Genomic DNA, 288,358 nt, shown 5'->3' on the forward strand with positions numbered 1-288,358 from the left:
TGGGCATGTCATGTGTAGCTGGCACTGCTGCGGGGCATGTCATGTGTAGCTGGTACTGCTGCGGGGCATATCATGTCTATCTGGCACTGCACATTATGTGTATCTGGCACTATACTGGAGACATTATGTGTATCTGGCACTATACTGGAGACATCTGGCACTATACTGAAGACATTATATATGTATCTGGCACTATACTGGAGACATTGTGTGTAAGGAACACTACTGTGGCTGTTATGTGTAAGGCTGCTAATTGTGTGCGTAGAGGGGGTGTGAAAATATATTTATACATTGATGATATGAAGTTGCTAGGCCACGCCCACTTTCCCAGGAGGCCACACCCACTTTCCCAGGAGCACGCGCGTCTTCGGCTTTTACATTTTCTCGCTCTGGGTGCTAATAGGCCTGGAGCCGGCCCTGCATTAGCATATGCTTAGTTTGTACCTGAGGTTAAATGGTTATTTATTTATTTAATTAATTTATTAACATTTATTTAAACAGCATAAACATATTCCATTGTGTCATAAATTATATGAATTCTTTGGAGGTGAACTACTGTACTGTACATTGCATATTCAGCAATGCCAAAGTTGGCACAATCTACTAATAATTGGTAAAAAGACATGAGCTGGGGAAAAAAAAAAAAAAAAACGTACAGTACTGGGCACGTGTAAAACCGTCTTTTATTTTCTCTGGGGATATACTGTATGTACTCATCGTACAATGATGACATTCCGGCATTATGGGCCAGCGCTCTTTATAAGTTTTGTATTGATGCTTCCTGTTACAAATGCAGTATACTGCTACTGTATTTCAAACTTGGTCCCGAGGACCCCAAACAGTTCACGTTTTCCAGGTCACCCAGCTGGTGCACAGGCAGGGCCGGTGCAAGGTCTCTGTGCACCCTAGACAAAGCTTCAGTCTAGCGCCCCCTAACCTGCAACCCCCACCACCACAACCACCACCTCCTGGAAGGGAGATTGGGCTGGGGTGAATTGCATCATTATACATATACAGAGAAAAGGGACAACACTCAAGGACTTTTAAAGTGATAATGTATACTGTAAACAAAGTTTTAAAAAATTGTGACTTTGTTCACAATGGGCCTAATTCTGAGTTGATCGCAGCAGCAAATTTTGTTAGCAGTTGGGCAAAACCATGGCCCTCATTCCGAGTTGTTCGCTCGCTAGCTGCCTTTAGCAGAAATGCAAACACAAAGCCGCCGCCCTCTGGGAGTGTATCTTAGCATAGCAGAATTGCTAACGAAAGATTAGCAATTCTGCTATTAAGTATTTCCTTGCAGTTTCTGAGTAGCTCCAGACCTACTCCTAGATTGTGATCACCTCAGTCCGTTTAGTTCCTGGTTTGACGTCACAAACACGCCCAGCGTCCGGCCAGCCACTCCCCCGTTTCTCCATCCACTCCTGCGTTTTCTGTTGGCACACCTGCGTTTTTTAGCACACTCCCGGAAAACGCTCAGTTACCACCCAGAAACACCCGCTTCCTGTCAATCATTCTCCGATCAACAGAGCGACTGAAAAACGTAGCTCGAGCTTGGATAAAACCATGCACATGCACAGAATTGCCATTTTTTCACTTGATCGCTGCTCTGCGAAAATCGGCAACGAGCGATCAACTCTTACCCCTTGGGGGTAATTCTGAGTTGATCGCAGCAGCAAGTGGCTGGCCGAACGCAGGGCGTGTTTGTGACGTCAAACCAGGAACTAAACAGACTGCATTCATCGCAAGATAGGAGTAGGTCTGGAGCTACTCAGAAACGGCATGAAATTTTTCACGCGCAATTCTGCTAATCTTTCGTTCACACTTCTGCTAAGCTAAGATACACTCCCAGAGGGCGGCGGCCTAGCGTGTGCACTGCTGCTAAAAGCAGCTAGCGAGCGAACAACTCGGAATGAGGGCTAATATACAGTGCCTTATTCCGAACTGGAATAAATTGATTTTTCCCTCAAAATTATACACACAATACCCCATAATGACAACGTGAAAAAAAAATTTTTTTAGATTTTTGAAAATGTATTCAAAATAAAAAACTAAGAAATCACATGTACATCAGTATTCACAGCCTATGCTCAATACTTTGTTGATGCACCTGTGGCAGCAATTACAGCCTCAAGTCTTTTTGAATATGATGCCACAAGCTTGGCACACCTATCTTTGGGCAGTTTTGTCCATTCCTCTTTGCAGCACCTCTCAAGCTCCATCATGTTGGATGGGAAGTGTCGGTGCACAGCCATTTTCAGATCTCTCCAGAGATGTTCAATCGGATTCAAGTCTGGGCTCTGGCTGGGCCACTCAAGGACATTCACAGAGTTGTCCTGCAGCCACTCCTTTGTGCTTAGGGTCGTTGTCCTGCTGACAGATGAACCGTCGCCCTAGTCAAGAGCGCTCTGGAGCAGGTTTTCATCCAGGATGTCTCTGTACATTGCTAATGTAATACGCCATATACTGTATGTAGGTGTTTGTTTTTTTTACAACAAACAGGGGTCCCCCTGGGGTTATTGTCCCCTTTTTCATGTGAGGAAAAATCATTAGGGCCCATAGAACATGGGCTGCACTTTAGTGGTCCCTGCCAGCCAGAGAGGGATATTTTGGCGCCACTACAGTGAAGATGTTTCCCCCCTGGCCAGCCACAGCCAAGCCCGGGAAAATTGTCCCCTGGTCATTGGCCCTCCAGGTTGCAGGGCAGAAGAACCCTGGGGCGGGCTGTTGTGGGGGCCCAAGGAACCAGTTAGGAGAAAGGACGGGGATGTTTGGAGAGGGCTGACCCCTTAAAAGAGACACCACAGTGCGGGAAGTGGAGAAGAGCCCTGGGAAAGAGGATCGGACCATACCCCCGCAAGAAGACTGGGAAGAAGAGCGGCGTCAGGATCACTCACCAGGACGAACCGAAGCATGGACTCCGGTTGAAGAGAGCGAGCTGCGGAACCATCGTGTGGATTTCAGCCAGCCGCAGGACCAGAAAAAGCTCAGTGCTGAGGAGGTGTCCGAGTGAGGAGGACTGCGCAGACAAGGTGTAACAGCCGCATGAGCCAAAGACCTCTCCCAGTTCCTCATGCGTCCGGAACCCTGTGGTTGGGAGAAGCTGACCAGCAACAATGGGAGCCCTGGCACAGTGCAGGACAACCCCAAGACGGGGACCCCTGTGAAGTACCCCGGACCGGCTGGGAGAAGACAGTGCGGTCCAGAGCTTCCAGCGATTGACCGGAGGACCCCAACGGAGAGCGGAGGGCAGCGCCGGCTGGGAAAAGGACTCCGGACCACAGTCTTCTGGTCAAAAGGGTGCATCCCCGGTGGCAGAAGAGCCGCAGCAGGTGGTGAGACCCTGGTTGCCCTTGCATCCCTTCCCTGATGTACTCTGCCCTTGCATCCCTTCCGCTGCACTACTCTGCCATTAGGGGTTGGGGTTAAGTTAAGGAAAAGGGGGTAGGCTCCCCTAGTCCAGTGCCCACAGTCCCAATTGAGCAAGGGGGTGAGCACCCTCATTACCTCTGTGCCCCGCAAGTTTAGTTCTCAAGAGGGTGGGCACTCATATTGTCACAGTGCCCCTGTATAGTTACCCTGTTAACCCTTCCACTGCCTATACTCTGCAATTTGGGGCAATATAGTGTATGCCAGGGGGTAGGCTCCCCAAAACCCACTGTGCCCAGCTAAAATTATGTTATAAAGGGTAGGCTCCACTCAATGCTATTGGTGCACTTATCTGGGATAAATTATTAAGAGTTAGGGGTATAGAATTTCCCCTTGGTAACAGCGGCTGTAGTATAGGTATTCTTTGATCATTTATGCAAGCTCCGCTCAGCAGTGTGATAGTTAAAGTTATGCACCAGTTTGCTGTTCTGAAATGCTGGTATTCTTTGATCATTTATACAAGCTCCGCTCAACAGATTGATAGTTAAAGTTTATGCATTTGACTGCTATTCTGCAAATGCTAGCTTATTATTGACTGTGTGATGCAAGTTCCGCCCAGCAGTGCCTATCAAAGCTAATATACCTGTGTGCTTATTCGCATTACAAAGGCGGGTTATTATTGACTGTGTTATGCAAGCTCCGCCCAGCAGTGCCTGTCAAAGCTAATTTACCTGCTTAATTATCAACGCTGGTTATACGAAACTGTGTTATATAAAGATGCCAGCTTGCTTACCTGTTCCCGCAATTTACCTGCTTCATTATCAACGCTGGTTATACGAGACTGTGTTATATAAAGACGCCAGCTTGCTTACCTGTTCCCGCAATTTACCTGCTTCATTATCAACGCTGGTTATACGAGACTGTGTTATATAAAGATGCCAGCTTGCTTACCTGTTCCCGCAATTTACCTGCTTAATTATCATTGCTGATTATATGAGACTGTGTTATATTAAGACACCAGCTTGCTTACCTGTGTCCGCAACCTCACCTGCCTACAGTAATTGCAATTTCTAATAGTACATGTCTAAGTTGCAAAAAGCCAAAACTGGCTTGTTATCTGTTTTACTTGCTGGCATTAGCCTAAAGGTGTAATTCATTGTGCAAAGTACTTGTTCTTATTACTCCTGTGACTCTTTTTAATTTTGAATACAATAAAATGTTATTGTATTTATTACGGGCCAGTCTGTGTCTGCTTAACAAAGGGAATCTCACGCTTGCCTCTCTATCACGGTGTGCTGGTAGCGGCGAGGTACCGGAAGACCGTCAGCTTGAAGTAAAGACATCAGTACACTGGTGACTGGGGAATTACACTGCATTCATCTTTCCCTCTATCCAAGCTAGTCTCCCAGTTCCTGTCTCTGAAAAACATCCCCACAGCATGATGCTGCCACCACCATGCTTCACTGTAGGGATAGTATTGGCCTGGTGATGAGCGTGCCTGGTTTCCTCCAAACATGACGCCTGGCATTCACGTTAAAGAGTTCAATCTTTGTCTTATCAGACCAGAGAATTTTGTTTCTTATGGTCTGAGAGCCCTTCAGGTGCATTTTGGCAAACTCCAGGTGGGCTGCCATGTGCTTTTTACTAAGGAGTGGCTTCCGTCTGGCCCCTCTACCATACAGGCCTGATTGGTGGATTGCTGCAGAGATGGTTGGAATGCTGTAGCTCTGACAGAGTGACCATCAGGTTCTTGGTCACATCCCTGACTGGGGCACTTCTCCCCTGATCGTTCAATTTAGACAGCTGGCCAGCTCTAGGAAGAATCCTGGTGGTTACGAACTTCTTACATTTACAGATGATGGAGGTCACTGTGCTCATTGGGACCTTCAAAGCAGCAGATATTTTTCTGTACCCTTCCCCCGATTTGTGCCTCGAGACAATCCTGTCTTGGAGGTCTACAGACAATTTCTTTGACTTCATGCTTGGTTTGTGCTCAGATATGCACTGTCAAGTGTGGGACCTTATTTAGACAGGTGTGTGCCTTTCCAAATCATATCCAATCAACGGAATTTACCACAGGTGGACTCCAATAAAGCTGTAGGAATATCTCAAAGATGACCAGTGGAAACAGGATGCACCTGAGCTCAATTTTGAGCTTCATGGCAAAGGCTGTAAATACTTATGTACATGTGATTTTATTTTATTTTTATTTTTAATAAATTGACAAAAATATAAAATAAAAATTATTTTTCACGTTGTCATTATGGGGTATTGTGTGTAGAATTTTGAGGACAAAAATGAATTTATTCCAGTTTGGAATAAGGCTGTAACATAACAAAATGTGGAAAAAGTGAAGCGCTGTGAATGCTTTCCGGATGCACTGTACTTTCACTTTAAAAGTGCTTGAGTGCAATCTATACTTTATATACTGTATAATACTATATATGGGGACTGGTGGGGATATTTAATTGGGGTTGGGTACGAGATGCCGCCAGTCAGAATACCGACAGCGGCATGCTGATCACTATAATACCAACATCTTAAATAAAATTAATTAACCTTACCCTTTACCCTAACCCTCGCTCTCTGCAGCCTAACCCTAACCCTCCCTGGTATGCTAACATTCAGGTTGCTGGCTGTCGGGATTCCAGCGTCATATATTTGTATGCTCCTTATTTTGTTCCATCCCCCCATCTGTAAGTTCATTACTGACCCACATACAGAGACATCCTCCAGTTTTTTGCTAAATGAACTCAGTGTTGCCCACCAGTGGCCAGCGCCACTAGACAGCCGCCTAATGCTGCCTATTGGTAGAGCCGGCCCTGTGCACAGATGTATTCATTACTCAGACCCTTTCAGACATGCATCAAAATCCCAGGTTTATGCACGAGAACGCACATCAACCCTGGATTTTGGTATGTCTCAATGTAAACGACCCGGGGGTATATTTACTAAGATTCGTAATTGTCGGGATTTGGAGGGAGATTAAACACCAATGACATCGGTAGTGTGAATTTGCAACTTTTTGTTTTTTGTACGACTCATTGACTAAGATGTCGTATTCTGCATTTTCGTTTTTTCCGATGCCGATGTCATTCGTAATTTCTGGCAGTGTTTTACGGGAGTGATTAGTAAAACACTGCCGGACTTAACACAATGAATCCCAGCCGGATCTGTGAGATCCGTGCAGGGCTTCATTGTGTATATTAGGAGGTGAAGAAAGAGTTAAAAATCAGGAAAAAGAATTGCGTGGGGTCCCCCCTCCTAAGCATAACCAGCTTTGGGCTCTTTGAGCCGGTCCTGGTTGTAAAAATACAGGGGGAAATTGACTGGGGTCCCCCCATATTTAAACAACCTGCACCGGGCTCTGCGCCTGGTCCTGGTGCAAAAAATACGGAGGACAAAAAGCGTAGGGGTCCCCCGTATTTTTAACACCGACACCGGGCTCCACTCTATCACCATGCAATCTAATATTGCCTGCTCTTGCATATAGAACACGCATACAGAGAAGCTCTATTTGTGCCCCACACTTGTGTAAAACAGATGGACTGATGCAGCACAAGGCCATGGTCCTTGCATCCTCGCATTTGGTGTGCAGAAGGTATGCCTATCCGGATTTTTATATTGTTGGGAGGTATACTGAGGCTACTGTATTTCCCCACAGCCCAGGTGCGTGTTTAAAGAATAGAATCAATATCTTTATATTTTGGTGCACTACAGGTCCCAGGTAGCCCTTTCATCCCCAATTTAAATGGCCTGCATGCCCTGGTAGCCAAGGCCCACTGTGGCCTACAAAACACCTGTACAAAATCTATGTATAAAAGAAATGTCAGGACACCCCCACTATGGGGGGGGGGAAATCTAATTTATTAAGTAAAGTCTGGGGACATACTTGACGATGCGCATAAGATGCGACATATACACACTGGGGGTCATTCTGACCTGATCGCACGCTGTAGTTTATCGCAACGATGCGATCGGGTCAGAACTGCGCATGCGCTGGCGCCGCAGTGCGCCGGTGCATGATTGACAGGCAGAGGAGGTCGCTGGGCGGGGGAAGCCGGAATGGCGGCGTTAGGCCACCGTTTCGTGGGTGCATTCCGGCCAACGCAGGCGTGGCCGGACCGAACGGGGTGCAGGCCGTAGCGGCTGCGTGATGTCACACGCAGCCGCTGCGGGCCGGGGAGCGATTAGTTGCTCCCGGCCAGCACGCTAAATCTGCGCTGGTTGGGAGCTACTCTTGAAGTGCAAAAGCATCGCCGCTGTGCGATGCCTTTGCATTTCTGCGGGGGGGGGGGGGGGCACTGACATGCGGGGCGGGACAGCCCTGTGCTGGGCGTCCCCCCACATGTCAGTGTGAATGATTGTAGCTGTGCTAAATTTAGCACAGCTACGATCATCTCGGAATGACCCCCACTGGACGATGTGAACGATATACAGTATATTGTCCGATCTGCCGGCTTGGATTATATATCTGGTGCATATCGTCAAGTGTGTACCCAGCCAAACTCCTGCACACAACTGTCATTACTTTATTACTCACTCAAATCCAGTCAGAAAGGGGGTCTTGTCAATTTTTTTATATTTGTTTTATAGTTGTAGTGTAGTTCACAGTGGGCCCTGCTGCATTTCAAGGCATGCTGACACTTGTGGTTCTCCAATTACCAATATGCCCCGATAGTCATTTAAATTGGACATGACAGAGCCAACTAGAACCTGTAGCATGCGAGCAAAAGACCAATATTAATTCTATTCATTAGAATTATTTATTAACCCCAAACCAGAGCTGGACTGAGACTGTAATTCAGCCCCAGCATTGGGCATGACCACATCTCACATGGGTATGGCTACACCTCGTAGGGTGTTGTGAGCCAAGGAGCATGGCCTTGCAGTATACCCCAGCTCTCTCTGCATGCTGGCTGGGCAGAGTGCCAGGAGGTGGAGCTGCTCGGCCAGGCTTTTGGGCCAGAGAGGCATCAGGTCATTGTCCCTTGTGGTATTTGCCTGATTTGCCAGAGGGCCAGACCAACCTGTTCCATACCCAATGCACCAGGAACTGATTCCTGCTAGGTAAGGGGTAGGCATACAGTATTTCTATTTCTGTACTGACCAGCCTAGTGCTGTTTGCCAGATAATATCTTGGGCCTAATTCAGATGTCGTTGGAATTGCTCTGCATGGCAATGCAACGGGAAGCGTCTATTACAAGTAGACGCTTTCTGATGCAGTAGTGATCCGACCTGCATCCTAGGACGCAGGCATCGGATCACTCACACACCATCGATCGGCTCCCAGGACCCATGGGGAAGCACAGAGACCCTGGCGTCTTCCCTCACCCTAATGGCAGTGACACGCCTCTATTTTGTGAAATAGAGGCCGTCGCCGCCCCCTTAACGGCATCATACTGTCAAACACTGAGTCTGCTGCTGTCCTGCTTCCTACATCCCAGAACCTGTTTATTCATGCACAGAGCGGAATGCGGTCAAGATCCCGCCGGACAGGATACCGATGGTCGGAATACCGACACCGGGATCCCGTCCGGCACAATCCCGACATATTCTCCCTCTGTGGTTGTCCAAGTCACCCATAGAGGGAGAATAAATTAGTGTGCCGAGCGTGGCGAGGCACCGTGCCCGCAGCGTGGCAAGCGCAGCGAGCCTGCAAGGGATTGCGTTGCGCTCGCACCCCCTGTCGGGATTGTGCCGGTCGGGATCCCGGTGTCGGTATTCCGACCGCCGGGTTCCCGTCCGGCGGGATCTCGTACTGGTCCCCACAGAGCGGCTCTTGCATATGCAGAAAGTAACGATAATCAGAACTTTGCGAACCACAAAGCAACTCCAACCACATCTGAATTACCCGCTAGTGTAGGTTAGTGGAAATTCAGGGGAACATCATGATCTTTGTCTTCCTGGATATTTCTCTACAAGCCAAGGCCTGTTTATGAAACGGGGGAAGTGTCCTTGTCCTTGGCCTTGTCCTTCTTCTTCCCTTCTGTCGATTCACGGTGGGTCACATCACTTTCTAAACCCCAGCAAGACCGCTAAATCTTGCATTACTTTTTATTAATTTCTTTTTCTTCTCCTGTAGATCATTGGATTTTCTTTTCATTTATTTTTCTAAAACTGTTGAAAATGTTGGTTACTTAATTACTTTCTACCTTGCTGCATTGATTTTTACTATTTTTAAAGAGTGCAAAGGTAGCTGTAATGATAATCATTACCGTGGCCTGGTAGCATTCCATATCCATTATAATTACATTTTCTGTTTTCATCTTACTGTTCGCAGGTCTCAGAGGTACTACATGAATCACAGAGATACAATATGATACTTTATACTGCATAATACAAAGTCATTGTGATAAAGATCAGCCTTTAGAAACTGTATAGGAAGTGTCATTTCGGTCTTAGCAGCTATTTCTTAAGCCTTTATCTCTAAGGAGATGGACTTAAAGTACACCCATACTCAGTAGCCATTTTTTTTCATACATTAAAATTCACGAGAGCATACATATATCAATGTGCGGCTGGCACTTTTCGTGTTTTGTTTTTTGGTTTTGGTTCTAATTCCACTTTCGTGTTTTGGTTTTGGCTTGGTTTTGCCAAAACCACCCTTTCGAGTTTTGCTTTTGGTTTTGGATCTGGATGATTTTTGAAAAAAACATAAAAACAGCTAAACTCACAGAATTTGGGGGTAATTTTGCTCCTACGGTATTATTAACCTCAATAACATTAATTTACACTAATTTCTAGTCTATTCTGAACACCTCACACCTCACAATATTGTTTTTAGGCCTAAAAGTTGCACCGAGGTGGCTGTATGACCAAGCTAAGCGACACAAGTGTGCGGCACAAACACCTGGCCCATCTAGGAGTGGCACTGCAGTGTCAGACAGGATGGGACTTTTCAAAAACTAGGCCCCAAACAGCACCTCATGCAAAGATGTAGACGAGGTGCAATGAGGTAGCTGTATGACTAAGCCAAGCGACACAAACAATTGACCCATCTAGGAGTCGCACTGCAGTGGCAGACAGGAGGGCAGATATTAAAAAAAAGGCCCCAAACAGCACATGATGCAAAGAAGAAAGAAAGGTGCACCGAGGTTGTTGTATGACTAAGCTAAGCGACACAACCACCTGGCCCATCGGGTGGTCTTCAGTATGCCGACTGACGGGATCCCGGCGCACAGTATACCGGCGCCGGGATCCCGACAGCCGGCATACCGACACTTATTCTCCCTCGTGGGGGTCCACGACCCCCCTGGAGGGAGAATAAAATAGTGTGGCGCGCATAGCGCGCCACCGTGCCCGTAGCGTGGCGAGTGCAGCGAGCCCGCAAGGGGCTCATTTGCGCTCGCCACACTGTCGGTAAGCCGGCGGTCGGGCTCCCGGCGCCAGTATGCTGGTCGCCGGGAGCCCGACCGCCGGCATATCGTAGTGAACCCGGCCCATCTAGTAGTGTCACGCAGTGGCTGAATGTCGAGAGTGGGCCGCAAATGTTCAGTCCACTGACAGCACGCCCCTGTTCACTGACTCCAGCACGCCCCTGTCATTTAAAAAAAAAATCTGCAATTGGTGGACTTATATGGCAGTACCCCAGGACTAATACAGCAGTACCCCTGGACTCATACGGCAGTGTCAGACAGGATGGCACTTTTCAAAAACTAGGCCCCAAACAGCACCTCATGCAAAGATGTCGAAGAGGTGCAATGAGGTAGCTGTATGACTAATCGAAGCAACACAAACAATTCCAACTGAAATATTTCGTCCAAATCACTGGAATTAAACATCCAAATCACTGGAATTAATTGGCAAAATCACTGTAATTAATTGGCAAAATCATTGTAATTAATAATTATATGTCCAAATCACTGGAATTATACTGCAAAATCACTGTAATTATAAGTCCAGATCACTGGAATTATTTGGCAAAATCACTGTAATTAATAATTATACGTCCAAATCACTGGAATTAAATGGCAAAATCTCGGTATCGCCTGCCTAGTGAAGTGGAATCTAGATGGGATTTGGTACCAGGGACAATATCTCCATCAATTGTCTAAATCCCACTGCACTAATAGCAGATACCGGACGCCCATCTAACACCAACATAAGTGTCAAGGCCTCAGTTATGAGGGCTTCCATCGTCATGTGAAGCAGAACCACTAGTCATGAACATAGGCCAGGGCCTCAGCCGTTCCTTGCCACTCTGTGTCATAAATGGCATATTGGCAAGTTTACGTTTCTCCTCAGACCATTTAAATTTCTTTTTTTGAGTCTTTTTACTGAACTTTGGCTTTTTGGATTTTACATGCCCTCTACTATTACAATGGGCATCGGCCTTGGCAGATGACGTTAATGGCATTTCATTGTCTATGTCATGGCTAGTGGCAGCAGCTTCAGCTTGATCTTGATCTTTCCCTATTTTATCCTCCAAATGTTTGTTCTCCATTATTTTTCTGGAGTTATATAACACAATATGCGGCACAAGAGATCGTACCCCTACACCTCACAGGGCAAACCCTGTAAAAATTATTTGGATTACATATTAATAACCCCTTTATTTGGAGTAAATAATATGCAACACAGAACAGCACCACTGGACTGGATTTATACGGAATTATATGGATTTATATGGAATTATACGGCAGGATAACTTGAATTATACGGCAGTATCACGGGAATTATACGGCAATATCACAGGAATTATACGCCAGTATCACGGGAATTATATGCCAGTATTTCGAGAATTATATGGCAATATCACAAGAATTATACGGCAATATCACAGGAATTATACGCCAATATCTCGGGAATTATACAGCAATATAACGGGAATTATACTCCAGTATCACGGGAATTATATGGCAGTAACACTGGATATATGGCAGCAGAGGACACCACCACTGTGACTAGTCACTGGACTGATGCTGCACAAGACACTGACTACACTGGACTGGACAGCACAACACGGCACCACTTCATAGAGCTACACTGAATATATGGCAGCAGAGGACACCAACACTTTGACTGGCTGGACTGATGCAGCACAATACACTGACTACACTGGACTGGACAGCACAACACAGCACCACTTTATACAGCTACACTGGATATATGGCAGCAAAGAAACACCAACACTGTGACTGGCTGGACTGATGCAATACCAGTGGCATAACTAGAAATTTTTCTCCCCCAAGGCAAAAAAATCTTCAGCGATGGCCCTTACACATCATGCCACACACAATAATGCACACACTGTAATGCCCCAGACACATTATGCCACACACCGTAATGCCTGTGATACATTATGACAGGAATCGCAATGCCCGTGTAACATGGTTATAGGATATTTTCTTATGTTGTAAATATATGAACTGTACTATATGTATATTTATTTTAGCGAATATAATATATATTGTAATGCCCATAATGGTACCTTTATGTTTAACATGTATATTATAGAAAAGGTGTACTGAGTATACAGGAGGTGCAGTGCAGTGTGAGAGGACAAGAGGAGCAGCCTGCGCATGCCATTTATTGATGGATGAGTGAAAGGAGACCTAGGGAGATCAGCGCGCGCTGGTAATAATACGGGCTGAGTGCAAAGGGTCCCGTGCGCCGGGGAAGGTAGGCCGTGTGCAGAGGGGTCTCGCGCCGGTAAAGGTGCTGTGTGCAGAGGGGTCTTGCGCCGGTAAAGGTGGGCCGTATGCAGAGAGGGTCTCCGCGTGCCGGTAGAGGAAAGCGTATAAAAGACGCTCCCCGCCGGCAGTGAGGCAGAATGCTGTTCCCCCTGTTAGCGCTACTCACCTGAAGTCTTACTGCCGCCTAAAGCTGTATTGCTGTGAACATTGGCGGTGGGGCTTGGGTGAGGCAGCCGACACAGGGTAGGCTAGCCAGAGCTAGCACAAAGAGAGGAGGGCGCAAAGGAGGCGCTGGCACCAGAAACCTGCCGCTGCATAGAGTTGTAAGCGCTGTAAACATACAGCGGCGGCAGTATCTGGGCAGCGTTGTCTGGCGATAGAAGCCGGGTCGTAAGCGCCAGCGCTGCTGACAAGGTAGCGGTGGGCACTCACTCAGAGCGGTGTGGCGGTGAAAGGCTCCTTGTGTCAGCCCGGAGAGTAAGCTGAGCGGCGCAGGCACACAGCACTTCAGTAAGAAGTAGCAGAGATGAGGCGTGCAAGATAGGCAGGCAAGCTGGCCAATGATATTCTGAAGGAGGAGTCGGGGAAGTGCTGCCCAGATTGTGACTGGAGCTACAGGAGGTGTAAGTGAAATAATTGACACCTGCATATATTTAACACCACAAAGGCACATCCAACCCTAGGAGATATATAGCTGCACTTGGATATTGACTGTAATAAGCCATACTAGCCACAGGCTTTCCATATTTAACCCCTAAAGACTAAGAACAGATTAATTCCCTAAAGTTAACTAAGGAATTGTATACTCAAGGAGATGGAGATAGTAATTGTATATATCTATTTACACATTGGTAATGAGACTTCATCTACAGAGGAGCAGGAGTAAATATTCTAGTATACAAACAGTACCTACCTTCATGCCAGCTACACTGTTCGTATAGAGATTATAGAGACTTTTAATGAGGAGCTAGAAGGAAAGCAAAGATATTAAAGACATTGCACTCAGAGAGAAAGTAACTTGTTACATTGAAAACTGGATAGTTCTTTAGGAAACAAACACAAGTAACGTTTTAGACTGCTGGATACAAAGTAATGGTATTCCACTTCTATGTACTGCACTGTTTCTATTTATGTAAAATTCAAGCTTGAGAGGAGGATTAATTCATTATCATCTGTCAATATAGTTTAAAGGGAGTTGAATACACTTATTGGGCCCCAACTGCGCATTTTAAGATTGAGAGTACCCCGGTCACTCAAGTAGAGTATATTATATATTTTTTGTGTATTGCATGCATATTTATATGTATAGGCAAGAAATGAAATGTCTATTAGTGATTAGATATTATAGTGGAATATATATATATATAGATGTATTGTTATTATAATCTAATCTAAGAAAATTATATACTTACCATAAAGATATTGTGGTGGTTTCTCTGGATCCTAAAAAAGAAAAGAAAGAAGAACAGGTATTTAATGTAGTAATAAGACTTGGGTATTAAATGTGTACTTAGTAAATATCATATCCATTTCATACCAGGTTTACTGGCTTACCCAAGCGGCAAGCCACAAATAGTAATTAGCTTGGGTGGAGGCATAGACTTATATTAGTACTCGCACCTAAAGGTAGATAGCGTTACATTTTTGGAGGCACTGCTGAGGTGAATATTCAGGACATTATAATGGAAAAGATTACAGGAGAAGAGTTATATAATTGGTGTACACAGAGAGGAACAAGTTTAAAAAAGTGTATGGGAGTAGAGGGAAATTTCCTTGACATTCAAGATGAAGTAGTAGTATTAGAGACTTTAGACAAACTGTATGGAGTAAATAAACCCCGGATCATAGACAAATGGAGATAGGATTCCGGGAGGGTAGTAGCTATGCTAATAGAGACGGAAAAAGAGTTAGATGCTAGATTAATACCTACAATGATTGTAGCTGGAGAAGAGATTGGAAGATTATGGCGTATTATATGGCCTAAAAGTAGTGATGAAGAAACCATTAGTGCTCACATTTCAGCTTCTGCTGAAAACCCTGAAAGGACTGATGTAAATAGCAATATCCAGGGAAATGGTGCTAATATAAATGGAGGGCAGTTTGAGACTATGGTAGATAGAGTAGTTACCCAGTAAGAGAGGTGGCACTATGAAGGAAGTTATAGGAGATTGAGAATATTTTCAGGAATAGTGCCTGTGCCACTTGGGGAAGAAACGTATGAGGCATGGAAAGAAGCTGCTGTTCAGCAAGCTGAAGAGTGGCAATGTCCCGACCAAATAAAAAGGCAGAGGGTAGTAGAGAGCTTGAGGGGTCCAGCCATGGGTATTATTCAGGCAGCTAGAAGAAGCAACCCACAAGCCACACTTGAAATTTATTTTGAAGCTTTGGATTATGCCTACGGCACTTTAGAGGATGTGGGAGATTTGACCTCAAGATTCCATCATACATTTCAAGAACCTGGGGAGAAACTTAGCGCTTATTTGATTAGGATTGATAAGCTCTTGTACAAAATAGTTGATAAAGGAGGTATTACTAGAGAGGAGGTGGATGGAAGTAGGATGAAGCAGCTCCTTAGAGGAGCATTGACCACGGACTTTGTGGCTCAAATGTTAAGATGTTCAGGAATAAGAGACCCCTCCCACTTTTAATGATCTGCTAAAAGAGGTAAAGCAGGAGGAGGCATTAATTGAAATGAGAGAAAAAAACTGTAAAGAAAGTAAAAGTGATACAACCCACGGTGGAAGTGATAATAATAATTCTAGTCCCTCTTCATCAAGGACGAATAATAATATGTCTGCGAGGGGAAGGGGAAGTAATTATAATAATAGAGGCCGAGGATGTTTCAGATGTGGTAGGTCAGGGCATAGGGCCTATGAATGCACTACTGATCCTGAAAATCTTCCACAAAGAGTTAGTGATAATAATTCAACATTAAATAGCCAAAATCTTTCTGGGCAGGGAAACGGACGGGGGAGGACTGTGAACCCCTCACAGTCCCCCTAGAAGTCAGTTACTGCGCTATGGGGAATTCCTGGTGGAATGGGAAAATTCCAGAAGGTCTGATGGGTCCTACGCCAATAGTCTCCGCGTCCATTAATGGGAATAAATGTAAAGTTTTATTAGACAGTGGGTCTCAGGTGTCAATTATTTTTGAATCCTGGTATAATGAACATATATCGGATGTGCAAATACAACCCCTTAATGGATTAATAATCTGGGGTTTAAGTGTAAGCAAATATCCTTACTTAGGGTATGTACAGGTTACTCTTGAATTTGATAGAGAAATCCCTGAAAAGCTGTTACAAGTCCCTTTTATTGCTTTAATTTGTCCAGAGATTCAAGGAGGTAGGAATGAATTTCCCATAATTATAGGTACTAATACCCAATTGTACAATGAGTTATCAAAATGGTGTCAGGATAGACATAAGAAGGAACAGATTATGGAAGTAGGACATACCTGTGTAATTCAACCTAGAGATAAGCTTGAAGTAGAGAAGGGTAAATTTGAAGTTTGTTTTCAAAATAGCGATATTCTAAAAGAGGACAAAGATTCTTTGATAATGGAATTGAGTATTAGGAGGAAGGCGTTTTCATCTGATGAATGGGATTTAGGAGAGGCAAAAGGAGTAGAACATAGTATAGAACTCACGGATAAAAGTCCTTTTCGTGAAAGATCTCGCAGGATAGCCCCTGCAGATTTTGAGGATGTCCGGTTACATTTAAAGGGGTTATTAGAGAATCAAATTATTATAGAATCTCGTAGTTCATATGCTTCTCCAATTGTAATTGCTAAAAAGAAAAATGGGAAAATTCGTATGTGCGTAGATTATAGGACCCTTAATGCAAGAACTGTCCCAGACCAATACACAGTTCCCAGAATTGATGAAGCATTAGATTGCTTACAAGGAAGTGTATGGTTTTCAGTGTTAGACTTACGGAATGGATTCTACCAGATCCCTATGCACCCTAATGACAGAGACAAAACAGCATTTATTTGCCCATTAAGCTTCTTCGAATTCCTGAAAATGCCCCAGGGAATTAAGGGAGCCCCAGCTACATTCCAAAGGACAATGGACAAAGTAATAGGGGACATGAATTATAGAGAGGTCATTGTCTATTTAGATCATTGTTTTTGGGAGTTCTCTCCAAGAGCATAATACTCGTCTTATCAAAGTTCTGGATAGATTAATTGAGGGGGGACTGAAGTTGTCTATCGACAAATGTCAGTTATGCAGATCTTCAGTGAAATATTTGGGGCACATAGTGAGTAGAGAGGTAATTGCCACGGACCCTGCTAAGGTTGAGGCTGTAGTAAATTGGCCAAAACCTAATAAATTAAAAGAACTTAGATATTTTTTAGGTTTTTGCGGGTACTATCGCAGATTTATTCCTAATTATTCTAAAATAACAAAACCCCTTACTGATTTAACTAAAGGATATCCACCTACTAATAGGAGGAAAGAGACTAAAATAACCCCTAAGGGTTGGTTTAAACCAAATGAACCTTTTGGAGAACGGTGGACTCAGGAAAGTGAAACGGCATTCCAGAATTTAAAAACAAAGCTAACTGGGGCTCCAGTTCTAGCTTACGCAAACCCTTCACTTCCATATGTACTTCATATAGCTGCTTCACAAGAAGGCATTGGAGGAGTATTGTATCAAAAGCATCAAGAAGAGTTGAAGCCTGTGTCCTTTACTAGTAGGGGGTTATCTGCTAGTGAGAAAAATTACCCCACATACAAATTGGAGTTTTTAGCTTTAAAATGGTGTGTGGTGGAAAAATTTCTTGAATACTTATATGGAGTAACCTTTGAGATTCACACAGATAACAATCCTTTAACATACATCCTTACTACTGCAAAATTAGATGCGACAGGACACAGATGGCTTGCAGCTTTGGCTCTATATAATTTTTCTTTGAAATATAGGCCAGGAATTAATAATATTGATGCTGACTCCTTATCCCGAATACCTAATCAAGGTAATTATGTTACTGCTGATGAATGGATTGAAGTACCTGCTGGTGAAGTGAGGAGGATGAGCCATCATATTCAGATTAAAGAAATGACCCCAGAAGAATCATTGAGTTCATTGGGTGCCACTGAAAAAATTCTGCCTTTATCATACTGTTGGTTGAGTCATTTAGAATTAGAAGAGTTACCAAAACTTAGGAAAATCCAGATACAAGGAGATCAGAGGAAAGATCCAGACATTGGACTTATCATGTCTGAAATAACAAAAAATAAAAGTAATAAAAACAGGAACCCTTTAATATCTAATGTTTCTGATGAAGTAAGGTTATTAGAAAGACAAAGGAAACATTTATTGATGATTAATGGATTGTTATATCGGGTAATTGGAAGGCCAGGGGAAAGAAAAAAATATCAATTGGTATTGCCAAAGATATATCGATCTATGGTAATGAAAGCATTACATGATGACCATGGCCATTTAGGAAATGATAAGACCTTAAATCTAATATATGATAGGTTTTATTTGCCTGGCATGAGGAAAGAAATAGAAGCATATTGCCAAAATTGTGGAAATTGTATAGTGCGAAAGACTGTAAGTAATCAATTTGCTCCATTAGTAAATTTTAGGAGTAATGGTCCTATGGACTTTGTCTGTATGGATTTTTTAACATTAGAAGTAGAACCCGGTAAGAAATGCCACATATTACTAATTACAGACCATTTTACAAGATATGCCCAAGCCTACGTTACACCAAACAGAAAGCACGTACTGTAGCCAATACTTTATGGGACAAATATTTTGTTCATTACGGTCTGCCTAACCGACTACATTCTGACCAAGGGAGAGAGTTTGAGAGTAAGTTGATTAAGGAACTCTGTGCGATCTGTGGGATAACTAAATCACGAACCACCCCTTATCATCCTCAGGGAAACCCTCAGCCTGAATGGTTCAACAGAACCTTATTGAATATGTTAGGGACTCTAAAGCCCTTTGATAAAAACCATTGGAAAAGGCATATTGACCGTTTAATACATGCTTACAACTGCACACGAAATGAGGCTACAGGGTATTCTCCATATGCTTTGATGTTTGGGCGAGAAGCTAGACTTCCCATAGACGTATGTATGGGAACCTCTACTAGTAGCAAACCAGCCATTTCTCATATTAAATATGTAAAAAAAATTAAGGGAAGATTTGAAAAAAGCATATGACATAGCCAATGAAACTGCTACTAAATTAGAGGTAAAAAATAAAAGTTATTATGACAGGAAAGTAAGGGATCAAGTCTTGGCTCCAGGGGATAGAGTATTATTAAAACAATTCAGGACCCCTAGAAAATTTAAAATAAATAATAGATGGAGAGAAGATCCTTTCATAGTAATAGGAAAGTTTCCAGGGCTACCTGTATATAAAATTAGATCAGAAAATGGGGATGAAACTGTATTGACTTTCCACAGGCAACATTTGCTCCTAATAGGACAAGAAGTTTGTTTGAATAATTATAGAAATGACCTTGAGACAAGTTCAGATATAGGGGCCATAGAGAATGAATATGACCAAATTATTGAAGGTGATGATGTGGAAGGTTTAGAGGATGAATTTACAGGGCAAGGATGCTACTTTAAAGATGAAGGTATCAGAGATGTTGACCTTAAGGAGTTCATTCAGGAGCAGAATACCAATGGACCCATTGGATTCCTCCCTGAAGGAAACTTTGAGAATAATACTAGCCAATTCAGTCAGGAAAATAGTGATATTAGAAGCGAATTGGAAAGAAATATGTTATCAGAAGAGTGTGATTATTGTCCTATTGTAGATAATGAAACCATAGGGGAGCGAGTTATGGAAAGGCCCAAAAGAATATGCCAACCTCCATCTGTACTTACCTATAATGAATTAGGGGTACCTAGTATTGTGCCGAGAGTAGTGCATCCTAATATGGTTGATGTATGGCCCTATTTTACAAACTGCTTTTATTAGTTAGAATTGAATTAAAGCTATGGGTGGTAATCCAATTGAATTAAAATTAATGGATTACCAGGGGAAGAGTGTAACATGGTTATAGGATATTTTCTTATGTTGTAAATATATGAACTGTACTATATGTATATTTATTTTAGCGAATATAATATATATTGTAATGCCCATAATGGTACCTTTATGTTTAACATGTATATTATAGAAAAGGTGTACTGAGTATACAGGAGGTGCAGTGCAGTGTGAGAGGACAAGAGGAGCAGCCTGCGCATGCCATTTATTGATGGATGAGTGAAAGGAGACCTAGGGAGATCAGCGCGCGCTGGTAATAATATGGGCTGAGTGCAAAGGGTCCCGTGCGCCGGGGAAGGTAGGCCGTGTGCAGAGGGGTCTCGCACCGGTAAAGGTGCTGTGTGCAGAGGGGTCTTGCGCCGGTAAAGGTGGGCAGTGTGCAGAGAGGGTCTCCGCGTGCCGGTAGAGGAAAGCGTATAAAAGACGCTCCCCGCCGGCAGTGAGGCAGAATGCTGTTCCCCCTGTTAGCGCTACTCACCTGAAGTCTTACTGCCGCCTAGAGCTGTATTGCTGTGAACATTGGCGGTGGGGCTTGGGTGAGGCAGCCGACACAGGGTAGGCTAGCCGGAGCTAGCCCAAAGAGAGGAGGGTGCAAAGGAGGCGCTGGCACCAGAGACCTGCCGCTGCATAGAGTTGTAAGCGCTGTAAACATACAGCGGCGGCAGTATCTGGGCAGCGTTGTCTGGCGATAGAAGCCGGGTCGTAAGCGCCAGCGCTGCTGACAAGGTAGCGGTGGGCACTCACTCAGAGCGGTGTGGCGGTGAAAGGCTCCTTGTGTCAGCCCGGAGAGTAAGCTGAGCGGCGCAGGCACACAGCACTTCAGTAAGAAGTAGCAGAGATGAGGCGTGCAAGATAGGCAGGCAAGCTGGCCAATGATATTCTGAAGGAGGAGTCGGGGAAGTGCTGCCCAGATTGTGACTGGAGCTACAGGAGGTGTAAGTGAAATAATTGACACCTGCATATATTTAACACCACAAAGGCACATCCAACCCTAGGAGATATATAGCTGCACTTGGATATTGACTGTAATAAGCCATACTAGCCACAGGCTTTCCATATTTAACCCCTAAAGACTAAGAACAGATTAATTCCCTAAAGTTAAATAAGGAATTGTATACTCAAGGAGATGGAGATAGTAATTGTATATATCTATATACACATTGGTAATGAGACTTCATCTACAGAGGAGCAGGAGTAAATATTCTAGTATACAAACAGTACCTACCTTCATGCCAGCTACACTGTTCGTATAGAGATTATAGAGACTTTTAATTAGGAGCTAGAAGGAAAGCAAAGATATTAAAGACATTGCACTCAGAGAGAAAGTAACTTGTTACATTGAAAACTGGATAGTTCTTTAGGAAACAAACACAAGTAACGTTTTAGACTGCTGGATACAAAGTAATGGTATTCCACTTCTATGTACTGCACTGTTTCTATTTATGTAAAATTCAAGCTTGAGAGGAGGATTAATTCATTATCATCTGTCAATATAGTTTAAAGGGAGTTGAATACACTTATTGGGCCCCAACTGCGCATTTTAAGATTGAGAGTACCCGGGTCACTCAAGTAGAGTATATTATATATTTTTTGTGTATTGCATGCATATTTATATGTATAGGCAAGAAATGAAATGTCTATTAGTGATTAGATATTATAGTGGAATATATATATATAGATGTATTGTTATTATAATCTAATCTAAGAAAATTATATACTTACTATAAAGATATTGTGGTGGTTTCTCTGGATCCTAAAAAAGAAAAAAAGAAGAACAGGTATTTAATGTAGTAATAAGACTTGGGTATTAAATGTGTACTTAGTAAATAGCATATCCATTTCATACCAGGTTTACTGGCTTACCCAAGCGGCAAGCCACAAATAGTAATTAGCTTGGGTGGAGGCATAGACTTATATTAGTACTCGCACCTAAAGGTAGATAGCGTTACACCCGTTATACATTATGCTACACACTGCAATGCCACTGATACATTATAGCACATACAATGCCTGTGACACATTGACACACACCGCAATGACCCTGAGACATTATACCACATACCACAATGCCCGTGATATAGTATACAACACACCGTAATGCCTGACACATTATGACACACACCGCAATGTCCGTGATACATTATGCCACACACTGCAATGACCCTGAGACATTATACCACATATCACAATGCCCGTGATATAGTATACCATACACCGTAATGCCTATGACACATACCGCAATGCCCGTTATACCCTATGCCACACACCGCAATGGCCGTTATACATTATGCCACACTGCAATTAGAGATGAGCGCCTGAAATTTTTCGGGTTTTGTGTTTTGGTTTTGGGTTCGGTTCCGCGGCCGTGTTTTGGGTTCGAACGCGTTTTGGCAAAACCTCACCGAATTTTTTTTGTCGGATTCGGGTGTGTTTTGGATTCGGGTGTTTTTTTCCAAAAACACTAAAAAACAGCTTAAATCATAGAATTTGGGGGTCATTTTGATCCCAAAGTATTATTAACCTCAAAAACCATAATTTACACTCATTTTCAGTCTATTCTGAATACCTCACACCTCACAATATTATTTTTAGTCCTAAAATTTGCACCGAGGTCGCTGTGTGAGTAAGATAAGCGACCCTAGTGGCCGACACAAACACCGGGCCCATCTAGGAGTGGCACTGCAGTGTCACGCAGGATGTCCCTTCCAAAAAACCCTCCCCAAACAGCACATGACGCAAAGAAAAAAAGAGGCGCAATGAGGTAGCTGTGTGAGTAAGATTAGCGACCCTAGTGGCCGACACAAACACCGGGCCCATCTAGGAGTGGCACTGCAGTGTCACGCAGGATGTCCCTTCCAAAAAACCCTCCCCAAACAGCACATGACGCAAAGAAAAAAAGAGGCGCAATGAGGTAGCTGACTGTGTGAGTAAGATTAGCGACCCTAGTGGCCGACACAAACACCGGGCCCATCTAGGAGTGGCACTGCAGTGTCACGCAGGATGGCCCTTCCAAAAAACCCTCCCCAAACAGCACATGACGCAAAGAAAAAAAGAGGCGCAATGAGGTAGCTGACTGTGTGAGTAAGATTAGCGACCCTAGTGGCCGACACAAACACCGGGCCCATCTAGGAGTGGCACTGCAGTGTCACGCAGGATGTCCCTTCCAAAAAACCCTCCCCAAACAGCACATGACGCAAAGAAAAAAAGAGGCGCAATGAGGTAGCTGTGTGAGTAAGATTAGCGACCCTAGTGGCCGACACAAACACCGGGCCCATCTAGGAGTGGCACTGCAGTGTCACGCAGGATGTCCCTTCCAAAAAACCCTCCCCAAACAGCACATGACGCAAAGAAAAAAAGAGGCGCAATGAGGTAGCTGTGTGAGTAAGATTAGCGACCCTAGTGGCCGACACAAACACCGGGCCCATCTAGGAGTGGCACTGCAGTGTCACGCAGGATGTCCCTTCCAAAAAACCCTCCCCAAACAGCACATGACGCAAAGAAAAAAAGAGGCGCAATGAGGTAGCTGACTGTGTGAGTAAGATTAGCGACCCTAGTGGCCGACACAAACACCGGGCCCATCTAGGAGTGGCACTGCAGTGTCACGCAGGATGTCCCTTCCAAAAAACCCTCCCCAATCAGCACATGATGCAAAGAAAAAGAAAAGAAAAAAGAGGTGCAAGATGGAATTGTCCTTGGGCCCTCCCACCCACCCTTATGTTGTATAAACAAAACAGGACATGCACACTTTAACCAACCCATCATTTCAGTGACAGGGTCTGCCACACGACTGTGACTGATATGACGGGTTGGTTTGGACCCCCCCCAAAAAAGAAGCAATTAATCTCTCCTTGCACAAACTGGCTCTACAGAGGCAAGATGTCCACCTCATCTTCACCCTCCGATATATCACCGTGTACATCCCCCTCCTCACAGATTATCAATTCGTCCCCACTGGAATCCACCATCTCAGCTCCCAGTGTACTTTGTGGAGGCAATTGCTGCTGGTCAATGTCTCCGCGGAGGAATTGATTATAATTCATTTTAATGAACATCATCTTCTCCACATTTTCTGGATGTAACCTCGTACGCCGATTGCTGACAAGGTGAGCGGCGGCACTAAACACTCTTTCGGAGTACACACTTGTGGGAGGGCAACTTAGGTAGAATAAAGCCAGTTTGTGCAAGGGCCTCCAAATTGCCTCTTTTTCCTGCCAGTATAAGTACGGACTGTGTGACGTGCCTACTTGGATGCGGTCACTCATATAATCCTCCACCATTCTATCAATGTTGAGAGAATCATATGCAGTGACAGTAGACGACATGTCCGTAATCGTTGTCAGGTCCTTCAGTCCGGACCAGATGTCAGCATCAGCAGTCGCTCCAGACTGCCCTGCATCACCGCCAGCGGGTGGGCTCGGAATTCTGAGCCTTTTCCTCGCACCCCCAGTTGCGGGAGAATGTGAAGGAGGAGATGTTGACAGGTCGCGTTCCGCTTGACTTGACAATTTTGTCACCAGCAGGTCTTTCAACCCCAGCAGACCTGTGTCTGCCGGAAAGAGAGATCCAAGGTAGGCTTTAAATCTAGGATCGAGCACGGTGGCCAAAATGTAGTGCTCTGATTTCAACAGATTGACCACCCGTGAATCCTTGTTAAGCGAATTAAGGGCTGCATCCACAAGTCCCACATGCCTAGCGGAATCGCTCCCTTTTAGCTCCTTCTTCAATGCCTCCAGCTTCTTCTGCAAAAGCCTGATGAGGGGAATGACCTGACTCAGGCTGGCAGTGTCTGAACTGACTTCACGTGTGGCAAGTTCAAAGGGCATCAGAACCTTGCACAACGTTGAAATCATTCTCCACTGCACTTGAGACAGGTGCATTCCACCTACTATATCGTGCTCAATTGTATAGGCTTGAATGGCCTTTTGCTGCTCCTCCAACCTCTGAAGCATATAGAGGGTTGAATTCCACCTCGTTACCACTTCTTGCTTCAGATGATGGCAGGGCAGGTTCAGTAGTTTTTGGTGGTGCTCCAGTTTTCTGTACGTGGTGCCTGTACGCCGAAAGTGTCCCGCAATTCTTCTGGCCACCGACAGCATCTCTTGCACGCCCCTGTCGTTTTTTAAAAAATTCTGCACCACCAAATTCAAGGTATGTGCAAAACATGGGACGTGCTGGAATTGGCCCAGATTTAATGCACACACAATATTGCTGGCGTTGTCCGATGCCACAAATCCACAGGAGAGTCCAATTGGGGTAAGCCATTCCGCGATGATCTTCCTCAGTTGCCGTAAGAGGTTTTCAGCTGTGTGCGTATTCTGGAAAGCGGTGATACAAAGCGTAGCCTGCCTAGGAAAGAGTTGGCGTTTGCGAGATGCTGCTACTGGTGCCGCCGCTGCTGTTCTTGCGGCGGGAGTCCATACATCTACCCAGTGGGCTGTCACAGTCATATAGTCCTGACCCTGCCCTGCTCCACTTGTCCACATGTCCGTGGTTAAGTGGACATTGGGTACAGCTGCATTTTTTAGGACACTGGTGACTCTTTTTCTGAGGTCTGTGTACATTTTCGGTATCGCCTGCCTAGAGAAATGGAACCTAGATGGTATTTGGTACCGGGGACACAGTACCTCCAACAAGTCTCTAGTTGGCTCTGCAGTAATGATGGATACCGGAACCACGTTTCTCACCACCCAGGATGCCAAGGCCTCAGTTATCCGCTTTGCAGTAGGATGACTGCTGTGATATTTCATCTTCCTCGCAAAGGACTGTTGAACAGTCAATTGCTTACTGGAAGTAGTACAAGTGGGCTTACGACTTCCCCTCTGGGATGACCATCGACTCCCAGCGGCAACAACAGCAGCGCCAGCAGCAGTAGGCGTTACACGCAAGGATGCATCGGAGGAATCCCAGGCAGGAGAGGACTCGTCAGAATTGCCAGTGACATGGCCTGCAGGACTATTGGCATTCCTGGGGAAGGAGGAAATTGACACTGAGGGAGTTGGTGGGGTGGTTTGCGTGAGCTTGGTTACAAGAGGAAGGGATTTACTGGTCAGTGGACTGCTTCCGCTGTCACCCAAAGTTTTTGAACTTGTCACTGACTTATTATGAATGCGCTGCAGGTGACGTATAAGGGAGGATGTTCCGAGGTGGTTAACGTCCTTACCCCTACTTATTACAGCTTGACAAAGGGAACACACGGCTTGACACCTGTTGTCCGCATTTCTGGTGAAATACCTCCACACCGAAGAGCTGATTTTTTTTGGTATTTTCACCTGGCATGTCAACGGCCATATTCCTCCCACGGACAACAGGTGTCTCCCCGGGTGCCTGACTTAAACAAACCACCTCACCATCAGAATCCTCCTGGTCAATTTCCTCCCCAGCGCCAGCAACACCCATATCCTCCTCATCCTGGTGTACTTCAACACTGACATCTTCAATCTGACTATCAGGAACTGGACTGCGGGTGCTCCTTCCAGCACTTGCAGGGGGCGTGCAAATGGTGGAAGGCGCATGCTCTTCACGTCCAGTGTTGGGAAGGTCAGGCATCGCAACCGACACAATTGGACTCTCCTTGTGGATTTGGGATTTCAAAGAACGCACAGTTCTTTGCGGTGCTTTGCCTTTTGCCAGCTTGAGTCTTTTCAGTTTTCTAGCGAGAGGCTGAGTGCTTCCATCCTCATGTGAAGCTGAACCACTAGCCATGAACATAGGCCAGGGCCTCAGCCGTTCCTTGCCACTCCGTGTGGTAAATGGCATATTGGCAAGTTTACGCTTCTCCTCCGACAATTTTATTTTAGGTTTTGGAGTCCTTTTTTTACTGATATTTGGTGTTTTGGTTTTGACATGCTCTGTACTATGCCATTGGGCATCGGCCTTGGCAGACGACGTTGCTGGCATTTCATCGTCTCGGCCATGACTAGTGGCAGCAGCTTCAGCACGAGGTGGAAGTGGATCTTGATCTTTCCCTAATTTTGGAACCTCAACATTTTTGTTCTCCATATTTTAATAGGCACAACTAAAAGGCACCTCAGGTAAACAATGGAGATGGATGGATTGGATACTAGTATACAATTATGGACGGGCTGCCGAGTGCCGACACAGAGGTAGCCACAGCCGTGAACTACCGCACTGTACTGTGTCTGCTGCTAATATAGACTGGTTGATAAAGAGATAGTATACTCGTAACTAGTATGTATGTATAAAGAAAGAAAAAAAAACCACGGTTAGGTGGTATATACAATTATGGACGGGCTGCCGAGTGCCGACACAGAGGTAGCCACAGCCGTGAACTACCGCACTGTACTGTGTCTGCTGCTAATATATAGACTGGTTGATAAAGAGATAGTATACTCGTAACTAGTATGTATGTATAAAGAAAGAAAAAAAAACCACGGTTAGGTGGTATATACAATTATGGACGGGCTGCCGAGTGCCGACACAGAGGTAGCCACAGCCGTGAACTACCGCACTGTACTGTGTCTGCTGCTAATATATAGACTGGTTGATAAAGAGATAGTATACTCGTAACTAGTATGTATGTATAAAGAAAGAAAAAAAAACCACGGTTAGGTGGTATATACAATTATGGACGGGCTGCCGAGTGCCGACACAGAGGTAGCCACAGCCGTGAACTACCGCACTGTACTGTGTCTGCTGCTAATATATAGACTGGTTGATAAAGAGATAGTATACTCGTAACTAGTATGTATGTATAAAGAAAGAAAAAAAAACCACGGTTAGGTGGTATATACAATTATGGACGGGCTGCCGAGTGCCGACACAGAGGTAGCCACAGCCGTGAACTACCGCACTGTACTGTGTCTGCTGCTAATATATAGACTGGTTGATAAAGAGATAGTATACTCGTAACTAGTATGTATGTATAAAGAAAGAAAAAAAAACCACGGTTAGGTGGTATATACAATTATGGACGGGCTGCCGAGTGCCGACACAGAGGTAGCCACAGCCGTGAACTACCGCACTGTACTGTGTCTGCTGCTAATATATAGACTGGTTGATAAAGAGATAGTATACTCGTAACTAGTATGTATGTATAAAGAAAGAAAAAAAAACCACGGTTAGGTGGTATATACAATTATGGACGGGCTGCCGAGTGCCGACACAGAGGTAGCCACAGCCGTGAACTACCGCACTGTACTGTGTCTGCTGCTAATATATAGACTGGTTGATAAAGAGATAGTATACTCGTAACTAGTATGTATGTATAAAGAATGAAAAAAAAAACACGGTTAGGTGGTATATACAATTATGGACGGGCTGCCGAGTGCCGACACAGAGGTAGCCACAGCCGTGAACTACCGCACTGTACTGTGTCTGCTGCTAATATATAGACTGGTTGATAAAGAGATAGTATACTCGTAACTAGTATGTATGTATAAAGAAAGAAAAAAAAACCACGGTTAGGTGGTATATACAATTATGGACGGGCTGCCGAGTGCCGACACAGAGGTAGCCACAGCCGTGAACTACCGCACTGTACTGTGTCTGCTGCTAATATATAGACTGGTTGATAAAGAGATAGTATACTCGTAACTAGTATGTATGTATAAAGAAAGAAAAAAAAACCACGGTTAGGTGGTATATACAATTATGGACGGGCTGCCGAGTGCCGACACAGAGGTAGCCACAGCCGTGAACTACCGCACTGTACTGTGTCTGCTGCTAATATAGACTGGTTGATAAAGAGATAGTATACTACTAATATTATATACTGGTGGTCAGGTCACTGGTCACTAGTCACACTGGCAGTGGCACTCCTGCAGCAAAAGTGTGCACTGTTTAATTTTAATATAATATTATGTACTCCTGGCTCCTGCTATAACATATAACTGGCACTGCAGTAGTGCTCCCCAGTCTCCCCCACAATTATAAGCTGTGTGAGCTGAGCAGTCAGACAGATATATAATATATATAGATGATGCAGCACACTGGCCTGAGCCTGAGCAGTGCACACAGATATGGTATGTGACTGACTGAGTCACTGTGTGTATCGCTTTTTTCAGGCAGAGAACGGATATATTAAATAAACTGCACTGTGTGTCTGGTGGTCACTCACTATATAATATATTATGTACTCCTGGCTCCAGCTATAACCTATAACTGGCACTGCAGTAGTGCTCCCCAGTCTCCCCCACAATTATAAGCTGTGTGAGCTGAGCAGTCAGACAGATATATATAATATTATATATAGATAATAGATGATGCAGCACACTGGCCTGAGCCTGAGCAGTGCACACAGATATGGTATGTGACTGAGTCACTGTGTGCTGTGTATCGCTTTTTTCAGGCAGAGAACGGATTATATTATGTACTCCTGGCTCCTGCTATAACCTATAACTGGCACTGCAGTAGTGCTCCCCAGTCTCCCCCACAATTATAAGCTGTGTGAGCTGAGTAGTCAGACAGATATATATAATATTATATATAGATAATAGATGATGCAGCACACTGGCCTGAGCCTGAGCAGTGCACACAGATATGGTATGTGACTGAGTCACTGTGTGCTGTGTATCGCTTTTTTCAGGCAGAGAACGGATTATAAATAAAAGTGGTGGTCACTGGTCACTATCAGCAAAACTCTGCACTGTACACTACTGAGTACTCCTAATGCTCCCCAAAATTAGTAAATCAAGTGTCTCTCTAATCTATTCTAATTCTAAACGGAGAGGACGCCAGCCACGTCCTCTCCCTATCAATCTCAATGCACGTGTGAAAATGGCGGCGACGCGCGGCTCCTTATATAGAATCCGAGTCTCGCGATAGAATCCGAGCCTCGCGAGAATCCGACAGCGTCATGATGACGTTCGGGCGCGCTCGGGTTAACCGAGCAAGGCGGGAAGATCCGAGTCGCTCGGACCCGTGAAAAAAAACATGAAGTTCTGGCGGGTTCGGATTCAGAGAAACCGAACCCGCTCATCTCTAACTGCAATGCCCCTGAGACATTATACCACATACCACAATGCCCGTGATATAGTATGCCACACACCGTAATGCCTGTGACACATTATGACACACACTGCAATGTCCGTGATACATTATGCCACACACCGCAATGCCCATTACACATTAAGTTCTACAGTAAGGCTGCTAATTACTTTTAAATTACCTGCTCGTTGCCAGGGGTTTCATGCTCTTGGTTCCATGCACGGTGCCAGGGATTTTCATGCTCAGGGTGTCATACTCGTTGCCAGGGGTTTCATGCACTGGGTGTCATGCTCGTTGCTAGGGGGTAGTGCTTGTTGCTAGGGCCGTGCTCCTAGTGTCACATATGCCCCCAGTGCCAGGTATTCCCCCACAGTGCCAGGTACTCACATGCCCCCAGTGCCAAATATAGCCCCCCCATGTGCCAGGTACACATATACCCCCCCCAGTGCCAGATAGTCCTCCACAGTGTCAGGTACTCACATGCCCCCAGTGCCAAATATAGCCCCTCCCCATGTGTCAGGTACACATATAACCCCCCAGTGCCACATATGCCCCCAGTGCCAGATATTCCCCCACAGTGCCAGGTACTCATGTGCCCCCAGTGCCAAATATACCCCCCAGTGCCACATATGCCCCCATTGCCAGATATTCCCCCACAGTGCCAGGTACTCACGTGTCCCCTGTGCCAAATATACCCCCCCAGTGCCGCATATGCCCCCAGTGCCAGATATTCCCCCACAGTGCCAGGTACTCTCGTGCCCCAGTGCTAAATATACCGCCCCAGTGCCTGCCACATATGCTCCCCTAGTACCGCGCTCCCCCGCTCTTAGCGGAGGGAAGGAGACCGCAGATTGACATGCGGACGCTCATCCGCATGTCAATCTGCACTAAATCAGTGGCACCCCCGCAGCCCCTCGCCCCCAAGCCACCGCGAGGACTGCAGGGGCAGTAGTTACGCCACTGTGCAGCACAATACACTGACAACACTGGACTGGACTGGACTGAGCAGCACAACACAGCACAAGACTCGCCACCCCACTTTCCTGCCCCCACACAGACACTGAACACTAAGGACACGTCCTCTCAATACACTCTTCGAGACTGGAGTGAAAATGGCCGCAACACGTGGCTCCTTGTATGGAATCCAAATCCCGCGAGAATCCGACAGCGGGATGATGACGTTTTGCCGCGTTCGGGTTTCCGAGTCAGGCGGGAAAATCCGAGCCTGACTCGGATACGGGCTTGAGACATGAAGTTCGGTAGGGTTCGGTTCTCTGAGAACCGAACCCGCTCATCTCTAATATCAATTCACTTGAAACTAGTGCAATCAGTGAGGCAGAGCCATAATTAGACATTTTAGCACCCTGGGAAAGAGAGAACACTGGCACCCCCAACCTCACATTACTGAAGGAGGTGTGGCCAAACTACTGTGGGGCCTTAATAAGTAGTAAACTGTCCGCCAACCTTCTGCCACTATCTCCTACTTGTTTTTGACATAAAATGCAGAGAACATCACAGTAACTGCTATATAATGGAGATACCATTAAAGTGACCAACATATAATGCAGTGAACAGCACTGTTATTGCCATATAATACAGAGAACATCCCAGTTATTGCCATATCACGCAGATACCATCACAGTGACTTCCATATAATGCAGAGAACATTACAGTTGCCACCAAATAATAAAGAGAGCATAAGTAGACATCATATAATACAGAAAGCATTCAGGTGACTAAAATATAATACAGATAAAAGTGACCACAGTATATAAAAAATGCATCAGTGAAGACCATATAATAAAGTGACCAACAGATAATACAGAGAAAATCACAGTGACCACTATATACTACAAAAACCATCAGTGACTCTCATATAATGAAGAGAGAATCAGATGCTGCCATATAATACAGACAGCATCAGAACTGCCGTATAATACAGAAAGCATCAGTGACTGCCATGTAATACAGAGAGCATTAGTGACTTTCATATAATACAGAGAGTAACAATGATCACCATATAATACAGATAGCATCAGTGGTCACCATATAATACAGAGAACATCAGTGGCTGCCATATAATACAGAGAGCAACAGTTACTACCATATACTACAGAGAGCATCAGTGACTGCCATACAGTATAATACAAAGAGCATCAGTGACTTCCATATAATACAGAGAGTATCAGTGATCACTAAGCCCGGAATTCTAATCCAGAGGTTCCTAAGCGCTGTCCTCAAGGCACCCCAACGGTCCAGGTTTTAAGTTTATCCATGCTTGGCCACATGTGACTTAATTAACATCTCTAGCAATTTGATTTAACCAACTTTGCCAAGCCATGGATATACCCAAAATCTGGACTGTTAGGGTGCCTTGAGGACCGCGTAGGAGAACCTCTGTTCTATTTTAATGTTTTCCCATTACACTCAAAATTTCAGTTTCCTATTATGTGGGTAATTCAGACTGGATCGCGACAGCCATCGCAGCCATCGCAGTCTGAATTACTTTGTGGAGTGCGCACGTGCAGTGGCCGCACTGAGTGTGCGCACCCCGGGAGCCCAGGGAGATGCTATCAGCATCTCACCGGTGCGACCGCCTCTGCGTGATTGAGGGGACAACGGCGTTAGAATGCCATTGGCGGTCAGTGGTACGGACAACGGAGGCATGTCCAGACCGCTGAGGGGGGCAGGCCGAGGAGGCTGCGTGACGTCAAACACGCAGTCACTGTGACCCAGGACACGGGCGAGTAGCTCCCTGCCAGAGCGCAGCAGCTGCGCTTGTAGGGAGCTACTCCTCAGGTACAAAAGCATCGGCACCGTGCGATGCTTTTGTACATGTGCGGGGGGAGGGGGCAGAGCCAGACGTGCGGGGCGGACTAGTCTTGTGCTGGGCGTCCCCCCGCATGTCTGTGAAACTGATCGCAGATGTGCTATATTTAGTACATCTACGATCAGGTCTGAATTGCCTCCTATGTTTTATGCACCAGGGAATACTTAGTGGTCTATCTGCTTCTAACTCCCATGTTACATACTGTGTTTGAAAAATGACTGTTAGAAGCTGGTTGGTTGGGAAGGGATCTATTTACTAAGCCTTAGATGGAGATAAAGTGGATGGAGATAAAGTACCAGCCAATCAGCTACTAACTGCCATGTCACAGGCTTGAAACTGTATAAATTTACTGTGCAAATGTGTGGAATGAGTAGTTTTCATATGTAATTCATAAATACAGATGTGTCCTGTTACAGCCTTGCTACGTAGCGCATGTAGCGCAAATGGATTGCAGTCTCCTATGGCATCACGGGACCAAACGCTGCAGGGAAGTAACAGGACACATCTGGAACAAAGGCACAGTGTTTGAAACGGGTGGTATTCATGTGACCGCCGGTCAGCTGACCGACAGTCACATGACCTCCTCCACCAGCCCGACGGCTCACTATCCCGATGGTCAGCATGCCGACCAACAGGGACTATTTCCACTCGTGGGTGTCCACGACACCCATAGAGTGGGAATAGAACCCGTGGCGACCGCAGGTCGCCACCGAGCCCGCAGCGTGGCGAGCGCAGCGAGCCCGCAAGGGTCTTGCTGCACTCGCCCCTCCCCGCCGGGATCCCGGCGTTGGTATGCTGCCGGGATCCCGGCGTCGGTAAGTTGATCGGCCGTCTCCTCACTGCCGGTCAGCAGTACTACACCTGTTTCAAACATGTTGCTTGGTTTTATTATTATTTTATTTTATTTTAATACAGCGTATAAATTCCAAAAATGAAAATTTTAAAACTTATAAAGTCCTAAAACATGGATTTAAAAGACCAAATTTCGTTTTTTAGATGCTAAAAATCTGAGGCCTAGTGATCGCCATATAACATAGATAGTCTCAATACCGCCGTATAATGGCCCTCATTCCGAGTTGTTCGCTCGGTATTTTTCATCGCATCGCAGTGAAAATCCGCTTAGTACGCATGCGCAATGTTCGCACTGCGACTGCGCCAAGTAACTTTACTATGAAGAAAGTATTTTTACTCACGGCTTTTTCTTCGCTCCGGCGATCGTAATGTGATTGACAGGAAATGGGTGTTACTGGGCGGAAACACGGCGTTTCAGGGGCGTGTGGCTGAAAACGCTACCGTTTCCGGAAAAAACGCAGGAGTGGCCGGAGAAACGGTGGGAGTGCCTGGGCGAACGCTGGGTGTGTTTGTGACGTCAACCAGGAACGACAAGCACTGAACTGATCGCACAGGCAGAGTAAGTCTGGAGCTACTCTGAAACTGCTAAGTAGTTAGTAATCGCAATATTGCGAATACATCGGTCGCAATTTTAAGAAGCTAAGATTCACTCCCAGTAGGCGGCGGCTTAGCGTGTGTAACTCTGCTAAATTCGCCTTGCGACCGATCAACTCGGAATGAGGGCCAATATACTGTAGAAAGCATCAGTGACTGCCAGTGCCATGTAATACAGAGAGCAACAGTGACCACAATATAGGTCATAGCGCATCGATGACCATCATACTGTATAATACAGAGAGCATCAGTGACCATCATATAATACAGAAAGTGTCAGTGGCCGCCATATAATACGGAGCATCAGTGACCACTATACAGTATAATAGAGTATTTTCATAGCAGTCACAAAATATCATCTATTCATCATTAATTAACCCATCTTCACAAAATCCTCTCCTTCAGCCTCATCATAACAAATCCTTACAACATAATTAACCCTCATTAAGTCATTATACTCATTAAGTCCCTCATTCCAGTTATTAACACCCACATAAAATATTAATTCCATTCATACTCATTAACCCCATCATTACCTCTCTCAGTCTCATCAAATTAAGCCATTCTCCCTAACTCCTTTAATAGCATGAGCCTCTTCACCCTCATAATAAAAGCCAACAATCACAACTAATACTTATATTCTTCATATTACCTTACTCAACTACAGCCATTTCCCTCCAGCACACCCACTTGCTGCTGCTGCTGATGTTCAGATCTGTGGATCTTCCTCTCGGTGTAGTCTAGTGTAGGTATAAGGGCCTGTTTATCACTGGAAGCAATGGGGCCCCATAAACTATAATTTTTTTGTAGATGCATACAGATGGAGTCACACTCATCTAGGCTTTGCTGCTGCACCTTGGTGCACCAAGGTTTATTAACATAAGCCTTTCATCTATTGTTCTCAGATGCAATACAATACAGAGAGAACAATACAGCAGGGGATTCAGTCATTACAGCAGGGGATTAAGTCTATCTGCCCTGGCTCAGTTAATCCTATTAAAGGTATAGATGAGTAGGGCTCCATCTGTATCATGGCAATAAGAAATAGTTTTAATTGACAGTTTGTCAAAATCTTCTTGACGGTACAGTGGTTTCGGTATGAGCCCCTCATGGCGAAGTAACGTTATAGCTATCACTTTACTGCCAGGTTGGGACCCAGATTACCTATTGCACATGCGTGGCCATCAGGCTGTGTATGTGAAAGCAGAAGCTACCAGGGAGGGATCTGAAGATCCGTTTCTGGCTACAAGGCAGACTACAATGGCTAATGCCATCTAAAGATAGTAGGCCTGATTCAGGTCCCACAATGAAGATTCAGCTCCTGATGCAATGGGGAAAAAAAAGCAATGTTCGATACATTGCCCATGTGCCAGGCCCATACTGCGCATTGGCAGTATGAGTACTGCGACCTCGGATGCAGGTGTTAGTAGATTGAACGTTTCCAGTCAATTTGGGGCAGGGAGGAGGCAGCAAAATGCTCTGTTTCACAAAATGGAGACACGGGGCCTCCATTTTGTGGGAGTGTTGAGACCAAGGTCTCCATCATCCGATGGAGATTTTCTGGCCTTAGTGACGGAGCTGCAGTGGATGGTCTGCATAACCTCATGGGTTACTCAGCCGACCGATGGTGTTGCAGAGTGATCTGATGCTGCGTCCCAGGACGCACCTTCAAACCGTGTTGTTTACAGACAATGCAGAGTATGGTTGTGTTGGTGTTGCCTCCTTTTTAATTGAAAAAAATGCAACAGAAAAATCTGGAACTGTCCTGAAAATAATGATATAAAATTAAGATCTGGTTGGACTCTTAAGGGGCATAAGGAGTATTGTGCAACAAATGTCTTCACCCAGCTCACAAGGGCTTGAAACGGCTGCCCGTTAATTGCCCCACAGGGGCCGTGAATAAACTCCTATTTCTCTAACGTCCTAGTGGATGCTGGGGACTCCGTAAGGACCATGGGGAATAGACGGGCTCCGCAGGAGACTGGGCACTCTAAAGAAAGTTTTAGTACTATCTGGTGTGCACTGGCTCCTCCCTCTATGCCCCTCCTCCAGACCTCAGTTAGAATCTGTGCCCGGACAGAGCTGGGTGCTTTTAGTGAGCTCTCCTGAGCTTGCTAATAAGAAAGTATTTTAGTTAGGTTTTTTATTTTCAGAGAGCTTCTGCTGGCAACAGACTCTCTGCTACGTGGGACTGAGGGGAGAGAAGCAAACCTACTAACTGCGGCTAGGTTGCGCTTCTTAGGCTGCTGGACACCATTAGCTCCAGAGGGATCGAACACAGGACCTGACCATGTCGTCCGTTCCGGGAGCCGCGCCGCCGTCCCCCTCCCAGAGCCAGAAGACAGAAGCCGGCAGAAGCAGAGAAGACATCGAAATCGGCGGGAGAAGACTCCTGTCTTCGCATGAGGTAGCGCACAGCACTGCAGCTGTGCGCCATTGCGCCCACACTAACCCACACACTCCGGTCACTGTAGGGTGCACGGCGCAGGGGGGGGCGCCCTGGGCAGCAATTGATACCTCCTGGCGAAAGCTGCATATATACAGTTAGACACTGTTATATGCATGAGCCCCCGCCATTAATTTTACACAAAATCGCGGGACAGAAGCCCGCCGCTGAGGGGGCGGGGCCTTCTTCCTCAGCACTCAACAGCGCCATTTTCCTTCCACAGCTCCGCTGAGAGGAAGCTCTCCAGGCTCTCCCCTGCAGAATCACGGTAGAAGGGTAAAAAAGAGAGGAGGGGCACATAAATTTAGGCGCATTAATCATAATACAGCAGCTACTGGGTAAACACTAAGTTACTGTGTGATTCCTGGGTAATATAGCGCTGGGGTGTGTGCTAGCATACTCTCTCTCTGTCTCTCCAAACGGCCTTGTGGGGGTCCTGTCCTCATTTAGAGCTTCCCCTGTGTGTGTGGTGTCGGTACGCGTGTGTCGACATGTTTGACGAAGAGGGCTATGTGGAGGCAGAGCAAGTGTAGTTGAATGACGTGTCGCCGCCGACGGTGCCGACACCTGATTGGATGGATATGTGGAAGGTGTTAAATGATAATGTAAACTCCTTACATAACAGGTTGGATAAAGCTGATACCTTGGGCCAGTCAGGGTCTCAACCCATGCCTGATCCTACAGCGCAGAGGCCCTCAGGGTCTCAAAAGCGCCCACTATCCAAAATGGTTGACACAGATGTCGACACGGATTCTGACTCCAATGTCGACTACGATGATGCAAAATTGCAACCGAAAATGACAAAAGCTATCCGCTACATGATTATAGCGATAAAGGATGTTTTACACATATCAGAGGTAAACCCTGTCCCTGACAAGAGGGTTTATATGTATGGGTAGAAAAATCAAGAGGTGACTTTTCCCCCTTCACATGAGTTAAATGAGTTATGTGAAAGAGCGTGGGATTCCCCTGATAAGAAAGTCCTGATTTCCAAAAGGTTACTTATGGCGTACCCTTTCCCGCCAGAGGACAGGGTGCGCTGGGAATCCTCCCCTAGGGTAGATAAAGCTCTCACACGCTTATCTAAGAAGGTGGCCCTGCCGTCACAGGATACGGCCGCCCTAAAGGATCCTGCAGATAGAAAGCAGGAAAGTATCTTGAAATCTGTTTATACACATTCAGGGACTCTACTGAGGCCGGCAATTGCGTCGGCGTGGATGTGTAGTGCTGTAGCAGCGTGGACAGATAATCTGTCTGAGGACATGGATACCTTGGACAGGGATACCATTATGCTGACCCTGGGGCATATAAAAGACACTGTCCTATATATGAGGGATGCCCAGAGGGACATTTGCCTACTGGGTTCTAGAATTAATGCAATGTCAATTTCTGCCAGGAGGGTCCTGTGGACTCGGCAGTGGACAGGTGATGCCGACTCCAAAAAACACATGGAGGTGTTACCTTACAAGGGTGAGGAATTGTTTGGGGGCGGTCTCTCGGACCTGGTTTCCACAGCTACTGCTGGGAAGTCAAACTTTTTGCCATATATTCCCTCACAACCTAAGAAAGCACCGTATTACCAAATGCAGTCCTTTCGCGCACAAAGAAGCAAGAAGGTCAGAGGTGCTTCCTTTCTTGCTAGAGGCAGGGGTAGAGGAAAAAAGCTGCACCTTACAGCTAGTTCCCAGGAACAAAAGTCCTCCCCGGCTTCCACTAAATCCACCGCATGACGCTGGGGCTCCACGGGTGGAGCCAGGAGCGGTGGGGGCGCGTCTCCGACATTTCAGCCACCAGTGGGTTCGCTCACGGGTGGATCCCTGGGCTATACAGATTGTGTCTATGGGATACAAGCTGGAATTCGAGGTGATGCCCCCTCAACGTTACCTAAAATCGGCCCTGCCAGCTTCCCCCATAGAAAGGGAAGTAGTGGTAGCGGCGATTCACAAGCTATTTCTCCAGCAGGTGGTGGTAAAGGTTCCCCTTCTTCAACAGGGAAAGGGATACTATTCCACAATGTTTGTGGTACCGAAACCGGACGGTTCGGTCAGACCTATATTAAATTTAAAGTCCCTGAACATTTATCTGAAAAGATTCAAGTTCACAATGGAATCGCTCAGAGCGGTCATTGCAAGCCTGGAAGAGGCAAATTTTTTGGTGTCTCTGGACATCAAGGATGCTTACTTGCATGTCCCCATTTATCCGCCTCATCAGGAGTACCTCAGATTTGTGGTACAGGACTGTCATTACCAATTCCAGACGTTGCCGTTTGGGCTCTCCACGGCACCGAGAATATTTACCAAGGTAATGGCAGAAATGATGGTGATCCTGAGAAAGCAAGGAGTCACAGTTATCCCATACTTGGACGATCTCCTCATAAAGGCGAGGTCCAGGGAGCAGTTGCAGATCAGCGTAGCGCACTCTCAGGAAGTGTTGCAACAGCATGGCTGGATTCTGAATATCCCAAAGTCGCAGCTGATTCCTACGACGCGTCTGCCCTTTCTGGGCATGATTCTGGACACAGACCAGAAGAAGGTGTTTCTCCCGGCGGAGAAGGCTCAAGAGCTCGTGACTCTAGTCAGAGACCTCTTAAAACCGAAACAGGTGTCGGTGCATCGCTGCACACGAGTCCTGGGAAAGATGGTGGCATCGTACGAAGCCATTCCCTTCGGCAGGTTCCATGCGAGGATCTTTCAATGGGATCTGTTGGACAAATGGTCCGGATCGCATCTTCAGATGCATCAGCTGATCACCCTGTTCCCCAGGGCCAGGGTGTCTCTTCTGTGGTGGCTACAGAGTGCTCACCTTCTCGAGGGCCGCAGGCTCGGCATACAGGACTGGGTCCTGGTGACCACGGATGCGAGCCTCCGAGGGTGGGGGGCAGTCACTCAGGGAAGAAACTTCCAAGGGTTGTGGTCAAGTCAGGAGGCTTGTCTGCACATAAATATCCTGGAACTAAGGGCCATATTCAACGCCCTGAGTCAAGCGGAGCTCCTGCTTCGCAACCAACCGGTGCTGATTCAGTCAGACAACATCACCGCAGTGGCTCATGTAAACCGCCAGGGCGGCATAAGAAGCAGAGTCGCGAAGGCGGAAGCCACCAGGATTCTTCGGTGGGCGGAGAATCACGTGCAAGCACTGTCAGCAGTGTTCATTCCGGGGGTGGACAACTGGGAAGCAGACTTCCTCAGCAGGCACGACCTTCACCCGGGAGAGTGGGGACTTCATCACGAAGTCTTCACTCAGATTACAAATCGATGGGAACTGCCACAGGTAGACATGATGGCGTCCCGTCTCAACAAAAAGCTACAAAGGTATTGCGCCAGGTCAAGGGACCCTCAGGCGATAGCTGTGGACGCCCTGGTAACACCGTGGGTGTTCCAGTCGGTCTATGTGTTTCCTCCTCTTCCTCTCATACCCAAGGTGCTGAGAATCGTAAGAAGAAGAGGAGTGAGAACAATACTCATTGTTCCGGATTGGCCAAGAAGGACTTTGGTACCCGGAACTGCAAGACATGCTCACAGAGGACCCATGGCCTCTGCCTCTCAGACAGGACCTGTTGCAACAGGGGCCCTGCCTGTTCCAAGACTTACCGCAGCTGTGTTTGACAGCATGGCGGTTGAACGACAGATCCTAGCGGAAAAAGGCATTCCGGAGGAAGTTATTCCTACGCTGATAAAGGCTAGGAAGGACGTGACAGCAAAACATTATCACCGCATATGGCGAAAATATGTTGCTTGGTGTGAGGCCAGGAAGGCCCCTACAGAGGAATTCCAACTGGGCAGATTTCTGCACTTTCTACAGTCTGGAGTGACTATGGGCTTGAAGTTGGGATCCATAAAGGTCCAGATTTCGGCCCTATCCATTTTCTTTCAAAAGGAACTGGCTTCTCTTCCTGAAGTTCAGACGTTTGTTAAGGGAGTGCTGCATATTCAGCCCCCTTTTGTGCCACCAGTGGCACCTTGGGATCTCAACGTGGTGTTGGGTTTCCTGAAATCCCACTGGTTTGAGCCACTTAAGACCGTGGAGCTGAAGTATCTCACGTGGAAAGTGGTCATGCTATTGGCCTTAGCTTCGGCTAGGCGTGTGTCAGAATTGGCGGCTTTGTCGTGTAAAAGCCCCTATCTGGTTTTCCATGTGGACAGGGCAGAATTACGGACTCGTCCCCAATTTCTGCCAAAGGTGGTGTCATCTTTTTATTTGAACTAACCTATTGTAGTGCCTGCAGCTACTCGTGACTTGGAGGATTCCAGGTTACTAGATGTAGTCAGGGCTTTGAAGATTTATGTAGCCAGAACGGCTGGAGTCAGGAAAACTTACTCGCTGTTTATCCTGTATGCCCCCAACAAGTTGGGTGCTCCTGCTTCAAAGCAAACCGTTGCCCGCTGGATCTGTAACATGATTCAGCAGGCTCATTCTGCGGCTGGATTGCCGCATCCAAAATCAGTGAAAGCCTATTCCACAAGGAAGGTGGGCTCTTCTTGGGCGGCTGCCCGAGGGGTCTCGGCATTACAGCTTTGCCGAGCTGCTACTTGGTCGGGTTCAAACACATTTGCAAAATTCTACAAGTTTGATACCCTGGCTGAGGAGGACCTTGAGTTTGCCCATTCGGTGCTGCAGAGTCATCCGCACTCTCCCGCCCGTTTGGGAGCTTTGGTATAATCCCCATGGTCCTTACTGAGTCCCCAGCATCCACTAGGATGTTAGAGAAAATAAGATTTTACTCACCGGTAAATCTATTTCTCGTAGTCCGTAGTGGATGCTGGGCGCCCGTCCCTAGTGCGGACTTTCTGCAATACGTGTATATAGTTATTGCTTAATAATGGGTTATGTTATGTTGGCATCCATTGTTTGATGCCTGTTGTCGTTCATACTGTTGACTGAATAAGTGTATCACAAGTTATACGGTGTGATTGGTGTGGCTGGTATGAGTCTTACCCGGGATTCCAAAATCCTTTCCTTATAATGTCTGCTCTTCCGGGCACAGTTTCCTTAACTGAGGTCTGGAGGAGGGGCATAGAGGGAGGAGCCAGTGCACACCAGATAGTACTAAATCTTTCTTTAGAGTGCCCAGTCTCCTGCGGAGCCCGTCTATTCCCCATGGTCCTTACGGAGTCCCCAGCATCCATTACGGACTACGAGAAATAGATTTACTGGTGAGTAAAATCTTATTTTCCCTTCTTTTGCTCTTTCCAGCACTTCACACCTGACACTGGAACAGTATCGGAGAGGAGCCAAAGAATAGGTGGATGTGGTGAAGATGGAATGGGGTGAGTTGTACAAGTGTTGAAGCAAGGGAGCGATGGGGGTTCTAGCAGTGCAAGAGATGATAGGGCAGGGGCCTTGTTGGTTGTAGCAGTGTAGTTTTTGAAAGGGGTGCTGTCCGGCCATCCCAGGGTGCTGAAGCGCCTGAGTATTTACTGTTGCACTGCATTCTTAGGACAGACCCCTAGCTAAAACAAAAATGAGTGGGGCATGGGGGGAAGCTAAAGGGATAAATTGCAGGGCATTCCAGTGTAGAAAATAAAACGTCAGTAGATCTACCAATACCAGGGTAGGAATGTAATGAAGTCCTGTTTAGCCTTGTAAATGATTGTCCCTTTAAAACTAGAGATGTGCACTTGAAATTTTTCGGGTTTTGTGTTTTGGTTTTGGGTTCGGTTCCGCGGCCGTGTTTTGGGTTCGACCGCGTTTTGGCAAAACCTCACCGAATTTTTTTTGTCGGATTCGGGTGTGTTTTGGATTCGGGTGTTTTTTTCAAAAAACACTAAAAAACAGCTTAAATCATAGAATTTGGGGGTCATTTTGAGCCCAAAGTATTATTAACCTCAAAAACCATAATTTCCACTCATTTTCAGTCTATTCTGAATACCTCACACCTCACAATATTATTTTTAGTCCTAAAATTTGCACCGAGGTCGCTGGATGACTAAGCTAAGCGACCCTAGTGGCCGACACAAACACCTGGCCCATCTAGGAGTGGCACTGCAGTGTCACGCAGGATGTCCCTTCCAAAAAACCCTCCCCAAACAGCACATGACGCAAAGAAAAAAAGAGGCGCAATGAGGTAGCTGTGTGAGTAAGATAAGCGACCCTAGTGGCCGACACAAACACCGGGCCCATCTAGGAGTGGCACTGCAGTGTCACGCAGGATGTCCCTTCCAAAAAACCCTCCCCAAACAGCACATGACGCAAAGAAAAAAAGAGGCGCAATGAGGTAGCTGTGTGAGTAAGATAAGCGACCCTAGTGGCCGACACAAACACCGGGCCCATCTAGGAGTGGCACTGCAGTGTCACGCAGGATGTCCCTTCCAAAAAACCCTCCCCAAACAGCACATGACGTAAAGAAAAAAAGAGGCGCAATGAGGTAGCTGTGTGAGTAAGATAAGCGACCCTAGTGGCCGACACAAACACCTGGCCCATCTAGGAGTGGCACTGCAGTGTCACGCAGGATGTCCCTTCCAAAAAACCCTCCCCAAACAGCACATGCCGCAAAGAAAAAAAGAGGCGCAATGAGGTAGCTGTGTGAGTAAGATAAGCGACCCTAGTGGCCGACACAAACACCGGGCCCATCTAGGAGTGGCACTGCAGTGTCACGCAGGATGGCCCTTCCAAAAAACACTCCCCAAACAGCACATGACGCAAAGAAAAATGAAAGAAAAAAGAGGTGCAAGATGGAATTGTCCTTGGGCCCTCCCACCCACCCTTATGTTGTATAAACAGGACATGCACACTTTAACCAACCCATCATTTCAGTGACAGGGTCTGCCACACGACTGTGACTGAAATGACGGGTTGGTTTGGACCCCCACCTAAAAAGAAGCAATTAATCTCTCCTTGCACAAACTGGCTCTACAGAGGCAAGATGTCCACCTCATCATCATCCTCCGATATATCACCGTGTACATCCCCCTCCTCACAGATTATCAATTCGTCCCCACTGGAATCCACCATCTCAGCTCCCTGTGTACTTTGTGGAGGCAATTGCTGCTGGTCAATGTCTCCACGGAGGAATTGATTATAATTCATTTTAATGAACATCATCTTCTCCACATTTTCTGGATGTAACCTCGTACGCCGATTGCTGACAAGGTGAGCGGCGGCACTAAACACTCTTTCGGAGTACACACCTGTGGGAGGGCAACTTAGGTAGAATAAAGCCAGTTTGTGCAAGGGCCTCCAAATTGCCTCTTTTTCCTGCCAGTATAAGTACGGACTGTGTGACGTGCCTACTTGGATGCGGTCACTCATATAATCCTCCACCATTCTTTCAATGGTGAGAGAATCATATGCAGTGACAGTAGACGACATGTCCGTAATCGTTGTCAGGTCCTTCAGTCCGGACCAGATGTCAGCATCAGCAGTCGCTCCAGACTGCCCTGAATCACCGCCAGCGGGTGGGCTCGGAATTCTGAGCCTTTTCCTCGCACCCCCAGTTGCGGGAGAATGTGAAGGAGGAGACGTTGACAGGTCGCGTTCCGCTTGACTTGACAATTTTCTCACCAGCAGGTCTTTGAACCCCAGCAGACTTGTGTCTGCCGGAAAGAGAGATCCAAGGTAGGCTTTAAATCTAGGATCGAGCATGGTGGCCAAAATGTAGTGCTCTGATTTCAACAGATTGACCACCCGTGAATCCTTGTTAAGCGAATTAAGGGCTCCATCCACAAGTCCCACATGCCTAGCGGAATCGCTCTGTGTTAGCTCCTCCTTCAATGTCTCCAGCTTCTTCTGCAAAAGCCTGATGAGGGGAATGACCTGACTCAGGCTGGCAGTGTCTGAACTGACTTCACGTGTGGCAAGTTCAAAGGGCATCAGAACCTTGCACAATGTTGAAATCATTCTCCACTGCGCTTGAGACAGGTGCATTCCACCTCCTATATCGTGCTGAATTGTATAGGCTTGAATGGCCTTTTGCTGCTCCTCCAACCTCTGAAGCATATAGAGGGTTGAATTCCACCTCGTTACCACTTCTTGCTTCAGATGATGGCAGGGCAGGTTCAGTTGTTTTTGGTGGTGCTCCAGTCTTCTGTACGTGGTGCCTGTACGCCGAAAGTGTCCCGCAATTCTTCTGGCCACCGACAGCATCTCTTGCACACCCCTGTCGTTTTTTAAAAAATTCTGCACCACCAAATTCAAGGTATGTGCAAAACATGGGATGTGCTGGAATTTGCCCATATTTAATGCACACACAATATTGCTGGCGTTGTCCGATGCCACAAATCCACAGGAGAGTCCAATTGGGGTAAGCCATTCCGCGATGATCTTCCTCAGTTGCCGTAAGAGGTTTTCAGCTGTGTGCGTATTCTGGAAAGCGGTGATACAAAGCGTAGCCTGCCTAGGAAAGAGTTGGCGTTTGCGAGATGCTGCTACTGGTGCCGCTGCTGCTGTTCTTGCGGCGGGAGTCCATACATCTACCCAGTGGGCTGTCACAGTCATATAGTCCTGACCCTGCCCTGCTCCACTTGTCCACATGTCCGTGGTTAAGTGGACATTGGGTACAACTGCATTTTTTAGGACACTGGTGAGTCTTTTTCTGACGTCCGTGTACATTCTCGGTATCGCCTGCCTAGAGAAATGGAACCTAGATGGTATTTGGTAACGGGGGCACACTGCCTCAATAAATTGTCTAGTTCCCTGTGAACTAACGGCGGATACCGGACGCACGTCTAACACCAACATAGTTGTCAAGGCCCCAGTTATCCGCTTTGCAGCAGGATGACTGCTGTGATATTTCATCTTCCTCGCAAAGGACTGTTGGACAGTCAATTGCTTACTGGAAGTAGTGCAAGTGGGCTTACGACTTCCCCTCTGGGATGACGATCGACTCCCAGCAGCAACAACAGCAGCGCCAGCAGCAGTAGGCATTACACTCAAGGATGCATCGGAGGAATCCCAGGCAGGAGAGGACTCGTCAGAATTGCCAGTGACATGGCCTGCAGGACTATTGGCATTCCTGGGGAAGGAGGAAATTGACACTGAGGGAGTTGGTGGGGTGGTTTGCGTGAGCTTGGTTACAAGAGGAAGGGATTTACTGGTCAGTGGACTGCTTCCGCTGTCGCCCAAAGTTTTTGAACTTGTCACTGACTTATTATGAATGCGCTGCAGGTGACGTATAAGGGAGGATGTTCCGAGGTGGTTAACGTCCTTACCCCTACTTATTACAGCTTGACAAAGGCAACACACGGCTTGACAAATGATGTCCGCATTTCTGGTGAAATACTTCCACACCGAAGAGCTGATTTTTTTGGTATTTTCACCAGGCATGTCAACGGCCCTATTCCTCCCACGGACAACAGGTGTCTCCCCGGGTGCCTGACTTAAACAAACCACCTCACCATCAGAATCCTCCTGGTCAATTTCCTCCCCAGCGCCAGCAACACCCATATCCTCCTCATCCTGGTGTACTTCAACACTGACATCTTCAATCTGACTATCAGGAACTGGACTGCGGGTGCTCCTTCCAGCACTTGCAGGGGGCGTGCAAATGGTGGAAGGCGCATGCTCTTCACATCCAGTGTTGGGAAGTCAGGCATCGCAACCGACACAATTGGACTCTCCTTGTGGATTTGGGATTTCGAAGAACGCACAGTTCTTTGCGGTGCTTTTGCCAGCTTGAGTCTTTTCATTTTTCTAGCGAGAGGCTGAGTGCTTCCATCCTCATGTGAAGCTGAACCACTAGCCATGAACATAGGCCAGGGCCTCAGCCGTTCCTTGCCACTCCGTGTGGTAAATGGCATATTGGCAAGTTTACGCTTCTCCTCCGACAATTTTATTTTAGGTTTTGGAGTCCTTTTTTTACTGATATTTGGTGTTTTGGATTTTACATGCTCTGTACTATGACATTGGGCATCGGCCTTGGCAGACGACGTTGCTGGCATTTCATCGTCTCGGCCATGACTAGTGGCAGCAGCTTCAGCACGAGGTGGAAGTGGATCTTGATCTTTCCCTAATTTTGGAACCTCAACATTTTTGTTCTCCATATTTTAATAGGCACAACTAAAAGGCACCTCAGGTAAACAATGGAGATGGATGGATACTAGTATACTTATGGATGGACTGCCGAGTGCCGACACAGAGGTAGCTACAGCCGTGGACTAACGTACTGTGTCTGCTGATAATATAGACTGGATGATAATGAGATGAAATCAATATATATGTATATATAATATCACTAGTACTGCAGCCGGACAGGTATATATATTTATTATGTAATGACTGATGACGGACCTGCTGGACACTGTCAGCTCAGCAGCACCGCAGACTGCTACAGTAAGCTACTATAGTAGTATGTATAAAGAAGAAAGAAAAAAAAACAACCACGGGTAGGTGGTATACAATTATGGATGGACTGCCGAGTGCCGACACAGAGGTAGCTACAGCCGTGGACTAACGTACTGTGTCTGCTGATAATATAGACTGGATGATAATGAGATGAAATCAATATATATGTATATATAATATCACTAGTACTGCAGCCGGACAGGTATATATATTATATATTTATTATGTAATGACTGATGACGGACCTGCTGGACACTGTCAGCTCAGCAGCACCGCAGACTGCTACAGTAAGCTACTATAGTAGTATGTATAAAGAAGAAAGGAAAAAAAAACAAGCACGGGTAGGTGGTATACAATTATGGATGGACTGCCGAGTGCCGACACAGAGGTAGCTACAGCCGTGGACTAACGTACTGTGTCTGCTGATAATATAGACTGGATGATAATGAGATGAAATCAATATATATGTATATATAATATCACTAGTACTGCAGCCGGACAGGTTTATATATTTATTATGTAATGACTGATGACGGACCTGCTGGACACTGTCAGCTCAGCAGCACCGCAGACTGCTACAGTAAGCTACTATAGTAGTATGTATAAAGAAGAAAGAAAAAAAAAACAACCACGGGTAGGTGGTATACAATTATGGATGGACTGCCGAGTGCCGACACAGAGGTAGCTACAGCCGTGGACTAACGTACTGTGTCTGCTGATAATATAGACTGGATGATAATGAGATGAAATCAATATATATGTATATATAATATCACTAGTACTGCAGCCGGACAGGTATATATATTATATATTTATTATGTAATGACTGATGACGGACCTGCTGGACACTGTCAGCTCAGCATCACCGCAGACTGCTACAGTAAGCTACTATTGTAGTATGTATAAAGAAGAAAGAAAAAAAAAACAACCACGGGTAGGTGGTATACAATTATGGATGGACTGCCGAGTACCGACACAGAGGTAGCTACAGCCGTGGACTAACGTACTGTGTCTGCTGATAATATAGACTGGATGATAATGAGATGAAATCAATATATATGTATATATAATATCACTAGTACTGCAGCCGGACAGGTATATATATTTATTATGTAATGACTGATGACGGACCTGCTGGACACTGTCAGCTCAGCAGCACCGCAGACTGCTACAGTAAGCTACTATAGTAGTATGTATAAAGAAGAAAGAAAAAAAAACAACCACGGGTAGGTGGTATACAATTATGGATGGACTGCCGAGTGCCGACACAGAGGTAGCTACATCCGTGGACTAACGTACTGTGTCTGCTGATAATATAGACTGGATGATAATGAGATGAAATCAATATATATGTATATATAATATCACTAGTACTGCAGCCGGACAGGTATATATTATATATTTATTATGTAATGACTGATGACGGACCTGCTGGACACTGTCAGCTCAGCAGCACCGCAGACTGCTACAGTAAGCTACTATAGTAGTATGTATAAAGAAGAAAGAAAAAAAAAACAACCACGGGTAGGTGGTATACAATTATGGATGGACTGCCGAGTGCCGACACAGAGGTAGCTACAGCCGTGGACTAACGTACTGTGTATGCTGATAATATAGACTGGATGATAATGAGATGAAATCAATATATATGTATATATAATATCACTAGTACTGCAGCCGGACAGGTATATATATTATATATTTATTATGTAATGACTGATGACGGACCTGCTGGACACTGTCAGCTCAGCAGCACCGCAGACTGCTACAGTAAGCTACTATAGTAGTATGTATAAAGAAGAAAGAAAAAAAAAACAACCACGGGTAGGTGGTATACAATTATGGATGGACTGCCGAGTGCCGACACAGAGGTAGCTACAGCCGTGGACTAACGTACTGTGTCTGCTGATAATATAGACTGGATGATAATGAGATGAAATCAATATATATGTATATATAATATCACTAGTACTGCAGCCGGACAGGTATATATATTATATATTTATTATGTAATGACTGATGACGGACCTGCTGGACACTGTCAGCTCAGCAGCACCGCAGACTGCTACAGTAAGCTACTATAGTAGTATGTATAAAGAAGAAAGAAAAAAAAACAACCACGGGTAGGTGGTATACAATTATGGATGGACTGCCGAGTGCCGACACAGAGGTAGCTACAGCCGTGGACTAACGTACTGTGTCTGCTGATAATATAGACTGGATGATAATGAGATGAAATCAATATATATGTATATATAATATCACTAGTACTGCAGCCGGACAGGTATATATATTATATATTTATTATGTAATGACTGATGACGGACCTGCTGGACACTGTCTGCTCAGCAGCACCGCAGACTGCTACAGTAAGCTACTATAGTAGTATGTATAAAGAAGAAAGAAAAAAAAAAAAAACACGGGTAGGTGCTAGGTGGTATACAATATTATATATATATTATATACAATTATATATATATATATAATATATATTAAACTCATAAACTGGTGGTGATTATTGAACTGGTGGTCAGGTCACTGGTCACACTATCAGCAACTTGCAAGTAGTACTCCTGAGTCCTAAGCAGACAATCACAATATATATTATACTGGTGGTCAGTGTGGTTCACAAACAATGGCAGTGTGGCTGGCACTCTGGCAGCAAAAGTGTGCACTGTACGTTATATTATGTACTCCTGAGTCCTGAGTCCTGCTCTCAGACTCTAACTGCTCCCCACTGTCAGTGTCTCCCCCACAAGTCAGATAATACAGTCACACTATCTCTCTCTATCACTTCAGCAAGTACTAGTAGTAGTAGTACTCCTCCTAATGCTCCCCAAATTACTACTGTGTCTCTCTCTGTCTCACTCTCTTCTCGAATCTCTATAAACGGAGAGGACGCCAGCCACGTCCTCTCCCTATGAATCTCAATGCACGTGTGAAAAATGGCGGCGACGCGCGGCTCCTTATATAGAATCCGAGTCTCGCGATAGAATCCGAGCCTCGCGAGAATCCGACAGCGTGATGATGACGTTCGGGCGCGCTCGGGTTAACCGAGCAAGGCGGGAAGATCCGAGTCGCTCGGACCCGTGTAAAAAAACATGAAGTTCGGGCGGGTTCGGATTCCGAGGAACCGAACCCGCTCATCTCTATTTAAAACGTCCAAGTTCAGCTAGCATCCCGCTTGGCACCGAACTCAGACTTCATTACATCCCGCCTACTGGCATATTTATAATGGGTACAGTGTGTGCAGGAATCAAGGAGTACATGACTTGGCGCCATTTTCCCAGTGTTTCGTGCATGCGCAGTATGAAAATCACTGGGGAAATGGCTGCCATGCAGAGATCTGTGCATGAGCTCTAGACTTTGGGACAGCGCTAGGGTCCCCTAGAGACCCTAGTGCCTAGAGCTACATCGCTGCCGGCAAGAGGAGGGGGCCCAGACGGATCCTGCACACGGGCCTCCTCCTCTCTAGAAACGCCCCTGATCCTGCCCCTAACGTGCTATACTAAGAATACATAAATTAGTATAACAATTTTTTTTAAAAATCACATAATTAACTACAAAGCGGCTGGCGATTACATAGCAGAAATACAACATGGGTTTGGCTCATTATTATTTCATCATCACATCACTGCTCTTAAATAGGCACAAGCTGACTAAAAGCATTTTAATTTTATGCAGGCTATCAATCATCCCTCCGTAAACAGTCAGGAGGCCTCCTGAAAAAATGTCAGCGCAATGCTGATCTCACATTCACAGCAAGATAACTGAATTAAATAGTCTCTAGCACCGTGCATGTCATCTAATTTTATCTAATCCTAAAGTTTGCTCATTAAAATTCAGCTTTCTATATAACAATTAGATCGCTGTTCGGCCTGGTTTCCTTCTCAGAGCAAGGCCCATGTTCAGCGAACAATTACTGTGCAGGCTGCCAGGTGATGTTCTATTCCACATTATTATACATAAAAGCTGTTTGTATTTCACAATTAATGGTTTGTACTGTTCGTGACACTTCTTTATGTCAGTTACAAAGGTGACAAATAACCCAATCATAAAAACTATTTACATTCAGATCTAAGATTAAACTGAACTGTACTTGGCAAACCAGTCTTACCTTTTAAAGATAAAACTTTGAGTAAAGGCCCATATAGACGGGCCGATGCGGGAGAGATGTGTGCTGAGCTAACCGCTCAGCACACATCTCTCCCGCCGCTCAGCACAACGCGATCTGTGCTGAGCGTGCGGGGGGAGACGGGGGGGGCGCTCATTTCACCCAGCGGGTGAAGTGAGCGACCCGCTAGATTGGCCTGCATGCAGCGATAGCGATGCTAGTCTCCAGCCAGTGGTGTATCTAGAATGGGTGCAGAGGGATCCCACAACGCACACCCTGCACCCATGTTTAATACTTACCTCTCCACTCTCCAGAGGCCTGCGTTGGCAGCGTTGATGCTGCACAAATCAGCCGGAAAATGTCATGTCGGTTATTTTACCTGCAACTTGTGCATGCATAACAGAAACATGACTGGGAACATGTTCCTGGAGACCTGCACATGTGCAGTACACTGTAGCCGCGTATCAGAGTCTACTGACCTGCGTCGCCAGCAAGAGAGAAGAGGGCCGTATGGATTCTGCACACAGTCCCCTTCCTCTCTTAATATGCCCCTGCCCCCTATATACTTCTCAACTCTCCCTGAATGTCTGAGAGATTCCCAATGTTCTCCCACATTCCCGAGGAAGCAGACGGGCCTCCTGGATCTTGACTAGTTCCCCAGTTAAGTGGGCTTTTTAGTGTCGCAGTGACTTGATATACAGTGAATCAGGGCTTTGTGAACCTGCCCCCGCAGCACAGTGCAGTGAATCACAGCACTGTTTATCAGGAGTTGAGTCTGCAATGATGCAATTCACAGCACTATTCCCTCTGCATCTCTCACTAGCCACCAATGACACGGCCGGCAACTATAGCCTCCAGTGCAGTGTTCATGATCATTGTTTTGCAGTGGTATAGCAGGCAGAGAGCTGCATAGGCTCAAAGCCATATAAGCACCCTAAGTTTTTGGGACTATTTGTTTGAAGATAGGGCAGAGCTAGCTTTAGTGATGGACAGGTTGGTGTCATGTGACCCAGTGGGACTATCAGGCATTGTGTAGGAGGAGTGTATACAGGGGTATATATAGTTGCAGGACTGGCAGCCATCTTCCTCTTGCCATCGGTCTGCGGTTTTGGGAAAACCTTGTTGTGGCGGAAAGTCACTACCAGCCAGCGGTCAAAGTTTACATGAGTGGTCATTGTGGGGCACCCCCTTTTGGTAAGACGGCAAGTGTGTCCTCCCCCTGCGGGTGGACTATGGACGTTCTTGTGTGGTTTCGTCCAAGGCTCTGCTAGAGTAAAGGCGGTGAGTCTTGCACAATGCGGTTTATGTTTTAGGAGGCAGTTGTGAGTCCCCTCCTAGTTTAATTGGTTTTATTATAGTTGACTAGTGCTGGTGAGTTGGTAGCGCCTTTTCTTTGCCATCCTCCAATATTTAGTTTAAAATCTAGGTCATCAAATAATAAATACCAGTTTTGACTTTTTAAATCTAGCTGTTGGTGTCCGTGTGGTTATTTCATAGTTAAGCTAGCTAAATTATAAATATAAGTGTGTCAGAATACAGTTATGGGTGATTTAAGCAATAGGAGGAGCAGTGATAATGACTATATCCAAGACCAGGACTATTGATGGTCATACAGGGGCTTCATTATGAGTCCCAAGCTTAGCGCTGCCTATTCCTGTATACATCAATGCAAAATGAAGAGAGCTGCCTGGTTGGACCTTCTGAGCTGCTAATCTGACCAAGGGTCCTGGCAGCGGAAGGATTAAGAAGCCAATGGATAATGGGGGTGTGCAGAGATGTAGTTAGTAGAATGGACGGAGCACCTCTGTACATGCAGGACAGATGGAGAATAAGAGAAGAGTATCCGACCTGGGAGCTTTAGTACATGGTGCATTGTATAGAGCACAGGTTCTCAAACTCGGTCCTCAGGACCCCACACAGTGCATGTTTTGCAGGTCTCTTCACAAAATCATAAGTGAAATAATTAGCTCCACCTGTGGAGCTTTTAGTGAGTAATTAATACACCTGTGCACTTTCTGGGTTAGCTGCAAAACATGCACTGTGTGGGGTCCTGAGGACCGAGTTTGAGAACCACTGGTATAGAGGATAGTAATAAGCAACACTAAAAAAACATACATGAATACTGATTGCAAATGCCAACATTATAATACCTTTGGGATATGATCCCGTTTCTAAATAGCTTAGTCTTTTTTGGAAAGTGGGGCAGAAAGGAATGAATCTACTTAGAGAAATGCCAGGTACTGGAAGAATGAAGCACAGATACTGTAATCCAACTGCAAAAACGATGTCATTTTTATGTGGCAGCTACAATATCGTAGGTTTCTAATGTGAAAGTTCATTTTAAGTTACATTGTTACGTAATGAAATCTTGAGGCTTATTTGCAAAACTCTTTCACACTTACAATTGTGAATTTAGAAGACTAAGATTTCAGATGTACGTAATTTTCATTATTTTTAACAGCGCCTTCTGATTTATTTTTACTACGCTGCGTTCCCTTACACACAAAACATGGAACCATCATCTCAATTCCTGCAGCCATAGGGTTACTCGATTATCAAAGGATATTTAGACCACCGCGCAGTTTTAGAAGCTTCAACGTAAATCTCAGGCTCAGGGCAATTGCCCTCAGGGTCTAACATATTGGCTCTAACCTGTTTGTTCTCCGGCTGGAACACAGCCTAGCAGCCAGCAAATATTACTAAGCCCCCCGGGCAGTTATTACCTTATTTAGATAGTGATTTCTGACCATATGCTACTTTTATTTCATACCAGATTGTCTTTTAATAGGCCAACGTATATCACTTATGTACTGGTTTTACATTCTAGACGCTACATGGGTCATCCCGCTGGAGGTTATTAAAAAGTTATTCTGCTAGGACATCCACATTTGATTCACTGCACGTCTGTCCTAATTGTATTAACTAGAGATAAGCCCATTTTATGCATTTTATTTAAATTTTTGGAACAAAAGTTTAGTTTTAACAAAGAAAATACTTAAAAACCACAGATTTTTTCTTTAAGGTCCCCATTTATCAAGCCTCGCAGAGTGAAAAATAGCACGGTGATAAAGTACCAGATAATCAGCTCCTAACTGTCATTTTTCAAACACAGCCTGTGACATGGCAGTTAGGAGCTGATTGGCCAGGCTGGTACTTTATTACAGTGCATTTTATCACTCTCCGAGGCTTGATAAATGGGGGCCTAAATATCAAATCGTTGAGAGCCAAAATACAACATAAAATTCTTCCATGTTATGTTATTGTAGTTGAGATGTATCAAAGCTTGAAACATGACACATTGTAGAGAGATAAAGTACCAACCAATAAGCTCATGTCATTTTTCAAACACTCTGTAAAGTAAGTTAGAAGCTGATTGCTTGGTACTCTATCTCTCTCCACTTAATCACTTTCCAAGTTTTGCTACATCTCCCACTGTATGCAGGGCCATCTTAACATATGGGCTCACTAGGCAGTTGCCCGGGTCTCCACGATTTTAGTGAACTTTGAGCAGGGATGGTGCCTCCAGAGCTTCATAGGAGGCAGGTAGAGAATTACTCACAATCAGAGCGGCCAGGCCGCATTCTATACTTGCCTCCCAGCCTGCAGCCAGACAGTAAATGTCTTGCAGCATACTGATTGGAGGATGGCTGGGAGTTATCCGCCAATTAGAGTGCTGACAGTCATTCACTGCATGGAAGTTGGTCGATAAAGTCAGTTGAGACAAGTGGTTATTGCTGTAAGCATCGGATGCAATGCCAAATTAACAGCAGGCTGAATAGAGCGGTCACCCAAAGGACCCCACACCTTGGTTCTTTTAGAGGAAGAGGTACGTTTTTCAATTGTGATATAGATGCAAAACCCATCCAATTCCTGTTACGGTATTTGGAATATATCTCTATAGTGCGGCATGCCCGCAGTCAGTTCTTGTTGCCATAGCAGCATTGTATGTAAAACTGTAGGGGAGTCAGTGGTGTCATGTGTTTTCCATGTAAGAAAGGGTTAATGCTTACATTTACCTATGATCAATATTTATTTCTTTTTCTACTGACATGAAATAGTTTTAATAAGGAAACCACAGAAGTGGTACTAATGGCAGTCTGCACACAATAAATTATTCTAATAATGGGATAAGAGCAACCATGAGACCAATATATAAAAACATATGTAATTCATATTTACAAAACAAACATGATAAAATATCCAATCGATTTACATATATAAGCAGAAAAATCGTAGTGTAACAGCTCTAGCATAAAATCACCAGAGTATACTGTATGCAGTAGGGGGCGCTTTAGGAGAGCCTCCGTTCGGGCTCCTCCTCTCTGCCGGCTGCGCTGAGAGTCTGGGCACTAGAGTGCTCAGATTCTACTGCGCATGCGCAGATCTCCATGAAAATGGCATGGTGGCTAATTTTACCATTGATTTTTGGACTGCGTATGTGCAGAACTCCGTCAAAATGGCCGCTGTGCCATTTTCACTGAGTTTTATCACCGATATGGACATCGGCGCAGGAATCCGGAGTGGTGAGTAATTAGAAAATGGGTGAACCGTGTGCAGTGAGGGCCCCCTCTGGACTCAGGGGCCCGTGTGCACCGCACACACTGCACCCATTATAGATACACCAGTGGTATGCAAGTTAAACACTCAATGGCCAATAGGCATTTGAGTGTTTAACCTACAAAAAGTATAAAATATCAGTTTCTAGACTGGTTAATTCCAAAAGAAGCCTGTCCCTGTGAGCTAGGAAAGATACCAGTCCCCAGTGGCTAGGAAAGAAACTGGTCCCTGTGGGCTAGGAAAGAAGCCTGTCCCTGCAGGCCCCAAAAGAAGCCTGTCCCTGCGGGCTCTGAAAGAAGCCTGTCCCTGCGGGCTCTGAAAGAAGCCTGTCCCTGCGGGTTAGGAAAGAAACCAGTCCCTATGGGCTAGGTAAGAACCCTGTCCCTGTGTGCTAGGAAAGAAGCCTGTCCCTGTGTGCAGGAAAGAAGCCTGTCCCTGTGTGCTAGGAAAGAAGCCTGTCCCTGTGTGCTAGGAAAGAACCCTGTCCCTGTGTGCTAGGAAAGAAGCCTGTCCCTGTGTGCTAGGAAAGAAGCCTGTCCCTGTGTGCTAGGAAAGAAGCCTGTCCCTGTGTGCTAGGAAAGAAGCCTGTCACTGTGTGCTAGGAAAGAAGCCTGTCCCTGTGTGCTAGGAAAGAAGCCTGTCACTGTGTGCTAGAAAAGAAGCCTGTCCCTGTGTGCTAGGAAAGAAGCCTGTCCCTGTGTGCTAGGAAAGAAGCCTGTCCCTGTGTGCTAGGAAAGAAGCCTGTCCCTGTGTGCTAGGAAAGAAGCCTGTCCCTGGTAAAGAAGACGGTCCCTGTGTGCTAGGAAAGAAGACGGTCCCTGTGGGCTAGGAAAGAAGACTGTCACTGTGTGCTAGGAAAGAAGCCTGTCCCTGTGTGCTAGGAAAGAAGCCTGTCCCTGTGTGCTAGGAAAGAAGCCTGTCCCTGTGTGCTAGTAAAGAAGACGGTCCCTGTGTGCTAGGAAAGAAGACGGTCCCTGTGGGCTAGGAAAGAAGCCTGTCACTGTGTGCTAGGAAAGAAGCCTGTCCCTGTGTGCTAGGAAAGAAGCCTGTCACTGTGTGCTAGGAAAGAAGCCTGTCCCTGTGTGCTAGGAAAGAAGCCTGTCCCTGTGTGCTAGGAAAGAAGCCTGTCCCTGTGTGCTAGTAAAGAAGACGGTCCCTGTGTGCTAGGAAAGAAGACGGTCCCTGTGGGCTAGGAAAGAAGCCTGTCACTGTGTGCTAGGAAAGAAGCCTGTCCCTGTGTGCTAGGAAAGAAGCCTGTCCCTGTGTGCTAGGAAAGAAGACTGTCCCTGCAGGCTAGTAAAGAAGACGGTCCCTGTGGCTAGGAAAGAAGACGGTCCCTGTAGGCTAGGAAAGAAGCCTGGTGCTAGGAAAGAAGCCTGTCCCTGTGTGCTAGGAAAGAAGCCTGTCCCTGTGTGCTAGTAAAGAAGACGGTCCCTGTGGGCTAGGTAAGAACCCTGTCCCTGTGTGCTAGGAAAGAAGCCTGTCCCTGTGTGCTAGGAAAGAAGCCTGTCCCTGTGTGCTAGGAAAGAAGACGGTCCCTGTGTGCTAGGAAAGAAGACGGTCCCTGTGGGCTAGGAAAGAAGCCTGTCCCTGTGTGCTAGTAAAGAAGACGGTCCCTGTGGGCTAGGAAAGAACCCTGTCCCTGTGTGCTAGGAAAGAAGCCTGTCCCTGTGTGCTAGGAAAGAAGCCTGTCCCTGTGTGCTAGGAAAGAAGCCTGTCCCTGTGTGCTAGTAAAGAAGACGGTCCCTGTGTGCTAGGAAAGAAGACGGTCCCTGTGTGCTAGGAAAGAAACCTGTCCCTGTGTGCTAGGAAAGAAGCCTGTCCCTGTGTGCTAGTAAAGAAGACGGTCCCTGTGTGCTAGGAAAGAAGACGGTCCCTGTGGGCTAGGAAAGAAGCCTGTCCCTGTGTGCTAGGAAAGAAGAGGGTCCCTGTGGGCTAGGAAAGAAGCCTGTCCCTGTGTGCTAGGAAAGAAGACTGTCCCTGCAGGCTAGTAAAGAAGACGGTCCCTGTGGGCTAGGAAAGAAGACGGTCCCTGTAGGCTAGGAAAGAAGCCTGTCCCTGTGTGCTAGGAAAGAAGCCTGTCACTGTGTGCTAGGAAAGAAGCCTGTCCCTGTGTGCTAGGAAAGAAGCCTGTCACTGTGTGCTAGGTAAGAAGCCTGTCCCTGTGTGCTAGGTAAGAAGCCTGTCCCTGTGTGCTAGGAAAGAAGCCTGTCCCTGTGTGCTAGGAAAGAAGCCTGTCCCTGTGTGCTAGGAAAGAAGCCTGTCCCTGTGTGCTAGGAAAGAAGACGGTCCCTGTGTACTAGTAAAGAAGACGGTCCCTGTGGGCTAGGAAAGAAGCCTGTCCCTGTGTGCTAGGAAAGAAGCCTGTCCCTGTGTGCTAGGAAAGAAGCCTGTCCCTGTGTGCTAGTAAAGAAGACGGTCCCTGTGTGCTAGGAAAGAAGACGGTCCCTGTGGGCTAGGAAAGAAGCCTGTCCCTGTGTGCTAGTAAAGAAGACAGTCCCTGTGGGCTAGGTAAGAAGCCTGTCCCTGTGTGCTAGGTAAGAACCCTATCCCTGTGTGCTAGGAAAGAAGCCTGTCCCTGCAGGCTAGTAAAGAAGACGGTCCCTGTGGGCTAGGAAAGAAGACGGTCCCTGTAGGCTAGGAAAGAAGACGGTCCCTGTGTGCTAGGAAAGAAGACGGTCCCTGTGTGCTAGGAAAGAAGACGGTCCCTGCAGGCTAGTAAAGAAGACGGTCCCTGTGTGCTAGGAAAGAAGACGGTCCCTGTGTGCTAGGAAAGAAGACGGTCCCTGTGGGCTAGGAAAGAAGCCTGTCCCTGTGTGCTAGGAAAGAAGACGGTCCCTGTGTGCTAGGAAAGAAGATGGTCCCTGTGGGCTAGGTAAGAAGCCTGTCCCTGTGTGCTAGGTAAGAACCCTGTCCCTGTGTGCTAGGAAAGAAGCCTGTCACTGTGTGCTAGGAAAGAAGCCTGTCCCTGTGTGCTAGGAAAGAAGCCTGTCCCTGTAGGCTAGTAAAGAAGACGGTCCCTGTGGGCTAGGAAAGAAGACGGTCCCTGTAGGCTAGGAAAGAAGCCTGTCCCTGTGTGCTAGGAAAGAAGACGGTCCCTGTGGGCTAGGAAAAAAGACGGTCCCTGTGGGCTAGGAAAGAAGCCAGTCCCTGTAGGCTAGGAAAGAAGCCTGTCCCTGCCGGCTGGGAAAGAAGCCGGTACCTGCGGCCTGGGAAAAAAGCTGGTCCCTGCGGGCTAGGAAGAAGCCTGTCCCTGTAGGTTAGGAAAGAAGCATGTCCCTCCCTGTAGGTTAGGAAAGAAGCCTGTCCATGTGGGCTAGGAGAGAAGCCTGTCCCTGTAGGTTAGGAAAGAAGCCTGTCCCTGTGGGCTAGGAGAGAAGCCTGTCCCTGTAGGTTAGGAAAGAAGCCTGTCCCTGTGGGCTAGGAGAGAAGCCTGTCCCTGTAGGTTAGGAAAGAAGCATGTGGTTAGGAAAGAAGCCTGTCTCTGTAGGTTAGGAAAGAAGCCTGTCCCTGTAGGTTAGGAAAGAAGCCTGTCCCTGTGGGCTAGGAGAGAAGCCTGTCCCTGTAGGTTAGGAAAGAAGCCTGTCCCTGTGGGCTAGGAGAGAAGCCTGTCCCTGTAGGTTAGGAAAGAAGCCTGTCCCTGTGGGCTAGGAGAGAAGCCTGTCTCTGTAGGTTAGGAAAGAAGCCTGTCTCTGCGGGCTCCGAAAGAAGCCTGTCCCTGTGGTGTGTTAGAAGTTAAGTAATTGCTAATGTGATCACTTCACCTTGGGATGACGACACCGTTCTGCATAAGCACAGTCTGGTGACCTTGCATGCACAAGTAGAGTGTGTCGGGGAGGATGGCATTAGTTACCTGTGCCAATGCTTCACATTCCGGAGCTTGGTAAATTCGGCAAATAAGCAGCCCACATACTGTAGCTTTCTATGGAGGCTGGTTTTGCAATCAAAAATCAAGGATACTTTCACAGAACACTTAATATGTGCAGGTAGTGTACCCACCATAAACTGGGGTTTTCGGGGGGATATCCTGCTAATAGTAACTGATAATAGGCCCCTCAGTGACAATACAGAAATACTGGAGTAGAGAATATTATTGTTAACAGGAATATTATCGTTAACAGGACAGTCCTTTAGGAACCATAAGTCCCAATAATAAATACGAGGATCTTAGTATACTGTATAAGCGTCTCTGAGGGCCTGAGATGCAGGAACTCAGGAGGTAATATTAGCAGTATAATAGATCCGGTACAATAGCTATAGGTGCTGCAGCATGTAACCATGTTATTGAAACTTCTCCTGTCTAATTTACAAAGTTTCAGACATATCCCCCTTTGTAGCAAATATGCCTCTGCATTAAGCTGATATAAGTGTTATTCCTGCACAGTTCAGGGAGAGCGGGATAAGGTATTCCAGTGCTTTCACCCAATCCAGATCCCCTGATATATCCAAATAGGTGCCAGCTCTGTGGGAGCCTGAAGCACCCCAGTATCCATGTTGCCACCAACCATGTCCGTGCATGGTCTTTCTCCATCATATGTTGGTACCCATGTCTGTCCCTACATGGCTTATGGCACAGTATCTATAGAAAGGTTATACAGACACAGGAGGAGCTTGTTTCTTTTACTCTGGGTACACATTGGAGCAGTGTTGGCCCAATATGTCGTTTCCAGCCGAATCGGAGTGATGTATATTGCTCAATGTGTGATCAGGGCCGGTTCCGGGGCTTCTGGCGCCTCGGGCGGCATTAGGGGGCGTGGCTTCATACAGGGGGCATGGTCAGCTACGCCCCCTGTACTGTTGTAGGATGTGCGGTGCGCGATGACGTCATAGCGCACCGCACAGCAAAGGTCCTCTCCACAAAGGTAAACTAGACGCTAAGCATCTAGTTCCCTTCGTGGAGAGGACCTTTGCTGTGCGGTGCGCGATGACGTCAACGCGCACCGCACATCATTACAGTGAAGGTCCTCTCCAGGAAGGGAAACTAGACACGTAGCGTCGTTTCCCTTCACAGCGGGCAGCCCACGAAGGGAAACTAGACGCATAGCGTCTAGTTTCCCTTCACAGCAGACAGCGGGCCGCGGCGGGCACCATAGCAGCAGCGGATCTTGCCATGGTGCGGCGCCCTCCGGAAGGCGGTGCCCCGGGCAAAAGTCCTGCTTGCCCGTGGCAAGATCCGCTACTGTGCGTGATCCCAAAATGCGTCTCAGTCCTTCATACATTGTTCTATTTTGCACACACGGGGCCTGATTCAGGTTTGTTAGCAAACCAAAAAAGCAAGCAACAGGGCAAAACTATGCTGCACTGCAGGTGGGGTAGATGTAACATGTGCAGAGATAGTTAGATTTGGGTGGGGTGTGTTCACACTGAAATCTAAATTGCAGTGTAAAAATAAAGCAGACAGTATTTACCCTGCACAGAAACAATATAACCCACCCAAATCTAACTCTCTCTCTCTGCACATGTTACATCTGACCCACCTGCAGTGCACAGAACAAAATAACATACCCAAAGGTATGGAACAATAGGGCATTGTGATCCAGCTTAGATAGGGCTGTGAATGGGATGGGCAGATGGCTCACCATAATCTCTGCCGCTGGCACCCTAAATAAGTGACTTGTAGTCTGATTCTGATTTGGAAGTAAAGCAAAAAAAAAGCAATTTACTTTGTATCTGGATCAAACCATGGTGGTGCAATGCAAGGGGAGCAAATACATTTATATATTTGCATGCAGGTTAAATTTCGGCTGCTTTTACATGTAGTACACAATATTAGTGAGCTTTATTTTTACACTGCAATTTAGATTTCAGTTTGGACTTACCCCACCCAAATCTAAACCTCCGCACAGGTTACATCTGCCCCACCTACAGTGCAACATGGTTTACCAAGGTGCACAGTTACTTGCTTTGTGTTTTGCTTTACTTCCAAATCAGAATCAGACCCTGCATGTACTCTGAGGTACATTAACCAAACTAAAGGTTTAAATTTAAATATTTTTGTCTCTATCCTGCACCTGAAAAAGGGGAAGAATTCGAGCATGTAATAACGGTGCCTGTATAAAACAGATCAATTAACTTTTTAATTATAGTAATTTTTAGCTGTGATTATAACGCAGCAAGATGCATTGGGGGAAAACTCAGCTGAAACATTACTGTATTATGAACCCTGATTAAATAAGCAGATCTTCTACCAAACAAGAACCAAAGTATGAGGCGCTGAACTGCACAAACTCAAGGGTTCGCTTCCCTTAAGGGAAAAAAATTGCACGTCCACTGCCGCCAATTAGCCTGCAATTAAATTGGGCACTGCCACAAACTGCGTAATTAACATAGGAAAACTAATGTCTCAATTTTTTAATCTTGTCCCACAGAACTTCCAAAAATGATTTTTTTTTTCTTAACATAATTAAAGTTCTGCAGGAATAGTTTTCTAGCATTATAAAGGCTCCGCACATTTAATCTATTTTGCAGATTACATAATCGGAAAGAAAAAAAATAAATGTTCCCCGGAAAGATTGTTACATAATATGGCATGCCATTAAAACGAAGAAATAAAAAGAAATTGCTTCTTTGTTTATGGAAATAAAACGATCTATCAGGAGAAAGATCAATAAGATTATGCTAAAACCCTGGGCTGTCTCTCTCGGTTCAATATACCAGTTTTGATCTGGTCTTTTTGCATTAACGGAATGTACTTAAAAATAGAAATACATTATTTATTATTTTAGAATTGAGGAAGATGTGATTCAGCAGAGAGCTTTGATCAATTACTTAGTACATTTCAGACATGCTGCATTGATTATTTAAGTGATATCTCTGAAAGATCCACAACAGCTGAAGAAGACATGCGCAGAAGTCTCACTAATTAATGGAATATTGTATTCCAATCAGACCATGCGTTGTGATTAGTGTGTGACTGGTGAGATCATAGAGTGCTTTGTTGTCAACATTTTAAAACAATTCCCAGAGGCATTCTGCTACATGTTAGATGCACAGGGCAGCCATCAGGGGGGCGGGGACTGTGGGGACTGGTGTCCCGGGCCCTTACAGACAGGGCCGTCTTTTCGTATGGGCTCAGTGGGCACTTGCCCAAGGGCCCCAGGAGTATAAGGGCCCTAGGCTGATAGCTAAGGGTCCCCTCTTTCCAGGGGTACCAGATTTTTGAAAATCGGGCCAGGGGAACCAGAGATATATGACTTCAAAGCAGTGGTCCCCATCCAAGCCTGTTAATTGCTCTTCCCAGCCCAATATCTCGGATTCTGTTTGGCTTTTAGTTTTTCTGAAGGTATACTCCAAAAGCTGGGACGCTCCCCTTTTGGTGAATACTGGCAGCTTGTCTCTACTATGCCCAGAACCAGAGATATCAGCCTTCCGGCAGCTGGTCCCTGCTCCAGCTCCACACACCTGGTATACAGTTTTATATTTTCGTTGGTGGATTGCTATGGCTCCTGAGCTCTGATCCCCAAGTCCTCAATACCTCCTGAAAGATGAGACTCTTTAGTGTTTTTATCCCATTCAAAGCTAAGAAATCTATCTCCAGGAACTGGAGATATCTGCAGTCAAGCAAGCTGCCCTCCCACCGGAAAATGGTGAATATTAAACCCACTCCACTATCCACCCCTCCCCTGCATATTAAAAAACCCCTACCACCCTGGAAGTCATGTACCAGGGCCCCCTTCATTCAGCCCAATGCCCCTTATACAGTTTAGTGTTCCCTCCACTGCATCTGTGCAGTAAGGAGTAATTAGCAGAAATTACTGCTCCAGGTCCTACATGCTGAGCTGAAGATAGAACATCCAATACCGCCCGCGGGACATCAAAGCTGCCGCTGATTGCACCCCCAACCGCTACCGCTGGCGGATAGGTAGGGGCCCCAGTGCATTGTTGTGCCCAGGGGCCCACACTGCTGTTAAGACGGCCCTGCTTACAGAAAGGGGGGCCCTCCCCTGGCTTGTACTGCCATTACCTGTAGAGCTGCACCAGTTTGTGAATCAACAGCAGGCTGATGCGCAGGGAGGACTTCTTAAAACAAGCCTTCCTTGCGCATCAGATCTCTGAACCGTTCTTGCAGGTCCACAACACTCCACCTATATGTCATATCACAATATATGACATCAAATAGGGGTGGGGCAGTGTGGCAGAATTTTCTTTTGGGGGGGAGGGAGGGGCCATGTCTATTTTGTCAGTCCTGGGCCCCCACTTTCTGATGGCAGCCCCCGTAGATGCTCCTCTGATAAGCAACCTTAAAGTGAATGTTACCTTACAGATGTGTCCTCCAAGGATGTGCATACTGCCTGTCATGCTACAGTTTTGACTATAAAAATGATTAGATTAATACAAAGAAGATATTTATAACTTATAAGTATCTTCTGTGTAATATTGTAATCATTTAGTTACAGCATGGCAGATTTGCAGGATTCCCTGTCATTGCAGTGAGAAATGATCTGTGAGGCAGCAACAGCTCTGCCTCACATCTCAAAGTCATACACAGCCTATAACTGTGCTAAGAGCTGGGCGGGGCCACACCATGACTAATAACGTAGCTTAGAAATAGAGCAATGTGAGGCATGCCTCACAGTGGGGGTACGTGCATTTAGCTATGATGGACCAATCACAGCTAACGCTGTGAGAAAAAGTCGGAGGCACACATTGATCTCCCACCCTCCCCCGCACCACAGAGGAAGCCTTCCTCCCTGCGCTGTCAGCACCGCCAGTGGCGTAAGTACGTCCCAGTCGCCCGGAGGCATGATAAATGTTGGTGATCCCCCTACATATACACACACATACCATATGTAACTATCCGACACTCAGGGTGAACAGTAGTAGCGTGCTCAGGTACCTTTCCCAATAGTAATATAGATACACATAAAAAGTGGACGCACTCCAAGTCAGTCATTACAATAAAAACAGATACCAGCATACCTTTATTATAGTACACCTACAGTGCTCCCTCACCCGCCAGCAGGTCTCGATGGAGATGCTTTGGCGCAGAGGTGTGCCGATATATATAAAAAACACACAAACACCTCAATCGCTTAAAAGCACACACACACACCGCTTTCACTTAAACATACATACACGCCGCTTTCACTTTAACACACAAACGCCTTTCACTTAAACACACACACATGCCTCTTTCACTTAAAAACACACACATGCCTCTTTCACTTAAAAACACACATGCCTCTCACACATGCCTCTTTCACTCACACACACACACATGCCTCCTTCACTTAAAAACACACACACGCCACTTTCACTTAAACGTACACATGCCTCTCACTTACACACACACACACACGCCTCTCACTTACACACACACACACGCGCGCGCGCACGCGCCTCACACACACACACACACATTCAGAAATGGACACCCCTCCATATATTTGTAAGGTAGCGTGTACCCAGGCCAGGTGTGTGCTCTGTACATAGGTGGTCATTCCGAGTTGATCGCAGCCAGCAACTTTTAGCTGCTGCTGCGATCAATAGCCCACGCCTATGGGGGAGTGTATTTTAGCTTAGCAGGGCTGCGATCGCTTGTGCAGCCCTGCTAAGCAAATTAAAATTCAAGCAGAAATAGAGTAGCCCTGGACATACTTACCCTGTGCAATGGATCCAGCGATGATGGGCCCGGCTTTGACGTCACACCTCCACCCTCCGTTGTCCTGGACACGCCTGCATTTTACTCACCACTCCCCGAAAACGGTCTCCAATGGTCCGGATCCACCCATCCACGCCTCCTTCCTGTCAATCTTCGTCGGTAGGCACGACGTAACCTGGCGACAGCAATGTTGCACACATGCACAGCGTCTGCTGCGCATGCGCATTTCACACCCGTTCGCACCGCAGCGAGAAACCGCTGCATGTGAACGGGTCAGAATGACCCCCATAGTCCTGTAGAAATGCTCAAATGCCTCCTTTAATCCATGCCTCTCACACACATGCCTCTCACTTACACACACATGCCTCACATACATGCCTCTCACACACACATGCCTCACACACACACATGCCTCTCACTTACACACACGCATGCCTCTCACACACATGCCTCTCACTTATACACACACGCCTCTCACACACACACACACACACACCTCACTTACACACACACACGCCTCTCACTTACACACACATACACACATGCCTCTCACACACATGCCTCTCACACACACACGCCTCTCACTTACACGCATGCCTCTCACACACACACACACCCACATGCCTCTCACTTACACACACACACATGCCTCTCACTTACACATGCCTCTCACACACACACATGCCTCTCACTTACACACACGGCTCTTTTACTTGAACACACAACTTTCCTTAAAAACACACACACACCTCACTTAAAACTAGAGATGAGCGGGTTCGGTTCCTCGGAATCTGAACCCCGCCGAACTTCACCCATTTTACACGGGTCCGTGGCAGACTCGGATCCTCCCGCCTTGCTCGGTTAACCCGAGCGCGCCCGAACGTCATCATCCCGCTGTCGGATTCTCGCGAGATTCGTATTCTATATAAGGAGACGCGCGTCGCCGCCATTTTCACTCGTGCATTGGAGATGATAGGGAGAGGACGTGTGCAGCGTTCTCTCAGTTGTGTTCAGTGTGCTGCAAATATCTGTGCTCAGTGTGCTGAAAATATCTGTGCTCAGTGTGCTTGCAAATATCTGTGCTCAGTGTGCTGAAAATATCTACGTTCTCTGCCTGAAAAACGCTCCATATCTGTGCTCAGTGTGCTGCAAATATCTGTGCTCAGTGTGCTTTATTGTGGGGACTGGGGACCACCAGTATTATATAGTAGGAGGACAGTGCAGAGTTTTACTGACCAGTGACCACCAGTATTATACGTTCTCTGCCTGAAAAACGCTCCATATCTGTGCTGCATTGTAGTATATAGTACATACCTCCCAACTGTCCCGATTTTCGCGGGACAGTCCCGTTTTTTGGGGACTGTCCCGCTGTCCCACCCGCGGGCCGCAATGTCCCGCGGTGGGGGGGCAGTTGGGAGGCTTATGCACTCGCTGCCCTACTTTGCAGAGCAGCGGTGAATAGACGCTGTGCACATGCGCACAGCGTCTATTCACTGCAGCCAAAGGGAGAGGGGGCATGCCAGCGGCTCACAGAGCGCTGGGCATGCCCCCTCAGTGATGAAAACGGGGGCGTGACTCGCGATCGCGGGTCCTCCGTAAAGTCACGCCCCTTTTTATTAGGTCACACCCCTTTTTGGGAGCGAGCGCGACTTCGCCGCGCGTGTGTACCTCTTTATAGGACTCAGAAGTTGGGAGGTCTGTATAGTAGGAGGACAGTGCAGAATTTTGCTGACCAGTGACCACCAGTATTATAGCAGTACGGTACAGTAGTCCACTGCTCTACCTACCTCTGTCGTCACGTATACTATCCATCCATACCTGTGGTGCATTTTAGTTGTTGTGCGCAGTAGTAGGAGGACAGTGCATAATTTTGCTGACCACCAGTATATAATATATAGCAGTACGGTACAGTAGTCCACTGCTCTACATACCTCTGTGTTGTCAAGTATACTATCTATCCACACCTGTGGTGCATTTTAGTTGTTTTTTAAATCTGCCATCCTGTCTGACACTGCAGTGCCACTCCTAGATGGGCCAGGTGTTTGTGTCGGCCACTTGTGTTGCTTAGCTTAGCCATCCAGCGACCTTGGTGCACCTCTTTTTTTCTTTGCATCATGTGCTGTTTGGGGATTATTTTTTTGAAGTGCCATCCTGTCTGACACTGCAGTGCCACTCCTAGATGGGCCAGGTGTTTGTGTCGGCCACTTGGGTCGCTTAGCTTAGTCACACAGCTACCTCATTGCGCCTCTTTTTTTCTTTGCATCATGTGCTGTTTGGGGACTATTTTTTTGAAGTGCCATCCTGTCTGACACTGCAGTGCCACTCCTAGATGGGCCAGGTGTTTGTGTCGGCCACTTGGGTCGCTTAGCAAATTCACCCAGTTACCTCGTTGCACCTCTTTTTCTTCTTGTCATGATGTGCTGTTTGGGGCCTAGTTTTTAAAAGTACCATCCTGTCTGACACAGCAGTGTCACTCCTAGATGGGCCAGGTGTTTGTGTCGGCCACTTGGGTCGCTTAGCTTAGTCACACAGCTACCTCATTGCGCCTCTTTTTTTCTTTGCATCATGTGCTGTTTGGGGACTATTTTTTTGAAGTGCCATCCTGTCTGACACTGCAGTGCCACTCCTAGATGGGCCAGGTGTTTGTGTCGGCCACTTGGGTCGCTTAGCTTAGTCATTCAGCGACCTCGGTGCAAATTTTAGGACTAAAAATAATATTGTGAGGTGTTCAGAACAGACTGAAAATGAGTGGAAATTATGGTTATTGAGGTTAGTAATACTATGGAATCAAAATTACCCCCAAATTCTATGATTTAAGCTGTTTTTGAGTTTTTTTTGTAAAAAAACACCCGAATCCAAAACACACCCAAATCCGACAAAAAAATTTCAGGGAGGTTTTGCCAAAACGCGTCCGAATCCAAAACACCGCCACGGAACCGAATCGAAAACCAAAACACAAAACCCGAAAAATGTCCGATGCACATCACTACTTAAAACATGCACACACAAAACACAGTTCTTCCAACATTTATCAAAGCCCCCCCAGCACCCCCAACTACACCTTCTTACTCACAGTGCAGCTTGAGGCAAGTGCTGCCAGTGCCTACCTTTGGCTATCATCAGCCTGACGGATGAACAGAGTGCTTCACTTGGCTGGCTTGCTTAACTGGAAGGGCCCGGGAGGAGCTGCGCTCTGGAGCTCCCCCTAGCTGCAGCCAGTGCCAGCTCTCCATATACAGGAGGCAGCTTCCGTGTCACTGACACAGCTCCTCCGTCTGTAAGAATAATTAAAAAAAAAAAGTAGCAGCGAGTGATCGTCAGCGGGAGACAGTGGAGGAGATGTGCCTCTTGAGGTCAGGAGCCCGGCGGCAGCCGACTCCACTGCCTCCCACAGTTCCGCCCCTGAGCACCACACACTGGGAGGAGGTGACATTGTGCAGCCTAGGAAGCCTTGCTGTATCCCCGGGGATATGCACGCAGACCTGAGTACCCTGCTAGCTGCTGAGCTCAGTCTCTTTTTAAGGCTTGTCCTGGTGCTGCTGCCCTCATCTTCGCTGGATCCCCCTTGATGACTCTGAAGCCCCTCTCCCCCTGTGGCTCACAAGAGATAGGGCTGCCAAGACCCGACCTACACCAGCACAGCCAGTGAGGCGACCAGCGGGTATGCAGCTGATGTGGGGCATTACGTGGGCTCAGCTCTCCCTCATTAGATTGATGGGAGTACTTATACTGTGTGTGTAGCCAGAGCCGGATTAAGGGGGGGGGGCCCGGGGGATACGTACCCCGGGCCCCCCTTTCCAAAAGGGCCCCCCGCTACACCGCAGATCGGATCTCTCTTCCGATCCGATCTGCGGTGCTGTGCTCCCCGGCTCCCTTAGAACAGATTGACATGCGGACGAGCGTCCGCATGTCAATCTGCGGTCTCCTCTCCCTCCCTGCTGTGTTGGAGGGACACGAGCGCATCGCGCGTCTCTCCTGTGTCCCTCCCTGGCTCTCCCCCGGCCGGTCTAAGGAAGTGCAGTTCGTGAGCTCTGATTGGCTCACGAACCGGCACTTCCTTTATTAGACCGGCCGGGGGAGAGCCAGGAGGGACACAGGAGAGACGCGCGATGCGCTCCGTGTCCCTCCAACACATGGGGGGGGGAGGAAGCAGGCACTTGGGGCATATACCTGGCACTGTGGGGGGCATATACCTGGCACTGTGGGGGGCATATACCTGGCACTGGGGGCATATACCTGGCACTGTGGGGGGCAGATCTGGCACTGGGGGCATATACCTGGCACTGTGGGGGGCAGATCTGGCACTGGGGGCATATACCTGGCACTGTGGGGGGGAAGATCTGGCACTGGGGGCATATACCTGGCACTGTGGGGGGGCAGATCTGGCACTGGGGGCATATACCTGGCACTGTGGGGGGGAAGATCTGGCACTGGGGGCATATACCTGGCACTGTGGGGGCAGATCTGGCACTGGGGGCATATACCTGGCACTGTGGGGGGCAGATCTGGCACTGGGGGCATATACCTGGCACTGTGGGGAGCAGATCTGGCACTGGGGGCATATACCTGGCACTGTGGGGGGGGGGAGATCTGGCACTGGGGGCATATACCTGGCACTGTGGGGGGCAGATCTGGCACTGGGGGCATATACCTGGCACTGTGGGGGGGAAGATCTGGCACTGGGGGCATATACCTGGCACTGTGGGGGGCAGATCTGGCACTGGGGGCATATACCTGGCACTGTGGGGGGCAGATCTGGCACTGGGGGCATATACCTGGAACTGTGGGGGGCAGATCTGGCACTGGGGGCATATACCTGGCACTGTTGGGGGAAGATCTGGCACTGGGGGCATATACCTGGCACTGTGGGGGGCAGATCTGGCACTGGGGGCATATACCTGGCACTGTGGGGGGGCAGATCTGGCACTGGGGGCATATACCTGGCACTGTGGGGGGAAGATCTGGCACTGGATGCATATACCTGGCACTGTGGGGGAATATCTGGCACTGGGGGCATATACCTGGCACTGTGGGGGAATATTTGGCACTGGGGGGAGCAGGCACTGAGGGGGCATATGTGGCACTTGGGGGGGGTATATGTGGCACTGGGGGCATGTACCTGGCACTGTGGGGGAATATCTGGCACTAGGGGCATATACCTGGCATTGTAGGGGAATATCTGGCACTGGGGGCATATGTGGCACTGGGAGCACGGCCCTAGCAACAAGCACTACCCCCTAGCAACGAGCATGACACCCAGTGCATGAAACCCCTGCCAACGAGCATGACACCCTGAGCATGAAAACCCCTGGCACCGTGCATGAAACCAAGAGCATGAAACCCCTGGCAACGAGCAGGTAATTTAAAAGTAATTAGAAGCCTTACTGTAGAACTTAATGTGTAATGGGCATTACGGTGTGTGGCATAATGTATCACGGACATTGCGGTGTGTGTCATAATGTATCAGGCATTACGGTGTGTTGAATACTATATCACGGGCATTGTGGTATGTGGTATAATGTCTCAGGATCATTGTGGTGTGTGTCATACTGTGTCACAGACATTGTATGTGCTATAATGTATCAGGGGCATTGCAGTGTGTAGCATAATGTATAACGGGCATTGCGATTCCTGTCATAATGTGTCACTGGCATTACGGTGTGTGGCATAATGTGTCTGGGGCATTACAGTGTGTGCATATTGTGTCATGTGCATTATTGTGTGTGGAATAATGTCTAAGGGCCATTGCAGTATGTGGAATAATGTATACTGGGCATTACTATAAGGAGGAAAAATGACAAATAATGTAAGGGGCATGAATCAGGATTATTTTTCTTTCCTGTGGTGGCCAACGTCTGGGCGTGCAGGTTGCAAAACTGGGGTATAAGGTAGTCTTTTCCTGCAATACCACGCCCTCCATGCAAAGCCACGCCCATTTCGACAAAGCCACACACCCTTTTTGCCGGCGCGCGCCTGCGGCGTGCACATTTTTCTACCTTTGCTAGTGCCAATTACGGGGAGTATGGGTGGGGGGGGGCGCGAAGGATTTTTTGGCTTGGGGGAGAAAAATTTCTAGTTACGCCACTGGGCTCAGCTGTCCAATAATGTATCAATGAAACAGCCTGCGTGCCCAGCCAATGACTTAGCGGCAGGCTGCTTCATTCATACTTTATTGGACAGCTGAGCCGTCGCTCAGCTCAGCTGTCCTGTCTGTGCGTCCGCTGCTGCAGTGAGGACGGGATCCGGGGAGCACAGCACCGCAGATCGGATCGGAAGAGAGATCCGATCTGCGGTGTGGCAGGGGGTGTGCTGCTTGGGGAGGCAAATATATATATATATATATATGTGTGTGTGTGTATATATATATATATATATATATATATATATATATGTATATGTGTGTGTGTATATATATATATATATATTTTCTGCCTTCTCTATTAGGGGCCCCACTCTCTTAAGTGCCCCGGCCCCCCATGGTCTTAATCCGGCTCTGTGTGTAGCACTCTCAATTCAGTGTGTTAGGATAATAATAATAATAATTATTATTATTATTATTATTATTATTATTGTTACGTATGGAGCTTTTTTTTCTCCAATTTTTTTATACATGTACTTTTTTTGGGTGCTTTCTATTTCACATATATGCATATTCATCTCAAAAGTGCCTCCTCAGCTGTTGACTTCACCGCACGTGACTGGTGTCCTCATACACCTATCATCTATATGCCACACAGCACTAAAACCCATAGTGACTGAGTGGCTCCGAGAGATGTAGCAGTCCGTCTCTTCCTTTCGCAGATGCTGTAAAAAGACACTCCGAGTGTACCAGAGACGACTGGCTGCGACTTTCACCACACAGGACAGAGGTTTGCACACATACTGTACAAGGGGGGTAATTCCAAGTTGATCGCAGCAGGATTTTTGTTAGCAATTGGGCAAAACCAAGGCCCTCATTCCGAGTTGTTCGCTCGGTATTTTTCATCGCATCGCAGTGAGAATTCTCTTAGTGCGCATGCGTAATGTTCGCACTGCGCATGCGTCAAGTAACTTTACTAAGAAGAAAGTAATTTTACTCACGGCTTTTTCGTCGCTCCGGAGAACGCATTGTGATTGACAGGAAATGGGTGTTACTGGGCGGATGTACGGCGTTTTAGGGGCGTGTGGCTGGAAACGCTACCGTTTCCGGAAAAAACGCAGGCGTGTCTGGAGAAACGGTGGGAGTGCTTGGGCGAACGCTGGGTGTGTTTATGACGTCAGCCGGGACCGAAAAGCACTGAATTGTTCGCACAGGCAGAGTAAGTCTGGAGTTACTCAGAAACTGCTAACTCGGTTTTGATCGCAATATTGCGAATACATCGGTCGCACATTTAAGATGTTTAGAATCACTCCCAGTAGGCGGCGGCTTAGCGTGTGTAACTCTGCTATAATCGCCTTGCGAGCGAACAACTCGGAATGAGGGCCCATGTGCACTGCAGGGGAGGCAGATATAACATGTGCAGAGAGAGTTAGATTTGGGTGTGGTGAGTTCAATCTGCAATCTAAATTGCAGTGTAAAAATAAACCAGCCAGTATTTACCTTGCACAGAAATAAAATAACCCACCCAAATCTAACTCTTTCTGCACATGTTATATCTGCCTCCCCTGCAGTGCACATGGTTTTGCCCAATTGCTATAAAAAATCCTGCTGCGATCAACTTGGAATTACCCCCAAAGTCGCAGACGATGCACAACGGCACCTAGCTTCCCCCCTGCCTGATCTGTTCATGATATGATGTAAAATATTTATAATAGATTATTAAGAAAATAGCTTTTTTCTGTTTTTTCCTTCTTGAAATGTCACTGCGGAACCCACCTGAATCCTATACCTTATAATAAGGTCAGCAATAAACTAACTACACCTTGCTGACCTTGACTACAGTACTGTATGTTCCAGATTTATGCTGAAAATACAGACAGCTACACAAAGGGAAGATATTTCATAAGACATTTCACGCTATTGGCACATGATGTACAAAACCACTACATAATAAACTATTTTATTATATAAAATAAAACAGGATAAAGCAGATAGTGCAATCCAGACACAATATATCCTGTGTAATCTTATACAGTCAGCTATGACTAGATAAAATAATATATATTTAGAGGCTGAGTTATCATACAGGGCCGTAACTAGGTATGGGGCGAGAGGTGCATTACACACAGTGCAATGCGCTGTAGGGTGGAAAAATTTCCACAGGCACCCGCCAAGCCATGCCACACTACCGCCTGCCCGCCATCACCGCTAGTTAGCTGCAGTGCTGCCGAGGAGCACGGTGAGGTCTACCAGGTGCCATGCTCTACATCCCCCTTCTCCTCCCCCACCGCAGACTGGGCTGCACAGCTCCGCTATGCTCACCAGCGTCACTAAGCAGTGGACTAAAGTGGAGGAGGACGAGGACTGTGTCACCCGGCAGCAGCTGATCTTGGGGGATGAGGCTGTGCATGCTCTTCACCAATACCTTCTCCCCTCAGCAGCGCTGGGCATGACATCATCATGAGCGTTTGGTGCCTGACAGGGGGAGTGCAACCGCGGAAGAGCCGGGGAAGGCGAGGATGGAGCAGAAACCCGTGCACCAGCGCCTGTCAGCGCTGCACTCCTCACTCCAGGGATCGGATTCACAGGAGCATACCACACCACCACCACCACCACAGGGTAGGGACTTATTACAACCCCTCCAGTCCCCCACTGCCTGGTGGGCCTCTCACTTGTTCTCTCCATAGCTCTCCCCTCTATATGCCGCTCACCTCTATCCCAAGCCCTCCCCCCATGTTACTCTCACCTGCTCTCTCCCTAGCCCTCCCCTCTGTTACTGTCACCTGCTCTCTCCCTAGCCCTCCCTCCATCTTGCTCTCTCCCTAGCCCTCCCACTGCATTGCTCTGACCTACTCTCACCTTAGCCCTCCCCCCCATGTTACTCTCACCTGCTCTCTCCCTAGCCCTCCCCCTACGTTCCTCTCACCTGCTCTCTTCCTAGCCCTCCCCCCATGTTAATCTCACCTGCTCTCTCCCTAGCCCTCCCCATGTGTTCCTCTCACCTGCTTTCTCCTTAGCCCTCCCCCTGTGTTCCTCTGACCTGCTCTCTCCCTTGCCCTTTCCCCGTATGTCCCTCACCTGCTCTCTCCCTGGCCCTCCCCCCCTGTGCCCCTCACCTGCTCTCTCCCTAGCCCTCCCCCCGCGTTCCTCTCACCTGCTCTCTCCATAGCCCTCCTTCTGCATGCCCCTCACCTGCTTTCTCCCTAGCCCTCCCCCTGCGTGCCTCTCACCTGCTCTCTCCCTAGCCCTCCCCCGCGTTCCTCTCACCTGCTCTCTCCCTAGCCCTCCCCCCGTGTTCCTCCCACCTGCTCTCTCCCTAGCCCTCCCCCCACGTTCCTCTCACCTGCTCTGTTCCTAGTCCTCCCCCCACATTCCTCTCACCTGCTCTCTCCCAAGTCCTTGCCCCACGTTCCTCTCACATGCTCTCTCAGCCCTCCCCTCGCGTTCCTCTCACTTGCACTTTCTCTAGCACTCCCTCTGCATTCCTCTCACCTGCTCTCTCCCTCCCCCTACCCCTCCCCCCATGTTCCTCTCACCTGCTGTCTCCTTAGCCCTCCCCTCGCCTTCCTCTCACCTGCTCTCTCCCTAGCCCTCCCCTCGCGTTCCTCTCACATGCTCTCTCCCTAGCCCTCCCTCCGCGTGCCCCTCACCTGCAGTCTCCCTAAACTTCCCCCTGTGTGCCCCTCACCTGTTCTCTCCCTAACCCTCCCCTCGCGTTCCTCTCACCTGCTCTCTAACTAGCCCTCCCCCCGTGTTCCTCCCACCTGCTCTCTCCCTAGCCCTCCCCCCGTGTGCCCCTCACCTGCTCTCTCCCTAGCCCTCCCCCCACGTTCCTCTCACCTGCTCTGTTTCTAGTCCTCCCCCCACATTCCTCTCACCTGCTCTCTCCCAAGCCCTTCCCCCGCGTTCCTCTCACATGCTCTCTCAGCCCTCCCCTCGCGTTCCTCTCACTTGCACTTTCTCTAGCACTCCCTCTGCATTCCTCTCACCTGCTCTCTCCCTCCCCCTCCCCCCGTGTTCCTCTCACCTGCTGTCTCCCTAGCCCTCCCCTCGCCTTCCTCTCACCTGCTCTCTCCCTAGCCCTCCCCTCACGTTCCTCTCACCAGCTCTCTCCCTAGCCCTCCCTCCGCGTGCCCGTCACCTGCAGTCTCCCTAAACCTCCCCCTGTGTGCCCCTCACCTGTTCTCTCCCTAATCCTCCCCTCGCGTTCCTCTCTCCTGCTCTCTCCCTAGCCCTCCCCCCGTGTGCCCCTCACCTGCTCTCTCCCTAGCCCTCCTTCCCATGTTCCTCTCACCTGCTCTCTACCTAACCCTCCCTCCATGTGCCCCTCACCTGCTCTCTCCCTAGCTCTCCCCTTGTGTGCCCCTCACCTGCTCTCTCCCTAACCCTCCCCCCACGTTCCTCTCACCCGCTCTCTCCCTAGCCCTCCCTCCGCGTGCCCCTCACCTGCTCTCTCCCTAGCCCTCCCTTCGCGTGCCCCTCACCTGCTCTCTCCCTAGCCCTACCCCTGTGTGCCCCTCACCTGCTCTCTCCCTAGCCCTCCCCGTGTGCCCCTCACCTGCTCTCTCCCTAGCCCTCCCCCGCGTTCCTCTCACCCGCTCTCTCCCTAGCCCTCCCTCCGCGTGCCCCTCACCTGCTCTCTCCCTAGCCCTCCCTTCGCGTGCCCCTCACCTGCTCTCTCCCTAGCCCTACCCCTGTGTGCCCCTCACCTGCTCTCTCCCTAGCCCTCCCCGTGTGCCCCTCACCTGCTCTCTCCCTAGCCCTCCCCCGTGTTCCTCTCACCTGCTATCTCCCAAGCGCTCCCTTTGCATTCCTCTCACCTGCTGTCTCCCTAGCCCTCCCCCATGTTACTCTCACCTGCTCTCGCCCTAGCCCTCCCTCTGCATGCTCCTCACCTGCTCTCTCCCTAGCTCTCCCCATGTTAATCTCACCTGCTCTCTCCCTAGCCCTTTCCCCCGCGTTCCTCTCACCTGCTCTCCTCCTAGCCCTCCCCGCGCGTTCCTCTCACCTGTTCTCTCCAAAGCCCTCCTTTCATCTTACTCTCACCTGCTGTCTCCCTAGCCCTCCCCATGTTACTCTCACCTGCACTCTCCCTAGCCCCCCCCCCCCGCGTGCCCCTCACCTGCTCTCTCCTTAGCTCTCCCCCTTGTTAATCTCACCTGCTCTCTCCCTAGCCCTCCCACCACATTCCTCCACCTGCTCTCTCCCTAGCCCTCCCACCGTGTGCCCCTCACCTGCTCTCTCCCTAGCCCTCCCCCCGCGTTCCTCTCACCTGCTCTCTCCCTAGCCCTCTCTCCGTGTGCCCCTCACCTGCTCTCTTCCTAGCTCGCCCCCTTGTTAATCTCACCTGCTCTCTCCCTAGCCCTCCCCCCCGCGTTCCTCTCACCTGCTCTCTCCCTAGCCCTCCCCTCGCATTCCTCTCACTTGCTGTTTCTTTAGTCCTCCCCCCGTGTTCCTCTCACCCGCTCTCTCCCTAGCCCTCCCTCCGTGTGCCCCTCATCTGCTCTCTCCCTAGCCCTCCCTCCGCGTGCCCCTCACCTGCTCTCTCCCTAGCCCTCCCCCCATGTGCCCCTCACCTGCTCTCTCCCTAGCCCTCCCCCTGCGTTCCTCTCACCTGCTCTCTCCCTTTCCCTCCCGCGCGTTCCTCTTACCTGCTCTCTCCCAAGCCCTCCCTCCATCTTACTCTCACCTGCTGTCTCCCTAGCCCTCCCCCATGTTACTCTCACCTGCTCTCTCCCTAGCCCTTCCTCCGCGTGCTCCTCACCTGCTCTCTCCCTAGCTCTCCCCCATGTTAATCTCACCTGCTCTCTCCCTAGCCCTCCCCCCCGTCCCTCTCACCTGCTCTCTCCCAAGCTCTCCCTCCATCTTACTCTCACCTGCTGTCTCCCTAGCCCCCCCCCCCCCCCTGCGTGGTCCTCACCTGCTCTCTCCCTAGCTCTCCCCCCATGTCAATCTCACCTGCTTTCTCCCTAGCCCTCCCCCCGCATTCCTCCACCTGCTATCTCCGCAGCCCTCCCCAGATGTGCCCCTCACATGCTCTCTCCCTAGCCCTCCCCCCGCGTTCCTCTCACCTGCTCTCTCCTTAGCCCTCCCTACGCGTGCCCCTTACCTGCTCTCTCCTTAGCTCTCCCCCTTGTTAATCTCACCTGCTCTCTCCCTAGCCCTCCTCCCCCCCCCGTGTACCTCTCACCTGCTCTCTCCCTAGCCCTCCCCTTGTGTTCCTCTCAATTGCTGTTTCTCTAGCCCTCCCTCCACATTGCTCTCACCTGCTCTCTCCCTAGCCCTTCCCCTGCATTAATCTCACCTGCTCTCTCCCTAGCCCTCCCCTCGCGTTCTTCTCACCTGCTCACTCCCTAGCCCTCCCCTCACGTTCCTCTCACCTGCTCTCTCCCTAGCCCTCCCCTCGCGTTCACTCACCTGCTCTCTCCCTAGCCCTCCCCCCGTGTGCCCCTCGCCTGCTCTCTCCCTAGCCCTGCCCCCGCGTTCCTCTCACCTGCTCTTTCCCTAGCTCTCCCCCAGTGTTCCTCTCACCAGCTTTTCTCCCTAGCTCTCTCCCAGTGTGCTTCTAATTTGCTCTTTCCCTAGACCTCCCCCTGCGTGCCCCTCACCTGCTCTAACCCTAGCTCTCCCCCCTGTGTACCGCTCACCTGCTCTTTTCCTTGCTCTCCCCCAGTGTTCCTCTCACCTGCTTTCTCCCTAGCTCTCCCCCAGTGTGCCATTCTGCTGTTGTAGTGTGTAAAAAAGTAAAAAAGGGTGACTCTGCTGCCAAATGTGTAAAAATGGGGACTCTGCTTCTGTAATGTGTAATAAACGGGGGGACTCTGCCTGCCTAATTTGTAAAAAAAAAAAGGTGAACTCTGCCTGCTGTAATGTGTAAAAAGGGAAACTCTGCTGCCATAATGTGTAAAAATGGGGACTCTGCCTACCTAATGTGTAAAAAGGGGTACTCTTCTGCTGTAATGTGTAAAAAGGGGCTCTGCTGCCATAATGTGTAAAAAGGGGGACTCTGCTGCCATAATGTATAAAAAAGGGAGCTCTGCCTGCTGTAATGTGTAAAAGGGAGTGTCGAAGTCAAAAAAATATTACATAAAGAGAACATACAAACTACACACATTTAAGTCGCTAGACTTGCAAATATGCGCAGCGAGCACAGCAATATATATGGTAACACACGCATTTACACGGACATGCCACAGAGATGGATTCAACACTTATTTCATACAGTACATAATTATAATAATATCAAGCGCCAGACATCATGATGATTTAAAATTACCTAATGAATTAATGTCATGAATGTGTATTATTTGAACGGAACCAGATACACCAGTCATGTTTACTATTAAAACAAGCAGATTGGTGTGTAGATTAATTTGATACTTATTATTAAGTTGTGGGACATTGTAGTGGATAATTATGATTACATGTATAAAAGCTAAAATCACTTCTATTAGAATAATAGAAGCTCCAAACAGGTAATGAACAGGAAACTCAGGCCAGCCCCTTTGGATGTCTTCAAGGCTGAATCTGATTACCATATACAAAGGAACTGGTGACTCATCATGAGTCCACTCCCCCAGAAACTAGATGAGACATAAGCTGACCACACAGGAGGTCAGTTACTTGCTTTTTGGTCTCAGAGGATGATGGAGGAGTTGCTGGCAGTTCAGTTCCTGTATTTATTTACAGAGAGAGGGAGACATAAGCTGCATTGGAGGGAATGGTAATTGTATCGCTGGCATGTAACTGAAACTGCATATAACTGTATGTAATTGTATGTTCTAACTGTTTACTGTGTGAGTTGTATTCATGTAACTATAGGTATACTGTACTTTGTAATATATATTGAATCCATATCCTTTTAACAACAAATACTGTATTTACATCAATGAGCTTTGGAACTCAGATAATGTGTGGGTGTATTGTTTTCTCTTATGGGATACAGTGATTTGCGATGTACAGCGCACTTTTATCGTATATGGTAGTAAGAGGTGCAGGCATTTACAATATATATTAGAGCGGGCATTTTAAATATTTGTGAGAAATCAATTTGGCATTCTTAGATGAGGGCTCTTACGGGATATCAGGGTTTTAATGATGCACTGTACATTACAAATGTGGCTGTAATTGACCGGCTCCAATGGACGCATTGAGAAGCTGATAAAAATAACATTCACATTAATGTATTTTTGTGTTATCAGTAAGCCAATGATATGAAATTCAAGGGACAGTGCGTTTCTCATAATATTTAAGATGCTAAAATGTATTTTTATTGTTGCAAAACAAGGTTCAAATAAGTCATATTGTGTTTGATTCAGATTGGATTGTTTATCTGTTTAAGTAGGTTTAAAAGTATATTTAAAAGTTGCTGCATAGCCTTGATATAGTGTTTTTTTTTAACTCAGTCCTAAAATAACTTCAGGTGCTTTTATGATGTGTGATTTCTTTGGACTAACCACATGGCCTGTCCACCATTTTGTGTAACCCTCATGGATGTGGAAGGGGGAGGAGCAGCGGCCATTTTGGGAAGGTCATTTTTCTAAATGGCTGATTTTCACTGCTCAGAATAATCAGCTTTCCTTGGTCACATCAAAAACACCATTTATGAGTTACCAATTAATTTATTTAACCCATGCCATAGTCAATTACAAATAGTTTCAGCTGGGCCTAGTAAGAGTTAAGAGATGAATACTTGATGTAAGAATTACACACACAAAAAAAGTTTTGTTTTTTTCTTTTACCTCTAGGATTTAGTAACTCTGCTTGCTAGTTTAGGATAGCCATTGAAATGTTAATTAACCTGTCCCACTACCCTCTTGAACAGGCATATGAACCTCTGTTGATATGCAAATTAGAAGCACTGAATGGGTAAATGAGTCTCAGGAGACCAGTGAATGGTACATATATATAATTATTATAATTATGTGTATATTTATATCAGTGTATGTTCTGCAAGATAGCTATCCAATCTGAATCATATCATTTAAATGATTGATTATTGCTAGAGTCATTATAGATCTGTGTGAAATAGCATACATTTGTTGCTATATAGGTAAATTTATAGGTAAATCTCAAATAACAGTATTTTAAGGAAGTAAGCGTAAAGACACAAATGCAGTTCTGCATAAAAGTTTATACAGAACAAGTTGTGTCTAGTGGACAATAGTAATTAGTATTGTTCACATTTATAGAGCTGTGTGATTTATTGCGGACGCAGGGTTTTGTACACGTGTCTCCGACAAGGTACAGGACTGCGCACAAAGCGTAAGAGTCGCATGTTTGCGCAATGTGCGTAAGAATGCGGGTGCTGAGTACAAATTATACAATAGTGTCATTTAGTTCAAAGGTGGGATAATAGACATTTAATACAATAGCACATAACTATCAGATTTCAAAAGCAGGTTACTCTAAATTTAGTTTAAAAACTGTATTGCCTCTGGGGTAAAGCTGCCTATCTGAATGAATTAATATTTTCTGTACAGAAAAACAAAGTGTATTTTAGTGAGCAAACGCAGGAGTGAGTGGATACTGAACCCAAGAACTGAAGTGGTCTGAAGTGGTCTGAAGTGGTAACACTGGGTTAGTAGAGGCCCGGTGGTGTAGGGTTCGCTACCCTGCGTTATTAGGAACTGAAGTGGTCTGAAGTGATCCCATACAAACTGAAGTGGTCTAAAGTGGTCTGGAGTGGTCTAGGCTAAAGTGGTCTACAGCAATTGTAGGGCATAAAGATAACTAGTATCTATAGGCTGTGCTATTGCATCGCATGTCCGTTTGTTCTGCACAGCACAACGTGATACCATTGTGTCATATGCACTGTGGAAGAGCATACGCAGACGTGATTGTATAGACAAAGGGGTTTTTCTTTGATAACGTCGGGAAATCTCCCTGGTGGGCTTCACTGGAAAGGGTGAAGGATAGTTATCTAATTTCTCTGTTTTTCACCACACAAACAATTCCAGTTGAAATATACCAAAAAGGAATTTTTCGCTGCTTCTCTCAGGAAAATATTCCAAACAGAACTTCCACCGAAAGAAATTACGGTGTTGTAAGGTCTGATAGGAGCCCTAAGTTGGGTACATTGCGATCCGCTACCAACAGTGTATCGTTGTACTGGCCAGCGTGGGCGAGAGTGGGTAGAAGCGCTCGGAGAACTTTCACCGTCGCCTTATATTGAGTATTTTGGTGTTTGTGGGAAAAGGCCCACAATTATGGGAGCCAGTTGCTCAAGTAAGGGACGTTTAACCAGGGTTCAGGTTGAAGAGCCGCGGCCCAGGGGGTCAGCGAAGTTTAAAGGAAAAAGTATTATGTGTGGGAAATATGGTCCACACGCTGAAGACTTTTTGTCTGAATGGGAATGTATGACTGACAAAGATAGGGAACCATTCCCTAAGGTGAGCAGCTTTGAACCAGAGGTATTGCAGAACTTAAGGATAAGAATATGTCTGATAAAATCCCGAAAACAAAGGGTCAGACATACAAATTGTTTAAACCTGTGACAGCAAGAGGGGTTGGTGAGTTTGATCCTAAGGTATTGCAGGTGGTATGTTTAACCAAAGTCATATAAGACAAGAATGGAAATATAAGAACTGTTTGAACTTGTAGCAACAATAAATAAGTAGGAAAAAATAAAAATAAAAGAGAATGCAAGTACACCGCCTTATGTAGATGTGGAAGCAGTTACGGCCAGCATACAAACTATAGAAAATAATAAAAATATGACTGTAACCTATATATGTACTAATGAATGTTGAAGTTTTATTTAGGAGGAGAAGGTGACCTGATCGTTTTCAGCCATTTCTCATGCACCCAGAGGAGTATCCAACCGGTAAAAGAAGAGCAGTAGCCTGTGGGGGAAGTGGCTGAGACCAGTGGAACAGGTAAGTATGGTATCATTCGTGTACATATATAGAAAAAAGAAAAAGAAAAAAAAAAGAAAAAAAAAATCAAGAAAGTAACGTCAGAAATGGAAAGAAAAAAAACCTGTCCGCACATTAGTATTTGCCAGTAGGAAAGCGGACAGAGACATGGTAACCCCAGGGTATTTCTTTCAGTTACCATATAAGAAGTATGTATTCCTAGTAATGCCCCTAGTAAAGATGAGCTTGGAAATGTTTGTTGGACCACGTACAGTGCCTTAATACGGGATGAGAAGGATTGAATGAAATACTTTGCATGACCTAGAAGCTTGTTAAACTTTTTTTTGTTTTTGTCTTTTGCAGAAATAGAAAACTCTCCATCTGGATAAGACCACTGGTAAACACTAATTCGGCAAATGGGAGGTGGCTGTCTCTGTGCAAATGGACGGGCTCAATAAGGCATTGAGTGTCAGGGTGCAGACTTCTTTGCAAAATTGGAAAGGTCACAGTAGCTAATCTTAGATAGTGTGCTATTGAACATCACAAGAATAGTGCTAGGCGCAGAGAACAACAGGTGGAGAGGTTGAGGATGGTAAGTATACTGGCACATACAGGAAAGACCCATCAGTCCAAACCCCAGATCCCTAATGGTCAATAATATGTTACACTTGTAGAAAGGAAGGGCATTTTGCCAGAGATTGTAGGAGTAGTAGGACACATAGTCAATATAGATCCCCTAGACAGAAAACACAAGCCACATTATTAAACAAATAGACGGGACCAAGGGACATATAATAAGGAATCATAAGCCATATAGAAAACACAGAATCGGTTAATGGGAAGAACAGAATATATGCAACTTACTAATGTTACATTTCACTGTTCTAGATGCATGTCCATCACAGGTAGAGAAAATTAACTCACAGATACCGGGTTCCCTATGAACTTAGGATGGGCAGGACACTGGATTGATGGCTGGGATAGTCCCAGTAGAGATAAGACACACAGAATTTTTTTTTAAGGGGGTAGACCAAGTAGAGAATCGTTTCCCCGTAGTGCCCAATCCAGTTGTCAAATTTTTTATAAAATCTTCTTTACCTCTACAAACTCATCTGTCACCAACCTCTATTCTGTTTCTCTACAGTTTTCCTCTTCATCTTTTGCGTTCACACAGGGTGGTACAATACATGGACCCAATTACAGTTCAAACTCCACATGCCTAGGTCCTTTAGAGTTCTGCCCAAACCCAGTATATCTCAACAGCACGATAACACCAGTATTACTGCAGTGTGCCTTGTCATGCACAAAGGGTGGAGAATGGGAATACTGGTGAAGGGAAATTTTGTATAGACACTGATATGCCTGTTGGTGAATGGCAAACCTAACATTTTCTTTTTCATTTTCTTCTTCCTTCTCTTCTCTAGAGATGTTTCTTTTTTCTTTTCTTTTCTTTTTCTTTTTTTTTGAGTTATGCTCATGGTACTCTACATTGCAAACACACGATAGTTAAATTAAGATACAAAAATTTGTGTTCCCTGCAGGAAGAGGCAGTCTGGAGGACAAAGGGGTATGGCCAGGAGTCCTCAGGACTGTGGGCAGGTGGACACGGTAAGCCAGTAGCCCCCAGAGCATACCTTCCAAGCCTAGCTGAGGTGGCACACGGTCTGACTCATCTAGACAAAGAGGGTAGGTGCAGGCTGATGAGAGCCTACTGGTGTGCGCCAGGATTCTATTCTCATGCAGGTAAGAGAGCAATGACCTTTCTTACTTGCTTGAGGAAGAATATTGGTAAAGCAATACCAACAGAGCCATCCCATATCCCTCCTGCAGATGGATCTTTTCAGGAAATACAAATCGACTTCGTACAGTTAACACCCTTTAGGAATTAGTGTTATGTATTGGTGTGCACTGATGTTTTCTCAAACTGGGTAGAGGCATTTCCTGCGGCCACGGATGCTGCTGTGTTTACCGCAAAGAAAAATTGTGCAGAAATTTGTGTGTAGATAATGGTACCCCTAAAGGTTTAGCAAAGCTTGAAATTGTACTATTGTGATCATAGATACTGCCACTAGTATTATGTAGCTTCGGAACCACTCCCAGATCTTCACTCGACGAATCACCATCTTCTAAATTTGTTTTGGTTTTGGTATTTGTGTTTTTTTGGGGGTTGTTTTTGGAAGACAACCTCATGTCATGATTGATCCGCACAATGATCAGAAATACACCAATGAGGGGACAGTACAGTACCTTGTTGAGATGAGCCAGCATTTGAGAACTTGACAAAAGAACTTGAAACTGTTGATTGCTGGTATGCCAAAAGCTAACTGTATTGATTATGAACCAAGAGACTGTGTGATTGCCCTTACGCTCAGGTTGCCTAATACGACAGGTGGGAAGGACCATACCAAGATTTGTTGACAGCACTAAAGGTCGCCGAAAGAAAGACTTGGGTCCCATTGCAAGGTCGCTGACCCGGAGAGAACTCGTGACAAAGTAGTTTATTGCTCACATTCATCGAGTTTGTGTGTTTGAAGTGAACTGTGTGTTCCAAGTGAACTGTGTGTTCCAAGTGAACTGTGTTTTCAAAGAGCAAGGTGGAGAGCAAAGTGAACTGTGTGTTCCAAGTGAACTGTGTTTTCAAAGAGCAAGGCAAAGAGATCGCAAAAGTATCACCAGAGACTCTGTTCCGTGAAGACTGAGAGGCGGCACTGTTGAACACTACCTGAGCGTACTAAAGGACTGCAGAAAGACCAGTCATTGTAATTGATTTGTTATGAACAAGAGTTGTTTTGTTTTATTTATATTTTCACTCTTTCCCGCTGACAAACATTTTCTTTCAGGATATTCTATTTTTGCGAGGTTTTTTTATGAGGGGTCGAGTGTGGGACTGGAACCGGTTCTGTAGGAAGGAGTGATTTCCTTATAGGATCCCAGGATTAGCCAATCAGTTTGTTAAAGTCAGAGAAAAATCAAAGTTCTAGTAGTTATGAAGTTCAGAGGTAATCAGGAACAGTCAGACAATGGCTATTCACACATTGCAGATAAAGAGCTCATTAATATATGTGGAAGAAAGGTTTATGAGTGGCTCTCCCCGAACTCCGAAGGTTTATGTTATTTAGGAAGGACACTTCTTATAACCCTTGTTCAATGATTAAACAGACCTAGCATACGTTCCAGAAATGGAAACAATGTTCAGAAAATGATAGGAATATGTAGATCATGAAAATTTTATGTCACTGTCACGATTTGTTTGTGTCTTCTTCATCTACCCAGCAGAACCTCAATCGAATCCAAACATCAGTGTACAAAGACGTAGGTACATGTATGTGTGAAATGTTCGTCGCAAATCAGACATTATAGGCCAAAGCACTGTCCCAGCATACTCTATAGGTTGAATGTTGTCCCACACCCAACCAGTGGTCCCGTGACCGCCGAGTGCATATAGAGGATGTCTCGTCCTCCTCCCTGTCTTCCCCAAATATAGTCAAGTGTCTGATTTGCGAAATGCATAATACTTGTGTCTAGGTAACCGATTATGGTATGAAATATTTTTCTCTAACGTCCTAAGTGGATGCTGGGGACTCCGTAAGGACCATGGGGATTAGCGGCTCCTCAGGAGACTGGGCACAACTAAAGACAGCTTTAGGACTACCTGGTGTGCACTGGCTCCTCCCACTAAGACCCTCCTCCAGACCTCAGTTAGATTTCTGTGCCTGGCCGAGCTGGATGCACACTAGGGGCTCTCCTGAGCTCCTAGAGAGAAAGTATATTTTAGGTTTTTTATTTTACAGTGAGATCTGCTGGCAACAGACTCACTGCAGCGAGGGACTAAGGGGAGAAGAAGAGAACCTACCTAACTGGTGGTAGCTTGGGCTTCTTAGGCTACTGGACACAATTAGCTCCAGAGGGATCGACCGCATGGAACCGGCCATTGATGTTCGGTCCCGGAGCCGCGCCGCCGGCCCCCTTACAGAGCCAGAAGCAAGAAGAGTCCGGAAAATCGGCGGCAGAAGACATCAGTCTTCACCAAGGTAGCGCACAGCACTGCAGCTGTGCGCCATTGCTCCTCATACACACTTCACACTCCGGTCACTGAGGGTGCAGGGCGCTGGGGGGGGGCGCCCTGAGCAGCAATAAAAACACCTTGGCTGGCAAATATATCACAATATATAGCCCCAGAGGCTATATATGTGATAAATACCCCTGCCAGAATCCATAAAAAAGCGGGAGAAAAGTCAGCGAAAAAGGGGCGGAGCTATCTCCCTCAGCACACTGGCGCCATTTTCTCTTCACAGTGCAGCTGGAAGACAGCTCCCCAGGCTCTCCCCTGTAGTTTTCAGGCTCAAAGGGTTAAAAAGAGAGGGGGGGCACTAAATTTAGGTGCAATATTGTTTATACAAGCAGCTATTGGGGAAAAATCACTCAGTTATAGTGTTAATCCCTGCATTATATAGCGCTCTGGTGTGTGCTGGCATACTCTCTCTCTGTCTCCCCAAAGGACTTTGTGGGGTCCTGTCCTCAGTCAGAGCATTCCCTGTGTGTGTGCTGTGTGTCGGTACGGCTGTGTCGACATGTGGGATGAGGAAGGTTACGTGGAGGTGGAGCAGAGGCCGATAAATGGGATGTCGCCCCCTGTGGGGCCGACACCAGAGTGGATGGATAGGTGGAATGTATTAACCGACAATGTCAACTCCTTACATAGAAGGCTGGATGACGTAAAACAGATGTGGGACAGCCAGCTTCTCAGCCCGCGCCTGCCCAGGCGTCTCAAAGGCCATCAGGGGCTCAAAAAACGCCCGTTACCTCAGATGGCAGACACAGATGTCGACACAGAGTCTGACTCCAGTGTCGACGAGGTTGAGACATATACACAATCCACTAGGAACATCCGTTACATGATCTCGGCAATGAAAAATGTGTTACGCATTTCTGACATGAACCCAAGTACCACATAAAAGGGGTTTTATTTTTGGGGAGAAAAAGCAGCCAGTGTTTTGTTCCCCCATCAGATGAATGAATGAAGTGTGTAAAGAAGCGTGGGTTCCCCCGATAATAAACTGGTAATTTCTAAACAGTTACTGATGGCGTACCCTTTCCCGCCAGAGGATAGGTCACGCTGGGAGATATCCCCTAGGGTGGATAAGGCGCTCACACGTTTGTCAAAAAAGGTGGCACTGCCGTCTTAGGATACGGCCACCTTGAAGGAGCCTGCTGATAAAAAGCAGGAGGCTATCCTGAAGTCTGTATATACACACACTCAGGTTCTATACTGAGACCTGCAATTGCCTCAGCAAAATAGTGCTGCTGCAGCGTGGTCTGATACCCTGTCAGATGATATAATACCCTAGACAGGGATAACATAGAGCATTTTAAAGACGTCGTCTTATATAGGAAGGATGCACAGAGGGATATTTACCGGCTGGCATCCAGAATTAATGCAATGTCCATTCTGCCCGGAGGGTATTAGAAACCCGGCAGTGGACAGGTGATGCTGCCTTTAAAAGGCACATGGAGATTCTGCCTTATAAGGGTGAGGAATTGTTTGGGGATGGTCTCTGGGACCTCGTATCCACAGCAACAGCTGGGAAGAAAAAATGTTACCTCAGGTTTCCTCACAAAAGCCTAAGAAAGCACCGTATTTTCAGGTACAGTCCTTTCGGCTTCAGAAAAGCAAGCGGGTCAAAGGCGCTTCCTTTCTACACAGAGACAAGGGAAGAAGGAAAAAGCTGCTCCAGGCAGCCAGTTCCCAGGATCAAAAATCTTCACTCGCTTCCTCTGAGTCCACCGCATGACGCTGGGGCCCAACAGGTGGAGACAGGTGCGGTGGGGGCGCGTCTCGGGAACTTCAGGGACCAGTGGGCTTGCCCACAGGTGGATCCCTAGGTTCTGCAAGTAGTATCACAGGGATACAGGCTGGAGTTCGAGGCGACTCCCCCTCGCCGTTACCTCACATCAGCCTTGCCTGCTGCCCTCGGAGAAAGGTAGTACTGGCGGCAATTCACAAGCTGTACTTCCAGCAGGTGAAATCAAGGTACCCCTCCTTCAACAAGGCCGGGGTTACTATTCCAAAATGTTGTGGTACCGAAACCAGACGGTTCGGTGAGACCCATTCTAAAATTGAATGCCTTGAACACTTATATACGAAGGTTCAAGTTCAAAATGGAATCGCTCAGGGCGATTATTGCAAGCCTGGAGAATTTCAGGGTATCACTGGACATCAAGGATGCTTACCTGCATGTCCCTATTTACCCTCTTCACCAGATGTACCTCAAAATTGTGGTACAGGATTGTCATTACCAATTCCAGACGTTGCCGTTGGTCTGTCCCCGGCACCGAGGGTATTTACCAAGGTAATGGCCGAAGTACTTATCCCGTACTTGGACGATCTCCTTATAAAGGCGAGGTCCAGGGAGCAGTTGTTCGTCGGAGTAGCACTATCTCGGGAAGTGCTACAACAGCACGGCTGGATTCTGAATATTCCAAAGTCGCAGCTGGTTCCTACGACGCGTCTATTGTTCCTGGGTATGGTTCTGGACACAGAACAGGATAAAAAGGGTTTCTCCCGGAGGAGAAGTCCAAGGAGTTGGCGTCTGTAGACGGAGACCTCCTAATACGTATACAGGTGTCGGTGCATCAATGCACGCGAGCCTTGGGAAAGATGGTAGCTTCTTACGAAGAAATTCCATTTGCCAGGTCCCATGCAAGGATCTTCCAGTGGGATCTGTTGGACAAGTGGTCCGGGTCGCATCTTCAGATGCATCGACGGATAACCCTGTCTCCAAGGGCCAGGGTGTCGCTGTGGTGGTGACTGCAGAGTGCTCGTCTTCTAGGGGGCCGCAGATTCGGCATACAGGACTGGGTCCTGGTGACCACGGATGCCAGCCTTCAAGGCTGGGGGGCAGTCACACAGGGAAGAAACTTCCAAGGCCTGTGGAAAAGTCAGGAGACTTCCCTACACATAAATGTTCTGGAACTATGGGCCATTTACAATGCCCTAAGTCAGGCTAGACCCCTGCTTCAACACCGGCCGGTGCTGATCCAGTCAGACAACATCACGGCGGTCGCTCATGTAAACCGACAGGGTGGCACAAGAAGCAGGATGGCGATGGCAGAAGCCACAAGGATTCTCCGATGGGCGGAAAATCATGTGTTAGCACTGTCAGCAGTGTTCATTCCCGGAGTGGACAACTGAGAAGCAGACTTTCTCAGCAGACACGACCTCCACCCGGGAGAGTGGGGACTTCATCCAGAAGTTTTCCAAATAATTGTACACCGTTGGGTAAGGCCACAGGTGGACATGATGGCGTCCCGCCTCAACAAAAAGCTACAAAGATATTGCGCCAGGTCAAGGGACCCTCAGGCGATAGCTGTGGACGCTCTGGTAACACCGTGGGTGTACCAGTCGGTGTATGTGTTCCCTTCTCTGCCTCTCTTACCCAGGGTAATGAGAATAATAAGAAGGAGAGGAGTAAGAACTATACTCATTGTTCCAGGTTGGCCAAGAAGAGCTTGGTAACCAGAACTCAAAGAAATGATCTCAGAGGACCCATGGCCTCTGCCGCTCAGACAGGACCTGCTGCAGCAAGGGGCCTGTCTGTTCCAAGACGTACCGCGGCTGCGTTTGACGGCATGGCGGTTGAACGCCGGATCCTGAAGGAAAAGGGCATTCCGGAGGAAGTTATCCCTATGCTATTTAAAGCTAGGAAAGAAGTGAACGCAAACCATTATCACCGCATATGGTGGAAATATGTTGCATGCTGTGAGGCCAGGAAGGCCCCAAAGGAGAAATTTCAGCTAGGTCGATTTCTGCACTTCCTACAGTCAGAGGTGACTATGGGCCTAAAATTGGGTTCCATAAAGGTCCAGATTTCGGCTCTATCGATTTTCTTCCAAAATAGAACTGGCTTCACTGCCTGAAGTTCGGACTTTTGTTAAGGGAGTGCTGCATAGTCAGCCCCCGTTTGTGCCTCCAGTGGCACCGTGGGATCTCAACGTAGTGTTGGATTTCCTGAAGTCGCATTGAGTTGAGCCACTTAAATCCGTGGAGCTACAATACCTCACGTGGAAAGTGGTCATGCTGTGGGCCTTGGCGTCGGCAAGGCGTGTATCAGAATTGGCGGTTTTGTCATGCAAAAGCCCTTATCTGTATTTTATATGGATAAGGCGGAATTGAGGACTCGTTCCCAATTCCTTCCTAAGGTGGTATCAGTTTTTCATGTGATTCAACCTATTGTGGTGCCTGCGGCTACTTGGGACTTGGAGGATTCCAAGTTTTCTGGACGTAGCCAGGGCCCTGAAAAATATATGTTTCCAGGACGGCTGGAGTCAGAAAGACTGACTCGCTATTTATCCTGTATGCACCCAACAAGCTGGGTGCTCCTGCTTCTAAGCAGACTATTGCTCGCTGGATCTGTAGCATGATTCAACTTGCACATTCTGCGGCTGGACTGCCGCACCCTAAATCTGTAAAAGCCCATTCCACGAGGAAAGTGGGCTCTTCTTGGGCGGCTGCCCGAGGGGTCTCGGCTTTACAAATTTGCCGAGCTGTTACTTGGTCGGGGTCAAACACTCTTGCAAGAGTCTACAAGTTTGATACCCTGGCTGAGGAGGACCTAGAGTTTGCTCATTCGGTGCTGCAGAGTCATCCGCACTCTCCCGCCCATTTGGGAGCTTTGGTATAATCCCCATGGTCCTTACGGAGTCCCCAGCATCCACTTAGGACGTTAGAGAAAATAAGATTTTACTCACCGGTAAATCTATTTCTCGTAGTCCGTAGTGGATGCTGGGCGCCCATCCCAAGTGCGGATTGTCTGCAATACTTGTATATAGTTATTGCCTAACTAAAGGGTTATTGTTGAGCCATCTGTTGAGAGGCTCAGTTGTTATCATACTGTTAACTGGGTATTGTATCACGAGTTATACGGTGTGATTGGTGTGGCTGGTATGAGTCTTACCCGGGATTCAAAATCCTTCCTATTTGTGTCAGCTCTTCCGGGCACAGTATCCTAACTGAGGTCTGGAGGAGGGTCTTAGTGGGAGGAGCCAGTGCACACCAGGTAGTCCTAAAGCTTTCTTTAGTTGTGCCCAGTCTCTTGCGGAGCCGCTAATCCCCATGGTCCTTACGGAGTCCCCAGCATCCACTACGGACTACGAGAAATAGATTTACCGGTGAGTAAAATCTTATTTTTTCTTATGTTAATAATTGATGGCAGTTATTGTTTACTGCGAAAGGGTGGACTGTCGAAGTAAAAAAAAATGAGATTTTACTTACCGGTCAATCTATTTCTCGTAGTCCGTAGAGGATGCTGGGGACTCTGTAAGGACCATGGGGAATAGACGGGCTCCGCAGGAGATAGGGCACTTTAAGAAAGACTTTAGGATTCTGGGTGTGCACTGGCTCCTCCCTCTATGCCCCTCCTCCAGACCTCAGTTAGGGAAACTGTGCCCAGAGGAGACGGACAGTACGAGGAAAGGATTTTAGTTAACCTAAGGGCAAGATTCATACCAGCCACACCAATAACACCGCATAACCTGTGATAAACTTTCCAGTTAACAGCATGAACAACAACATAGACTCGGTTCGAACCGATGAAACTATAACATAACCCTTATGTAAGCAATAACTATATACAAGTCTTGCAGAAGAAGTCCGCACTTGGGACGGGCGCCCAGCATCCTCTACGGACTACGAGAAATAGATTTACCGGTAAGTAAAATCTAATTTTCTCTAACGTCCTAGAGGATGCTGGGGACTCCGTAAGGACCATGGGGATTATACCAAAGCTCCCAAACGGGTGGGAGAGTGCGGATGACTCTGCAGCACCGATTGAGCAAACAGGAGGTCTTCCTCAGCCAGGGTATCAAACTTATAGAACCTTGCAAATGTGTTTGACCCCGACCAAGTAGCTGCTCGGAACAACTGTAATGCCGAGACCCCTCGGCCAGCCGCCCAAGAAGAGCCCACCTTCCTAGTGGAATGGGCCTTAACCGATTTAGGCAATGGTAATCCTGCCATAGAATGCGCCTGCTGAATGGTGTTACAGATCCAGCGAGCAATAGTCTGCTTTGAAGCATGAGCGCCAACCTTGTTGGCCACATACAGAACAAACAGAGCTTCAGTCTTCCTGATCCTAGCTGTTCTGGACACATAAATCTTCAAAGCCCTGACCACATCCAGGGACTCGGAATCCCCCAAGTCCCGCGTAGCCACAGACACGACAATAGGTTGGTTCATATGAAAAGATGAGACCACCTTTGGCAGAAATTGAGGACGAGTCCTCAATTCTACCCTATCCACATGAAAAACCAGGTAGGGGCTTTTATACGACAAAGCCACCAATTCTGAAACACGCCTGGCAGAAGCCAAGGCAAATAACATAACCACTTTCCAAGTGAGATATTTCAATTCCACCGTCTTGAGTGGTTCAAACCAAGGTGACTTGAGGAAACTTAATACCACGTTAAGATCCCAAGGTGCCACCGGAGGTACAAAGGGAGGCTGAATATGCAGTACCCAATTCACAAATGTCTGTACTTCAGGAAGAGAAGCCAATTCTTTTTGGAAGAAAATGGATAAGGCCGAAATTTGGACCTTTATGGACCCTAATTTTAGGCCCAAATTCACTCCCGTTTGCAGGAAGTGAAGCAGACGGCCCAAATGGAACTCCTCCGTAGGAGCAGTTCTGGCCTCACACCAAGACACATATTTTCGCCATATACGGTGATAATGTTTCGATGTCACGTCCTTCCTAGCCTTGATCAGGGTAGGAATGACCTCCTCCAGAATACCTTTTTCCGCTAGGATCCGGCGTTCAACCGCCATGCCGTCAAACGCAGCCGCGGTAAGTCTTGGAACAGACAGGGCCCCTGCTGCAGCAGATCCTGCCTTAGGGGAAGAGGCCACGGATCTTCTGTGAGCAAATCTTGCAGATCCGGATACCAAGTCCTTCGTGGCCAATCTGGAACAATGATGATCGTTCTGACTCCTCTTAGCCTTATTATTCTCAACACCTTGGGTATGAGAGGTAGAGGAGGGAACACATAGACCGATCTGAACACCCAAGGTGTCACTAGAGCGTCTACTGCTACCGCCTGAAGGTCCCGGGACCTGGCGCAATACCGCTTTAGCTTTTTGTTGAGACGGGACGCCATCATGTCTATCTGAGGCAGTCCCCACCGGCCCACGATCTGTGCGAAGACTTCTGGTTGAAGTCCCCACTCTCCCGGATGCAGGCCGTGTCTGCTGAGGAAGTCCGCTTCCCAGTTGTCCACCCCCGGGATGAATACTGCTGATAGGGCGCTTACATGGCCTTCCGCCCAGCGAAGAATCCTGGTCACTTCTGCCATGGCCACTCTGCTCCTTGTGCTGCCTTGGCGGTTTACATGAGCCACTGCCGTGACATAGTCTGACTGAATCAGAACCGGTTTGTCCCGTAGCAATGCCTCCGCTTGGCGTAGGGCGTTGTATATGGCCCTCAACTCCAGGACGTTGATGTGGAGACCAGTCTCTAGATTTGACCAGAGACCTTGGAAATTTCTTCCCAGTGTGACCGCTCCCCAACCTCGGAGGCTTGCGTCTGTGGTCACCAGGATCCAGTCCTGAATTCCGAACCTGCGGCCTTCTAGGAGGTGAGCACTGTGCAGCCACCACAGGAGAGATACCCTGGCTCTGGGAGACAGGGTGATCCTCTGATGCATTTGTAAATGGGACCCGGACCATTTGTCCAGTAGAACCCATTGAAAGGAACCTGCCGAAGGGGATGGCCTCGTACGATGCCACCAGGACACGTGTGCAATGATGCACTGAAACCGTTTTTAGCTTTAATAGGTTCCTGACCAGGGCCATGAGCTCCTGAGCCTTTTCCATCGGAAGAAAAACCTTTTTCTGGTCTGTGTCTAGAATCAGACCCAGAAAGGTCAGGCATGTTGTAGGGACTAGCTGGGACTTCGGTAAATTGAGAATCCAGCCGTGCCCCTGCAACATCCTCACCGACAGCGACATGCTGTTCAGCAACTTCTCCCGAGATCTCGCCTTTATGAGGAGATCGTCCAAGTATGGGATAATTGTGACCCCCTGCTTGCGCAGGAGCACCATCATTTCTGCCATTACCTTGGTGAAAATTCTCGGGGCTGTGGAAAGCCCAAACGGCAACGTCTGAAATTGGTAATGACAGTCCTGTACTGCAAATCTCAGGAACGCCTGATGAGGAGGGAAAATCGGAACATGAAGGTATGCATCCTTTATGTCCAGGGACACCATCCAATCCCCCCCCCCCCCTCCAGGCTGGCGATGACCGCTCTGAGCGATTCCATCTTGAACTTGAACTTTTTCAAGTACAAGTTCAGGGATTTTAGATTCAAAATGGGCCTGACCGAACCGTCCGGTTTCAGGACCACAAACAGGGTTGAGTAATACCCCTTTCCTAGCTGGAGAAGAGGAACTTTGACTATCACCTGTTGAAGATACAATTTTTGAATTGCAGTCAACACTAACTCCCTCTCAGACGGGGAAGCTGGCAGAGCCGATTTGAAAAACCGGTGAGGAGGCACGTCTTCGAATTCCAGCCTGTGTCCCTGAGAAACAATCTCTATAGCCCAGGGATCCACCTGTGAGTGAACCCAGACCTGGCTGAAAAATCGAAGACGCGCCCCCACTTGAGCTGACTCCCCCCGGGAAGCCCCAGCGTCATGCGGTGGACTTTGCAGATGTAGGGGAGGACTTCTGCGCCTGGGAGCTAGCTGCATGCAGCTTTTTTCCCTTGCCTTTTCCTCTGGCAAGGAAGGACGATCCCCGTACCTTCTTGCTTTTATTGGAACGAAAGGACTGCATTTGATAATGAGGTGCCTTTTTAGTATGCTGCGGGGGGACCTAAGGTAAGAAATTCGATTTACCGACCGTAGCAGTAGAGACAAGGTCCGAGAGGCCTTCTCCAAACAACTCCTCCCCCTTGTAAGGCAACGACTCCATATGCCGCTTTGAGTCGGCATCCCCCGTCCACTGTCGGGTCCACAGGAGTCGCCTAGCAGAAATAGACATAGCATTTATTCTGGAGCTTAGTAAACAAATGTCTCTTTGAGCATCCCTCATATATAAAGCAGCATCTTTGATATGCTCTAGGGTCATTAGAATGGAATCCTTATCTAGGGTTTCAAGTTCCGTAGATAAGGAATCTGTCCATGCTGCGATAGCACTACACACCCAGGCCGATGCCATAGCCGGTCTAACGATAGTACCGGAATGTGTGTAAATGTGCTTCATGGTAACCTCCTGCTTACGATCAGCAGGATCCTTGAGGGAAGCTGTATCCTGAGAAGGCAGTGCCACCTTCTTGGATAAGCGTGTCAGCACCTTGTCTACCTTTGGCGAAGATTCCCATTGTATCCTGTCCTTTTGTGGAAAGGGATACGCCATAAGAATCCTTTTGGGAACTTGTAGTCTCCTATCTGGAGATTCCCAAGCCTTTTCGCACAAGTCGCTTAGTTCAAATGAGGAAGGAAAAGTGACCTCAGGCTTTTTCCCTTTATACATGTGTACCCTCGTGTCAGGGACAGGGGGTTCCTCAGTGATATGCAAAGCCTCTTTAATGGCCATAATCATGTAACGAATACCTTTCGCCACCTTTGGCTGTAATTTTGCATCCTCATAGTCGACACTAGAGTCAGTCTCTGTGTCGGTATCTGTGTCAGTGATCTGGGATATGGTGCGTTTTTGAGACCCCGAAGGTCCTGGTGCCACAGGGACAGGCATGGTCTGACTACCTGACTGATCCCTAGCTTCAGCCTTGTCTGATCGTTTATGCAGTAAATTTACATTTGCATTCAAGACATTCCACATATCCACCCAGTCCGGTGTCGGCGTTGCCGACGGCGACCTGACCATCATGCACTCCCCCTCCTCCTTAGGTGAGCCTTCCTCGTCAAACATGTCGACACACACGTACCGACACACTTCACACACACAGGGAATCTCTTTTCTGAAGACAGGTTCCCCCTGAGGCCCTTTGGAGAGACAGAGAGAGAGTATGCCAGCACACTCCCCAGCGCTATATGTCCCTGGAGAAAAACACAGAAAGTTTACCCAGTAGCGCTGCTGTAGTGTATAAACGCCAATAATGTGCCCCCCCCCCTCTACTTTAAAACCCCCTTTCACCGTGTGTCAAGCAGGGGAGAGTCCGGGGAGCTTCCTCTCAGCGGTGCTGTGTAGAGAAAATGGCGCTGGTGAGTGCTGAGGGTGAAGCCCCGCCCCCTCGGCGGAGGGCTTCTATCCCACTCAAACTTATTAAAAAATGGCGGGGGCTCTTTTATATACATGTACAGTGCCCTCCTGTACATGTATATACACTTTTGCCATAGGAGAGGTGTTTTATTGCTGCCGAGGGCGCCCCCCCCTGCCCCCTGCACCCTTACAGTGACCGGAGTGTGTGAGGTGTAGCGGAGCAATGACGCACAGCTGCAGTGCTGTACGTTACCTCTGTGAAGCACCGAAGGCTTCTGCCGCCTGAGACGTCTTCTGTCTTCGTTTCTTCTGGCTCTGTGAGGAGAACGGCGGTGCGGCTCTGGGGTGAACGCCCAGGACGAACCTGTGTTCATTCCCTCTGGAGCTAATGGTGTCCAGTAGCCGAGGAAGCAGAGCCTAACATTTAAGTAGGTCTGCTCCTCTCTCCTCAGTCCCTCGATGCAGGGAGCCTGTTGCCAGCAGTACTCCCTGAAAAAGAGAAAAAATCCTAACAAAAATGCTTTCTAAGCAGGAAACTAAGGAGAGCTCCCTGCAGTGCACCCATTCTCCTCTGGGCACAGTCTAAAACTGAGGTCTGGAGGAGGGGCATAGAGGGAGGAGCCAGTGCACACCCAGAATCCTAAAGTCTTTCTTAAAGTGCCCTATCTCCTGCGGAGCCCGTCTATTCCCCATGGTCCTTACGGAGTCCCCAGCATCCTCTAGGACGTTAGAGACATATTACATAAAGAGAACATACAAACTACACACATTTAAGTCGCTATACTTGCAAATATGCGCAGCGAGCACAGCAATATATGGTAACACACACATTTACACGGACATGCCACAGAGATGGATTCGACACTTATTTCATACAGTACATAATTATAATAATATCAAGCGCCAGACATCATGATGATTTAAAATTACCTAATGAATTAATGTCATGAATGTGTATTATTTGAACGGAACCAGATACACCTGTCATGTTTACTATTAAAACAAGCAGATTGGTGTGTAGATTAATTTGATACTTGTTATTAAGTTGTGGGACATTGCAGCGGATAATTATGATTACATGTATAAAAGCTAAAATCACTTCTATTAGAACAATAGAAGCTCCAAACGGGTAATGAACAGGAAACTCAGGCCAGCCCCTTTGGATGTCTTCAAGGCTGAATCTGATTACCATATACAAAGGAACTGGTGACTCATCATGAGTCCACTCCCCCAGAAACTAGATGAGACATAAGCTGACCACACAGGAGGTCAGTTACTTGCTTTTTGGTCTCAGAGGATGATGGAGGAGTTGCTGGCAGTTCAGTTCCTGTATTTATTTACAGAGAGAGGGAGACATAAGCTGCATTGGAGGGAATGGTAATTGTATCGCTGGCATGTAACTGAAACTGCATATAACTGTATGTAATTGTATGTTCTGACTGTTTACTGTGTGAGTTGCAGAGCCGGCCATAGGTATAGGTAAACTAGGCAATTGCCTAGGGCATTTGATATGCCTAGGGGCATCAACAGCTTCTGCTGATTAAAATGATATGCGACATGCCTATATTCTGTGTGTACCATTTCATATGCAGATACAGCCACAGTCTCACGCTGTATATAGGCATGCTGCATATCATTTTAATCAGCAGAAGCTGCTTATGCATCCTAGCCACATAGCAATGCAAATAAGATGCATTTTCATTAAAAAAAGGTGCCCAACGTTAGCATTGAGGCAAGATTTATGAGGACACTTCTGTACGAAAGCAGAGGCAGAGGTCACAGTGTTAGTGGCAGCGTGAGTGCTGTGTGCATGTGAGTGGGTTGGTTGTGCAGTATTGTTCGGAATATGTGTAAGGAGCATTATGTGTGTTATGTAAAAATGCATTAATAATGTGCAACATGTGTAAGGGGCACTATGTATAAGGGCATTAATAATGTGCGGCATATGTCTAACAGGGTAGTACTGTATGTGTGTCATTATGTGTATAAGGGCATTAATAATGTGCGGCATATGTGTAAGGGACATTATTTGTAAAAGGGCATTAATAAAGGTTGTCATAATGTGTAAGGCGCATTCTGTTTATAAGGACATTAATAGTGTGTCTCATATGTGTAAGGGGCGTTACTGTGTGGAATTATGTGTATAAATGCATTACTAATGTGTGGCATTATGTGTATAAGGTGCTGTATGTGGCGTTGCGTATAAAAAGGGCACTACTGTGTCGTCTAATGTGAATAAAGAGCAATAGGGTGTGGTGTAATGTGAATAAGGAGCAATTCAGTGTGATGTAATGTGAATTAGGGGCTCTACTGTGAGGAGTAACTTTTAAGGTAAAGTAGTACTACTGTGGGATTTAATATGAATTATGGACACTATCGCATGATCAAATGTGAATAAAGTTGCAGTACTGTGTGGGGTAATTGGAATTGGGGTTACTATTGTGTGGCCATGCCCCTTGCCAGCAAAAACACACCCCTTTTTGGTCTGTGCGCCAAATGTGCGAACTGTTCCTATTTAAAATATAGGGGGTACAAACACCAAAATAAGGACTGCTATGGGTGAGGGGTGATAGTGCTGGGAAAGAGGTGCAAGGTCAGAGGCGGAACCAGCGGTTGTGCTAGGGGGCACCAGCCAAAATCTTGCCTAGGGCATCATATTGGTTAGGGCCGGCTCTGGTGAGTTGTATTCATGTAACTATAGGTATACTGTACTTTGTAATATATATTGAATCCATATCCTTTTAACAACAAATATATACATCAATGAGCTTTGGAACTCAGATAATGTGTGGGTGTAATGTTTTCTCTTATGGGATACAGTGTTTTGCGATGTACAGCGCACTTTTATCGTATATGGTAGTAAGAGGTGCAGGCATTTACAATATATATTAGAGCGGGCATTTTAAATATTTGTGAGAAATCAATTTGGCATTCTTAGGAGCTCTACAGTACCTGCTATACTGTGTTAAAGGGAGGTCTACCTGCCGTAATGTGTAAAAGCGAGCTCTGCCTGCCGTAATGTGTAAAAGGAAGCTCTGTGGACATGCCCCTTCTCCATGAAGCCACGCTCCTATATATTTTGTGCACGCCACCGGCATGCACTGGCCCTGTTTTGTATATGGGGTGAGGTGCCAGTGCTGTTTCTTGCACACAGCGCTAAAATGACTAGTTACTGCACTGGTATCATATGTCGACAGTCATAATGTCAACATGAGAATGTTGACATGGTCATATTGTTGACATGCTTAGTGTCTGACTGGCCCCCTCAGCCACCAGTATCCCTGTACACTGATGACAGTCTACCTCTCCTTCCCTGACCTCTCCTGTCCCTAATACTGTATCTTCCCTTTGTCTTGTGTGACCAACTGTCTCATTACTATTTTCACAAGGATATTCCAACACTACCTACAGCATAATTTGTCCAAAAGAAGCAATGCATTTTTATCTCTTTCAGAGTAGTAACGTCCCTCCAAATGGGATGGTATTGGGATCCCGATGCACGGGATGCCGACAGACAGAATACCGACAGCGGCATCCAGACGCTTAGGATCCTAGCACCTACAAAGTAACTATGGTAGCCCTAATCCCTAATCCTCTTCCCTGCAGCCTAACCCTAATCCTCGACCCCCCACATCCTAAACCTAACCCTCCCCCACCCCCACCCCCCCTGCAGCCTAACCCTTACCCTCTGCAGTGATGCCTAACCCTTAACCCTCACTCCCCCGCAGCCTAGGCTTAACCCCCCCATCCACGCACCGCCTAACCTCCCCCCCTGCAGCCTGTCCCTTACCCTCCTCAGTGGCGCCTAACACTAATGTCCCCTCCCCACAGCCTTACCCTAACACCACCACCCCCGGCGCAGCCTAACCCTGACCATCTTTGGTGGTGCCTAACCCACCCTCCCTGTAGCCTACACCTAACCTCCCCTTCAGCAGCCTAAGCCTAAATCTTCCCCTGCAGCCTAAACTTAACCCCCCCCCCCCCCACCCCACCCCCTCAGTTTACCTTGTTGCAGAGGTGGCAGTCCTTCATTTGGGATCCCGGCATTTGAGATTCTGGCGCCGTCATTGCGATCCATGTTGTCGGGATCCTGGCATCGGTATTGCAAACAGTGTTGTCGATATTATGACTGATGGGATTCCCGAACACCAGAATCCTTACCGGATAATATCTCTCCAAATCACCCTTCCCAGCAACAACTGCAGAATTTACTCCTGAGTTCCTCTGGCTTGGTGTCACCCATGAATCCTCCCAAATTCACAAGACTCCTCTTACTCTATGCTGTTACAAACCCAGAACACCTCTGCTGGCTCTCCACATGCTCATTCCTGATCTGGATATTACATACATGTTACAGACACCCAGACTCTGTTCAAGGGATTGAGTTCCCTGTCATCAAGACTCTGGGTGTGACTCAGAGATGGACACAGTTCGTACACCAGCTGAGTCTTTGGATGCAGCTGCATTCAAATCCAAAACTATGCAAATGCAGCATTAGGCGTCCTGTGTAAATAGATGCCTCCTGCTGGCTTCTGTGATCCAAAGCTTCTCCATAGATGCATCATCACATCACTCTGCGTGAACATTGGCCATCTGAGTAACCCCCAGAAAATTCAGGATGGCCCTGCTACCAGGACAAGAAATCTGCGTCAGAAGATGCAGACCTTGGTCTCGGCTCACCTACTATCCTGTCGCTGTGGCCATCCTGCTCCCTCTCTTCAAACGGTCATGCTGCGGCTTAGGGGACACTGCTGGCCACAGGTCTTGCGCATGTGCGGCACTTCAAACATCGAAGTTATATGCAAACCACCGGGTTTGCACACAAGCCTGAATCAGACCCTCTATTCACAGTATAGAACAATTTGCAGTAGCTGGTTTGGTGTCTCTCTTGAACTCATTTATCAGCTGCTGGTTACAATACGCAACTTGGGTCTCTGCAGTTTCAATACTTGAACTTCATCAAGCCCCATCCCAAACTCCAGTCCCCACCCTGGGACTTTATACAATTTTACATGTTCCAATATCACCGCTTACTAAAGTTCTGCACCCATAGTGGGACCAGCAGTCACCTTCACTATAGGGAATATCCCATTAAACATTAGATAGTATAAGGGGTGTTACATGTATTTTGTACACACAAAAATGCACAATTCCACTAAAGGGCGCTGAAGCCAGCTTATTTTATCTATGACCCCCATGCGGGTCATGGCTGGAAGCAGACAACAATCTTTTTTACGTACTATTACCTAACAAGGTATGAAAACTTTTACATAACTATGGGGGTCATTCCGAGTTGTTCGCTCGGTAAATTTCTTCGCATCGCAGCGATTTTCCGCTTAGTGCGCATGCACAATGTCCGCACTGCGACTGCGCCAAGTAAATTTACTATGCAGTTAGGAATTTTACTCACGGTTTTTTCTTCGTTCTGGTGATCGTAATGTGATTGACAGGAAGTGGGTGTTTCTGGGCGGAAACTGGCCGTTTTATGGGTGTGTGCGAAAAAACGCTACCGTTTCTTGGAAAAACGCGGGAGTGGCTGGAGAAACGGAGGAGTGTCTGGGCGAACGCTGGGTGTGTTTGTGACATCAAACCAGGAACGACAAGCACTGAACTGATCGCACTGGCAGAGTAAGTCTCGAGTTACTCAGAAACTGCACAGAGATGTCTTATCGCAATATTGCGAATCTTTCATTCGCAATTTTGATAAGCTAAGATTCACTCCCAGTAGGCGGCGGCTTAGCGTGTGCAAAGCTGCTAAAAGCAGCTTGCGAGCGAACAACTCGGAATGACCCCCTATATATATGGCTATTACTAGTACTTTATAAATACTTGCCTGCACTACCAGAATGTCCGAGAGATTCATATCATGGCGCAACTGTAAGCGGGGTCACGGTGAAGCCAATTGAGACATTAGTCTTCCTGCACTTGCCCTTTGGTGCTCCCTAAAAAGTAGGTTAGTATGAGAATTTACAGATGGAGCCGTGCTCATCTGATATGGCTCCTTTGCAAACGTGCACTCCGGGTGTGAGTAGGCGATCCGGCGCCTAGCCACGCTACGGGAGTGTACAGAGACTTTCCCATTGAATGGGGCGCATGCACGTCTCATGTGCACAAGCGTCCCAGACGCTGCAAAGGCGCGCCTAGGAGGGCGCGCCGCTGCACAGACGGATCCACAATTAGCGTGGCTTCATCTGTACTTCATAGTAAGGCAATTTACTGGCCAATGAATATACTGTAACTTTCCTTATTTAAAAGCCTGTAGCAGTAAGGTTTTATCATGCAGGTTAGGAAATATAGTTGAATGTCTTTTGTGTGATTGCTATTCTCATTATAAGGATTGTGCTTTCGTGGTGCATAATGTGTAAAAAAATAGGCTATTGTTGAAATATAGCTACAAAATATTAATAGAACAGTTATTTATTTATGAACAGTTTCTTATATAGCGCAGCAGTTTACAATATCCAGATTAGGAAGGTTCTACAATTATCACACTGCATTATGGAAGAACGGCCAAATACAGAAATGAAATTTAATGCATCATATTAAAATATGTATGAGCAGTAACCTCACGCTATACCCATAATAACAGCTTAATTGCAGACTTATGCACATGAGGCTGAGATGTCATTTGCATACCGTCTAGCAGTGCTGTCCGTGTTCCTCAGATTTGCTAATGTCAAGTTCTTATGAATACTAATGTCCCAAGTTACCTTGTTTATTAAGGAGTTTGCTCTGTGTTTCATTTTGTGACGGGGTTTTATTTTATAGGAGAAATGCTGCCGAGTTTAAAAGATATTTGAAAGGCAAATGCATACCGACTGAGGATGCTCTACAAAGTTGTACATTTCTTATTGATCAGGAAATTGTGAGATGAGTAAAACACATCTATAAAACTTATGTGTCACAACGTTTGATATACACAGGGCCAGGGGCGTTTCAACAGAGGAGGGGGCTTAGGTGCACCTCCGGGTGGGCCCCTTCCTCTGTACGGCGATGTAGATGCCGGAGTCTACTGGTCATGCACAGATCTCCAGAAACATGAGGCCCGCCATGATCCGGAGACCAATTTGGCTACCGGGCAGGCGCGGCGGCCATTTTGGCGGCAATTTCCATTGCAATCGCAGTGCCGGACGCTGGACTCCGGAAAGGTAAGTATTAAAATGGGTGCGGGGTGGGTCCACCCAGGACCCAGGGGCCCGTGTGCACCGCACACATTGCACCCATTATAGAAACGCCAATGCACAGGGCCACCGAGACATAAGACGGTCCCTGGTGCTAGAGTAAGGGCATGGACAATATTGGAGGGTAGCCAATGCCTGTTTCACATATTTGCGTTCAAGCAGTGGAAAAAATGGAGAAGTGGACCATTGGAGAAGTTGCCCATAGCAACTAGTTTCTACCTATCATTTTATAGAATGCACTTGATAAATGATACATCAAAGCTGATTGGTTGCCATGGGCAGCTTTTCCACTGGTCCACTTCTCTACTCTTCACTGCTTCATGCCTCAACCCCATTGTAGACTATTACAAATATGTTCACCACTGGGGGAGGTGTTGAACCAAGCAGGTCAGGATCCAGGTAATCTGTACCCACCCCCCACCACATCTCAGTTCTCCTGGAGATACATAGATGGCTATGTGTCCATCAGGAATACCTTTGAATTTACCCTCTCTCTTTTAGAAAGTGCAAACCAATAGGCTAGAAAAATGGCAGTTATAGAAAAAAATGAATGGGAATATTACTTGAAGACTTATTGACATTTCCAACTGACTGAAAGTTACTAACATTGGGGCTAATTCAGACCTGATCGTAGCCGTGCAAAATCTTGCAGGGCTACGATCAGGCTCACTGACATGCGGAGGGATGCCCAACACAGGGCTAGTCCGCCCCGCATGTCAGGCAGGCACCCCCCCGCAGAAATACAAAAGCATCGCACAGCGGTGATGCTTTTACACTTCAGGAGTAGCTCCCGGCCAGCGCAGCTTTTGCCTGCTGGCCGGGAGCTACTCGTCGCTGCCCGGGTCGCAGCGGCTGCCTGTGACGTCACGCCGCACGGTCCGGCCATGCCTGCGTTGGCAGGACCGCGCCCACAAAACGGCGGCCAAACACCGCTGTGCCGCCCCCTCCCGCCCAGCGACCGCCTCTGCCTGATTCGCTAGACAACGAAAGCCGTCGGCTGTCAGGCATGCGCCAGCACACTGCGGCGCCAGGTCTAGTGCACTTCTGACCTCGGTGGGATGAACGGCAGCGTGCGATCAGGTCAGAATGACCCCTATTATCTAATGACTAAACACACCAGACAACTGGAGTTGTCTTTAAATTTTGGTTAGAGCTGACATAAATAAAAATGGATTTAATTAGTGTTTGTATACAGGCCGGTTCCGGGGCTTCTGGCGCCCCGGGCGGCATTAGGGGCATGGCTTCGTACAGGGGGCGTGGTCATTTACGCCCCCTGTACAGACTGAAATGATGTGCGGTGCGCGATGACGTCATTGCGCACCGCACAGCAAAGGTCCTCTCCACGAAGGGAAACTAGACGTGTAGCGTCTAGTTCCCTTCGTGGAGAGGACCTTTGCTGTGCGGTGCGCGATGACATCATCGCGCACCGCACAGTAAAGGACCTCTCCACGAAGGGAAACTAGACGCGTATGCGTCTAGTTTCCCTTCCCAGCGGCAGAGGGGGGGCAGCGGCCAGCGGAAGCAGGGGGGCAGCGGGGGGCACACAGCAGCAGCGGATCTTGCCCTGGTGCGGCGCCCTCCGGATGGCGCCCTGCACCCTCCGGAAGGCGGCGCCCCCGGCAAAAGTCCTGCTTGCCCGTGGCAAGATCCGCTACTGTTTGTATAGTATGGTGGTGGATGAAAATAATGGATAACAGAACAACTAAACATATGCATACAAAATGAGGCATTGGTGTTCAACCTCCCATCAAAAGCATGGCTATTTGGGCAAGGACAATTAGCCTGTAACCAGGGGTGTCGCCAGAACTTTGCAGGCCCTATAGCAACATTTGAAGGCCTACCCCCTGTCCCAATGCTTCTAGAGACACTTCTCTGCAGCAGTTGTTAATTTTATGCCCTATAATAGTGCCCTAGTTCATTTTCTGAAACATAGTAGAGCCTTATTTAATGTTATGCCCCATAGTAGTGCCCTAGTTTCTTTTATGAATCACAGTAGTGCTTAAGTTCACCCTATGTCACATTTCAGAGCCACCAGTACACATTATGCCGCACAGTACCCCCAATTCACATTATGATATATAGTGCATATATATATATATATATATATATATATATCCCAGATGGGACTGGCACTCTCCTGTCAGGCGTCAGGGACCTCGGTGCCTTCTGTGAAGTAGATGCAGGATTCCAGAAAGAAACAGCGGCACTCGAGGATTAGGTAAACAATACAAAGTGTATTCAAAAAAAGATTACAAGAAGCCGACGTTTCGGGGCTCACATGCCCCTTTGTCAAGGTGTGTAACAGTGTCTAGTGTGTGTGCTTACCTTATATCCCCGTGGAGTCCGTGAGTGCACAGGTGTGTGGCCGGAGACGCGACGGAGCCGCCGTACTTCCGGTCGCGGCTGAGTGACGTCATAGTGAGTGCGCCCGTTACTATGGCAACTGGGACGCTAAAGTGCCGTTAGCTGCAGCGGTGACATGACTGGCAACACTGCCAGACTGGTGTGATATAGTGCGAGTGCAAATTGCTAAGAACAGTGACACTTAGGAGACCTGTTACCTCTGTGGGACTCGATGAGACCCGAGTGTGGGGGCGGGGTGATGCATGGCCTATGGTATAACCTGGTGGATGCTGGACTCCCCGTGGCTGCTGGATGTGTGAGATCCTAGAGCCTGATGGGGGATGCTGACAAATACGTCAGTCTGTATGTCTGGATGGTGGCTGCTGAACGTGCCAGACTGGCACTGAAACTGGTAATGCCCACCCTAGTGAAAGAATTGAAACAATGCCCGCAGCACTGTGGTATGACTCCATATAAGGGTTTCAACACCATGGAGACGGCTGCGGATGTGGGCAGTGCAGCCAAATGAATAAAACCTGCATCCACCGTGTCAAGAAGGGTCAAGGGTGCCCCCACCTGGAAAGTAAGTGCTCGTGCTGTGCGGCATGCAGGGAATGAATAGTAATTCCAGGAGGAACAGGCAGTGTTCTTCGACAACCAAGCTGTAGCGCAGCATATCCTGATGTTCGTCAGATATATAGACGACTTGTTCTTGCTCTGGACAGGGGACTCGGCACTATTTGAACAACTTATAGAGGAAGCCAACAACAGACCCTCCACAATTAAGTACACCTATACCTGCAGCAGTGAGTCCGTGAACTACTTAGATGTCAGGATAACTGTAAAGGACGGCACATTAACCACCAGTCTGTTCTCAAAACTAACGTACAAGAACGTCTTACTGAGGGCCAACAGCCATCATCCGAGACCCCTCAAAGAGGGACTCCCTAGATCACAGATGATCAGGGCATCCAGGATCATCAGCGACCGCTCTAGCCTGGACCGAGAACTAGAAGCTATGGTTGACAAATTCACACAAAGGGGGTACGACTACCACATTTTACAGGTACAGAAAAAAGAGATCATGGCCATACCGAGGGAAACCTTACTGACGCCCACAGCTCACAAGAACAAAGCGGTTATACCATTTGTGAACCAGTTCAGCACAGCAAGCCCAGTGATCCAGAGAGCGGCCAGAGCCCTGTGGCCCATAGTGGCCACAGACACGAAACTTCCAGTGTTCAGAGAAAAGCGCCCCATGTTATGCTTCACCAGAGGCAAAAGCATAAGGGATATCATCGTACACTCGGACATCACGGGGTTCCAAAACGAGGTACAACGACCCTCTACTTTCCTCACCAAGGCTCCTGGCTGCTACCGGTGCCCCAAGTGTACCACATGCAACAACATGACCACCGGGTCAGTTTTCAAACATCCCCATAAAGAAAGGACCTACCAGATCAGACACGTGGTGACATGCACAACTACACACATAGTGTACATACTCACCTGCCCGTGCCACCTAGTATATGTGGGCAAGTCTATCAGGACTTTCAGAGAAAGGATGGCCCTTCACAGGTCCGCAATCAAACAGGCGCTGGCGGGCAAATCCTCTGAACAGCCCGTGGCCAGACACTTTGCGCTGATGGGCCATACGTTGAACGACTTAAAACATCAGATCATCGATCACGTGCCTCGCAGCATTCGAGGAGGAGACAGAGATCGAAGATTGCTGCACATCGAATCCAAATGGATCTTTGAACTGGGTACCATCAGCCCAGGGGGCCTGAACGAGAAATTCTCCTGGAATATATTTCTATAACCCAGCGATGAACTGTCCTACTTTGCAGCGCATGTTTACCTGACCACTCATCGTACGACACCACTTGATTACTATTCATTCCCTGCATGCCGCACAGCACGAGCACTTACTTTCCAGGTGGGGGCACCCTTGACCCTTCTTGACACGGTGGATGCAGGTTTTATTCATTTGGCTGCACTGCCCACATCCGCAGCCGTCTCCATGGTGTTGAAACCCTTATATGGAGTCACACCACAGTGCTGCGGGCATTGTTTCAATTCTTTCACTAGGGTGGGCATTACCAGTTTCAGTGCCAGTCTGGCACGTTCAGCAGCCACCATCCAGACATACAGACTGACGTATTTGTCAGCATCCCCCATCAGGCTCTAGGATCTCACACATCCAGCAGCCACGGGGAGTCCAGCATCCACCGGGTTATACCATAGGCCATGCATCACCCCGCCCCCACACTCGGGTCTCATCGAGTCCCACAGAGGTAACAGGTCTCCTAAGTGTCACTGTTCTTAGCAATTTGCACTCGCACTATATCACACCAGTCTGGCAGTGTTGCCAGTCATGTCACCGCTGCAGCTAACGGCACTTTAGCGTCCCAGTTGCCATAGTAACGGGCGCACTCACTATGACGTCACTCAGCCGCGACCGGAAGTACGGCGGCTCCGTCGCGTCTCCGGCCACACACCTGTGCACTCACGGACTCCACGGGGATATAAGGTAAGCACACACACTAGACACTGTTACACACCTTGACAAAGGGGCATGTGAGCCCCGAAACGTCGGCTTCTTGTAATCTTTTTTTGAATACACTTTGTATTGTTTACCTAATCCTCGAGTGCCGCTGTTTCTTTCTGGAATCCTATATATATATATATATATATAGTTCATATTGTGCCTCATTACAGTGCCCAGGTTCATATTATATAACATTAGAATACCCTCCAGTTAATTTTATACCACACTACAATGAGCAGGTCTAGGGGCATGCCTAGCTATATTGCAGGTCCCAAGGAAAAAGTTTTAAAGGACCACTACAAACCACCCAATAGCGAAAAATGTATATAACACATGTAACTTTGACAGGGACGGTGGACCCCTCTCATGCTAAACATGTCTTTGCAAACGCATGCAACCAATTTCTCTGAAATTCTATTACCAGATAGGTTCAGAAATAGTTACAGGTTAGTTTTAGTGTGCTGGGGGGATACTAGGGGGGCAGGGGAGTACCCCCCCCCCCCCTCTCTGTCTGCTGTTTGTTTGTGACCCCTCCCCCTTTCTAGCACCTGATATATAATTATCTCCAGGAATGATTGGGCAACTGCCACTATTTGTTTGCATGTGTGAGAAGGCATTGAGTGAGAGCAGCATTTGGAAGGCATGCTGTTCCTTGTAGTGCTAATGGGATATCCTGGGGGTGGCTCCCAGGTAATTTAGCCCTCTATCTGGATGCGTTTAAGTTCATACACATCTTCACTGTCCTTAGCAGAGCAGTTGTGTTGGCCATTCCAAACAACCCTAGGGCTGCTCACAGATCTGATGCTGTGACATATAGTCACGATGTTCATCCATTGCTGCGCCTTCAATTCTTGCACAAGACACTTCCTGCATTTGCATATTTCTGCACAGCTGCTGCATATGAAGGTGATATTTGTGTCAACCTCTGAATCCAGCCACAGGACTAGTAGTCATTACATTAAAATACAGCATGGCTTATGTCAAATAATGTGCATGCACAGTGGGTGTAATAATTCATATGTGGTTGGAGTAGCACAGAGCCGGCCCTAGCCAATTTGATGCCCTAGGCAAAATTTTGTCTGGTGCCCCCTAGCACTGCAGCTAGTTCTGCATCTGACCCCAAAACACTTAGGCAGTGGGGACCACCGGGGGGGGCTGGGGGGGGGGGGGTACCATGTTGGCCAGTTTAACCCTGCATAATGGCACACAGTGATGCCCATAATACACATATTTCCACACAGTAATGCACCTTACACATATGGCCCACATTAGTAATGCCCATAATACACATAATTCCACACAGTGATGCACCTGACACATATGCCCCACATTAGTAATGCCCATAATACACATAATTCCACACAGTAATGCACCCGACACATATGCTCCACATTAGTAATGCCCATAATACACATAATTCCACACAGTGATGCACCTGACACATATAACCCCACATTAGTAATGCCCATAATACACATAATTCCACACAGTGATGCACCTGACACATATAACCCCACATTAGTAATGCCCATAATACACATAATTTCACACAGTGATGCACCTGACACATATAACCCCACATTAGTAATACCCATAATACACATAATTCCACACAGTGATGCACCTGACACATATTCCCCACATTAGTAATGCTAGTAGCTTTTTTTTTATAAAAGTTACTTTTACTTGCTGGCGTGCTTGCAGTCAATGTGTGCGCCCATGCAGCTTCCTGGATCCATGACTGCGTTTTGTGAGATGGGGTGGCAGGGTGGGTGCGTGCTTGCGCTCGCACCCGTTAAAGGGGCACCCATACTGATGTGACCTCACAGGGTATGCTATCCTGGCAGGGGAATTTTACGGCATAGACTGACTAGGAAATAAAGTGTGAGGAGAACACTGCCCATGGTATGTCCCTGCAGACAGACACCTGGGGTTTGCACAGAGATAAGGGACACGCACAGGATGGCAGGGTCCCCCTCCCCCATGTGCACAAGCAGTTTAGGTGATGTCAGATTTATGTGGAGCAGTCTTCCAAATACAAATGTGGTATCATAAGGATCCATCCAGTAATAACCTTATATAGTCAGTGAAAATGTCACAGGTCCAGAAATTGCAGTTACTGGTCTTCTGCTGTCTGTCTGAGGTCTCACAAGTCAGGGGCATTCAAGCATGTCGGAGGGAGTTTAAAGAACTTTAAGGGAGAGTGTGCATTTTATTTGACAAATGTGAACAGCAGTGTATACAAGTACTGATTGAATACATTTGGAAAGTAACAGTTAGGTTTGCAGACTGTCCTTCCCAGCATGAGATACTGCAGGGACATGCTTGGATGCCCCTAGACATGCTTGGATGCCCTAGGCAAATGCCTATAGCTAAGGCCGGCTCTGGAGTAGCATTACATGCAGCAAAGTACCGATTATCAGTACTTTGTTAATGTGCAGAACCTTTTCTGCTCATACCCGAACGGTTCCTGCAACGATGGACGCAGATCAGCATCATTCTGACAATGATTTACATGATAGCCTGTTTCTCCCTGCGGAGGCATATTGCCACCATTGCAAGGAAGGAAAGAGGCCAGGGTCTCAAAAGACGGAGATTTCCCAGCCTATAAGCAGAGGCTGCAACGGCTGGTTTGCGGCACCCCATGGGTCACACAGCCAGCCGATGGTGCCTGGGAAGAACCGATATTGCGTTCTAGGACGCAGCTCAGATCTGTAATGCCATAGGAGACATGACGCCCCCTGCTGCATAGCCATATTAGTGCTATCACTGCTGCTTCCATGTAAGCAGCAGCTGCAGCTCCTCCAACCGCATCTGAATTAGCCCCAGTGAGCCCAGTTAGACAGATAAACAGGTGAGTCATGGAAAAATATGACAGTAACCTTTATCCAAGCATTTGTTGTATTACTGGCTGATTGAATTAAATTGTGTTTATTATTACCCTTCCTAGTACTGGTGTCTCTGCGTTGGCACTCTCCAGATTGCATTATTACTATGCATCAAAGCACTTTCCCGAAGAAACTTAATCATTATATCTGAATCGTTTTTCACAAGTTTTATATCCCCCTGCTGTATTATTGGAGCTGCTCTGTGTTTTGTTGTCGTTCAATGATAGGCTGGCAACGCGATGTGGTTTTTTTTTATTGAAATGTTTATTACACAATGTTTTCCAGAAAGTATGTTGTGCTTGCAGTGGCAAGAGTAATTTATAGCTTGGCGCACACTAATGTAAGTTACTCACATGGTGTTTCGCCTCTTACTGTAACACCTATAGATTATAAAGTGCATTGTATAGTTGTGACGTGCAAACTGTCATATGTTAGTTCTGGGAAGGAACGAAAAACATTATTTTATTGCTTTGATGTTTATTTTCTTTAAAGGAAATTTCTGTGAAGATACATTGGACTAAGGGGGGTTATTCAGAGATGAAGGCAAATCGCTGCGTACGCAGCTAGCATGTGTGAGACCACCTCCAGATGTGTCTGCAATTAGATTGCGGTCGCATCAGAAGGTTGACTCCTGCGCTGTCAGGCGTCCCACTGACATTTTTTTGATTGGAGCGGCTGCGTGTGATGTCACGCAACTGCCCCGAAAACGGTCCCGAGCCGACCCTGTTCTCCCCTGCTCCAACCTCGCCAACGCCGTGCCGCCGCTCTGCAAACGCCCACAGCTGTCAATCACAGTGCAGTTGCATCCATCGGGGATGCGACCGCAATGTGAGTGGCCGTGCAGCCACTGCCCATGCGCAGTTTGCCGCCATCAGCAAATTGCGCTGCGGCCCCTTGATGCGGCCGGGCCTGAATGACCCCCTGAATTTACAAAGCACTATGGAATTGACACAGCGAATACTATGGTTTTATACTGGTGTGCGCAAATACTATGGTTTTATACTGGTGTGTGTAGATTACCTCCCAACTGTCCTGTGTACTTCATCTGTCCTGATGTTGGGTTGAGCGTAGGCCTGTTTGCAGACCATATTTTGCGTGCTTTCGCATTGCAATTGATCCAGAACTGAGTCACACATTTTCGATCATATCTACATTAATGTCTGAATAGCCATAATTCAGTTGTAATGTGGGATTATGCAGACCAGGCAAGTACACACTGCGCCCAATGGCTGTAACTAGGGGTGTGCAAGTGGTGCCACCGCCCTGGGTGCAGGGTATAGGGGTGACAAAGACTCCACCACAGCACCTGCATTTGGCTTGAATGATACCTGAAACAGCACCCTGAACCTGTAGAGTCACCCAGAGTGCTCCTCCTCCTCTTCCTGGTCATGGTGTCTCTGCCCCATTGAATTGACATCATGAGGTCACATGTTCAGGTGAGGCTGGCACAGGGCAGATTATAGCCCTGCTGTGCCATTTCACCCCCGCTCTGCAACCTATGGGTTGGACTGACCCACAGGAGTACAGGGGAAACCCCCCCGGTGGACCCCACTGCCTGAGTTACCCTGGATACTGCTTCAGAGGTGGGGGCAGTTGATAGAACACACATGAGGAGCGATAATCGCCAAACCACATGCAGAGCCCAGAAGACATCCATACTGTTTGCGTATGACATCACTATTACTTGAGATGGCTTCTGCATTCCAATCGGACGTGACCTAAATAATTCGCAAAAAGAGAAGGTGTTATTGGTGTGTTATGGGAGTGTCATGGGTGTGTATTTGCATGTGGCTGCAATCTCGTTCGCAGCACTGTAACCGCACTGGCCATGTGTTAAGAATGTTGCGAGAGCGGCTGCACTCCAGGCAAAGGCTGCTTGAGGAGTCAGTGTTACAACCAATGGTGCATCGATGGTGGAGATATCGGATCTGCAAGGTCACTTCAGCAAAGCTCGGATAGGCAAAGTGGACATTGCAGAGCTTGCTCTGTCAGTCGCACTGTAGTGCACAAGGTGAATGCTTACACTCCCATAAACAGATTTTCGCATTTGACAATCTGTTAGAAAATGCAGCCACGTATGATGGCCCTCATTCCGAGTTGTTCGCTCGGTATTTTTCATCGCATCGCAGTGAAAATCCGCTTAGTACGCATGCGCAATGTTCGCACTGCGACTGCGCCAAGTAACTTTACTATGAAGAAAGTATTTTTACTCACGGCTTTTTCTTCGCTCCGGCGATCGTAATGTGATTGACAGGAAATGGGTGTTACTGGGCGGAAACACGGCGTTTCAGGGGCGTGTGGCTGAAAACGCTACCGTTTCCGGAAAAAACGCAGGAGTGGCCGGGGAAACGGTGGGAGTGCCTGGGCGAACGCTGGGTGTGTTTGTGACGTCAACCAGGAACGACAAGCACTGAACTGATCGCACAGGCAGAGTAAGTCTGAAGCTACTCTGAAACTGCTAAGTAGTTAGTAATCGCAATATTGCGAATACATCGGTCGCAATTTTAAGAAGCTAAGAATCACTCCCAGTAGGCGGCGGCTTAGCGTGTGTAACTCTGCTAAATTCGCCTTGCGACCGATCAACTCGGAATGAGGGCCGATATGTGTGTAACTCTGAATCAGGCCCACATACTGCTTTGTATTTAACATTTTACAGACACCAACTGTTAAGTTGATTTAAAGACACCAGTTTGGTAAGTGGGTAAGTCAGTCCAAATTAGCAGACACCTTTACATTGGTACCTTCATGTAAGAACTCAGGTGCCAACAGTTGGTGTATCCCCCATCCCTGCAGCTCCACTACATCAGTGTTTCCCAACCATGGTCTTCAGTGAATACTTACAGTCCAGTTTTAGTGATATCCCTGCTTGTACACAAATGGTTAAATTAAACTAACTGAGGTACTATTTAAGGGGGAGATTTATCAAGACTTGGAGAGAGATAAAGGGACAGATGTATCAAAGTTTGGAGAGAGATAATGTACTAACCAATCAGCTTCTACATGTCATTTTACATTTCTGTTTGAAAAATGACAATTAGGAGATGATTCGTTGGTACTTTAACTCTCTCCTAGCTTTGATAAATCTCCCCCTAAGTCACCTGTGTTCAAGTAAGGCTACCTCGACTTTTAGGGGTATATTTACTAAAGTGCGGGTTTACAAAAGTGGAGCTGTTGCCTATAGCAACCAATAAGATTCTAGCTATTATCTTCTATAAGGCACTGCTGATGCTGGAGAAATCACTCGGAAAATGGAGCCATGGCCATTTTCTCAGTGATTTACGCATGTGCAGTAATGAGAATATGGTGGGCACCATGTTTTTAGAGACCTGTGCATGCGTTGAGTCTACAGCACCACAGAGAGGTGGGGATCCACAGAGATGAGTCTATACACAGGTCCCCTCCTCTCTTGAGCCAACCTGAAGGCGTTATATACATGATTGGTAGACTCTGATTGGTTGCTATGGGCAACATCTCCACTTTTGCAAACCCGCACTTTAGTGTGTCTTGAGGGCCATGGTGATGAATCCCTGCACTATATGGAAAAGGAGATGGGCTTTTTTTGCCAGAATTCTCCTTTAAAACCAAACAATACTAAAGGTGAGACACTTAAGCACCATCTGGTATTGTATCGAAATTCCTTTTAAAAATGTCAGGCGAGCGCAGGTTGTTGCAATCAATGGCTGGGATTTCAATCTTTGCAACAGCTGGTCAGATATAAATTGCTATTATCCGTCTTTTCTTTTTGTGAAAGATTGCTATTTTCTGAACTGGAAGATAGAAGACAGCTAAGCATCTAAGACAAACAGGATACTGTGTATGATTCAGGACAGACAATATTTCCTTCTGGACTGCCTCTTTGTATGCAATGGTACTGCAAATATATGCGAACACTGCCGCCGCTGAAATCTGTAGAGATGCCCTTTGGCAGCGTGTCTATCCGCGTCTTGCGTACAAAGATGTGTAGAAAATGATGTGTGCACAGGCGTTGGTATTGCAGAGTTATATAAGCAGACACCAGTAGATGACTTAAACTATGAACACTCCAGTTACTTAACCAGTGGTGCTGGTTTATTGATGGATTGCAGGTAAAGCCGTACTCACTGTTACATGTACACTGGTGATGGAGCGGAGCATGAGCAGAGTGGGTTTTCATTAGAGATGAGCGGGTTCGGTTTAACTTGGATTTACTCAGATTTACCCGAATCTCCTTATTGGCTATCGGACGTCACGTTTTTTGGTTAGCCAATAAGAAAAATCCTGAAAATAAGGAATGGCGATAATTCTGGCGTAAAGAACCGAGTAAATCCGAACCCGGTCATCTCTAGTTTTCATACAGCTCACCAGCCGATTATTGTTTTCTGGGAACGGGTAGTGGTGCTGCTTGATAGCAGGTAATAACCAAGTCTCCCAGAGGAGCTAAGTAAGAGACTTCTGTCTCCCACTATGTCATTGTACAGAGTAAAAAAAAAAAAGATGGCCCCTGCACATGCTCAATTGTGATCTCAGCGCCCATCTTGGTATAGGCCATGAAGCCTCCGTGGAAGACAGGAAGGTTAGAGACAGCGCAGTAACGTACTGGACTTTCAACAAGGCGCACTATTGGTTGCACCGTTGAACATCTGAGCAATCCTATGGCTGCTCACAATGTCAATATGAACTAAGCTGCTGGAGGCATTACAACTGCATCTGGGTAGCTACCCGCATGTAACCTCACATAAATGCCCACTGACTCAGAGGCGGAACTACCGCCAGTGCAACCAGTGCGTTGCACTGGGACCCGCCTCTGTCCAGGGGCCCAAAGCATGTAATGAGTCAAACTGACTCATTACATGCCACTGTGTGCTGCGGGCAACCGCTGCCCGCAGCACACAGCCGCCCGCAGGACACAGGAGTCGGAGAGGAGCGCAGCGGTCACGGGCACGGGGGTAAGGAGAAGGAGGGAGGTGGAGGAGGGAGCCGCAGCAGCACTTTGTTACTGGTTGAGGCGCTGCTGCTGCTGCCCCTCTGCTTCACTATAGGTTGTCTTCCAAGAACAGCCTATAGTGAAGCAGAGGGACAGCAGCAGCAGCGCCTCCACCAATAACACAGCGCTGCTGCGGCTCCCTCCTCCACCTCCCTCCTCCTCCTTCTCTCCTGCCCGGGAATCGTGATCAGAAGCTGCACCGAGGAGCCTGAGCCAGCGGAGAGGGTAAGTATAATTCTTTCTTTCTTTCTTTCTTTCTTTCTTTCTTTCTTTCTTTCTGTCTTTCTTTCTGTCTTTCTATGTGCAAAAAGGGGGACTGTCTGCCGCAATGTGTAAAAAGGGGGAATCTGCCTGCCGCAATGTGCAAAAAGGAGGAATCTGCCTGCCGCAATGTGTAAAAAGGGGGAATCTTTGCCGCAATGTGTAAAAAGGGGAACTGTCTGCCGTAATGTGTAAAAAGGGGGAATCTTTGCCGCAATGTGTAAAAAGGGGGAATCTGCCTGCCGCAATGTGTAAAAAGGGGGAATCTGTCTGCCGTGATGTGTAAAAAGGGGATGCTGTCTGCCGTTATGTGTAAAAAAGGGACACTGTCTGCCGTTATGTGTAAAAAAGGGACACTGTCTGCCGTTATGTGTAAAAAAGGGACACTGTCTGCCGTTATGTGTAAAAAGTGCACGCTGTCTGCCGCTATGTGTAAAAAGGGCACGCTGTCTGCCGTTATGTGTAAAAAGGGGATGCTGTCTGCAGAGCCGGATTAAGGGGGGGTCACAGGGGGTACATTACCCTGGGCCCCCCTGCTGCTAGGGGCCCCACTGTTCAGTGTGCAGCTGCAGTGCAAAGTGCACCGCAAGGCGCAAGCTGCATAAAGTCCAAAGAAAGCAGAGGGAGAGGGCAGAGGGGTGGAATCCGAGCCGGGGGGCGGGGCTACACAGCACTGCTTTCAGTTTCACTGCAGGCAGCATGTGAGAGGAGGGAGGAGAGAAGGCAGTAGGAGCAGCTACAGACAGGTGCCCACGGCCCACCCAGTCAGTGTGTGATAGTGAGGTAAGAGGGAGGAGAGGAGCACTCTACAGTATATATATGATATGGGTATAAGTGTGTGATTGATTGTGGTAGGTGTATATGTCTCTGACTGTGTGTGACAAATGTATATATGTGTATAAGTGTGTGACTATGTGAATGCATGTGTCTGTGTGAATGTATGTGTATAAGTGTGTAACTGTCAGTGTGTAACAGTATATATGCATGTGTATACGTGTGAGACTGTATGTATGCTTATATGTGTTTATATATATATACTGTGTGTGTGTGTGTGTGTGTGTGTGTGTGTGTGTGTGTGTGTGTGTGTGTGTGTGTGTGTGTGTGTGTATATATATTTTGTGTGTGTGTGTATATGTACATGAGTATGAACGCATGCATTTCCTGCCAACCATCACGTTTTGGTGGGACCGTCCTGTTTTTCGGAAACTGTCCCACCTGTGGGCTGGAGAAAAGGTAGGGAGGGATCACTCCCACCTGCTGTGTGTATGATGCTGGGGGCAGCACAGCTGCTGGTTAAGTGCTGTGCATGCCCCCTGCGTGAAGTGAATTTTTTGCGTGACGTGTGTCCATGCTCCTTGTTTATGTACACGCAGAAGGCTTGTGCACTTTGGTGGTCATTCCGAGTTTGCTCGCTAGCAGTTTTTAGCAGCCGTGCAAACGCTATGGGAGTGTATTTTAGCTTAGCAGAAGTGCGAACGAAAGGATCGCAGAGCGGCTACAAAATTTTTATGTGCACTTTTAGAGTAGCTCAATACCTACTCAGCGCTTGCGATGACTTCAGACTGTTCAGTTCCTGTTTTGACGTCACAAACACGCCCTGCGTTCGCCCAGCCACGCCTGCGTTTTTCTGAACACTCCCTGAAAACGGTCAGTTACCTCCCAGAAACGCCCACTTCATGTCAATCACTCTGCGGCCAGCAGTGCGACTGAAAAGCTTCGCTAGACCCTGTGTGAAACTACTTTGTTTGTTGTAATAGTACGATGCGCGTGCGTATTGCGCCGCACACGCAGAAGTGCCGTTTTTTTGCCTGATCTCTGCACAGCGAACGAATGCAGCTAGCGAACAACTCGGAATGACCACCTATGGCTCTTTTTGAGATGTGGATGAGTAGCGGTTCATGCAGCAAAGTACCGATGTTCAGTACTTTGTGCATGGACCAGACCCGTACTACATGTGCGCAGTATGGGTCTGTGGCGCCAGACATAAGACGGCATCAGACAGTCAGAGATTAACAGTCTGATGCCATTTGGGGGCAGCGACGGCCTCCATGTCTCCAAACAGAGGCGTGTCTCCGGGGACACAGTAGGCCAGGATCTCTGTCAGAGGATGGATATTTCCTGGCCTCTTGGTAGGTATTGTGGCGGGCGGCTTGCGCAACCCCTTGGGTCACGCAGCCAGCCAATGCTTGTCGGGATTTAGGGGTTCGGGATGTAGCCGTCGGTATTGTGACCAACTAAATCCCCATTCTTATACATAGTTCATATCAGCAATGCAGCTGGAGGCATGACACCTACTGCTGCATTATTACCACATTAGTGCTATCGCTGCTGCTTTTATGTAAGCAACAGCGATAGCTACTCCGTCCACATCTGAATGAGGGCCCCCCAGTCTTAAATGCCCCGGGCCCCCCAAAGCCTTAATCCAGCTCTGGCTGTCTGCCGTTATGTGTAAAAAGGGGATGCTGTCTGCCGTTATGTGTAAAAAGGGGGATGCTGTCTGTCGTTATGTGTAAAAAGGGGGACGCTGTCTGCCGTAATGTGTAAAAAGGGGAATCTGTCTGACGTAAGGTGTAAAAGGGTCTCTACCTGGTGTAGGGGTGCTACTGTGCGGCGTAATTTGAATAATGGAGACTACTGTGCACCGTTTTATGAATTGGTATTATTTTGTGGCCACACCCCTTCCCCACGAAGCCACGCCCCTATGTATTTTTGCGCGTGCCTGCGCCGCGCACTGCCCCTGTTTTGCATGCAGGGCTGGGGCTCCGATGACGTTTCTTGCACACAGTGCTAAAATGTCTAGTTACGGCACTGTTGCTAGGTATCCATTTCTCTGGCCCTGAGCAGGTCCCCCTCACCAGATCCTCTCCAGGGGTGAGGGGGTGGACTTGGTTGGGATGGGGAAGGGGGGGGGGACAAAGCATTTTGTTGCACCTGGACCCACCGCTCGCTAGTTCCGCCACTGCACTGACTGTTAATCTCTCTGCATCCTAATTCTCTCTGCGACCGCCATCTGGTGCATGTGCAGTATAAAAAGCATTGTCCAACTGCGCAGCCATGGGCTTAGCGACAACCTCTGAATCAGATCCGGTGTGTGACATTGCGGGTATTTCAGTGAAGATGGATGATATCCTAAACGCTAGTTTGTACATGGTAGAAGCCTGATACAGATATAATTGTTCCGTAGGTAAGGGCCTGTAGTAATTAACCAAGAGACATATACAAGGGCAGCAAGGAAATATGAGTGTATGACAGTACATGGAGCAGAAAGACTGCAATCTACAGTCTAACCTTGAGTCTCGCAGAAGCAGATGTTTTCTACAATAAATATTCTGCCAAGTGCCAGTGATATGGGGGAAGTGGAAAACATGCTACCTGGCTATTCATACATTTATGTCTTTATCTTTCCCAACTGAATGTTTCCACGTATGTGATCTGCAAGCTGTAGGTTAGTCTGTGCTGTGCATGTACAATCTCCTGTAACAGTACATATTCCCTGTATTTCTTATGCCCTGGGGAGTTCTCTTAAATCTATACTGTATGTCAGATTATTTTTCTGATGAAGCGCCACAATAATAGACAAAAGGATAAATCATATATTATACATTCCTTTTATGTTTTTGACGAAGGTCCTTTCTCGGGGCCTAATTCAGACCTGATCGCTCCTCTGCGTTTTTGCAGAGGTCTGCGATTAGAGAGTCGCCGCCCATAGAGAGTTTAAACCCGCCCCGTGCAAGTGTGCAAATGCATGCATACACCGTGCGAAAACTTTGCCAGGCAACGGACATCTGCAAATCCATTCGCAACTCACTAACCATCTAATGATTTTTCCAGTCTGTGCGTAGCCCAAGACTTACTCCTGCAGTACGATATAAACAGGCTGATCAGGGACGGAGCTGATGTCACTCACCCTCCAAGAAAACACTTGGGAACGCCTGCGTTTATCCTGACACTCCCAGAAAATGGGCAATTACCACCCCCAAACGTCCGCTTCCTGTCAATCAACCTGCGTACGCCTAGCGATCTAAATTTATATATAAATTTATAAATAAATGTCTTTATATACATATAATATAAATATATTATAAAGTATATTTCTATTGGTGCGTCACTCAGTGACGACTAATAGTAATGCCATACATTACTGCTATATATCTGTGTGTGATCCAGAGCAAAAAATATATTTCTATTGGTGTGTCACTCAGTGACGACTACCAGTACCGCCGTACACTACTGCTATATATCTGTGTGTGATTCAGAGCAAAAAGTATTTTTCTATTAGTGCGTCACTCAGTGATGACTACCAGTACTGCCGTACACTACTGCTATATATTTGTGTGTGATCCAGAGCAAAAAATATATTTCTATTGGTGCGTCACTCAGTGACGACTACCAGTACTGCCGTACACTACTGCTATATATCTGTGTGTGATTCAGAGCAAAAAATATATTTCTATTGGTGCGTCACTCAGTGACAACTACCACTACTGCCGTACACTACTGCTATATATCTGTGTGTGATTCAGAGCAAAAAATATATTTCTATTGGTGCGGCACTCAGTGACGACTACCACTACTGCCGTACACTACTGCTATATATCTGTGTGTGATTCAGAGCAAAAAATATATTTCTATTGGTGCGTCACTCAGTGACAACTACCACTACTGCCGTACACTACTGCTATATATCTGTGTGTGATTCAGAGCAAAAAATATATTTCTATTGGTGCGGCACTCAGTGACAACTACCACTACTGCCGTACACTACTGCTATATATCTGTGTGTGATTCAGAGCAAAAAATATATTTCTATTGGTGCGGCACTCAGTGACTACTAGTACTGCGGCTGCGAGGAAAAAACTCAATTTTCCGAAGAGACCCTCAGATCAGTCAGGAAAAAGTTTTGACATCTGGTCCAGACTGAAGGAGCTGTCTACAATTACTGACATATCTACTGTCACTACATATAATGCTGTCACCATTGAAAGAATGGTTGATGACTATTTCAGTGATAGCATCCAAATAGGCATGTCAGACAATCCGTTTCAGTACTGGCAGGAAAAAAAAGGCAATTTGGAGGCCCTTGCATAAACAGGCTTTGTTTTACTTAAGTTGCCCACCCTCCAGTGTGTACTCAGAATTAATTTTTTGCACAGCCGGGAACCTTGTCAGTCTTCGGCGTAGGAGGTTACTTCCCCAAAATGTGGAAAAGATGATGTTCATCAAAATAAATTACAAATTCCACGAGGAAGACCTTTACCAGCAATTACCTCCAAAAAGTACAGAGACCTGTGATGGTGGATTTCAGTAAGGATGAATTAATAGTGTGTAAAGACGAGGATGTACACACTGATGGCGGTGAGGAATCGGAGGAGGATGATGACATCTTGCTTCTGTAGACCCAGTTTGTGCAGGGAGAGATCAATTGCTTCTTATTTTGTGGGGCCCCAAACAAACCAATTATTTCAGCCACAGGTGTGGCAGTCCCTATTGCTGAAATGATTGGTTTGTTAAAGTGTGCATGTCCTGTTTATACTGTTGGCAGAGTGTTACGGTATCGGATAGGGATGTTAGTCCATGCAACGGCACTTATCCAGGATGATTGGTTTATTCAGATAACAGCGATAACAGCTTGTAGTATATAGAAAATGTTCTGCAGCAGCAGGAACTCACAGTATACATGTGAAGCAGTAGAGCGGTAACACAGCATCTTAGTACACACAGGATCCAGCTGTATACACACAGGGTGCAGCTGCGGGGTGGACAAGGTCACACACAGAGGAGAACAGAGGCTGCACGTAAGTGCAGGTGTCTCTCCAGGAAGAACTCTCTCAGACTGTGCACTAAGCACCTCCTCCTGCACTGAGCTGACACTAAGAGGGAGCGGAGACAGACAGCAGAGTGATCCACTGTCTAACATCCCCCCTCCCCCCCCCCCCCGCTCAATTCTGTCTCCAGTTATGCATAACACTTTATCAAATGCATTCCTTAATAAAGTTTTCCTGTAGCAGAAAACACATTAATAAAGCATGGCAAGCAAACAGTTAAACAAATCAACATTTCTCAAAAGTATTCCAGTCCACATTTTGTCATGAACATATTCAGCAAGTGTAATGACAGTCCCTTTGTCAACATATCAGAGCGATGCCCGTTGTAGCTGTCCGATGCGCCTGCATATTGCGGTGCATACGCATGTGCAGTTTGGACCTGATCGCCCGCTGTGCGAAAACGCACAGCAGCGATCAGTGCAGAATTACCCCCAGAGAACATTCTATCATCTGCCATATTGCACAGACTGCACACGGTATTAGTGACCACCATACCATACAGACGACACCTTTGGGATTGCAATACTGCAATACAGTACACTGAGTACAATGTGTGCTGGGACTTGTAGTACCTCTACTGGATACTTGTGGTCCCTCTGCTAGCTGGGCATAGGAATGTCAGTCAGTTACGTGTATTAATACAGGATTCACAAAACTCCCATTATCCGTAGCTGCAGTTGCCAAATGTGGTGACATGCACCAGAAACAAAAGGGGTGGGATAATTCATTGCTGACCAGGAGGGAATAGAGAGACTACAGCCAGGGAGGAGCCACCCAAGAACAGGTGCTGTATCCACGCTGAGACCAGCACCTAGAGCCAGGCTGGCAGTTTAGTCATATATGCAGGCAGTGCCATAACTAGACATTTTAGTGCTGTGTGCAAAAAACAGCATTGGCGCGCCCCTTACGTAATATAAGGGCAGTGCGTGCCGCAGGCATGCAAAAAAAAATATAGGGGCGTGGCTTCATGGGGAAGGGGTGTGGCCACAAAATAATACCAATTCATATTACGGTGCACAGTAGTCTCCGTTATTCAAATTACGCCACACAGTAGCGCCACTACACCAGGTAGAGTCCCTTTTACACATTACGGCGGACAGATTCCCCTTTTTACACATTACGGCAGACAGAGTCCCGTTTTTACACATTACGGCAGACAGTGTCCCCTTATTACACATTATAGCAGACAGCATCCCCTTATTACACATTACGGCAGACAGCGTCCCCTTTTTACACGTTACGGCAGACAGCGTCCCCCTTATTACACATTAGTCCCCCTTATTACACAGTCCCCCTTATTACACATTACGGTAGACAGCGTCCCCTTATTACACATTATGGCAGACAGCGTCCCCTTATTACATATTACGGCAGACAGCGTCGCCCTTTTTACACATTACGGCAGACAGCGTCCCCCTTTTAACACAATACGGAAGACAGCGTCCCCCTTTTTACACAATACGGCAGATAGCATCCCCCTTTTTACTCATTACGGCAGACAGCGTCCCCCTTTTTACACGTTACGACAGCCAGTCCCCCTTTTACACGATAGATAGATACTTACCATCTCTCCGCTGGCTCAGGCAGTCAGGCTCCTCGGTGCTGGCAGCTTCGGAGGCAGGGGAGAAGGAGGAGGGAGGGGGACTCCGGAGCCGCAGCAGCACTATGTAATTGGTGGCAGCGCCGCATGCAGCTGTCCCTCTCCTTCCGCATTGGCTGGCCGCCGCTGCTGTGAATGCTGGGATAAGGGAAGTACATCCCAGCATTCACTGCGGTGGCGGCCAGCCTATGCGGAAGGAGAGGGACAGCTGCAGCGGCGCTGCCACCAATTACATAGCGCTGCTGCGGCTTCCTTCTCCCCTGCCTCCGAAGCTGCCAGAACCAAGGAGCCTGACTGCCTGAGCCAGCGGAGAGATGGGTTGGAGATCTGCAGAGACTGAGGTGACCCTCTATATATACGGGGTTTGTTAGTGTTTGTGTGTATGTCTTTATTTATAAATATATATATATATATATATATATTTATATATATAGAGAGAGAGAGAGAGAGAGAGAGAGAGGCTCCAAGGTCCGGCACTCCGATGATCCGTGGATAAACTTCAGCCTGTGCATGCATGTATATATATATATATATATATACTAGGTGCTTCATCGCGCCCTACGGGCGCTCTTCACACCGTCGAAAGGGGCTACGCCCCTTAACCCCAGGCCGCTTTGCTGGGGTTCAATATTTGTATTATATGGAGTATTACCTGCCTTCCTAGGTTTGTTAGTGGTTAAAATAAGAATTTACTTACCGATAATTCTATTTCTCATAGTCCGTAGTGGATGCTGGGGACTCCGTAAGGACCATGGGGAATAGCGGCTCCGCAGGAGACTGGGCACATCTAAAGAAAGCTTTAGGACTAACTGGTGTGCACTGGCTCCTCCCCCTATGACCCTCCTCCAAGCCTCAGTTAGGATACTATGCCCGGACGAGCGTACACAATAAGGAAGGATTTTGAATCCCGGGTAAGACTCATACCAGCCACACCAATCACACCGTATAACTTGTGATCTGAACCCAGTTAACAGTATGATAACAGAGGAGCCTCTGAAAAGATGGCTCCCAACAATAATAACCCGATTTTTGTAACAATAACTATGTACAAGTATTGCAGACAATCCGCACTTGGGATGGGCGCCCAGCATCCACTACGGACTATGAGAAATAGAATTATCGGTAAGTAAATTCTTATTTTCTCTAACGTCCTAAGTGGATGCTGGGGACTCCGTAAGGACCATGGGGATTATACCAAAGCTCCCAAACGGGCGGGAGAGTGCGGATGACTCTGCAGCACCGAATGAGAGAACTACAGGTCCTCCTCAGCCAGGGTATCAAATTTGTAGAATTTAGCAAACGTGTTTGCCCCTGACCAAGTAGCTGCTCGGCAAGGTTGTAAAGCCGAGACCCCTCGGGCAGCTGCCCAAGATGAGCCCACTTTCCTTGTGGAACGGGCTTTTACAGATTTTAGCTGTGGCAGGCCTGCCACAGAATGTGCAAGCTGAATTATACTACAAATCCAACGAGCAATAGTCTGCTTAGAAGCAGGAGCACCCAGCTTGTTGGGTGCATACAGGATAAACAGCGAGTCAGATTTCCTGACTCCAGCCGTCCTGGAAATATTTTCAGGGCCCTGACAACATCCAGCAACCTGGATTCCTCCAAGTCCCTAGTAGCCGTAGGCACCACAATAGGTTGGTTCAGGTGAAAACGCTGGAACCACCTTAGGGAGAAACTGAGGACGAGTCCTCAATTCCGCCCTGTCCGAATGGAAAATCAGATAAGGGCTTTTACAGGATACAGCCGCCAATTCTGACACGCGCCTGGCCCAGGCCAGGGCCAACAGCATGACCACTTTCCATGTGAGATATTCTAACTCCACAGATTTAAGTGGTTCAAACCAATGTGACTTTTGGAACCCAAACTACATTGAGATCCCAAATTGCCACTGGAGGCACAAAAGGAGGCTGTATATGCAGTACCCCTTTTACAAACGTCTAAACTTCAGGGACTGAAGCTAGTTCTTTTTTGGAAGAAAATTGACAGGGCCGAAATCTGAACCTTAATGGACCCCAATTTCAGGCCCATAGACACTCCTGTTTGCAGGAAATGTAGGAATCGACCCAGTTGAATTTCCTCCGTCAGGCCTTACTGGCCTCGCACTACGCAACATATTTTCGCCAATTGCGGTGATAATGTTTTTGCGGTTACATCCTTCCTGGCTTTAGATCAGGATATGGATGACTTCATCCGGAATGCCTTTTTTCCTTCAGGATCCGGTGTTCAACCGGCATGCCGTCAAACGCAGCCGCGGTAAGTCTTGGAACAGACAGGGTCCTTGCTGGAGCAGGTCCCTTCTTAGAGGTAGAGGCCACGGATCCTCCGTGAGCATCTCTTGAAGTTCCGGTTACCAAGTCCTTCTTGGCCAATCCGGAGCCACGAATATAGTGCTTTCTCCTCTCCATCTTATCAATCTCAGTACCTTGGGTATGAGAGGCAGAGGAGGGAACACATACACTGACTGGTACACCCGCGGTGTTACCAGAGCGTCTACAACTATTGCCTGAGGGTCTCTTGACCTGGCGCAATACCAGTCGAGTTTTTTAATCATGTGGACGACTTCTGGGTGAAGTCCCCACTCTCCCGGGTGGAGGTCGTGCTGAGGAAGTCTGCTTCCCAGTTGTCCACTCCCGGAATGAATACTGTTGACAGTGCTATCACATGATTTTACGCCCAGCGAAGAATCCCTGCAGCTTCTGCCATTGCCCTCCTGCTTCTTGTGCCACCCTGTCTGTTTACGTGGGTGACTGCCATGATGTTGTCCGACTGGATCAACACCGGCTGACCTTGAAGCAGAGGTCTTGCTAAGCTTAGAGCATTGTAAATGGCCCTTAGCTTCAGGATATTTATGTGAAGTGATGTATCCAGGCTTGACCCTAAGCCCTGGATATTCCTTCCCTGTGTGACTGCTCCCCAGCCTCGCAGGCTGGCATCCGTGGTCACCAGGACCCAGTCCTGAATGCCGAATCTGCGGCCCTCTAGAAGATGAGCACTCTGCAACCACCACAGGATGGATACCATTGTCCTTGGTGACAGGGTTATCCGCTGATGCATCTGAAAATGCGACCCGGACCATTTGTCCAGTAGGTTCCACTGGAAAGTTCTTGCGTGGAATCTAACGAATGGGATTGCTTCGGAGGAAGCCACCATTTTTACCCAGAACCCTTGTGCATTGATGCACTGAGACTTGGTTCGGTTTTAGGAGGTTCCTGATTAGCTCGGATAACTCCCTGGCTTTCTCTTCCGGGAGAAACACCTTTTTTCTGGACTGTGTCCAGGATCATCCCTAGGAAACAGAAGACAAGTCGTCGGAACCAGCTGCGATTTTGGAATATTGAGAATCCAATCGTGCTGCCGAAACACTACCTGAGATAGTGCTACACCGACCTCCAACTGTTCCCTGGATCTTACCCTTATCAGGGAATCGTCCAAGTAAGGGATAACTAAAATTCCCTTCCTTCGAAGGGATATCATTTCGGCCATTACCTTGGTAAAGACCCGGGGTGCCGTGGACCATCCCTACGGCAGCGTCTGAACTGATAGTGACAGTTCTGTACCATAACCTGAGGTACCCTTGGTGAGAAGGGTAAATTTTGACATGAAGGTAAGCATCCTTGATGTCCCGAGACATCATGTAGTCCCCTTCTTCCAGGTTCGCAATCACTGCTCTGAGTGACTCAATCTTGAATTTGAACCTCTGTATGTAAGTGTTCAAAGATTTTAGATTTTAGATTTAGAATCGGTCTCACCGAGCCGTCTGGCTTCGGTACCACAATAGTGTGGAATAATACCCCGTTCCCTGTTGCAGGAGGGGTACCTTGATTATCACCTGCTGGGAATACAGCTTGTGAATGGCTTCCAAAACTGCCTCCCTGTCAGAGGGAGACGTCGGTAAAGCCGACTTTTGGAAACGGCGAGGGGGAGACGTCTCGAATTCCAATATGTACCCCTGAGATATTACCTGAAGGATCCAGGGGTCTACTTGCGAGTGAGCCCACTGCGCACTGAAATTCATTGAGAACGGGCCCCCACCGTGCCTGAGCTTGTAAAGCCCTAGCGTCATACTGAAGGCTTGGCAGAGGCGGGAAAGGGTTTCTGTTCCTGGGAACTGGCTGATCTCTGCAGCCTTTTTCCTCTCCCTCTGTCACGAGCAGAAAAGAGGAACCTTTTGTCCGCTTGCCAACAAAGGACTGCGCCTGATAATACGGCGTCTTATATTGAGAGGCGACCTGGGGTACAAACGTGGATTTCCCAGCTGTTGCCGTGGCCACCAGGTCTAAAAGACCGACCCCAAATGTCCCCTTTCAAAGGCAATACTTCCAAATGCCGTTTGGAATCCGCATCACCTGACCATTTTACTGGTAGAATTGGACAACGCACTTATACTTGATGCCAGTCGGCAATTATTCCGCTGTGCATCATGCATATATAGAAATGCATCTTTTAAATGCTCTATAGGCAATAATATACTATCCTAATATTTCCAGTCAGGGAATCCGACCATGCCCACCCAGCACTGCACCTCCAGGCTGAGGCGATAGCTGGTCGCAGTATAACACCAGTATGTGTGTAAATACCTTTTTGGATACCCTCCTGCTTTCTATCAGCAGGATCCTTAAGGGCGGCCATCTCATGAGAGGGTAGAGCCCTTGTTCTTACAAGCGTGTGAGCGCCTTATCCCCCCTAGGGGGTGTTTCCCAACGCACCCTAACCTCTGGCGGGAAAGGGTATGCAGCCAATACTTTTTAAGAAATTATCAATTGTTATCGGGGGGAAACCCACGCATCATCACACACCTCATTTTATTTCTCAGATTCAGGAAAACTACAGGTAGTTTTTCCCTCACCGAACATAATACCCCTTTTTGGTGGTACTCGTATTATCAGAAATGTATAAAAACATTTGCCATTGTCTCAATCATGTAACGTGTGGCCCTACTGGAAATCACGGTTGTCTCTTCACCGTCGACACAGGAGTCAGTATCCGTGTCGGCGTCTGTATCTGCCATCTGAGGTAACGGCCGCTTTAGAGCCCCTGACGGCCTATGAGACGTCTGGACAGGCACAAGCTGAGTAGCCGGCTGTCTCATGTCAACCACTGTTTTTTTATATAGAGCTGACACTGTCACGTAATTTTCAACAGTACATCCACTCAGGTGTCGACCCCCTAGGGGGTGACATCACTGTTACAGACACTCTGCTCCGTCTCCACATCATTTTTCTCCTCATACATGTCGACACAAACGTACCGACACACAGCACACACACAGGGAATGCTCTGATAGAGGACAGGACCCCACTAGCCCTTTGGGGAGACAGAGGGAGAGTATGCCAGCACACACCAGAGCGCTATATATATACAGGGATAACCTTATATAAGTGTTTTTCCCCTTATAGCTGCTGTATGTTTTAATACTGCGCCTAAATAGTGCCCCCCTCTCTTTTTTTAACCCTTTCTGTAGTGCAGGGAAGAGCCAGGTAGCTTCCCTCCAACTGAGCTGTGAGGGAAAATGGCGCCAGTGTGCTGAGGAGATAGACTCCGCCCCCTTTTCGGCGGCCTTATCTCCCGGTTTTTTGTATATTCTGGCAGGGGTTAAATGCATCCATATAGCCCAGGAGCTATATGTGATGCATTCTTTGCCATGTAAGGTATTTCTGTCATGTTTTATTGCGTCTCAGGGCGCCCCCCCCCAGCGCCCTGCACCCTCAGTGACCGGAGTGTGAAGTGTGCTGAGAGCAATGGCGCACAGCTGCAGTGCTGTGTGCTACCTTATTTGAAGACAGGAACGTCTTCTGCCGCCGCTTTCTCCGGACCTCTTCGCTCTTCTGGCTCTGTAAGGGGGCCGGCGGCGCGGCTCCGGGACCCATCCAGGCTGAACCTGTGATCGTCCCTCTGGAGCTAATGTCCAGTAGCCAAGAAGCCCAATCCACTCTGCACGCAGGTGAGTTCGCTTCTTCTTCCCTTAGTCCCTCGATGCAGTGAGCCTGTTGCCAGCAGGTCTCACTGAAAATAACAAACCTAAACTAAAACTTTCACTAAGAAGCTCAGGAGAGCCCCTAGTGTGCACCCTTCTCGTCGGGCACAGAAATCTAACTGGGGCTTGGAGGAGGGTCATAGGGGGAGGAGCCAGTGCACACCAGTTAGTCCTAAAGCTTTCTTTAGATGTGCCCAGTCTCCTGCGGAGCCGCTATTCCCCATGGTCCTTACGGAGTCCCCAGCATCCACTTAGGACGTTAGAGAAATATTGCACAACGAAAGGGTGTCCGATGGTGAGGGGGGAGTAGTCCCTTGCGATGGCGTGAAGAGTGGCTGCAGGGCACGATGATGAGGCAGGGAGTCTGTAGATGCTGCGGGTGGAGGGGGGGTGGATGCAGGTGGGGGGGGTGCAGGACCTATAACTATGTGATGTTATGTGTAACAATATATAGGACACGGATAAAGATGTATGTGGTATAGACATACCCGCAAGAAGAGGTATATGGTGTCATCAGACACAGAGGAGTGCTGCTACAATGCGGAACAGGGGCAGCTGTGTCCTCTTTCTACACCGTACCATCCTTGAGGTGTAGTGATGCGGACATGTTGCGCACGCGAGCCCTCCACGCGGCCGCAGGTGCACCAGTTCCCTCTGCTATGTGCGCGTCTCCCTCAGGTGCAGTAGGAGGAGGGTGCGGAGCCTGGCGCTGCTCCCAGGGCCAATGGCTATGCAGCGCGGTCATGTGCTCGGTGCTGGGCTTGCGCCCTGCGCTTGGTGTGTGAGGGATAAGGATGAGGCGGCAGAGCGGAGCATCACCGATATACCGGTCACTACGGGGGGCACCACAGGGGGTTACGGCTCCTGTCCTCCTGGTGAGGGTTTGTCAGGGGGGTATCCAGGAACCGGTGGTATGGACCCTGTATGGGCACAGGGGGGTAAGGAGGGGACACAGAGACGTGGGGCGGTAGGGAGGGGATACAGAGATGCTGGGCGGTAGGGAGGGGATACAGAGACGCTGGGCGGTAGGGAGGGGATACAGAGAGGCGGTAGGGAGGGGATACAGAGACGCTAGGCGGTAGGGAGGGGACAGAGGGAGGCGGGGCTGTAAGGAGGGGACAGAGAGAGGCGGGGCGGTAGGGAGGGGACAGAGAGAGGCGGGCGGTAGGGAGGGGACAGAGAGAGGCAGGCGGTAGGGAGGGGATACAGAGACGCAGGGCGGTAGGGAGGGGATACAGAGACGCGGGGCGGTAGGGAGGGCATACAGAGACGCGGGGCGGTAGGGAGGGGATACAGAGACTCAGGGTGGTAGGGAGGGGATACAGAGACACAGGGCAGTAGGGAGTGGATACAGAGACACAGGGCGGTAGGGAGGGGATACAGAGATGCAGGGTGGTAGGGAGGGGATACAGAGACGCAGGGTGGTAGGGAGGGGATACAGAGACACTGGACAGTAGGGAGTGGATACAGAGACACAGGGCGGTAGGGAGGGGATACAGAGACGCAGGGCGGTAGGGAGGGGATACAGAGACGTGGGGCGGCAGGGAAGGGACAGAGAGATGCGGGCGGTAGGGAGGGGATACAGAGACGCGGGGTGGGAATACAGAGACGCAGGGCGGTAGGGAGGGGATACAGAGACGTGGGGCGGCAGGGAAGGGATAGAGAGATGCGGGGCGGTAGTGAGGGGATACAGAGACGCGGGGTGGTAGGGAGGGGATACAGAGACGCGGGGTGGTAGGGAGGGGATACAGAGACGTGGGGTGGTAGGGAGGGGAGTCCCCAGAGAGGAAGCTGACGAAGAGAGCATGTTAAGTTGTGGAGGGGGTGGACACCAGAAGGGTGAGACCGGGGTGGGAGAGCTCTCTCCTGGCTCCCAGTTGGCACCTGACACAGCGCTGCTCTCTCACCTGTGAAATTGGTGCAGCGTCCAGAGATCTCTCCCTCCACAGTATCACGCACTCTGTCCGTTTCATCCCCCGTCTCTGGGCTGTTGGGCCGGCCCTGTGTTGTGGAGTTAGAGCCTCTGGGGATGGAGGGAGGCAGCGTTGGAATGTGGCGTGCGAACGGGCGGCAACTGAATACTTGGGGCCCTGTACAGTGACAGCTTGGGCCCCCCCCCCCTCCAAAGTACCCTAGCCCCCCTCCTCAACACACATACACATGCGTTTATATATGCCTCCCCCCCGACTGGCAGCCGATAAAAGGGGGCGTGACTAAATTCAAAAGGGGCGTGGCCTCGCGGGTATTTTCTCGCTCCGGGGGTGTTTCCAGCTTGCCTGAAGATGCTGGCAGCCTCCAGAGACTGGAGAAAGTGTGTGCCGGCTCTTCTCTGTGACAGGAGGCGAGTGCTGCAGCGGCTTATCTCACTCGGCTCCTGTCACAGCAGTACAGCTGGCACTTTGGTGTCCCCCCTTCTGATGACATTGACACTCTCCTTGTGTTCGGCGCCGGCGGGAGGCTGGGGCAGAGGTGTGCATACCGCAGCGCTGGCTGAGTGCTGCATGAGCCACTGCATCTGCAGCAGTCTGGTGGGAAGGGCAGCAGCACGACCGAGCCGAATGTAGTGACAGGCTAAGGTGGGGGGGGGGGGGCGGGCGGGCGGCAATTGTAAAACTGTATACTTCACCCCCGGGTCCCCTCTGACCCCCCTGTCGCCGTGCGCGGAGGAGGCGCCGGGTCTGTGTACGCGGGTCAGGAGGGCTACGAAAGGCTTCTCCTGCACCACCCGTGTATGTCGGCGGCAGTGTTGTGTCCCTGGCGCCGCGGCAGTGGAGTCCGAGTTGCTGATGGCGGACAGGCAGCAGGACCTAACACTCTGCACAGAGACTTGCTGCACATGTGGAGGTGGGCTCTGTGACTCCGCCCACCGCTGTGACTCCGCCCAGCTTTAGAGGGCCAGGCACAGACAAGGCAAATATATAGGAGATATATATACTAGAGATGTGCACTTGAAATTTTTCGGGTTTTGTGTTTTGGTTTTGGGTTCGGTTCCGCGGCCGTGTTTTGGGTTCGACCGCGTTTTGGCAAAGCCTCACCGAATTTTTTTTGTCGGATTCGGGTGTGTTTTGGATTCGGGTGTTTTTTTCAAAAAACCCTAAAAAACAGCTTAAATCATAGAATTTGGGGGTCATTTTGATCCCAAAGTATTATTAACCTCAAAAACCATAATTTCCACTCATTTTCAGTCTATTCTGAATACCTCACACCTCACAATATTATTTTTAGTCCTAAAATTTGCACCGAGGTAGCTGTGTGAGTAAGATAAGCGACCCTAGTGGCCGACACAAACACCGGGCCCATCTAGGAGTGGCACTGCAGTGTCACGCAGGATGGCCCTTCCAAAAAACACTCCCCAAACAGCACATGACGCAAAGAAAAAAAGAGGCGCAATGAGGTAGCTGTGTGAGTAAGATAAGCGACCCTAGTGGCCGACACAAACACCTGGCCCATCTAGGAGTGTCACTGCAGTGTCACGCAGGATGGCCCTTCCAAAAAACACTCCCCAAACAGCACATGACGCAAAGAAAAAAAGAGGCGCAATGAGGTAGCTGTGTGAGTAAGATAAGCGACCCTAGTGGCCGACACAAACACCGGGCCCATCTAGGAGTGGCACTGCAGTGTCACGCAGGATGGCCCTTCCAAAAAACACTCCCCAAACAGCACATGACGCAAAGAAAAAAAGAGGCGCAATGAGGTAGCTGTGTGAGTAAGATAAGCGACCCTAGTGGCCGACACAAACACCGGGCCCATCTAGGAGTGGCACTGCAGTGTCACGCAGGATGGCCCTTCCAAAAAACACTCCCCAAACAGCACATGACGCAAAGAAAAAAAGAGGCGCAATGAGGTAGCTGTGTGAGTAAGATAAGCGACCCTAGTGGCCGACACAAACACCTGGCCCATCTAGGAGTGGCACTGCAGTGTCACGCAGGATGGCCCTTCCAAAAAACACTCCCCAAACAGCACATGACGCAAAGAAAAAAAGAGGCGCAATGAGGTAGCTGTGTGAGTAAGATAAGCGACCCTAGTGGCCGACACAAACACCTGGCCCATCTAGGAGTGGCACTGCAGTGTCACGCAGGATGGCCCTTCCAAAAAACACTCCCCAAACAGCACATGACGCAAAGAAAAATTAAAGAAAAAAGAGGTGCAAGATGGAATTGTCCTTGGGCCCTCCCACCCACCCTTATGTTGTATAAACAGGACATGCACACTTTAACCAACCCATCATTTCAGTGACAGGGTCTGCCACACGACTGTGACTGAAATGACGGGTTGGTTTGGACCCCCACCGAAAAAGAAGCAATTAATCTCTCCTTGCACAAACTGGCTCTACAGAGGCAAGATGTCCACCTCATCATCATCCTCCGATATATCACCGTGTACATCCCCCTCCTCACAGATTATCAATTCGTCCCCACTGGAATCCACCATCTCAGCTCCCTGTGTACTTTGTGGAGGCAATTGCTGCTGGTCAATGTCTCCACGGAGGAATTGATTATAATTCATTTTAATGAACATCATCTTCTCCACATTTTCTGGAAGTAACCTCGTACGCCGATTGCTGACAAGGTGAGCGGCGGCACTAAACACTCTTTCGGAGTACACACTTGTGGGAGGGCAACTTAGGTAGAATAAAGCCAGTTTGTGCAAGGGCCTCCAAATTGCCTCTTTTTCCTGCCAGTATAAGTACGGACTGTGTGACGTGCCTACTTGGATGCGGTCACTCATATAATCCTCCACCATTCTTTCAATGGGGAGAGAATCATATGCAGTGACAGTAGACGACATGTCCGTAATCGTTGACAGGTCCTTCAGTCCGGACCAGATGTCAGCATCAGCAGTCGCTCCAGAATGCCCTGCATCACCGCCAGCGGGTGGGCTCGGAATTCTGAGCCTTTTCCTCGCACCCCCAGTTGCGGGAGAATGTGAAGGAGGAGATGTTGACAGGTCGCGTTCCGCTTGACTTGACAATTTTCTCACCAGCAGGTCTTTGAACCCCAGCAGACTTGTGTCTGCCGGAGAGATCCAAGGTAGGTTTTAAATCTAGGATCGAGCACGGTGGCCAAAATGTAGTGCTCTGATTTCAACAGATTGACCACCCGTGAATCCTTGTTAAGCGAATTAAGGGCTCCATCCACAAGTCCCACATGCCTAGCGGAATCGCTCCGTGTTAGCTCCTCCTTCAATGTCTCCAGCTTCTTCTGCAAAAGCCTGATGAGGGGAATGACCTGACTCAGGCTGGTAGTGTCTGAACTGACTTCACGTGTGGCAAGTTCAAAGGGCAGCAGAACCTTGCACAACGTTGAAATCATTCTCCACTGCGCTTGAGACAGGTGCATTCCACCTCCTATATCGTGCTGAATTGTATAGGCTTGAATGGCCTTTTGCTGCTCCTCCAACCTCTGAAGCATATATAGGGTTGAATTCCACCTCGTTACCACTTCTTGCTTCAGATGATGGCAGGGCAGGTTCAGGCGTTTTTGGTGTTGCTCCAGTCTTCTGTACGTGGTGCCTGTACGCCGAAAGTGTCCCGCAATTCTTCTGGCCACCGACAGCATCTCTTGCACGCCCCTGTCGTTTTTTAAAAAATTCTGCACCACCAAATTCAAGGTATGTGCAAAACATGGGACGTGCTGGAATTTGCCCAGATTTAATGCACACACAATATTGCTGGCGTTGTCCGATGCCACAAATCCACAGGAGAGTCCAATTGGGGTAAGCCATTCCGCGATGATCTTCCTCAGTTGCCGTAAGAGGTTTTCAGCTGTGTGCGTATTCTGGAAACCGGTGATACAAAGCGTAGCCTGCCTAGGAAAGAGTTGGCGTTTGCGAGATGCTGCTACTGGTGCCGCCGCTGCTGTTCTTGCGGCAGGAGTCCATACATCTACCCAGTGGGCTGTCACAGTCATATAGTCCTGACCCTGCCCTGCTCCACTTGTCCACATGTCCGTGGTTAAGTGGACATTGGGTACAGCTGCATTTTTTAGGACACTGGTGACTCTTTTTCTGAGGTCTGTGTACATTTTCGGTATCGCCTGCCTAGAGAAATGGAACCTAGATGGTATTTGGTACCGGGGACACAGTACCTCCAACAAGTCTCTAGTTGGCTCTGCAGTAATGATGGATACCGGAACCACGTTTCTCACCACCCAGGATGCCAAGGCCTCAGTTATCCGCTTTGCAGCAGGATGACTGCTGTGATATTTCATCTTCCTTGCAAAGGACTGTTGGACAGTCAATTGCTTGGTGGAAGTAGTAAAAGTGGTCTTACGATTTCCCCTCTGGGATGACCATCGACTCCCAGCAGCAACAACAGCAGCGCCAGCAGCAGTAGGCGTTACACGCAAGGATGCATCGGAGGAATCCCAGGCAGGAGAGGAATCGTCAGAATTGCCAGTGACATAGCCTGCAGGACTATTGGCATTCCTGGGGAAGGAGGAAATTGACACTGAGGGAGTTGGTGGGGTGGTTTGCGTGAGCTTGGTTACAAGAGGAAGGGATTTACTGGTCAGTGGACTGCTTCCGCTGTCGCCCAAAGTTTTTGAACTTGTCACTGACTTATTATGAATGCGCTGCAGGTGACGTATAAGGGAGGATGTTCCGAGGTGGTTAACGTCCTTACCCCTACTTATTACAGCTTGACAAAGGCAACACACGGCTTGACAAATGTTGTCCGCATTTCTGTTGAAATACTTCCACACCGAAGAGCTGATTTTTTTGGTATTTTCACCAGGCATGTCAACGGCCATATTCCTCCCACGGACAACAGGTGTCTCCCCGGGTGCCTGACTTATACAAACCACCTCACCATCAGAATCCTCCTTGTCAATTTCCTCCCCAGCGCCAGCAACACCCATATCCTCCTCATCCTGGTGTACTTCAACACTGACATCTTCAATCTGACTATCAGGAACTGGACTGCGGGTGCTCCTTCCAGCACTTGCAGGAGGCGTGCAAATGGTGGAAGGCGCATGCTCTTCACGTCCAGTGTTGGGAAGGTCAGGCATCGCAACCGACACAATTGGACTCTCCTTGTGGATTTGGGATTTCGAAGAACGCACAGTTCTTTGCGGTGCTTTTGCCAGCTTGAGTCTTTTCATTTTTCTAGCGAGAGGCTGAGTGCTTCCATCCTCATGTGAAGCTGAACCACTAGCCATGAACATAGGCCAGGGCCTCAGCCGTTCCTTGCCACTCCGTGTGGTAAATGGCATATTGGCAAGTTTACGCTTCTCCTCCGACAATTTTATTTTAGATTTTGGAGTCCTTTTTTTACTGATATTTGGTGTTTTGGATTTTACATGCTCTGTACTATGACATTGGGCATCGGCCTTGGCAGACGACGTTGCTGGCATTTCATCGTCTCGGCCATGACTAGTGGCAGCAGCTTCAGCACGAGGTGGAAGTGGATCTTGATCTTTCCCTAATTTTGGAACCTCAACATTTTTGTTCTCCATATTTTAATAGGCACAACTAAAAGGCACCTCAGGTAAACAATGGAGATGGATGGATACTAGTATACTTATGGATGGACGAGCGACTGCCGACACAGAGGTAGCTACAGCCGTGGACTACCGTACTGTGTCTGCTACTAATATAGACTGGATGATAATGAGATGAAATCAATATATATTATATCACACTAGTACTGCAGCCGGACAGGTAGATATATTTATTATGTAATGACTGATGACGGACCTGCTGGACACAGTCAGCTCAGCAGCACCGCAGACTGCTACAGTAAGCTACTATAGTAGTATGTATAAAGAAGAAAGAAAAAAAAAACACGGGTAGGTGGTATACAATTATGGATGGACGAGCGACTGCCGACACAGAGGTAGCTACAGCCGTGGACTACCGTACTGTGTCTGCTGCTAATATAGACTGGATGATAATGAGATGAAATCAATATATATATATATATAATATCACTAGTACTGCAGCCGGACAGGTATATATATTTATTATGTAATGACTGATGACGGACCTGCTGGACACTGTCAGCTCAGCAGCACCGCAGACTGCTACAGTAAGCTACTATAGTAGTATGTATAAAGAAGAAAGAAAAAAAAAACCACGGGTAGGTGGTATACAATTATGGATGGACGAGCGACTGCCGACACAGAGGTAGCTACAGCCGTGGACTACCGTACTGTGTCTGCTGCTAATATAGACTGGATGATAATGAGATGAAATCAATATATATATATATAATATCACTAGTACTGCAGCCGGACAGGTATATATATTTATTATGTAATGACTGATGACGGACCTGCTGGACACAGTCAGCTCAGCAGCACCGCAGACTGCTACAGTAAGCTACTATAGTAGTATGTATAAAGAAGAAAGAAAGAAAAAAAAAACACGGGTAGGTGGTATACAATATTATATATATATTATATACAATTATATATATATATATATATATATATATATATATATATATATTAAACTGGTGGTGACTGGTGGTCAGGTCACTGGTCACACTATCAGCAACTTGCAAGTAGTACTCCTAAGCAGACAATCACAATATATATTATACTGGTGGTCAGTGTGGTCACAATGGCAGTGTGGCACTCTGGCAGCAAAAGTGTGCACTGTACGTTATATGTACTCCTGAGTCCTGCTCTCAGACTCTAACTGCTCCCCACTGTCAGTGTCTCCCCCACAAGTCAGATAATATACAGTCACACTATCTATCACTTCAGCAAGTAACTAGTACTCCTCCTAATGCTCCCCAAAATTACTACTGTGTCTCTCTCTACTGTCTCACTCTCTTCTCTATAAACGGAGAGGACGCCAGCCACGTCCTCTCCCTATGAATCTCAATGCACGTGTGAAAATGGCGGCGACGCGCGGCTCCTTATATAGAATCCGAGTCTCGCGATAGAATCCGAGCCTCGCGAGAATCCGACAGCGGGATGATGACGTTCGGGCGCGCTCGGGTTAACCGAGCAAGACGAGAAGATCCGAGTCGCTCGGACCCGTGTAAAAAAACATGAAGTTCGGGCGGGTTCGGATTCCGAGGAACCGAACCCGCTCATCCCTAATATATACATATATATATATATATATATATATACACACATATACATACCATAAGTACACTGGCAGCAATAATTACAAGTCAGTCACACAGTATATATCTCAACTGAACACGCACACCCCTTCCTTCATGCTTCACTTACCACTGACGTCAGCAGCAGGAGCAGCACAGCGGAAAGCTTAGCACAGTAGTTCACTTCACTGACTGGAGAACAGGAGCCGGCCGAGTGTCTAACTCAATGAAGCCCTGCCCCCTTGCAGTGTGTCCTGGTCTGTAGAAAGGGGGCGGAGTCAAATGCCGGGGTGGGAGGGGCTTAAATAGCGGGGCTGAGCTGGCGACTTCATGAAAACAAAGAAGCCTGTGGGGAAGGGGATGGGCGGGGGTGTACGGGGTGTCAGGGAGGGTTGAGAAGTCCAGCGTCCTGCGGCTGCTGCCTGCATTATCTAAATGGAAGGATGTCTTGATGTTTCCCCGACAAGAGACATCCTTCTGTGTTTTTTGTTAAGTGGATCAGTGCCGCCCTCCAGTGGCTGCCGCTCTAGGCAGCTGCCTAAAGCTGCCTAGTGGTAGCGCTGGCCCTGCATGTACTCTGCCCCAGTGGTGGATAGGGCAACAGTGGGTTGCTTTGTGCTCACCTAGCTGATGGCTGCACCTGCCAAAACGAATAAGCATCCCGTGTAGGAATGACGGTCATCCTCATCTGAACCTCAATTGGCATCACAGAAAACTTCCAAAGTCGTACCTTTTGACTTTGTAAACACCAACTTTAATGAACTTGTACCTTCTAAGTACCTTAAGATTCTTTTGACTGCAATCCAGTGGTGCCTCCCAGGGTTAATTGCAAACTGGCTTGCCCGGGTCAATGCATGTGTGATTTTGGGGCGAGTCCCAGTACTTGCATACATCAAGCTACCAACAGTATTTTGATAAGGAACCTCTCTCATTACCTTTATCTCCTCCTGGCTGGTTGGTGATATGGCCTTTACCATCTTTATGCTTTCGTCAATAGGAGTGCTCACTGGTTTTGCATAAGACATTCTATACTTGCGAAGTATTGCTTCAGTATATGTCTTTTGATCAATTGTAACAGTCCCATCTTTCAGGTTTTGTACAATTCTCATGCCTAAGAAATAATTTGCAGGGCCTAAATCCTTTAGCCTGAATCTTTGTTTCAGCTGCTGTTTTACATCAGTAATGTGCTCTTCTTGATCTGCTAGCAATAGATCATCCACATACACAACTATGATGAACTGCTTTTCGTCTACAGTTTTGTGATATAAGAAGTGATCAGTCTCAACCACTTTGCTTTAGGCTGTACAAAGATTTTAAGAGCAAACTTTTCCTTCTTGGAACATATTCTCGTCATAATGCTCAGGTGGTTCCATAAAGATCTACTCAATTAGCTCTCCATTTAGGAATGCAGAATCAAAGTCTAACTAGTATAACAATAAATCATGAAGTGTAGCAATGGCAATGACTAACCTCAAGGTGCTGTACCTTGCGACAGACGAAAAGGTCTCTCCGTAGTCGATCCTGGATTTTTGTGTGTATCCTTTAGCAACAAGGCGGGCTTTATAATGAGCAATAGTGCCGTCCGCATTCAGCTTTTTGCAATAGACCCACTTGTTCTTGATTGTCTTACGGTTATTCGGCCTGTCAACTACAGTCCATGTACTGTTATAATCCAGATCTGACAGCTCTGTATATATTGCTGACTTCCATTCTTTCCCGTCGTTACTTGATTTTGCTTCCTGTATATTTTGGGGTTCACAGTAAGCTATATTTGCATATTCCTCACTGTATCTCTTGGATAGAACACCTTTATTGCTCCTCATGGAACTTCTGTTTCCTGATTGGGTATCTGCATTAACTCTTTCAGGTTCAGACACGCTTTCTGCAGCCTGTACATCCAGCACTACATATTGTTGCTGTGATTCTTGTTCCACTGTTCCAGTGATTGGTGCTGTCTCATGGAACACCACATCTCTAGACTTTAGAAGATGTTTGTTTGTAATGTGCCAAAGCCTGTATCCTTTGCTTTCTTCACAGTATCCTAGCAGAATACATTCCACTGACTTTGGATCTAAATTCGGTCTTTTCTCCTTAGATATATGTGCATAAGCTTTACAGCCGAAGACACAGAGATGATTGACAGCTGGCTTTTTCTTGGACCACGCCTCCAGAGGCGTTTTACATTTTACGGCTACTGTAGGTGCACGGTTTTTAAGATATACTGCAGTAGACACTGCTTCCTCCCCAAAAGCTTTTCTAAAGGCCTGCGTCACTCAACATAGTCCGTGCTCTCTCAACAATTGTATGATTTGCTTGCTCACTCACACCATTTTGTTCTGGCGTGTAAGCAATTGTTGGTTGATGCTGTATGCCATATTTTTTCAGGAACTGTGCTAAAACTCTGGGGGTAATTCAGACCTGATCGCTAGGGTGCATTTTTGCATTCCTGCGATCAGGTAGTCACCCCTTACAGGAGGAGGGGGAATTCGCTGTGCAAGTGTGCGTTTGGATGTGTAGCAGAGCTGCACAAACTAATTTTGTGCAGTCTCTGCGCAGCCCAGGACTCACTCTTCCACTGCAATGATCAGGGCTGGATCTGATGTCAGAAACCTTCCCTCCAAACGTTGTGTCACTCCTGCATTTTCCCGGACACTCCTACAAAACAGTCAGTTGCCACCAACAAACGCCCTCTTCCTGTCAATCTCCTTGTGATCACCGGTGCATTTAGATTTTTCGCACCATCTCATTGCTGCCCGAAGATCCCCTTTGCTGCGGTCCGATGCACCTGCACATTGCGGTGCATACGCATGCGCAGTTCATACCTGATTGCCCGCTGTGCGTAAACGCACAGCAGCGATCAGGTCTGAATTAGCCCCTCTGTTGTCATACTCTCCGCTATTGTCGGATCTCAAGACTTTTAATTTCAGACCCATCTGAGTCTCCACCAGGCTCTTGTATTCCACAATTTTATTGACAACTTCACTTTTAGCCTTCATGAAATACACGTGTCATCCTTGTGGCATCATCAATAAATGTTATAAAATACCTGTAGCCACTCATTGATTCCATCTCCATCGGACCACATACGTCAGTATGCACTAGGGCTAGTGGTATTTCCGCTTTACTAGTAGACTTAGGAATGGGGTGCAAGTCTGCTTTCCTTTTATACAACTCTCACACACAGGTCTCTCAGTATTACTCACAGTGATTCCAGTTGCCATTCCATCGAGTAGTTTCTGGACCTTGTCATATCCCAGATAACATAGGCGCCTGTGCAACAGCTCCATTGACTGGTTTGAATCAGAGGCCGCCGTTACAGAACACTACTCAGTGTCCAGGACATACAGTTGGTTGCACCTGGTTGCTGAAGCAATTACAGTCCCTTTCTCATTTTGCACCATACATTTGCCCTTTGCAAACTGGACTCTGTAACCCTTTTTCTCCAGGACACTTATACCAATGAGATTGCTTCCCAATTCTGGCATGAACAAAACGTCTTGGATGTCTGTAATAACTGTTTCACCTTTAATTCTTAGACGCACTGTGATTGTCCCAAATTTTGAAGCAGTAAGGACTTTGTCTCCAATCCCTTTTACTGTAATGGTTTCACATGCTGTCAGTGAATTGAACCATTCCTGATTACAACTGAAATGCCTAGTGGCCCCCGAGTCCATATACTAACAATCCTTCTTGTGACTTACTGCTACATTCAATGGTGACTCATTTGGTTTGTCACGCTTTTTCTGCATATCACTGCAATTTTTCAATCTGCAATCTGAGGCCTTGTGCCCCACCTTGTGACATATAAAGCACTTGCACTTGAGCTTTCTGGACTTAGTACCTTTTGTGTATAAGGCAGAACCCTCGGCATGTGTCTCGACAGGAATACGTTCTTGGATCTGCAGCAACTTGGCTCTTACAATTTCTGTTGTCAGCTTGGTATCGTTAGACTCCAAAGCTACTACCAGGAAATCGAATTCCAGCATCAGATTTTGTAACATCACCATTGCGACTTCCTCGTCGTCCACCTGTGCCCCCACAGATGCCAACTGCTGAGCTATTGACAGTATTTTATCAATATAATCGTTCATGTCTTTACAAGCACTTAACTTTTTTCGGGAGAGTTGGGAGGTATATAATTAATCTCTATACATTTTAGATCTCTCCCTCCTGCAGTGCAGCATTGTTTTACCAAGGTGCAACAATACCTGCTCTTATTTGCTTTGCTGCTAAACCTGAATCAGCCTCTTAATACTTAAATTTGTTATGATATTCACTGAGTATTGGTGATTGATTGATTGATTGATTGATTGATTGATTTCATTAACATTTACTTATACAGTGCAAGCATATTCCATTGCACTTTACAGTTGGGGTCAAACTAGTAATAAAACAAGACTGGGTAATAAAAGAAAGACATAGAGGTAAAAGGGTCCTGAATGCAATCTTACAATCGATAGGGTGATATTTTATATAATACTGTAATGTTCAGTATTTATGTGTCTCCAAAGTGATATTTGCTCTATTTGTTAAATGTCCAAATTACAGTAGAACCCTATGTGGATAAGGCACTTTTATTTGTCCAATCTTGCCATTGTCACACTGCCTGGTATTGTGCACATTTGTTAAAACTGTGTTACTGCATTTTGCAAGTTTTTGTTGGTCTGTGTGTAGAACTCATTAGTTTGCAGGACAGTTTAGGTAATAGTGATTCATTTGTTTTGATGAATATGAAAATAACTCACATCCTCTATTCCCACTCCAGTAACGTCTTCTTTAACATTCACATCCAGAAAGATTGAGGGCATTAATTCCCCAGATAAGCATAATAAGAAACGGATATATAAATAAACCCAGAACAGTGATACACACAGAATGGTGGTTGCTCAATTAATTGATAGACCCATAACAGGGACATGTAAGGGAGGGGCTAATCTAGACAAGAAAAAAAAATCCCCCAGCTCACTGTAAATGGGCCAAGAGACATACTGTACATCCTACGTGATAATAGAAATGCAGAGATCTCAGTTAAATACTGTACATTTGCAAACATATAATAAGCAACCAGCCACGACAAGGCGTCTCCGCTCTGATGGTCATACACTACAGTAAATTATAATATTGTATAGCAACACAGCCTCAGGAGCACATTATGCAGTGAGAGAGCAGCAGCAGTCTCCCTCCACAGCCCAGCAGTCACTGCTGATCTCTTCAACCAGTTGCAAAATCATGGGAGGTGCAGGGCTTTGATGCAGCCAGGTGGTGGCGCTGATGGGATTATGTCATTGTGGCCTTGCCCCCCTTATATACCAAGGCAGTGGGTGGGGTGATAATGCAGTATCAAGCAACCTGGATTGCCCACTATCCTAGAGGACAGCAGGATGTTCTAACACATTCCAACAGAAAAATGATTGTAATTATCGAGTTGGGGATTTTTAACGTTATATTTCTCAGATCATTCGACAGTCGCCAACTGAGATTCACCCGATTGACGTAGGCCTCCTCAGGGCCAGATTAACAATGGGGCGGATGGAGCTCCAGCTCCAGGCCTTCACATAAAAATAGGCCCGTCTTCATTACAGTATGAGCAATAGCCACCAGCTGACCACATGGTTAGCTATACATCATAACTATTAAGATTGCATTGCTATTTTACTTGCAAAATTATACATTTTTTTTTTTATATTTTTACATATTTAGGGAGACATTGGAGCTGATAGTGTAGGGGATGTACACGCCCACATGACTCTCACCACACCCACACAGCACTAATCACACCTCCCCTGTTTCTCACAATAGGCCCTTGAATATTTTCAGCTCCAGGCCCATGTGGCTCTTAATCCGGCCCTGGGCCTCCTTAAATCTTAAGGGCCCCATACACTACAGCGGGTATCTGGACTCCAGGTCGATAACAAAAAGGTCGACACCTTAGGTCGATGCCAATTGGTCAACACACCTTAGGTCGACATGGACAAAAGGTCGACAGGAACAAGGTCGTCATGAAAAAAGGTCGACATGAGTTTTTCACTATTTTTTTCTTTTTTGGAACCTTTTCATACTTAACAATCCACGTGGACTACGATTGGAACGGTAATCTGTGCCGAGCAAAGCGGAGTGGAGCGAAGGCACCATGCCCGAAGCATGGCGAGCGAAGCGAGCCATGCGAGGTTCCCGGTCACTCTACGAAGAAAACGTAGAGGTTCCCGGTCACTCTACGAAGAAAACGACACCAAAAAAACATAAAAACCTCATGTCGACATTTTTCCATGTCGACCTTGTTCCTGTCGACCTTTTGTCCATGTTGACATTTTGTCCATGTCGACCTAAGGTGTGTCGACCTAAGATGTGTCGACCTTTTTGTTGTCGACCTGGAGTCCCAGACCCCTACAGCGATAAGTCTGAGGCTGAAGTCGGAGGCGATTTCCCTTGATCTCTTTCGGGAGCTTCCCGGGAGTGGTTCCATACGATTCCAAATAATTTGGTACATGTGTGACTTTTTTTGCATGCAACATATCGCCTGCGATATGTCACGTGCCAACATACCGCAGGCGATTTATCGCAATGCATTCACATGTACCATAAGATAAATCTGATGGGCTGGATTAGGGTGCTAGGGGGGCTGGCCCAAATAGGCATATAAATAGCAGCAGCCATTAGCCCTGTGCACACTGCTGCTATAGAATATGTGATTGGCTGGATTGGTGCTAGGGGGGTGGGCCAAAGAGCCATATAAATAGCAGCAGCCATTTTAGCCATGTGCACACTGCTGCTCTGTGATTAGTGAGGCTGGATTATACCTTCCGAGCGTTCCACATTGCTAGTGCGCTTTGCTTTGTTTGGTTTTCCTGGACAAAGTGCTCTTTATCCTGTTCTGTGATGGATTCCTACAGGTATTAACTTCTGTTAGCCTATGGCTATCTGAAGCTGAAACGTGACAGGGATCTGAAATGGAAGAGGCAGAGATCTGTTTGGAGCAAGGAGTGGCTGATGAAGAGGGGGACTCTCTCTCACATGTTGCTCCTGACCAACATTAGGGAGAACAACCCCGAGGACTATTGGAATTACCTGCAAATGGATAACGCTACCTTCCAGGAGCTGCTGGGCCTTGTGACTCCCTACATCGAGATGCAGGACACCAAGATGCGGAGGGCCATCCCTGCTGAGGAGAGGCTGACTGCTACTCTGAGGTTCCTGGCTACAGCGCAGTCGTTGGAGGACATGAAGTTCGGGACCCTCATATCCCCCCAAGCTTTGGGTCGGATCATCCCTGACACCTGCAAGGCCATTGTGAAGGTGCTGCAGGACCAGTATTTAAAGGCAAATAAAATACACACCTGTTTAGTTACTTTAAAACTGTTTATAGAAAAAAGTTTTTTGTGTTTTTTTTCTTTAAAACTGTGCAAATTTATGCAATTATTTGCCAACATGGCACATAAAAATTTAAAAAACATCACAATTTGGAGATATATATATATATATATATATATATATATAATTAAATAATTAAAAGGATTAAATAACAGTTTATTTTACTTTTAAGTCTCAATAAATCTGGGGCGGTGCTTTCACTCCTAAGATGGAGGGCTATATGGTGTTTTGGGCACAGATTTGATTGGGAGAATACACACATGCTGTAAAGTGCAGAATGAATGGGCCCGGCCCCACTATTATGCACTTACAGCATGCATGTATCCTCCCCCAAAAATCTGCCCCCAAAACACCATATAGCCTATACCGCACCATATTTATTGGGAATTATAAGAAGCCTACAAAGTTTCAAACTGGGGCATGTCCTCCTCTGCCTCCAGCATAGCAGAGTATATGGCTGAGGAGCAGGTGGATGGGGGAGTAGGCTGTGGTTGGGTGGGCGGAATGAGATGGGGTTGGGTGGGCAGAATAGGATGGGATTGGATGGGAGGAAGAGTGAGAGGACGGCGGCCGAATAGTACGACATCATCATGGAGTTTTGATTTTTGTGCTTTGTTCGGCATCTTTAAATTGAGACACTGAATCTGCTCCACTTGACACGGGGGTAGCTTACGCATTGCTGAGGCCATAAATTCCCCAAATTTGAAGTAGTGGGGGGGGGGGGGGGGGGGGCTGGGCAAGTCTTGACTTGCTTTCCTCAAAAATGAGGTCTTCGCCCTCGTGGGCAGTCTTTTTTTGGGGGGGTTCTCCTCCGGGGGCGCGGCGGAGGAGCTGGTGATGCAGAGGTATCAGGGGTAGCTGGTGTTTCACGGGTAGGAACTTGGGGCTGGGATTCCTCCATATCCTGGATGATGCTGAGGTCTGGGGTGGCTGGAATTTCCACACTTCCACTCTGTAGTAGATTTTTTTTTTAAATACACTGTTTAAATACATGTTTTTAATTTTTAATTTCTATTATTTTTATAGCTCCCTGCAAGTACATCAGAATGGCAAGCCGTGGCAGAGGATTTTGCCACCACCTGGCATTTCCCTAACTGTGGGGGGAGCGATAGATGGCAAGCACGTCCGTATCAACCCTCCTGCAAACAGCGGCTCCCTTTATTTTAATTGTAAAGGGTATTTCAGCATTGTGCTGATGGCAGTGGTGAATGCCAACTATGAATTCATCTTCATTGACGTTGGCAAAAACGGACGTGCATCAGACGGTGGGTCGCTGAAGAATACCACCTTCTGCGAGCGGCTCACCACAAAGACCCTGAACTTGCCATCTAGGGAGCAAACCCAGCACGGTCTCAATTTTGTTTTCGTGGCTGATGAGGCATTCGCACTCCACGAGAACATTATGAAGCCGTACCCCCAAAGGCACCTGACAAGGGAGAAGCACATCTACAATTATAGGCTATCCCGGGCACGACGAATTGTAGAGAACACTTTTGGGATCCTGTCTCGCCGCTTCCGCATATTCCTTATGGCTATCAATTGGCAAGTGGAGAAGATTAATTGGGTGGTGACTGCGTGCTGTGTCCTGCATAACTATTTGAGCCGCAAAACCACCCAGCATAGGACACTGCCCAGAGAAGCGCCAGGAGACCCAGACCCTGAACACCCAGACAAGACTTCACCAATTCCCTCTGTCAAACCACCTCCTCTCCATTTTAGGGCGAGTCTATTGGGAAAACAGGTCAGGGACGAGTACCTGGCCTATTTTAACGGGGTGGGTGCAGTCGATTGGCCGGAGGCCCACATTTATTTAGTGTACTGTATTGGACTGATGATGGAGCTTGCAAAAACTTAAAAATGTTTTCAAAAAAATATACTTACAGATGCCGACAGAGATGGCTCACCGTCTTCAAGCTCTGGTGTGGCAGTCTGAGGGAGGGAGGGAGGTGAAACCTGTCCGGGTAGCCTCCTGGTCCAGGACAAACTCCAGCATGGGGTAGTACCAGAGCGAGGTTTTGTAAATCTTGGAAGAACCTGCTCCAGACCTTTTGGAATGTTCCATTTTTTTGTGTTCTTTCAGGAACACAGTACGCAGGTTCTGTATCTTTTTCTTGACCTATTCTTTGTCAGCACCGGACACAAAGGGCCTGCAGTACTCCACTAGCTCCTCCAAGGCCGCATTCCGTCGAATTTTATCAGAATAGCTCTTGGCTTTGATCTTCCATAAACACTCTAATCCACAGTACATTTCTAGTAGGCCGGTGATGAAGTCTATGTCTGAATCTGGAGACATATCTATAATGAAAAACAAAGTGGTGCACAAACTATTATATTTTGTGTTTTTAAAAATGGTTTTGCTTAAGGTATAGGGTTATATGGTTACATGGTTAAATGTTAATATGGTTATATGGTTAAATGGTTTTTTGGTTAAATGGTGTTTACATTTGTATAATATATGTTTTTTAAATAAAAATAATTTTGTGAATACTTTCCTTATACAAAAACATCAATGGTACAGCATGGGGGTACAGTGGCGGTGAAACGCATGGCCATTTGGGGGTTAAAATTACTTTGGGGACACAGAAACACATGGTACAGCATTGGGGTACAGTAGTGGTGAAAACACATGGCCATTTGGGGGTTAAAATGACTTTGCGTACACAGAAACACAAGATGCAGCATTGGGGTACAGTGGTGGTGAAAACACATGGCTTTAGGGGGAATAAATCACTTTGGGCACAAAGAAATAAATAAAATGTGAACAATAATTTATAATACATTGGTGGTCAGTGTGATTACATTGATGGTCAGTGTGATTACACTGGTGGTCAGTGTGCTAGGTGGACAGTGATTGGTGGTCAGTGTGATTACATTGGGGGTCAGTGTGATTACATTGGTGGACAGTGTGATTACACTGGTGGTCAGTGTGCTAGGTGGACAGTGATTGGTGGTCAGTGTGATTACATTGGGGGTCAGTGTGATTACATTGGTGGACAGTGTGATTACATTGGGGGCAGGGCCGGACTGGGACTAAAAATAGGCCCTGGCATTTTTGAAGCACACAGGCCCACCTCGGCGACTCCTCCCCTTAGTATTCCTGACTCCTCCTACTTCTTAGTCTATGCTCTTACAAATATAATTAATATTATAACAACATACAAGGGTACATCATTCTCTATTAAAATACACACAACCAGTGGTTGAAGTGGAAACTTTTAAGTGGGGGCATGGAAAAGTGAAGGTTGTAATTAAGCGCGCGCAGAAGGCGCGCGTGCTCCAGAAAAGGGGGCGTGGTCACTCAAAAGGGGGCGTGTCCTTCAGTGTAGTTTACCACACCATATACCCCATATTCAAATTATGCACCACAATAGTAGGACCCCTTATACTATCTAGTACTGGTGCCTCTTTCACAGTATGAGTCAATATTCACATTATACCACAAGGTATGAGCCGAAATTCACATTATAGCACCCGGTATGAACCAAAATTCACATTACAGCACCCAAAATGAGCCGAAATTCACATTATAGCACACAGAATGAGCCGAAATTCACATTATAGCACACAGAATGAGCCGAAATTCACATTGTAGCACACAGAATGAGCCGAAATTCACATTGTAGCACACAGAATGAGCCAAAATTCACATTATAGCACACTGAATGAGCCGAAATTCACATTATAGCACCCGGTATGAACCAAAATTCACATTACAGCACCTGGTATGAGCCGAAATTCACATTATAGCACACAGAATGAGCCGAAATTCACATTATAGCACACAGAATGAGCCGAAATTCACATTATAGCACACAGAATGAGCCGAAATTCACATTATAGCACACAGAGTGAGCCAAAATTCACATTACAGCACACGGAATGAGCCGAAATTTGCATTATAGCACACAGAATGAGCCGAAATTCACATTATAGCACACAGAATGAGCTGAAATTCACATTGTAGCACACTGAACGAGCCGAAATTCACATTATGCCACATGGAATGAGACAAAATTCAGGGAGAGTGACAGCAGGGACAGGGAAAGTGACAGCAGGGACATAGGGACAGGGAGAGTGACAGAGGGACAGGGAAAGTGACAGCAGGGACATAGGGACAGGGAGAGTGACAGAGGGACATGGAAAGTGACAGCAGGGACATAGGGACAGGGAGAGTGACAGAGGGACAGGGAAAGTGACAGCAGGGACATAGGGACAGGGAGAGTGACAGAGGGACAGGGAAAGTGACAGCAAGGACATAGGGACAGGGAGAGTGACAGAGGGACAGGGAAAGGGACAGCAGGGACATAGGGACAGGGAGAGTGACAGAGAGACAGGGAAAGTGACAGCAGGGACATAGGGACAGGGAGAGTGACAGAGGGACAGGGAAAGTGACAGCAGGGACATAGGGACAGGGAGAGTGACAGAGGGACAGGGAAAGTGACAGCAAGGACATAGGGACAGGGAGAGTGACGGAGGGACAGGGAGAGTGACGGAGGGACAGGGAAAGTGACAGTAAGGACATAGGGACAGGGAGAGTGACAGAGGGACAGGGAAAGTGACAGCAAGGACATAGGGACAGGGAGAGTGACGGAGGGACAGGGAGAGTGACGGAGGGACAGGGAAAGTGACAGTAAGGACATAGGGACAGGGAGAGTGATAGAGAGAGGGACAGCAAGGGCATACAGTAGAGACTAGAGAGAGTGAAAGGCAGCAGGGTAAGATTACCTATTTAGCAGAGGATGCTGTGGTGGATGAGGAGGCTGTGATCGGCGCGGGCGGAGGAGGCTGTGGGCCTCGAAGATGGTGTGGAGGAGAAGGCTGTGGGAGCTGGCGGAGGTGCAGAGAAGGACTGAGCGCACAGGTCTGTCCAGTTTAGCTCCTCACTGTACGCCCATCTAGAGCAAGGCAATCTATATTTTAAAGCCAAACAGAGAACGAGAGAGAGAGAGAGGTGAGGACAAGAGAGAGAGAGAGGTGAGGACAAGAGAGAGATAGGTGGGGACAAGAGAGAGAAAGGTGGGGACAAGAGAGAGAAAGGTGGGGACAAGAGAGAGAGAGCGCGCGAGAGGTGAGGACGAGAGAGAGAGAGAGAGAGGTGAGGACAAGTAGGAGAGAGGTCAAGGCCTGAGAGAGAGGTGAGGGCATGAGAGAGAGGGAGAGGGGAGTGCAAAAGAGAGGTGGGGACGAGAGTGAGAGAGGTGAGGACAGAAGAGAGTAAAAGAGGTGAGGACAGGAGAGACAGAGGTGAGAACGAGAGAGAGTGCGTGAGAGAGGTGTGGACAAGAAAGAGAGAGAGGCAAGGACAAGAAAGAGAGGGAGGGAGGTGAGGACAAGAGAGGTGAGGACGAGATAGAGAGAGAAAGGTGATGACAAAAGACAGTGTGAGAAAGGTGCAGACAGAGAGAGAGGTCGGGACTTGAGAGAGAGTAAGGGGTGAGGGCATGAGAAAGACAGGTGAGGATGAAAATGAGAGGTGAGGGCAGGAGACAAAGGACGGGAGAGAGAGGTGAGGACAAGAGAGAGGGATGGGGTGAAAGGGTGGGGACAAGAGAGTGAGAGAGAGGTGAGGACAGAGAGAGAGAGGGTGAGAACAATAGAGAGAGAATGAGAGACAGACAGCCATGGCATGGGGCCCGGTATACCCATACTCACCTTGGTGGGAGGCAGCGCTCTCCCTGTAGTGCTGATGCTGCAGCTGACCATGTGCTGTGGTGCTGCTGTGGCCGGGTTCCAGGACTGCATGGGTGGCGTGTCTCCTCCTCAGGGCCAGGGGCTCAGGCAGGCTGTAAACTGGGTGATTGTGGGCGGACACCGTGCTGCTGCTCCTAGGACTTCTTTCCCCCATAGCCGCTCCCAGAATGCTATGTGCTATGACGATAGAAAGAGAGAGGGGTGAGGCAAAAGAGGGGTGAAAACAAGAGATAGAGAAGTGAGGGCAAAAGAGGTGGTAAAGCTGAGAGAGAGGTGAGGATAAAAGAGAGAGAAGTGAGGACTAGAGAGAGGGGGAGTGAGGACAAAAGAAGGAGAGGGGGTGAGGACAAAAGAAAGAGAGATGTGGATGGGAGAGAGGGGGGAGGAAAAGAGAGAGGGGGAGGACAAAAGAGAGATAGAGAGAGGTGAGGACAAGAGGGGGGGTGAGAACAAAAGAGAAAGGCGAGGACAAGAAAGACAGAGAGAGGTAAGGACTAGAGGGAGAGGGAGTGAGGACAAAAGAGAGGTGAGGACAAAAGAAAGAGAGGGGGTGAGGAAAAAAAAAAAGAGGGGGTGAGGACAAAAGAAAGAGAGAGGGGGTGTGGACAAAAAAGAGGGGGTGAGGACAAAACAAAGAGAGTGGGGGGGTGTACAAAAAGAGAGGGGGTGGGGTCAAAAAAGAGGGGGTGAGGACAAAAGAAAGAGAGAGGGGGTGTGGACAAAAAATAGTGGGGGTAGGGACAAAAGAAAGAGAGGGGGTGGGGACAAAAAAGAGAGAGGGATGTGGATGGGAGAGAGGGATGTGGATGGGAGAGAGGGGTGAGGAAAAGAGAGGTGAAGAGACAGAGAGGGTTAGGACAAAAGAGATAGAAGTGAGAACAAGAGGGGGGGGGTGAGATCAAAAGAGAGAGGTGAGGACAAGAGGGGGGGGGGTGAGAACAAAAGAGAGAGGTGAGGACAAGAGGGGGGGTGAGAACAAAAGAGAGAGGTGAGGACAAGAGGGGGGGGGGGTGAGAACAAAAGAGAGAGGTGAGGACAAGAGAGAGGGGGGGTGAGAACAAGAGAGAGGGGGGGTGAGAACAAGAGAGAGGGGAGGGGGTGAGAACAAAAGAGGTGAGGACAAAAGAAAGAGAGAGAGAGGGTTGGGGGGGTGGGGGTGAGGACAGAGAGATAGAGAGAGGGAGGAATCAGCCAGTGCATGTATACACTCGCACTCACCTTGGCCAGGGGACAGAACTCTCCCTGCAGTGCTGATGCTGCAGCTGGCCATGTGTGTGCTGCTGCTGGGGCCGGGATCTGCATGGTGGCGGGACTCCTCCTCAGGGGCTCAGGCAGGCAGCAGACATGGTCCTTCGCGTGTAGCACACGCCATGCTGGGGCGGCTGCTGCTGCTGCTCCCCGGCCTTTTCCCATCACCGTGGCTGCTCCCAGAATGCTGTGCGCGATGACGTCGCACCCCCATCGGCATTCTGGGAAGGTGGGACGAAAGCGGAGAGGACTTCTCCGCGGAGCACAGCGGCCGCAGCGAGGAGGTGGGAGTGTCAAGAGGGAGGGGTTGCAGCTGCCAGACCGGCCCACCTGGCCATCGGCCCTTCTGGCATGTGCCAGAAGTGCCAGATGGCCAGTCCGGCCCTGATTGGGGGTCAGTGTGATTACATTGGTGGACAGTGTGATTACATTGGTGGTCAGTGTGATTACATTGGTGGACAGTGTGCTAGGTGGACAGTGATTGGTGGTCAGTGTGGAAATACATACTTGGGCCAATAAAATATCCGATTTGATTGGATTTATCTGAGGAGCTATCCTGCTGCATCGCTGCTGCTGCTGCTGATGGGAGTGTCCTAAGAATGCCAGTCAAACTTCCTACGATATATTGCAGGCGATATATCGCAGGCACAAATAAACACACCTTTTTCCATACGATTCCATGCGATTACGATATATCACGAGTGCAGCACTAGCGACCTAGAGGATCCAACATGATACTCACGGGAACGCGCATCGGATCGGAAACACCTCCAAAATGCCCGATTTCACCCGATATATCGGCCTGAATGCCCAAAATTGGATGAAATCGGGCATTATCGCTCTAGTGTATGGGGCCCTTTAGAATTGTGCACCTGGTGTAAAGGGTCATGTTAGAGGATCTGTTCTTTAGTGAAGTTCCCCAACTTGAGCTAAGATAAAACTGCAAGAGAAAATTACATCTTGGTCTCCTTTTTGGATTACAAATAAAAAAGGTCTACGTTTGCAGAATATAAACTGCTAATAGAATGTGAGAAGAGCTGACTTCCTCGCAGTGGTGCGATCGGGTTGGAACTGCGCATATGCATTGTGCACGTGCGTCATTGCCCGGTGACCTCTGTCGCCAGGCTATGATGCTGGAAACTAAGAAAGCGGTCGCAGCGGCGACCAAAAGAAGATTGACAGAAGGAAGGCATTCCGGGGCGTCACCTGTCCGTTGGCGGACGTTTTTGGGGAGTGGTAAGGAAAACGCAGGCGTGTCCAGGAGAACGGAGGGCGGATGTCTGACATCAAATCCGGCCCCATCATCGCTGAGATCGTCGCACAGGGTAAGTATGTCCAGGGCTGCTCTTATTTAACGTGAAACTTTTTTAGCATAGCAGGGCTGCACAAGCGATCGCAGCCCTGCTATGCTAAAATACACTCCCCCATAGGTGGGAATTAGTTGATTGCACCAGCAGCAAAAAGTTGCTTGGTGCGATTTACTCGAAATGACCCCCATTGTTACTGTGCAGGGTAAATACTGTTTGTTTTTGTATGTAGCGCACAAATGTCAGACAGTTTTATTTTTACACTACAATTTAGATTTAGGGTAGGACACAACACACATATCTAACTCTCTCTGCACATGTTACATGTGCCCCAACTGCAGTGCAGCATGGCTTTGTCCAGTTGCTTGCTTATTTGCTATGAATCAGCGCTATTGTCATAGACCAGCTCAGATCACATTAACAGACCTATTTAGATCTATGTATACACAATATAAAAGATATGTATTATCTGTAACGGTTAGAATTTACACAGTGTAACTAGTCTTCATCTGCCAATTCAATGCAGTTAAGAAGACAGGTCATACCCCTTTTCCACTAGCTCAAAAAACACGGGTAAATGCACGGGGGCGCGCATTTACCCGTGTTTTTGGCAAGTGGAAAAGGGTAAACCCGGATCAAGTGACCCGTGAATCCTACCCGGCTATTTACCTGGGTAGGACACGGGAATGATCCGGGTAGGGTGTAGTGTAAACGGGAGCCGTGTCGATGCGACACGGCTCCCGTTTACACTGTATGGATGGGCGGCGCTGGGAGATCATGTGATCTCCCTGCGCCGCCCCTGCCGTGTAGCTAGAAGCGTCACCAACCCGGCATATGCCGGGTTGTGACTGCTAATGGGAAAGGGACCGAGCACGGGTCGCAGCAGGGGGCAGCTCCCGTGTCAGGCTCCCGGCTGCGACCCGTGCTCGTAGGTGTAAAAGGGGTATCATTCAGCTAACATCCTTTTAACAGCAGGATTTACATACTGTAAGTAGAGACCCAGGGGGAGATGTGTCAAACCTTGGAGAAAGATAAATTAAGTATCAAACAGCCAGCTCCTAGCTGTCATTTTGCAAAACATCCTGTAAAATTACAATTAGGAGCTGATTGACTGGTACTTTATCTTTTTCCACTTTATCTCTCCCCCACACTTGATACAGTACATATCCGACCCATAAGTGCAGTATCATCAGGACCGCAACTGGGGGGGGCTGAGGGGGCAGGATTTGAGGAGGAGCCGAGGAGTTACAGAGGAACAGGGTTTTAAGGGTTGGGGTTTTTTTTACCGGCAGTGCTCCCGGAGCAGTGTCTCTGACCCACCTGTCTGCCTGCAGCTGGCTCCAACGCTGTGAGAGTGAGCTCCAGTACGTAGGATCTCTCCTATGTCTGCTACTGTCTTAAACTCAACCTCCGCTTTGCCTCCCAGATGGGGGGATTTGGTGTAGTTTATAGGGGAATGTAGTGCAGTGATGTAGTGTACTATATAGGGTATGTAGAGTAGTAATCTATTGCAGTATATAGGAGCATGTAGTGCAGTGGTGCAAGTAGAAAAAATGTCTTACGGGTACTGTGTGCGCGCGCCGAAGGCGCGCGTGCAAAAAAATGGGTGTGGCCAAATGCCACATGGGGCGTGGCCAATGAAAATGGGGGCGTGATACACATATGGGGGAGGGGCAGATACACGTATGACCCCAATAGTGTCAGATACACGTTGCACCACAGTGCTAGATATACATTGCCCCACAGTGCCAGATACATATAACCCCACAGTGCCAGATACACATTGCCCCACAGTGCCAGATACACAAATGTCCCCAGAGTGCCAGATACACAAATGTCCCCAGAGTGTCAGATACACATTGCCTCACAGTGCCAGATACACATTGCCCCACAGTGCCAGATGCACATTGCCCCACAGTGCCAGATACACAAATGTCCCCAGAGTGCCAGATACACATTGCCCCACAGTGCCAGATACATATAACCCCACAGTGCCAGATACACATTGCCCCACAGTGCCAGATACACAAATGTCCCCAGAGTGCCAGATACACAAATGTCCCCAGAGTGTCAGATACACATTGCCTCACAGTGCCAGATACACATTGCCCCACAGTGCCAGATGCACATTGCCCCACAGTGCCAGATACACAAATGTCCCCAGAGTGCCAGATACACATTGCCCCACAGTGCCAGATACATATAACCCCACAGTGCCAGATACACATTGCCCCACAGTGCCAGATACACAAATGTCCCCAGAGTGCCAGATACACAAATGTCCCCAGAGTGTCAGATACACATTGCCTCACAGTGCCAGATACACATTGCCCCACAGTGCCAGATACACATTGCCCCACAGTGCCAGATACACAAATGTCCCCAGAGTGCCAGATACACATTGCCCCACAGTGCCAGATGCACATTGCCCCACAGTGCCAGATGCACATTGCCCCACAGTGCCAGATACACATTGCCCCACAGTGCCAGATACAGAAATGCCCCCAGAGTGCCATACATTGCCTCACAGTGTCAGATACACATTGCCCCACAGTGCTAGATACACAAATGCCCCCACTGTGTCAGATATACATTGCCCCCCGTGCCAGATACAGAAATGCCCCTACAGTGCCAGATATGCCCCCAGTGCCAGATATCCTCCAGTGCCAGGTATACATGCCCCCCTGTGCCAGATATCCCCCAGTGCCAGGTATATATGCCCCCCTGTGCTAGATATGCCCCCAGTGCCAGATATCCCCCAGTGCCAGGTATACATGCCCCCCCAGTGCCAGATATCCCCCAGTGCCAGGTATACATGCCCCCCCAGTGCCAGATATCCCCCAGTGCCAGGTATACATGCCCCCCCAGTGCCAGATATCCCCCAGTGCCAGGTATAACATGCCCCCCCAGTGCCAGATATCCCCCAGTGCCAGGTATAACATGCCCCCCCAGTGCCAGATATCCCCCAGTGCCAGGTATACATGCCCCCCTGTGCCAGATATCCCCCAGTGCCAGGTATATATGCCTCCCTGTGCCAGATATGCCCCCAGTGCCAGGTATACATGCCCCCCTGTGCCAGATATCCCCCAGTGCCAGGTATATATGCCCCCCTGTGCCAGATATGCCCCCAGTGCCAGGTATATATGCCCCCCTGTGCCAGATATGCCCCCAGTGCCAGGTATACATGCCCCCCTGTGCCAGATATCCCCCAGTGCCAGGTATATATGCCCCCCTGTGCCAGATATGCCCCCAGTGCCAGGTATATATGTCCCCCTGTGCCAGATATGCCCCCAGTGCCAGGTATACTTGCCCCCCCAGTGCCAGGTATAACATGCCCCCCTCCCCTACTCACCGCTGCCGTCGCTGTCCTCCTGTCTGTCATGTGAGGGAAGGAGAGTGCAGCCTGCGCCTCTCGTTCCCCTCAGTCTTCGGCGGGTGTCTCAGTTTAATTCAGCGCCGATCCGTGAGCCAATCAGAGCTCGCGGGTGCGAGCTCTGATTGGCTCACGGATCGGCGCTGAAGTAAACTGAAACACCCACCGGAGACTGAGGGGAACGAGAGGCGCAGGCTGCACTCTCCTGCCCTCACATCAGAGGCGTGTGCGGCGGTGCGGCGTGGGGGAGGGAGGGAAGGAAGAGGAGCGGCGGCCCGTCGGTGTGGGTACGGCGTACCCACGGCTAAATTCTTACGGGTACGCCGTACCCACCCGTACCCGCCCACTTGCACCACTGATGTAGTGTAATAATCTAATGCAGTATACAGGGGCATGTAGTGCACTGATGTGGCGTAGTATATAAGCGGATGTAGTGTAGTGATGTAGTGTAGCATATACTGTAGGGTATGTAGTGCAGTTTATAGCGGCATGTAGTGTAGTGATGTAGTCCAGCGTGTAGGGGGATGTAGTGTAGTGATGTAGTGCAGTGATGAAGTGTTATGATATAATGCAGTGATATAGTGCAATGTATGGGAGGGACACAGTGGGGCATGTAGTGGAACACGCTGCTGGGGGGGGGACGTGACACTGAGGGATTTCAGGCACATAGAGGAACATTGTCCAATAGAATCCCCTTTTTTACAATATTTCTGATAATCTGATTGTTTTAGTCTGACAGTCTGTTTGTTTGTTTGTTTGTTTGTTTGTTTGTGTTTTTTTCTGTCTTTTTGTTGGTGGTTGGGGGAGGGGGAAGCGATGCGTGACAAAGTACTGCCTTACCCCGGGTGCCGAAAATGAAAATCCTAGTTTCGGCCCTGGTATCATTATTAATTTACCTACAGTATGTTCATTCTTGCCAACTTTAATATGTTCCCCTGCGGGAGAGTTCCTGGAGGGGGGGTGCAGCTGCCCCCTAGCACCAAAATGTCGTGAATTGCAGGTCCGTGAAGAGAGAGAGTAGGCATGTAAGACTATACTACACCTCCTAGTGCTAGTGTGAATTGATAATCATATATATATATATATATATATATATATATAATTCCAATATGACCGGCACTCCAAACAAAATGATTAAATACCTGGGTGCCCTCCCACGGTCCAAACGGAGCAAATACAGAGAGAGAGAAACGGGCGGCACTCCACGGATTTTGAAAAAAGAATTGAGACAGCTACACAAGCTTAGTTGTCAACGTTTCAGGTGCTGTTTACTCACACCTTTCGTCAGGATACACACATAGCATATAAAAGATACCTTATATAGATCCCAGTGACCAAACCCATATCACCAACACCGCCCACTTCCGGTCACGGGTGCCGTCACAGCATACGGCCGTCCGCACCCGACAGGAGAATTTGTTCCCCTGGCAACCATGAACACTCCTGGCCGCCTCCGTGCTCCAAGCCCTCCACCCCCAGCCCGCCCACCGGAAGCGCGTCAACACGCGTCTACCAATAGGCGGGCGGGAGAGTCGGGACCCGTCACCAGGGCAACCAACAAACAATAACAAAGAAGCACCGAACAGTGCACGGACTCCGCTGCTATATAGCATCATCAATCATAAAGGGACATAGATCCATTACTAAATAGTATGTATAACGATCCAGTGGATTACTTAAGATAATAAGCAAAAAACAATAAACACCTTATACATAGATCCAATGAAACATCAGTGCAATCCGGACATCATTCAACTATTAGCTACAACAGATGATAGTTGAATGATGTCCGGATTGCACTGATGTTTCATTTTATATGCAAATTGATCTAATTTCATGTATAAGGTGTTTATTGTTTTTTGCTTATTATCCTAAGTAATCCACTGGATCGTTATACATACTATTTAGTAATGGATCTATGTCCCTTTATGATTGATGATGCTATATAGCAGCGGAGTCCGTGCACTGTTCGGTGCTTCTTTGTTATTGTTTGTTGGTTGCCCTGGTGACGGGTCCCGACTCTCCCGCCCGCCTATTGGTAGACGCGTGTTGACGCGCTTTCGGTGGGCGGGCTGGGGGTGGAGGGCTTGGAGCACGGAGGCGGCCAGGAGTGTTCATGGTTGCCAGGGGAACAAATTCTCCTGTCGGGTGCGGACGGCCGTATGCTGTGACGGCACCCGTGACCGGAAGTGGGCGGTGTTGGTGATATGGGTCTGGGCACTGGGATCTATATAAGGTATGTTTTATATGCTATGTGTGTATCCTGACGAAAGGTGTGATTAAACAGCACCTGAAACGTTGACAACTAAGCTTGCGTAGCTGTCTCAATTCTTTTTTGAAAATCCGTGGAGTGCCGCCCGTTTCTCTCTCTCTCTCTCTCTCTCTATATATATATATATATATATATATATATATATATATATAATTAGAAATGAACAATTAGACAACTCTATGATGTTGACCCTAGACAATATCTATATATCCCATCTGTCAGCTTACAAGCTGCAACATTACACTGTGTGGAAGGCCGGCAACCTTTAGCCTTGAATAGCAAGCAGCAGAGAATAGGGATCCGACACACACTCTTGTCCAATTAGAGAGATGAATAGCTGCGCGGAAGAGGAGATCGATGATCCTGTGCTCTATCCCCAGCAACCCTTTCTCCTGTTCTGTAACATTATAATGGCAGCTCTTACAGTCTCATAATATCTAAACACACAGCAAGATACCAACACCCTCAGAGTTCCCAGCAAAAGCACACAGACTAAAATGACACCAGATGCCAGCAGAGAATAATTCCCACAGTGAACAACCACATTAATAATGCATTATTTTCCAATACGAAATAGCTAGCAAAAATGAAACAAAATGTTGTCCCATGCGATGCTATGACTGCCTAGAATATTATACGGTAAGCTCACTTTTTTTTCAAGTTATTTGTACAAAAAAAATTCCCGTAGGGTCTATTATGTACTTTATATCCGAGACACTAGTTGACAGATACACTTTCTAGTAGAGCATATTGTATGTAGCGCGTATCTTTCCTGGCGCAATCCCATGTTCGGAGGGTCTGGCATATAGTATGCAGTCCTCTACAGCGGGCTGCCACCACCGTATAACATACACAATGCTAATGAGAATACTTACCCGCTTTTCCTACCTGGTAATCGGAGTAATAGAGAGGTCAGGTCTATCCAAGGCTGCATGCAGTAATGGCCCAGCCAGCAGGATGACGTATCGTTCCCTGGCCTAGGTTCTCAGCCACCCCATTTCTGGTTCAGTAGGTCGTTCCCAGGCAGCTAGAACCTTAAATGCACGCCTAACTACTGCATTAGGCTAGATTTATCAAGGGATCTGGATTTTTTCTCTAATATACTGTACTCTGCCTATCAGTTTAATGTGCCTTGTTGTTTAAAGGAACACAAGCTTCTGACTGTTTGTAAAATTACAATTTAACAGAACAATGTATCTGCCTACTTCTCAGTTGCCCTTTAGTGGTATCAGATTCCCGGTGCTTATGATGTTGGCTGGTATACTACTGGTACCTCTGAGTATCACATGGCTTCTGAATTATTTAGCAATTGGCCGCATACCAGCTGTGACTGAGGACACCATCCAGGAAATTGACCTTTTGTGAATAATATTGGGAACCATTGGCGTATCTATAATGGGTGCAGTGTGTGCGAGGCACACGGGCTTCCAGGGTCCAGGGGGGCCCACCCCACACACACTGCACCCATTTGTTTTGTCAAAGTCAGAAAAATGTCTCAATGCACGTTGCCATATTTGCACCACACACTGGTCCGCGCTGCGCGTGCGTGCGCTCTCCCGTGGATGCGCATACCCGCAATAACGTGCACTCGCAGGCGCGGTATGCGTATTTACGGTAGAGTTTATGTAGTCGTAGCGTGCGACTCATTCGTTACAAATGTTCACAATTAATGTAGTTTATAGATCATGGTCCCTTTGATAGATTCTGAAAGTTTGGTTAAAATACAATGTCCCAGAGCTGAGGAATCCCTCTTTATATCGTACGAAGGGTCTAACAGGAATCATACAGCAGTGTTTGGTACCCATCGGAAGAGTATTTAATTAGCAATATTCCGGTGTTGGTTTGGAGCGTATTAATCGCTCGTGCGAATAGTTATGGACATAAGAAGTTTATGTCCATTTCTATTATTTACACATACTCAGGTATGCGGCGGGAAACCCAGTTTCCCACCCACCTGAGCTGTTGGAAATCGTCACAGCCCACCTGTATGAATCACCCTATGACCTTTTGTTATGATACAGGGCCGAATTCCTTCGGCCAATGGACAATGGGATTGTAGGACCAGGAGATTGCATTGTGTGTGGGGCATAAATAGGCAGGCCGACCACATCCAGCTCTCACTCTCTCATCAACGGTTATCTGCTGATAGCCGGGAGCTGGATATCGAGGCGCAGGCGATCATACCCTTTGTGCGTAAGTTTCTCTCCGTTATCATTGTCTTTCCGTGAGCCAATTTCTCTCATCTCATCTCTCTCTCTCTCTCTCTCTCTCTCTCTCTGTTCTGTTCTCTCATATCTCCCCTAGACTAGGCTAGTATTGTATTGTATTAGATAGTATTGTATTGTATTGCATTTAGGTCAGTGTAGTATTGTCTTTTTGTATTTATTGTTTAGTTCTGTGGTTAGGAAGTCTCTGTTATATTGTAGTGTATCATTTGTACTGTTATCCCCTTTTACAAGTATATTAGATATAATACAGTTAATAGGCTTTGGAACCTAAACCAGTATCTGTGCATTTTCTATAGTGTTAAGTGTTCACTTGAGCGTCGGTGACGCTCAAGCAGCTTTGTAGCTAGTCAGGTTACACAAGGTTGCATTTACACCCTGTACTCACATTAAGGTATTCAGTGTATTTCATTGGTATAAGGTTTTAACATAAAGGTATAGTGTTGTGAGCGTCTGCATCGCTGGTGACCTCCTCGTGGTCTCGAGCGTAAGCTACGCCATAGCGAATCATTACCCTAGACATAACCAATAACGTGTCCTGTGATCGCTGGGCCGTGAGCGAACGTGACGCTTGAGCGTCTCGCCTACGGCTGAGCGATCGTTACGCAACTAGCGTACCATTACGGTACTTCTTAAGTAAACAGCGTACAGTGTTCTTAGCTTCATAAAGGGTTGTTATACGACAAAGGAATTTAGCATTGTCAATTGGGGACTCGTCCTATCCTTCTCATATCTGCACTAGGTAGATCAGCAGACATTATCCCTCCAGCAAAGGGTGGGAGGTTGTCTCACAGTGCTGACGGGATAAGCGTCTGCTTCGCTTAGATAAAGAATGCTGAAGGAATCCGGGAACCGGAAGTAAGAACAAAACGCTTGTGTCTTTTAAAACTGTTTTATTTCTCTTCTGTCTTGCGTATACACGCACGCATACATATATCTGCATTTCTGTTTCATTTTTCGTATATCACTATTCCTGTTTGCCAATTTTATAGTTGATAGAAAGTGCTAAAAGAGATTTGCTGTTATTTCATAGTAGAGGTGATAGTTAAAGTATAGAACAAACACACGGTTTGTCTGAGATACAAGGCAGTCAGTGTGGATTGCGGTAGATGATCAGGGATCATTTACATTGATAAAAATATATTGTGTTACGGTGGATCCTTTGCATTGCGTACACGTGTCGCTAACAAAGACTAGCGTACGCAATCCAAAAGGCAGACGCACGCAGCGTTCATTACGCAACGTAGCGTCCGGTTACGCCCACGTAGCTCAAGTTGTGATAAAGTGAAGTAACGCAAAGGCGATAATTAACGCACAGCGGTAAATAACGCAAATCTATTTTTGGAAAATCTGAAATTTAGTTTAACAGATCCTGCTCCTAATTGGTAACACTTTTGGCCTAAAGACAATTTCTGCGCAGAAATAGATATAGAAACAAAAGTGTACTTGTGTTGAGTGAGTGTGTTTTGTATACAAAAGTTTATATAACTTTAAGGTGGAACCAAAAGGAAAGCCGGGTACTCGTCAAGGGACATACGTGTAAGTGACATATACGGTGGCTAGGGAGGCATCCCTGGTTAAATAATATTTGAGCATTAGAGTATAGCGGACCATAAGGTAACAAGACCAGGAGGTCATAAGGTAACAAGACCAGGAGGTCATAAGGTAACAGGTAAAATAGACAAAGAGGTCCGCTATAAAAGTCCAGTGGCACAACGCCTGGGGTGTTGGTGCAGAACCCATATAGGCCATACAAGCTCTGGCTGAAGGAATCGCAGCCGGAAACATAGATTCCATTGATCTTTCAGTACATGACAAGTAGTGCTCGTATACTGAACGATTGGACCGCACGTTATTGTGTGCAGTAGTTAGTAATCTGACCTAATACCATTAGAGTAAAGTGGTCACAAACGCTATCTGTACATTCTGACGTGATTTGTGTAATTTTTTATTTTTGGAAGGGAAGTTCGCTGGTCACTCAGGAACTATCTAACAACCCCAACTTTACTGGAAAGAGTAAGTGTCCTGCGGGTAACCCTCATATGTTCCAGTAAATAAAGGTTCACAGGGGCCCTAGGTTGGGTACAGCAGCTCTGGTTACAGTGATTGCAGTACTGGCCAACGTGGGCGAGAAGTAAGTGGGGTACTTGATAAACCACCACCGCCGGCCTGCCCAAGGACATCTTGGTTTGTTTGTAAGGGTTCGCTGAAAGCCTTGATATTCAAGGAGGAATAAGCAACGCCTGCAGATTATGGGGGCCATTTGTTCAGGTAGGGGGCGATCAACCCTGGTTCAGGTTGATTCTGTGAACCGACCAGTTGGGTCGGCACGATATGTAATGTGTGAAAAATATGGAATTCACACCGAATCTTTATGTGATGAATGGGAGAGAATGACTGTACAAGACAGGGACAAATTCCCAAGAATAGGTAGCTTCAGTCCAGAAGTGTTACAAAATTTAAGGAGGAGGATATGTCTCGTAAAATCAACAAAGAGACGAATTCAACATCATGATTGTTTACAGTTATGGCACCAGGAAGGTGAGATACAGAGAGGTTTGGCTCTGGCGGCAGGATCTGGGGCAGTCAGGAAGTTGATTGCCACAGCTCCTCCTCCACCATACATTGCAGGAGAGAAGTTGATTGCGGAGAGAAACGCACTGGGTTGTAAAACACAAACTCTTAGTAACCCTGTAAATGTTAATGATGTTAACCAAATAACTCATGCAAGTATTAACCCGTGCAAGATGTACCCTGTTTTGAACCTTCCTCAGGAGTGTGATCAAGAAGACGATTCAGCAACAATTTCAGCTCTCTCTCTTGCAGCCACCATAGCAGAGACCACAGTAGGCACAGCGACACCCACGAGATTAGTGAAAGCCCCTAGCGGAGGGATAGGTGAGGTCGTGTCAACGGGTAAGTACGGCACCATGCACTACACTGAAACAATTGTACCACAACAAGCTGTAGAATCTACACAGGAAGAGGCTGTTAGAATTGCTCCTGTAAGGGTAATAGCAGTTCCCAATGGAAAAACAGATGTGTCTGGAGCCACTCCCATAAGGAACATTGCCATGTACACTCCATTTTCCAGAATGGAATTAAGAACAATAGTGTCCGAATTTCCTGACCCCAGGAAGGATTTAGTTGCTAGCCAAAAATACATCAGGGATCTAGGTAACACTGTAGAACCCAACAACAAGGATTGGCAGATACTGCTAAGAGCTTGTTTACCTTCCAATGTTGACGCAACTCAATTTTTAGCTGACTGTGCATTGGATAAAGACGTACCGCTTACAGACGTGTACAACAAGGATAATGTAAAAAGGATAAATTTACAGCTAAAGGAGTATTTCCCAGCCGTTGTTAAATGAAATAAAATATTTTCCATTAAGCAAAAGGAGTCCGAAACGGCAACAGAATATTTTCACCGGGCACTATTAGAAATGGCAAAGTACACTGGTATAGAAGACATTAAGACCAACCCAAACCATCGGGAAGTAGCAGTATCTGTACTGATGGATGGTTTAAAGGAAACATTAAAGACTAGGGTTCAGACCACGCAACCATGCTGGCGAGGTCTGTCAGTGTCCGGCTTGAGAGAGGCTGCTATTGATCACGACAGAAACATCACTAGGCACAGAGAGTCGCAAAGTGATAAGTTGATGTCCGTAAGTATACAGGCGCTGACCACAAGGCAGCCTGCGTATGTACCACCGAATCCTGTGGGTAAGGCAAGTGTAATAACATGTTTTTCTTGTAACAGACCGGGACACTTTGCACGAGAATGTAGAACAAAGAATGTACAAAGATCTTTTCAACCCCCTAGACAACAACACAACACACGACATTGGGAGCAGGGTCCACAGAGGCGGAGTTTTGAGCCACATACAGGGGAAACAAAAAGATATCCCCCGAACAGAGATTGGCATGCCTCTGGTAGTTCCCAGCTAACTCCCTCACAAGTAGTTGCTGCCAGCGGGATTCAGGGAGGTCAGCATACCCAATAGGGGTGTGGCCATACCTGTAATCTGCAGCCAGTTAAGTTGATTGCTAGTCTTGGAAGCGAACCAGAAATTGCAATCAATGTAGCTGGTAAAACTTTAAACTTTCTTGTAGACACAGGGGCGGCCAAGTCAGTGATAAATTCGACAGTGGGCATGAGAACCACTGGTAGGACAATTCCAGCCATGGGAGTAACAGGAGTAGTCCAGCACTACCCTGTTAGCAAACCAGCCGAGATTACAATAGGGCCTTTGCATACCAAGCATTCTTTTTTGCTGGCTGCATCGGCACCAACCAATCTCCTGGGAAGAGACTTACTATGTAAAATGGGTTGCGTCATTTATTGTACTCCTGAAGGTGTATTCTTGGACATCCCTGAGAATCACGCTCAGGAAGTACGAGACATGTTAGACTCCCCATCAAAATTAATGTCACATTCCATTATGACAAATAGGAATCCATCCCAAGTAGAAGAGATGATATCTCAGATACCAGAGTCACTTTGGACAAAAGATGGACAGGACACTGGATTAATGGCAAACGTAGCTCCAGTAGTTGTACAAGTAAAAGATGGTAGGATAGCTCCAAAAATCCCACAGTATCCTCTGAAGCCAGAGGTGGAGTTAGGAGTTTTTCCCGTAATAGAGCGCTTGCTACAACAGGGCATTCTAGTAAGAACGTCCAGCACAGCAAATAGTCCCATCTTCCCTGTTAAAAAGAGTGGGGGGAGGGGTTACAGGCTAGTGCAGGATCTAAGGGGGATTAACAAAATAGTTGAGAGTCAGTTCCCCGTAGTGCCTAATCCAGCTGTCATCCTAATGCAAATTCCTCCCACTGCCAAATTTTTCACTGTTATTGACCTCTGCTCCGCTTTCTTTTCGGTACCTCTGCACCCTGACAGCCAATATTTGTTTGCATTCACATACAGAGGAGTCCAATACACGTGGACTCGGTTACCCCAAGGTTTCATAGACAGTCCAAGTATATTTTCTCAGGCTTTGCATGATTGTTTACAGTCTTTCCAACCAGACAGTGGATCAGTATTGATACAGTATGTGGACGATTTATTACTGTGTTCAGATTCACTGGAAGCATCTCTGAAGGATACGAAACAGCTCCTGTTTCATCTTTCAGACACAGGTCACAAGGTTTCCAAAGACAAGTTGCAATTATGCCAAGCTAAGGTAAAATATTTGGGACACTGTCTAACACAAGGACTGAGACACCTGACCGCTGATAGAATCCAAGCCATTAGAGACATGACACTGCCACAAACCCAACAACAGATCAGGACGTTTTTAGGAATGTGTGGGTATTGCCGTAATTGGATCCCAGGGTTTTCCATATTGGCGCTACCTTTGCAGGAAATGGTCTCCTCAAACAAACCTGATCGGATTTCGCATACAGACGAATCTGAAACAGCATTTGAGAGACTCAAACAGTGCCTAACGCAGGCACCAGCACTAGGTATGCCAGACTATGGGAAACCCTTTGAACTATACGGAACAGAAAGTGCTGGGTGCGCAGCAGGTGTACTAACACAAAAACACGGTGACGCCAGCAGGCCAGTCGCATACTACAGCGCCCAGCTAGACACGGTAGCGCGATCCCTCCCCACATGCTTGCGTAGCGTTGCGGCGATAGCATTGCTAGTGACGAAAAGCGAAGATGTTGTGCTAGGCCACAACCTCACAATCCATACACCGCATGCGGTATCTGCCTTATTGAATTCTGCCCAAACCAGACACGTCTCATCTGCAAGGTTTACAAGATGGGAATTGGCATTAATGGCCCCAGTAAACATCACCATAAGGAGATGCAGCGCATTAAATCCTGCAACATTTCTCCCAGGTGTGCCTGGTCAGACACAAAGGGTGGAAGGTGAGAGTGATGGGGAAGGAGGATTTAATGCAAAGGAAGATACACATGATTGTATGGAATATTTGACCCAAAATTTTACCGCAAGGCCTGACATCAGTGACAATCCACTGAAAAATGCAGAACTCACGTTCTACACAGACGGTAGTTGTCACAGACAGTCAGACTCGGGAGACTTGTGTACTGGATACGCAGTCGTAGATGACCAAGACACCATAGAAGCGGAACCGCTAGGCCCACCTCACTCAGCCCAGGTTGCTGAACTGGTCGCCCTAACCAGAGCATGTGAATTGGCTAAGGGTAAGTCAGCCAATATCTACACCGATTCTAGATACGCGTTCGGGGTAGTCCATGATTTCGGAGCCCTATGGCGGCTCAGAAATTTCATGACGGCAGCTGGTACACCGATAGCGCATGCAGCTCACATAAAAAGGCTTCTAACAGCGATACAGGAACCCGACAGAGTGGCTGTTATCAAATGTAAAGCACATACATATAGCCAAGACCCAGTATCCCTTGGTAACAGCCGAGCAGACGAAGCCGCAAAGCTTGCAGCTGCTACCCCCATACAGACAGACACCACACAGTTGATGGTATTTAATACCATCAACACACAGAAGTTGTGTGAGATGCAGAATTTGTGTTCCACACAGGAAAGAGCAGTCTGGAAGGCAAAGGGATATGGCCAGGAGTCCTCAGGGCTCTGGACGGATGGACATGGTAAACCAGTGGCCCCCAGGGCATACCTTCCATGTCTGGCTGAAGCAGCTCACGGGCTGACTCATCTAGGCAAGGAGGGGATGTGCAAATTGGTAAGAGCATACTGGTGCGCCCCAGGATTCTCCTCTCATGCGGGTAAAAGAGCAATGTCATGCCTTACCTGTCTGAGAAAGAATATTGGAAAAGCAATACCTACAGAACCATCCCATATCCCACCTGCCGGCGGCCCTTTCCAGGTAATACAAATTGACTTCATTCAATTACCCCCATGTCGAAATTTGAAATATGTACTTGTCTGTATAGATGTTTTCTCGAATTGGGTCGAAGCTTTTCCAGCAGCTACAAATACCGCTATGTTTACAGCTAAGAAAATTGTGCAGGAATTTGTATGTAGATATGGTATCCCTAGAATCATTGAAAGTGATAGGGGTACCCATTTTACAGGTGATGTCTTTCAAGGAATGTGTAAATTGATGGGAATTGATAGCAAGCTGCACACTCCGTACCGTCCACAGGCGAGTGCGAAGGTCGAAAGAGTGAACAGCACTATTAAAAATAAATTGAGTAAAGTAATGGCAGAGACAGGATTGACGTGGCCAGAAGCTTTACCCATTGTTTTGTATAGCATCAGAACCACTCCCAGGTCCCCTCTTAATCTGTCTCCTTTTGAAATCTTGTTTGGTCGACAACCGCATGTCATGATTAACCCTCAGGATGATTTGAAATGTAACAATGAAGTAACTGTAAAGTACTTGATTAACATGAGTAAGCAGTTGAGGAATCAAAATGATAATCTGAAGTTAATGATTCCTGATTTACCAGATAGTAATTGTCATGACATTGAACCTGGGGATTATGTAATGATACGAAATTTTCTACGCTCAGGTTGTCTTATTGATAGATGGGAAGGACCATACCAGGTCTTATTGACTAGCACCACAGCATTGAAGGTTGCTGAGAGAGAGACTTGGGTCCATTCGTCCCACTGCAAAAAGGTTGCTGATCCAGAGAAGTCCCGTGATAAGGAACAGACGGTAGAGGTTGTATCACTGGAGTGTCTGTTCCAGGAGGACTGAGGCGGCACCTGAGCCTTGAAGACCGAAAGCAGTTGTCGACTCCCCTCTCCCTTTTATTGTTTTTCTCCACTTCCCATCCCCTCTTCCTTAAAATTTCTTTTTCCCCCTTCTCATTCTTCTCTATTTCCTCCTCAAAGATGGACTTGCCCCAAGAGACTGTGATCCGGATTTTGATGTTAACCATGATGTTGACCAGAGCAGTCTGTTCCGGCGAGAGTACCATAGAGGTCGAGAGAGGTTCTGGAATGGGTTCCGATTATGATGATGGAGGCGTAGTTTTCCAAGATCAACCAAACCAACAAGCAAAGGCGAGTATCAGAAAACGATCCGATAGAAGAAATTGTGATGGATTGTTAGCTGAAGAAAATTGTATCTGTAGGCTCTGTGATAATCTGGTTGAAGATGGATGCATAAAGAAATGCCAATCTAGTTTTAATATCCATATGGACCGGCATCCATTGAGTGACTATCACTCTCTAGTGGGTAACGTGTTAAACCAAACAGATTGTTGGGTATGCTCTCAAGTACCTCAGGGTCACAGTAAATCAGGGCTAGTACCATTTCCTTTAACGTTAGGGGAGGTACTTGAGCTAAGTGGTGGAAGACCGGTGGACCGGAGGTTTAACATCTCCAGCCCTCCTAGTTTGAAGCTCCACCAATACCATGTGGATAGGTCCCTCATATGTTTTAACATCTCCAATCCCAGAAAACCGGGAAATTGGGAAGTGTCATGGAGCAACCTTACCATGACCTTTTCACACAGAGCAGATAGAATGCCTACAGATACAGAGCTCGTACGCCATATAGCCAGTAGAGGAAAATCTTTCCGGTATCGATATACCTTAGGAAATAGGATTACTAGAGTTGGAGAGGTATCACCAGGATACTGTGCACATATCGTACAAACCGATACATGCATTAGGCAGATGGAAGAATTAGGGTCAGGAGATTTCACCTGGAAGGTTTGTAACATGGTCATGTCCTTCTCCGTCCCATATGTTCTCCCCGATGATGCATATTTCATATGCGGGAGAAAGGCGTACAAGTGGCTTGCCCCAAACTCTGAAGGATTGTGTTATATTGGAAAAGTATTGCCTGAAGTGATGACTGTTACACATGACAAAATGAAGGACATACACCGTGGTGCCCAAGCTCCTTATACTCACACTCATTACGAGCACCGAGTTAAAAGACAACTGTCAGAAAGGTTAGAGCATCCGGCCTCTGATCTTATCCATGAATCCACCGGGATTCAGGTTCTGGTAGCGTTAGATTTCACTCGTACCGCTCGAGGAGTGATGAATTATAAATACATTTCCGCACTCGCCAATTTGTTAGATAATATCACTGAAATGTATGATGACACGTTTAGATACACTGGAAGAGAACTTCAAGCTTACAAAACAGAACTAGTTCAGCATAGGATGGTTCTTAATTACCTTACAGCAGTAACAGGCGGATATTGTGTTACATTGGCAACACAGTACGGCATAAAGTGTTGCACGTATATCACAAATAGCACCGAGGATCCGGTAGAGGTCATAGACCAAAAGATGGATGATATTCTCCAATTGAAGTGGGAATTTCGTCGAAAACACAATCTCACCCTTGCTGCTGTAGGTAATGAGCTGACTGGTTGGGTGTCATGGTTGAACCCGCGAAATTGGTTCTCCGGTTTGGGAGACTGGGCTCAAGGAGTCATAATGGATGTTGGAAAGTTTCTACTATGTATCTTGGGTGTCGTTATATCGATTGGATTGATATTTAGATGCGGGCAGGCTTTAATGAGGTGCAAACAAAGTACAAAAGTGATGAGCTTGAGGAGTGAGGAAACCGTAATTAACCTGGATTTGATTTATGACCCAATGATAGAAACCAGGATGTGATGAAAATGCGATTATACGGTCCGTTTCTTTCACCTGTTTTTCTGCTTTTCTCCAAGATACAAAGACCCCCTTGGACGAGGAAGCTGACGAGACGAGATGTATACAGACAACGGATTGACCAAAGAAGAAGATTTGACAACTTTAAATATGGACACTTGATGAACTTTGCCATGGATCCCCAGTTTCCCTAGTATTTTTAAACTCACGCTAGCCCAACATTTTTTGTAAATCTGATGGCTCAGACAAAGCTATTTGCTCATGCCCAAGGAGCAATACAGCGCAAAGAAGACGACTCTCAACAGATACCGAACACAACTTCAACAACAGATGTACATTTCCCTGACATAGAATATCATTGCATTTTTCGTAAGTGTTCTTTATCTTCATCTCTACAACCCCCAGGTAACGACACACATAGACGATAGGGAATACAGGCACAGATATCAGCAACCACATACCTCCCCCATTCATGTATCATCAACTAAAATGTGCATCCCCATTTTGTTACAACCACAGCCGAAATGAGCTCGGTAAAGTTTGACAGCCCATCCACAGACCTGTACCACAGGATAAGAAGGAATTCAAATGTATACTTCGCAATACCTCGAAGCTTGATTTACAACACGTACGGCACGATGATACATGACCCCCCAAACATGGATTCATACACACATGCTTCTGCTATCTCACTAGGTCATACCCTCTTCACACCTTCTCCTCTCTCCTCCCCTACCCAACCATGGAAATCAATTAACCCCTGACTTACATTTTTCTCCTTAAATGTTTTGTGGCAGTTATTATTGACTGCCAAAGGGTGGACTGTCAAAGTCAGAAAAATGTCTCAATGCACGTTGCCATATTTGCACCACACACTGGTCCGCGCTGCGCGTGCGTGCGCTCTCCCGTGGATGCGCATACCCGCAATAACGTGCACTCGCAGGCGCGGTATGCGTATTTACGGTAGAGTTTATGTAGTCGTAGCGTGCGACTCATTCGTTACAAATGTTCACAATTAATGTAGTTTATAGATCATGGTCCCTTTGATAGATTCTGAAAGTTTGGTTAAAATACAATGTCCCAGAGCTGAGGAATCCCTCTTTATATCGTACGAAGGGTCTAACAGGAATCATACAGCAGTGTTTGGTACCCATCGGAAGAGTATTTAATTAGCAATATTCCGGTGTTGGTTTGGAGCGTATTAATCGCTCGTGCGAATAGTTATGGACATAAGAAGTTTATGTCCATTTCTATTATTTACACATACTCAGGTATGCGGCGGGAAACCCAGTTTCCCACCCACCTGAGCTGTTGGAAATCGTCACAGCCCACCTGTATGAATCACCCTATGACCTTTTGTTATGATACAGGGCCGAATTCCTTCGGCCAATGGACAATGGGATTGTAGGACCAGGAGATTGCATTGTGTGTGGGGCATAAATAGGCAGGCCGACCACATCCAGCTCTCACTCTCTCATCAACGGTTATCTGCTGATAGCCGGGAGCTGGATATCGAGGCGCAGGCGATCATACCCTTTGTGCGTAAGTTTCTCTCCGTTATCATTGTCTTTCCGTGAGCCAATTTCTCTCATCTCATCTCTCTCTCTCTCTCTCTCTCTCTCTCTCTCTGTTCTGTTCTCTCATATCTCCCCTAGACTAGGCTAGTATTGTATTGTATTAGATAGTATTGTATTGTATTGCATTTAGGTCAGTGTAGTATTGTCTTTTTGTATTTATTGTTTAGTTCTGTGGTTAGGAAGTCTCTGTTATATTGTAGTGTATCATTTGTACTGTTATCCCCTTTTACAAGTATATTAGATATAATACAGTTAATAGGCTTTGGAACCTAAACCAGTATCTGTGCATTTTCTATAGTGTTAAGTGTTCACTTGAGCGTCGGTGACGCTCAAGCAGCTTTGTAGCTAGTCAGGTTACACAAGGTTGCATTTACACCCTGTACTCACATTAAGGTATTCAGTGTATTTCATTGGTATAAGGTTTTAACATAAAGGTATAGTGTTGTGAGCGTCTGCATCGCTGGTGACCTCCTCGTGGTCTCGAGCGTAAGCTACGCCATAGCGAATCATTACCCTAGACATAACCAATAACGTGTCCTGTGATCGCTGGGCCGTGAGCGAACGTGACGCTTGAGCGTCTCGCCTACGGCTGAGCGATCGTTACGCAACTAGCGTACCATTACGGTACTTCTTAAGTAAACACCGTACAGTGTTCTTAGCTTCATAAAGGGTTGTTATACGACAAAGGAATTTAGCATTGTCAGTTTAATACTTACCTCTCTGGAATCCCCCGTCGGAGCCATCCCTTCTCGGCAGCGTAATAGAGTTTGAACACTAGGGGGGAAAAAGTCTATTGCGCATGCTGAAAACTCCAGAAAGATGGCACAGCTGCCATTTTTCCGGAGTTTCACGCATGCGCATTAGCAAAATCTTCGGAAAGATGGCCGCCGCGCCGTGTTCCCGGAGGTTTGCGCATGCGCAATAGAGTCTGTTTTCAGACTCTATTGCCACTGTGGAGAAGTATGGCACCGCCAGGGGACTCCGGAGAGGTAAGTACTAAAACACCTGTGCATCAGTGAGAGAGGAGGGGGCCCCTGAAGCAGAAGGCTGCACACGGGCCTCCTCCTCTCTTAAAATGCCCCTGCTGGAAACAGAAATAATTTGCTACTCCCTCTTACACCTGATTATTTTTCCATTTTAAGGGGACAGTAAGTAGTATTGTCTATGTGATCTGGTATGTCCACAGATGGTAGAGGCTAATACTCACTTTCCAGTGATGTTTTGGAAGTCTTGGCTTCAGATGGAGAAACAGATGCTGCATCCCCCATACATCACGCATGGAAGTACCCCTCACTCACCATATGTTTCATATTGCATCCCACAGCCCAGGGGCGTAGCCAAAACTTTGTGGGTACCATAGCAACATTTTCAAGGGCCCCCATCCCAATGCTGCTAGAGAGAGAAACTTCTCTGCAGCAGTTGTTAATTTTATGCCCTATAATAGTGCCCTAGTTTATTCTCTGAACCACAGTAGAGTCTTATTTAATGTTATGCCCCATAGTAGTGCCTTAGTTTATTTTATGAATGGCTGTAGTGCTTAAGTTCACCCTATGTCACATTTCAGAGCTGCCAGTACACATTATGCCGCACAGTACCCCCAATTCACATTATGATATATAGTGCTCCCCGTTCATATTGTGCCTCATTAGTGCACCGGTTCATATTATATAACATTATAATGCCCTCCAGTTCATTTTATACCACACTACAATAAGCAGGTACCTAGATATATTGCAGGCTCCAATGAAAAAGTTTGAAAGGACCCCTATGTACCACCCAATGGCGAAAGATGTATATAACATGTAACTTTGACAGGGAAGATGGGCCCCTCTCAGCTCTGGGCCCCATAGCAGCTGCACTGACTGCACCTATGGTAGCTACGCCCTTGCCACAGCCCCATCTCTATTTTCCATACTGTCCCCCGCACCCCATCTCTATAGTATGTTCCATATTGCCCCCACACTCCCATCTCTATTTTCCCTATGCATTCTGCTTCCCTCCGCTGTAATTAACTTACCTCTTGATACCTCCTTGCTCTTCACTCTCTTCTCATTGTCTCTCTCTGACAGTCAGTGTCACAATGTCATTACATATACGATATTGCTGGAAGCTGGGAAGCGATGGCGCCCAGTGCTACACAGAGTTTACCAATTTTTCAGCAGGAGGAGCGGTCCCTATTCCCCCCATGCCGATTGCACCAATGGTTGGCTCAATTCTAAAATTCTTTATTAGCTGCCTATGGAATTTCTGCAATTCTCACAGCACCCAGGATGCTGACTATCCTTTACTTGCATGCCTTTACAACCACTGATGTCAAGGATGGGTGCTGTGAGGCAGGTCATGTGACTGGCAAGGGTGGAAAGATTTAGAAACCTTCTCAAAGTATTGGCCCATACCTGTGATGGAGGGATGTGGTCACATGACCGGCAGTCGGGATCCCGGAGGTCAGGATGCCGATGCCGGGATCCCGATCGCTGGCAATGCTGGCAGTCGGCATGCCGACACACAGAGACTATTCCCACTTGTGGGTGTCCACGGCCCCCATAGAGTGCGATTAGAACCTGTGTCGAGCACAGCGAGCCACCGAGCCCGCTGTGTGGTGAGCGCAGCTAGCCCGCAAGGGACTCCATTGTGATTGCCCACACCGGCGGCATTCTGGCGACTGGGATCCTGCGGTTAGTATGCTGACCTCAGGGATCCCGACCGTCTGCAAAATGATCCCAACCCGTGATGGATATACATAGAGTTCCACTGCAGAGAATCGTAGACTACTGCAACTGCAGATCTGAGGCCCTGTCCATCAGTACAGATAGTGTACAAAATAAATGACAGTGGCGAGTTACCCATTAGGCACGGTTGTGGATCATCAAATCGACAGTGTCTAGGTTGACAGTCACTAGGTCGCCAGGGTCTGAAGGTCGACAGGGTTTCTAGGTCGACATGTGCTAGGTCGACAGGTCAAAAGGTCGACATGCGTTTTTCATGTTTTTTTGGTGTCGTTTTCTCCGTACAGTGACCGGGAAGCCCAATTAGTGCACCGTGTCCCCTCGCATGGCTCGCTTCGCTCGCCATGCTTCGGGCAAGGTGCCTCCCTTCGCTCGGCACAGATTACCGTTCCATTCATAGTCCACGTGGATCGTTAAGTATGAAAAAGGTAAAAAAACGAAAAAAACTGTGAAAAACTCATGACGACCTTTTTACCTGTCGACCTAGCACATGTTGACCTAGAAACCCCGTCAACCTTCAGACCCTGTCGACCTATAGTGGTCGACCTAAACATTGTCGACCTAGATAATGTCGATCTTCAGACCGGATCCCATTAGGCACTTGAGGTACGTGCCCAGGGGCGGCACTTGGATGCTAGTGTTGGTACTCTCAGCCCAACAAGTACCAGTAACTGCTAAATATTTCCACTGTACTGTCCCATATGCCATCTTGAATAGAGTGTAAACGGGGAGGACATGCACACAACTGCCCTTGTAAGGTGTCCTACTTAGTAAACATGTATATATATTTTTTTTATTCTATTAAATTGGCTATCATCAAATGAGGACCTATAACCAATCAATGAAAATAATACAATTAAGCAGGCGGAGGGCAGACGTTACTGTTGTGCCAAGTGGCACCCTTACCCCTAAATCTGCCCCTGATAAATGAAATAGCACCATATTTCTTAATTATCAGGATCTAGACCTAAAAAATAGAATTTGCTTCACCTCTTATTATGGTAATGAGAATTTATGTATTGCATGAATGTATTTAAATACACGTGCATGGACAGGGACCGCAGTTGGAGCCTGTCCCGGTATTGTGTTAGAAGTAGTGATGTGCACCGGACATTTTTCGGGTTTTGTGTTTTGGTTTTGGATTCGGTTCCGCGGCCGTGTTTTGGATTCGGACACGTTTTGGCAAAACCTCCCTGAAAATTTTTTGTCGGATTCGGGTGTGTTTTGGATTCGGGTGTTTTTTTCCAAAACCCCTCAAAAACAGCTTAAATCATAGAATTTGGGGGTCATTTTGATCCCATAGTATTATTAACCTCAATAACCATAATTTCCACTCATTTCCAGTCTATTCTGAACACCTCACACCTCACAATATTATTTTTAGTCCTAACATTTGCACCGTGGTCGCTGAATGACTAAGCTAAGTGACCCAAGTGGCCGACACAAACACCTGGCCCATCTAGGAGTGGCACTGCAGTGTCAGGCAGGATGGCACTTCAAAAAAATAGTCCCCAAACAGCACATGATGCAAAGAAAAAAAGAGGCGCACCAAGGTCGCTGTGTGACTAAGCTAAGCGACCCAAGTGGCCAACACAAACACCTGGCCCATCTAGGAGTGGCACGGCAGTGTCAGACAGGATGGCAGATTTAAAAAATAGTCCCCAAACAGCACATGATGCAAAGAAAAAAAGAGGTGCAATGAGGTAGCTGTGTGGCTAAGCTAAGCGACCCAAGTGGCCGACACAAACATCTGGCCCATCTAGGAGTAGCACTGCAGTGTCAGACAGGATGGCAGATTTAAAAAATAGTCCCCAAACAGCACATGATGCAAAGAAAAAAAGAGGTGCAATGAGGTAGCTGTGTGGCTAAGCTAAGCGACCCAAGTGGCCGACACAAACACCTGGCCCATCTAGGAGTGGCACTGCAGTGTCAGACAGGATGGCACTTCAAAAAATAGTCCCCAAACAGCACATGATGCAAAGAAAAAAAGAGGCGCAATGAGGTAGCTGTGAGACTAAGCTAAGCGACCCAAGTGGCCGACACAAACACCTGGCCCATCTAGGAGTGGCACTGCAGTGTCAGACAGGATGGCAGATTTAAAAAATAGTCCCCAAACAGCACATGATGCAAAGAAAAAAAGAGGTGCAATGAGGTAGCTGTGTGGCTAAGCTAAGCGACCCAAGTGGCCGACACAAACACCTGGCCCATCTAGGAGTGGCACTGCAGTTTTCTAATGAGAGGATGAGTGCTTCCATCCTCATGTGAATCTGAATCACTAGCCATGAACATAGGCCAGGGCCTCAGCCGTTCCTTGCCACTCCGTGTCGTAAATGGCATATTGGCAAGTTTACGCTTCTCATCAGACGCTTTTAATTTTGATTTTTGGGTCATTTTACTGAACTTTTGTTTTTTGGATTTTACATGCTCTCTACTATGACATTGGGCATCGGCCTTGCAGACGACGTTGATGGCATTTCAACGTCTCGGCCATGACTAGTGGCAGCAGCTTCAGCACGAGGTGGAAGTGGATCTTGATCTTTCCCTATTTTACCCTCCACATTTTTGTTCTCCATTTTTTAATGTGTGAAATTATATGCCAGTAATATATCAATAGCAATGGCCTACTGTACCGTACTGCTATATATTATATACTGGTGGTCAGCAAAAGTATGCACTGTCCTCCTACTACTGCGCACAACAACTAAAATGCACCACAGGTATGGATGGATAGTATACTTGACGACACAGAGGTAGGTAGAGCAGTGGACTACTGTACCGTACTGCTATATATTATATACTGGTGGTCAGCAAAATTATGCACTGTCCTCCTACTACTGCGCACAACAACTAAAATGCACCACAGGTATGGATGGATAGTATACTTGACGACACAGAGGTAGGTAGAGCAGTAGACTACTGTACCGTACTGCTATATATTATATACTGGTGGTCAGCAAAATTATGCACTGTCCTCCTACTAGTGCGCACAACAACTAAAATGCACCACAGGTATGGATGGATAGTATACTTGACGACACAGAGGTAGGTAGAGCAGTGGACTACTGTACCGTACTGATATAATACTGGTGGTCACTGGTCAGCAAAATTCTGCACTGTCCTCCTACTATATACTACAATGCAGCACAGATATGGAGCGTTTTTCAGGCAGAGAACGTAGATATTTGCAAGCACACTGAGCACAGATATTTGGTAAACTCAGCTACTCTATATGCAGTCCATTAGAAGCCTATGAGTGCTACTTTTGTGATCAAATATGGAAGGGGGGTGAGTGATACCAGAAATTTGTGGTCAACACCAAAATGGAGTATTTTCAGGGGATATCCAGCAAATTTCTTTTACTAAATAGTCGTGAAAGTATTAGCCCCCTGGCGGCCTGATACAGAGGTGGATACAGTTGCATCCACTACTGCGTCTTTATGCTAATGCACCGGCCGAGGGTGTTCCTGCTGAGGATCTCTTTACTAGAAGGAGTCTATTAAAAGCAAATAAGATTATTGCTGATCATAGCCATCCATGTCACTCCCTCTTCTTCTTGTTGCCCTCAGAGAAACATTACAGATGTCTTGGGTGCTGTGCTAGCATGCTAAATACTGTACCTTCTTTTCATCTGCGATGGTTAGCTTACATTTTTAAAATTGTTGTATTTTATGTAATTTCACTGGCTTGTGAGATTTGCACTGTTATTTCACTAATGCACTTCGTGTAATGTGGATGTGATAATAAAATAAAATAACTTGAATAACGTGGACATCCGCTACACTCCTGCCAACTTGTAGGCATCTGCCAATAAGAAACACAATCTTTAATTAATATGTTGCCAATACGTAGTATTATTCCTGCCTTAAGAGGAGTCAGTAATGGTCCTATATAGCGGAGTGAGCAGCTCAGCCTCAACATTATGTCTTTGATATTCATCACTTGTCCAATATTAATATGAGAATAGGTGTCAGTAGATGGAATTGGTACTGAAAAATTGAATGACTATATGACCTTATACATTGATTTGCTATTGAATGTAATGGTGTCCAAAGGTGTTCCTCGTCTCTCCAGCTTACTTTCCTCATCTCTCCAGCTTACTTTCCTCATTTCTCCACCTTACTTTCCTCATCTCTCTATCTTACTTTCCTCATCTCTCTATCTTACTTTCCTCATCTCTCCAGCTTACTTTCCTCATCTCTCTATCTTATTTTCCTCATCTCTCCATTTTACTTTCCTCATCTCTCCAGCTTACTTTCCTCATCTCTCCAGCTTACTTTCCTCATCTCTCCAGGTTACTTTCCTCATCTCTCCAGCTTACTATCCTCATCTCTCCAGCTTACTTTCCTCATTTCTCCAACTTACTTTCCTCATCTCTCCAGCTTACTTTCCTCATCTCTCCAGGTTACTTTCCTCATCTCTCCAGGTTACTTTCATTATCTCTCCAGCTTACTTTCCTCATCTCTCCAACTTACTTTCCTTACCTCTCCAGCTTACTTTCCTCATCTCTCTAGCTTACTTTCCTCATCTCTCCAGCTTACTTTCCTCATCTCTCCAGCTTACTTTCATCATCTCTCCAGTTTACTTTCCTCATCTCTCCATCTTACTTTCCTCATCTCTTCAACTTACTTTCCTCATCTCTCCAGCTTACTTTCCTCATCTCTCCAGCATCCTTAGATGTGGCTTCATCCACCGCTGGCTGTCTCAGGAGGCAAGTACAGAGTGCATTGTGCCGTGATATGCATTGGTGATGATGATAAGTATCTGCAGCAGCTTCTGATTGGCCAATTGCATATTGACGCCTGCAGCTGATTAGCTGCTATATTATATCAAGCTGTAGCCGTCTTTCTACATTATCATTTCCATTGGGACTGCTGCAGGAAAGGAGATTCCCATTTGTATTAAATGTAATTCACTTTGTATTTTCTATTTCATTCCATTTATATTTAAAATACAATATTTGTATTTATTAATAGCAGCCAACATTATGGGGCAAGTCATTCACCAGAGACATTCCAAAATTTGCATCCTCATGCTTTGCGGGCAGGAGTGCCAAGGGGGGCAGTGGGTACTAATTATCCAGGCTCGGGGCCCAATTCAGACCCGATCGCTGCTGTGCATTTTCGCACAGCGGCCGATTATTGATAGACTGCACATGCGTATGCACTGCAATGCGCGCACGCTTTGGCAAACAAAAACAGGCATCGCCGAACAGTGACAGGCTGGTGCGATTGACAGGAAGAGGCCGTTTGTGGGTGTGTTAACTGACCGTTTTCTGTGATTGTCAGGAAAAACGAAGGCGTTCCCAAGCGTTTTCAGGGAGGGTATGTGACGTCAGCTCCGGACCCGATCAGCCTGTTCTCCACACACTGTAGGAGTAAGTCCTGGGCTGCGCACAGACTGCACACACTGGTAAAAACATTTGATGTGAGTGAGGTGCGAACAGATTTGCAGCTGCCCGCTGAATGAGGGTTGTTTTAAGCCCGCCTACACATACGTTCGCACACTTGCGCGGCAAATTTAAACTCCTCTTGGGCGGCGAAAATTAGCAGCACAGCGATCAGGTCTGAATCACCCCCTCAGTCCTCTGTGTGTAATATGGGTGTGGCATACAAGGTCAACAGTAACTAGATCGATCACTATTGGTCGACAGTAAATAGGTCGACAGGGTCGACTATTGGTCGACAGGTCAAAAGGTTGACATGGGTTTTTTATGCTTTTTTTTTGTCGTTTTCTCCATACAGTGACCGGGTACCCCAATTAGAAAACCGTGTCCCCTCGCATGGCTCGCTTCACTCGCCATGCTTCAGGTTACTATTCCCAATCGTAGTCCGCGCGGATCATTAAGTATGAAAAAGGTCAAAACAAGAAAAAAACTTGTGAAAAACTAACGTCGACCTTTTGATCTGTCGACCTAGAACATGCCGACCTAGGGACCCTGTCCACCTAGTTACTGTCGGCCAATAGTTGTCGACCTAGTTACTGTCGATCTAGAGACCGGATCCCATGTAATACAAACTAGTAAAAGTTAAAAATACCAAAAATATTCCATGATTAATATTGTTCTACAATATGTATTTCACTTTTATTGCTTACATATGGCACACAATTGTGCCAACAACAAAAAAAGCTAGATTTCGTCACACACTGTTAATTTTCTGATACACAAAAAATATATACTTTGTTTTCCATAGAAAAACTCACACCTTCTATTTTCTAACTCACACCTTTGATATTGTGGCTATAAAAAAAAATCACACTGCACTGTAGCACAAGAATAAGCTTCGTAGCACACAAATTGATATTTGGGCAGAACTATTTTTTAGCAAGGATTTTGTGCCACTGGTATAATTGATTGTGTTACAACGTTAATTTGTAACAAAAAGAGATTTCTTTGGTGACATAACAACCCATTACTTGCAGATTTATGCTTAATTATGTAGACAGAATGTACCTCATAGCAGTAGGAAGTCTGTATGATTGCCCATTGATTAAATTCCAGGTTCTCAGTCTTCTTATTAGTACACCTTGCTTCTATTTCCATGTGCCGCATATCTGGGCTTTTGATTGTACATATGTAGTTCTACTTTTCTGTCCAGATTGTCTGTGTTTTCTATATTTACTGTAAACACCATCTCTTCTCCGCAGCACTCTCTCACATTCCATTTGGATTTTGACATCAACTGCCTGTCTACAATTTAAATTCCATCTGTCCTCTCCTGCTGCCAGCTCTCGCTGAAGATCACGCTGGCAGAATCTCTTTAGCTTTCATAACAGGCAGAATATCCTTTGATTTCATTTTACCAGTTCTGTACCTTGTTATTGTGCCCGCATGATTGCCATATAGTCATCTCTGGACCTCTCTGGGTATTTAACAAAAAATTCTCCAGTACTGTTGCCTTATAGGTAATTGTCTGCACTTAGTATAATATTAGGGCAATGGATATTGTCTGAATCAAAATATAATTCATTATAAATAGGCGATGTTACCATAGTGGACAGTATACTGGATATATATAGTAAGGAATAGATATGAAATAAGTTTGAATGTATGAGGTAATGTTTAGCTGATTTAAGAGATTAGGTTTGTGTATGTGTTTATATAGATATACTGTATATTTGTGTTTTACAGCAAGATGGTAAAAAATAGTGTAGGGAACAGGTTTATTCTGCTCTAGTCATAAATAAGGCCAGAGAGGTTACAGTAAGATCAAGAGTCATTGTAGAGAAAAGGTATTAGGCCATAAATGATAATAGGTATGTGACAGAGCTCTGTTGGTCATTGGAATTCACAGGTGTGCTTACAGTAGATCAGAATCTACTGGTTTGTCTATTGTCCAGTGAAGGTTAAAAGCTAGGGAGTATAAATTAACTACTATGAAAAGAGATCACATCCATTGATAAAACATTGTGTAACCGACCCCAGGAAAACTTGTCAATACAACAGAACTTTGGATGAAAAGACATTCCAGATTTTACAATACTATACTTGCTTAAGGCAGTGTGGACACCACACTTTTATGACACCATGCCTCCGTGAACAGGACACGACAGCCCAGTTCAATGTTTGTTTTATTACACCTTGGAATCTGACAAACCTATAATTACCTATTCCATTGGAAACTATGAGAATATGATAGTTTGAATTGGTAAAATATGAGATAAAAGGACCAGACTTGTAGTTAGGAGTTAGAAGGAAGAGGGAGAGGGAGAAGAAGAAGGAGAAGGAAGGAAGTCAGTCAGGAGGAGAAGTCATGGAGAACATGCAGAAGGAATGATTCTTGGGATGGCAATCTTTAACTTGCAAGTATACATTTTATGTTAGCAATTGAAACTGTTTGTGAAACTTATGTCATGTTGTTTTATGTTATGTAACGAAGGAAGCATATATAATTATAATTAGTATATATATCACTACTGTGTATATCTTATTCTGTACGATTTGATCTGCCTGTAAATAAAGAATCATATAAAAAGAGCGGTAATATTCAAGCTTGAACTCTCTTTAAGGAATCTTAACTTAATAACTTCATAAGTCATATGTATAAGGACTGCATATATGTATCAGCCAATTAGTTTGTAAGCCTGACATAATATATTTGCAGATATATATGATAAATGCATATTAATTGAAATATATCCATATATTAAATACCATATATGATATATTAAATATTAATATTCATAAATATGATTCCATAAAGCAATATTGGCGACCACGAAGGGACTTGTTATTACTGAATCTGATTATCTGATTTATAATATTTATGAGGAGTAGCAAATGCTATAAGCTGGCTACCAAATCTGCAGAATCACGGTGGGGATGTATCTATGAAAATTTATTACCATTGTGTAATGTCAATTTTGTATTCTGTATAACCTAGGATAAATGTGTTAGTGCAATATACGTTATTTTAACTAACATAATATCTATTAGGAAGCAGCACCAAAGGCTATAAGCCTGCTGGCAAAATACAAGATCACAGTGGAATAGGTTACAAATGAGAATAAAGAATTTAAAGGCCTAGAATAGAAAATGTGCACAGTGGAAAAGAGTATTTCCAAATAAATGTATAAATGTACCAGGTATTAGAGTTTAACCTTAAGACACCGGTCAATCTTAAGGAGAGGATACCTTCAGTACTAAAAACAAAGAATATATAAATTTAGCATTGAAATGTTAAAAATGCAAAAGTTTTCTGTAGCATTTAGAAAAATGCGCAGAACTGCGGCTCTAGAAGCCAAACAGAAATGTAAAGAAGAATCAGGTTCACGTCTTCGTAAGGCGTGCCTGACCATTAATGCAAAAATGCATTCGTTATTTAAGTCCCTTAAACAGAAAAATAAACAGAAAAAGTTTGGGGCAGAAGCGAAAAGCCTGACAGTTTGTAATCAAATTGTCAAGATCTCTGATGAAGAGATAACATCCAGCAAGCAAGCTGAGATAGAAACACCAAACAGGAATAGTGTTGAGGTATGTGAAACTCTGTACACAGAGTCTACAGGAGTCAGAAATGACTTAATCAGTCAAGATCCTAAAATTAAGGAAAGTTACATGTTGCAGGACTGCATCAATGTGCAGCGCATGGAGTCTGCTATGGTCACACAGACCACCAGCAGAACAGCCTCTGTGGTAAAGGAAGAAAGTAGCAATGTGCCGGATGTGTCTATCATCAGACAGCACATTAATGTAAAGGAGGTAGCAGCAATAGGAGATGTCCCCTATACTGTGTCTAGTAAGGGGGAAGATCATTGTAACTCAGATTATGAGTATTCTGCTGAATACACTCTCAGAGTTCCCAATGTAAATGAAGAATTTGTTATGCCCTTAGGCAAAGGTGAATTGTCAGCAGATTTAAACACTGATAGCAGCAGTACAGTGCACACAGGGGTGGGGAAGTTCCCCATGGTGAAAACTCCCATGGCAACCAGAGTTGCAAACCTTGAAATGTATTCACCTGGAAACATGTTTAAAGGGAAAATCCATGAAATTAATTCAGGAATGCATGTTTACAAACAAAGTTCCCAAACTTATGTAACCCCCACAGAGCACTCAGAGACTTCTAGTGATGGTGCAAATGTTTGCATGCTCTCAGAGAGACCACATGCAGAGTGTCATTCTGCAAACCACACACCAATTAACAATGACAAAAAGGATCACCAGGATGAAAATGTTTTTATGCCCTGGTGCCATAACCATTTTATTACAGGTGTGGAAAGACAGAAAGCCCTGGGACCTGCAATACATATTTGGCAAAGTTTAACAAGTTTCTCTCCCCACAAAAGTAGGTTTTTTCAGAAGCTCCAAGATTCTTCCAAACTAAGGAGCCACACCAAGCAGCAAACGCTATGGTTAAAGACAGTCTGGGACCAGGCTGCATCACAAGGGAGTATGGTCACAAGTGAATACGGTAGTATCATTCCTTTACTTGTTAGATCCAATGAAGCCATTGTTTGCTTTGATGTTCAAACAGCCACAGTTTCCAAATTAAACCTGCATCATATCTGCAGCGACAATTGTGCTGTCATTGACACACAATGTGACAGGAAAGATTGGCACAGGCCAGAAACAATTGTTTGTTTGTTATTCAATCGTTAAAAGACACATTTGTAAATTCTGTACCTGATAACATGCAGCAGATAGGACAGAATGCATAGCAAGCTATGTTAAATCACTGTATAAATATCTGTGATAGTCATTGTATGTATTTTTGTTTGATTCATAGTAATCCTGGCAACCTGTATACAGAATGGTGCAAGACTCCAAAAAGACTCCAATTTACAAGGGAAAAGGTCTTCATTAACCCTTTCATCGCTGCTATCCAGCAAAATCTACATAGCATCCCTAAAGACTGATATATGGACAAATCCTCAAGGAGTTTTCCAGTTTCACAAGAAAGGGGAAGGTTTTCATTAACCCTTTCATCACAAGTAATCATTACTTGTCTTTCAAACTACATGTACACTCCCACAACAGTGTACAGCACATCTCATCACTGTGATTATACAGAACTGTCTCATCCCTTCATATACCTTAATCACATATATGTAAACATTTGTCTGAGATATATTTTATATCATTGCATATATACCTTGTAAATATTTTATGTTTTTTTTATATATTACACAATAGATACTACCTATGCTTCCTTCGTAAAAGCTTCAAAAGTAATTAAATATCTAATACAGGATGGTATACCACGTTATAACAAATTGGGCCGAGATTATTAAGTGGGATGAATAATTCTCTTAATAAAGACTGTCACAAGTCTAAGATAATTATTTGTAGCATAACAGGGTCACTGTATATGCACATGGCTGCATATAAAATAATATTGGATGGAATTAGATATATTTAAAGCCATTCCTAAATGATATTTAATATCTGTTTGAAGCAAAATTATATTCATTTATTGTATTGATAGGATGTTACTATATACACATCAAAAGCATTTTAAATAATTATTAGTCAAAATATAGGTAGGATAGAAAACGCCTTTATATGGGTTAAACTGGTATAAGTTTATGTAAGATTGAGATGTATAAATAGGTACAAGGTAGAATAAGGAGATTTAAGACTGCATGGTAATTTATTCAGTGAGGAAATACAGAACAGAGTAGGTGTACTACTCACAGCCATTTGTGGTACTATTGCCCGAAGACAATTAAGACCTACTATTAACAAGCAAGGAAAGAAAGAAAGAAAGAAAAAAAAAAAAAAAGACTGTTTCATATATGCCTGTTCTATTCAAAATCACAACCTGTTTGTGCAAAAGCAATATGGACACTGGTCACAACTGCGGCATTGGATAAACGCAAAGGAAACAGAACTGCTAAAGACTGTATAAAGACTATTACTATTACTGAGGGTCGTCACAAGTACTGAATGTTCAAGACACAGCACTCGACGTACACAGCCCTCTGCCTCAAACAGCGAAATGGCAAGCAAAGGAGCAGCTGCTACGAAGAATTCTACTTCTAGTAATGGTGCAAATGTTGCAAACGCAAGGCCATAATGCAAACGCAAAGCATCTCCAATTGCAAGCAAACCACGCAGATGACAGTCTTATCCCAGTAAATTGCTACATACAAGAACAGCAAAAATGTCCAAACGTACTGATCCAGATACAGAAAAAAGGTCTACAATTGGGCTATGGTATTCCAAATGTCTGTAGAAATTAGTTTTCCTCATGAATACTGAATAAAAACCTCAGTTTTGTCTGCTTTAGTTAAAAGTAGAATAAGGTTAGGTAAGCTAAGAATTTTTAGAGATTTTTAAAATCATAATGGTTATTATTATTACACTTATGGTATATATTATGGTTACAACGAAAGTTATGTTTGAAGGAATATTTTGAAATGTATTTGGAAGCAATTACGCTAGTTTAATGTGTGGCCAATCAAAAGAATTTCTCATGGCCACAAGGGGGCGACTGTTGCCTTATAGGTAATTGTCTGCACTTAGTATAATATTAGGGCAATGGATATTGTCTGAATCAAAATATAATTCATTATAAATAGGCGATGTTACCATAGTGGACAGTATACTGGATATATATAGTAAGGAATAGATATGAAATAAGTTTGAATGTATGAGGTAATGTTTAGCTGATTTAAGAGATTAGGTTTGTGTATGTGTTTATATAGATATACTGTATATTTGTGTTTTACAGCAAGATGGTAAAAAATAGTGTAGGGAACAGGTTTATTCTGCTCTAGTCATAAATAAGGCCAGAGAGGTTACAGTAAGATCAAGAGTCATTGTAGAGAAAAGGTATTAGGCCATAAATGATAATAGGTATGTGACAGAGCTCTGTTGGTCATTGGAATTCACAGGTGTGCTTACAGTAGATCAGAATCTACTGGTTTGTCTATTGTCCAGTGAAGGTTAAAAGCTAGGGAGTATAAATTAACTACTATGAAAAGAGATCACATCCATTGATAAAACATTGTGTAACCGACCCCAGGAAAACTTGTCAATACAACAGAACTTTGGATGAAAAGACATTCCAGATTTTACAATACTATACTTGCTTAAGGCAGTGTGGACACCACACTTTTATGACACCATGCCTCCGTGAACAGGACACGACAGCCCAGTTCAATGTTTGTTTTATTACACCTTGGAATCTGACAAACCTATAATTACCTATTCCATTGGAAACTATGAGAATATGATAGTTTGAATTGGTAAAATATGAGATAAAAGGACCAGACTTGTAGTTAGGAGTTAGAAGGAAGAGGGAGAGGGAGAAGAAGAAGGAGAAGGAAGGAAGTCAGTCAGGAGGAGAAGTCATGGAGAACATGCAGAAGGAATGATTCTTGGGATGGCAATCTTTAACTTGCAAGTATACATTTTATGTTAGCAATTGAAACTGTTTGTGAAACTTATGTCATGTTGTTTTATGTTATGTAACGAAGGAAGCATATATAATTATAATTAGTATATATATCACTACTGTGTATATCTTATTCTGTACGATTTGATCTGCCTGTAAATAAAGAATCATATAAAAAGAGCGGTAATATTCAAGCTTGAACTCTCTTTAAGGAATCTTAACTTAATAACTTCATAAGTCATATGTATAAGGACTGCATATATGTATCAGCCAATTAGTTTGTAAGCCTGACATAATATATTTGCAGATATATATGATAAATGCATATTAATTGAAATATATCCATATATTAAATACCATATATGATATATTAAATATTAATATTCATAAATATGATTCCATAAAGCAATAAGTACTAAGGCACCTTTTAAATAAGGTTAATTCTTAAATTGGAAGTGGAAACTGTTTATAAGATTTAAAAAAGAGAAAAAAAAATCCAAATCACTACAATTGTTTTTTTCTAAAAATAAAGGAGTTATGTATAAGCAAAAAAATAAAGGGACTGATTCAGCTTGGATCGCAACAAGTGATCCCACCGCAAAAATGACCGAAAGGATGCGGGCGCTTGCGCAGGGCCTGTCCTGTGCATGTGCCCACATTTACTGCGGACGCCCACAGAATATGCGAATATTTCGCAGAGGCGATCGCGGGGCCGGGAAGGGCGGCAACGATTTGTTTCCAAGAGAAACGGTGGGCGTGACGGGGACGTGATTGGGGTGGCTGCGTGATGTCACACGCAGCCATTGCAATCAGAAAAATATCGGCGGGTATCCTGCGGGCGTATCCAGGCTGCGCCGGCAGGAGACTACCCCATTTTTTACAGTAAAGCAGAAATTGTGGTGCGATCACAATTTCTGCTTGGTCAAGGAGGGGAGGGTAGGGGGGGCAGCGGTCAGCATGCTGGGCGGCCTTGCCCTGCAATGGGCAGCCCCCAGCATGCGATCACATGGATTGCAAATTCTGCAACTTACTGTAGCAGAATTTGCAATCCAACCTGAATCAGGTCCAGAGATTGCAAATCATTTAATAAAAAAAATAAATAACTAAAAAAACTGGTAGAATTTTTTTAGTTAACCAACATGTTTAATTTTTATTCACTTCTGGATTTATAAGGGAGTTCCAAAGTGTTGAACATGTTTATGGTGTTATTTATCACAAACACATTAAAAAATTCATGAGCCCTTTGCAGTTCATCGTAAGTAGGTGACTAAGGGGGTCATTCCGACCCGATCGCTCGCTGCAGTTTATCGCAGTGCAGCGATTGGGTCGGAACTGCGCATGCGCCGGCACCGCAGTGCGCCAGCGCATGCCAGCTGTCACTGCCTAGCGATCGCATCTTAGGCAGAGGCGGCCGCTGGGTGGGAGGGGGATGGATGGCTTCGTTAAGCCGCCGTTTAGGGGGCGCGGTCCGGCCAACGCAGGCATGGCCGGACCGTTAGGGGGGCGGGCCGCGGCGGCTGGGTTCTCCCGGCCAGCCGCAGGAGCTGCGCTGGCCGGGAGTAACTCCTGAGATGCAAAAGCATCGCCACTGTGCGATGCTTTTGCATTTCTGCGGGGGGGGGGGAGGGGGGAAGCACTGACATGCGGGGCGGACTAGCCCTGTGCTAGGTGTCCCCCCGCATGTCTGAGTGCCTGATTGTAGATGTGCTAAATTTAGCACAGCTACGATCTACTCGGAATGACCCCCTAAGGGTGAAAGTTTGAGACTTGCCATACGTAGTTTGCAGTTTGCACTAAAAATGTAAGAATTTTTTCAATAATTTGAACTTCATTTTTATGGGGAAGATGAATGTGTTTGACTTCAAAATAGAACGTTTTCTTGGATGGGTGGATTGCAATAGGAAACTGTTAAAATGTACTGTAGCCATATCAACTCAACTAGGTCTCACTGAGGAAGCCAGAAAGCGAAACAGCTGTCTGAGGCGGGCGCCCGCTCACACGATTGACTGGACGCCGCACACCTTGTGCAGTACATTCGGAGCTGTACATCTTGACATCCACACTTAATCTCAGGTACTCATTTCTTTTGAATGCCGGCGGGTCCGCATGGTGGGTAACGGATCCTGCAATACCTTGTGGCATCAGGACCATTACTACCATTAGGGTCCCAGCACTGTCACCTAACTACTTTCTTCCAGGCACTATAGGCGAAAGGAAGGTATCGCTCACCTTGCATCAGTGGTTTAAACATATGCAAGGAAGCAGCATACATCCGTGAGGGTACTGGTGCTCTTTATTTCATCTTGCTGACACTATATTAATCTCTACTCCTTTGTCGATGCTCTCTCATTGCTAAGGAGAACTCAGAGGACCCCCTGCGCTGTTACATCAGGGTGCCCGAGGGTGATCTTTTCAAAAGCAGAAGCATTCTCTCTGTTTTCCAACCCTTAGATGCAGACGGGGCACGCTCATTTACTGTATAAATGCATGTCACACAGTAAACAGCAGCCACCCCGCTGCACCAATGATAGGAGTGCCCTTTCTTATTCTTTTCTGTAATCTATATACTACCAGTCAATTTAGATCCTCTCTACCTTGTAAACCCAGGGAATAAATATACATTTATGATAGGATTTGTTAGAACTACACTTTGTTACATTGATTCCCTAATGTTAACATGATGGTTACATGTGAGGAGTAAATTGATACATTTCTGCCTGAGGTCATTTTTGAGGCATGCTCAATATCTCTGCCCAAAAAATTATTCAGAACAGCTTGCTAATACCTGAGATATGGATCAAGGTGTCCTATATAGTGGATACTTTATACCAAGAAATTATTAACTTTAATAATATGCTTACCGTTATACTGCACTGGGAAAATCAATAGTATTTGTACTAAGATAATTTTAGGATAATTTTCTACTCATATTTTGGACATTTATATCCTAGATCTTGAATAATACTATATTATTTCACTACTACCTCTCTAAGGGAACAAATGTCACGTAATTGATGGGGAGATCAGGTGTGCTACGAAGTCTGGTGACATACTAAATAACACTGTAAGTGTGACTTATATACTTCACGACAGTAGCATCGATTATAACCGGCTGAGGTATTGATTGTAGATTCACCTATACGGTTATCCTTTTTCATTCCAACCAATTATACTACCCCACAATTTATCTCCTTTTGTTAGGGGATTGGTAAAGCCATTTATTGTTGGAACAATTGTCAGGATTAATATCATTGGCTTTGATACAATCACGTTTATCTCCCCACGTTATGATATACCACACGTAAATTTAGGTGTGGTTTTAGGTCATTTATGTGTATGTGTTTATATCCTTGTCTTGGTTTGTGGTAATATTTTAATGATAATCAATAAAAGTTATATTTTATGTAATATTTTTCAATAAGTGCCCCCAAAAAAACGAGAGTCTCTTTTTCTTCTTTCTGGTATGCCATATCAACTCAGTCAGGTTGAAGTTGGTTCAGCATAAGCAAATCAGCTTAATCATGTATCAATTGGCTAAAACATGGTAAAGAATATGGTTAAACCAGCTCCAACATGGTCAAAATGTCTTCATCCTTCACAAATTTAGCTCATATTTGTTTTTAAAAATTGAAAATTTGCAAATTTACTGTCAGTTTTCAAACTTTAGATCTGATTCGACAACCAGATGCTAGCAACTCTCTAAATTACAGCTGTTTCTTCATATGAGTCATCCACCTAGTCTTACATTCTGTTATCTATCTCTTTACTGTATCTACATTAGCATCTGCCTCTGCTGTCATAAAATGGGGACCATGTCTTCCCCAGTACTATGCATGATCCATTCCAGATCAAGCTGACTCTATGATGTCTTCAAGACTCAAATGCTATGAGAATTAGTTCCTCACAGTTATTGATTAGCTCCTTCAGGTCAGGGACAGGGTTAGACTGGCTCACAGGTGTACAGTGGAATTCTCCAGTGGGCCCCACTGCCTGAGAGGCCCACTCCCTCCTATAGTGGGGCCCTTGGTAGATAAGGATCATTGATGAATTTGAGTGCTTGGTTCTATGAAAACTAAACCAAGGTTAACCCTCCTGTGTGGTCCTGGCAAACCCTCATCCCCTCCTTTATAAAGGAGCCCTGTTCTTTTCATGTCCTCTCTAATAGTTGTCCAAGTCCCCCTGTGGTGGCTGCCCACACCACCTCTGGTGGCTGGCCACTGCCCTTAAGCTTGGGTCCCTTTCATTGCATTACTCGGTGGGCCCTTCATGTTCCAGTCCAACACTGGGTAGGGATGGGGATTCACTTAAGATCCGGGTTATGGTGAAACATAGGCTTTGAGCTCTTGGTCCAGTTCAAAGTTTTGATTTTAAAATCGCTTGTGATGAAAAGTTCGGAAAGGATTAAACTGAAATGAGCTTTCCCTTACCAAAGCCTAGGTGAAGAATGTGCCAAAACAATTTGATGCCATCTCCCTTATAAATACGGAAGTGAATGAGCTTGTTTTTGTTTTTTGTTTCTTTTGTGAGTTTCTTCTTCATCCCTCGTATATTTATTTATTAACAGTTTCTGATATAGCGCAGCAAATTCCGTTGCGCTTTACAACTGGACACAATGATAAGACAAAACTGGGTAATAACAAACAGTCAAAGAGGTAGGAGGGCCCTGCTTGCAAACTTACAGTCTATCGCTTATCCTAACATTCCCTGTTTTGAATTGTACATGATAGAATAACCAACAGCCATAGAGATGACCGGAATGCTCACAGCAACACAGACTATTTCAGTAGATAAGAATGTTTGTCTAGTGTAGGGGTGAGCAAAATACGGCCCGCGGGCCAGATGTGGCCCATGAACCGATCCTGGCCGGCCCACTGCCTCCCACCAGTGCAAAATGACAAGCGGCCCAACCAGCTGAGCTGCTTGTCATTGCGTTGTAGTACCTGCAAGCCGTCGTAGCCGCTGAGGAGATCCTAGTAGCGGTCTCGTGGTCTTGTGGTCGCGTCACATGATGCATCATATCAACAGGCAGTACATCATGGGCTGGGCGGTGTTGGGGGTGGGGCCAGAGTATGGATGTGGGCAGCAAGCAGCGGGAAGTTTAAAGACACGGCACCAGGCACCTGAATCAGGAAGAGCACATAAGGTAGACATTTTTTTGTTTTTAATGAATGTTCAAAGCATCCATCACTGCCTTCTTAGCAAAATTCAATCCTACCTGTCTGTTCTATCCTTTCTCTCCACAATACTGTGGCCACTAAAGGAAACAGATTTAACAGCACCTAACTGTACTATACCAGAAATGTAGCTTGTTTTCACCCCATTCTAATTGCAATTGTGTCTAGGGAGGGAGGCTGGTTATTTTGTTAAGGGAGGGGGAGGGTGGGGTGTTGGCAATTGTGCCCCAGGGGGATGAGGGGGGGAGCTGGTAACTGTAATGTGTGAATGGGGGACTCTGCCTGCCGTAATGTGTAAAAGGGAGCTCTGCCTGCTGTAATGTGTAAAAGGGGACTCTACCTGCCGTACTGTGTAAAAGGGTGCTCTACCTGGCAAAATGTGTAATGGGGTTCTGCCTACCATAATGTGTAAAGGGAGCTCTACCTGCCGTAATGTGTAAAAGGGAGCTCTGCCTGCCATACTGTGTAAAAGGGGACTCTACCTGAAAACCAACGTAGTTTTTGTCATCGGTTTTGACAATTCCAATAAAATCTGATGACAAAACCTATGAAAAAAAAATGGCCTAAAACTTAGAGGTGAGTGGTTTATATTTGCTGAAAATCGAACAAACCCAAACTTTGTGGAACCGAATCTCAGCTCAGGCCATCTCACCAACTTCTGACCTCGGCTCTAAAAACAAAATCTTGCATGTTTTGGATAGCATGTACGTTCCTCCTTCATGATTGCAGGTGCCATTTTACGCTTGAAATGACTGGAAATGAATGACAAAACCAAACCACACAGGTCTGTGCCCGGGTTCGATATGTGTGACCGGCGGACATCCCAATGTTTAAAATCCCTACAGGAGTGAGGTATGTATGCTATCCCCTCTCCCCTCCCCCCTCCCCAACCCTCTCTTTCCGCAGCCTAAACCCAACCTCCCACCTTAGTGCCTAACCCTAATCTCTCCCCCACCACCACCCTCACAGCCTAACCAAAAATAGATAAACACTTCCTTTATATAGGGGAAAACATACCACATGCAATATATCATATGCAATCACAGATCCCTTATTAAAATAAAAAAAAAAGCCCCACACCTCCCAAGCATATTGAGAGTGAGGTGGTTGGAGGTAGTTGGTGTCAGGAGAGCTGATTTTGGAGAGCAGTTTGTGAGAGACATGCCCCCCCGCCCTTCCTCACACACACACACACACACACACACACACACACACACACAAACCGGCTTTTCTGTTACCTACTTGGCTGTTGTATAGCAAACCGAAGACAAATTCCTAGTATACGCAAGTATACCTGGCCAATGAAGCTGATTCTGATATTGCGAATTCTGAAAGTTGTCATTTTCTGGGTAGTTTTATCTTATGCTGGTTTCAGATCGCAAATGCTGGATCCCACCCGGGAAGAGAAACGTGTCCTTACCGGGTGGGATCCGGCATTTGCTCTCCTCTGCTGGCTCGGTTGCCATAGCAGCGGGGGGCGCAGCAGGGGCGGGGGTGGAGGCGGCGCCGGGAGATGAGCTCATCTCCTGCGCCGCCTCTCCCTATGCTGTGAACGGGAGCCGTGTCGCATCGGAACGGCTCCCATTCACACTGCACCTGACCCGGTATTCAACCCGGTAATAAGCCTTCTTTTTTACCGGGTTGAATTACCGGGTCAGGCGACCCGCTAATTCAGCAAAGGACCTTTCACATCGCACACTGACCCGTTTCGACGCGGCAATATGCCATGTCGATACCGGGTTATTTGTGCGATGTGAAAGGGGCATTAGTCTAATTTTTTTGTCTGTTGTCATTTATTCGTTAGTCTTGTCAGTGATCATCTGTGTATTCTTGTGGTGTGCTTGTGAGGTGTCTGTTGTTAGTGTTACAGTACTGTAGGTTTTGTTTTTCACTGTTTGACTTATCTTCTTTATTTGTTATTTGTTTAGATGGAGGGAAAGAGGAGGGGGAGCCTCATTTCCTAAAAGAAAATGACAGCATCCAATTTGTTGACATTAAGTTTACATTTCAGCACACTTACCATTAAAATGACTATTTATGTATTGGTTGTGTGAAAAAGAATGTCAACACGGCAAACAAAATATTTTTGGAAAGGATTCTATTTATCATGAATCTAGCACTTTCTAGAAGATAATAGTTAGAAACAGATTGGTTGCTATGGCCAACATCTCCAAAAGTCCGAAAAACTCACACTGTAGTAATTATACGCCCTTCTGTTTCCACAGCCAAAGAAAAGTCTATTTTGGCAAAGTTTCAGTTGTTTTATTTTTAAATATTTGCCAGTGTAGGCATCCATGAAGCATCTATCATATATGAGCTAGCATTACTGTATTTTTAGTTTTGAAATAACAATACACAAAGGAACGATAGACTTAAGGGCCCTATACACTATGCGATCCGCCGCCAAGCTGCCCGACGGCGGATACAGCCGACGGGCGACCTGGCGGCAGTGACGGGGGGAGTGAAGTTTCTTCACTCCCCCCGTCACCCGGGTCCATAGCAGTGCATGCAAATATGGACGAGATCGTCCATATTGGCCTGCATGCACAAGCGACGGGGCACCAACGATGAACGAGCGCGGGGTCGCGCATCGTTCATCGTGGCTGCCTCCACACTGAATGATATGAACGTTCATATCATTTAGTTAAATCGACCAGTGTGTAGGGCCTATAACATTTGAAAAAGTTATTAATAAGTATTTTGTCCAATAGAATGTATTTTTGAACTAAAAAAATGTGGTAGTCTATTATTTGGGCAGGTTGGTTTGTGGTCGGTTTGTTGACATGTCTATTAGAAATAATCCAAAGTCAGTTGTTTTTTTTTACTTTTGTCAGGTTTGCATTAGTAAATCTGCAGTTTTGGTTGGTTTGTAAAACTGATGGAAAATTGATCAAAATCCCAGAACCAACAGTTAGTAAATTTACCCCTTGCTGTCCCAGCAAAAGAAAATTTTGAGGACTACTGTTTAAAACTAATATGTGTTCTATATCTATATCCAACGTGCTAAAATGACACCATTGCACTATGAGAATGCCCCAGCAATGCCATTACATACATGTCCCCAGCCACCTCTATGGCATTTGAAAAAAATTGATCTGTGGTTTTTCTTCCTGCATTCCAGTTTAAAAAACAATGGGGGTAAGTCAGATCTGATCGCTGCTGTGCGTTTTCACAAAGTGGGCGAACAGGTCATACCAGTCCATGTGTATGCACCGCAATCCGCACGCGCGTCGGACAGCAACAACGGGGATCACCGGTCAGCAATGGCATGGTGCGAAAAATACGTTTGCACGGGCGTTCACAAGGTGATTAACAGGCGGAAGCCATTTGTGGGTGGTAACTGACCGTTTACTGGGAGTGTTCTGGAAAACGCAGATGTGCCCAAGCGTTCTAAGGGAGGGTGTGTGACGTCAGCTTCGGCCCCGATCAGCCTGATTCAATAGCACTGGAAGAGTAAAGGCCCTTATAGACGGGCCGATGCAGGAGAGATGTGTGCTGAGCGAACTGCTCAGCACACATCTCTCCTGACGCTCAGCACAGTGCGATCTGTGCTGATCGTGCGGGGGGAGATGGGGGGGGGGGCGCTCATTTCACCCAGCGGGTGAAGTGAGCGACCCGCTAGATTGGCCTGCATGCAGGCCAATCTAGCAGCAGCGATAGCGATGTGCGGGGCCGCGCATCGCTATCGCTGAGGGGGCTACACACGGAGCGATCGTGCTGATATTCTAAGCAATCTAGTCAGATTGCTTAGAATATCGCTCCGTGAGTACCCCCCTTTAGTCCTGGGCTGCTCAGAGACTGCACACACAAAATTTTAGCAGCTCGGATCTCGTTAAGGAGGGTACACATGGAGAGATCCGTGCTTAAATTCTAAGCAATCTGACTAGATTGCTTAGAAATTAAGCACGGATCTCTCCGTGTGTAGTACATCGCTATCGCTGACTCTAGATATGACATGAGCTGAGTTCTGAGCGGGGGAGAGATGTATGCTGAGCGGTCTGTACTAGATCTCTCCCCCGTGTGTATGGGGCTTTACTTTGCCTTATCACCAATATTTATCAAATTGCATTTTTTATTTAAGGTATTGTCCAAAATTCCAGCAAGTATATTTTTAATGTTTGTTTGGAAAGGCTCTTACATTGCCTCCCACTCATTCTGTGCTGTTGCTGTAAGAAATACAGCTGTATCCCTAATATTGCCTATTTTCCAGTTATCACTCCCTGCTAAGATGAAATCATTTGACATCTAAACGTAGACACATTTCCTCATCTAGCGATTGGACCATCTGTTCACTCCCCGCTCGCAGAGCAGCAGAAGTCTTACGACGGCTTCTGAATGATTCTGTGCTTTATCCTTAAACCGAGAGGTTTCAGTCTCAATTTGGTGCATAATAGAATAAGAGAGAAACAAGCAATTAAGGAATTATTAGATTAGACTGGAGATTAACTACTGCTTTAACTTTTTGGACGTTTTACTATTACCAAAGGTTCACTCATATTTCATGAGGTATTTTTTTGTTAATCAGTTTAATTAATTTAGTTTGTTAATTAGTTTTCTACATTTAGGTCAGCCCTGAGCAGAATATTTCCAAATGTAAAACAAAAAAAATTGCCTCCCTTTGGGCACACAGTAGTCTGTTATTAATGCAGTCTGGTATATACTGTAAGAGCCAGGCCTCTCATTCCTTGATTTAAGAAGAAAACAAGTTTGTTTGCATGATTTAAACCTTATATAACTTATAAAACTAAAGGTGTGTACACATGGTGAGATATTTTCTTTTGATTTTGACTATATAGTCAAAATCTCAAGAAACGTTAGTGCAGATTGCAAGGTGAAAGTCACCTTGTGATCCCGATTCGTTCCCGATGCGCGGTCCCGCCAGGTCGGCATTGCAAGAAAAGATAGATTGTGCAGGCAAGTCAATCCTTGCTAGATCGGTATACTATCTAGTTCATCTCACATGTCAATGACATCTCACATAAGCCAAAATCTCACATAAGCCAAAATCGTAAGCACACATAGTACATATCTCAATAAAAGTTAGTCAAAATCAGATGTGCCGGGCTCCGGGGAGTTCAAGGGATATCGCATAGTCAAAATCGTCCATAGCAAGGATCTCACCGTGTGTACACCCCTTCAGATTGGTTTCTAGTCCCCTCATCTTATTTTTGGGCTTGATTATCCATTGAAACGGGAGGCTTGGACTGCACACAATAATTTTAAACATAATAAGAGGCGGTACCATGCTGAGACTTGTAGTACCATGCAGAAAAAATGAAATAAGGGTACATACTCTAAGCATTAAGAATTCTGGCTGTCAGAACATTTTAGATAAACTCTGTAATCAACATGAAAGGCTTAAGATAGGTACACACCATACAATTATCTGGCAGATAATCTGCCAGATCTAGCTGGTGGGAATGAAAATCTGGTAATGGATGAGAGCAAATGGAAATCGACCATTTGCTCCCAAACACTGGAAAACTAACAAAACCTGTCCTTCATACAAATTGGTTAAACACAAATTTAACCCACTTGGATGAACAACTGTTTTTGTCCATTTTGCAGTTTTGGGAGCAAATGGTCGATTGCCATCCATTACCAAATTTTCATTCCAACCAGCTAAATCTGACAGATAATTGTATAGTGTGTACCTAGGCTTATAGTGTACACCTGCATTTCCTTTTTTTACCACCAAAGATATCATCGACCCGAGACTCATCTCATTCTCTCTGCTCCCTCTGGGTCTGTCCACTGCTAACTAGCTACAACACCATGTCATAATCACGACTCTGTGAGTCTGGAAACGGGAATGGGAGCTCCAAGCAGGGAGCAAGGAACTGGACCCAGGAAACTCCTCAGGCAGCCAATCACTAAGTACTGGTACAGATGCCATAGGGGAAATGGTGGGCACCACCTCTTGGTCTTGGACTCTAGACGGCTGCACCGCCCTTGTTACGGCCCTGCCGATGTTCCAAGATGCAGATCGGAATTACATGGAGATCATTGTATACTTATTGGTGGATTTGCTCCCCCCACCGGGAGGGGACTCCTTAGGATGCCCATCGGCATTAGCATTAAGGCGCAGTAGCCACTACTGCAACGTCATCCACCTTTGAATTACCCCCACTGTGTTTGAAAAATTAAGAAGAGGTGAGATTGCTCTTACCGTAAGATATACCACCCTCTCCCCATCAGGAGCATTGGGTATCCAGGAAACGCTGGGACAACATATATACCATAATAAACAATTTCATAATAACTCATATTCAGAGTAGGACTGGTCCACAAGTGTACAAGGGAAATACCCAGTGGACCCCTGGACCCCAGTGGACCATGATCATGGATGAACTTGGTAATTGGCTTGTTTCTATAGAATCTATACCCGATTATCCCTCCTGCCATTAAAAGTAGGTGTCCTGACCCCCACCCTCCATTCCTCCCTAACTCCTCCTTTATAAAGGGGTCCTGTTCTTTGCATGTCCTCTCTAATGGCTGGCCAAGCCCCCCAGCGGCAGACAGGGGGTGGTGAGTGATATCACAAGACCTGTTCTGCACATTGCGCTTGCACAGACCCTCAAGTGCTGGCCGGCCACACCCCTTAAGCTTGGGCCCCTACCACTGCATTCCCTGGTGGGCCCGTCATGCCCCAGTCCGACACTGCTCATATTGTTTACAAAAGCCACTTTTTCATCACCATTTGCTGAATGAGGTGCTACACGCTAGAAATGATATTTTGATACAAGACATTTATTATTTCACATTCCAGAAGGAGATATGACTTTTCTTCTCCCATAAATCACTATATAAACGTAAATCTATTTACCAGTTAATTTAAACTGCACCCCAGACTGTCTCATATTTAGCACTTCATGTACCTTCAATTGGCATATTATTCTGATTCATAACCGTCTTTACTGCTGCATCCTACTCATCAGCTGTAATTACAGGGAATTCTTTTTAAAGAAATGGTCATTATGCCTTCACTCTCCCTGTGATTGTGTGCAGTAGGCATCAGTCAAACCTATATTTTTACATTGAATAACTGTTATTAAGAAATTTGAATTTGATGGCCGTATTGTGAACATTTTTTTTTTATATAAATGAATGAATAAGTACACTTGAAGCCAGACCTCTCATCTACTTGGCATTAGAAAGACAGGAGAGTAAAAACATTGGCTAAAATGGGCAAAAAGTTTATATAAGTTATACAACTTTAGTATTTTATTCCATGAAAATTAATTATTTACTTTTTTTATTGTTCTTTTTTATTGTTGCATATTGTTGCATATATATATATATATATATATATGTATATATATATATACCAGAGGTTAGATTTACTAAAGCTTCAAAAATAAGACAAGTGGAGGTGTTGACCATAGCAGCCAATCATATTCTAGCTATCATTTTGCTATTGCATTCTAGAAAATTATAGGCAGTCTGACTGGTTGCTATTGGCAACTCAACAACTTGCCTGTTTTAGAAGATTTAGTAAATCTGCCTCCAGGTTACTTGATTGCAACTGTCTGCTAAGCCCATTCCTTGTGGGGTTGTAGTATAACATGTCGCCAAAAAATGTTGACACCAGAATGTTGACATGTTAAGAATGTCGATATTATGAATGCTGGCAGACAGAATATCCAAGTCCTATTTTAGCCTAAAGGCCCCCATACATCTTCCTGCCGTTTCCCCAATTCCCTGATGCAATTGGAGCCGCCATTTGGCGGCCATCGATGATCAGCGATCCATCAGGGAATCAGGGAAGCTCTTCATGTTAAAAATCACCAATTTCTTGCTCCCCATTGTTTTTGGTAAGGATCGGGGAATCAAGATTTTTCAGTCTGTTAAATATTCTTGATTCCCTGACCCAGACATAGGGAATCAGGGAATTGCAACAATTCATTGCAGATTCACAGGGGCCTTAACCTTAATTTGAAGCCTAGTCCTAACTCTAATCCTAACTCTAATTGCTGCCATATACTAACCCTAACCCTAATTATCATCTTAATCCTATCCTTAATTATCAGCCTGACCCTAAGGGCTGTTCCGGTTTTCCCAGGATGGCAAAAAGCCGGACAAACTTTGTCCGGCTTTTTGCCAACCACCAGAGTCTTTCACACACAACTACTTTGAGCCGTGTTTAATGCTGTGCGCATGTGCAGCAGCAGACACGGCTTGAAAAAAAACATTGTGCGTGAAAGCCCTCATTCACACACACGGTTCACTGCCTACAAAGACGGCACGGCCCCGGCACGGCAGCCGGACCTTCCAGTGGATATTTCCAAGTGCAACCCAGCAGCCGTGCCGGGGCCATGCCGTGTGAAAGGACACATTGCTCTGCATGTGTCCCTGCAGCATGGCAGCGTGAAAAAGCCGTCTGGGATTTTGCCGGGCGGCGGCAGCCGGCGCGTGTGTTACAGCCCTGACTCTAATCCTAACCCTAATTATCACACCCTAAATCTAACCCTAATTATGGGGCAGATATATTAACCTGGAGAAGGCATAAGGAAGTGATAAACCAGTGATATGTGCAAGGTGATAAACGAACCAGCCAATCAGCTCCAATATGTAAATTAACAGCCAGGAGCTGATTGGCTGGTGTGTTTATCACCTTGCACATATCACTGGTTTATCACTTCCTTATGCCTTCTCCAGGTTAATACATCTGCCCCTATGATCCTAATCCTAACCCGAACTGCAGCCTGATACTAACGCTAATCCTAACCCTAGTTTAATGTGTTGATACTCTATGAACACCATTCTAGTGTTGACATTATGAACGTAGACATCAGGACTATGGGGGTCATTCCAACCTGATCGCACGCTAGGTTTTTTCGCTGCGCTGCAATTAGGTCAGAACTGTGCATGCATATGCACTGCATTGCGCAGGCGCATCGTACGGGTACAAAGCAGATCGCTGCTGTGCGATGGGTTTTACGAAGAATCCATTCGCACGGCCGATCGCAAAGAGATTGACAGGAAGAGGGCGTTTATGGGTGTCATCTGACCGTTTTCTGGGAGTGGTTGGAAAAACGCAGGCGTGTCCAAGCGTTTGCAGGGCGGGTGTCTGATGTCAATTCCCGGGACCAGACAGGCTGAAGCAGAGCCGGCCCTAACCAATATGATGCCCTAGGCAAGATTTTGGCTGGTGCCCCCTAGCACCGCCGCTAGTTCCGCAAGAGATGCCTGGCATGAGTCAGCTGGAAGATCTGCTAACGTCGGGCGCCTTGTGTTTATGAAAATGCATCTTATTTGCATTACTATGTAGCTAGGATGCACAAACAGCTTCTGCTGATTAAAATGATATGCAGCATGCCTATATTCTGTGTGCGACTGTGGCTGTATCTGCATACGAAATGCTACATTACAGTGATTTCCAGGTATACACACAGAATATAGGCATGCCGCATATCATTTTAATCAGCAGAAGCTGCTGGTGCCCCTAAGCATACCAAATGCCCTAGGCATTTGCCTAGTTTGCATATGCCTAAGGCCGGCTCTGGGCTGAAGCGATCGCAAGGGCTGAGTAAGTTCACAGCTAAGCTACTCAGAAACTGCACAAAATGTTTTTGCACAGCACGGCTGCACATGCGATCGCACACTTGCAAGGCTAATATACACTCCCCTGTGGGCGGCGACTATGCGTTCGCATGGCTGCTAAAAACAGCTAGCGAGCAATCAACTAGGAATGACCCCCTATGTCCCCTTTGTGGGTCAGTACTTATTTTAAGTGACTAACACTGTAAGTACAGTGAATTGTTGCCTTGTGTACGGCCACAGTAAAATAATGGATAGTATTGGTGGCCTGGAGACATGTTTTGACTCTCAGGATAAATGGATAAAGCTTGATGTGCAGGAAAACAGGATACACACTCAGGGCCGGTTCAAGGGCGCAGAGCGCCCCGGGCAGGAAAGGGGCGTGGCCTAATACAGGGGGCGTGGTGAGTCACGCCCCCTGTACATTGAAAGCGCCGCTTGAATGCTGAGCGGTGCGCGATGACGTCATCGCGCACCGCACAGCAAAAGGTCCTCTCCACGAAGAGAAACTAGACGCTATGCGTCTAGTTCCCTTCGTGGAGAGGACCTTTGCTGTGCGGTGCGCGATGACGTCATCGCGCACCGCTCAGCAGTTACTCTCCACGAAGGGAAACTAGATGCATAGCGTCTAGTTCCCTTCACAGGAGGCGCCGAGGACGGGGACGGCAGCGGGCAGCGGAGGCGGACGGGGGACACAGCGGGCAGCAGTGGCGGATCTTGCCACGGTGCGGCGCCCTCCGGATGGCGCCAGCGCCCTCCGGAAGGCGGCGCCCCGGGCAAAAGTCCTGCTTGCCCGTGGCAAGAACCGCCACTGTACACACTGTAAGGTTGGAGGAACACAGAATAGTACAATGAAAGTAATGCTTCTTTCAGACCGCAAATGCCGGATCCTACCCGGTAAGACAAACGTGTACTTACCGGGTGGGATCCGGCATTTGCGCTCCGCTGCTGGCTTTCCGACCCGGCAATATACCGGGTCGGTTGCCATAGCAGCGGAGGGAGCAGCAGCAGCAGGGGCGGGGGTGGAGGCGGCGCCGGGAGATGAGCTCATCTCCTGCGCCGCCTCTCCCTATGCTGTGAATGGGAACCGTGTCGCATCGACACGGCTCCCATTCACACCGCACCTGACCCGGTAATCAACCCGGGTAAAACCCTTCTTTTTTACCGGGTTGAATTACCGGGTCAGGCGACCCGCTAAAACGACCAAGGACCTTTCACATCGCACACTGACCCGGGTCGACACGGCAATATGCCGTGTCGATACCGGGTTATTTGTGCGATGTGAAAGGGGTATAAGGCTGTAGGAACACGAGGTAGCACTTTGGTAGTAAGGCTGTAGGAAAAAAGAACTGCAATCTGCAAGCAAGGTTGTAAAAACAAAGCATAACACTCCAATAACAAAGTTGAGGATCACAGGATAGCTCTCTGGTAGCACGGTTATAGGAACAACAGGGCCTGATCGCTGTTTTAGACCTGAACGATGTTGTGAAAATTTGCAAGGCGGTTGATTACTGAATGACTGCACATGCGTACGGATCACAATGCGCAGGCACGAGGCCAAACTGCGAAAGGAATCAGCATCTTTTTTGATTGCTAGGCAAACGCAGGTAGAGTGACAGGAAGCGGTCGTTTGGGAGTGGTAACTGGCCATTTTCTGGGAGTGTCAGGATAAATGCAGGTGTTCCCAAGCGTTTTTACGGAGGGTGTGTGAAGTCTGCTCCAATCAGCCTGTTTCTATCGCATTGTAGGGGTAGGTCCTGGGATACGCACAGACTGGAAAAAACATTTGATGGTGAGTGAGTTGCAAATGGATTTGCAGCTGACCGGCATTTGCAAAGCTTTTAGCATGGTGTACGCAGACCTGCACAGGGCAGTTTTTCACTCTGTCTGGGCGGCGACTATCTGATCGCAGACTTCTGCAAATTCACAGAGGAGCCCTATAACTGAGAGGATGCAGCTGTCAGGAAGGGGAGCTTCAGTCCCTCCAGCTAAAGTAAATGCAAAGGACTCTGAGAAAATCTGTCCGCGCAATCTAACACATTAATAAAGTTTCAAATAATTATGATAATGTAACAACTTTTATTCCGTATATACACAATAAAAATAAAACAGTGCCATAGGGGTATATTCAATTGCAGTCGAAAGGTTTGTACTCCCCAAAAGTCTTTCACCAGAGAAACTGTAAATTCATCAGAAGAGAATGTGAGACTCATATGTATATGAGGTAAAATAAATATAAACATTTTACTTGCTCTAATGGAATTATGAACAAATGCACACTAAGCTCTATTGCATTACTATAGGTTTGTAGGTGATTTTTCTATTCCAGTGAATGCTTTTATCTTCAAAGTCTTATTCCTGACAAAACTTTACTGAATTATTTATTTTAACAGTTTTATTTTTGTCATGTCTATTGGCAGCAGTACTGAAATGCCTGCGGTCACCTAAAAAATTAAACTGGTTTTAAAAGTCAGAATTCAGAGAAAAGTCATCCAAGCCAGGTACTTCTGTTTTTTATTATTATTACAAAGCAGAATAATGCCCAGATTTATCAAGCCTTTAGAGCAGGCTTTTTCAACCAGGGTGCCATGGCACACTAGTGTGCCGTGACCAGTTGCAAGGTGTGCCGCAGAGCCAGAGCAGCTTCCTGCACCTTCAGAGTGAACTGTTGGCCGGGGATCTTCTTAGAGGATCAGTCATGCTCCGGCTGTGACCTATGCCTTGATGACGCGCCGGTGTGATATCATAGGTCACGGTCGCCACGTCTCACCACCCAGCCAGCCCACCTGCCTGTATACACATCTTCCAGTTCCTGCCTGCATACACAGCTTTCCTTGCCCACCCACATCCACACCTGCCTGACCGCCCGCTGCTCAGTGTTTGCAGAACTCCACTATGAACAGCCCCCGCCACTGAGGGACAGGGAGGAGGACAGCTGATAATATTTTTTATTTTATTTCTCCTGTGGGGAACAATATGATTTCAATCAGTGGTCGAAGTGGAAATTTTGAAGTGGGGGTATGCAAAAGTCAAGGATGTAATAATGCGCGCGCCGAAGGTACTAGTACTGGTGCCCCTTTCACCGTATAGCACACGGTACGAGCCGAAATTCACATTATAGCACACTGAGGGGTACATTTACTAAACAGTGATAAGAGCGGAGAAGTGAGCCAGTGGAGATATTTCAACATCAACCAATCAGCACTGAAGTAACATCTATAATTTGCATACTATAAAATGATACAGAGCTGCTTATTGATTGATGGGGAAATATCTCCACTGGCTCACTTCTCTGCTCTTATCACTGCTTAGTAAATGTACCCCTGAATGAGCCAAAATTCACATTATAGCACAGTGAATGAGCGGAAATTCACATTATAGCACACGGTAGGAGCCGAAATTCACATTATAGCACACTGAATAAGCCAAAATTCACATTATAGCACACTGAATGAGCCGAAATTCACATTATAGCACACTGAATGAGCCGAAATTCACATTATAGCACACTGAATGAGCCGAAATTCACATTATAGCACACTGAATGAGCAGAAATTCACATTATAGCACACTGAATGAGCCGAAATTCACATTATAGCACACTGAATGAGCCGAAATTCACATTATAGCACACTGAATGAGCCGAAATTCATATTACGACACACTGAATGAGCCAAAATTCACAATATGCCACACTGTATGATCCACAATTCAGGGACAGGGAGGGAGTGACAGCAGGGACAGAGAGAGTGGCGACAGAGAGAGGTACAGCAGGGACAGAGAGAGTGACAGCAGGGACAGCAGCAACAGGGAGAGTGACAGCAGCGACAGAGAGAGTGACAGCAGGGACAGAGAGAGTGAAAGCAGGGACAGCAGCGACAGGGAGAGTGACAGAGGGACATAGGGAAGCAGGGGAACATTACCTAATGAGATGAACAGCGGAGATGCGGAAGGGACTGTGGTTGGCAGCTGTGCAGAGGTGTAGTCGGCGGCGGTGAAGCCCATGGGCAGCGGTTAGAAGGAGGCCTTTGGTGCGGCGGCGGTGAGGTACCTCTGACCGCCGCCATTTGTGGTCAGCGGCGGTCAGCAGCAGAGAGCCTAGAGCCAGGGGCAAATGCAGGAATTTTAGAGGGGGGTTTCCGGATACAGTATGTGCAAACATGAAGGGTGGGAGACAGGAAGAGAGACATGGCAAAAGAGAGAAAGGAACATGAGAAAGAGACATGACAAGATATGGCGAGAGAGTGAGAGAGGCATGGGAAGCGAGAGAGGAAAATTGTGCAGAAGAGACATGTCAAGAGAGATGTGGCAAGAGGAAGAGAGAAACATGGCAATAATGAGGTGGCGAAAGTGAGAGAGAGAGACATGACGAGACAGACATGGCAAGAGAGACACATTGCGAGCAAGAGAGGCACGTGAGGGGAGATAGAGACATGGCGCGAAAGATGTGGCGTGAGAGAGATATGGCAAGAGAGAGAGTGACATGGTGAGTGAGATAGTGAGAGAGAGAGGGGCATGGTGAGAGACAGATAACGAGACAGACATGGCGAGAGAGAGAGAGAAATGGTGAGAGATGTAAAAGAAAGAGTAAGAGCGCACTACATGGAGACAGAGCTATTGTGAATGGTGAGTTGGGAGAGAGAGCTACATAGAGACCATTGCCCCCCCCCCCCCCTCCCTCCCTCCTCCATAAACAGACAGCACAGCTGACCCAAACTGGCCACCCCAGCACCCCCAGCCCTCTATAGACTGCAGCATCGGAACAGGGGGGGAAAGGGGGCAGCTTGACACCCCTAAACATAAAGGAGGCGCGGGGGAGCGCTTACGTCCGCATCCCCATGAGCGGCTTCTACTTAAAAAGTAGCTTACTGTAGCAGGCAGGGTGTGGTGTCCATTCTCTACTGGCCAGCTGTCTCTTCACACTAATGTATTACAGGGAGGAGGCATGGCTGTAGCCCCGGAATGCCACGCTTCCTCCCAGTAATACATCAGTGAGACAGCCAGCAAGTAAAGAAGGGACACCGCACCCTGCCTGCTACAGTAAACTACTTTTTAAGTAGACGCCGCCGCAGAAGTAACTGCTCCCCCGCACTGACACGGGGGAGGGGAGGGTAGGAGGAGAGAGACCGGCACCGCAGCAGGTTTAAATTCTAACTTGCCTGCCTGTCCCCCCATGGCGCCCCTGCTCAGTACAGACATAGCGGAGCTGCTGCTGCAGCCGCGGCTGAGCTCCGGTGGACATACCCGTAGTTTATAGTCACCGCCGATCTTTTGCAGAACAGGTGACTATACACTAGGGGTATGTCCGCCAGAGCTCAGCCGCGGCTGCAGCAGCTCCGCTATGTAGTGAGAGTCAAACTTGCCTTACAGGTCCGGCGCCGGGCAGGGATAGGAGCAGCATCCTTAGTGCAGCGGGATGGCCACTTCCCTCGCCTCCTGCTGCACACGCTTTCAATTAAAAAAAATAGACTTCCGGGTTCAGTGGTAAGAAGTGGCGGTATACCATACCGCCGTATACCGCCCCACTTCGACCACTGATTTCAATAGGATTTCTGTGGGGAGAATAAGAATTTATGGATTTATGGGGGGAACAATGTGAATAATTAATGTGGGGAGCAATAGGATATATGTGGGGAGCAATGTGATTGTTTTTTCTGTGTAGGCCAATGTATGTGTGGATTTTTTTTATTTTTTTTTACTGTGAGGGCCAATGCGTGTGTTTTGTTTTGTGAGGGGAACTTGGCAATTTTAAAATATTGTTCGGTGTGCCGCGAGTAAAAAAAGGTTGAAAATCACTGCTTTAGAGTGATGGGATCAGTACGTAATCCCGCTGGACGGGATCCCGGCGGTCGAAATACCGACGCCGGAATCCCGACCACACAATCCCGACAGGGGTGGCGAGCGGAACGCAGCCCCTTGCGGGCACGGTGCCTCGCTACGCTCGGCACACTATTATATTCTCCCTCTATGGGTGTCGTGGACACCCACGGAGGGAGAATATGTCGGGATTGTGGCAGTCGGGATTCCGGCGTTGGTATTTCGACCGCCGGGATCCCGTCCAGCAGGATGTTGACAGCATCCCAGAGTGATAACTAGCACGGTGATAAGGGGCCTAATTCAGACTGGAACGCTGCAGCGGCAGCATTCGCAGTCTGATGTCCGGTGAAGTTTGCGCACGCTCAGAAGCCGCACTGCACATGCGCACACAGTGAGATGCAACAGTGTCTCACTTGTGCAAACGCCTCTGCCTGATCGAGAGGAAGAGGAGGTCGTGGGGCGTGGCGGCGGTGTGGCGGCGGCATGGGGGGGTGCGGTCCAGACAATGCAGGTGTGTCCAGAACGCTTTTGTCCAGACAATGCAGGCGTGTCCGGACATGCCTTGTAAGTGATTGCCTCTTTAAAAAAGTTTGAGATCGTCCGGCATCCCGCACCTCCGGATATCTCGGGCATCATTACATCCGGCCCTACAGTATGTCTCAGAATTCTATTGGCAATAGTATGAAAGAAAATTGTAGCCAAGTAAAATAATAATTTGTAATTCTGAATTTAAAACTAGCAATTCTGATCTTTTAATCTTCATTTATATAATTATTTTTTTTAATAAGACAGTCTTGGGGTACTTTTATAGCTTTGAAATATAGGGGGTCATTCCGAGTTGTTCGCTCGGTAAATTTCTTCGCATCGCAGCGTTTTTCCGCTTAGTGCGCATGCGCAATGTTCGCACTGCGACTGCGCCAAGTAAATTTGCTATGCAGTTAGGATTTTTACTCACGGCTTTTTCTTCGTTCTGGTGATCGTAATGTGATTGACAGGAAGTGGGTGTTTCTGGGCGGAAACTGACCGTTTTATGGGAGTATGTGAAAAAACGCTACCGTTTCTGGGAAAAACGCGGGAGTGGCCGGAGAAACGGAGGAGTGTCTGGGCGAACGCTGGGTGTGTTTGTGACGTCAAACCAGGAACGACAAGCACTGAACTGATCGCAGATGCCGAGTAAGTCTCGAGTTACTCAGAAACTGCACAGAGATGTCTTATCGCAATATAGCGAATCTTTCGTTCGCAATTTTAAGATGCTAAGATTCACTCCCAGTAGGCGGCGGCTTAGCGTGTGCAAAGCTGCTAAAAGCAGCTTGCGAGCGAACAACTCGGAATGAGGGCCATAGTGCAATAAATGCAATAGTGAATCTTGTACCCTCTACCACTTTATCTGATTTGTTCGGTAGTAATACCAGCATTTGTCATAAAAGATATTCAAAGAATGACACACATAATATTAAACATAATATTAAAATCCAGTTGTAGTAGTTTGCAACTATTCCCTTCATTAAATTACTGTTGGAGTAAGGCAACAAATAAAGAATTAAAGGATGATTGTTGCTTGGATACTATTCTGAACAGTAGGTGGTGCTGTGTCGTGGGTCTTCACTGTGTAGTCCCTCTATGGTTGTGTCAGTGCACTCTCATATTTCAGCTTCCTCTGCCAAAAGGCATTTTAAGTAGAGATGAGCGGGTTCGGTTTCTTTGAATCCGAACCCGCACGAACTTCACTTTTTTTTTCACGGGTCCGAGCGACTCGGATCTTCCCGCCTTGCTCGGTTAACCCGAGCGCGCCCGAACGTCATCATGACGCTGTCGGATTCTCGCGAGACTCGGATTCTATATAAGGAGCCGCGCGTCGCCGCCATTTTCACACGTGCATTGAGATTGATAGGGAGAGGACGTGGCTGGCGTCCTCTCCATTTAGATTAGATTTAGAAGAGAGAGAGAGAGAGAGATTGCTGTGATACTGTAGATTAGAAGAGAGTGCAGAGTGCAGACAGAGTTTAGTGACTGACGACCACAGTGACCAGTGACCACCAGAGACAGTGCAGTTGTTTGTTTTATTTAATATATCCGTTCTCTGCCTGAAAAAAACGATACACAGTCACACAGTGACTCAGTCTGTGTGCACTGCTCAGCCCAGTGTGCTGCACATCAATGTATTGTATATAAAGCTTATAATTGTGGGGGAGACTGGGGAGCACTGCAGGTTGTTATAGCAGGAGCCAGGAGTACATGATAAATAATATTATATTAAAATTAAACAGTGCACACTTTTGCTGCAGGAGTGCCACTGCCAGTGTGACTAGTGGTGACCAGTGCCTGACCACCAGTATATTAGTAGTATTGTATACTATCTCTTTATCAACCAGTCTATATTAGCAGCAGACACAGTACAGTGCGGTAGTTCACGGCTGTGGCTACCTCTGTGTCGGCACTCGGCAGGCAGTCCGTCCATCCATAATTGTATTATAATATATACCACCTAACCGTGGTTTTTTTTTCGTTCTTTATACCGTCGTCATACTAGTTGTTACGAGTATACTACTATCTCTTTATCAACCAGTGTACAGTGCGGTAGTTCACGGCTGTGGCTACCTCTGTGTCGGAACTCGGCAGGCAGTCCGTCCATCCATAATTGTATTATAATATATACCACCTAACCGTGGTTTTTTTTTCGTTCTTTATACCGTCGTCATACTAGTTGTTAGTAGTATACTACTATCTCTTTATCAACCAGTGTACAGTGCGGTAGTTCACGGCTGTGGCTACCTCTGTGTCGGCACTCGGCAGGCAGTCCGTCCAACCATAATTGTATTATATACCACCTAACCGTGGTTTTTTTTTCATTCTTTATACCGTCGTCATACTAGTTGTTACGAGTATACTACTATCTCTTTATCAACCAGTGTACAGTGCGGTAGTTCACGGCTGTGGCTACCTCTGTGTCGGCACTCGGCAGGCAGTCCGTCCAACCATAATTGTATTATATACCACCTAACCGTGGTTTTTTTTTCATTCTTTATACCGTCGTCATACTAGTTGTTACGAGTATACTACTATCTCTTTATCAACCAGTGTACAGTGCGGTAGTTCACGGCTGTGGCTACCTCTGTGTCGGCACTCGGCAGCCCGTCCATAATTGTATATACCAGTGACCTAACCGTGGTTTTTTTTTCTTTCTTTATACATACATACTAGTTACGAGTATACTATCTCTTTATCAACCAGTCTATATATTAGCAGCAGACACAGTACAGTGCGGTAGTTCACGGCTGTGGCTACCTCTGTGTCGGCACTTGGCAGCCCGTCCATAATTGTATATACCACCTAACCGTGGTTTTTTTTTCTTTCTTTATACATACATACTAGTTACGAGTATACTATCTCTTTATCAACCAGTCTATATATTAGCAGCAGACACAGTACAGTGCGGTAGTTCACGGCTGTGGCTACCTCTGTGTCGGCACTCGGCAGCCCGTCCATAATTGTATATACCAGTGACCTAACCGTGGTTTTTTTTTCTTTCTTTATACATACATACTAGTTACGAGTATACTATCTCTTTATCAACCAGTCTATATATTAGCAGCAGACACAGTACAGTGCGGTAGTTCACGGCTGTGGCTACCTCTGTGTCGGCACTCGGCAGCCCGTCCATAATTGTATATACCACCTAACCGTGGTTTTTTTTTTCTTTCTTTATACATACATACTAGTTACGAGTATACTATCTCTTTATCAACCAGTCTATATATTAGCAGCAGACACAGTACAGTGCGGTAGTTCACGGCTGTGGCTACCTCTGTGTCGGCACTCGGCAGCCCGTCCATAATTGTATATACCAGTGACCTAACCGTGGTTTTTTTTTCTTTCTTTATACATACATACTAGTTACGAGTATACTATCTCTTTATCAACCAGTCTATATATTAGCAGCAGACACAGTACAGTGCGGTAGTTCACGGCTGTGGCTACCTCTGTGTCGGCACTCGGCAGCCCGTCCATAATTGTATACTAGTATCCAATCCATCCATCTGCATTGTTTACCTGAGGTGCCTTTTAGTTGTGCCTATTAAAATATGGAGAACAAAAATGTTGAGGTTCCAAAATTAGGGAAAGATCAAGATCCACTTCCACCTCGTGCTGAAGCTGCTGCCACTAGTCATGGCCGAGACGATGAAATGCCAGCAACGTCGTCTGCCAAGGCCGATGCCCAATGGCATAGTACAGAGCATGTCAAAACCAAAACACCAAATATCAGTAAAAAAAGGACTCCAAAACCTAAAATAAAATTGTCGGAGGAGAAGCGTAAACTTGCCAATATGCCATTTACCACACGGAGTGGCAAGGAACGGCTGAGGCCCTGGCCTATGTTCATGGCTAGTGGTTCAGCTTCACATGAGGATGGAAGCACTCAGCCTCTCGCTAGAAAACTGAAAAGACTCAAGCTGGCAAAAGCACCGCAAAGAACTGTGCGTTCTTTGAAATCCCAAATCCACAAGGAGAGTCCAATTGTGTCGGTTGCGATGCCTGACCTTCCCAACACTGGACGTGAAGAGCATGCGCCTTCCACCATTTGCACGCCCCCTGCAAGTGCTGGAAGGAGCACCCGCAGTCCAGTTCCTGATAGTCAGATTGAAGATGTCAGTGTTGAAGTACACCAGGATGAGGAGGATATGGGTGTTGCTGGCGCTGGGGAGGAAATTGACCAGGAGGATTCTGATGGTGAGGTGGTTTGTTTAAGTCAGGCACCCGGGGAGACACCTGTTGTCCGTGGGAGGAATATGGCCGTTGACATGCCAGGTGAAAATACCAAAAAAATCAGCTCTTCGGTGTGGAGGTATTTCACCAGAAATGCGGACAACAGGTGTCAAGCCGTGTGTTCCCTTTGTCAAGCTGTAATAAGTAGGGGTAAGGACGTTAACCACCTCGGAACATCCTCCCTTATACGTCACCTGCAGCGCATTCATAATAAGTCAGTGACAAGTTCAAAAACTTTGGGTGACAGCGGAAGCAGTCCACTGACCAGTAAATCCCTTCCTCTTGTAACCAAGCTCACGCAAACCACCCCACCAACTCCCTCAGTGTCAATTTCCTCCTTCCCCAGGAATGCCAATAGTCCTGCAGGCCATGTCACTGGCAAGTCTGACGAGTCCTCTCCTGCCTGGGATTCCTCCGATGCATCCTTGCGTGTAACGCCTACTGCTGCTGGCGCTGCTGTTGTTGCCGCTGGGAGTCGATGGTCATCCCAGAGGGGAAGTCGTAAGCCCACTTGTACTACTTCCAGTAAGCAATTGACTGTTCAACAGTCCTTTGCGAGGAAGATGAAATATCACAGCAGTCATCCTACTGCAAAGCGGATAACTGAGTCCTTGACAACTATGTTGGTGTTAGACGTGCGTCCGGTATCCGCCGTTAGTTCACAGGGAACTAGACAATTTATTGAGGCAGTGTGCCCCCGTTACCAAATACCATCTAGGTTCCACTTCTCTAGGCAGGCGATACCGAGAATGTACACGGACGTCAGAAAAAGACTCACCAGTCTCCTAAAAAATGCAGTTGTACCCAATGTCCACTTAACCACGGACATGTGGACAAGTGGAGCAGGGCAGGGTCAGGACTATATGACTGTGACAGCCCACTGGGTAGATGTATGGACTCCCGCCGCAAGAACAGCAGCGGCGGCACCAGTAGCAGCATCTCGCAAACGCCAACTCTTTCCTAGGCAGGCTACGCTTTGTATCACCGCTTTCCAGAATACGCACACAGCTGAAAACCTCTTACGGCAACTGAGGAAGATCATCGCGGAATGGCTTACCCCAATTGGACTCTCCTGTGGATTTGTGGCATCGGACAACGCCAGCAATATTGTGTGTGCATTAAATATGGGCAAATTCCAGCACGTCCCATGTTTTGCACATACCTTGAATTTGGTGGTGCAGAATTTTTTTAAAAACGACAGGGGCGTGCAAGAGATGCTGTCGGTGGCCAGAAAAATTGCGGGACACTTTCGGCGTACAGGCACCACGTACAGAAGACTGAAGCACCACCAAAAACTACTGAACCTGCCCTGCCATCATCTGAAGCAAGAAGTGGTAACGAGGTGGAATTCAACCCTCTATATGCTTCAGAGGTTGGAGGAGCAGCAAAAGGCCATTCAAGCCTATACAATTGAGCACGATATAGGAGATGGAATGCACCTGTCTCAAGTGCAGTGGAGAATGATTTCAACGTTGTGCAAGGTTCTGATGCCCTTTGAACTTGCCACACGTGAAGTCAGTTCAGACACTGCCAGCCTGAGTCAGGTCATTCCCCTCATCATGCTTTTGCAGAAGAAGCTGGAGGCATTGAAGAAGGAGCTAAAAGGGAGCGATTCCGCTAGGCATGTGGGACTTGTGGATGCAGCCCTTAATTCGCTTAACAAGGATTCACGGGTGGTCAATCTGTTGAAATCAGAGCACTACATTTTGGCCACCGTGCTCGATCCTAGATTTAAAGCCTACCTTGGATCTCTCTTTCCGGCAGACACAGGTCTGCTGGGGTTGAAAGACCTGCTGGTGACAAAATTGTCAAGTCAAGCGGAACGCGACCTGTCAACATCTCCTCCTTCACATTCTCCCGCAACTGGGGGTGCGAGGAAAAGGCTCAGAATTCCGAGCCCACCCGCTGGCGGTGATGCAGGGCAGTCTGGAGCGACTGCTGATGCTGACATCTGGTCCGGACTGAAGGACCTGACAACGATTACGGACATGTCGTCTACTGTCACTGCATATGATTCTCTCAACATTGATAGAATGGTGGAGGATTATATGAGTGACCGCATCCAAGTAGGCACGTCACACAGTCCGTACTTATACTGGCAGGAAAAAGAGGCAATTTGGAGGCCCTTGCACAAACTGGCTTTATTCTACCTAAGTTGCCCTCCCACAAGTGTGTACTCCGAAAGAGTGTTTAGTGCCGCCGCTCACCTTGTCAGCAATCGGCGTACGAGGTTACATCCAGAAAATGTGGAGAAGATGATGTTCATTAAAATGAATTATAATCAATTCCTCCGCGGAGACATTGACCAGCAGCAATTGCCTCCACAAAGTACACAGGGAGCTGAGATGGTGGATTCCAGTGGGGACGAATTGATAATCTGTGAGGAGGGGGATGTACACGGTGATATATCGGAGGGTGAAGATGAGGTGGACATCTTGCCTCTGTAGAGCCAGTTTGTGCAAGGAGAGATTAATTGCTTCTTTTTTGGGGGGGGTCCAAACCAACCCGTCATATCAGTCACAGTCGTGTGGCAGACCCTGTCACTGAAATGATGGGTTGGTTAAAGTGTGCATGTCCTGTTTTGTTTATACAACATAAGGGTGGGTGGGAGGGCCCAAGGATAATTCCATCTTGCACCTCTTTTTTCTTTTCTTTTTCTTTGCATCATGTGCTGATTGGGGAGGGTTTTTTGGAAGGGACATCCTGCGTGACACTGCAGTGCCACTCCTAAATGGGCCCGGTGTTTGTGTCGGCCACTAGGGTCGCTAATCTTACTCACACAGTCAGCTACCTCATTGCGCCTCTTTTTTTCTTTGCGTCATGTGCTGTTTGGGGAGGGTTTTTTGGAAGGGACATCCTGCGTGACACTGCAGTGCCACTCCTAGATGGGCCCGGTGTTTGTGTCGGCCACTAGGGTCGCTAATCTTACTCACACAGCTACCTCATTGCGCCTCTTTTTTTCTTTGCGTCATGTGCTGTTTGGGGAGGGTTTTTTGGAAGGGACATCCTGCGTGACACTGCAGTGCCACTCCTAGATGGGCCCGGTGTTTGTGTCGGCCACTAGGGTCGCTATTCTTACTCACACAGCTACCTCATTGCGCCTCTTTTTTTCTTTGCGTCATGTGCTGTTTGGGGAGGGTTTTTTGGAAGGGACATCCTGCGTGACACTGCAGTGCCACTCCTAGATGGGCCCGGTGTTTGTGTCGGCCACTAGGGTCGCTAATCTTACTCACACAGTCAGCTACCTCATTGCGCCTCTTTTTTTCTTTGCGTCATGTGCTGTTTGGGGAGGGTTTTTTGGAAGGGCCATCCTGCGTGACACTGCAGTGCCACTCCTAGATGGGCCCGGTGTTTGTGTCGGCCACTAGGGTCGCTAATCTTACTCACACAGTCAGCTACCTCATTGCGCCTCTTTTTTTCTTTGCGTCATGTGCTGTTTGGGGAGGGTTTTTTGGAAGGGCCATCCTGCGTGACACTGCAGTGCCACTCCTAGATGGGCCCGGTGTTTGTGTCGGCCACTAGGGTCGCTAATCTTACTCACACAGCTACCTCATTGCGCCTCTTTTTTTCTTTGCGTCATGTGCTGTTTGGGGAGGGTTTTTTGGAAGGGACATCCTGCGTGACACTGCAGTGCCACTCCTAGATGGGCCCGGTGTTTGTGTCGGCCACTAGGGTCGCTTATCTTACTCACACAGCGACCTCGGTGCAAATTTTAGGACTAAAAATAATATTGTGAGGTGTGAGGTATTCAGAATAGACTGAAAATGAGTGTAAATTATGGTTTTTGAGGTTAATAATACTTTGGGATCAAAATGACCCCCAAATTCTATGATTTAAGCTGTTTTTTAGTGTTTTTGGAAAAAAACACCCGAATCCAAAACACACCCGAATCCGACAAAAATAATTCGGTGAGGTTTTGCCAAAACGCGTTCGAACCCAAAACACGGCCGCGGAACCGAACCCAAAACCAAAACCCGAAAAATTTCAGGCGCTCATCTCTAATTTTAAGTAAAGAAGCAACTTAATGGGCAGATTTAACGGGTGATATTCTTAAAACTCGTTATGATTTTGAATGATAAATGGTGCTCCAACCAATCACCTCTAGTCATTTTTCAAACACATGACAGTTAAGGGCCATACACACTAGACGATTTTTTTGACCAATATGGCCAATACAGGTGATTGTGAACGATATATCATTCACATCGTCTAGTGTGTATGGTCCTGCAATCAACGATGCACGCACCCGCACTCGATTGCAGGTTGGCGGTCGCCCCTGCTGCATGCTCAATGTGAGCAATGTCATTTGTGACATCGCTCATCACGGCATGTGTGTATGGAGCCGCGATGAGCAATGTCCACAATGTAACGCGGCTCACATCCTCTCCAGCGGCACCGTCCCCGCAGCGGTTCCCCTCCCCACCAGCGACTTCATATCTGAGGCCACTGACAGGAGCCGCTGACCGCTCAGTGCGTCTCCCCTCCAGCGGCACCCTACCCACCAGCGGCTTCATTGTAGCTGAGCCACTGATGGGAGCCGCTGGAGGGGAGCCGCTAACCGCTCAGCGTCTCCATCCACTGCCCCACCAATGTACCCACTGCCCCACCAATTGTATTTCCACTGTGCCACCAATGTAATTAAAAATTAATTATAATGGTTCCTAAATTTTATATATATATATATATATATATATGGAGGAAGTATGTCTGGCACTCTCCCGTGGGCTAATAGAGCAAGGCTCACGCTCCGGTGCCCTCCCAAATAAACCCGGTGGACTGTGTATACAAATGAAAGAACGAGGCGGCACTCTGGAGACTTTGGTGAAGCGGTAAACTCTGTCAGGTGAGACTTTATCAACGTTTCGGGGTGCAAGCCCCCGTCATCAGGACACACAGTGATCAAACAAGTGAAAAATAAACATTTAAATACACTTACCAGGCGCGCTTCCAGCCGTGCTCTCCTCGCCGCTGCCCGACTTCCGGACTCAGCGCTTCCGGTCAGGTGACCCTGGTCCGTGACGCGAGCTCCCAGTGCCGTCATGCAGGGGGCGGGGGAGGCCGTTGCTATGGTGCGAGCTGAAAAAACATACAATACACAAACCAATCATGGTGCAGTTCTTAAGACAGGACAGGCAATCTCGTGTCTGCCTGAAGCATATCGTGCAATAAAATGAATGTTAAAACTCTAAAAACATATCTATACAAACTAGAGATGAGCGGGTTCGGTTTCTCTGAATCCGAACCCGCCAGAACTTCATGTTTTTTTTCACGGGTCCGAGCGACTCGGATCTTCCCGCCTTGCTCGGTTAACCCGAGCGCGCCCGAACGTCATCATGACGCTGTCGGATTCTCGCGAGGCTCGGATTCTATCGCGAGACTCGGATTCTATATAAGGAGCCGCGCGTCGCCGCCATTTTCACACGTGCATTGAGATTGATAGGGAGAGGACGTGGCTGGCGTCCTCTCCATTTAGATTATAAGAGACTGAGAGAGATTTACTGGAGCTGACTAGGAGGAGTACTGTTACTGTAGAAGTGTAGAGACTGAGTGGAGAGAGTTTACTAGTGAGGACAGTGCAGTTTACTTTATAATCCGTTCTCTGCCTGAAAAAAGCGATACACAGCACACAGTGACTCAGTCACATACCATATCTGTGTGCACTGCTCAGGCTCAGGCCAGTGTGCTGCATCATCTATTATCTATATATAATATTATATATATCTGTCTGACTGCTCAGCTCACACAGCTTATAATTGTGGGGGAGACTGGGGAGCACTACTGCAGTGCCAGTTATAGGTTATAGCAGGAGCCAGGAGTACATAATATATTATATAGTGAGTGACCACCAGACACACAGTGCAGTTTATTTAATATATCCGTTCTCTGCCTGAAAAAAGCGATACACACAGTGACTCAGTCAGTCACATACCATATCTGTGTGCACTGCTCAGGCTCAGGCCAGTGTGCTGCATCATCTATATATATTATATATCTGTCTGACTGCTCAGCTCACACAGCTTATAATTGTGGGGGAGACTGGGGAGCACTACTGCAGTGCCAGTTATAGGTTATAGCAGGAGCCAGGAGTACATAATATTATATTAAAATTAAACAGTGCACACTTTTGCTGCTGGAGTGCCACTGCCAGTGTGACTAGTGACCAGTGACCTGACCACCAGTATATATAATATTAGTAGTATACTATCTCTTTATCAACCAGTCTATATTAGCAGCAGACACAGTACAGTGCGGTAGTTCACGGCTGTGGCTACCTCTGTGTCGGCACTCGGCAGCCCGTCCATAATTGTATATACCACCTAACCGTGGTTTTTTTTTCTTTCTTTATACATACATACTAGTTACGAGTATACTATCTCTTTATCAACCAGTCTATATATTAGCAGCAGACACAGTACAGTGCGGTAGTTCACGGCTGTGGCTACCTCTGTGTCGGCACTCGGCAGCCCGTCCATAATTGTATATACCACCTAACCGTGGGTTTTTTTTCTTTCTTTATACATACATACTAGTTACGAGTATACTATCTCTTTATCAACCAGTCTATATATTAGCAGCAGACACAGTACAGTGCGGTAGTTCACGGCTGTGGCTACCTCTGTGTCGGCACTCGGCAGCCCGTCCATAATTGTATATACCACCTAACCGTGGTTTTTTTTTCTTTCTTTATACATACATACTAGTTACGAGTATACTATCTCTTTATCAACCAGTCTATATATTAGCAGCAGACACAGTACAGTGCGGTAGTTCACGGCTGTGGCTACCTCTGTGTCGGCACTCGGCAGCCCGTCCATAATTGTATATACCACCTAACCGTGGTTTTTTTTTCTTTCTTTATACATACATACTAGTTACGAGTATACTATCTCTTTATCAACCAGTCTATATATTAGCAGCAGACACAGTACAGTGCGGTAGTTCACGGCTGTGGCTACCTCTGTGTCGGCACTCGGCAGCCCGTCCATAATTGTATATACCACCTAACCGTGGTTTTTTTTTCTTTCTTTATACATACATACTAGTTACGAGTATACTATCTCTTTATCAACCAGTCTATATATTAGCAGCAGACACAGTACAGTGCGGTAGTTCACGGCTGTGGCTACCTCTGTGTCGGCACTCGGCAGCCCGTCCATAATTGTATATACCACCTAACCGTGGTTTTTTTTTCTTTCTTTATACATACATACTAGTTACGAGTATACTATCTCTTTATCAACCAGTCTATATATTAGCAGCAGACACAGTACAGTGCGGTAGTTCACGGCTGTGGCTACCTCTGTGTCGGCACTCGGCAGCCCGTCCATAATTGTATACTAGTATCCAATCCATCCATCTCCATTGTTTACCTGAGGTGCCTTTTAGTTGTGCCTATTAAAATATGGAGAACAAAAATGTTGAGGTTCCAAAATTAGGGAAAGATCAAGATCCACTTCCACCTCGTGCTGAAGCTGCTGCCACTAGTCATGGCCGAGACGATGAAATGCCAGCAACGTCGTCTGCCAAGGCCGATGCCCAATGTCATAGTACAGAGCATGTCAAATCCAAAACACCAAATATCAGTAAAAAGCCTCTTTTTTTCTTTGCGTCATGTGCTGTTTGGGGAGGGTTTTTTGGAAGGGACATCCTGCGTGACACTGCAGTGCCACTCCTAGATGGGCCCGGTGTTTGTGTCGGCCACTAGGGTCGCTAATCTTACTCACACAGCTACCTCATTGCGCCTCTTTTTTTCTTTGCGTCATGTGCTGTTTGGGGAGGGTTTTTTGGAAGGGCCATCCTGCGTGACACTGCAGTGTCACTCCTAGATGGGCCCGGTGTTTGTGTCGGCCACTAGGGTCGCTAATCTTACTCACACAGCTACCTCATTGCGCCTCTTTTTTTCTTTGCGTCATGTGCTGTTTGGGGAGGGTTTTTTGGAAGGGACATCCTGCGTGACACTGCAGTGCCACTCCTAGATGGGCCCGGTGTTTGTGTCGGCCACTAGGGTCGCTAATCTTACTCACACAGCTACCTCATTGCGCCTCTTTTTTTCTTTGCGTCATGTGCTGTTTGGGGAGGGTTTTTTGGAAGGGACATCCTGCGTGACACTGCAGTGCCACTCCTAGATGGGCCCGGTGTTTGTGTCGGCCACTAGGGTCGCTAATCTTACTCACACAGCTACCTCATTGCGCCTCTTTTTTTCTTTGCGTCATGTGCTGTTTGGGGAGGGTTTTTTGGAAGGGACATCCTGCGTGACACTGCAGTGCCACTCCTAGATGGGCCCGGTGTTTGTGTCGGCCACTAGGGTCGCTAATCTTACTCACACAGCTACCTCATTGCGCCTCTTTTTTTCTTTGCGTCATGTGCTGTTTGGGGAGGGTTTTTTGGAAGGGACATCCTGCGTGACACTGCAGTGCCACTCCTAGATGGGCCCGGTGTTTGTGTCGGCCACTAGGGTCGCTTATCTTACTCACACAGCGACCTCGGTGCAAATTTTAGGACTAAAAATAATATTGTGAGGTGTGAGGTATTCAGAATAGACTGAAAATGAGTGTAAATTATGGTTTTTGAGGTTAATAATACTTTGGGATCAAAATGACCCCCAAATTCTATGATTTAAGCTGTTTTTTAGTGTTTTTTGAAAAAAACACCCGAATCCAAAACACACCCGAATCCGACAAAAAAAATTCGGTGAGGTTTTGCCAAAACGCGTTCGAACCCAAAACACGGCCGCGGAACCGAACCCAAAACCAAAACACAAAACCCGAAAAATTTCAGGCGCTCATCTCTAATACAAACTGTAAATACATAAAACGGATATTTTAGCAGTTGGTTACATCTAGTTAGTTCAGAACCCTGTATTATAGAAACTGTTCTGTACAGGTAAGCATGTTTGTTCTACTCCTTAAATATCAATATTTAATTCACAATGAACTATGTTTTCGGGGGAGGAGGAGCTGTTAATCAGATCTATCACTACAGAACTATCTTCTTCGTTATACTTAGTCAGAGGTCCCCAGGTTTCAAGCAAAACTGCTCATACCAAGAGTCTCATTGAGTCCTCTTGGTCTCAATGTGTCCAGTGCAATTATCCATTTGGTTTCTAGTTGTAGGAGGCGCTTGGATCTATCACCCCCCCTGATGGAAAACGGCACCTGGTCCACAATGCGGTACCTAAGTGCTGAAAGTGAATGTTTGGCTATGGCAAAATGCCTAGCTACCGGTTGTTCGCTGGTTCCTGATATTAATGCTGCCCTAATGGCAGATCTATGTTGTGTCATCCTCACTTTGAACGTGCACTCTGTCTTGCCCACATAGTGTAATCCACATGGGCAAGACAAGAGATACACCACAAATTTGGAGTTGCACGTATAGGCGTCCTTTAATTTAATGGTCTTACCCGTGTAGGGATGTTTAAACGAATCCCCAGGAACCAGAAAGTTACATGTAGTGCACCCGCACCTGTAGCATCCCTTTCTGGACCTGATTAGACTGCCCTCTGTTCTTGTTTTTTTAGCCACATCAGTTTTGACAACTAGGCTTCTGATGTTCCGGCTCCTAGTATAGCACGGCATCAGTTTGGTATCTTTAAACATCTTGAGCTCAGGGTCAGTATTTACGATTGGCCAGAGTTCCTTAGCTCTTCTACAAGTGTGTCTGCTGGATGTGTTAAACTGATTGACCCAGGGGACCCTTTTCTCTTTGGTGGTTTGGACCCGTTCAGCTAACAATTGTTGCCTAGGCAACCCAATGGCTTTGGCCCTAGCCCCACGTAGTAGCTTATCAGGGTACCCCCGATCCTTGAACTTGATGTACATCTCGTCCAGCTGTTGGTCCCTCACCTGTGGATCACTATTGATCCTACAGACCCGTAGCATCTGTGAGTAAGGCAAACTGTTAATTGTAGCCCTTGGATGAAAACTGTCGTACCGCAACAAAGTGTTGCGGTCAATACTTTTGGTGTACATTGATGTATTAATCTTGCTGTCTCTGATTATGATATGTACATCAAGGAAATCTATCTGCTGTGGGTCCACAGTCATAGTTAATTTGACTGGGCTGGAGGAGTTGTTATGAACTTCAATCCATTCTTCCAGAATATATTGTGGCCCTGACCAGAAGAGTAGCAGGTCATCAATGTAACGGAGATATAAAATTGTGTGCTGTGTTATGGCACACAGTGCTCTTACTGCCTGTATCCCCATCTCATGGGGGATACAGGTGTACAGGCTAGACACATCAAGGGTGGCCAATAAGGTGCTTACAGGTACTGTCCCAAGTTCCTCAAACTTTCGTAACAAAGTTGAGGTGTCCTTTAGGTGAGTGTGTGTATGTTGGATACACGGCTGCAGGAAGGCATCTAAATAGATAGATATGGCCTCACATAGTGACCCCCGGGCAGAGATGATGGGTCTGCCAGGGGGGTTATGTTCATCTTTATCCAACATACACACACTCACCTAAAGGACACCTTACAGGCAGTAAGAGCACTGATAACTAATAATGTATTGTATGAGGGCCCAGAGACAGAGTTTTTCTTAAAATTATTAAGGTTTACGTTAACTCACAATTACTTTGTTCATGATAATAAGTTTTACATTCAGTTAACGGGGTGTGCGATGGGGTCCTGTGTGGCCCCGTCGTTCGCCAACACATACATGTGGGCAGTTGACCAGGATTTATTTCTTAGTCAGCCTGCCATAACACAGCACACAATTTTATATCTCCGTTACATTGATGACCTGCTACTCTTCTGGTCATGGCCACAATATATTCTGGAAGAATGGATTGAAGTTCATAACAACTCCTCCAGCCCAGTCAAATTAACTATGACTGTGGACCCACAGCAGATAGATTTCCTTGATGTACATATCATAATCAGAGACAGCAAGATTAATACATCAATGTACACCAAAAGTATTGACCGCAACACTTTGTTGCGGTACGACAGTTTTCATCCAAGGGCTACAATTAACAGTTTGCCTTATTCACAGATGCTATGGGTCTGTAGGATCAATAGTGATCCACAGGTGAGGGACCAACAGCTGGACGAGATGTACATCAAGTTCAAGGATCGGGGGTACCCTGATAAGCTACTACGTGGGGCTAGGGCCAAAGCCATTGGGTTGCCTAGGCAACAATTGTTAGCTGAACGGGTCCAAACCACCAAAGAGAAAAGGGTCCCCTGGGTCAATCAGTTTAACACATCCAGCAGACACACTAGTAGAAGAGCTAAGGAACTCTGGCCAATCGTAAATACTGACCCTGAGCTCAAGATGTTTAAAGATACCAAACTGATGCCGTGCTATACTAGGGGCCGGAACATCAGAAGCCAAGTTGTCAAAACTGATGTGGCTAAAAAAACAAGAACAGAGGGCAGTCTAATCAGGTCCAGAAAGGGATGCTACAGGTGCGGGTGCACTACATGTAACTTTCTGGTTCCTGGGGATTCGTTTAAACATCCCTACACGGGTAAGACCATTAAATTAAAGGACGCCTATACGTGCAACTCCAAATTTGTGGTGTATCTCTTGTCTTGCCCATGTGGATTACACTATGTGGGCAAGACAGAGTGCACGTTCAAAGTGAGGATGACACAACATAGATCTGCCATTAGGGCAGCATTAATATCAGGAACCAGCGAACAACCGGTAGCTAGGCATTTTGCCATAGCCAAACATTCACTTTCAGCACTTAGGTACCGCATTGTGGACCAGGTGCCGTTTTCCATCAGGGGGGGTGATAGATCCAAGCGCCTCCTACAACTAGAAACCAAATGGATAATTGCACTGGACACATTGAGACCAAGAGGACTCAATGAGACTCTTGGTATGAGCAGTTTTGCTTGAAACCTGGGGACCTCTGACTAAGTATAACGAAGAAGATAATTCTGTAGTGATAGATCTGATTAACAGCTCCTCCTCCCCCGAAAACATAGTTCATTGTGAATTAAATATTGATATTTAAGGAGTAGAACAAACATGCTTACCTGTACAGAACAGTTTCTATAATACAGGGTTCTGAACTAACTAGATGTAACCAACGGCTAAAATATCCGTTTTATGTATTTACAGTTTGTATAGATATGTTTTTAGAGTTTTAACATTCATTTTATTGCACGATATGCTTCAGGCAGACACGAGATTGCCTGTCCTGTCTTAAGAACTGCACCATGATTGGTTTGTGTATTGTATGTTTTTTCAGCTCGCACCATAGCAACGGCCTCCCCCGCCCCCTGCATGACGGCACTGGGAGCTCGCGTCACGGACCAGGGTCACCTGACCGGAAGCGCTGAGTCCGGAAGTCGGGCAGCGGCGAGGAGAGCACGGCTGGAAGCGCGCCTGGTAAGTGTATTTAAATGTTTATTTTTCACTTGTTTGATCACTGTGTGTCCTGATGACGGGGGCTTGCACCCCGAAACGTTGATAAAGTCTCACCCGACAGAGTTTACCGCTTCACCAAAGTCTCCAGAGTGCCGCCTCGTTCTTTCATTTTTATATATATATATATATATATATATATATATATAAAACGCAGGTCCGGCTCTCCCTGTAATAAATATGCTGCGCCGGGTGCCCACACATAAAAGGATGTATGTAGATAGGCAGGTGTGGCACTCTTGGCGTCTGAGAAACTTAAATGGAGACATGCATGTTGAATGCCATGCAACATGCATGTCTCCATTTAAGTTTCTCCGACGCCAGGAGTGCCACACCTGCCTAACTATTCATCTCCTATATATTAGCCCAAGTCTGTGACTCTGTGCCTGCCCGTAACGCTGGGCGGAGTCACAGATGTGGGCTAAGCTACTGACGTCACACACCCTTCTCCCCCCGGACCCGCGCCGAAGATGTGAGGGCGGGAGGCGACTCTCTGTCTGAAGCCGAGCGCCTGTCACTCCCGCTCCCCGCCTGAGCCCCGGCGCCTCTCTCCTGCCATCTGCCCAGTGAGGAGAGAGGCAACCCTCCGTCCGGACCTCCAGGTACAGCGGGTCCCCGGCTGCCTGGGGGGGGGAGGGAAGGAAAGATGTGCCTGGCGCCCTGGGGGGGAGATGTGCCTGCCGAGGGGGAAGGTCTGCCTGGCGGGGGGGACATGTGCCTTGCGGGGGAGATGTGCGGCTCATGCGGCAGCGGGGACAGCGCACACTGCTGTGCTCCACAGCTGCCGAGGGAGGTGTGCCTGGCGTGGGGGACACACATGTGCCTGGCGTGGGGGACACACATGTGCCTGGCTGGGGGGGGACACATGTGCCTGGCTGGGGGGACACACATGTGCCTGGCTGGGGGGGGGGAAGATGTGCCTGGAGGGGGGGGGATATACTGTACATGTGCCTGGCTGGGGGGGACATGTGCCTAGCTGGGGGGGGACATGTGCCTGGCTGGGGGGGACATGTGCCTGGCTGGGGAGCGGGGGAAATGTGAGGCAGAGCGCCTCACGCGGGAGCAGGGACACCCCACAGTTACCCTGACACTGCGCCTGGGTGGCCTGCGGACCTGCTGCTGCTAATGGACAACCACCCCCAGCGCCTCCTTACCCCCTACCCCACCTGTGGCACCCCCACACTCGCCCATCCACCACCTTCCACCATCCGCTGCACCACCACCCCACCCCCACATTCCGCGCCTCCAGACCCCCCAGCCTCTACAGACACCCTCCCCCATCCACCGTCAACCCCCGCAGCCGCACATCCCCCACACGCAACGCCTCCTCACCCCATACCGCACCTGCAGCACACCCGCAGCCACCCATCCACCACCCGCACTGCCCTCGGACCCTTCCACCATCCGCCGCACCTGCCACTCCCCCACACGCAGCGCCTCCAGACCCTCTACACCACCCACGCACACCACTCCACTGCCCCTCCCTCATCCACAGAACATCCCATCCGCACACCCCCATCCGCAGGAGACCCACAACATCTACAGACATCCTCCCCCATCCGCAGTCATTCCCCGCAACCAACCCCACCCGCACCACCTCCTGACCTCCTACCCCATTGCACCCACCCCTCAACCACCCGCAGCGCCTCCAGACCCCCTCCCCCATCTGCCACACTCCCGCACCTGCTCCTCCCCCACATGCATCGCTTCTGGACCCCCTACCCCACCCTCAGCGCACTCACCCCTTCCCCACCCGCACCACCTTCTGACAGCCTGTCCCACTGCACCCGCCCCTCCACCACCCGCAGCACCTCCCAACCCACTCCCCCATGTGCTGCACCTGCCCCTCCCCCACACACGGCGCACTCGCCCCTTCCCCACCTGCAGCGCCTCCGGAACCCCCTCCCCCATCCGCCAGATTCCCGTACCTGCCCCTCCCCTACCCGCCGCACCTGCCCATTCACCACCTGTAGCGCCTTTGGACTCTTCCACCATCCGCCGCACCACCACCCCTCCCTCACATGCGGACCCTCCAGACCCCCTACACCAGCCACGGCCCCCACTGCCCTGCCCCTCCCTCAACCACAGACCCTCCCAACCACAGCCCCCCCATCCACCCCCCCTCCACAGCCTCTACAGACACCCTCCCCCATCCACCGTCAACCCCCGCAACCGCCCCTCCCTTACCCGCAGCACATTCTGACCCCCTATCCCACCCGCTGCCCCACTGCACCCGTCCCTCAACCACCTGCACCGCCTCTGGACCCCCTCCCCCATCTGCTGCACCCCCGCACCTGCCCCTCCCCAACGCACATCTCTTCCGGACCCCCTACCCCACCAGCAGCGCACTCACCCCTTCCCCACCTGCAGCCCCTCCGGAACCCCCTCACCCAGCCCCCAGAACCCCGTACCTGCCCCTCCCCTACCCGCGGCACCCCCCACCCTCCCCCACCCATACCGCCTCTGGATCCCACTCCCCCGCACATCCCCACCCGCAGCGCCTAACGACCCCATCCGCTTTCCCCCCCACACCCGCTGCATTCTGTACAGTGTGCCCTGCAGGCGCTGTTCACACCGTCGCAAGGGCCTACGCCCCTTCACCATCCAACGCCCTTTCACCAACCAACGCCCTTTAATTGTGCAATATTGAACCGCTCACAAAACTAGGAATGCAGGTAATACTTCATATAATACATATATTGAACGGCGTACAGGGGTTAAGGGGGCGTAGCCCCTTACGACGGTGTGAAGAGCGCCCGTAGGGCGCGATGAAGCACCTAGTAAATATATATTCTCCTATATAATAGCCCAGATCTGTGACTTTGTGACTCATTTGCTAACGCTGGGCGGAGTCACAGCACTGGGCGGAGTTAGTCAAATGAGTCACAGATCTGGGCAAATCTATAGGAGACTAGGAGCAGAAGCAGATAGTATGGGCATGGCACAGGCAGGGGTGCATACCTCCTAGCTTTCTTCAGGCAGAAGGAGGGACACACGCGCGGCGAAAGGGGCGTGGCAAACAAAAAGGGGGCGTGGCTACACGGGAGGGCCCCCGTTTTCGTCAGTGAGGGGGCATGCCCAGCGCTCTGTGAGCTGCTGGCATGTCTCCAGGGGTGGATTATGAGTCCGGGGGGCCCAGGGCACTTGAGACAGGGGAGCCCTTTCTCATTGCTGTGCCTGCTGTGGGGTTGGGGGCATGGCCTTATCGCGGGATGCGTGGACACGCCCCCTTATGCAAATGCCTGGATTTTTTTTTATATGGAATTTTGGCCCCTCAGCTAGGGGTAAATTCAGAGGGGGTGGTCGCTCCCCGCTACACACCAGCACAGGCAGAAGAAAGCAGGGAGACTGCTGCCTCCCTGCAACACCACAGACCTGCCAACACGCAGCAGCGTGTGCTGACTGTAGCACAATGCTGCCGCTGTTGCTGGCAGGACGGGGGAGCTTCTGAGCTGGGACAGAGCTACTCCAGCCGGGGGACCCCTAAAACTGTGGGGCCCACGGTACGTAGCCCCTGCCCCCCCACCCCTTAATCCGGCTCTGCTGCCGGAACCCCGGGATAGTTGGGAGGTATGGGGGGGTGTGAGGGGGTATGCCGTACAGACAGACGGGCATCGGCTCACTGTGTGCTTGACCCCCCCACATCAGCATACTCAGCAGGGTCTCTCTGGCGCGGAGAAGCGTCACTTTCTAGCACACTCCACGCTTCTTAGCTGCAGTTTTGTGGGGCACCTGCCGCTGTGTAGTTTCCGTACTGCCTCTGTTATCTCCAGCCCCGGCAACCCCACCGCTAGCTGCAGCGCTGCCGCCCGCAGTGAGGTGCGCCCAGCTCCTTCACACACTTTAGCCAGTGGGTAGCGCTGCAGAAGTCCGAGCTGCTTGCAGGCTCCGACCCCCTCCTCCCTCCAGCCGCAGCGTCTCCTGGGAGCTAACCAGTCACTCCCAGTCTCCCCTTACCACAGTGCCCAGCAGCCGCGAGGTCCACGCCGCGTGCATGCTATGACCCCCTCCTCCCTCCAGTCGTAGCGTCTCCTGGGGGCTAACCAGTCACTCCCAGTCTCCCCTTACTACAGTGCCCGGCAGCTGCGCGAGGTCTGCGGTGTGTGACTGAGAGGGGGGGAGGGATGCTGACAGGCAGAGGAAGCAGGACTCCAGCCTGAGAGAGTTAGCCATGCCAAGTCTCCACCAGCAGCAGATCCCAACAGGTTGGAGTGGAACAGCAGCAGCCAGCAGCAGTGACTCCGGTAAGACACATCTGTCTGTTACCACTGTTCTGTCCCTAATACCAATCTCTCCCATGCCCTGTGTTCTGTCATGTCCCTGTCACCCCTGGCCTTGCTCTGTCACTCTTATCCTGGCCCTTTCACCCTTATGCTGGCCCTGTCACCCCTGTCCTGGTCCTGCCGCCCCTATCCTGGCCCTGTCACCCCTATCCTGTCCCTGTCATTTCTGTCCTAGCCCCATTGCCCCTGTCCTGGCCCCGTCAGCCCTGTCCTTGCCCCATCACCCCTGTCTTGGCCCCGTCACCCCTGTTCTGACACTGTCACCCCTGTCCTGGCCCCGTAACCCCTGTTCTGACCCTGTCACTCCTGTCCTGGCCCTGTTACTGTATGCCCTCCAACTACCTTTTTGGCAGGTACAGTACCCCTCCAGACCCCTCCTCAATGCACCACACCTCCGCACCTTCCCCTCCACCACATGCGGCACTCCACCCCTCCCCCACACGCTGTGCTTCCAGACCCCCTACACCACCCGTGGCTCCCACTCCTATGCCCCTCCACCACCCACAGCACCTCCAGACCCCCTCCACCATCCACTCCCCATATATGTCTCCCCCCACACCTGCCCCCCTCCACCCGCAGCATCTGCAGTGTCCCCCCCCCCTCACCCACCTCTCCCCCACCCATGGCACCCCCGCACCTGCCGCACCTCCGGACCCCCTTCCCCACCCCCGGCACCCCCGGCCCTTCCCATCCCACAGCACCTACGGAACCCTTCACCCATCCGCAACATCCCCGCACCTGCCCCTCTCCCACCCGTGGCACCCCTGCCACTCCCCCACCTACAGTGCCTCCGGACCCCTCCCCCATCTGCAGCCCCCACTCCTCTGCCCCTCCCCCACCCGCAGCACCTCCCGACCCTTCCCCATCCGGGCCCCCCCCCGCTTCCGCCCCCCATCCACCCGCAGCATCTACATACACCCTCTCCCATCCGCAGTCCCCCCCGCACCCGCTACATTCTGTACATCGTGCCCTGCAGGTGCTGTTCACGCCATCGCAATGGGCTGCACCTCCTTCACCATCGCACGCCCTTTCATTGTGCAATATTTAACCACTAACAAAGGAATGCAGGTAATACTCCATATAATACAAATATTGATCCCCAGAAAGGCATGCAAGGGTTAAGGGGGCGTAGCCCCTTGCGACGGTGTGAAGAGCGCCCGTAGGGCGCGATGAAGCACCTAGTATATATATATATATATATATTATTGAACCAATTATAATTAGAGATGTGCACCGGAAATATTTCGGGTTTTGTGTTTTGGTTTTGGATTCGGTTCCGCGGCCGTGTTTTGGTGGATTCGGACGCATTTTGGCAAAACCTCCCTGAAAATTTTTTGTCGAATTCGGGTGTGTTTTGGATTCGGGTGTGTTTTTTCAAAAACCCCTCAAAAACAGCTTAAATCATAGAATTTGGGGCTAATTTTGATCCTATAGTATTATTAACCTCAATAACCACAATTTCCACTAATTTCCAGTCTCTTTTGAACACCTCACAATATTATTTTTAGTCCTAAAATTTGCACCGAGGTCACTGGATAACTAAGCTAAGCAACCCAAGTGACCGGCACAAACACCTGGCCCATCTAGAAGTGGCACTGCAGTGTCAGACAGGATGGCACTTCAAAAAATTAGTCCCAAACATCACACGATGCAGAGATAAATAAAATAAAAAAAAGAGGTGCAAGATGAAATTGTTCTTGGGCCCTCCCACCCACCCTTATGTTGTATAAACAGGACATGCACACTTTAACAAACCCATCATTTCAGCGACAGGGTCTGCCACACGACTGTGGCTGAAATGACTGGTTGGTTTGGGCCCCCACCAAAAAAGAAGCAATCAATCTCTCCTTGCACAAACTGGCTCTACAGAGGCAAGATGTCCACCTCCTCCTCATCGTCCGATTCCTCACCCCTTTCACTGTGTACATCCTCCTCAGAGAGTAATAATTCGTCCCCACTGGAATCCACCATCTCATGTCCCTGTGTACTTTCTGGAGGCAATTGCTGGTGAATGTCTCCATGGAGGAATTGATTACAATTAGAGATGAGCGGGTTCGGTTTCTCTGAATCCGAACCCGCACGAACTTCATGTTTTTTTTCACGGGTCCGAGCGACTCGGATCTTCCCGCCTTGCTCGGTTAACCCGAGCGCGCCCGAACGTCATCATGACGCTGTCGGATTCTCGCGAGACTCGGATTCTATATAAGGAGCCGCGCGTCGCCGCCATTTTCACACGTGCATTGAGATTGATAGGGAGAGGACGTGGCTGGCGTCCTCTCCATTTAGATTAGGAGAGAGAGAGAGAGATTGACCTGAGGCTGATACTGTAGAAGAGAGTGCAGAGTTTAGTGACTGACCACAGTGACCACCAGCAGTGCAGTTGTTTTATTTAATATATCCGTTCTCTGCCTGAAAAAAACGGTACACACAGTGACTCAGTCACATACCATATCTGTGTGCACTGCTCAGCCCAGTGTGCTGCATGCCTGCATCATCTATGTATATATTATATATCTGACTGTGCTCAGCTCACACAGCTTATAATTGTGGGGGAGACTGGGGAGCACTGCAGTGCCAGTTATAGGTTATAGCAGGAGCCAGGAGTACAAGACAGTCACATACCATATCTGTGTGCACTGCTCAGCCCAGTGTGCTGCATCATCTATGTATATATTATATATCTGACTGTGCTCAGCTCACACAGCTTATAATTGTGGGGGAGACTGGGGAGCACTGCAGTGCCAGTTATAGGTTATAGCAGGAGCCAGGAGTACATATTATATTAAAATTAAACAGTGCACACTTTTGCTGCAGGAGTGCCACTGCCAGTGTGACTGACCAGTGACCTGACCACACTGACCACCAGTATAGTTAGTAGTATACTATATTGTGATTGCCTGAAAAAGTTAAACACTCGTCGTGTGACTTCACTTGTGTGGTGTTTTTTTTTTTATTCTATAAAAAACTCATTCTGCTGACAGACAGTGTCCAGCAGGTCCGTCATTATATAATATATATACCTGTCCGGCTGCAGTAGTGATATATATATATTTTTTATATCATTATTTATCATCCAGTCGCAGCAGACACAGTACGGTAGTTCACGGCTGTAGCTACCTCTGTGTCGGCACTCGGCAGTCCATCCATAATTGTATACCACCTACCCGTGGTTTTTTTTTTCTTTCTTCTTTATACATACATACTACTACATCTCTTTATCAACCAGTCTATATTAGCAGCAGACACAGTACAGTACGGTAGTTCACGGCTGTGGCTACCTCTGTGTCGGCACTCGGCAGTCCGTCCATAATTGTATACCACCTAACCGTGGTTTTTGTTTCTTTCTTCTTTATACATACATACTACGACATCTCTTTATCAACCAGTCTATATTAGCAGCAGACACAGTACAGTACGGTAGTTCACGGCTGTGGCTACCTCTGTGTCGGCACTCGGCAGTCCGTCCATAATTGTATACCACCTAACCGTGGTTTTTTTTTCTTTCTTCTTCATACATACATACTACGACATCTCTTTATCAACCAGTCTATATTAGCAGCAGACACAGTACAGTACGGTAGTTCACGGCTGTGGCTACCTCTGTGTCGGCACTCGGCAGTCCGTCCATAATTGTATACCACCTAACCGTGGTTTTTTTTTCTTTCTTCTTTATACATACATACTACGACATCTCTTTATCAACCAGTCTATATTAGCAGCAGACACAGTACAGTACGGTAGTTCACGGCTGTGGCTACCTCTGTGTCGGCACTCGGCAGTCCGTCCATAATTGTATACCACCTAACCGTGGTTTTTTTTTCTTTCTTCTTCATACATACATACTACGACATCTCTTTATCAACCAGTCTATATTAGCAGCAGACACAGTACAGTACGGTAGTTCACGGCTGTGGCTACCTCTGTGTCGGCACTCGGCAGTCCGTCCATAATTGTATACAACCTACCCGTGTTTTTTTTTTCTTTCTTCTTTATACATACATACTACTACATCTCTTTATCAACCAGTCTATATTAGCAGCAGACACAGTACAGTACGGTAGTTCACGGCTGTGGCTACCTCTGTGTCGGCACTCGGCAGTCCGTCCATAATTGTATACCACCTACCCGTGGTTTTTTTTTCTTTCTTCTTCATACATACATACTACGACATCTCTTTATCAACCAGTCTATATTAGCAGCAGACACAGTACAGTACGGTAGTTCACGGCTGTGGCTACCTCTGTGTCGGCACTCGGCAGTCCGTCCATAATTGTATACCACCTAACCGTGGTTTTTTTTTCTTTCTTCTTTATACATACATACTACGACATCTCTTTATCAACCAGTCTATATTAGCAGCAGACACAGTACAGTACGGTAGTTCACGGCTGTGGCTACCTCTGTGTCGGCACTCGGCAGTCCGTCCATAATTGTATACCACCTAACCGTGGTTTTTTTTTCTTTCTTCTTCATACATACATACTACGACATCTCTTTATCAACCAGTCTATATTAGCAGCAGACACAGTACAGTACGGTAGTTCACGGCTGTGGCTACCTCTGTGTCGGCACTCGGCAGTCCGTCCATAATTGTATACCACCTAACCGTGGTTTTTTTTTCTTTCTTCTTTATACATACATACTACGACATCTCTTTATCAACCAGTCTATATTAGCAGCAGACACAGTACAGTACGGTAGTTCACGGCTGTGGCTACCTCTGTGTCGGCACTCGGCAGTCCGTCCATAATTGTATACCACCTAACCGTGGTTTTTTTTTCTTTCTTCTTCATACATACATACTACGACATCTCTTTATCAACCAGTCTATATTAGCAGCAGACACAGTACAGTACGGTAGTTCACGGCTGTGGCTACCTCTGTGTCGGCACTCGGCAGTCCGTCCATAATTGTATACCACCTAACCGTGGTTTTTTTTTCTTTCTTCTTTATACATACATACTACGACATCTCTTTATCAACCAGTCTATATTAGCAGCAGACACAGTACAGTACGGTAGTTCACGGCTGTGGCTACCTCTGTGTCGGCACTCGGCAGTCCGTCCATAATTGTATACCACTTAACCGTGGTTTTTTTTTCTTTCTTCTTCATACATACATACTACGACATCTCTTTATCAACCAGTCTATATTAGCAGCAGACACAGTACGGTAGTTCACGGCTGTAGCTACCTCTGTGTCGGCACTCGGCAGTCCGTCCATAATTGTATACTAGTATCCATCCATCTCCATTGTTTACCTGAGGTGCCTTTTAGTTGTGCCTATTAAAATATGGAGAACAAAAATGTTGAGGTTCCAAAATTAGGGAAAGATCAAGATCCACTTCCACCTCGTGCTGAAGCTGCTGCCACTAGTCATGGCCGAGACGATGAAATGCCAGCAACGTCGTCTGCCAAGGCCGATGCCCAATGTCATAGTACAGAGCATGTCAAATCCAAAACACCAAATATCAGTAAAAAAAAGGACTCCAAAACCTAAAATAAAATTGTCGGAGGAGAAGCGTAAACTTGCCAATATGCCATTTACCACACGGAGTGGCAAGGAACGGCTGAGGCCCTGGCCTATGTTCATGGCTAGTGGTTCAGCTTCACATGAGGATGGAGGCACTCAGCCTCTCGCTAGAAAAATGAAAAGACTCAAGCTGGCAAAAGCAGTAGCACCGCAAAGAACTGTGCGTTCTTCGAAATCCCAAATCCACAAGGAGAGTCCAATTGTGTCGGTTGCGATGCCTGACCTTCCCAACACTGGACGTGAAGAGCATGCGCCTTCCACCATTTGCACGCCCCCTGCAAGTGCTGGAAGGAGCACCCGCAGTCCAGTTCCTGATAGTCAGATTGAAGATGTCAGTGTTGAAGTACACCAGGATGAGGAGGATATGGGTGTTGCTGGCGCTGGGGAGGAAATTGACCAGGAGGATTCTGATGGTGAGGTGGTTTGTTTAAGTCAGGCACCCGGGGAGACACCTGTTGTCCGTGGGAGGAATATGGCCGTTGACATGCCTGGTGAAAATACCAAAAAAATAAGCTCTTCGGTGTGGAACTATTTCAACAGAAATGCGGACAACAGGTGTCAAGCCGTGTGTTCCCTTTGTCAAGCTGTAATAAGTAGGGGTAAGGACGTTAACCACCTCGGAACATCCTCCCTTATACGTCACCTGCAGCGCATTCATAATAAGTCAGTGACAAGTTCAAAAACTTTGGGTGACAGCGGAAGCAGTCCACTGACCAGTAAATCCCTTCCTCTTGTAACCAAGCTCACGCAAACCACCCAACCAACTCCCTCAGTGTCAATTTCCTCCTTCCCCAGGAATGCCAATAGTCCTGCAGGCAATGTCACTGGCAATTCTGACGAGTCCTCTCCTGCCTGGGATTCCTCCGATGCATCCTTGCGTGTAACGCCTACTGCTGCTGGTGCTGCTGTTGTTGCTGCTGGGAGTCGATGGTCATCCCAGAGGGGAAGTCGTAAGCCCACTTGTACTACTTCCAGTAAGCAATTGACTGTTCAACAGTCCTTTGCGAGGAAGATGAAATATCACAGCAGTCATCCTGCTGCAAAGCGGATAACTGAGGCCTTGACAACTATGTTGGTGTTAGACGTGCGTCCGGTATCCGCCGTTAGTTCACAGGGAACTAGACAATTTATTGAGGCAGTGTGCCCCCGTTACCAAATACCATCTAGGTTCCACTTCTCTAGGCAGGCGATACCGAGAATGTACACGGACGTCAGAAAAAGACTCACCAGTGTCCTAAAAAATGCAGTTGTACCCAATGTCCACTTAACCACGGACATGTGGACAAGTGGAGCAGGGCAGGGTCAGGACTATATGACTGTGACAGCCCACTGGGTAGATGTATGGACTCCCGCCGCAAGAACAGCAGCGGCGGCACCAGTAGCAGCATCTCGCAAACGCCAACTCTTTCCTAGGCAGGCTACGCTTTGTATCACCGGTTTCCAGAATACGCACACAGCTGAAAACCTCTTACGGCAACTGAGGAAGATCATCGCGGAATGGCTTACCCCAATTGGACTCTCCTGTGGATTTGTGGCATCGGACAACGCCAGCAATATTGTGTGTGCATTAAATATGGGCAAATTCCAGCACGTCCCATGTTTTGCACATACCTTGAATTTGGTGGTGCAGAATTATTTTAAAAACGACAGGGGCGTGCAAGAGATGCTGTCGGTGGCCAGAAAAATTGCGGGACACTTTCGGCGTACAGTTACCACGTACAGAAGACTGGAGCACCACCAAAAACTACTGAACCTGCCCTGCCATCATCTGAAGCAAGAAGTGGTAACGAGGTGGAATTCAACCCTCTATATGCTTCAGAGGTTGGAGGAGCAGCAAAAGGCCATTCAAGCCTATACAATTGAGCACGATATAGGAGGTGGAATGCACCTGTCTCAAGCGCAGTGGAGAATGATTTCAACGTTGTGCAAGGTTCTGATGCCCTTTGAACTTGCCACACGTGAAGTCAGTTCAGACACTGCCAGCCTGAGTCAGGTCATTCCCCTCATCAGGCTTTTGCAGAAGAAGCTGGAGACATTGAAGGAGGAGCTAACACGGAGCGATTCCGCTAGGCATGTGGGACTTGTGGATGGAGCCCTTAATTCGCTTAACAAGGATTCACGGGTGGTCAATCTGTTGAAATCAGAGCACTACATTTTGGCCACCGTGCTCGATCCTAGATTTAAAGCCTACCTTGGATCTCTCTTTCCGGCAGACACAAGTCTGCTGGGGTTGAAAGACCTGCTGGTGAGAAAATTGTCAAGTCAAGCGGAACGCGACCTGTCAACATCTCCTCCTTCACATTCTCCCGCAACTGGGGGTGCGAGGAAAAGGCTCAGAATTCCGAGCCCACCCGCTGGCGGTGATGCAGGGCAGTCTGGAGCGACTGCTGATGCTGACATCTGGTCCGGACTGAAGGACCTGACAACGATTACGGACATGTCGTCTACTGTCACTGCATATGATTCTCTCACCATTGAAAGAATGGTGGAGGATTATATGAGTGACCGCATCCAAGTAGGCACGTCACACAGTCCATACTTATACTGGCAGGAAAAAGAGGCAATTTGGAGGCCATTGCACAAACTGGCTTTATTCTACCTAAGTTGCCCTCCCACAAGTGTGTACTCCGAAAGAGTGTTTAGTGCCGCCGCTCACCTTGTCAGCAATCGGCGTACGAGGTTACATCCAGAAAATGTGGAGAAGATGATGTTCATTAAAATGAATTATAATCAATTCCTCCGCAGAGACATTGACCAGCAGCAATTGCCTCCACAAAGTACACAGGGAGCTGAGATGGTGGATTCCAGTGGGGACGAATTGATAATCTGTGAGGAGGGGGATGTACACGGTGATATATCGGAGGGTGATGATGAGGTGGACATCTTGCCTCTGTAGAGCCAGTTTGTGCAAGGAGAGATTAATTGCTTCTTTTTTGGGGGGGGTCCAAACCAACCCGTCATATCAGTCACAGTCGTGTGGCAGACCCTGTCACTGAAATGATGGGTTGGTTAAAGTGTGCATGTCCTGTTTTGTTTATACAACATAAGGGTGGGTGGGAGGGCCCAAGGACAATTCCATCTTGCACCTCTTTTTTCTTTTATATTTCTTTGCGTCATGTGCTGTTTGGGGAGGGTTTTTTGGAAGGGACATCCTGCGTGACACTGCAGTGCCACTCCTAAATGGGCCCGGTGTTTGTGTCGGCCACTAGGGTCGCTAATCTTACTCACACAGTCAGCTACCTCATTGCGCCTCTTTTTTTCTTTGCGTCATGTGCTGATTGGGGAGGGTTTTTTGGAAGGGACATCCTGCGTGACACTGCAGTGCCACTCCTAAATGGGCCCGGTGTTTGTGTCGGCCACTAGGGTCGCTAATCTTACTCACACAGTCAGCTACCTCATTGCGCCTCTTTTTTTCTTTGCGTCATGTGCTGATTGGGGAGGGTTTTTTGGAAGGGACATCCTGCGTGACACTGCAGTGCCACTCCTAAATGGGCCCGGTGTTTGTGTCGGCCACTAGGGTCGCTAATCTTACTCACACAGTCAGCTACCTCATTGCGCCTCTTTTTTTCTTTGCGTCATGTGCTGATTGGGGAGGGTTTTTTGGAAGGGACATCCTGCGTGACACTGCAGTGCCACTCCTAAATGGGCCCGGTGTTTGTGTCGGCCACTAGGGTCGCTAATCTTACTCACACAGTCAGCTACCTCATTGCGCCTCTTTTTTTCTTTGCGTCATGTGCTGATTGGGGAGGGTTTTTTGGAAGGGACATCCTGCGTGACACTGCAGTGCCACTCCTAAATGGGCCCGGTGTTTGTGTCGGCCACTAGGGTCGCTAATCTTACTCACACAGTCAGCTACCTCATTGCGCCTCTTTTTTTCTTTGCGTCATGTGCTGATTGGGGAGGGTTTTTTGGAAGGGACATCCTGCGTGACACTGCAGTGCCACTCCTAAATGGTCCCGGTGTTTGTGTCGGCCACTAGGGTCGCTAATCTTACTCACACAGTCAGCTACCTCATTGCGCCTCTTTTTTTCTTTGCGTCATGTGCTGATTGGGGAGGGTTTTTTGGAAGGGACATCCTGCGTGACACTGCAGTGCCACTCCTAAATGGGCCCGGTGTTTGTGTCGGCCACTAGGGTCGCTTATCTTACTCACACAGTCAGCTACCTCATTGCGCCTCTTTTTTTCTTTGCGTCATGTGCTGATTGGGGAGGGTTTTTTGGAAGGGACATCCTGCGTGACACTGCAGTGCCACTCCTAGATGGGCCAGGTGTTTGTGTCGGCCACTAGTGTCGCTTAGCTTAGTCATCCAGCGACCTTGGTGCAAATTTTAGGACTAAAAATAATATTGTGAGGTGTGAGGTATTCAGAATAGACTGAAAATGAGTGGAAATTATGGTTTTTGAGGTTAATAATAATATGGGATCAAAATGACCCCCAAATTCTATGATTTAAGCTGTTTTTTAGTGTTTTTTTTTAAAAAACACCCGAATCCAAAACACACCCGAATCCGACAAAAAAAATTCGGTGAGGTTTTGCCAAAACGCGGTCGAACCCAAAACACGGCCGCGGAACCGAACCCAAAACCAAAACACAAAACCCGAAATATTTCAGGCGCTCATCTCTAATTACAATTCATTTTGATGAACATCATCTTCTCCACATTTTCTGGAAGTAACCTTGTGCGCCGATTGCTGACAAGGTGACCGGCTGCACTAAACACTCTTTCAGAGTACACACTGGAGGGAGGGCAACTTAGGTAAAATAAAGCCAGTTTGTGCAAGGGCCTCCAAATTGCCTCTTTTTCCTGCCAGTATACGTACAGACTGTCTGACGTGCCTACTTGGATGCGGTCACTCATATAATCATCCACCATTCTTTCAATGGTGACAGAATCATATGCAGTGACAGTAGACGACATGTCAGTAATCGTTGGGAGGTCCTTCAGTCCGGACCAGATGTCAGCACTCGCTCCAGACTGCCCTGCATCACCGCCAGCGGGTGGGCTCGAAATTCTTAGCCTTTTCCTCGCAGCCCCAGTTGCGGAAGAATGTGAAGGAGGAGCTGTTGATGGGGCACGTTCTGCTTGACTTGACAAGTGTCTCACCAGCAGGTCTTTGCACCTCTGCACACTTGTGTCTGCCGGAAAGAGAGATACAACGTAGGCTTTAAACCTAGGAACGAGCACGGTGGCCAAAATGTAGTGCTCTGATTTCAACAGATTGACCACCCGTGAATCCTGGAATGCGAATTAAGGGCTCCATCCACAAGTCCCACATGCCTAGCGGAATCGCTCCATTTTAGCTCCTCCTTCAATCTCTCCAGCTGCTTCTCCAAAAGCCTGATGAGGGAATGACCTGACTCAGGCTGGCAGTGTCTGAACTGACTTCACGTGTGGCAAGTTCAAAGGGTTGCAGAACCTTGCACAATGCTGAAATCATTCTCCACTGCATTTGAGTCAGGTGCATTCCCCCTCCTTTGCCTATATCGTAGGCAGATGTATAGGCTTGAATGGCCTTTTGCTGCTCCTCCATCCTCTGAAGCATATAGAGGGTTGAATTCCACCTCGTTACCACCTCTTGCTTCAGATGATGGCAGGGCAGGTTCAGGAGTGTTTGCTGGTGCTCCAGTCTTCGGCACGCGGTGGCTGAATGCCGAAAGTGGCCCGCAATTCTTCGGGCCACCGACAGCATCTCTTGCACGCCCCTGTCATTTTTTTTTTTATTCTGCACCACCAAATTCAATGTATGTGCAAAACATGGGACGTGCTGGAATTTTCCCACATGTAATCCACGCACAATATTGGTGGCGTTGTCCGATGCCACAAATCCCCAGGAGAGTCCAATTGGTGTAAGCCATTCTGCGATGATGTTCCTCAGTTTCCGTAAGAGGTTGTCAGCTGCGTGCCTCTTATGGAAAGCGGTGATACAAAGCGTAGCCTGCCTAGGAACGAGTTGGCGTTTGCGAGATGCTGCTACTGGTGCCGCCGCTGCTGTTCTTGCTGCGGGAGGCAATACATCTACCCATTGGGCTGTCACAGTCATATAGTCCTGAGTCTGCCCTGCTCCACTTGTCCACATGTCCATGGTTAAGTGGACATTGGGTACAACTGCATTTTTTAGGACACTGGTGACTCTTTTTCTGACGTCTGTGTACATTCTCGGTATCGCCTGCCTAGAGAAGTGGAACCTAGATGGTATTTGGTACCGGGGACACAGTACCTCAAGCAATTCTCTAATTCCCTGTGAATTAACGGTGGATACCGGACACACGTTTAACACCAACACAGCTGCCAAGACCTGAGTAATCCGCTTTGCAGCAGGATGACTTCTGTGATATTTAATCTTCCTCGCAAAGGACTGTTGGACAGTCAATTGCTTACTGGAAGTAGTACAAGTGGTCTTCCGACTTCCCCTCTGGGATGACGATCGACTCCCAGCAGCAACAACAGCAGCGCCAGCAGCAGTAGGCGTTACACTCAAGGATCCATCGGAGGAATCCCAGTTAGGAGAGGACTCGTCAGACTTGCCAGTGACATGGCCTGCAGGACTATTGGCGTTCCTGTCTAAGGAGGAAATTGACACTGAGGGAGTTGGTGGTGTGGTTTGCAGGAGCTTGGGTACAAGAGGAAGGGATTCAGTTGTCAGTGGACTGCTTCCGCTGTCACCTAAAGTTTTTGAACTTTTCAATGACTTCTGATGAATGCGCTCCAGGTGACGTATAAGGGAGGATGTTCCTAGGTGGTTAATGTCCTTACCCCTAATTATTACAGCTTGACAAAGGCAACACACGGCTTGACACCTGTTGTCCGCATTTCTGTTAAAATAATTCCACACCGAAGAGGTGATTTTTTTTGTAATTTGACCAGGCATGTCAATGGCCATATTCATCCCACAGACAACAGGTGTCTCCCCGGGTGCCTGATTTAAATAAACCACCTCACCATCAGAATCCTCCTTGTCAATTTCCTCCTCAGCGCCTGCAACACCCATATCCTCATCCTGGTGTACTTCAACAGTGACATCTTCAATTTGACTATCAGGAACTGGACTGTGGGTGCTCCTTCCAGCACTTGCAGGGGGCGTGCAAATGGTGGAAGGCGCCACCTCTTACCGTCCAGTGTTGCGAAGGTCAGGCATCGCAACCGACACAATTGGACTCTCCTTGGGTATTTGTGATTTAGAAAAACGTACAGTTCTTTGCTGTGCTTTTGCCATCTTAACTCTTTTCAGTTTTCTAGCGGGAGGATGAGTGCGTCCATCCTCATGTGAAGCTGAACCACTAGCCCTGAACATAGGCCAGGGCCTCAGCCGTTCCTTGCCACTCCGTGTAGTAAATGGAAAATTGGCAAGTTTACGCTTCTCCTCAGACGCTTTTAATTTAGATTTTTGGGTCATTTTACTGAACTTTAGTTTTTTGGATTTTACATGCTATCTACTATGACATTGGGCATCGGACTTGGCAGACGACGTTGATGGCATTTCATTGTCTCGGCCATGACTAGTGGCAGCAGCTTCAGCACGAGGTGGAAGTGGATCTTGATCATTCCCTATTTTACCCTCCACATTTTTGTTCTCCATTTTTTAATCTGTGGAATTATATGCCAGTAATATATCAATAGCAATGGCCTACTGTACTGTACTATATATGTATACTGTTGGGTCACCAAAATGCTGCACTGTAATACTATATATACTGCCCACACAAAAATTCAGCACAGATATGGAATGGATACTTGCAGTGACACAAAGCTGCAAGAAACAGTAATGGCCTACTGTACACAACTATATACTGTTGGGTCACCAAAATGCTGCACTGTAATACTATATATACTGCTCACAAAAATGCAGCTCACATATGGAATGGATACTTGCAGTGACACAGAGATGCAAGATACAGCAATGGCCTACTGTACACAACTATATACTGTTGGGTCACCAAAATGTTGCACTGTAATACTATATATACTGCTCACAAAAATGCAGCACAGATATGGAATGGATACTTGCAGTGACACAGAGCTGCAAGATACAGCAATGGCCTACTGTACACAACTATATACTGTTGTGTCACCAAAATGCTGTACTGTAATACTATACATACTGCTCACAAAAATGCAGCACAGATATGGAATGGATACTTGCAGTGACACAGAGCTGCAAGATACAGCAATGGCCTGCTGTACACAACTATATACTGTTGGGTCACCAAAATGCTGCACTGTAATACTATATATACTGCTCACAAAAATGCAGCACACATATGGAATGGATACTTGCAGAGACACAGAGCTGCAAGATACAGCAATGGCCTACTGTACACAACTATGGGGGTAATTCCAAGTTGATCGCAGCAGGAAATTTTTTAGCAGTTGGGCAAAGCCATGTGCACTGCAGGGGGGGCAGATATAACATTTGCAGAGAGAGTTAGATTTGGGTGAGTTATTTTGTTTCTGTGCAGGGTAAATACTGGCTGCTTTATTTTTACACTGCAAATTAGACTGCAGATTGAACTCACCACACCCAAATCTATCTCTCTCTGCACATGTTATATCTGCCTCCCCTGCAGTGCACATGGTTTTGCCCAACTGCTAAAAATTTCCTGCTGCGATCAACTTGGAATTACCCCCTATATACTGTTGGGTCACCAAAATGCTGCACTGTAATACTATATATACTGCTCACAAAAATGCAGCATACATATGGAATGGATACTTGCAGTGACACAGAGCTGCAAGATACAGCAACGGCCTACTGTACACAACTATATACTGTTGGGTCACCAAAATGTTGCACTGTAATACTATATATATTGCTCACAAAAATGCAGCACAGATATGGAATGGATACTTGCAGTGACACAGAGCTGCAAGATACAGCAATGGCCTACTTTACACAACTATATACTGTTGGGTCACCAAAATCCTGTACTGTAATACTAGATATACTGCTCACAAAAATGCAGCACAGATATGGAATGGATACTTTCAGTGACACAGAGCTGCAAGATACAGCAATGGCCTACTGTACACAACTATATACTGTTGGGTCACCACAATGTTGCACTGTAATACTATATATACTGCTCACAAAAATGCTGCACAGATATGGAATAGATACTTGCAGTGACACAGAGCTGCAAGATACAGCAATGGCCCACTGTACACAACTATATACTGTTGGGTCACCAAAATTCTGCACTATAATACTATATATACTACTCACAAAAATGCAGCACAGATATGGAATGGATACTTGCAGTGACACAGCTGCAAGATACAGCAATGGCCTACAGTAGACAACTATATACTGGTGGGTCACCAAAATTCTGCACTGTAATACTATATATACTGCTCACAAAAATGCAGCACAGATATGGAATGGATACGTGGAGTGACACAGAGCTGTAAGATACAGCAATGGCCTACTTTACACAACTATATACTGTTGGTCACCAAAATGCTGCACTGTAATACTATATATACTGCTCACAAAAATGCAGCACACATACGGAATGGATACTTGCAGTGACACAGAGCTGCAAGATATAGCATTGGCCTACTGTACACAATTATATTCTGTTGGGTCACCAAAATGCTGCACTGTAATACTATATATACTGCTCACAAAAATGCAGCACAGATATGGAATGGATACTTGCAGTGACACAGAGCTGCAAGATACAGCAATGGCCTACTGTACACAACTATATACTTTTGGGTCACCAAAATGCTGTACTGTAATACTATACATACTGCTCACAAAAATGCAGCACAGATATGGAATGGATACTTGCAGTGACACAGAGCTGCAAGATACAGCAATGGCCTACTGTACACAACTATATACTGTTGGTCACCAAAATGCTGCACTGTAATACTATATATACTGCTCACAAAAATGCAGCACACATATGGAATGGATACTTGCAGTGACACAGAGCTGCAAGATACAGCAATGGCCTACTGTACACAACTATGGGGGTAATTCCAAGTTGATCGCAGCAGGAAATTTTTTAGCAGTTGGGCAAAGCCATGTGCACTGCAGGGGGGGCAGATATAACATTTGCAGAGAGAGTTAGATTTGGGTGGGTTATTTTGTTTCTGTGCAGGGTAAATACTGGCTGCTTTATTTTTACACTGCAAATTAGACTGCAGATTGAACTCACCACACCCAAATCTATCTCTCTCTGCACATGTTATATCTGCCTCCCCTGCAGTGCACATGGTTTTGCCCAACTGCTAAAAATTTCCTGCTGCGATCAACTTGGAATTACCCCCTATATACTGTTTGGTCACCAAAATGCTGCACTGTAATACTATATATACTGCTCACAAAAATGCAGCACACATATGGAATGGATACTTGCAGTGACACAGAGCTGCAAGATACAGCAATGGCCTACTGTACACAACTATATACTGTTGGGTCACCAAAATGTTGCACTGTAATACTATATATATTGCTCACAAAAAATGCAGCACAGATATGGAATGGATACTTGCAGTGACACAGAGCTGCAAAATACAGCAATGGCCTACTGTACACAACTATATACTGTTGGGTCACCAAAATCCTGTACTGTAATACTAGATATACTGCTCACAAAAATGCAGCACAGATATGGAATGGATACTTGCAGTGACACAGAGCTGCAAGATACAGCAATGGCCCACTGTACACAACTATATACTATTGGGTCACCAAAATTCTGCACTATAATACTATATATACTACTCACAAAAATGCAGCACAGATATGGAATGGATACTTGCAGTGACACAGAGCTGCAAGATACAGCAATGGCCAACTGTACACAACTATATACTGTTGGGTCACCAAAATTCTGCACTGTAATACTATATATACTGCTCACAAAAATGCAGCACAGATATGGAATGGATACGTGGAGTGACACAGAGCTGCAAGATACAGCAATGGCCTACTGTACACAACTATATACTGTTGGTCACCAAAATGCTGCACTGTAATACTATATATACTGCTCACAAAAATGCAGCACACATACGGAATGGATACTTGCAGTGACACAGAGCTGCAAGATATAGCAATGGCCTACTGTACACAATTATATACTGTTGGGTCACCAAAATGCTGCACTGTAATACTATATATACTGCTCACAAAAATGCAGCACAGATATGGAATGGATACTTGCAGTGACACAGAGCGGCAGGATACAGCAATGGCCTACTGTACACAACCATATACTGTTGGGTCACAAAAATGTTGCACTGTAATACTATATATACTGCTCACAAAAATGCAGCACAGATATGGAATGGATACTTGCAGTGACACAGAGCTGCAAGATACAGCAATGGCCTACTGTACACAACTATATGCTGTTGGGTCACCAAAATGCTGCACTGTAATACTATATATACCGCTCACAAAAATGCAGCACAGATATGGAATGGATACTTGCAGTGACACAGAGCTGCAAGATACAGCAATGGCCTACTGTACACAACTATATACTGTTGGTCACCAAAATGCTGCACTGTAATACTATATATACTGCTCACAAAAATGCAGCACACATATGGAATGGATACTTGCAGTGACACAGAGCTGCAAGATACAGCAATGGCCTACTGTACACAACTATATACTGTTGGGTCACCAAAATGCTGCACTGTAATACTATATATACTGCTCACAAAAATGCAGCACAGATATGGAATGGATACTTGCAGTGACACAGAGCGGCAAGATACAGCAATGGCCTACTGTACACAACTATATACTGTTGGGTCACCAAAATGTTGCACTGTAATACTATATATACCGCTCACAAAAATGCAGCACAGATATGGAATGGATACGTGGAGTGACACAGAGCTGCAAGACGGAGAACGAATTGACAGAATAGGAGAGTAGTGGGTTAAACCTCAGCTAGTCTGGGGGCAGGACGGTAAGGCATTATGGGAGTATTATTGTTAGCCAATAGGAATGAATGTTGGGGGTAGGTGGAATGGGTTCTTAAGCCTGAGAAAGGGGCTGGGTCAGCCTCTTCTGCTTTTGTCGTGGTGAGGGTGAGTGCTCTTTCCCCCTTTGTCTCCTTGTTGTGCTGCTTGCACATTGTGAAATATTAGGTTGCTGCTGCTGTGGCAGTGTGCTTTATACTGTGCCCCCTCTGTCTCCATTACCTGGGATTAACTTGCATACCCTCCAACATTTTACACAGAAAAATCGGTACAAAGCCGAAAAAGGGGCGTGGCCGCGGGTAAGGGGGCGTGGTCACGCCCCTTTTCCTATGCTTTCAATGGAAGTTTGGAGAGCCAAAAATCGGTACAGACCTTAAAAAAAAAAAAGGTACTGTACCTGTTAAAAAGGTACTGTTGGAGGGTATGAACTTGTGGCCTGCCATGCCCCGTCCCCGCCGCTCCTCTGGCCCCCCTGCCCGCTATATTGATGCAGCTCCTGCTCGGGAGCTGGCGTCCGGTGCCCCGGGCCTGAGCACTTTGCTCACGGCCGGGGCTGAGCCTGCTGGCGCTGCTGCGGGTGCCCGTCCACGGGCGCGTGCGTCCGCCCCTTCGCCGGCTAGGCCGCGGGTGCCGGGCGGATCCCAGGCGGTGGCTGGCGGGGGACAGGGCGGCGGCCGGTGGCGAACTGGATCTGGCAGCCGGCGGGGGGAGCCGGCCGGGGTGCCCGCTGGTGTGAATCCCCCGCCGGCTGCTGCGGCGCGGGGACGCGTGCGTTCCCTGCACCCTCCACCGCTGAGAGTCACCGGCGGCTCCCCAGAGAGTGAGGGGACTGCTTGTAGGAATGGGGCCAGTGGCTCTTCCACTGGCCGTCCCTTAAGCCAGGCGATTTCCGTGTCGCGGGTGCGTGCGCGCGCCCGTAGGGCTGCTGGACTCCCTGGGCGCTCTCTTCGCTCCAGCAGGAAGGGCTCCCGGGGGCCTTTGGTGGTGTTGGAACGGGACCAGAGGGGGGGGAAGGTGATGCCTGGATGCGGGGGGTCAGCGAGTTCTCCCGGTGGGGGTGGGGCCAGTGGGGGCCGGGGCAGCGCTGTGGCTCGTGGTGCACCGCAGGAGAGAATGGGGGTTCTTAGGGCGGTTTGCGCCGGTCACAGACGCGGTTGGAGCCATCCTCGTGGTTCCCGCTTCGGTCGACGCGGCCGTTCTCCCAGGTGCTTCTGGCCCCGCCATGGCGCAGTTTCTACAGGCGTGTCGCAGTCTGGGCTCCGCCGCTGCATTGCTGGGTAGCGCTACCCCATCGCCCGCAGGGGCGTCTGCTTTCATTCCCGCCGGGGGGGCTTCGGCTCCTGTGGCGGTTGTCCCTTCTTTTTCAGGTGCGGATCCGGATGGCGATCAGGACGAGGAGCCAGTCGTGGCCAACGTTTCGCCTTCCGTAGGCGGGCCTGCTGGTGAGTGGGATGCCGATACAGTTGTTATGTCGCTGGGGTCCTCTTCTTCCTCGTACGGCAGTACATCAAGTAGATCTTCTTCCTCTTCTTTGTCGTGCCAGTCTGCGGTTAGTAGCACCGCAAAGGCTAGGAAGAGGGCTATCAAGTACGCGCGGCATGAGGCGCGGCACCGGGATAAACGGTCTCGGAAGTATAGTAGTAGTTCCCGTCGGGAAAGGAGGAGGCGTAATTTGCCGGGCTTTGTTCGCTGCGAGTGCACGCCAGTCTTGCGAGGGTTGCGTGAGAGTTGCAGAAGGAAGATTAGACGAGGGGAATACGTCAACCTTTTTACGTTGACGGAGGACGCCAAGAGGGAAGGTAAGGAAGCGCTTGCGAAGGGCGGTATTGGGGCGGCGGCCTTCCGCTCGTATGACAACTGGTTTGTGTGTCTTCGCGGCGTGCTACTTGGACATGAACGTCATCAGGTATATCCACCTCGTGCATGACATGCAGCGTCAGTCTAAGGACGATTCGTGGCTGCATTATGACAAGCAATTTCGTCAGAAGCAGGATTGCCTGCACATCATTGACTTCGGATGCAAAGATGTGGAGGTATGGCTTCGGGTCACGCAAGCGCAGGATATGAAGATGGTGACTAAGGGTGCAGCTGTGGCACAGGCCGTGGCGGCGAGTCAGTTTCGGCCCGCGGTTGAGGCTCCGCCGCGCCGCCCTTGGACCGCAGCCCGTTCTCCACTGCAGGCGCCGGCGAAGGGGAAGTGTTTTGCGTTCAACAATTCCACGTGCCCCCTGTCGTTTTCGCCACCTTTGCTTACGATGTAACGGATCCCACCCTGCTTCCAATTGCTTCCGCGGGGGGTGACCGGGTGCCAGGGCGGCCGCTGGCCCAGCCGGAAAAACAGCTGGGGGGCTTGCCACTAGTTAGGGCGCCGACCCCGGTTCGTTTGGGGGCCATGCTAAAATGGTCGGGGTGGTACCCAAACACAGACGATGCAAAATTTCTGCGGGAGGGTTTTGCATCGGGTTTTCGTTTACCAGTGGTGGGGGGAGTTTTTGGTTCGGGTCGCCAGGAACCTGCAGTCTGCTCGGGATTTCCCCGACGTGCTTCGGGAAAAGGTTGAGCAGGAGGTTCGCCTGGGGAGAATGGCGGGCCCCTTTGCGCTGCCGCCTGTCGAGGATTTGATTATTTCCCCGGTGGGGGTCGTGCCCAAAAAGGCTCCGGGTAAGTTCCGGCTCATTCAACATTTGTCTTATCCATCTGGGTCCTCGGAGAACGATGCAATTTCGCCGGAATATTGTTCGATGGTGTATCAGTCCTTTGAGGATGCTTTGGACATGGTTCGGGGCTGTGGCCCCGGGGACCTCATGGCTAAACTGGATGTTGAATCGGCTTTTCGCTTGCTCCCCTTTGCACCCGGAGTCGTTTCGATTCCTGGGTTTCCGCGTCGGGGAGGAATACTTTGTAGACAAGTGTCTGCCTATGGGGTGTTCCGTTTCGTGTGCCTTTTTCGAAAAGTTCAGCCTTTTTACATTGGTGTGTGGCCGCACCATTTTGTCCGTTTCTCGGCTGAGATTAGGCGGGACCTCGCTATGTGGGTTTCGTTTCTGGCGGATTTCAATTGTGTGCTGATCTGGATGGCCCCGCTTGTTGACAGTTTCGACCTGCAGTTGTTTACGGATGCGGCGGGCTCGTCGGGGTTCGGTTGTTACCTAGACGGGGCTTGGTGCGCGGCCTCATGGCCCAAGTCTTGGTCGCGGGAGGGGCTGACCGGCGACCTGTTGTTGCTGGAGCTTTTTCCCATCATGGTGGCCTTGGAGGTTTGGGGAGAGCGCCTTCGCGATCGCAGTATTCTCTTCCGCTGCGATACCTTAGGGGTCGTGCACGCGGTTAACAACCAAAGAGCTAAGGCCCTCCGGGTGTTGTCGCGACTCGTGCTGACTTGTATGCGCAGCTATATTCTGTTTAGGGCTCAACACGTCCCCGGGGTTGATAATGGGATCGCCGATGCATTGTCCAGGGGGCAGTGGGATAGGTTCCGTTTGCTGATTCGGCAGGTTTGCCCTGCCCTTCTTATGTTTGGCAGGTCATCATGGCGGATTGGAAGGGCTAGCAGAGCTGTCTTTGGCTCCGTCCACTCTCGCTGGATACCGTCAGGCCTGGAAGGAGTGGGAAGACTTTTCCCGTGACCAAGGGCCTAGAGGTAAGAGGGGTCAGAGCTTGTTTCTAGACTTCGTTTGGCAACTCTTCGTAACGGGGAGATCGAGGGCCGTGGTCTCGATACCTCGCCGGGATATCCTTTTATTCTAAATTGAAGGGTATGCCGGATTTTACGAAGGGTTTCCTGCTGGGAGGGCGCTTAGAGGTTGGGCGCGCTTGGCACCGGTCCCTCCTGATGGTCGGCGCCCTATTGATGCGTCCCTGCTTTCTTCCCTCTTGGTGGCAGGGGTGGCGGACTCCCGTTTTGAAGCGCTCCTGTTTCAGCTGGCTTTTTCCATGGCGCGTTCAGGATTTCTGAGCTGGTTGTGGCTTCTAAGTAGTCCGAGGCCATGATGCGGCGCGCGGATGTTGTCGTGGGTGGGGGGTCCGTGCTGTGCAGGCTGCGCCGCTCAAAAACTGATCAGATGGGTAGAGGTCATTGGATCTCTTTGGCACCATCGGGTGGTGAGGACTGTTGTCCAGTGGCGTTGGCTAGTCGGTATGCGGAGGTCAGGCCCTTGTCTGAGGGGTCTTGGCTGCTACATTACGATGGGTCACCATTGACGAAGTACCAATTTACATGGATGATGCGGCGCTGCCTGTCCAGTTTGGGCCTCTCCCCTCGGGACTTTAGTTCACATTCCTTTAGAATCGGGGCCGCCACTTCTGCAGCATCTGCAGGGCGCGCTGTGGACGAAATTAAGGTTTTGGGCCGCTGGAAGTCGGCGGCTTATAAGCGTTACATTCGGCCCGCTGTTGCGTAAGCGAGTTTGTTGCTACTAACATGTTGTTTGTGTTACTGCGTTGTGTGTTTCAGTTCAGTGTGTTCGTGCTGTATTGTTTGTCTCCCCTGTCCTCCCTACTCGGATGGCTAGCTACTCGCCACTGCTGGCAGTGGGGGTCTGGAGTGCTTCGCGATTTTTTGCCTGAACTGACGAACTGATTTGGCTTAATTTATTCAATTCGGCTAATTGGCATCTAATTACAAGTTCCTCAGCAGGTGTTTAGGTTTCACCTCCAGCCGAGTTATTCTGTGTTCCCCTCAAACCCCCCCCAGCTCTAACCTCTTCCCCCCCCTCCTTTTTGTTATTTTGTTTTTTCCTTTTGTGTCTTTCTGTTGCTTCGATTGGCCTGAAGCTTGTTCAAGAGGACAGTTATAGTCCTCTATTCAAATTTTTCTTTTTGGCAGATCCTCGTTCTGATAGTTGGTTCCTGTTCTGGGCTGGGTTTGGTTTTATCTCCCATATTCACATTTGTTTATCTGTTTTTCCCCTTTTAGGTTGGCGGCTGGATGTGTGTGATGTGTGGGTGATTGGCCATTCCTATGTTTATTGGGCAGCCAAATTTTTGGCTACGGAAGGGGCTCCTTGCTTTGTGGGTTCGGATGATGTGCGGTGGATAGGTGTGCGTGGTATGCTTTGGCATGACCTGAAAGCGAAGCTGATGGAGCAGGTTCGGCGGTTTGGCATCCCCAAACTGTTGGTGATTCACTTAGGAGGGAATGACCTAGGTAGGAGGAAGGCAGTGAATCTTCGATTGGCCATTATTCGGGATCTGCAAGTGATTTCTGACGATTGGCCAGACGGCAGGCTTATCTGGTCTTGTATGGTGCCGCGGTTGTGTTGGCGTGGAGTGGTGGATGGTCGAGCGATCGATGTGGCTCGCCGGAAGGTGAATGCCGCGGTGGCTAAGTTTGTGGTGGCGGTGCTGTGGTTTGGCATCAGCGGATCAAGTTTCGGCACTTCTACTTGTTTAGACCGGATGGTGTGCACTTGACAGGACAGGGACTATCTATGTTTTTGGAGGATCTGTTTTCGGTGGTTGGTTCGGTAGGTTAGGGGTATGGTGGCGGTGCATAGTTTCTGTGGAACAGAACTTCGCTGTTGGCGGGAAAGAACGGCAAGTTAACATTTGTTGGATTAAAGAGTGAATTGGAGGTCATTTGGTTGTTGATTTTAGGTGCACTCTCCTTCGCTGACTGGTTTTACATCTGCTGGACCGCCTTCACGGGTGGCAGCCTCATCACCTTCACGGGTGGGTAGTCAGGATGGAGGTTGAGCGGATACCTATTTGTTTGTTGGAAGGTTTACGTCAGTTCTGTTTTATAAGATAGTTATCTATGGGATAGGGTTGTTTAGCCGTTCTTTCTGGCCACCATACTTTAGTTTAATTATTCACAGTTAATGGTTCACTTAAATAAATAGCTAACAATTTCTGCCAAATTCAAGTCTCCGTGTCTTTATTTATTATAATTAAGTGTTAAGGTTATAGTTTATGTTACGGACAATCCTCAGACTATATGAGGTTTAACAGCAATGGCCTACTGTACACAACTATATACTGTTGGGTCACCAAAATGCTGCACTGTAATACTATATATACTGCTCACAAAAATGCAGCACAGATATGGAATGGATACTTGCAGTGACACAGAGCTGCAAGATACAGCAATGGCCTACTGTACTGTACTACTATTATACTGGTGGTCCCCAGTCCCCACAATAAAGCACACTGAGCACAGATATTTGCAGCACACTGAGCACAGATATGGAGCGTTTTCAGGCAGAGAACGTAGATATTTTCAGCACACTGAGCACAGATATTTGCAGCACACTGAGCACAGATTACGGAGCCTTTCAGGGAGAGAACGCAGCCACGTCCTCTCCGTTCAATCTCCAATGCACGACTGAAAATGGCGGCGACGTGCGGCTCTTTATATAGAATACGAATCTCGCGAGAATCCGACAGCGGCCTCGTTCGGGTTAACCGAGCAAGGCGGGAAGATCCGAGGCTGCCTCGGAACCATGTAAAATGGGTGAAGTTCGGGGGGGATCGGATCTCGGAGAACCGAACCCGCTCATCTCTAATTATAATTCATTTTCTCATACGTCCTAGAGGATGTTGGGGACGACATCAAGACCATGGGGTATAGACGGGATCCGCAGGAGACATGGGCACTCTAAAGACTTTTCATTGGGTGTGAACTGGCTCCTCCCTCTATGCACCTCCTCCAGACCTCAGTTTTAGAAATGTGCCCAGGTCGACTGGATGCACTCTGAGGAGCTCTACTGAGTTTCTCTGAAAAGACTTAGGTTTGTTATTTTCAGGGAGAATTGCTGGCAACAGACTCCCTGCTTCGTGGGACTGAGGGGGCAGAAGTAGGAACCAACTTCCTGAAGAGTTTCACGGCTCTGCTTCTGGCTGACAGGACACCATTAGCTCCTGAAGGGTACTGAACGCTAGCCGTGCCTAGATGCTCACTCCCACAGCACGCCGTCACCTCCCTCACAGAGCCAGAAGTTAGAAGACAGGTTAGTAGAAGAAGACAGATCTTCTATCAAGAAAAGTGACGGCTGAGGTACAGCGCGGCTGGTGGGAGCGCAGCGCGCCATTGCTGCCCACACACACAGGCACTGCAGGGTGCAGGGCGTGAGGGGGGCGCCCTGGGCAGCAAAAACACCTCTATAAACTGGCAAAAAGGGGGCATAAGATGCCCAGGCACAGCCCTGCCCCCGCCAGTATAAATATTATGAAAAGTTTCTGAGGTAAAAAGGGCGGAGCTTTTTCCACAGGCAGCCAGCACACTGCTCAGTGCCATGTTCTCTCTCCTCAGGCTGCAGAGAAATCGCTGGTCCTCCTTCACTTCTGACTACAATTATCAGGGTGCAAAACAGGGGGGGGGGGCACAAGCGAATTCGGTGCTTTACAAGTGTGTTTTACTGTGTAAAAAGCGCTGCATGTCACTGGGCATTCTGTGTTCACAGGCATTAGATACTGGCGCTGGGGTTGTGAACTGGCTGCTCCTAAACTGTGTCCCTCTGACAGATTTTACAGTGGGTCTGTCCCCTAATAAGCAGTGTGTCTGTGTGTGTGTTGCTGATAAAGCTAAATATTTATCTTATAACATTTACTATATATTGGTAAGAGACTCAGTACGCAATTGGCGTATGGGGTACCGTAAGGGTACGCACTTAGCGTAGCAGACGCTTAGCCGTGGTCGAGACGCACATGCGGCATGCTCGCTCACAGCTTAACGCTTGGTGTCGAGCACGCTATAGGCGGCCGACTACCGTAATGCTACGCTACCAGCGTAGCGGACGCTCGTGACCACGAGGGGAACACGAGCGGCGCAGACGCTCACGGGATGACACTCAGTAAACCTTGTATGCAACACACTGAAAGATTGAGTTTGTACTGTAAACCTTACTACTGAAATACTGTAGCAATATAACGCTGCTTGACCTTGTTAATGTGAAAGCTGTTTGAGCGATTGAGACGCTCCAAATACCCTCAGTAATGTAATAAACACACAATACCTTACTAAGGTTCCAACACCTTTACTAACAATATTTAGCTATGTAAAAAGGGGAAAACAGTTAACAGTTCATACACTACAGACTAACATCAATATCTAAGCAGAATAACTACACATAAATATACAATAGCGGCACAATCGCAAACAATAACATACAATGAGAGAGAAAAAGAGAACGTGGCAAAATACAGTCAGAGAATAAGTTGGTTACAGAGAATAACTTACACACCGGGGAACGATCGCTGCGCAGTCCTGGTACCAGCTCTCTAGTTAGTCAATGATGAAAACCGTTGTGGAAAGAAGACTGAGCTGGCCAGGCTGGCTGTTCTTATATACACTGCATACAGTACACTACAAAGGGACCTATAATCTCATTGTTCATTGGACACAGGAATATCTCCCCGCATTATAACAAAAGGTCATAGGTTAGTTTGAACAGGTGGGCTGTGACTATATCAAACTGCTCAGGTGGGAGGGAATCTCAGGATTCCCGCCGCATGGATAATGAACCGCAAATATAGTAAATGTCCAGAAACTACTAATAGACATAATTATACGCGGGAGCGATTAATCTTTACCTAACCAGCACCGGATTGTTTCTAATAAAATGTTCTTTAGTTAGGTACCAAACACCACTGCTCAAACCCTGTCTGACCCTTCGTATCATGCAAAGAGGAATTCCTCTGTCCAGGGACCAGTTACAATAAACAAACTTACAGTTATTATTAAGGGGAACATTACCTATAAAACATACTATTTGAATTTATTATGTAACGATTGAGTCGCCCGCTAGACGCACACAAACTCTACCGTAAATGCACATACCACGCGCTCAAGCGCATGGCCGTGGAGGCGCCGTCACGCAACTGTGAATATGTGCACGCACGGGAGAGAATGTGTACGTGCAGCGGGCAAGCGCATGGGGTGAATATATGACAACGTGTAGCATATTTTTCCGACTTTGACAGTCCACCCTTTGGCAGTCATCAATAACTGACACTTTCTAAAACAGTTCAAAAAAAGCAAAATCCCGGCGCCTTTATTGCCCAGAAATGAGCGGCATTACGCTAGTGCCAGCACGGGCTGTGTAAAATATCTGTGTTTAAAAAGCCGTGCGGTCAGGGAGAGCCATTCACACTGAGGAAGCCGCCGAGGTTGGAAGGCGGGGAAATGCGTCTGTGTTTTTCTCCCACTGACGGGATCGAGTGCTGCATACCTACTAGCCGGCCGGCTGACAATTGATCCATTGCTAACAGTGATCAGAGGAGGAGAAGTGTACGTATACTCCGGATAAGGCTGAGGCTACACAAACAGCCGGTAGGGACAACATCCGAAGTGAGTTGTTCCATGAACTCCAGACAAGGCTGAAAGTGAGACCAATAGCCGGGAGGACGAATATCTGACCCTGCTGGGAGTCGTGACAGGTTTGCTCATTAAGTACCATCACGCTGTGACTTGGATTTGTGCATAAGAGCTCGGAATTATCCATAAACATATTGCATGGCCATGCAGGAATACATGTAACTATTGCATGGAACATTTGATAACAAGACATTCAACTGCAGTATATAAATCATAGATAAATACCAAATATATAGGAAAGGGTCGCTGTAGTGCACTTCTAATTGATTCCATGGTATATGTTCACTAGACAGCAAGTGTGTTACTAGTATAGGTAATACAAAGTATCACCTGAAGTACATTTAATTTAATATAGATTTGATGGTTTGATGGTTTTTTAAGGTTATTTTTATAGAGATTCTTAAATATATGTAATTTATGCATACTGGCCGGTATGAATTTGTGTTTTAATATATAATAATCATATAATAAAATCTACAAACAGATTAAATTTGCGCTTCCCATTGTCTTTTTCTAAATGGGGGAGCACATTTAGTTGATGATACATGAAGGGGGGGAACATGTGAATGCTGATATATGTGTCTATATTCCCTGTCGACTATGTGTGTCATTACCCGGAGGTTGTAGAGATGAAGATAAGAAACAATCATTATAAATGCAGTTGTAAACTATGTGAGTTTAAATAAACAGTCGCTGATTGAGGTCTTGTCTGATGTCTTGTCTTGATGTACATGTTGTCTGATGTCTCTCGGTGCTTTTGCTATAAATAGCGAGCAAAAGCTTTTCCATTGTCCATAAAGTTACAGTCTCTAAAGTATTGGGCTATCGTAAAAGTTAAAGTCACTAGGGATATTGGGGGCTTGTAGCATAGTTCATCAATGGTCTGTATAAAAGAGGTTGTCAAATTCTTCTTCCAAGCGGATGTCTTTGTACCTTGGAGGAAAACAAAGGAGAAACGGGTGAAAGAAACGGACCGTGGAATCACATTTTTATCACAACATTGTCTCTATCGTTGGGTCATAAATCAAATTAGTTGTTGTTATTACAGTGTCCTCGCTTCTCAGACTCATCACTCTGGTACTACCTTTACACTTCGTTAAAGCCCGAACGCATCTAAATATCAGGCCAACCAATATGACGACCCCCAGAATACACAAGAGAAATTTCCCTACGTCCATTATAATACCTTGGGTCCATTCTCCTAAACCAGAGAACCAATTTCGTGGGTTCAACCATGACACCCAACTGGTCAGCTCATTACCCACAGCAGCGAGTGTGAGATTGTGTTTCCTTCGAAACTCCCACTTCAATTGCAAAATGTCATCCATCTTTTGGTCTATGATCTCGGCCGGGTCCTCAGTGCTGTTTGTAATATACGTGCAGCACTTTACTCCATACTGAGTTGCTAGGGTAACACAATACCCGCCTGTCACTGCTGTGAGATAATTGAGAATCATCCTATGCTGAACCAGCTCTGTTTTGTAGGCTTGTAACTCTTTCCCAGTGTACCTGAACGTGTCGTCATACATTTCGGTGATATTGTCTAACACGTTCGCTAGCGCAGATATATATTTATAATTTATCACTCCTCTGGCGGTACGAGTGATATCTAACGCGAGTAAGAATTGAATCCCAGTGGATTCATGGATCAGATCAGAGGCCGGATGCTCTGTCCTCTCTATCAGGTGCCTTTTAACGACGTGCTCGTAATGAGTGTGAGTATAAGGAGCTTGGGCACCGCGGTGAATGTCTTTCATTTTGTTATGGGATACAGTCATTACTTCAGGCAGTACTTTTCCAATGTAACACAATCCCTCTGAGTTTGGGGCAAGCCACTTATACGCATTTCTCCCGCATATGAAATATGCATCATCGGGGAGAACACATGAGACGGAGTATGACATTACCATGTTACAAATTTTCCATGTAAAATCTCCTAAACCTAACTCTCCCATCTGTCTAGTACACGTATCAGGTTGTACGATATGTGCACAGTATCCTGGTGATACTTCTCCAACTCGCATGGTCCTACTTCCTAAAGTATACCTATACCGGAAATATTTTCCACTGTTGGCGATCTGGCGTATAAGCTCTGCGTCTATGGGCATTCTATCGGCTCTATATGAAAATGTCATGGTTTGGTTACTCCATGACACTTCCCAATTTCCCGGCTTTCGGGGATTGGAAATGTTAAAGCATACTAAGGACTTATCCACGTGATACTGGTGGAGCTTCAAACTAGGAGGAGATATTAAACCTCTTGTCCACCGGCCTCCCACCACTTAACTCAAGTACCTCTCCTACAGTTAAAGGGAATGGTACTAGTCCTGATTTGCTATGACCTTGAGGTACTTGAGAGCATACCCAACAGTCTGTCTGATTTAACACTTTACCCACTAAGGAGTGATAGTCACTCAAAGGATGCCGGTCCATGTGGACATTAAAACTGGACTGACATTTCTTGATGCACCCATCCTCAACTATATTGTCACAATGCCTACAGATGCAGTTCTCTTCAGCTAACAATCCTTCACAATTCCTTCTATTGTCAATGCTACCAGATCGTTTTCTGATACTCGCCTTTACTCAGTGATTATGTTGCTCTTGGAAAACTACGCCTCCATCCTGGTCATCAGAACCCATTCCAGATCCTTTCTCGACCTCCATGGTACTCTCGCCAAAACAGACTGCTCTGGTCAACATCATGGTCAACAGGAAAATCCGGATCACAGTCTCTTGGGGCAAGTCCATCTTATAGGAGGAAAAGGAGAAAAATAAGAAGGGGGAAGGAGAATAGGAGGGAGATGGGAACTGGAGAAAATAACAAAAGGGAAAAAGAAATCTGGCTCGACAAACGCCTCCGGTCTTATTATTCTCAGCGCTCAGGTGTCGTCTCAATCTTCCCGGAACAGACACTCTAGTGATACAACCTCTACCGTCTGTTCTTTATCACGGGACCTCTCTGGGTCAGCAACCTTTTTACAATGAGACGAATGGACCCAAGTCTCTCTCTCGGCAACCTTCAATGCTGTCGTGCTGGTCAATAAGACTTGATATGGTCCTTCCCATCTGTCAATAAGGCAACCTGAGCGTAGAAAATTCCGTATCATTACATAATCCCCAGGTTCAATGTCATGACAATTACTGTCTGGCAAATCAGGAATCACCAACTTTAGATTATCATTCTGATTCCTCAATTGCTTACTCATTTTAACCAAATACTTTACAGTGACTTCATTGTTACATTTCAAATCATCCTGGGGGTTAATCATAACATGGGGTTGTTGACCAAACAGAATTTCAAAAGGAGACAGATTAAGAGGGGACCTGGGAGTGGTTCTGATGCTGTATAATACGATTGGCAAAGCTTTGGGCCATAACAATCCTGTTTCAGCCATTACCTTGCTTAATTTGTTTTTAATAGTGCTGTTTACTCTTTCCACTTTCGCACTCGCCTGGGGGCGGTACGGAGTGTGCAGCTTACTATTAATTCCCATCAACTTACACATTGCTTGAAAAACTTCACCTGTAAAATGGGTACCCCTATCACTCTCAATGATTCTAGAGATACCGTACCTACACACAAATTCCTGCACAATTTTCTTTGCAGTGAACACAGCGGTATTTGTGGCCACGGGAAATGCTTCAACCCAATTTGAGAACACGTCAATACAAACCAATACATATTTTAAATTTCTACAAGGTGGCAATTGTATGAAATCAATTTGTATTACCTGGAAAGGATCATCTGTAGGAGGGATATGGGATGGCTCTGTTGGTATTGCCTTTCCGATATTCTTCCTCAAGCAGGTGAGACATGTCATTGCTCTTTTACCCGCATGGGGAGAAAATCCTAGGGCGCACCAATAAGCTCTTACCAACTTACACATTCCTTCTTTGCCTAGATGAGTCAGTCCATGTGCCGCTTCCGCTAGACTTGGAAGGTATGCTCTGGGTGCCACTGACTTACCCTGTCCATCTCTCCAGAGTCCTGAGGTCTCCTGGCCATATCCTTTTGACCTCCACACTGCCTTTTCTTGTGGTGAACACAAATTTTGCATTTCATATAATTTCTGTGTGTTTACAGTATTAAATAGCATCAGTTGTGTGCTGTCTGTCTGTATGGGGTTACATGGCTGCTGATTTAGCAGCTTCGTCTGCTCGGCTGTTACCAAGTGATACCGGGTCTTGGCTATACGTGTGAGCTTTACACTTGATAACAGCCACTCTGTCGGGTTCCTGTATCGCTGTTAGAAGTCTTTTGATGTGGGCTGCATGTGCTACGGGTGTGCCAGCTGCCGTCATGAAATTTCTGAGGCGCCATAGGGCCCCGAAATCATGGACTACTCCGAAGGCGTACCTAGAATCTGTGTAGATATTGGCTGACTTGCCTTTAGCCAGTTCGCATGCTCTGGTTAGGGCAACCAGTTCAGCAACTTGTGCTGAGTGTGGTGGGCCTAGGGATTCCGCTTCTATGGTACCTTGGTCATCTACGACTGCGTATCCAGTACACAAGTCTCCCGAGTCCGTCTGTCTGTGACAACTGCCGTCAGTGTAGAAAGTAAAATCTACATCTTCCAGTGGGTTGTCACTGATGTCAGGCCTTGCCGTGAAATTTTGGGCCAAATATTCCATACAATCATGTGTGTCATTTTCCTTACTAAATCCTCCTTCACCATCACTCTCATCCTCCACCCTTTGTGCCTGTCCAGGCACACCTGGGAGATATGTTGCAGGATTTAGTGCGCTGCATCTCCTTATGGTGATGTTTATGGGGGCCATAAACCGTGCTGATGAGACGTGTCTGGTTTGGGCCGAATTCAGTAAAGCTGACACTGCATGTGGTGTATGAATTGTGAGGTTGTGTCCTAGCACTACATCTTCGCTTTTACTTACTAGCAATGCTATTGCTGCAACGCTTCGCAAGCATGTGGGGAGGGATCGCGCTACCATGTCTAGCTGAGCGCTATAGTAGGCTACCGGCCTGCTGGCATCACCATGCTTCTGGGTTAAGACACCTGCCGCGCACCCAGCACTCTCTGTTCCGTACAGCTCAAAGGGTTTTCCATAATCTGGCATGCCTAATGCTGGTGCTGTTTAAGTCTCTCAAATGCCATCTCAGACTCGTCTGTGTGCGAAATCCGATCATGTTTGTTTGAGGAGACCATCTCCTGTAAAGGTAAGGCCAGTATGGAAAAACCTGGGATCCAGTTACGGCAATACCCACACATTCCTAAAAACGTTCTAATCTGTTGCTGGGTTTGTGGCAGGGTCATGTCACGAATTGCTTGAATTCTATCAGCGGTGAGGTTTCTCAGTCCTTGTGTCAGACAGTGTCCCAAGTATTTTACCCTGGTCTGGCATAATTGTAACTTGTCTTTGGAAACTTTGTGTCCGGTGATTGAAAGATGAAACAGGAGTTGTTTCGTATCTCTCAGAGATGATTCCAGTGAATCTGAACACAGCAGTAGGTCATCCACGTACTGTATTAATATTGATCCACTCTCAGGTTGAAAAGACTGTAAACAATCATGCAAGGCTTGTGAGAAAATACTTGGACTGTCAATGAAACCTTGTGGTAATCGAGTCCAGGTGTACTGAACTCCTCTGTATGTAAATGCGAATAAGTATTGACTGTCAGGGTGCAGAGGTACCGAGAAGAAGGCGGAGCAGAGGTCAATCACAGTGAAAAATTTGGCAGTGGGAGGGATTTGCATAAGGATGACAGCTGGATTTGGCACTACGGGGAATTGACTCTCAACTATTTTGTTGATCCCTCTTAGATCCTGCACTAATCTGTAACCCCTCCTCCCACTCTTTTTAACAGGGAAGATGGGACTATTGGCAGTGCTGGACGTTCTTACCAGAATGCCCTGTTGTAGCAAGCGCTCTATTACAGGATAAACTCCTAACTCCACCTCTGGCTTCAGAGGGTATTGTGGGATTTTTTTGGAGCTATCCTACCATCTTTTACTTGTACAACTACTGGGGCTACATTTGCCATTAATCCAGTGTCTTGTCCATCCTTGGTCCAAAGTGATTCCGGTATCTGGGAAATCATTTCCTCTACCTCGGACGGACACCTATTTACAATAAGAGTGTGTGACATTAATCTTGTTGGGGAGTCTAGCATATCCTGCACTTCCTGAGCGTGGTTTTCGGGTATGTCCAAGAACACACCTTCAGGAGTACAATATATGACACATCCCATTTTGCACAGTAAACCTCTCCCTAGGAGATTAGTCGGAGCCGATGCAGCCAGCAGAAAAGAATGCTTGGTATGCAAAGGCCCTATCGTAATCTCTGCAGGTTTGCTTAAAGGGTAGTGTTGTACTACTCCTGTTACTCCCATGGCTGGAATTGTTTTACCAGTGGTTCTCATGCCCACGGTCGAATTTATCACTGACTTGGCCGCCCCCGTATCTACAAGGAAATTTAGAGATTTACCAGCTACATCAATTGTGACCTCGGGTTCACTTCCAAGGCTTGCAATTAATTTCACTGGCTGCAGACTACAGGTGTGGCCCCACCCCTATTGTATGTGGTGGCCTCCCTGCATTGCGCTGGCAGCTATTACCTGTGAAGGGGGTAAATGGGAACTATCAGAGACTTGCCAGTCTCTTTTTGGGGGATACCTTTTTGTTTCCCCTGCGTGTGGCTCATAACTCCGTCTCTGCGGTCCTTGATCCCAATTTCGTGTGTCATGTCGTTGTCTAGGGGGTTGATATGAGTTTTGTGCATTTTTCAATCTACAGTCTCGTGCAAAATGTCCCTCTTTATGACAGTAATAACAAGTTACCACATTTGACTTACCCACAGGGGTCTGGGACTTATGCTGAGTTGGCCTTGTGGTAAGGGCCTGTATACTTACAGCCATCAGCTTATCACTCTGCGACTCCCTGTGTCTGGTGATGTTCCGATCATGATCAATAGCTGCCTCTCTCAAAGTAGCCACCGACAAACCTCGCCAACATGGTTGGGTGGTCTGTACCCTTGTCCTCAGTACTTCCTTTAAACCATCCATTAACACAGATACTGCTACTTCTCTATGATTCACATTTGTCTTAATGTCTTCTATCCCTGTATACTTAGCCATTTCCTGTAGTGCCCGATGAAAATAATCAGCAGCTGTTTCTCCCTCCTTTTGCTTGATGGAGAAAATTTTGTTCCATTTAGCAACAGCTGGGAAATATACTCCCAGCTGCAAGTTTATTCTTTTCACATTATCTTGATTGTACTCCTCAGTAAGGGGTACTTCTTCGTCTAGTCTACAGTCAGTTATAAACCTCGCTGAGTCGACATTGGAGGGTAAACATGCCCTCAGCAATGTCCGCCAATCTTTGTTATTGGGCTCTACAGTATGTCCTAGCTCTCTAATGTACTTCTGGCTTGCAACTAGATCTTTCCTAGGATAAGGGAATTCGGACACCATTGATCTTAATTCCGTTCGGGAAAAGGGGCAGTGCATGGCGATGTTTCTGACAGGAGTGACTCCTGAAGTTTCAGTTTTCCCATTTGGTACTGCAATTACCCTAACGGGATTAAGTTCAATAACATCATTCTGAGTAGATTCTACAACATGTGGTGTAATGGTTTCAGCATAGTGTACAGTGCCGTACTTACCAGTTGATACGACCTCACCTGTCCCTCCACTAGGGGCCTTTGATACTGCTCTTACTGGTTGGGACGTACCCACTGTTGTTTCTAGCTATGGTGGCTGCTAGAGAGAGTGCCGATATTGTTGTGGGTTCATCCTCTTGGTCACAATCCTGGGGAAAGTTTAAAACAGGGTACAGCTTGCACGAGTTAGTATTAGCATCAACAATCTTAGTTACATTATTCTTAACATCTATACAGTTACTAAGTGCATGTTTATCATACACCAGTGTGCCATTCTCTGTAACCACTTTCTCTCCCGTTATGTATGGTGGTGGTGGAGCGGTGGCTATCAGTTTTCTGATAGGGTTAGATCCAGCCGCTTGAGCCAATCCTCTCTGTATTTCACCTTCCTGTTGCCATAATTGTAAATAATCATAATGTTTGATCCATCTCTTTGCAGATTTAATGAGACATATCCTTCTCCTTAGATTTTGTAACACCTCTGGGCTAAAACTGCCTACCCGTGGGAACTTTTCCCCGTCATGCACAGTCATTCTTTCCCATTCATCGCACAAAACCTCTGTGTGTGAACCATATTTCTCACACATGATATACCTTGCCGACCCGATTGGTCGGTTTACTGAATCAACTTGGACCAGGGTTGATCGCCCCCTACCTGAACAACTGGCCCCCATCTTTGCAGGTGTTGCTTTCGCTACCTCTGACCTTCAAATCAGGGTCTTCAGTGAACCCTTACAAAAACCAAGATGTCCGGGGTAGACTGACGGTGAAAGTTTACAGAGTACCTCCACTCACTCCTCGCCCACGTTGGCCAGTACTGCAATCACTGACTCAGAGCTGCTGTACCCAACCTAGGGCCCCTATGAACCTTTATTTACTGGGGCGTTGTGGGAGTAGGTTACCCGTCCCCAGCAAGTATCGGTTGTTAGAGAATTCCTGAGTGACCAGCGAACCTCCCTTAAAATAAAAAAAATTACACAAATCACGTTAGAATGTACAAATAGCGTTTATGACCCCTCTAGCGTACGCAAATGGTACTGGGTCAAGTTACTAACTAATGCACACAATTACATGCGGTACAATCGTTCTGCACATAAGCAACTAATCTTATGTGCGGAACGACCAGTGGAATCGAAAATTTTGGCTGCGAATTCCTTCAGCCAGAGCTTAATGGCCTATATGGGTATTGCACCAACCCTCCTGGTGTTGTGCTTCTTGACTCTTATCTATAGCGGACTTCCTAGTCTGCTGTACCTAGACCTCCTGGTCTGTCTCTGGACCTCCTGGTCTGCTATACTCTAATGCTCTTATTTTAATATGTTAACAAGGGATGCCTCCCAAGCCACCGTGCCGTCACTTTCACGTATGTACCTCACGAGAACTCGATTTCCTGTGATTCCACCCAAAAATGAGAAACATATATATGTATACACACTCTTTCACCTTATATACTCTTTACTTTCGTTTCTGCGCATAAATCCCTTTCATTCGGTATCACAGTCTAGTCCCGAAAGGAGTTACAACTAGAGAAGGATTATTTACGCTAAAATTTAGGACACTGAGATTGACTTGCGCTATTATCGCGTTGCCTCCGTATCGCCTACTAAAACAATACTATCGTGTGATTTGTATTACGTGGGCGTACCCATACGCTCCGTTGCGTAATATACGCTACGTGCGTCAGCCCTTGCGTCGCGTACGCTTGTCCCGCCCTTTGTTAGGGACACGTGTACACAGGCCAGACACGTCCACAGTAACACAAGTAACACGTTTATATCAATGTAAATGATCTTTAACTGTAATCATCTACCAAGCACCACACAGAACTTCCTTGTATCTTAGGCAAGCCGTGCGCGTGTTTTACAAATTACTCCCTTACGTATTAATTTTACTTTTAACTACCAATAGCAACAAATCTTTCTCAGCACGTTATCAATGATAAATGGCAAAACAGGAGAGTGAGATGTGAAAATTACACAAATGACAAATACAGGTGTGTGCGTGTGTTGCGTACGCAATGCGTATCAAACAGAAATAAAACAGTTTTAAAAGACAATAGCGTACTGTTCTTACCTTCCGGTTCCGGATTCCACCAGCACTCCTACAGCGTAGCAATGCAGACGCTTATCTAGTCAGCACTACTGTATCCCTCACCACCAATACGGATACAAAGGGATACGCCTTCCCGCCCTTTGCTGACAGATAAAGTCTGCTTGTGTTCGCTAGAGCGGATATGTGGAGGACGGACGAATCGCCAATTGATAAAGCTAAATATTTATCTTATAACATTTACTATATATTGGTAAGAGACTCAGTACGCAATTGGCGTATGGGGTACCGTAAGGGTACGCACTTAGCGTAGCAGACGCTTAGCCGTGGTCGAGACGCACATGCGGCACGCTCGCTCACAGCTTAACGATTGGTGTCGAGCACGCTATAGGCGGCCGACTACCGTAATGCTACGCTACCAGCGTAGCGGACGCTCGTGACCACGAGGGGAACACGAGCGGCGCAGACGCTCACGGGATGACACTCAGTAAACCTTGTATGCAACACACTGAAAGATTGAGTTTGTACTGTAAACCTTACTACTGAAATACTGTAGCGATATAACGCTGCTTGACCTTGTTAATGTGAAAGCTGTTTGAGCGATTGAGACGCTCCAAATACCTTCAGTAATGTAATAAACACACAATACCTTGCTAAGGTTCCAACACCTTTACTAACAATATTTAGCTATGTAAAAAGGGGAAAACAGTTAACAGTTCATACACTACAGACTAACATCAATATCTAAGCAGAATAACTACACATAAATATACAATAGCGGCACAATCGCAAACAATAACATACAATGAGAGAGAAAAAGAGAACGTGGCAAAATACAGTCAGAGAATAAGTTGGTTACAGAGAATAACTTACACACCGGGGAACGATCGCTGCGCAGTCCTGGTACCAGCTCTCTAGTTAGTCAATGATGAAAACCGTTGTGGAGAGAAGACTGAGCTGGCCAGGCTGGCTGTTCTTATATACACTGCGTACAGTACGCTACAAAGGGACCTATAATCTCATTGTTCATTGGACACAGGAATGTCTCCTCGCATCATAGCAAAAGGTCATAGGTTAGTTTGAACAGGTGGGCTGTGACTATATCAAACTGCTCAGGAGGGAGGGAATCTCAGAATTCCCGCCGCATGGATAATGAACCGCAAATATAGTAAATGTCCAGAAACTACTAATAGACATAACTATACGCAGGAGCGATTAATCTTTACCTAACCAGCACCGGATTGTTTCTAATAAAATGTTCTTTAGGTAGGTACCAAACACAACTGCTCAAACCCTGTCTGACCCTTCGTACCATGCAAAGAGGAATTCCCGTGACTTACCCGTGACTTTTTTTTTTTGTCGTATTTTTCCCGGGACTATTTTTTTGAAGTGCCATCCTGTCTGACACTGCAGTGCCACTCCTAGATGGGCCAGGTGTTTGTGTCGGCCACTTGTGTCGCTTAGCTTAGTCACACAGCTTCCATCTTGCACCTCTTTTTTTCTTTGCATCATGTGCTGTTTGGGGACTATTTTTTTAATCTGCCATCCTGTCTGACACTGCAGTGCCACTCCTAGATGGGCCAGGTGTTTGTGTCGGCCACTTGGGTCGCTTAGCTTAGCCATCCAGCGACCTTGGTGCACCTCTTTTTTTCTTTGCATCATGTGCTGTTTGGGGACTATTTTTTAAATCGGCCATCCTGTCTGACACTGCAGTGCCACTCCTAGATGGGCCAGGTGTTTGTGTCGGCCACTTAGGTCGCTTAGCTTAGCCATCCAGCGACCTTGGTGCACCTCTTTTTTTCTTTGCATCATGTGCTGTTTGGGGACTATTTTTTAAATCTGCCATCCTGTCTGACACTGCAGTGCCACTCCTAGATGGGCCAGGTGTTTGTGTCGGCCACTTGGGTCGCTTAGCTTAGTCACACAGCTACCTCATTGCGCCTCTTTTTTTCTTTGCATCATGTGCTGTTTGGGGACTATTTTTTTGTAGTGCCATCCTGTCTGACACTGCAGTGCCACTCCTAGATTGGCCAGGTGTTTGTGTCGGCCACTTGGGTCGCTTAGCTTAGTCACACAGCTACCTCATTGCGCCTCTTTTTTCTTTGCATCATGTGCTGTTTGGGGGCTATTTTTTTGAAGTGCCATCCTGTCTGACACTGCAGTGCCACTCCTAGATGGGCCAGGTGTTTGTGTCGGCCACTTGGGTCGCTTAGCTTAGTCATCCAGCGACCTCGGTGCAAATTTTAGGACTAAAAATAATATTGTGAGGTGTGAGGTGTTCAGAATAGACTGAAAATGAGTGGAAATTATGGTTATTGAGGTTAATAATACTATGGGATCAAAATGACCCCCAAATTCTATGATTTAAGCTGTTTTTGAGGGTTTTTTGTAAAAAAAAGACCCGAATCCAAAACACACCCGAATCCGACAAAAAAATTTCAGGGAGGTTTTGCCAAAACGCGTCCGAATCCAAAACACGGCCGCGGAACTGAATCCAAAACCAAAACACAAAACCCGAAAAATTTCCGGTGCACATCACTAGTCATAATACACAGAGACACCTTCCCTATGTCATAATGCACAGACACCTTCCCTATGTCATAATATACAGATACCTTCCCTATGTCATAATGTACAGAGATACCTTCCCTGTGTTAATACACAGAGACACCTTCCCTATGTCACAATAGACAGATGGGTGGGGTCTGTTGAGGGGGGGAAGTCTGTTGAGGGGGGGGGGGTGTCAATGCTTTCCTCAGATGCAAAAGCTTTTACAAAACTGAAACTGGCAATGTTTGTTTTTTTATAACAGGGCTCTTTTATAGGATATATAATATAAGAGTAATTCCATAAAATAGGGGATTACGTTTAATGGTCAGGTAGGAGAAAACTCAAACTTACAATTAAAGATGAAGATTTCAATATCAGAAAAGACTAAAAACTCAACAACTGACAAACTTACTACACTACAGGCATACTGCATTCACGCCACCTCAGATGTCACACAGGTAAAGCCATTCAAAAAGGGTGTAAAATTATAAAAAATAGTTTTATTCACACATTGCATTAACTTAAAAGGCATGTGACCAGGGGCATAACCAGAAATGTGTGGGCCCCATAGCAATATTTTGATGGGGCCCATGTTCCAATGCTTCTAGGCAGAGGCAGAACTCTGGGAGGCAACTGAGGCATCTGCCGCCGGGCTCCTGCTCTGAAGGGGGGCACCTCTCCTCCCATTCTGTGACACAATTGAATTAAGTTAATTGATAGCTGCCGCTGTCTTTTCAGTGGCCGACATCCTCACTGGTCCCTGCACCTTACAAATCACACCCTCTTTATTATACACATTTTACAAGTGTCACACCCAGGATTAGAAACCACAACCTATTACAATGGAAGCAGACACCTTACTGATGAAGCTGTTTGCTCTTGTATAGGAAATATGAGAATTGTAACTATATGAAGATACTTCTCTGACAATTACACGTAACTTCATATAGTTAGAATTCTCATGCTTCCTCTACAGGAGCAAATAGCTCTATCAGTAAAGTGTCTGCTGTTAGTGTAACAGATCATGGGTTCTAATCCTGGGTATGACTGCTAAGAAATGTGTGATTTAAAATAAAATAGGGGGGCACCAATATTGATCTAGCCTCCGGGCAACTGGAACGAACTTACGCCACTGCTTCTAGGGAGACACCTCTCCACAGCAGTTGTTCATTTTCTGAACTACAGTTTAGCCTTTTTTAATGGTTTGCCCCATAGTAGTACCCTACTTAATTTTGTGAACCAAGGTAGTGCCCTAGTTCACATTATGTCCCATTGTAGGGCTGCCAGGACACATTATGCCGCACAGTACCCCCAATTCACATTATGATATATAGGGGAAATTCAATTGTTTGAAAAGTCGGTTGGGTGTCTATTTTTTCCTGTCTATTAGATAGGAAAAAACAGACACCCAACTGACTTTTCAAACAATTGAATACCCCCCGTAGTCTCTCCACCTCGTATTCTGCCACATTACAGTGGCCCGGTTCATATTATGTAACATTATAATGCCCCCCATTTCATGTTATACTATATATTACAATGAGCAGGTCCAGGGGCATATCTAGATATACAGTATTGCAGACCCCAAGGCAAAAGCTTATAAGGGCCCCTATGCATCACCCAATGGTGAAAAATGTATATAACACATATAACTGTGACAGGGAAGGTGGGCCCCTCTCAGCTCTGGGCCCCATAGCTGCTGCACTGCCAGCACCTATGGTAGCTATGCCCCTGCATGTGACCCAAGTTCAGTCATGTAACTGTTTTAGGAGTGACATCAAATTGAAAATAAAAACAAGCACTCTCACTTCCAATTCGTTTCACTGTGACAAAGGGGGTAATTCCAAGTTGATTGCAGCAGGAAATTTTTTAGCAGTTGGGCAAAACCATGTGCACTGCAGGGGAGGCAGATTTAACATGTGCAGAGAGAATTAGATTTGGGTGGGTTATTTTGTTTCTGTGCAGGGTAAATACTGGCTGCTTTATTTTTACACTGCAAATTAGATTGCAGATTGAACACACCACACCCAAATCTAACTCTCTCTGCACATGTTATATCTGCCTCCCCTGCAGTACACATGGTTTTGCCCAACTGCTAACCAAAATCCTGCTGCGATCAACTTGGAATTACCCCCACAGATTCAACTGTACCAATAACAAAAAAAGAGTTAATATTTCATGGATGACCACGCACACGTGTACACACACAATAAACTTTCTATCAGCCGATGTCGGATCGCATGACATTATTACACAATAAACTTACCACTAAATGTGAACTAACTTATCTAGAAATAATGACACAGAGAAATAACGACTCAGACCACTGAAATGCCATTACAATCGGTCAACCGTTATTTATTTTCATTATAATACTTAAAATAAGTATGGTGGCAAATAAGAAAGAATGTCCGAATCACAGTGACACTACGACTTATTGCCACTACGCATGTCCACGACATGACTTTATTTATCTCAATGGCTACGCCAATAAGCACTGAGTCTCCAACTCTCTCCCCAATACACCGCAATAGGGCAGGGCAGACAGCCAAGCCCAATGACCCCCGGTAAGGAGGGCCAGAGTATACAATGTATTGGGCAAAGAGCGCACCTCCAAACAGTGGCGCAATAGCCAGTGCAACCACCGTTCTTTCCCGCCACACACCGGCTCGGCAGGAGTTGTTGCCGCCGCCATACTAAAACACAACTAACTATACCCTAACTAACTCAAGCCATACCTTTATCCATCAAATGGACGCCAGTTCTCAATAAATGGGCATCCTTAACGAATAAGTGGGTGGGAGACTACTGCGCCACCAAAACCCTAACTGCACTACGGGAATGGCCAGGGGAGGAGAGGGGAGGGGAACGACCTGTCCTGAAGTGAAAACCTGCAAAACCTACCACAGAGGCCGCAAGCCAGTACCACCCTTCGGGTTTTCAGGAGAAAAGCAGGGCAAAATCCAATGGGACTCTCACCGTTCAAATGGTTTGAGTGGCCAAAAAAGGCTACAGCTCGAGTCCAGTAAAGAAAAAACAAGCAGACGGGAAAACAAGACGGAGCGGAGGACACCCTCGCAGACTTACACAGAAAATTACATGCAGCCAAGCGAAGGCACCCCCACCCCGCCCCGCCGGCCCGTTGCTCCACGAGCGAACTGAAGCAAAACCAAACTGAAAATTAAACTTTAGCCAAACCCCCGGAAAGGCCGGCCCGACGATAGTGGACATAAACTGTATAGGCATTGGATTACCAGTGACCAAGCGATTTAATCTCGGTGTCTGAGAATCTCAAGGACGCTGCCGTTGTCACAGCCACAATGCAAAAGGAATAAGTGCCATACATTGATGGTGACAATCCCAATGCAAGGAGGCAATTCTATAACCTGCCAACAATGAGAATGGCAAACGTCACCTACAGTATAAGCGCTGCAGCAGGGGCCAGTGCGTGGAACCTATCCCACTGTCGCCTAGAAAGAGCGTTGGCAATCCCGTTGTCTACTCCTGGAACGTGACTCGCAACAAAGATTACATTAATACACAAGCAGCGCAAGACCAGACGGGACAACAAGCAAAGAACGGGAAGCGAAGATGATTGCTGCCCGCTGATAGCCTGAACCACGTCCAGATTGTCACACCAGAAGACCACGTGTCGGTCTCTAACCCATTCACCCCACAGCTCCAATGCAACTACAATGGGAAAAAGTTACAGCAACAAAAGGTTTCGGGTTAAGCCCCACTGGAACCAGGAATCTGGCCAAGGTGCAGCAGACCATGCACCATCGAGGTATGCACCGTATCCCCAGGATCATGACGCATCGGTGAACAACTGGATACCCGGACTGTGGACCGTGTTTTACAGCCAAATGGATACACCATTGTACTCACTCAAAAAGGTATCCCAAACTCGCAGATCCCTGCAAAGCTCAGATGACAACCTAATGAAGTGATGTGGGCGACGCACGCTAGCCATCGCCCGCACCAATTTGCAACAAAAAATCCTACCCACGGGAATGACCCGGCAAGCAAAATTGAAAAGATTGAGAAGGAATTGGCACTGGCGCAAGGTAACCCTGCCGCCTGCCAATGCCCTCTCAATCCCTCCACGCACTTTGGCAACGTTGTCTAAGGGCAAACGGCAGCAGCCTGCCGCAGTATCTATTTCAATGCCTAGATACGAGAGGCAAGTGCAGGGACCCTCACATTTGTCTGGAGCAATCGGTATCCCGAATTCAGAAAAGAGTGCTTTCAAGGAGAGAAGTAAACGCGCACAGTCACACCTGTCTGAGTTGGAAGGCCCTACGCACAAGAAATCGTCCAGATAGTGGGCGACTCCCATTTCACCCGTCCTAGCACAAACGCACCAATGGAGAAATGAACTAAAAGCCTCGAAAAAAAAAAAAAAAGAGCTCAGTGATGGTGATGCTTGATTGTACAATGAGGAGTTTGTATTTTTTGTGTATGTATGTACAGACACTTTCCCAATGTTATAATATACAGAGATGCAGAGACCTTCCCTATGTCATAGTATACAGAGACACAAAGGGGGTTACAGGGGTGCTTAGGATCACAGGTGGCCAGTAGCACAGATGATCCCACAAGCAAACTGCTACTTAATTACAGGCATGGGGGAAAGGGGCGGCGTCCCGGGGCCCCCACACTGTCTGCTGTCAAGTGGAGGAGTCTCCCTCCTGCGGCTCAGCTGTTCAATAACAGCGGCTGCCGAGGAGCTCCTCCAATCACAGTCAGTCTCAAGGGATAGTGATAGCCCCGCGAGACAGTGACTGTTCGATCCAGCGTGCTGTCCCTGCTGCTGCTGCTCCGGTGAAGTCCCTGCCACAACAAAAGCAGGCGGAGGAGCATCGTGAGTGATGTGGGGTTAGTGTCTCTTGCGGGGTGGTTCTTGTGGGTGGGTGGCCTGCCGCGGGTGTCCCTGGGAGGGAGGTTAGTGTCTCTTGCAGTTGCGGGCGAGTGGGCAGCCACGGGGGGGGGGGGGGGTTTAGTGTATCTTGCGGGCGGGCGAGGATGTCCCCTGCAGGCGGGCAGCCAAGGGGGGTGATGAACTTTGCTAGCAACGTAAATAGTGGGGGCCCCCACAAGGACACAGGAGTTGCATGCCCAGCACACCGCTCTCATACAGTAGGAGGGCAGAAGCTTCATTCTGGAGGCCTCTATTTCAGCTGAGCATTGGCTCATCCTATTCCCCGCTTCCAACTCTCTTTCTCCTTCATTCCCTACCTCACAAAGCTTCATTGTAGCTGCTGGGTGTAGCTATTATTATTATTATACCATACACTGCCATGAGAAGTGAAACCTTACATCCCTGTCTACAAAATGTAACTTTTTTTTTACTAATACCTTTTCATCAAAGGAGGAAATGTTTATGGGTTTACCATGTGTGCACACAATTCAAAAGAATTGACACTGATCACAAATCCATACCTCCCAACTGACCCGATTTTCACGGGACTGTCCCCTTTTTTGGGGGACTGTCCTACTGTCCCACACAAGGCTGCAGTGTCCTATGGTGGGGGGATGGGTGGGGCAGTTGGGAAGCTCCTGTCACTCGCAGCTTTATAGTGAATAGATACTGTGCACATGCACACAGCGTCTATGCACAGGAGACAGAGTGGGGGGCATGCCCCCACAGTTACGGAAAGCACTGCGCTCAGCACACATCAGGGTGGGTGATGTCCCAACATTTGGAAAGAAGGAGTTGAGACTTCTTGCACCCGCTCCCAAATGGGGGTGTGGTCTCTACAAAAGGGGCGTGCCTTCATGGCAATGATGCAATCAAAATCCATGCCCCCTTTTGTAGAGACCACGCCCCCTATTTGGGAGCGGGTTCGAGAAGTCCCAACTCCTTCTTGGGACATCACCCACCCGATGCGTGCTGAGCGAAGCAAGAACGTGAGGGGACTCGGCACCGGGATCCCGACAGCTGGAATGCCGGCAGCGGGGTGAACACACAAGAGCCCCTTGCTGGATCACTGCGCTCACCACTCTGCGGGCACGGTGGCGCGCTATGCGCCGCACTCCATTTATTCTCCCTCCAGGGGTGTCGTGGACACCCCAAGAGGGAGAAAAGTTGTAGGTATACCAGCGGTCGGGATCCCAGCGCCGGTATGCTGAGCGCCGGGATCCTGACAGCCGGTATAATGAGTACCTCCCCTTAATACATGTTCTGCCTTTTTACTGGTATACGAATAGGCTTACCGTGAAATCAATATTCAATATAAATAAAACATTTCTCATGTTCTCCAAAGAACCCAGATACAAAAAGACTTTAAGATGCATTTTAAAAGTTTTCAAATAATGATTAATGTACAAGGTGACGCAGCCATCTGGAAAATTTGGAGGAGGCTTTAAATGAGCAACTTGTTTTGTACACATAAAATGACAATTATTGCAGTCTAGTCTACAGTATATTAGGCTTTTATACTATAGGTCAATGTTTCCAGTGCAATAGACAATAAGAGCGGATGCCTTAATTGTGTTGGTTGACCCTCTGGCATCTTAGATTGGAAAGCCTTTTGTGTTCTAGTTTGGGGAACTTTTCTGCTTTGTGCATCATTAGCAGCGTTTATGTATCTTTCCACATGAACTGTCAGCAAATCTACAAAATGTAAGAGGAAGAAAAGTACCGATGGTTTCATCCAGCCCTCCTCTCAAACCTGACAGTCAGCATGCCGACTAGCAGGGACTATTCCCACTCGTGGGTGTCCACGACGGGAGGCATTTGATATGCCGGCTGTCGGGATCCCACCATACTGACGCCAGAATCCCGACAGCAGGCATACCGGAGGGAGAATAAATAGTGTGACCGCTCCCGCAGCATGGCGAGCGCAGTGAGCCTGCAAGGGGCTCTTTTGCGCTCACCCCGCTGCCTGCCTGCCGGCGGTCAGGATCCCGGCGCCGGTATGCTGGGCACCGGGATCCCAAGCGCCGGCATAACTTACTAGACCCGTCCGCCACATCCATAGAGTGGGAATAGAGTGGGAATAGAACCTGTGGCGAGCCTGCAAGGGACTTTATTGCGCTCCAAACCCCCCTGCCGGCCGACATTCTGCTGCCGGGATCCCGCAGTCGGTATGCTGACTGCCGGGATCTCCAGCGGCGGTAAACATACCCAACCCAGAGAATGAACATTTACTGAGTTCGGAAAGTACATACGCAGTGACTGTGTGCTAGGCAAGTCTACTTGCAGAGAATGTGTGCTAAGAATTATCACAATATATTTGTTTTTAAACACTTTATGTATATGAAATAAAACAGAATTGGTACGTGCTTATCTACATTAAGTGCTGTCCCTCTCTTGCCTGCCACAGCTGCAGAGGAGATATACAATCAGAGACAGCGCTCACTGCGGAGGGACTTTGCCAACTCCCTTGAGCACTCAAGCAGAAATAAAGTTAAGTGCAAATTGGATCCTGCAAACTCGCACTAAGAATTGCAATCCAAACTTGCATTGCTTTTATAGATGATATTTGCATTTTATTGTGTGCATATATTCTGTGTAGGAATGGGTCAACCAGTATTGTCGATGGTTGTCAGTGGTTCGCGGTTTCTGCGTATGCATCGCAATTATGCAAATGCATTGGTGGGGTCTTTTACCTTTCTGGATGACTCTTCACATTCGTTTTTTAGCAAAAGCAGGATTGAGAAAATCACAATTTCTGTCTCCATAGCGGTCCAACAGGAATTAGTCCCTGTTTTTGTATTGCTGATAAAGTGGGCTCTTTTTTATGGTTAATTATGTAAATGAAGCAGTTTTCCAAAGTCCTATATAGAATTTAGCCCCATACTATTACCATTGGAAAATATTGTAAATGAAGTGATATGTGGGTAACCATGAAAGATCACAGGGCTTTAGCACAGCCATGTCTCGCTTCATTATCCGCACCATCACAGTGTGCCCTATCAATGTCAATTAGGTGTTGCCTTCCCAGAGAAATGTAATCTGTATTCTTAGAGTTAATAGGGTGTCTACACAGGACAGGGAGCGGTGATTGCTATTTACACTGACTCTGAGTGGTAATATTTGCAGACGTGGATCAGGTAATCTGCCTGAGTGACTTAATCTGTCCCTTGTGGCCACCAAGAGCCAGGTTACTTTCCTCAGTTCTTGCACTTTACCCTAAATAGATGGAACATGCACTGTCTGTAATACCATTGGTGTGATGTTACAATACATGCTAAATAAGGGTTAAGGGGACAACACTGGCGTCTGGGTTTATACTATAACACTCATAACTGTTAACAACATTTTCTATTTATATCCTGTTGAAAATTCCCAACCTAATGGCTGTGAAAGTGTACATTTAATACATGTAATAATAATTAACAATAATAATAATAATAATAATAATTTTATTTATATAGCGCTCTTTCTCCAATAGGACTCAAGGCGCTTAACAGATACATAGCATAATATAGTACAGAAACAATGAAGTACAGAACAGATTTTCATAAAATACAGAAGCATGGAGATACTAAAGGGACATTATGGGAATGCTTGAGTAAACAGGAAAGTCTTGAGTCTACTTTTGAAGGATTCTATAGTTGGGGCGTCTCGCACTGTGCGGGGAAGTGAGTTCCATAGAGTCGGAGCCGCATGACTAAAAGCTCGACCCCCAGATGAATTACGGGAGATTCTAGGTACTGCTAAAAGTCCTTCATCTACAGATCACAGTAATCGAGTGGGGCAGTATGGGGTCAGTAGCTGCTTCAGGTACCTTGGGCCCTGGTCACGTAGTGCTTTGAAACTCAGTAAGCCAATCTTGAAGATGATTCGCCATCTTACAGGCAGCCAGTGAAGGGAGTAGAGGATGGGTGTTATGTGGCTAGAACGGGGCTGGTTGGTTAACAGCCTGGCAGCTGTGTTTTGCACCAGCTGTAAGCGGTGCAATTCTTTTGCTGGAATACCAAGGTAGAGGGCATTACAGTAGTCTAATCGAGATGATAAAAATGCGTGGATGACTTTTGGCAGATCATCTGAGGGAATTAAGTGCTTGATTCTGGCTATGTTCCTCAGGTGAAAGAATGAGGATTTGATTGTGGCTGATATCTGATGTTTAAGTGTCAAGCCACCATCCAGGACAACGCCAAGATTCCGCACACGATCATTGGTTTGTAATTCTGAATCCCCGAGTGTAAGTCCAGTTGGTTGGCTATGCTGCAGTCTTGTCCTTTGATGTTGCGGTCCTATAATAACTTTAAGGACCTCTGTTTTATCCGGGTTCAGTCGCAGCCAACTAGCACTCATCCAACAATTATGGAGAACATAATTGTTGTACAATTTTGCTGGCTGATTGTGTGATACTGTAGGGCAAATACCTCTCATAATTCTACCCGATCTTCACACAGGAGTTTCTGATTTTCATAGTTGTAAATATAAATGAGTGTTAAAAATGTGGTAAATCTATAGAGCTGTAAATTTGAGATGTCTTTGAAATTCGTTTTTTTAGCAAAAGCAGGATTGAGAAAATCACAATTTCTGTCTCCATAGCGGTCCAACAGGAATTAGTCCCTGTTTTTGTATTGCTGATAAAGTGGGCTCTTTTTTATGGTTAATTATGTAAATGAAGCAGTTTTCCAAAGTCCTATATAGAATTTAGCCCCATACTATTACCATTGGAAAATATTGTAAATGAAGTGATATGTGGGTAACCATGAAAGATCACAGGGCTTTAGCACAGCCATGTCTCGCTTCATTATCCGCACCATCACAGTGTGCCCTATCAATGTCAATTAGGTGTTGCCTTCCCAGAGAAATGTAATCTGTATTCTTAGAGTTAATAGGGTGTCTACACAGGACAGGGAGCGGTGATTGCTATTTACACTGACTCTGAGTGGTAATATTTGCAGACGTGGATCAGGTAATCTGCCTGAGTGACTTAATCTGTCCCTTGTGGCCACCAAGAGCCAGGTTACTTTCCTCAGTTCTTGCACTTTACCCTAAATAGATGGAACATGCACTGTCTGTAATACCATTGGTGTGATGTTACAATACATGCTAAATAAGGGTTAAGGGGACAACACTGGCGTCTGGGTTTATACTATAACACTCATAACTGTTAACAACATTTTCTATTTATATCCTGTTGAAAATTCCCAACCTAATGGCTGTGAAAGTGTACATTTAATACATGTAATAATAATTAACAATAATAATAATAATAATAATAATAATAATAATTTTATTTATATAGCGCTCTTTCTCCAATAGGACTCAAGGCGCTTAACAGATACATAGCATAATATAGTACAGAAACAATGAAGTACAGAACAGATTTTCATAAAATACAGAAGCATGGAGATACTAAAGGGACATTATGGGAATGCTTGAGTAAACAGGAAAGTCTTGAGTCTACTTTTGAAGGATTCTATAGTTGGGGCGTCTCGCACTGTGCGGGGAAGTGAGTTCCATAGAGTCGGAGCCACATGACTAAAAGCTCGACCCCCAGATGAATTACGGGAGATTCTAGGTACTGCTAAAAGTCCTTCATCTACAGATCACAGTAATCGAGTGGGGCAGTATGGGGTCAGTAGCTGCTTCAGGTACCTTGGGCCCTGGTCACGTAGTGCTTTGAAACTCAGTAAGCCAATCTTGAAGATGATTCGCCATCTTACAGGCAGCCAGTGAAGGGAGTAGAGGATGGGTGTTATGTGGCTAGAACGGGGCTGGTTGGTTAACAGCCTGGCAGCTGTGTTTTGCACCAGCTGTAAGCGGTGCAATTCTTTTGCTGGAATACCAAGGTAGAGGGCATTACAGTAGTCTAATCGAGATGATAAAAATGCGTGGATGACTTTTGGCAGATCATCTGAGGGAATTAAGTGCTTGATTCTGGCTATGTTCCTCAGGTGAAAGAATGAGGATTTGATTGTGGCTGATATCTGATGTTTAAGTGTCAAGCCACCATCCAGGACAACGCCAAGATTCCGCACACGATCATTGGTTTGTAATTCTGAATCCCCGAGTGTAAGTCCAGTTGGTTGGCTATGCTGCAGTCTTGTCCTTTGATGTTGCGGTCCTATAATAACTTTAAGGACCTCTGTTTTATCCGGGTTCAGTCGCAGCCAACTAGCACTCATCCAACAATTATGGAGAACATAATTGTTGTACAATTTTGCTGGCTGATTGTGTGATACTGTAGGGCAAATACCTCTCATAATTCTACCCGATCTTCACACAGGAGTTTCTGATTTTCATAGTTGTAAATATAAATGAGTGTTAAAAATAAGAATTTACTTACCGATAATTCTATTTCTCGTAGTCCGTAGTGGATGCTGGGGACTCCGTCAGGACCATGGGGATTAGCGGCTCCGCAGGAGACAGGGCACAAAAGTAAAAGCTTTAGGATCAGGTGGTGTGCACTGGCTCCTCCCCCTATGACCCTCCTCCAAGCCTCAGTTAGGATACTGTGCCCGGACGAGCGTACATAATAAGGAAGGATTTTGAATCCCGGGTAAGACTCATACCAGCCACACCAATCACACTGTACAACCTGTGATCTGAACCCAGTTAACAGCATGATAACAGCGGAGCCTCTGAAAAGATGGCTCACAACAATAATAACCCGATTTTTGTAACAATAACTATGTACAAGTATTGCAGACAATCCGCACTTGGGATGGGCGCCCAGCATCCACTACGGACTACGAGAAATAGAATTATCGGTAAGTAAATTCTTATTTTCTCTGACGTCCTAAGTGGATGCTGGGGACTCCGTCAGGACCATGGGGATTATACCAAAGCTCCCAAACGGGCGGGAGAGTGCGGATGACTCTGCAGCACCGAATGAGAGAACTCCAGGTCCTCCTCAGTCAGGGTGTGCCCCTGACCAAGTATCAGCTCGGCAAAGTTGTAAATCCGAGACCCCTCGGGCAGCCGCCCAAGATGAGCCCACCTTCCTTGTGGAATGGGCATTTACATATTTTGGCTGTGGCAGGCCTGCCACAGAATGTGCAAGCTGAATTGTACTACACATCCAACTAGCAATCGTCTGCTTAGAAGCAAGAGCACCCAGTTTGTTGGGTGCATACAGGATAACAGCAAGTCAGTTTTTCTGACTCCAGCCGTCCTGGAAACTATATTTTCAGGGCCCTGACAACATCTAGCAACTTGGAGTCCTCCAAGTCCCTAGTAGCCGCAGGTACCACAAGCTGGTTCAGGTGAAACACTGACACCACCTTAGGGAGAAACTGGGGATGAGTCCGCAGCTCTGCCCTGTCCGAATGGACAATCAGATATGGGCTTTTTTGAGACAAACGCCGCCAATTCTGACACTCGCCTGGCCGAGGCCAGGGCCAACAGCATGGTCACTTTCCCTGTGAGATATTTCAAATCCACAGATTTGAGCGGTTTAAACCAATGTGATTTTAGGAATCCCAGAACTACGTTGAGATCCCACAGTGCCACTGGAGGCACAAAAAGGGGATTGTATATGCAGTACTCCCTTGACAAACTTCTGGACTTCAGGAACTGAAGCCAATTCTTTCTGGAAGAAAATCGACAGGGCCGAAATTTGAACCTTAATGGACCCCAATTTGAGGCCCATAGACACTCCTGTTTGCAGGAAATGCAGGAAACGACCGAGTTGAAATTTCTTCATGGGGCCTTCCTGGCCTCACACCACGCAACATATTTTCGCCACATGTGGTGATAATGTTGTGCGGTCACCTCCTTCCTGGCTTTGACCAGGGTAGGAATGACCTCTTCCGGAATGCCTTTTTCCCTTAGGATCCGGCGTTCAACCGCCATGCCGTCAAACGCAGCCGCGGTAAGTCTTGGAACAGACATGGTACTTGCTGAAGCAAGTCCCTTCTTAGCGGCAGAGGCCATGAGTCCTCTGTGAGCATCTCTTGAAGTTCCGGGTACCAAGTCCTTCTTGGCCAATCCGGAGCCACGAGTATAGTTCTTACTCCTCTACGTCTTATAATTCTCAATACCTTGGGTATGAGAAGCAGAGGAGGGAAGACATACACCGACTGGTACACCCACGGTGTTACCAGAACGTCCACAGCTATTGCCTGAGGGTCTTTTGACCTGGCGCAATACTTGTCCAGTTTTTTGTTCAGGCGGGACGCCATCATGTCCACCTTTGGTCTTTTCCAACGGTTCACAATCATGTGGAAGACTTCCCGATGAAGTCCCCACTCTCCCGGGTGGAGGTTGTGCCTGCTGAGGAAGTCTGCTTCCCAGTTGTCCACTCCCGGAATGAACACTGCTGACAGTGCTATCACATGATTTTCCGCCCAGCGAAAAATCCTTGCAGTTTCTGCCATTGCCCTCCTGCTTCTTGTGCCGCCCTGTCTGTTTACGTGGGCGACTGCCGTGATGTTGTCCCACTGGATCAATACCGGCTGACCTTGAAGCAGAGGTCTTGCTAAGCTTAGAGCATTGTAAATTGCCCTTAGCTCCAGTATATTTATGTGGAGAAAAATCTCCAGACTTGATCACACTCCCTGGAAATTTTTTCCCTGTGTGACTGCTCCCCAGCCTCTCAGGCTGGCCTCCGTGGTCACCAGCATCCAATCCTGAATGCCGAATCTGCGGCCCTCTAGAAGATGAGCACTCTGTAACCACCACAGGAGAGACACCCTTGTCCTTGGAGATAGGGTTATCCGCTGATGCATCTGAAAATGCGATCCGGACCATTTGTCCAGCAGATCCCACTGAAAAGTTCTTGCGTGGAATCTGCCGAATGGAATCGCTTCGTAATAAGCCACCATTTTTCCCAGGACTCTTGTGCAATGATGCACTGACACTTTTCCTGGTTTTAGGAGGTTCCTGACTAGCTCGGATAACTCCCTGGCTTTCTCCTCCGGGAGAAACACCTTTTTCTGGACTGTGTCCAGAACCATCCCTAGGAACAGCAGACGTGTCGTCGGAAACGGCTGCGATTTTGGATATTTAGAATCCACCCGTGCTGTCGTAGAACTACTTGAGATAGTGCTACTCCGACTTCCAACTGTTCTCTGGACCTTGCCCTTATCAGGAGATCGTCCAAGTAAGGGATAATTAAGACGCCTTTTCTTTGAAGAAGAATCATCATTTCGGCCATTACTTTGGTAAAGACCCGGGGTGCCGTGGACAATCCAAACGGCAGCGTCTGAAACTGATAGTGACAGTTCCGTACCACGAACCTGAGGTACCCTTGGTGAGAAGGGCAATTTGGGACATGGAGGTAAGCATCCTTGATGTCCAGGGACACCATATAGTCCCCTTCTTCCTGGTTCGCTATCACTGCTCTGAGTGACTCCATCTTGATTTGAACCTTTGTATGTAAGTGTTCAAAGATTTCCCATTTAGAATAGGTCTCACCGAGCCGTCTGGCTTCAGTACCACAATATAGTGTGGAATAATACCCCTTTCCTTGTTGTAGGAGGGGTACTTTGATTATCACCTGCTGGGAATACAGCTTGTGAATTGTTTCCAATACTGCCTCCCTGTCGGAGGAAGACGTTGGTAAAGCAGACATCAGGAGCCTGCGAGGGGGAGACGTCTCGAATTTCCAGTCTGTACCCCTGGGATACTACTTGTAGGATCCAGGGGTCCACTTGCGAGTGAGCCCACTACGCGCTGAAACTCTTGAGACGACCCCCCACCGCACTTGAGTCCGCTTGTACGGCCCCAGCGTCATGCTGAGGACTTGGCAGAAGCGGTGGAGGGCTTCTGTTCCTGGGAATGGGCTGCCTGCTGCAGTCTTCTTCCCTTTCCTCTATCCCTGGGCAGATATGACTGGCCTTTTGCCCGCTTGCCCTTATGGGGACGAAAGGACTGAGGCTGAAAAGACGGTGTCTTTTTCTGCTGAGATGTGACTTGGGGTAAAAAAGGTGGATTTTCCAGCTGTTGCCGAGGCCATCAGGTCCGATGGACCGACCCCAAATAACTCCTCCACTTTATACGGCAATACTTCCATGTGCCGTTTGGAATCTGCATCACCTGACCACTGTCGTGTCCATAAACATCTTCTGGCAGATATGGACATCGCACTTACTCTTGATGCCAGAGTGCAAATATCCCTCTGTGCATCTCGCATATATAGAAATGCATCCTTTAAATGCTCTATAGTCAATAAAATACTGTCCCTGTCAAGGGTATCAATATTTTCAGTCAGGGAATCCGACCAAGCCACCCCAGCGCTGCACATCCAGGCTGAGGCGATCGCTGGTCGCAGTATAACACCAGTATGTGTGTATATACCTTTTTAGGATATTTTCCAGCCTCTCAGCTGGCTCCTTGAGGGCGGCCCTATCTGGAGACGGTACCGCCACTTGTTTTGATAAGCGTGTGAGCGCCTTATCCACCCTAAAGGGTGTTTCCCAACGCGCCCTAACTTCTGGCGGGAAAGGGTATACCGCCAATAATTTTCTATCGGGGGAAACCCACGCATCATCACACACTTCATTTAATTTATCTGATTCAGGAAAAACTACAGGTAGTTTTTTCACACCCCACATAATACCCTTCTTGTGGTACTTGTAGTATCAGAAATATGTAACACCTCCTTCATTGCCCTTAACATGTAACGTGTGGCCCTAAAGGAAAATACGTTTGTTTCCTCACCGTCGACACTGGAGTCAGTGTCCGTGTCTGTGTCTGTGTCGACCGACTGAGGTAAATGAGCGTTTTACAGCCCCTGACGGTGTTTGAGACGCCTGGACAGGTACTAATTTGTTTGCCGGCCGTCTCATGTCGTCAACCGACCTTGCAGTGTGTTGACATTATCACGTAATTCCTTAAATAAGCCATCCATTCCGGTGTCGACTCCCTAGAGAGTGACATCACCATTTCAGGCAATTGCTCCGCCTCCTCACCAACATCGTCCTCATACATGTCGACACACACGTACCGACACACAGCACACACACAGGGAATGCTCTGATAGAGGACAGGACCCCACTAGCCCTTTGGGGAGACAGAGGGAGAGTTTGCCAGCACACACCAAAAACGCTATAATTATACAGGGACAACCTTTATATAAGTGTTTTTCCCTTATAGCATTTTAATATATATATACATATCGCCAAATAAGTGCCCCCCCTCTCTGTTTTAACCCTGTTTCTGTAGTGCAGTGCAGGGGAGAGCCTGGGAGCCTTCCCACCAGCATTTCTGTGAGGGAAAATGGCGCTGTGTGCTGAGGAGAATAGGCCCCGCCCCCTTTTCGGCGGGCTTCTTCTCCCGTTTTTCTGAGACCAGGCAGGGGTTAAATACATCCATATAGCCCCCAGGGGCTATATGTGATGTATTTTTAGCCAGAATAAGGTACTATCATTGCTGCCCAGGGCGCCCCCCCCCCAGCGCCCTGCACCCTCAGTGACCGCTGCTATGAAGTGTGCTGACAACAATGGCGCACAGCTGCAGTGCTGTGCGCTACCTTATGAAGACTGAAGAGTCTTCTGCCGCCGGTTTCTGGACCTCTTCACTTTTCGGCATCTGCAAGGGGGTCGGCGGCGCGGCTCCGGGACGAACCCCAGGGTGAGACCTGTGTTCCGACTCCCTCTGGAGCTAATGGTGTCCAGTAGCCTAAGAAGCCAATCCATCCTGCACACAGGTGAGTTCACTTCTCTCCCCTAAGTCCCTCGATGCAGTGAGCCTGTTGCCAGCAGGACTCACTGAAAATAAGAAACCTAACAAAACTTTTACTCTATGCAGCTCTTTAGGAGAGCCACCTAGATTGCACCCTGCTCGGACGGGCACAAAAATCTAACTGAGGCTTGGAGGAGGGTCATAGGGGGAGGAGCCAGTGCACACCACCTGATCCTAAAGCTTTTACTTTTGTGCCCTGTCTCCTGCGGAGCCGCTAATCCCCATGGTCCTGACGGAGTCCCCAGCATCCACTTAGGACGTCAGAGAAAATGTGGTAAATCTATAGAGCTGTAAATTTGAGATGTCTTAATGTAAGTAAATAGTAATCCATGGTTCTTGGCGCTACCCGAGGAGCAACAGTAGCAGGTACGGTAAAAAGTGACAGGACCACTTTAGTAGTTTATTTAATTCTACACACTGGAGGTGCAATCCAAATTTTGATCCTATTGTCCATTTGGGCGTTATTGTTCACGCAATAGTCAACCCCCTTTTCATCCCCTTAGGGGAGGTTTATTCAAATTCTAATTACGTAGTTTTCCTATTTCCCACCTGAAGAATACCTATGTTACATTTCAGCTTCCTAACATATCTGGAAGTAAGAGAACTAGTGATGAGTGAGTGAGTGAGTGAGTGAGTGAGTGAGTGAGTGAGTGCTTTTGCATTTATATATAGATATATTTTTGTCAGTAGAAGCTTTGCTGTTAGTGTTCAGGGCCGGATTCGGGGCTTCTGGCGCCCCGGGCGGCATTAGGGGGCGTGGCTTCGTACAGGGGGCGTGGTCATTTACGCCCCCTGTACAGACTGAAATGATGTGCGGTGCGCAATGACGTCATCGCACACCGCACAGCAAAGGTCCTCTCCACGAAGGGAAACTAGACGGGTACGCGTCTAGTTTCCCTTCCCAGCGACAGCGGGGGGCAGCGGCCAGCGGCAGCAGGGGGGCAGCGGGGGGCACACAGCAGCAGCGGATCTTGCCCTGGTGCTGCGCCCTCCGGAAGGCGGCGCCCCGGGCAAAAGTCCTGCTTGCCCGTGGCAAGATCCGCTACTGTGTTGTTATATAAGGACACAGAGCCAAGTATTATAGCATATAGCGCATGCGCAGATCTGCCTTTTCATGAAATAGGGTCTATTAGGGCAAGCACTGGGTGGTGAACCTTTGCCATCTTCAGTTAGAAAGCAGTCCCGGTGAGGAAGGATCTCTCTGGCACTGCTTTGCTCCTTCTGACGGAATTTGCTGGCTCAGACTCGCCAGTACTAAGCTTCATTGGTACTAAAGTAGCTGTGACAAGATTTGTGGGGACAGCTGATCAGCTCTCTCCACATCAGTTATCGGGGTCCATCTGGCCCCCCGATAATTAACATAAGGAATAGGCACCTATGTCTCACAGAAATGTTGTTTTTTGGGCCAGTAGGTTGTATATAAATGGACAATAAATATAATATTGAGTGAACTATGAGGAGGAGAGGTTAGTGGGTTGAATAGACTAGGGAAGCTTAATAAGGTGGTTCTGGGGGGGGGGGGGGGGCTGTAGGGGGGGGGGGGGGGCTGTATATTGATCTGTGCAG

General features: G+C 47.0%; 1 long non-coding RNA gene across 1 annotated transcript; it reads right to left on the reverse strand.

The window, feature by feature from the left end:
• Window positions 1–21,254: 21,254 nt before the first annotated feature.
• Window positions 21,255–148,694, reverse strand: LOC135050552 (uncharacterized). Its single transcript, XR_010241659.1, has 3 exons — window positions 148,294–148,694; window positions 21,753–21,783; window positions 21,255–21,309 (listed from the first exon to the last, which is right to left on the reverse strand). It is a non-coding gene; the product is annotated as an uncharacterized LOC135050552 (long non-coding RNA).
• Between the last annotated feature and the right edge of the window lie 139,664 nt (window positions 148,695–288,358).

Source organism: Pseudophryne corroboree, chromosome 2 (assembly GCF_028390025.1).
Source record: "Pseudophryne corroboree isolate aPseCor3 chromosome 2, aPseCor3.hap2, whole genome shotgun sequence".
NCBI lineage: Eukaryota > Metazoa > Chordata > Amphibia > Anura > Myobatrachidae > Pseudophryne > Pseudophryne corroboree.